We start from the raw sequence: 288358 nt of genomic DNA on the forward strand, positions 1-288358 counted from the left end.
ATTAATGAAACGCGAATAGAACACCTGTAGCGCCACCAGAATAACAAAATGTTATCTGCTGGCCGCCGGGTGCATTACACTTCCACGAAACGAGCTTCGTAGCATCGCTCAGCACGCCTGCTACGGACCTGTATAGCTTCATATTATAGGTGCGTTGGAATAGAAACAGTGTTGTCGTGCTTGAAAATAACGCGTGTAAAGACTTTGTAAAAAGTGTAGAGGCCAAGGGGTTTCGAAATAAACTTCAATTCGGGGTCATGCATAGTGGGGCTTTTTAGCATTCGCGAAAGTCCTTACTTTCAGGAGAGTGAGGAAAAGTCCCTCTGACCTTCATTATGGTATGCGACGCTGGAGATTCATTACGAGCCACACAGCTTGGCCTGGAATTAAATCCTTGGGTTCTGTATCTTTTACAAACTCCGCACATAGGCAGGCGGTAGTACCAGTTCTCAAGAGGAAACTTCCACAAACTTCCTGGTATGAGCAAATGGTCGTTTATTGATGCTAAAACAGTTGTGAAATGAACCGTGCATGGGGGTGGGGTGAAAAGCGAGGAGAATGAAAATGAACGAAAATGAGCTGTTCATTCGTGGCTAATTGCTAGTGATGAGAAAAAAAAATGGTCATGTGAAATGAATCAATGAGAAAGGAGTGTGTGCACTTCGCTGAGAACGAGTAAGTAGAGCGAGCTGTCAGTGATGGGCGGAGATGCGGGGAGCCGGGTCGACTCAAGGGCGCTGGCGCAGGGAGCGGGACGACACCCTGTATCCGTGCGACCGCTTGCGACCGATCCAACGCAAGAAGAACGGCGTCCTCTGTTGCTGGGAGCGGGTACTGCTTTTCCCGAAGCGACTCGACGTGGGACTTGACTCCTGCAACGGTAAATTGGGACACCAAGGCGCACAATGGTAATCTGGGGCATCAGGGCGCACAGTGATCGGGCGAGTGTCCGTTGTCTATGTCGGCTTTGTGCCGTGTTCGGATCAAGCTGTTTTGCGCACTACGAACTCGCCCGAATGCATGAAGATTTCAGTCACATCGCAACCCTGTCGCTTGTAGAAACGCTTTTTATGCCATCCCACGTCGTGAACAGCATTTGTTAATAGTGTAAAATGTGCGTAGGCTTAACGACTGAGGGTCGTGTTTATTCGGCGTTTCAACACTGTTTGCCGAAAACTAATTTCTTGCTGCTTTTAAGGGGAGGAAGGGTGGTATTTGCGCATTCCTGGCAACGAAGAAATTCGAGAGTTTGTGCGCGATATTGCGTTGTGCTTCCATCTGGGATCCATATTTGCCACACGTCTACCGTCGTTTACGTGTTTTAGCCCCTTTAACGGTTACAGCACGCGCTTTCGGAGAAGTCCGATCCAGAAGAGAAGGAGTAGAAAAGAGTAGTCTTGTGCAAAGAGGGGTTTTTCGCTCTAAGCAAATTTAAACTAATGCTTATTAATTTGGAAGAATTTCGAAGATAATATTTTGAATAGCTTTGGCATACAAGGACATTACATAGAAAAAAAATGCATTGAAGCTAAGTCGACCTTATGCAAAGTCGACCTACACCCTGAGCCGCCCAACTCTCCGGGTCTGGGTACACTCGACCGATCCGCGGGCATTACGCGCCCCTCGCCGATGCCGTGTCTTGCCATGATTTGTAGAGTTCCACTCATAATTGTTTCAAAACTACAGGACCGTTGGCAGTTCGATTGATTCGCTGCGGTTTGCCGCTCAGTTAGACGGACCGCACGCGACTGGAAGGCATGGAAGGAGCGCCGTTTTATCGCCGCTGATCGTAACTTGTCTCCGACTCCTTGTCTTATTCGCGATCGTATCGTCACGAGGCTTGCATTGATTTCCAAAACATTGATGCTCGAAGCCCGTCACCGCAATGCAGCAAATAGAAAGCTGCTCTGTTATCATCGCGAGGTGTAAGATCGCTTCAGGAAGACAAACTCGCGCAGTATAGCGATTCAGCGCACACAGCGTTCGCGTACATGACGTCGCATGGGACTGCCAACAAAAGCGAAATCCTCTGTATCATGGCTGAATCGTCATCCGAAGCTCATTCTGAAGTCTCACGGGCATCAGATTTTAAGGGCTGGCATATATTCGTCCACAAATTATCCTGGCTTCGCAAAGTGAGCATATCATTTATCTTAAAATGTGAAGGTACTACGCTCAGAAGGGGCGCGACGCTGGACGAGTCCCTGCGCTTCGATTCCAAATGGGGAAAAAGCTACGCCTGACCGCAGATGCAAATATTTGGTCCCGTGGCTAAGCTGGAGCGAACCAACTCGGTCAGTATCGATGCCACACAGGTGGCAATGGAGCAGTGCCCCGAGTGAGCCTACCTTTGGCCTCGTCGTGTTGAAGCTGAGCCAGGCGGGCCAGATGCCGCGTGTGAAGAAGCGATCGTCTTCTGTGGTCCTGTCGCGCACCAGGCGAGCCAGGAGTGCTGCCACCTTGCTGCCCGAACGACGAACCGGCGCCCTGGTCGGGGCACTGGCGATCGGGCTGAGGTCGCACCTGCGGTGACGGACAGGGAGCAGGCAAGTCAGGCTGTTCTTTTTATTGTTCACCGGGCGAAGACGTGTAATAAAATGAAACGTATCTGCTCAGGAGGAACGTGCGTTGTATGACTGAAGGTTGCCACTTTGATGAGGAAGGATTATGCATGTCGTATATTTACATTGACAGTGATGACTGAAATAAGCGAAGAAAGATACTCAAGCAGAACTATTTGCTGGACCGGTTGGTGCATGGTACGGAACGACTAAGCCACAACACGGAACACAAACGACGTCCGTGTCACTTTCTTGTGTTCGCCTGTGTTGGCGCTTAGTCGATCAGTAAACGAAGAAGCCTGTCGACATATTTTGGTAGTGGATACAATTTCGTATAGAAAAGGATTTCATGACCAAAGTGCTTCCTACTACATAGTTGCACTAGATAGGACATACGTGCTTTAGAAGGCGGCCTCTCTCGTGCGTAAAGCACAAGGACAAGCGACAAGAACGGAACGATGAAAGCTTAAGTGGATCGAGAACGCTGAGCTTTGACATCCTGTCTGGATTCAACAAGGCACCTGGCAGCCAATTATCATTGCTCGCAGTTATGACGCCCCTTCTCGACGCAAAATTGTCGGCATCTGACCCGTCGGGAAATCCGGCTGTCTGGAAGATGAGAAAATCCCCAGAGACGACGCTACTGTTGAAGCAATGCGCCATGCGACTATCCCTTCCGAGGATAGTCGGCAACGAGGTAAGGAGCAAAAAAAGAGAAAAGAACTAGAAACACTGAATGCGCTTGACGCGAAACTGTCGTGACGATTAGTGAAAAAAATAATGTTTTGAAAAGCACATCACATTGGTACCCACTTCGACGGACTACCTTCCGTATATTAGCCGTTATAAGAAGAAAAAGTACTGGAAGAAGGATATACCAAATGATACGAAACTGGCTGCATATATATACACTCTTTGTTGAAAGAATCAGAATTGATGAAAAGAAACAAGAACGAGAGAATTATCGCACTTGGAGAGCCTGAACGTCTTGGGTGTCTTGCACGTGCGCTTGGATGGCTTTGGCTTGGTGACGCTGCCGCTGACGTCGCTGTCTGCCTCGGCCCCGCGTACCGCAGTAGACGCCGTCGAGTCGTGGCCTAGAGAGGCCCGGCAGGAATCGTGCTGGGGCAGGGGATCCCACGACAGCTGTGCCGTGTGGAATAGCGTGTCGCCGGTGACGTCTTCCTGACACGAGTCGAAGAACTGCCTCGAAGTGCGGTCATGGTACTGGGACAACGACAGCCATTCTGGCTGCTCGGCCTGCGGAAAGGTTTTGCGGCGCAACAAGTAACTTTTCAAGTAATAAGTCAGCACCGCTTCATAGAACGGGTGTAAATCGTGCCGTATACTGCGACTTAAGTAGTATTTTTAAGTATATTGAGGTGCCCACCAACTGCCAAAGGTGTGCGGTTGTGCACAAGATGACGGAAATAAAAGATGCAATGAGTAAAAGAAAAAAAATTAGGGAGTAATTAGTGATAGAAACCGTCAACAGGAAGTCCTAATGGGAAAACCTCGCTTGAAGATCGAATGCCATATCACAAAGTTGTAAAGACTAATCATTCCCGCAATGGAACTCTGGTTGCATGGCAAGACGTCGAACACACGGATTGGTAGCAGAGTCCGTCGAGGCACGTGGAATTGACGCTAGGCGCATAAGGTCAGTGTCCGCGAATGCATCTAACCAAAAAAACAAGGTCCCGTACTGGCGTCTTGTTTACAACACAAAGTGAACAAGGGTTGAATGGGGAGGCTCAGTGTGCTCAGCCAACGTTTCGGGCGGGGGGGGGGGGGGGGGGGGGGGGGGGCGCTTGTTTAAATCCTCTGGAAACGTTGGCCAAGCAGACTGAGACTACCTCCCCACACTCGTCCACTTTGTTTAGCGTTGCCCAGAATCCATCCTTCTGGCTTCTTGCTAAAGTCTTGTTTTCAAGTCGTTTAGTTACAAAGTGGTCACGGCAGGGCAACTTTATAATCGGCCTGGGTAGTTGGTAAGCAGTCCGACCACCCATGCAGTTCCTGTAACCGCTTTTGCACGTTTTCGAGGATAAAAAAAAATATGGGGCAGACCGCATTCCGGACAGTGCAGGCATACTCGAGGCTAGGAAGCACTGCGCACGTTTTCAGACTAATTCAAGATGGCCCGCGAAGAGTGACGGCACACTGAGCTACGGAATGACAATTATTAAAACTGCAGCTTATAAAAATTGTAACATAGCTGAAACGTCATTATGACATGTAAGGATGTAAAGGAAATCGATTACGCTGAAAAGACATTTGGGACAATTAGCTGAGAATCGAACCCATGACCCTTCTGTTGAGAGTCAGACACGCTACTTCCAGGCTCTAGAACACTTGGATCTAGTAAAGGATGGTATTAGTGGCCATATCTTGCAGGCCATTGCACAGAATGCAAATCTCAGCCCATGTTCAATAGGAAGCAGTTTCTGGGCTACATGAAAGAGAAGCTTGAGCGCGAAATCATTCAATCTTTCTTTACCCAGGATGTAGGTAAGAGTTGCGAGAGCACGCCTTCACTATCGTTGCTTGAAAATTAATTGGCTTGTTTGGAGAACTTCGATTAGATTCTACGTTCCGAGAACTCAATGTGCTTACACGTCGAATCTTTTCAAATAAATCAGAAGTGCAGCACCGTCTTGTCTCGTTTGTTCCTGCTCTTGTGCGCGTTTCATTTGTGCTGCGAATTTTTTCTACACTACTGAGACACGCTGTTTCGACTTCGTTAAAGGAAATCCTTCGTGTTTTTTGGTATATCACGTGGTCTAGTATGACTACCGATGTTTGCTGTTTAGTGTGCGTAATTAGAAAGAGGTATCAATAAGAAAGAATGCTGCAAATAACCATTAACGCAGTCGCATCTTAACTTCAAAGCGAGGCTAAGCGTCCCCGCAGATGTGTTTCGGCTCGCATACTGTGAAGTGAGCCAGTACGGTATTATAGGAAGTTTTCTAACAAGCTTAGGCAAGTGAAGCTTCCTGTGTTTCAGTTCCGCAGAAAAACCTTTTAATGTTCCATGCTTTTTTCGCGGAATAAAACGACCTACCTCCGGCATGAAATTTTCCAGACGAATGACCGCTACGACGACTGGGCAGTCTATTCTTGTCCATATAATCAAAATATCATAACTAGACATAAGTAGAAGAATTACCGCTCATTCTCGATCTTTTTCCTTACGTCATGCCGAAACTGGAATGATCTACCACAGGAAATTGTGGGTTATAACAACGCCATCCATTTTAAGAACGCTCTCAAGACCGTTAACTGCCATCTCCACCCACACCAGGGGACTATAAGGCATACAAAAAAAAAAAAATAAACCCAGGCACTTTCCCTTAGCATAATCGAATAGCGCAACTGGCGGCTTAATAACCACATTCTTTGGGAGCAAAAAGGTGCTTTAAAACGGAACATGCCAAGCATCAGCTTGCAAAAGAATATCATTGACAGTGGGTACGGTAGAGTAATATTCGTTAGTAGGAAGCCCAAGGCATTTCCGCAAAACGTAGTAAAGTTCGTTGGCTCTAGGCCTGCAGTACTAATACAATTAAAGAAGTAAGAAGCCTTGGCAGACAAGCGGGTATCATTGAAGAGCAGGCTTTGATATTTCCACAAACAGTCTGGAATTTGAAGTACCCAAATATTGCAATGGGGTAACGCTCGGCATTGAACCGTTACGGCCGATATGGTACCGCTTGGTAAGTACAGCTGCAACGGAAAAAGATTAGCACAAGTTACTCATGACCGGAGCGGAAAAATTGCGAGACGCGGCGCTATTGTAGCCGTATGCGCAGATAGCGAGAGTGCCTGGCACATTCCACTTTCCAAAGTGGGGGTGGCCGATAGAAAGCAGCCCATCCGAAAGCAGGCACTGCTACACGATACTTTTGACAGTGCACCCCCAGCACAGTTTTAAAGGAAAACGGTGATAAAGATAACGTTGCTCGCCACGCTAGCGCAAAAAAAAATAAAACGAGATTATGCGCTTAGGTGTCTTAGCGCATGGTTTGGATGATAAGACATCTATAGGCGTTCGTTTAAGATGTTGCATTTCTGATGGGCGAATGTCTAGGTGGGCTGCTTTCTGCCGGCCACCCCCGCTTTAGGAAATGGAATGTTCCTGGTACTCTCGCTATCGGCGTAATCGGCAACAATAGCGCCGCGTGTCGCGATTTTTTCGCTCCGGTCATGATTCACTTGTGCCATTCTTTTTCCGTTGCAGCTGTACGGTGCGGTGTACGTTGTTTAAAGACGCAAAGCTGTACTCGGAATAAGACTTCGCAGTGTAGGGTTCCGGATTAATTTCAACCTGAGATTCTTTACCTTGCACTGGCATCGCACAGCAGATGATATTCAAACTGAACTATTGATTGGCAAGTCTATTTTCAAAGCACCCCTGCCGCGAGACATAATCGTGACTGTCTTTTTTGCCCAAGAACATCTTACAACACCGGCTTTCTATCGACACATTTCAGTATTTATTTCGAGAGTTGCTTACGCTTATACACGACGGACTAGAGTAAAAGTCTGAATGCAGATTAACGGCGTTGTCCGAACTCGAGAGTGCTCAAAGTTAAGGAAGATTTTCTGAAGACCGGAACAAGGGTTAGGCAGGTTCTTCCGTCGCACGCATGCTATACTCCGACGCAGTGCCCGTTTACAAACAGCGAATAAAACTGCAGAGAGTGTTTGCAACATTCTATTCAGTGCGGAAGCACAGACTTGTTTTTAGTAAAAAAAAAACTATTTCCACTAATTTTACATTCATGAATGACTGAACTGAGAGACACAGATGATGACGGATTCAATTTCGTTTTTTTTTTTTTTATCAGGCATGCAAAACACGGTTTTGCTGGGTCAGAACCATCGGATTAGTGCTGCGTAGAGGACGGTGGTGAGCGGGCAGGGGCGCGGAACGGAGCGCGCGCACTAGGCACATACACTCACGAGTCGATTCTGCTAGGCTCTGAACGTCTGAATGAGTGCTTGCGCACTAAAAAGAAAAACTGTTTCGCACCTTCATGCGCTGGACATAACACCAGAGCTCTTCCTTGTGGTCGTCGTCCACATCCACGCCCCTTTCAGCAGCCAGTCTTCCAACGCGCTCGAAGGAGAATTCCAGGAGCTCTTCCATCTGGACGCCTTCGTCTGCACACGATAAGCACGACAAACGGTGGCAGAGACACCGTTCACGCCCGGTAAACGATTCCGAACGACATTGCATAAGCGTGCTCTTCACAGCGGAAGACTGCCGAAGTAAAGTGGCTGTTTGGGCTTGTTGGTCAGTGAACATGGTTAAAGAACGCAGCGCGAAAAGACAAGGACAAACGAAGAAGTGGACAGGACTGGCGCAGTCCTGACCGCGCCGGTCCTGTCCTGACAGCGCCGGTCGTGTCCTGACAGCGCCGGTCGTGTCCTGACAGCGCCGGTCGTGTCCTGACAGCGCCGGTCGTGTCCTGACAGCGCCGGTCGTGTCCTGACAGCGCCGGTCCTGTCCACTACTTCGTTTGGCCTTGTCTTTTCGCGCTGAATTCTTTAACCATGTTGACTACCGAAGCCCCGCCAACTGTGAACTTCGCTTTCACAAGCAAGTCATTAGGTATCCACGCATAAAGCACTGGGAAGGCTGAAATAGGATGCAGTCATTAAAGACTGAGATGGAAGCCAAGAACAGGCGATTAGGTCGAAGCCTCAAACAGAGGTGTTGAACCGCCAAAAGCAAACAATGCGAACAGAAGATGCGACGTGACTGTACACATACCCCAGAGCAGTTGCAGTATCTTCTCGTCCAAACTGAAGCACGGAAGGGAATACGCGCTGGCGTTGGCCATGGTTCCGACGAGGATGTGTGCAGCAAAGCGAGTAGCAGGCCTCCCTTGCGAGACCAGCTGGAAAAGCGGAGTGATGGCTGGCTTGCTGCGAAGTGTCCGAGATTCCGTTCAGCACTGCTGCCCTGGCGCCACTGATAGCTAATCGCAGGAACGGGGCGATTGGGAACGATTGGTGCAGTTATCGCTGCTCACGCTCATATCATTATGACGTAAACAATCCTTGCGCCTCACCCACACAGGCATTTACGGTGATCGGATTTTTCTTGCCGTCTGCCTAGACTAAACCTTATATAAATCTTTGTAACCTCGAGGGTGCTTTTTATGTTATATTAGTAGCAAAGACAAGTGGCGAAATTAGAGTTGTGCCATTTGGACCTTATATAAGCTTAGTTGCTATTCCCTCACGTTGCCGCTTGCTGCTCTAGTTCCATCAGGGTACAATTCTTCCAGCGGTAGCGCTTTTACGTTGCTACTCGAGGAAAGTGCGTTGCGTCTGTTCTTGTGCGCACTAGACACCCGCTGAGTGCAATTCCTCGTGTCGAAGCTTTGATAAGATATCTGAAAGGCTAGGGGGTACTCAAAAGTAAAAAAAAAAAATAGACGCCTAACAAAGCCGCACAACTGGTGCTTGCTGAAATTGGTCTCGTAGAGCGAACTTAGTATCCTCGCTTGGATACAGCCACTTTTCAAAGACGTGAACAAATATGAAAATATATACACTGTTCTAATACCGACCATTTGCTTCAAAATCGTAGCAAAAAAGTTTTCGTCATAATCCGTGCTACGCCTCGACTATACCATACAGTAGGAATGTTTGCGTGATGCACCCTATTGGAGGCATTTACGTGACGTCACGGGCGCCAGTAGTTGTACAGCGCGCAACTCCAGCAGTAGAGGCTGGAGCAGGCTTCGATAAGCCGACTAGACACGCACGGCAGCCTGGCGCCGCGTTCCATGTACGCCAAAATGGCGGCCGCCGTGGCACCAGTGGTTTGTGTACTGTTGGAAAGCATACACATTGAGCATTGTCTCTAAGCGCTCCTTTATGCGCTCGTTTGGTTGTGCTTGTTGACGGCGAGCAAGCGGTCAACGTGAACTTGAAGCGAAGTCTCATCATCATCATCATCATCAGCATGACTACACCCACTGCTGGGCAAAGGCCTCTCCCATGTCTCTCCAATTAACCCTGTCCTTTGTCAGTTGCCGCCACTGTATCCCCGCAAACTTCTTAATCTCATCCGCCCACCTAACTTTCTGCCGTCCCCTGCTACGTTTGCTTTCTCTTGGAATCCACTCCGTTACCCTTAAGGACCAGCGGTTATCTTGCCTTCGTATTACATGCCCTTCCCAAACCCATTTCTTCCTCTTGATTTCAACTAAGAAGTCATTAACCCGCGTTTGTTCCCTCACCCACTCCGCCCTCTTCAGATCTCTTAACGTTACACCTATCATTTTCCTTTCCATAGCTCGCTGCGTTGTTCTTAACTTAAGCTGAACCCTCTTTGTCAGCCTCCATGTTTCTGCCCCATAGGTGAGTACCGGTAGGATACAGCTGTTGTATACTTTTCTCTTCAGGGATATTGGTAAGCTACCATTCATGATCTGAGAGAACCTGCCATATGCGCTCCACCCCATTCTTATTCTTCTAGTTAATTCCCTCTCATTATCCGGATCTGCGGTCACTACGTGCCCTAAGTAGACAAATTCTCTTACTACTTCCAGCACCTCGCTACCAATTGCGAACTGCTGTTCCCTTGCTAGGCTGTTGAACATTACTTTGGTTTTCTGCATGTTAATTCTTAGCCCCACCGTTCTGCTCTGCCTGTCTAACTGATTGATCATGGTTTGCAGTTCTTGTCCTGAGTGGCTTAGCAAGGCAATGTCATCAGCGAATCGCAAATTACTCAGATATTCTCCATTAACTCTTATCCCCAACTGTTCCCATTCCAGTCCCCGGAATACCTCCTGTAATCTGGCAGTGAAGAGCATTGGCGAGATCGTGTCTCCCTGCCTGACACCTTTCCGTATTGGAATTTTATTGCTGACTTTGTGGAGAACTATAGTAGCTGTGCAATCGTTATAAATATCTTCCAATATTTTCACATAACAGTCTTCTACACCCTGATTCCGCAATGCCTGCATGACAGCTGAGGTTTCCACTGAGTCAAATGCTTTCTCGTAATCAATGAAGGCTATATATAGGGGTTGGTTATATTCTGCGCATTTCTCTATCACCTGATTGATAGTGTGAATGTGGTCTATTGTCGAGTATCCTTTACGAAAGCCTGCCTGATCATTTGGTTTACTAAAGTCCAAGGTTGTCCTGACTCTATTAGCGTTTACCTTACTAAATACCTTGTAGGCAACGGACAATAAGCTGATTTGTCTGTAATTCTTCAAGTCCTTGACGTCTCCTTTCTTATGAATTAAGATAATGTTAGCGTTCTTCCAAGCTTCTGGTACTCTCGAAGCTACAAGGCATTGCGTATACAGGGTGGCTAGTTTTTGTCGCACAATCTCTCCTACATCCTTCAACAAATCTGCTGTTACCTGATTTTCACCAGCTGCTTTCCCTTTTTGCATTGCTCCTAAGCCTTTCTTTACTTCCTCCTTCGTTACTGGCAGGATGTCCCCTTGCTGTGCTCGACTGCCTCCCTCAGTAACTTGATGATTACATTCGCTACTGTATAGATTTGTGTAGAACTCTTCGGCTAATTCAACTATCTTATCCATATTGCTGATGACATTGCCCTATTTGTCTTTTAGCGCATGCATCTGGTTCTTACCTATGCCCAGTTTTCTCCTCACTGATTTAGCGAAGTCTCATCCACTGCTAAATCTTCTTCCGCTGCCCAGCGCCCAATGGCGTCGTGAACGCTTGGCTGGACTGCCTGTTAGAGACAGCATTGTACAAACAAGATATTGTTTCTCGGCTTTCGCCCGCTGTTGCGAAGTCGATACTGCACTCGCTTCGCTGCGGCAGAACCTCCGGCCCCTGTTGCTTCGTGCTGGCATTCTCTCGCCTTTTTTAGTCTCTTCAATCAAAGACGCGGCCAACTTACCGTGGTTCATGTAACGTCCATCCCGGGTCGTGCCTCTTGGTTCCGATTTTTTTTATGCCCGCTTCTTTATTGCACTGAATCCGTCTCTTCTCAACGCGGTCCACTAATATTTGCTGGTTAAATGCCTCTATAAAATTACAGCGGGCACTTAAGGCTACTTCCGTGTTTTTTTGGATGCAAAAATCATTGTGTTTATCTTTATGTTTTCATTTTTAATTTTATTCTCTTCCTTTCTAATGACAAACCAACTAATTAGCATACAGTAGTAAGGCAACGCATCGCAAGGCAAGAAGCAACGCGGTTTCGTGGCCCATGGCTTGCGTGTTTGTCGCGCAATCTGGAAGCCTCGAGTGAGTTCAGAAACCCGCAACTCCATCGGATTTTGGGACCACTGCGGCTGGTCAACGCCGACGCGACTCCGCGTTTCGTTGCCGATCAGCCACATAACACTTTCGCAATAAATACATGCACACGCATGTGTGTTGAGGCGATAGCTGAGCTGCATGATGCGTTACGTACGATTTTGGTTGCGCACCCAAGGGGCAGAGGACTGAAATGGGACGAGGCAGTTTCGGCTGTATTTTATTTTGCGAAATTTTGTAGTGGAATGAGGGACAAAATTCACGGTTACGACAAGCATACCTGCATTAAAACAATGCAACTCAAGGGGGGATAAGGTGCCTAGAGAGAAGCGAGTCAGTTTCTGCGCCTTTCCATTCCTCAAAAACACTTTTTTTTTTCTAAAAGCTGTGCGCCGACACTGCTCCTCGCGTATGCGCAGTATGGCCTTTCCTCGGCTCCGCGAAATGGAACAAAAAACAATCAGGGGGGAGGGGGGGGGGGGGGGGCAGGGGGCAGTTTGCTCTTACTAAAGTGCGATGAGGCGTGAGGCGTAGCACGGATTTCGACCTCTGTTGCTGCGCCTCTTACTGTAGTGATGACGTCATAGGTGATCTCACGCGCATGCGCCGGCAGCTGCCAGGGTGGCGTCGGAGCGGCGGTCAGCGCTCCATATACACACCTTGGTTATGACCTGACAAGTGACTTCACGCACATGCGCAGTACATTTCCTGTTACGACGTACTACGCCATTTTTTACATCAAACATAATATTATTTTCATTATTTTTGAAAAATCAGTTCATTATAAATCATGAATTTTTGTTACGACATACTACGCGATGCCAATGACGTCGTCAGTTTTATTATTCTTTAGTATTTATTTGGAATAATTTTTAATCACTTAATTTCAATTGATTAATTTCGTGTTACGACATACTGTGCCATGTTGATGACGCCATCAATTTGACAGCCGGGGTGGGACGACTTCTGCGGACGCACACGGCGGCGAATCATGAGCCTATAAAGGCTCTCGCCTTAAAACGGCGCCTACCAAAATAAAGTTGACATGACGTTTCGGCCTCCTTGCTAACAATGGCGGCGAATCGAGGTATAATTTTAATACGGCGCATGACGGAACCTAGACACCAATCGTATTCTGGCGGCAATTTCCAGCAAGGCGATTTCTGAACAGTTGACGACTTGAGATAGGCCCTTGAAGCCCTTTTCCTTGTTCTTGCAAGTACGCTTGCGTCTGACCAGTCGATATTGTGGCTGGTAGACACCACATGTTCGGAGCCACCCCCTGGTTCTTCACGTCACTGTGCTCTCCAAATCTTCCAAACCGCCTGACTCGGCGATAAGCAAAGCTGCGCTTTCGGCAGGTGTGATCGCTTACACGACGCTTGAGAAATTTTCACTTAGTTCGTCCTTTACGTGCAGAAATTCCCTCCCGAGCTTGCAGGTTTGCACATGCGTAGACTGCATGTTACAAAAGCGTAATGCGAGCAGAAGTGCGGAATAGAAGCTTGCTACTGGGTTCATGGGGTCGGATGTAGCGCAGGACGGAAGATTTGGCGTTTCACGGATTCATAAAAATGTCAAGGATAAGTAACTGTGTGAGGGCCTGAACGCCATACCAACTTTCTATTGGTCAGCACCGTTCATTTTAGGTTATGTACATACCATCCCGACCAGACGGCTGTACTTCAAGCTCTTCTATTCACTACCAAGGTTAGGGAACACTGAACACAAGTACACAAGAAGTTAGAATATTGGACAGCCGTCGCCGTATACTGAGTTGGTTGAGTACCAACTGGATTCAGATCCCGGGTTCGGGGTGGGTTCAGATCCCACCGGCGGCATGTGGTTTCCTTGATAATTGACGTAAAAATGACCGATTTTTAATTTCTCGTTGATAAGCACCAAAAACAAAAAAAAACGTTTACCTATTGGCTTGCTTCGTTTCGAAGACTCTTGGCTTCCTCTTTATGTATACGCCAAAGACATGGTTTACGGTTTATGGGGGTTTAACGCCCCAAAGCGACTTAGGCTATGGGGGATGCCGTCGTGATGGGCCCCGTAAATTTCGACCACCTGGGGTTCTTTACCGTGCACTGACATCGCATAGCACGATCGAACCCACGTCTTTCGGGTCAGCAGCTGATCGCCATACCACTGAGCCACCGCTCGAGGCGGCTATAAAAAACATCCACATAAAAAAAAAAGGCAGGACACCCCTTAGCAAAAACTAATACGTTTGGAATATACGGTGGACTATTTAAAATGTATTTTAAACATATTTTGTATTCATGAATGCACTAAAAATATGTCGGAAATACGTTTCTGAAATTTCTTGCTTGGTATTCGAAATATATTTTTAAAATGTGCCAAAAATACCTCACTTAAAGCATACTTCGAGCACTTTTCAAATACGTGAAAAAATATGTATGCAGTTTTAGCATCTTGTCAGTGTATTAAAAGTGTATTTTCGGAAATATGAAATTAATTCATAGAAAGTATACTTCAATTCTAGAAAACGGGCAGCCCTTGTAAACGTATATGTATGCAGTTTTAGCATCTTGTCAATGTATTAAAAGTGAACTTTCGTAAATATGAAATTAATTCATCCGAAATATACTTCAATTCTAACAAACGGGCAGTAATTTAAACGACTTTGCACACTTCCAGCTGCCGTTGAACAGTCGAGTGCTCGAAATCGCGTTTCGGGAAATGGCATTTGCGTGTCGTCAATGTATTTGAAGTGTACTTCCGTAAATACGCAATTAATTCGTCCAAATAAAACTGAAATTCTAGCAAATTGGCAGTCCGCTTAGCATGTTTGCAGCGCACTAGAAGCTGTCGTTGAACAATTTAATGCTCAAAATCGAGTTTCGGGACATCGCATTTTGGTGCTGGCCATCTATTTAAAGTGTACTTTCGTAAATACGCAATTAATCCGTCTGAAGTATATTTAAATTCTAACAAATGGGTTGTCCGCGTAAACATATTTGCATTACACTTCAAGCTACCGTGGAATAATCTAGGGCTCGAAATGACGTTTCAGCGAAGAGTGAAAACTTTCAACATCCTTTCGTTTATGGTAACTTCTAGCAGGAAGGTGATCAGCACTTACACCCCTGCTACACGGGCGCTTCGAATGCCTTCCAGCCGAATGTCATCTAACGATGCTACACGTGTTCTGTCTAAGGGAGTGCTTGAAGATAATATTACGCCAATGAATATTAACCGCGTCAGCATGAAATTTCCCCGGGAGTGCGCCGATGAGGACGACTGCACTCATACTGTTGTTTACTTCGCTTGTTTACATAACATAAAACGCAATCTGCGCTTTCGTTCTATTAAACAATCTGTTTTCTTTTTTACTGGTTGTACTCGTGCTTGTTTACGCAGTGCGACAATGTGTGGGAAGAGATGATGCGATCGCACGCCTGAGAAAGCCGGGTTGTTGGCATCGCGCAGGACTGGCGCTTCTCGCTTCTTGTCCCGGCTTTATCCGACGTGACCAGTACTTTTTTTTAAACTACTTTATCCAGAAGTATGTCTGGCGACTGTTCGCTTTAACTGAAACGGCCTAACTTGTTATCCACAAGCTAGCGACGGCGACGACTGCTGCTGGCCGTAAAGCACGGCTCGGCAGTCTGGGTCACACCGGCGATTCCCGTTCATCGTACGCGTGCCCTGCGATGTAAGCAATAGTTGATTTCAGGTCACTGTTGCCAAAACTACACCAGGTGACCATTTGCATACCCTAAAGCTTGTGATTCGCTCTACACAACCGCCGAAATCACAGATCCAACCCTGCGAATTCGCTGGGCCTAGCCGTCGCGGAAGGGAACAGAGCCGTCGTCGATTGAAATTGATTTGGCAAGCGCTTATCGCTGGTGAGTGTTCAGGTGTGCACACGTGAAATATAGCCGTTCGTTTCGCTCATTTAGAAGCGCGAGCATATACACACCGCCGCCTCATCACCGTGCTCTCGCTCAGCCGCCGACAAGGCTGACCGTCCGCCGACCGGATTCGTCGGTGTCGTTGGCCTGAAAAACGTGTCCCTCTAGAATCATATTATAGTAAACTAGATATTTCACTATAATTACATGCTGTTGTTCAGCGTGATATATACTGTCGTTGTCGGACGAGTGTGACCGCCGTCGTCGTCGTCGCTGTACACTGAAAACGAGCTGGTGCTTTCGAATGCGTTTCGAAAGTGTCGTGCAGCACCGCGGCAGTCCGTCGAGTCCGAATGTCATTCCTATTCTAGAATGTCATTCCACTCAATGTCATTCGAACATTTCCGTGTGAGAACGTGATAGCATTATACCAGCAAAAGTGCCTTGGGTACTTCTGGGTCCGAATAAGCCAGCGGAAAGGACCCCGTCTGGCAGGGCAGACCGGCTCCCTTACACGCCCATGTATCTGTTGGTTGACAGTTCGACTCCTGACCTGGGCCTGACGCAAGTTTCAACTAGCAATTCCGTTCTCAATTAACCCCAGATTCGAACGCGACCAGTAGGGTACTTCTGCGATATTTTGGCAGCTCACAGTATTTGCGCAAAAAAAGGCCTCACCGTGCAAAATAGTGCGTCGCTTTCGCTGGGTATATATACCGCAAGCCAAGCTTAGCGGTTGTCGTAGGATTTGTTGTTTGCTGTGTCACTGTCGTCTTGGTATGCTGTGTGTAGATATCTGCCGTTCCCATTCAGTCACGTGACCCTTAATATCAGACTCCTGTTGATTAATGATAAATGCCCGTGTACGATTTGTTCTCCAGTTGAAGAATTAACCCGTGTCATTCCATGGAGCCGCCCAGTAGGCTTTTTTTAAGCCCGAGTAAACACATTTTTAATGTATTAAATGTATATTTTTAGTATATTTCTAATGTATATTTTTATTATATTTTTAATGCATTATAAATATGCTAAGCGGGCAAAAATGTACTTTTCACGTATTTTTAAGAACGTTTAAAATATTATTCCTAGTATACTTAGAAAGCATTCGTATTGCAGTTTAAGCATAGGGACAAAAAAATGCGAAATAAATATGAAATTAATACAGTACGTTTGAAATGCATTTTTAGCACATCCTCTTTTTCGCTAAGGGACAGGGTGTAGTGCTAGTCACTTGCATTAGCAAGTTTATTTTGGGCCCTGTACTTTGTTGTTCAGTTGTGTGACTAAAGCCACTGTCGATAGCGAGAGGAAAGGGGCGCCCTAAAAGTTCAACTCCCGTTTAATCCGGAAAAGAAAAGCGCCATTGTAGTACATGAAACATGACATGCTTCCTTCCCAGATGTCACGAATTATCAAGTTTGTCTACTGAGGATAGGTTCGTTGCTTCTGCACGCGGTAAGACTTCCGTCTGAGGGAGCGTCTGATAAAATCTTGAAAGCGGTCCGGAAGTGCCTGACTTTGGGAACCGCTGGCTTGGTGGGTTGGCTGGAAGGAAATAAAACAGATATTTGTATTTTCGTCTGATCTTGAAAAGAGCAGGCAGTAAATGCACTGCAATGAAGGTAAGCCATGTACGGTATGACGCTGAGCGAAATCCTGAACTGACAACTCCTTTCAAGAAGCCACCAGTGGACAGAGTTGACGCGAAGATGCGGTAAAGCAAACGCGATGCGCGATCCGCTGCCGTGTTTCACATCCGCGAGGCACCACTGCGCGTGCACGGAAGCCCCGATGGCGCCACGTGCTCGTCAGCTGCGTGCGCGCCTGTCACGTCGGGACCAATCAGCGCATACGAACTGGCAACGCGCGGTAGCGGACCACGCTAGCGTATTCCGGATTGCGCTATGCTATAACTCTATAATACCAAAATCAGGTCTACCACACAAGCAGGGATTGCTTACTCGAGATGTCCATCAAAAGTTAAGCTGCCTCTGTTAACGGCATCGCAACACCTCCGTTTTCATATCGCTTTTTTGCTCGACTGTTTATTTATCATGAAATCAGAATTTTTCTTGAGTAAGCGAAACGCTGAGCGCAAAGCTCGTACTCTACCTACAGTTGCTAGGCGCTTTGAGCTATGCCCCTGCCTCAGATGTTACAGGTGCGAGTGTCCAGAAGGGAATACACTACCCCGTTAACTCGCAGTGGTGGATTCTTACCGGACATTTTTGCGAACGCGAGACAGCAGAGCTGACGCTGAACATCAAAAGGAATTTTGCGAAATGCTCGCACTTACCGTCCAGAGGTCCCCTGCCACGTACGTAGACGAAAGTTCCAACTCGTTCTGCCCTTGTACGGCAGAGCGCCGGAAGATATTGACCACCTTGTTCCTTAAAGTCGCGGAAACCGTCGAAGGGCCAGTAGGAAGATGGGTGCTAGGCTCTGCCTCTGGCATCGAAGGAGGGAGCGACCTTCGCCTTCGTCGAGGCGGTGTAGGTGCTGTCGCCGCTGCTTTCTCGAACGCCTCGTTGGCGCCCCTCAGCGCAAGTAGCCGCGACGTACTGTTGGCTCGCTGTTTCGTGGCCTTCACGGCGACGTCCCAAGAAGTGCTCCGCTGGGTTATGGGCTTGTGTCCTTCGAAGAGCCGCCTTTTGGCCTTCTCCGTACAAGTCGACGCCATCGGTTAGCTGTGTAGACGGCTGCACTGGTCGGTGTGGCGCTATGGTCCTAGCGTGATTGTCAAGAAATCGGTGCCTGTATGCGGGCCTGGAAGATAGTGTTTGCGCCTGTCGGTGATATGATAACAAAGAAGTTAAGAGTGTTAAACGTGACAAGTTTGTGATTCAGAGTCAACATTTACAGCCTTGTAATTTTTCTATTTTGACACGCTTTGACAGCGCTGTCAGCGCTGAGACAGCGCTTTTTTAACAGCGCTGTCTCAGCCGTTCACATTACAAATCTATGCATTGTACTAAAATCGAAATAAAAAACGTTCGGTTAAAGACCTGTTATAAAAAAAAAAACAAGAGAAAAAGATATTGTTTCTTTTTTTTCTGAGGAATATACCCGTGGCCTCGTACACACAGTGATATGATCAGAGTTTCTTGTCCAGTATTTGCAATACTGTCAGTGCTAACGCTACGAGGCTTGGGGTGTATCTTTACGGGATTCCGAATTTCAGCCTGGCTTTATTGTTTTGCGAAGAAAACCACTCGTTGTTAGCAACCTGTTTCTAGTTGATTCAATATGTCTGAAGTGTTCCGGTAAAATTGCTGGACGCACCCGCAAAAAAATACTTCGATTAGTGAGGTCATTGCAACTGAGCTGAAACTTGGCTTTGACATTTCTCGTTATTAGTCGTTGTGTACTATAGCGTGAACACTACGACTTGAAGGAGACTCTGTAGTAGAACTTTTTGACGGGTTAGTTGGTACATCGTCTTGAAAGAATGTCGTACGCCAAAAAAAGACGAAACAGGAAGGAAACACAGAACAGGAAAGAGGCGCAACTTCCAACTTTAATTTACAGAAAAGGAAACCAGGCAGTCTTTTACAGCCGCTGAGCTGCATGAGGGTGCGTGAACTAAAAAACAACAAATGCGGTGGTGGACGAGTGATAACAGCGCAACAAGTCGTGGGGAGGTCGCTCTTACAAAAAGCAGGGTCGATAACACATGCGAGTGTGAATGACAGCACAGGTTGAAAGACTATAAATAAGGATAAGAACCAACGCTAAGATATTAACAATCATAAAACCGATTGAAGGAAGCAAGCTGACTTTGCAAAGGGCATCTAAACGAAACCGTCAAAAAAAGCTAGTTCGTTTCTGGTGAGGAGAACAGAAGGCGTGCCAACGCAGTTGACGTGTGGCAAAGTGTATGCGGGGCAAACGGGACAGTGTTTGAATGAGCGTGCTCGACTGCACAATGTGACCCTAAAAAGCAAGACGGGAAGCAACCTAGCTTTACATTGTAGCAGATGTAAAGATTGTTGTCCGAAATTTCACGAGACCAGGTTTCTAGCCAGGGCAAAAGAAAAAAATTGAAAGAGAAGTAATTGAGGCTTTTTATATTCATCAAAGAAAAGACAACTGCGTCAGCACGCCTTCTGTTCTCCTCACCAGAAACGAACTAGCTTTTTTGGACGGTTTCGTTTAGATGCCCTTTGCAAAGTCCGCTTGCTTCCTTCAATCGGTTTTATGATTGTTAATATCATAGCGTTGGTTCTTATCCTTATTCATAGTCTTTCAACCTGTGCTGTCATTCACACTCGCATGTGTTATCGACCCTGCTTTTTGTAAGAGCGACCTCCCTATGACTTGTTGTGCTGTTGTCACTCGTCCACCACCGCATTTGTTGTTTTTCAGTTCACGCACGCTCATGCAGCTCAGCGGCTATAAAATACCGCCTGGTTTCCTTTTCTGTTATTAAAGTTGGAAGTTGCGCCTCTTTCCTGTTTCGTCTTTTTTTGGCGTACGACATTCTTTCAAGATGAAGGAGACTATGCGGCCAATCAGTTCACCAGCAGCCTATGCGACTACCTCGCCGAAACTGGTGTCCACCCCTTCTTTTAACTTTCTATAACCTACATTCCACTCCCCCTTTCTCAACTTACGCCTCATGACAGACTTCTCAAAAAAAAAAAAGACGACACGCGCGAAGGCTGATTATCTTCAAGGGTAGAAGAAGCAGAAGAAGAAGCTGCCGCGAGAGCGTGCGCATCGCCGAGCCGGAGTTGAGAACCATTGCTTGGCTGTTAGTGATGTCAACGCGTGAGAAAAATCCCTCTCAGCAGCCCGCTCCCTCACATACCGAAGGCTTCACCCTCTTACCCCAAGGAAGTGTTTTCCGTGGACCTCGAGAGCAAGCTCCACGGATCACGGGACCAGGTGGTATGGAAGCCCTTGCAGCTAGGCCTGACGGAACGTTCAACAACGCTCGTGAGGTGCTCGACTGGCTCGGTGTTCAGAACCATCCTCCAGACTCGAAGCGTTACGAGTGCTACGTCGGGACACCGCCCGCCTTACCTGCGCTTCCATCACATCCGCCAGTGCAAAGGAGCCAGCACAGTGTGAGATGCGCCGGCCCCGCAGAGAAAAGTTACGACCCTCGCACTGCTGCCTCGACAGGCGGAGGCACAAGCGAACGCCATGACGTTACGCATGCCATCCAAGCCGCACCTCTCGCCACAGTGCGAGCCACCAGCGCGCCTCAGGAGCCGTGGAGGGAGACGGGTGCGCCACATGTCGCGACCGATGCCGACGCTATCGCTTACACCCGTGGATTCAATCCCCCGCCAACAGTTGGTCGGCCGGGTCTTCGAGAAGAGACTCTGACGACGCCTAAGGTATCCGGTGGCTTCCTCGACGCTTTCCCGTGGATGCACAAGATATTCGCGGAGCCAAACGCCGTCGCGCAGAGTCAGTCACCCGTGGGTAGATCTCCTCGCATCACAAATCCTGCGTCAGTACCCTCTGGAGTAATTGTACAGCCTGTACCGGGATCCCCCAGCACCATCCTTTACAGCAGCGTTTACAATCGGCGCTCACCGACTTCCCCTTCGGACGACACGGGCGGTGGTGCATGCCAGACTTCAGCCTTATGCTTCGTCACAATGGGGCTAGTTTTCATGCCTATATGCCTATTCGTTATGTCCTATTACTTCACTCCAGACATGGCTGTTCAGCTGCCGTCACCGGCCATACCCACCGGCATCCTTACGACTTCTTTTGCCACTACTAACACACCGTCACGCAAGTCATCCAAGCAAACAACACCAGCCGCAACATCGACTAGTGACCCCTGGGCGAACGTTCCACCAATGTGCTTTGCCAAGCGCGCCTCAATCGTAGACGCCGACAACCTCAATGTCACCGGATACAACCCGGTCCGCATGAACGCCGTGCACAAGATATTCTGCCTTTTCAACAACTCCCGTTTTCGGAGGGCTGGTTTGTTCGACTTTGTACCGGAAAACTTGCCACTGGGATACTGCAGCTATGTGGTGTACTGGTCGGTTTCAGTAGCTAACGCGACCGTTTCAAGTCGCCTCGAGCGGTTTGACGCTGGGTACGGCCTATGGAAACTCCAGGATACCTTGAATAACCTCCTCCTCGCGCAAAACGTGGGTGTGCTGATGGCCCTCGGCGGGTACACCGATGACAGCCCGCATTTCTCCCGACTCGGCAGAGACCCGCCAGCAATGGGGCGCTTCGTCGCCGACGTTATGCAGACAGTATTCGTTCATCACCTAGCTGGGATCACTATTCACTGGGTCGTTCCGCACACGGCTTGCCGTACCGCTGACGACGCTTTTACCATGTCCATCCTCGTCGACAAATTCCGAGAAGCATACCGATTGAACGGCTGGCTCAGTGGCAACATGAGTCCAAAGATGCTGATCACCGCCATATTCCCAGCTGATCTGCAAGTCGTCAATACACATGCCAATCTCCTCATGGATAAGCTAGACTACGCCTTCTTCGAAACCCATCTACTACAACCAACCGATGTGAGATCTGGTTGTAGAGACGTGGCGGCGGAAGTATTTCGCTTCTTCGCTTCGCTGTATTCGTACGCCGGTCACGAGGAAAAAATATGCGCAGGCATCAGCCTCACTGCGTGGGCTATTGATTCGCGAGGTTCTCCCCAGTTCGCCAGCAACGCTTCGGCTTTCGCGGCACTTCCAGGCACTGCAGCTGTTTTCGAAGTCTGTAACGCCCAGGATCTCTGTTTGGACACCACAGGCCGAGAGTGCAATATTCTCAAGATTCCCATAAGCCGCACAAATTCGACAGGCGCCACTATCACTGCAAGCGGCACAATTCCGACAGGCGGCACAGTGACCACAAGCTCTCCGATCGTAAGGAGCACCACCATCGCCAGTAATATGAGCACAAGCGTAAGCTCTCAGCAACCTATACCGACGAGTTTCCAGCCGATCCAGTACATGTTTCACACCAATACAACCCTGTTTCGTGTTCTCGCCCACGGTGCTTCAGCGGCTGCGGCAGGCACAAGAAATTTCTGCGTGCTTTTGTACGACCTGGACATGGACAACTCTCATTCGGTTTGTCCAGGGGCTGGCATAGATCGCATGGCCCTGCAGCACTTCCACGCTGCAGTTCATGTACCCTCGTCGGACTTGCTCCGTACATTAATGCCACCGTGCTGAACTCTATATGGCCGTGTGTGTGCGCTAGTATTGGACATCTTGTGTCAGCACATCCAATATTCCAGCGCACTTTATAGGGGAGGGGCTCGAGGAAATAGCTCATTCCTGAGCTCCATGAGAAATCATGTTGATGCTGACCTCGCAGTCAGTTTTTTTTTCTTAACCTTTTGAAGCTAGCACCACGAGCAAATTGCTGCGAAGTAGGTTGGAACAGTTCCGGTAATATTCTTGCGCCGTCAATATTGTTGATATTATTACTTTGAGGCATTCCAATTTTTTCTTTTACAATTTGAACTTTCATTTGAAGGTGTAATAATGCACGCGTTTCGTTCTTGTTCGTTTTTTTTTGTTTTGAATGTTTTGCCTTTGTGAGAGTCTGTACCACACGCCTACCGTTTACTACGAACGACTTTATAAATTTTGTTAGGAGTTAAAATCATCTCTCTTCGGGTAATTTTTGATGCAAGTAGAAGCATTATTGAGTAAATTGGAGAAAACAGTTTACTCGCCCCACCTTTTAAATCCTAGAATGCGACATATTATCTGGCATCTATCGCCATCCAAAGTACACTGAGAAACTATGTAACCGATTAAAGTTATTGATATACCGAAGACGTGACAATCATTGCATCAATCAAATTCCTGGGTTTTATTTTCCCTGAATACACTGCCTCTTCAGATTGCTTCTGCAGATTACCTCTCCAAACATTATTCGTGTCTCTTGATTCCTTAACTTTGATTCCTTAACTACTTGCTTGTGGTTTGTGGGGATTTCAAGCGACTCAGGCTATGAGGGATGCATACAGAAGGGCTACGGAAATTTCCACCACCTGGGGTTCTTTAACGTGCACTGACATCGCGCAGTACGCGGGCCTCTAGAATTTCGCTTCCATCGAAATTCGGCCGCCGCGGCCGGGATCGAACCTGCGTCTTTGGGGTCAGCAGCCGAGCGCCGCAACCACTGAGCCCCCGTGGTGGCCTTTAACTACTTGTGCGGCATCAGTTTTTGTCTCACATGTATATACTCAGGAGGAAAACGGCGCAAAAAAACGTGGACAAAAGAGACAAACACAACAGGACCAGCGCGTTTGTCTCTTTGTGTTTGTCTCTTTCGTCAATGTTTTTTTGCGCCGTTTTCCTTCTGAATCATGAACCAACTAGCCCAAACTAGAGTTCTACATGTATAGACATTGGGCGAGCGAATTGTTGAAACGCTTTTCCTCTGAACTGTTAGAAGCCGGTTCCGCTGCTGTTTCTACCGGGCTAGCGCAATGTGCTCACTGCTGTTAAGTGAACAAATGGCAGCGCCCATGAAGCCGATATTGCGATGGCGTGTACAAATGGAAAATTGCACTCGACTGGAATTTCAATGATATCACTTCCAAGCAGTTCCGAACATTAAGTTTTAGAAAAAAATTGATGGCAGTTTAGCATTGATAACCACGAAATATTGTGCGAAAGCAGGTTTCGCAGCTGGACACTACCTCCATCTGTTGTTTCTGCGAAGGCCCAGGTGCCCTATCCATTTCGAAGCAGACTTAATCGCGCCGGGCTTGTCGTGCTGGTTTAATATCACAGGGAACTTAGTCGTCTCTTCTAAATCAACTTTGTCTTTATTTTTCATTGTCATTGCCAGTTTATCCGTAGAACGCCGCCGACGGGATATTGCTGAAGTGCTCAGAGCTCCCTCCTCGTAAAACATTCTCGTTTTGCTGTTCACATTTGAGTTATCTAGTTCGCGTTGCATTTGTTGCTACAATACATACATACACCTAAGCGTGTCGACACTGCCCTCTAACGGCCTCGAGCTGCCGGAAAAAAAAAGGCTGCTCTTTGAAGATCACGTGCTACGAAACGAGCACACCATTTCTTCAGACGGGACAGCGAAGGCGACGAAGCAATGTTTTGCGGCTACTTCTACTGGAACGCGCTAAAGGGGCGTTCGAGCACGCATCGATGTCGGCACCTACACCGGCTGGACAAAGGCGCAGGTCGCTCCCTTCCTTCGATAGCGGAGACGAAGGACATCGCCTAACTCTCTACAGGCCACAGCAAAGTATTAGTATACAGGCGAAGCAGAAGCCGCTCCTCCGCCTTTGAGAGACCTTTACACGGGCGGGAATAAAGACCGTGGCCAGATTTATAAAGTAAAACAATGTCTTTGAAGGAGTAAGCGGGAGTGAATTCGAGTTCCTGATTGTCGGGGTTGGAGGGAAATGTCCTGTGGGAGAGCGCGCGGGCGGCGGCGTCAGCTGCCTCATTTCCCTCAAGGCCCAGGTGAGCAGGAGCCCAAACGATACGCCGATGCGTGGGGTCCCAGGTGTAGACGCTGTTTCGGAGAATACGGTAGGCTAGATACGGTACCCAGCCCTGCTCGACGTTCCGACATGCCCCTCGCGAGTCGGAAATAATTGTTTTTGACTTGTAATCAGATGCTGCCAACCCAATGGCGAGCTCCTCCGCGTGTGTTATGTCACGGGCTCGGAAAGTAAGGCCGTACACTGTTTTGGATTGGTGGACGACTGCGGCCGTGCACCATTCCCCTCCTCAAGGTCAAAACAACTAAATCTTTGTAGTAGTTCTTTTGTGTACCTAATTTCGTTTTGATTGTGGTAATTATGTCATGTTATTTCAGTCCTTAGTGATGCTTTTTGTTGCACTGTACGCCAGCAATTTGTAAGGGCGCAGGGGCCCTGTCAAGCTGTCTTCTGACAGGCTTTTTTGTCCCTGTGCCCTGCATTTCTTTGTATGAAGTGCAAAATAAACCTTTGATTTGATTTGATTTGATGGGGGCCAGAGGCATCCACGTAGAATACGCCGTGTTTCGATCCATAGTGGAGGGCAGCGCTTCCGCCTGCGCCAGGCGCCGGCCATTATGGTCCTCACGGTTCATGTTCGCGGGAACAGGGCGCACGAGGAGGGCGCATGTCTACTGGGATGAAATACCTACGCGCTCTTTCATAAGAGTGGTGTGTTGAATGTGTACTCCGGCAAGGAAGCGGCGACACGACGATGTCTTCGAGAGTCGTGCGTATTGATTAGTCAAGTGGGCTTCCCGGAGCTCCCTAAATGTGTTCATCATGCGCAGCCCCACGAGGCGCTTGTTGGAGGTGTTCACGGGGAGGCCCAGAGCCCGCTTAATAATTTTGGAGAGGATGACTTCGAGTGAATCCTCGTCTTGCTTCCGCAGGTGGAGGTATGGAGTCGAATATAGAATTCGACTGGTTACAAATGCGTGCGAGAGCCGCAAGGCGTCCTTACATCGTAACCCGCCGCGCTTGTTAGAAACCCGGCGGACCAAGCGGCCCACCTGGTCCCCCGCCTGACGGAGTTTGGCCAATGTTGTTTCTGTCCATCTGTCTTGATGTATAAAGAGCCCCAGTACCCGGACTTCGTTATTTTCAGGGATTGGACCTGTCTCAATGGACAATGAAATTTTCGCTGTGCACTTTGGTGAGGGGCGTATGTGCACTAATTCAGACTTTTGGGTGGAGGGTTGGAGGCCGCAGGGGCGAGCATAACGGTTCACTATGGTCGCCGCCTCTGGCAGGTTGGCCTCATGTCTCCAAGGGAACCCTGTGTGGCCCACAGGGTGATGTCATCGGCGTACAGCGCATGCTGCACACCAGCGACAGCGCCCAGCTGGGCCGGTAGGCGCATCATAGCCAAATTGAATAACAGGGGAGAGAGCACCGCGCCTTGGGGTGCACCCCTGGTATCTAAATGAAAAGGGCCATGTTCTTTATCATGGATTCTAATGTAAGATTATCTGTCGGTTAAAAATGGCCGAATGTATTGAAAGGCGTTGTTGCCGCAGTTAGTTTGAGAGAGGTGGGTGAGAATGATCTCGTAGGTAACGTTGTCGAATGCACCCTTCAAATCCAAGGCGAGCACGACCTTGTCATTGTGAGGGCATTCGACGGGGTCGAGGACAGCCCGATGGAGTTGTAGCAGGACATCCTGGGCAGACCTGTGTGGGCGAAACCCGAACATGGTGTCTGCGAAAAGGTGTTTGGATTCCATGAACTTGGGCAACCTGTCACGTACCATCGTCTTCATGAGTTTGCCCACACGGGAAGCCAGAGAGATGGGGCGGTTGTCCGTGTTGATGGCCTTGCCAGCTTTAGGAATGAAGGTGACCAGGGCGGTCTTCCAGTCGATGGGGAGTGGCACTTCCCCAGGCCAGATGGAGTTAATGTACTTCAATAAACACAGGTATGCCGGATCGGGGAGGTTGGCTAACAATTTGACTGTAATTTTGTCCCGACCCGGAGCGGTGCCGCGTTTCCTTTTTGCCAGGGCCGCCCTCAGTTCGTGGAGCTGGAACGAATGATCCAGCTCAACGTTCTGAGAACATGCATAAGAGTACGCCGACACGCGGGGGTCCTGGGTGGTGCACAAGTACTGGTCCCGGAGCTTGTGCGCCAATTGAGTTGTGTTGCCCTGAAGGCTGTGTATTGCTCTTTGGAGGTGTTTTCGAGTTTCCGTGCGTGTTTGTGTTGGGTCAATTAGGGCGCGAAAGTGTCACCACGTGTTCCGGTTTGACATTTGCCGCGCGGCCGTATTGCATCGGTCAACCCAGTTGGAGTCGGCGAGTTGGGCCGCATACTCAGCCGCTCCGGTTTCCGGTTGTGCTTTTGCCGGCGCAACCGACGAACGAGGCAATGCCGGGCCTCTCAGAGGTGGAGCAGGTGGTTTTCCCCATCCGAGACCGCCTCTGAGAGCTGAAATTTAGTTGCGGAGGAGCGAAGGCCAGAGACCAATTGTGACCAAGACGTAGTAGCCTTGCTCATGTATGGGTGTGGTAGTGTTATAATTTTGCTTAAACTTGGTCCAATCTGAGAGTCGGGCTTGTGTTGTTGGTCGCGCGAAAAGATAGGTTATAATCGTTGTGTTCAGGAGGCAGTGGTCGCTGCCGAGTGTTTCCTCGGCGTTGACTCAGTCTGTACACTGAATGTTGCGGGTGAAGGTCAAGTCCAGACATGCATCCCTAGTCACGGAGTGCCTGTACGAGTTGGGTGGGCTGGGTCAGTGCGAAGAGTGAGGCCCAGCGTTGACGCAAGCTCCGCAAACTTGCGTCCCCACTTCTCTTCACGGCGGTAATCCCACATCCGAGCGGGAGCGTTGAAATCGCCCACAGTCAGGAGGGTGTCCCGAACCGCAACTCTCAGAGCGCGGCTAAAGAGGTCCGCGAATGTTACATTCGGCAATTTCAGATTACAGTATACATTGAGCATGTGTAGCGGTGGGTCCTGCTTGCGGAGTGGTAGGAGGGTCACCATTACATAGCAGTATTCAAGTTGCATGTCTAAGTCGACCTGGTTTGCTGTATAATTTCTATGAAATAATATACAAGACGAGGGGTCCTGCTGGAATGTCGTATAATTTGTAAGTAGGGCGCCTTTCCTTGGCTCTTGGAGGGCAGCCACAGCTGACAAATGCTCAAAGGTTGAAAGGAAAAGTCGGAGGTCGGCCCGCTTGGAACGGGACCGGAGCCCCCGACAGTTCCATTGAGTAATAGTAATGGGGGAAGCCGATTTGGAAAGGGGGGAGCGCTTACACCGGGATTGTCCCGCCATGCTCAGTTTTAAAAGTGGAAGTGAGGCTGGCCCCGAGCCAGATACCCGGGGCTGAAGCTCAGCACCTTGAAGGGGGCAGCTGTCATCGTCTAGGTCATTCACCCGGCGGGACAATCTGGAGGGCCGACCAGATACGTCCTTAACAGGACCGGCTCTGCGAGAAAGGCAGGTGTTAGTCGCGATGTGATGAGCGATTATAGAGGGGATAATCATGACTCGAGTGATGAGGCGTTCCTTCGCTGTCTCCAACAGGGGGCTTCTTCGGCAAGGGATGGTTCCGGAGCCGGCGTCGCCGCTGTCTCGCTCTCTATAGAGTCCGTGTGGGAGGTACTAGAGGGAGGGGGAGTTGTTTTAGCCTCTAAGGCTTCAATTTCGGCAAGTAGCATCTCGTTTTGAGCCCGGAGAGAAGCTGCAAGGTTGAGGAGCTCAGCGCCAGCCGCCGAGCGAGGGGGAAGGGAGAGGGGTTGGGAGGAGGAGGCATCTCTGCCTGGCCTGAACCGCTCACCTGTTCGCCATTTTTGACGGCGTTGACCCAGGAACCGGCCGCGCCATTGTTGTCTTGGGAGTGGGCTTGCTTCTCCTGGCCGCCCTGTGGAGGCGGTGGTGCCACCTGAGAGCTCTTGACGTCCTTCCCACTAGTAGGCGTCTGTCGTTTTGAAGCATCGTTGCCGACGCTGCTGGGGTGACGGGGCTGCCTGCCAGTCACGCTGGATTTCCCGCCCTTAGGGGCGGCTGACTTGGTATGACGATATTTTGCTGTGCAGTCCCGCGAGTTCGTGGCATGTCCACCACCACAAGCAGCACATTTGGGCATACACTCGTGAGGTGCCCGCACCCCTCTTGTATGGGTGCCTACTGTCCACACAGGCCACACTTGTCTTAGGTTGGTTGGGGCAAGAGTCCGCCCGATGGCCGACAGTTCCACACAAGCTGCAGGCCTGAATAGTGCACAAATATGAATGCACTGTGATAATCTCAGAGTTCTAGTGTACGTATCGAGGCCTCACCGTGCCGGCAAAGGTGAGACGGGACTTGTTTGAGGCGCCGAACTTGCGGATGAATAGTAAAGTGCCGCTCCTCCACTGCGCGCCAGATTGGAGAGACTCAGACATCTCTTGGTTGGCCATTGTAATGGCCCCATAGCAGATGTCCTCTTCATGTTCTTTGAGATGGCCGGCGAGAGGCACATCTTCTTTGGCCGATTTGATGGAAAACTCTCCTAGTAGACGGTCTGCGACGGGGGGTACTGGGTTGTAGCTAGGATCAAATTTTGCTCCTTGCATAGAAGGAGGCTAAACTCGGCCCCCTTAGGCGCCCCGAGGAAAGCCCCGAACGCTGCACCGAGTTCTCCGTATTGAAAGGCTGCCGGGATGGCCAATGATTTCCGGGCGCCGCAGGCTCTGAGTGACTGGTGCTCGTGTGTTCCCTTTAATATTTCTTGGTGTTGTTTTGTGTATCGTGAATTGTAATTTAAACTGGTGGTTCCAGCAGGGAAGAGTAAAGAGCGGCAAACTGACAAACAGTTGCTTCACATCTGCAGGAAGGTATGCTGAACTTTTTGAAATGAACAGGCAGCTGACAACTTACCGCCGTGTTCCACTAAAGGCAACGCGATTGCTTTCGGAATGCGCGTGTTGTCGTGCAGCAGGCATATTAATTCAATGAGAGCACGTTAATCTAGATCTATGTAAAAAATGCAGAAATAAAAATAAACCAGCCGAAGAAATCAAAATGACGTTTCTGTGTCCCCTTCGAGCATTTACTTTTTCATGTTTCTAAAAATTTGATCGGTTCTACTAGACGTAACGACGCCTATTCCCCTGGAAAACCAGCGGCAGCCGACAACCCGTGTGTTCTTACAATGCGTCTATCGCCTTGCTCGGGCCTATACCGTGAAATAAATCCCTCGTGTCAGGAATTGACTTCGCGTGCACCACATCTATAACAGTGATTCTGGCTTCTGGTGCAAATTATGCGTTGTGCTCCATTCCCAAAGCTGCAACACGTGTGGAAATGGCTTTTTCTTTAGTAAACACGGCGATATGGTTAAAACGGTTATTTGCGAGGATACAGTGACCGCAATTCGCAAAGGACAGGGTTCATTGGAGAGACATGAAAGAGGCCTTTTCCTTGCAGTGGGCGTAGTCAGGCTGAGGATGATGGTTGTCAAGCTGACAACGCCTTCGTCGAAGGTCGCGATTAATGAGTGACAGTGCGGTGGCGCCTGAAGACGAGATCTCGATATGAGGCGTAGCGATACGCAAACGATTGAACACGCTTTCTAGGGCCCGCAACGGCGCGCAGATTCCTTTGAGCGTCAGTGGGCCCCGAACGTGCCTTAGATTAACGCATGTTGGCTGCAGTCGTTTGGCAACCGCTTAAAGGGCAAGTGCAGCACTTGTTAAGAATTTCGCGCTATTCAAGGATTCAAATCTATATAGCCTTCAGGCAAAGCATGCCAAGTGTTTTGGGCCAGCATTTAAAATAGAGACGTAATCGACGAAAAAATTTTAGCCTTCTCCTCGTAGCAACAAAGTAGAAGTGCGGTGTGACGCCATGGAAGGTAAGATTTCAAATTGCTGCTGCCGCCAACCGCACCCTTCCGTGCCCCGTTGGATGCTGCCAAACAACGCTCGGAGGGCTTTGCCTTCGGTGGCCTTGGTTCTTTTTTTTTTTAAAGCAAGTGTTTATGCGTTTAAACCAGGGTGTCGAACCGGAACCGAACCCGAACCCGAAACCGGAACTGAACCCGAATTTTCGCCCGGAACCAGAACCGAACCGAACCCATATTTTTTTCGCCATCTTGGAACTGAACCCGAACCGGCACGATTCAAAGGAACCGTTCCGAACCGGTTCGGGACCCGGTTCAGCCCCACTTCTTTTGCATCTCGGCATACTTCTTGTTTCCGGACAAAATGAGATGATCTAGCGCATAGATTTACGCACCCGTAGCTGTCTGAGCTGGGAAATGCGAAAATGGCACCCAATATATGCGACAGCAAACTTACAGGAAGTCTGATGCCTGGGAAGAAGCCTAATTGACTTTTCTGTAATGTACTATCGCCAATTCTTAGTACTTCTGGTTTATGTGAAATCTTGAGCTATTATTCTACCCCTTTTGCATATTTGCGTAAATCTTTAATCAAATTGTTCGGACTGCTCTAACTTCATAAAGTACTAGAGACACCAAATTTTAGCTTGCATCCTTTCTTCTTACAAACGATGTGCTAGGCATTGGTGTACACTTGAAGGAATTGGTGATGTACACTGAGCGTCGCGTGGCATTTCACCAACACATAATAAATAATTTATATTTGAATTTCTTCATTACCCTGTTTCGGTTTCACCAACATAACGATGGCTGTGATGTGTAGAGGAATTTAGGTCGCGTGAGGCGCAATAAAACGGCACTATAAGTGCTGATACGTCGTTCGTTGTAATTATAGGTCTTGAAGCCGGCTGACTCAAGTTCTATAGTGAGTCAAAACAGCGTATCAGCGTTTGTATTAGTTTTCCTGTGCCTCACGTGACCTAATGTTGAACTCACGTCAAAGCCATCACTCGGTTGATGAAACCGGGACAGCATAGGAAAAAAAATTATTTTCTAAATTATTTAGTGGCAGTAGGCGAATACCACATGGTGATCCATGTATTCTAATATCTATGGCGTTATTTGAAAGGAGAAAACACGTACGCAATAAAACTGGGTATCTATAGTCATTTAATGACTATTGAGAATGACTATTGAGAAGACCGATTGAGAATGACTTCCTTTTATTTGCATCATTTGCCACAAATAGACGAAATATTAGTGTGAGGATCCAACAACGTTGTGATGGTGGTTTCTGAGGAAAGGAAATGGCGCAGTAACTGTCTCACTTCTTGATGGACACCTGAACCGAGCCGTAAGAGAAGGAGAAAGGTGGGAGTGAAAACAAAAATGGAAACAGGCGCAGCAGGGGAGGCCTCTGGAATAATTTCTACCCGCTGGGGAAAAGAGCGACTGCATAGGTTATAGAAATCGACGAGCTTAAAACGGTCGAATGTGTGAAACTTGCAGGTAAAGTATGCGAAGTCCTTTTGGCCTAGGATTTGAAACGATGACGTAACAGCCAATTAAAATTGCGGTGGCCTTCAAGCTTTTCTGCAGCGCACAATGCTAAGTGGTGGACGCATGATGACGTCATCGAAGGTATCGGTACATTTCGAACGCATACACGCCTGCTTTGAAGGAAAAAGACCAACGCCACCGAAGGCAAAGCCCGCCGAACATTGTTTGGCAGCGTCCAACGAGGAACGGCAGGGCGTGGCTGACAGCAGCGGTAATTTGAAGTCATACCATCCCTGACGTCACACTGAACTTACCCGCACTCCTCCATTGCTTTGAGGAGAAGTGCAAAATTTAATCATCGATTACGTCACTATTTTAAATGTTAGTGCAAAAAAAAAAACTTAGCATGTTTTACCGGCAGCCTATATAGATTTCAATCCTTGAGTATCGCGAAATTCCCAAAAAGTGGCGCAGTTGCCCTTCAACGTGCACAGACATCGCGCAGCACACGGTGCCTTTTGCGCTTCGCCTTCGCCGAAACGTGGCCCCCGGGGCCGGGTTCGAACCCGGTTACACCGAATAAGTGACCGAGTGCCCTAAGCACTGAGCCACCGCTGTGGGTGTTGCAACATTTACTTTTGAAGGCGCTCATTGTCTCAGACAGTAGGTTCTAAATAAAACCCTTCACGATGTAGAGCAACAAAGAAAAAAAAATGGCTCAATGGCTGTGCAGCTCGGCTGCTGATCCCAAAAATACAAAAACTAGCGTGCTCTGTTGCACGCCGCAAATCCCCAGCTGATCTCCGTTAATCTGGAGCCCTCGACTACACCGTTTATACTATAGCCCCAATGTCTACTCGACACGTTAAACCCGCGATATTACTGCTAGTATTACCAGAAGAAGGATGTATAACTTGGTGGAGCTTGTTTTCTTTTTAGAATCCGCATATTCTTTTTTGTACGCGACGGAAATAAGCAACGAAAGGCGGGCTCTTGGCAACGGTGGAGATGTACTAATAAGAAAAAAAACAATTACCGGATAATCAAAGGGGCAATGAGGAAATATATGCGCTCGCTGGCATACGATAGTGATTACGCCCAGAAAGATGCTACTGCGATTAAATGTAATGGGGATGAAGTGATTTCATTATGCCGATTCGCTGAAATCGTTCGGCTTCTGCGCTCGTGCGCGCAGGCACGCACGCACGCACGCACACACACACGCACGCACGCGCGCACACACACACACGCACGCACGCACGCACAAACAGTGCAGTTATTTTTGGGAAAGCAAGCTATACGGTTAACGCAGTAAAAAGAACAACTAAAAAAGTATGGATACTCTGCTCTGAGTGTGATTCGTACCAATCGCGGCGCAACAGAAAACTCTCTTTACAGATGCTTTAGGATACTCGGCTATCTTCGAGGATTCTTTTTTATGGTTGTTTCAAGGAATATTTGGAACCTCTCTGACCCTCCTCATGCCTTACTTGACCGCGTCGAATTCAGCGATCTCGGCATGAGGTCTCAAGCCACCACAACTCCCTTTCTCCGCCCGCACATGAAAATTCCAAACGGTCCATACGTCAAGAAAGGGGAACGAGTCAAGAGGTCGAACTTGCGCAGCGTATTCGTCCTGCGTTAAAGTGCGGTATTGTCTGAACAGTGACCTCGTTGAACGCGGCGGTTCTGTGTGTTCATCCATCATGCAGGTTTTCCACACGCTAAGCGGTCCTATCAACATGAAGAGTTCGCATGGAATTCCGGAGTTTTTCATCGCAGACATAAATGTTTTAAAGAAATGTATGATGTCAATGGGTTTTTTAAGAGACTGCTTAAGTATGTCCCAAAAGAACACAGCATCACGACAAAAATATCATTTTATTTCTCAAAATGTCTCTCGTTGGTCGCACAGGTAGAAATGCACTGACCACGGCACAAACATCCCTTTGGCGCGAAGTTAGGTATACGTCCTAACATGTAAGGCCCGTGTCTGAAGCGTACGAAAGGTTTTTGTGGCTGATTGAAATTACAGGCGAGCCCACTTATAACGAACCTGACGGTCAAGCGGCTTCCGTTTGTTATATCTGATGTTCGTAGCAAGTGGATTCTTCGTACAACCGCCAAAAATGCTAAGGCCGCTGAAAGTGGCTTTTATTATAAAACTGCGTTATGCATGCCTACTTGTGCAAAGCAGAGCCTGTCGCTGCTATTTCCAGGCTATCTAGGGCGGTAATTTAATAGTCGTCGAGACCTTGCTGCCAGCTATCAAATTTAGGGAGGGGTATAACTAATCATGGATGAAGTGTGCATAGCAACTGGTGGCAGGTCGGCCACATAAATGAGATTCCTGGCAGTAGGGAGAGCTCGCACTTCGTGTTCAATGTCTCCGTCAGAGAAGGCGTTTCTGCGATTTTGTGGCCCGCAGGAACGTAGTTATCCGAGGAAACATCTGGTCGGCTATGGGTCAACGAAGGGTTGCCAGAAATCTGCATGCGTCTGGTTACGTGTGTTCCGAGCTTTTTCTCTCGTTCCTGGGCTGATGCAGCGACGAAGTAGCGCAGCGCTTGTGGCGCAGAATGCATCCGTTGCACTGTCCGCTGTATGACAATGCCTGCACATGGTAGCGGCGCAAAAGATGGAGACGACTGGGCAGGCTATGTATACCACGTGACCGGCGTGGCCAGCAAGGATTTCAAATTTATCCAATCGCTACTGTTAGTTGATCCGCGACCATGGTCAGTAGCTTCGCTTTCGACGATTCCCCCTTCTCACGCGCACCGCGCTTCTTCCATTCGGGATGCTTTGCCGAGCCGGCGAACGCGTAGGCAATGATTGCCCTAGTAGGCCATCGACGTGGGCTTTCTCGCAAGCATGTCCAGAAAAGACAGGCGAGCACTTAGTCGCCTATAAGCATAGCTGCCAGAAAGGGGTTGTTTGTAGTTTTGAGAATAAATGCCTGAAACAAGTTGGTGGACAAATGGTGCACGCCAGATCTTTTCTTTAACTACGAAGTTTCTAAGAAAGCTGTATAGCTTTCATCTGAAGCTGTATGGCTGCGCTTGGGTGGATGCCAATGAGTAATTACTCCCTTAATACAGATTAACCACTCTTTATCCCTCTATCAAGGGCGCAAAAAATTCTGTTGACGCAAAGGTTCCCTTTGATAGCGCCCCAGGAAAAGTCGCAAACATTCAATGTAGTGCAAGTATATCTCATTCCTCGCACAATGCTGCACTTGCAAGAATGTTGCAGCTCAACGTGGCAACAAACAAGTTGCCAATTTGTTTTGTTTATTGGATTTTAACGACCCAAAGCGACTCAGGCTATGAGAGACGCCGTAGTGAAGGGCTGCAGAAATTTCGACCACCTGAGGTTCTTTAACGTGCACTGACATCGCACAGTACACAAGCCCCTAGAATTTCGCCTTCATCGAAATTCGTCCGCCGCGGCCGGGATCGAACCCACGTCTTTAGGGTCAGTAGCCGAGCGCCGTAACCACTCAGCCACCGCGGCGGGGCTGTTGACAATTTGAGTCCGTGCAAAAACGAAGCGTTCTCAACACATCCAAGCGTGTGTTTTTTATGATACTGTTTTTATCAGAAGAGAGGAGGTTGACGTCATCATAATAAGTCAATGTCGTAATTTCTTACTATACTATAGTGCGAAGCCACGATTAGCTGTGTTTTTGAAGATACTAAGCTATAGGGGTTCGGGATATATAACATGAGTCACAAAGGCGATGTCGAATAGGTGATTTAAATAAAATATGTTTGGTAAGTTCTGGATGTTAGGGCGAGGCTGTGCTCCCACGAGGCTCTCGTTGGGCGGCAGATGGGTGGTGGAGGGATTCTCGCACATTTTCTTACAATTTAGTAAAGGAGGGGGGACTGGCAAGTCGGTTTCGGGGCGACGGAAAGGCGTCCGTCTGTATGTAGGTACCGATACATGGCAGTTTCGTTTCTCAGTAGTGCGTGGAAACGTAGAGGGCACGTGCGGCGGCAATCTTGGGGCCCCGTAAGTACACTGTGTACGAGAAAATCCCAACTGACTAAATCTTCAAGGGAGACCTATTACTCGCGCGACGGGACCTCCCAAACTGCTCAAGCAGGAGGGTCTTGCAGATGCAAAATCCACCAGCTTTTCGACTTACACCTCATAAGGTGGGTTATAGCGTATACACAGCCGATTTTCATTAATTTCGAGTTCATTTCATTTTGCGGCTCTTGCCGTAAATTCGTCTTTGCTGCTGACAATAAGAAAAATTGGTAAAGTGCGAACATCTCGCATTAAACAATTTTGTCATGCTCGCATTAAACAATTTTTTCATGCTTAAGTAACGCAGTAAACGCGAAAAAAGGGAGACGGGAGACGACACGAGCGCTGACTAACAGCTGGTTATTTTATTCTAGGAAAAGTATGTAAAGGCGCTGGACTCAGTGAACAATCCCAAAAACCGAAGAACAAAGGTTAAAATTTAAAAACCATACTGCGCATGCACATCACAGTCGAGTTATGACGGCTTTTTCAACAAAATTCGAAGACTATCTTCCATAGTAGACGGCACTCCCCTATCTCCTGGACCTCACACAATTGCCATGAAAGCCTTACTACTTATCTGCCAAATTGATAGATGGTGAAGCAACACACTCATCTGCTTCCTTCCTGATCATATAGGCCTCGACCAACTCCCTACATATGCAAACATTGTCATTAAACACGACACTTGTCTTATCTACAGGGGGAAGCAATCGTTGCACTCGCTGCAATGCAAAGCCAGGTTGTACGACACCGCTACTTTTTTCACCCATCTGTGATGTTCGAACAAATGCTCATTGCTTCCCCGCTTAGAAAGACAAGTCTCCTGTTTATTCACCCAGATCGAATTTGTAGGGAGATGGTCGAGGCCTTTATGATCAGGAAGGAAGCAGATGGGCGTGTTGCTTCTCCATTCATCAGTTTGGTAGAGAAGGAGTCAGGCTTTCTTGGCAACTGTGTGAGGTCCACGAGATAGCAGAGTGCTGTGTACTATGGAATGTAGTCTTCGTAATTCGGTGAAAAAGATGTCATGACTCGACTATGATGTGCTTGCGCAGCATGGTTTTTTAGTTTCAATCTTTGTTCTTCTGTTTTCTGGACTGTTCACTGTGTCCTGCACCTTCATACACTTTTCAGAGAATGTAATAACCAGTTGTTAGTCAGCGTCTGTGTCACCTCCAGTCTTCCTTTCGTCCTGTTTACTGCGCTGCTTAAGCATGAACTCTTACCAACTAGCACAGTTTTATGTTCTCGTAAACAAATCTTTGCATTTTCTCTGCAATCTCTGCGTTCTAATTTTTTTTTTTGTCCTGAACCCGTTTGAACCGGTTCGGGACGGTCCGAACCGGTTCGAACCGGAACGGAATGGCCCTTTGGAGCCGAACCCGGAACTGAACCCGAAAGGCGTGAACCCGAACCCGAACCGAACCCGAAAAAATGCCGGTTCGACACCCTGGTTTAAACATACCGATACCTTTGATGAAGTCATGATGCGCCCCTCTCTTTGTGCTGTGAGCTGGAGAGAAGCTTGATGGCTGTCTCAATTTTACTCGGCGATTACGTCATCATTTCAAACGCTAGCCCGAAATAACTTCGCACGCTTTACTTGCAAGTTTCAAACATTCGATCTCTTTCTTCTCGTGGATTTCTAAAATTTATGCAGTTGGCCTTTTGAGCCTACTCAACGTGGTGTGCATGCTACTCTGAGCCGAGCGCGCGTGTGCGCTATTATTTTCCTTCCCGAAAATTTTTATACCTGGGTTAAAGTGTCGTAGCTAAAGTTTTAAACTTGCGTTAAGCGGAAATGGTCTTTCGATGGAATGTCACTCGAAGCAACAGCAATCTACCGACTCCCGCAGGGTAGCAGTATGTGATGGAAAATTACACCTAGGAGCAACCACGCTGTTCAAAAGAAAATGACGGTTACGCTGAGTATAGTCATTGACATTGTTTCTTTTTCAAGTCGGTAACGATGAAAAGAGACGGTAATCTAGCATATAAATCTAGCAAAAATTTCTGTGCCGCGCTTATATGAAGGCTTTCTCAGCTGCCCGAGTCCTTAAGTTCTTTTCTATTTTTCTGCTTTGAAGTTTGCCGCCAGCTAGAAAGCGACTGAAAGCGTAAGCTAGAGGCTGTTGCGTCTTCGGTACTTAATCACGGAAGTGGTTATATATTTTTATAACATGAATGTGAAAATATTTATTCCTTTCTTCGTAACATGCAACTGTGCACCTGATGATTACGGCGCTTGCTGCGCTTTTCAGGTTGACCAAAATATGTCTACAATACAGCAAGCTCGATCATATATGCATCGATTGCTCTCCGCAATACAAACCCAAAGCATATTTTCCAGCAACCATGTTCAAACAAAGTTTTTCCTTGCACCCTCCCTTCGGGCCTTCACGCCTGGTTTAGAATTACTACTTTAATCCTTATCACATCTCCAGCCGTAGCAGTGAGGAGGTGCTGAATGCCAGTGTGACGGACCTGTCCTTGATCTGCCTTTAGGCAGGGAAGCTGGTACACCAAAGATTAGTCCGGGAATCTCGCATCGAATGCCTGTAATCTGTGCCTTGTCAAAGGGAGATAAAAAGCTAGGTCAAGAGGGGAGGAATTTTTTGCCGGAAATATCTGAGATCTGCACAATACACGTGGGCCACTTTCATTTGCACTGGGGTTGTACATGAGTCATTCCCGCCATTTAAGCAATGACTCTCCTGGTTTAATGTTCTTTGACGTCTAGAACATTATCTGAGACGGGTTCGTTCGCAAGAAATGCAAGGGTTGATAGTCCGGCGGCATAAAAAGGTGGCCAACGGAGCTGTACGCGTCAGACATCAGAAGTCGCTCGCTGAATCGCTACCGGCATGGAGGCCTCTATGGACGCACTACTGCAGCGGCGGGACTACAGCTCCAACACGGATTTCCTGCGCATCTGCTGGAGTGAGTAGCGCTTAGATTTCAGCCCGTTTATGCGAAGCTCCCTGCATGAAGTAGTCAAGGACTCCGGATATTTCGACCACCTGGGGTTCTTTAACGTGCACTGACACCGCAGAGTACACGGGCATCTAGAATATCGCCTCCATCGAAATTCAACCCGCCGCGGCCAGGATCGAACCCACAGTCTTTCTGGTCAGCAGCCGAGCACCATAACGACTGAGCCACCGCAGCGGCCCGTGGAGCGATGGCTTAAAACGTGTTTACATGCACTAATACTAATTCATAATTTGGGGCTGAACAGCACAACCCTCATTGTCATTACGAACCGCGCCATATCCAAAATTAAACGTCGCTAAGTTTACTCTAAACGCTCCGGTTCCTACAGCTATTCGTTCAGGAATGGAATATGATGGAAAAAAGTGAGTCAAGCTTCTTTTCTTCCTTGTCTTCTTTTTGGTTTGGTTTATTAGGGTTTAACGTCCCAAAGCAACTCAGGCTGTGAGGGACGCGGTAGTGAAGGGCTCCGGAAATTTCGACTACCTGGGGTTCTTTAACGTGCACTGACATCGCACAGTACACGGGCCTCTAGAATTTTACCTTCATTGAAATTAGGCCGCCGTGGCCGGGATCGAACCCGCGTCTTTCGGGTCAGCAGCCGAGCGCCGTAACCACTGAGCCACCGCGGTGGTTTCTTCTTTTTCTGTCGAAATTGTGCAGTGCCAGAGCAGATACATAGCTTTTACGTTACACAAGCTGAAGCTGTTTCTACAAGCACGTCCAACTGATTCGCGTCATAGAGGCCCTTGTATGTACTGAATAAATACATAAATATAAGACCACGTCGGCGTTCGGCTGCTGACCCGAAAACGCGGGCTCGATCCCGGCCGCGGCGGCTGAATTTCGATGAAGGCGAAATTCTAGAGGCCCGTGTGCTGTGCGATGTCAGTGCACGTTAAAGAACCCCAGGTGGTCGAAATTTCCGGAGACCTTCACTACGGCGGCCCTCATAGCCTGAGTTGCTTCGGGGCGTTAAATTCCAACAAACCATAAGACCACGTAAGTTGCTCGAAGCGCACTTTGTTCAAATAGTAGGTAGCATGCTACCACTACCGGCAATCTTGCAGTATTGTTGGCGCGAAATGATGCTGCAACTAACACACCCTTTTGTTCGCTTGTATGTGTTCCCATCCAACTCTAATTCATATCCTCTGTCCAGTGGAATCTGAAGACACGGAGGCATTCTACGGCAGCGAGACTACCGAGGTCCAAGAACCTCCCAGTTACATCGACTGGCTGGTAATAGCCGGGGACCACACGGTCCTTGGTGAACCACGCGTCTACACTCCAGACTCAGTAAGCGAAGACCTGGAATCGTCCACATGCCCGTCACCCTCGGTGGAGACGTCTGTACTGGCGTACCGTAATTCCGACGTCACAACGTCCCCACGCCCTGGTTCGACGTCCAACACGTGCACTCTACCTTCAAACAGCCCCGTGCCCTGGAAGTCGGGATGCACGCCGCCGCCAGAATGGCTGCCACGAGAGTGCCGCGAGCCTGGCAGGCTGTGCAGAGCGAACGACAGATGCCAGTGGGAGGCGTGCAACGGTTGGCAGCCGTCGCCGATGCTCTGTTACTACATCTGGGAGCAGCAACAAGACCCAGGACCCATGACGCAGCTACGAGGAGTGGAGCGATGGCTACAAGATCGGAAGCACCACGATGGTGTCGAACGTATCCTGTCTAGTTGAACACCAATTGTCCTTGGTGTTCATGTAAGTTGAAGAAAACCAAAGCTATTTGCGTTATAAAAATATTATGAGTCAGCATGCCGACTCTCAGGTAGAATATATGACGGAGGATAATGTGTATAATCGGAGGTGTTCATGTTTACACAGTCTGTGTTCTCGGCCCCAGGTTCCATTTAGTGTCAACTAACCGACAGGCCAAGGGCAGCGACAAAGCCGAACTTTTCGCTGTAACATGTTTTTTTTTTTTTTTTGCCGAATCGTTTGTCTACGTAAGGCACACGATTTTCTGTTTTTTTTTTTTTTTTTTTTATGGCAGCAGTAGCGTTGCACAAGATTGTTTTTGTTATTTCGGTGCAGGCCTCTTTCTTGGAGCAAGAAGGCTTCCTTTCTTTCTTTCTGGCTAGTGTTTCAAACAACGATGTCCTCCGTATTACAGTCCTCAAGAATCAAACTTACAGCTTAGCGAAGACAGTACATATAAGGTAACCGAGAAATACTTTTGCAACCGTGCACGTCGCGCCAATTATATCTTGTTCTCTTTTTTTTGCGTTCACAGAATTCACCCCGCTTCGTGCTCATTAACCTCCGACGTCCAGCTCCTGCACCGCTACCCGTCTGCAAAGTATCAACAGCCAGCTCCCGAATGTTGCCAGGTCTGAAGTTGTGACTAGGACGGCAAGGGCAATTAACGTTGCACTTTGTGCATAGCGTGTAATAAAGATTATTATATCCCTTTCATCCCTTTCTGTTTGAGAGCTTGTTTCTATTCGCAACTCGCATGGACAGTGTCGCCGCCAATAGACCGCCTCTGGTTCTGTTCGGCGCCACCCGTCAAATTCTGTGCTGTTAGCTAGTTTCGTAGCACAGTACGTTTAGTGTATTTTGCGTTCTCGATTGAATTTTGCTCACAGCCATGGTACCTGGTTAATATGGTATGCATGTGCACGTATCATGCGCAAAGAAGAGACTCAGAAGATAAAAGCAATTGCAGTGCTCGAACTAGGTGGTTAAAAGCGACATAAACGTGCTTAAATTCATTCGAGATCCTAAAAAAAATAAAGGATGAATAATCCAGTTACCTCTTTACTTTTGCTGTAACAGTCGGTTAGCAGTCGAAATTCAAAGCCGGGGTATTAAATGAGGACAGCTAAGAAGCAAACCAACGACACGACTAGTGCTGTCGTGTCGTGCTTTTCTGTCTTTCTTCATGAGCCTCAGATTGCGCCGATTTATATTCTAAGGATACAAGAACACACGGCATCAACCATACGTTAACGCCGGACCACAAGGCAGCGTTTCTTCGGCGTCAGCGTCTGGGCCACTAGCGTCGCCGGAGGCGAAATTCCGGGGCTCGGAGCGAAGCGACGCTTGGAGACGCAGATATCTGGCTAGGTCAGATCTCAGCGTCGGCGCCGGAAATACATCGTAGATGGGGATTAGTGGGGACTAATGACTAGCCGCGCTTTGCGAGCGCCTTCCAGATTAATGCGCGCCGCTGCTATACTCACCATAGGCGCGGCCCGTTTCTGCGAAGGCAGCAGCGCCCCATCTGTACCCTTGGAATTATCTTCCTTGTCTTAGAGTAGTTTCCTGTCGCCACTGAATAGGACGGTTGGCTATGGACAGGGGATAATTAAGGGGCGTTATCTACTATCTCTCCCCACTCCCGCCTAGAGACGCCAGTTCGTATGCCCTCATGTGTTTGGTCGCCCTCTCCTGCGGGCTCTGGGCGACGATGCCGGCAGACGAGATGCTGATGTGATGCCGAAGAAACGTTCTGGTGGAGTGCCAAATACCCACAGTCGGGGTATACCACTTCTGTGCTATACCCCTGGGGCCTGTTATGTTCGGGCTCGAACCCTGAGCCATTGCAGCGCGTCTACTTCATCATACTGTGCGATGTCAGTGCACGTTAAAGAACCCCAGGTGGTCGAAATTTCCGGAGCCCTTCACTACGACGTCTCTCGTAGCCTTAGTCGCTTTGGGACGTTAAACCCTATAAACCGAACCAAACCAAACTACTTCATCAGGCGAGAGAGCAAAGTGTGGCCGAAGGCGGCAGTTCACTGCCGACGAAGTACGCGACCTTCGCAACGCAGCGAAACTTGCAAAAGCAAGCTGTTGCAACGAAACAATGTTCACCCCCAAGCCTCCTACAAAGACTCAGCAACACACTCAGCAACAAGCATTGCTCACGCACTTGCACATCATAGGAAGTGCTTACGTGACTTGAAAAAAATTCAGGGGGGCACTTTGTTGACTTAAAGTGCGGTGAGGCGAAAGCCTTAAGCGCGGTGTTGCTGCTTGTGTCACTGAAGTGTGGTTAAGACGTTAAGCTTCGAGTGGACCGCGGCAGCGTCTTGCAACGCTGCCAAAGAGTCCACAGAGCGCCATCGCCCGTTCAACTCTACGCCTTGCTCGTCGGTAATTTGTTTTTTGAGGAAAAGAATAGTATCTCTCGCATACCTCGGTGGACACCTGAACCTCGCCGTAACGGGAAGGGAGGAAGATGGGAGTGAAGGAAGACACCGTATTCACTAGACGCGCCTTTGTTCATTCCTAACCAGCGAGCTGGCATGGCGAAGTCGGTAGCGTGCTCGTCTCGCACTCCTGAGACCCTGCTTCGATTCCCCAACTCGACCAATTTCCTACTCGGATATATTTATTTATCTGGTCTGACTAGAAATGTTAATTAGGCTAATTGATTAAGTAAGCAATTAACTAAACTCAGTCGCACTTACTTGAAGCATCACTATACCAATCCTTTCATTGCTTGCATGGTTACTAGCCAAAGTACTATTGGCCCCGTTTGAAATTCGCGCTTTATGACGTCACGACCATTTTGACCAATTGAAAAGCGTGAGATTTCTGTCGACAACTACTGCTTACAACGATGAGGCATAAAATGCTTCCGCCTTAAAATTGGTTTTTGGGGAAAAAAAATGGCGCAGTATATCGGTCTCACATGTCTTCGTGGACGCCTGAACCGCGCCGTAAGGGTGGTGGTGGTGGTGAAAACATTTATTAAGAATGAACAGGAGGTAGGTTTGGATCAGCCCGTAAGGGTGCGATCCTTACAAACACTAGGTGGAGGTCCCTAGTATGGGACCCCAGTGGCGGTGGCCGCCGCCCGGGCGCGCCCGACTAGGGCTTGTTCGTGGCAGCCGAGCACGGTCGCCTCCCAGTCCTCCCGGGTTGGGTTTGGGATGGGGAGGGGGGGGGGGGGGGATAGCGGGGTTGGAGGGGCAGGCTCACACCATGTGATAGGTGTCAGAAGACACTGCACTACAGTGTGGGCAGCTGCCGCTAAAGGAGGGGTCAAAATGTTTTAGCGCTGCCGGGCACAGCAATGTATTGGTGACAAGGCGGAGAAGGAGCCGCTCATCCGCCTTCTTCAGGCCTTTACATGAGCTAGGGTAAAGGCGATGACAATTTTGATAATATGTTGCAATATCTTTGAATGTATAGACCGGATTAAAATCGGGTTCCTGATCGGGTGAGGAGGAGAAAACAGCCCGGTGAGAGAGCGCGCGGGCGGCTGCGTCTGCTGCCTCGTTCCTGCCAACCCCTGATGAGCAGGGGCCCATATAAGGTTGCGGTTGCGGGGTCCGTATCCCGTAGGCAATTTCGGTAGATTCGATAGGCTAGGAAGGGAGTGCAGCCTTGTTCGACGTTCCGACAGGCCCCTCGCTAGTCGGTGATTATGTATTTTGAATCGGAATTTGAGGCCGCGAGAGCAATCGCGACCTCTTCTGCTTGTGTTACACTGCTGGCTCGGAAGGTGAGGCCGTTAACTGTGTTGCTGTTGCGAACCACCGCGACCGTGTACCATCCTCCGTGTTCAGGACCGGAGGCGTCCACGTAGTATACACCTGTTTTGTTGCCATAATGTCGGGCTAGCGCTTCCGCTCGTGCCAGGCGCCGACCATTATGGTCTTCGTGTGACATGTTTGCTGGAAGAGGCCGCACGTGGAGGGCACGTCTCCACAGTTTTTGGATGCGAAACCTAGTACCCGTATCTCGTCACTTTCGCGTATGGGACCACTCTCAAGAGAAGGAGAGATTTTAGTTGTGCACTTCTGTGAGGGGCGGAGGTGCACTAAATCCGATTTTTGATGGGAACATTGATGACCGCAGCGGCGGGCGTAGCGGTCTACTATGGTCGCCGCTGTTTGCAGGCTGGTTTCAATGTCCCCTGTGCTACCCTGCGTGGCCCACAGGGTGATGTCATCGGCGTACAGGGCGTGCTGCACGCCGGCAACACCATCCAGTTGTGCCGGCAGGTGCATCATAGCTAGATTGAAGAGCAGCGAGGAAAGTACCGCCCCTTGGGGATTTCCCCGCGTGCCGAGTAGGTAAGGACCATGCTCTGTATCTTGTATTCGGATGTAGGATTGACGATCCATTAAAAATTGGCTTATGTATCGGAATGTGTTGAGGCCACAGTCAGTCTGGCTTAAGTTAGTGAGTATGATTTCGTGTGTTACATTGTCAAATTCCCCTTTAAGATCCAAGGCGAGTACTACCCGGTCATTATGGGGGCATTCGAGGGGGTCAAGGACTTCCCGATTAAGTTGCAGAAGAACATCCTGTGCGGATCTATGTGGGCGGAATCCGAACATGGTGCCCGCAAAAACCTGTTTATGTTTAAGATATGCAGATAACCTATCCCGCACCATCGTCTCCATTAGTTTTCCCACACAAGAGGTGAGAGAGATGGGGCGAAGATTATTTGTGTCAATTGGTTTGCCGGCTTTAGGAATAGATGTGACCAGAGCCTTTTTCCAGTCAATTGGAAGGGGGGTGTCCCCGCGCCAAATTGCATTGATGTAGTCGAGGAGGGACTGGTATGCCAAGTCGGGCAGGTTCGTCAAAAGTATGACGGTGACCTTATCCCTTCCTGGCGCAGTGCCTCGTTTCATTTTGGCAAGAGCCGCCCGCAGATCATGGAGCTGGAAAGGTTGATCCAGCTCCGTGTTGTCCATGCCTGCATAAGAGTACGCAGATCCACGGGGATCTTGGGCTGTACACAGATACTGGTCCCGAAGTTTCTGTGCCAGTTGAGTTGTGTTGCCAGGGAAAGCGTGCATCGCTCGCTGCAAATGTTTTTGTGTTTCGGTTCGTGTTTCGGTTGGCTCTAGTAGGCCTCGAAAGAGACGCCACGTGTTGCGGCTGGACATTTGTCGCGCAGCCGAGTTACATCTATCCACCCAGCTGGAGTCGACGAGTTGGGCCGCGTACTCTGTCGCTTTTTGGGTAAGCTCGGCAATTCGAGCTTTAAGCTTTCTGTTATGTTTCTGGCGTCGTCAACGGCGGACGAGGCTGCGACGGGCTTCCCAGAGGTGTAGAAGGTGGTTATCCACGTCCGTGACCGCCTCTGAGAGCTGGATCTGAGTTTCATGCGAGGAAAGGTGTGTCAGCAGCTGTCGGGACCATGCTGGGTAGCCTTGGTCGGAAATGGGTGTGTTATCAAGTGGGTGAAAATTCTGCCTGAATTTCGTCCAATCTGGGATACGGGCTTGTGTTCTGGGACGCTTGAGGGGGCGTGTGCTTAGTGTAGTGTTAAGGATGCAGTGGTCGCTACCGAGCGTCTCCTCGGTGTTGAGCCAGTCTGCGTGTCGTATGTTGCGAGTGAAGGTTAAGTCCGGACACGTATCCTGTGTCACGGAATTTCCTAGCCGGGTTGGGTGGACAGGGTCCGTGTGGAGGGTGAGGCCCAACGTGGACGCAAGCTCCGCCAGCTTACGCCCGCGCGGCTCATCCTTGTGATACCCCCACAACTGACTGGGAGCGTTAAAGTCGCCCACAATCAATAGGGGATCGCGGCCCGCTACTCTTAGACTGCACGGGAAAATTCCGGCAGCTCAAGGTGCATGGCCCCAAGGCTAAACGTCCAGAGCTGCCAAAAAACCAGCGACCTGGCAAGCAGCCAAGTCATTCCAAATCAGGTGCCGGTGGCGGAACGCCGCGTGGTGCTCACGGCACCGACCAGAAAACATCATCACCTTCTTCACCGTCGGTGAAGCCACCGCCCGGGAAGAAGACGGCGCCTCCACCGCCCAGCGGCAGAGACACTGGCCACTTCCCGGCCCTCAACACAATTGGCGCTGCCGGCGCCCGGGTATCAGCGCCTCAACACGACAAACAAGTGAGCAGCTGGGCTGAGATTGCCTCCTCTTCCTCCCATCCCTCACCCTCCCTCGTAACAGTCTCTTCACTCGACGCGGAATACAAAAAAGAGATAGACGTGCTCCGGGCACAGAATGAGCTTTTGCTCAACAAAATTCAAAATTTAGAGTCATAATTGGCGTCCGCCGCACCGAGCCCGCAGAACTCGGACGCAATGAAGAGCGACGCGGAGATCTCACCTGCCCTCGTGACAGCCATCTCTGCGATGGAGGAGCGATTTAACCTCTAAATTGCGATCTATGATCGAGACCGCCATGGACCAGATCTTGATAAAGGTCAAATCTGCCGTCCCCGCGGTGGTCTCAAAACACATCTCGGACAACATCCGCCTCCTCCGTCGGACGGGACCCATTAGGGACGTATCCCGTCCTTCAAAATTCAACCGTCTGATTATTGATTGGACAATGAGGACAGCTGCCCCGCTCCTTCCGTCATCGCCCCCTTGATGGCGCAAGTAGCTGACTCTGGGACAGCCAATCTCTCCTCTTCCCCCCCCCCCCCCCCCAAGAATTTTAAATCATGGCGAAACACCTTAATCAAAGGAGTTCTTCCATCTCCAATTCGGCCATGTAAACTTCAATAACACAGTGGAACTGTAGAGGCTTTAAGGACCGCACTAAGCGGGCCAATTTCCGCCTCTACCTTGAAACTTACGAGTCCTTACCAGCCGTGGTTGCCCTCCAGGAGCCAGGCCTGGGTGCCACAATTTCAAATTACACGACGTTCCAACAGGATCCCGCGTCTTGTCTTCTCGTTCACAAAGACTACACAGCCAACTTAGTGGATCTCGACCTCCAACTCGAGTATTCTTATGTAATGGTGACCCTCCTACCAGTCCGCCCCAGGGACCCACCGTTGCATATACTCAACGTGTACTGCTCTCCCAAACTTAAGCGAATGACTTTTGCGGACCTCTTTAGCCGCGCCGTAAGGGAAGGGATAAAGGAGGGACTGAGAGAAGAAAGAGGCGCCGTAGTGGAGGGCTCCGGAATAATTTCGACCACCTGGGGATCTTTAACGTGCACTGACATTGCACGGGGGCCTTTTTTGATTCGCCTCCATCGAAACTCTACCGACGCGGTCAGGTTCGAACTCGGGTACTCCGGCTCAGTAGCCGAGCGCCCTTATCGCTTAGTCACCGCGTCAGGAAAGGGCCCCATAATTTTTTAGAGCGCAGCTCTTTGACGCCCGTTTCTGCGTTTCGCGGAGTCGCCGTCGCCGTTGTAACCAGCAGGGGGCACCTTAGTCGCGCTTTAAGCTGCGAAACCAAAAATTCAGGGGGGCACTTTCGTGACCTAGAGTGCGGTGAGGTGAAAGCCTTTAGCTCGGTGTTTCTGCTTGTGTCACTGATGTGTGGTTAAGATGTTCAGTACACCTAAATTAATTAAGGGCACTTAATAAATTACAATTAAGTTAATTGTTTGTGAAGCTTAAATGCTGGAGACATTGGAGGGCGTTTGGGAAGCTGCTGTTGTTGTTACGACTGAGAGAAGAATGAAAAGGAAAGTGCACGGGCCTACCAAATGGCTCCAGCCGAGCCACCACCGCTGCCACGTGCAGATAGAGCAGAGTTAAAATATCAGCGTTAAAGAGAGTTAAAAGATTGCCGACGATTATGTCGCATTAGGAAGTAACATAATCGTCGGTAATTTTTTTTGTGCCTCATGCAATTAGCAGCTCATTAACGCCTCATTTTCATTCTCGCTATTCACGACATCGCCAGCATTAACTATGCATCTTTAGGGCATCTTCAAATGTCCCCCTTGATTTTGGAACCCCTTTGCTTTTTATTGCGTACTGTTGCCGGACTATGTATAGGTGGAAGCACTATGGAAAGGAACACTCTGGAGGGCGGAAATATAGGCCTATCACGCGTTTCTGGCCGTTCAAACACTTGTGGCAGGCCCGTCGTGCTTTCGCGCCATCTGCTGTAGAATGTGTGTGGCAGCTGTGTATGGCAGAATGCTTCTTCAGTACATGTTCCGCTTTTGAAAATTACAGCACTGTTCTTAATGCTACTAAACTGGAAGACGCCCCGTGGTGCTTTCAGGAGGCGTCCTTCCACTGTTTTTCGTTGATCTGCAGGCTGGTGTGTCTTCTTTCATTATGCGCTTGGCTGTACGCGTGTTACTTGTTAACGGCGCAACATTGTGTTTGTATTCCAATTCAACTACGAACTGAAGGTCCATGTACACTCGGCTGGATGTCTATACTACGCAGAAAAAGTGTTCACTTTTTCATGAAGGAACACATCATTTTTCTGGGCTACAGTGCCCGCCAGTAGGGATGTGGGATCTTCCGCAACCGTTGCTCCAGTCTCTGCATGTAGACTCAGAAACAACAAGTGCAGCTGTTGACTGTACGAGCGGCACTGGCCTACAAGTTTATGGATACGGTCCAATTATGTCAATGTCTAGAATAACTTGGTGTTTGATGTGAATGGGGTCATAAACCGGTGCAATACGACACTGACTCTGTGGTGTCTCCCGAGACGAGGAGCACAACAGTTCGCCGACCAGTATACATGTGACGGAATTTCGTCTTTCAGGAAGGGGTCATCGTTCACAAATATGTAATCGCTAAGATAGTTTATTCACGTCTTTCTGAATAGTCAGTCTATGTATAGCGCCCGAGATCTGATATTTTGCTATCATTTTGAGTTAAAAGCACCAAACGTGTTTTCATTGTGTAATGGCTAGTTGCTGACCAATCAAAATACAGTACAAGATAGAGGAACCCAGCCTAGCTAATGTATTTCGTTAAGCTTTTGTGAAAATATTATCTATGTCAGAGCACCTTAGTTGCTGTAGAGGAAGTATAATTGAGGACCGTGAAATTGCGTCAAGTTGCACATTGGGATCTCCATTGAGCCTTGCTTGACAATCCATATCTTCCTTTCCTCAGCAAATGAGTTCCTTGCAAAAGTATCCAAATGAAAGATGAAGTTGCGGCATAGGTGCTTCCAGCCGACAGCAAGAAGGAAAAGAAGAAGAATTCGGAAGGCAGCCTGATCTGGTCTTGTCACTGGCATCTTTTTCTTGGCCGTTTTGGTCTTAGAGTAACTTGGAGACATGACGGGCCCCTATCACCGACAGCAAGAGCATGTCGACGCGCCACCTACGACGCCATCCAGGATCAAGTCGTTCGCGGCGCACAGCCCAGTGAGTGCTCGATAGACTCTTGCATATAAACTCCGTAGTCGGCGCGTTAATGTTAGCTTTGCGGACTACACGTACTGCATGTTCACAAACATCCTACACGTGAAAGCGGATGCTGTGGTGAGGTTTATTGCTTGGAGTTTTTGAGATTGCCGTACGATAATTTCTCGCTACCATTGCATGAAGTAAAGAAAGTGTAACCTTGCCTTGTTTAATGCAGTTCTGCAACATTTAATGAAGAAGTTCTGCTAAAGTTCTGACTTCAGTGCTACGAAGTGAGAGACAGAAGTGCTAATTGAAAAGAACGATGTAGTAACTGTTTCACCAAGACGCCTGAACGCTCCGGGAGGAATGGGATGATTTAGGGGAGAAGAGAGATGTTATGTTTATTTATTTAATTATTTATTTATTTTCAACATGCTGCCAACTCCTAGAAGGGTCATTGCCGTGGTGGGTGAATATGTATTGGCACGTTTACAATTCCATTTCTTACTACTGTTTGGAGCCAAATGAAACAACAGAGTAGCTTGGAACATATAGAGAAACTCACGCAAATCAACACATGTGTACGTAATATTACATTCCGAAAAGAGGTGGGGTGTCAGTGTTTTCCACCTGGGATTTTTTTAACCTGCGCTGACATTAAAGAGAAATGTGTGTCCTGCTTTCAGCCGTACAACCATCGCACCGTAGTCATGCAGAACTGTAGCGACGAAGTTTGGACATCTATAGGAAGCCTTGCCTCCGTGAGCAAGCCTAGAACCGATTCTACGGCTCCAGAGTGAGAGACCTGTGAGGCTTCCATGGAGAGAAAGGGCTGATTACGGGGCAGACGGCAGCTCGAGACGACGCTGTTTGGAGAGCAGTTCTTTCAGAGGAGTTAAACCGGGAGTGTAGTACACGACAATCCAACATCTAATGAAATCGATACCGCTCGCAGGTACGAAAAGCTCGCCGCTGTCTTGGCGGTTGGTGTCTCTCTGCAGTTAGGAAACATACTAAGGGGAGTTCAAAGATGACGTGAAAAACTCCGGGGCCTCTTAACCGTAATCTTAAAGAAGAAAATGTGATAGCATTTAAGTTGCTTGCTACGGTTCCTACGTAAGTGTTTAATGTTCTTGTGATTTTCTTGCAAAAACTCCGGTTCGAACCCATCCATTTCCCTTATATGGTAGGCATAAGTCATCACCTTTTAAGATATTTGATTTCCTTCCATTGGATTATCATAAGGGATTGTACAAATCCGACAAACTAATCCACTTCATCAATCCACTTTGGGGGTTTGGCCAACTCCAAATGTTAGGCGCCCTCAGATTGGTCCACTGCTGGTCGTGTGGTGATGACGTAAAAACGCTCTCAATCGCTTTCCAAGATGCAGGGGAGTCCTCATACCATTACCGGCGCAATGGGGCAGTGTTTTAGCTGTGCGCCACTGCCCAGGCACCCGTCTGTTTCAGAGGGTGCTCTTCCCAACCTTCCGTAAGGCTCATTCGCAGCGCGACGGTGGGCAGGTGGAATTGCATTGAATTTATTTGAATTAATTTCATTGCCACGTACGGCAGACAGGCAGCTCACAACCCGGTGGGCAGGTTATCACGTGCCATGGTGGCCAGTCTATACGATGTTACAAGGTCACACGAGCTCTCTCGACCAGTCGTGAAGTTTTGGGACGGAGGAGCCCGAAACTTTTCGTCACACAACATAAATGCTATCGGATTAAAATATCTTTTGGTAATGCCCCTGGTCTTCAACTGCGAGTTCGAGGAGAAATCGTAGTTGCGGTTCGGTGTAGCTCTTGGCTGGTGTATGGATAACGGAGTACCGCCCGTGCCAGTTAGGGCCCGGATGTTCGTCGCAGAGCTTTGCATTGCGGGGGCCTGGTCGAAAGCTGTAGCCACCGAGGTGGTGAATGTGTGGGCAGCGTTTGCTTGCTTTAGTGGGTCTCCTCGCTTCCAGGAATACTACAGTGAGATGATAGCCAAAAAAAATCATGTGAGGTTGTTCACCAACAAGAGCGGCGTCGTTATCGTGCGGATGCCAATACTGCTAGCTGCTCCAAGAAAGGCTTAGCGGCATCGGAGCCGGACGCAGCAAGTAATGCTCTGAAGTTCTTGGCGGAAATACGATACCAGACACCAGCGGCGGCGGTTTGCAGGGTGCTGGGAAGGATGGAATTTCAGAACATTGCCGAGACCACGGCTACGCTGGATTAAAAGCGCCGTGCGTCAATACGCACATGGCTCGATCACATTTTTCGCGCGAAGAACTGCCTTATAAGCGCGTCCTTGACGTTTTCAGGCCTATGAAAGCCTGCTGCGGAAGCATCTGACATTAAAACAGCCACACATTGCACGAATAATAGCAGTGTGCAGTATAATTCTTGACTGGACTATAGTTGCAGATTGCATATACATATATAACTAAGCCGCCGCGATGGCTTAGTGTTTATGGTGGTCGGTGGCTGACCGAAAGGACGCGGGTTCGATCCCGGCCGCGGCGGTCGCATTTCGATGGAGGCAGAATGCTAGACGCCCGTATACTACGCGATGACAGTGCACGTTAAAGAACCGCAGGTGGTCGAAATTTCCGAAGCGGCGTGCCTCATAGCCTGAGTCGCATTAGGAAGTTAAACCCCATAAACCTAAACCTTATACAACCCACTCATTTGAAATAATTGCTCGATTGTAGCCTTCGCCTAGCGGATAGCGCGCCCGGCTCCCAACCGGCGCGACATCAGTTCGGTTCCCACCTGGCACTAAGGTTACTTTCTTCTTTCGGCTGTTGCTCTTGTTGTATGAACAGATTTCACCCCTGCGTTGATCGGTTATGACGAATAGTTGCGCCTTACGGGATGATTCGTAGCAGATTAACGCTTAGCCGTCCTACACACAGTCTCGTGAAGAAACAATGGGTGTGCAAGAAGAGTTCGTCTCCGATAAGGCCAACGTTTCGTTGGAAAGGACGAGAAACCTTAGTGTGCGCTATACGACCTCTCCAGAAGCGTTCTACTTTTCTTTAGAGAACAGGAAAGTTTTGCGTTCCAATGCGGCTATTTTAAGCTTAATAGTTTTTTCGCAGTTGATTCAGTTGTGGATTCTGAGGTCGTTAGATTCTAGCTCTGTTTCTTAAAAGCAGCAAATATCACCAGTATCGCGCAGTGGTTACCTCGTCTTCGGCCTGGTGATGGATGGTCCGGGTTCGCCTCGGTGAAGTGAAAGTCGTGGCCCTGAGATTACGTTAACACTAGAGCTTTGTAGAACATACCTGTCTCCATCTGTCAGGGAAGCTACAAAACGACTACGACAGCTGTATGAAAAAATTGCCCATTTCACCCTGCTGTCCACATAATCACACAGATGATTTTAGGTTTTCACGGACGTTTTCATTCTACTACATTCGCGACTGTCTAAGCTGCGATCTGAAGAACCCAGAACCCGCTCCGTTCAAAGGTGTAATTTACCGCAGGCTAAAAGTCTGCTTAGGGCATGACGTTCAAGTATATGAGCTCGTATTGGTCGCGCAGTGACACGTCAGTTCTTCAAGTTGTTGAAGTCAGGAAACATTGAAAGGCCACGGCATTATCAGACATTCGCTTTTAAGCGGAAGACACTGCGGCATGACGGAGAAGAATACAAGGCAGGGGTTTAAGCCCATAATGGAGGAAAGATTGCAAAAAATATACCTTCAAAAATAGAAAAGTAAGTAAATTGGGAAGGGTTCGTTCAAATTACTGCACTCGCACTGCCAGCTTCTGTTTATGTTTTTGTGCACTGTCACGTTGTCATCCATTTCTACTGTTTCAGCGTAGTGATGACAAAACCAAAAGGCTGAGTGGCAATGAAGCTGGCTGGCTGCTAACTGTTTATTAGTGCAAACTTGCACTTGCGAGGGAAATGGAATAGTTCATCTCGGGCGATAGTAGCCACTGCACTGCACTCTGTGGCCGTCCAGCAGAGAGTACCCTCCGCTCTCAGTCCTGGTCTGCTTATAGATGACATGGGGAGTCCGCACATAAGGCGAATAAAAGACCGAGGTCAAACCCGAACATCGTAGAGGCACTCGCACGTGATCACGGTATGTCGGTAGCGACCTCGTTGCGTCTTGTGTAGCAAAGAGGAAGTAAAAATTGCTGAGGCTCAGCTTGGCTAAGCCTTGGGAATGCGAAGCATATTAGGGCTTAGCTTGGTTTACCTTGGTTATGTTGTAGCTAGATTAATCCACGACAACACCAGAATGTCATTCATCATCGTTTAGTTTTTGCAAACCAATGAATACACTCTTGTGATCTGTAAAGCTGTGATTTTGATTCCACCGCTCGACTGCATCCTTCTTCGGAGGCATCGTGTATCTACTGAGGGGGAGCGCAACCGCCTCCTCTTATATACTCCAATATGACGCCATAATGTCACGTGGTGTGACGTCACGTGGCGTGACGGCTAGGGGTCCCACGGCGACGGCGCGAGGTGGAGGCCGGCTCTCTCATCCGATGTCACGTGGTGTGACGTCACGGTGTCACGTGGCGTGACGGCTAGGGGTCCCACGGCGACGGCGCGAGGTGGAGGCCGGCTCTCTCATCCGATGTCACGTGGTGTGACGTCACGGTGTCACTTGGTGTGACGTCAGGGTGTCACGTGGTGTGACGTCACGGTGTCACGTGGTTTCACGGCTAGGGGTCCCACGGCGACGGCGTGAGTGGTAGCTCTAGCAATATGATTCGCATAAAAATTGGAGGGGGCACTTAAGCTCCGCCTTAAGCGCATGCCATGCTAGCGTATTGGGTTATATCCCATACATGCAGAAGGTCATTCTCTACTTTACATTCATAGACCCCACGGAGTTCGCATACCCCTCCTAACGGGTATGACAGTCCTGCGTCCTGACTGTCCTGCGATGACAGGTGCTCCCAGCAGTGGGCTTTGTGGGGCCCAGGTTCCTGGGCGACCAATCATTTATTTGACTGCCACCTTCCATGGTGGGCAGTTCGCTCACTAGGTCACGTGACCTAGATGGCCCACCTGCCTCAGAACGCAGACGCTGTATTCACTGTGTAACGGGGCCTTGAACGCTGTCGCGTTAATAAGGCTACGTGATGGCGTCGATTAAAAAAGATCGTGGAAAGAAAATCAGCAAGACAATTGCCACTATACAGTGCCATGTGCAGTGACAGTGGTCTTTGATGGTGAATGTAATAGTGTTAATTCATCATCGTTAGATTTCTTCAATGGTAGAGTGCGCATGACGTAACTGTGCGTTCACTCACGACGTCATTGTGTTTGGACCACTGAGCATGGCGCGTGGCAGTGGCGGCTTGCATGACGGGACTGCACGCTGAGCAATAGGCGTTGCATGGTTACTCCAAAGCGACCAGCGCCAAAATCTGGATGCGTGCTCTGAACAGCTGCGCTGTAAAATAAACATAACTCAAAATGGCGGCAGTATACAGACGCTTGACTACAAGCCCTGCTTCTCGCCTTCACGCTGCAGAAAACGGCCATTCGCGAAGTCGACATGGCCTCGTGGAGCACCAGGGAACGGAGGAGACTGGTCGTGGCGTCCTCGCTCGCGCTAATCGTGGTGGCCATCTTCACGGTGCTCTCCTTCATCTTTCCTGGGCCTACACTACTACACCACATGAGCGACTGGTGCAACACGGCTGACTGCCGCCAGTACGCCCGAATGCTGGCGCACAGTCTCAACCGAAGCGTCGACCCGTGCCACGACTTCGAGGCGTACGTGTGCTCCACTTGGGAACCTGACCCCCGCTTCCCGTTCATCTCGACCAGCGCGCTCGACGACCTCAGCATAGCCTGGGTGGACGGTTTGGAAAAGCTGCTCTCCAAGGGCGTCTCAGTGTTGCCGGTGGCGAGGAAACCCCTAACTATGTTCCGGACTTGCGTCATAGGCGGCCCAGCGAGCGAGGAAGACAAGTGGAAGTTCTTGGAGTACATCGAGGAACTGGGGCTGTCTTGGCCGCAGAAACCGAGAAAAGGAGCGAATGCATCTCCATCAAGCGTGCTCGTTGCCTTGGCCATCCTCGGGGAGATGCCCCTCTGGATGCGCATCCACGTGATGCATAATCCGCTCAGTCCTGGCGGTCACCGTATCGTGGTCTTGCCCGGCTGGGCGAGCTACATACGGCTTTTTGCAGCAAACCACGAGCGCGTCATGGATGCGGGCGACTACTCAAGGTAGGAGGTTCAGCACCTGACCTTCAACTTGCAAACTTAAACTCTCGAGTGTAATTTTAGCTATTTGTAAGCGTGAGTACAATCACTGTATGTGATGCTGAGCGCGTATTTAGCGAGCGATGCGGTACGCACACTTCTCAGATATGATGCTTAGTGTTGGAAATTACAGTTTATTTCCACGGTGCTGCGCGTGACCATTTAATTTGAATACACACGAAAAGCACTAACAGTGTAATTTCTACGTTAGCCAGTCACTACACAAACTCAGCAATGTTTGTGAGCATGAGATCCCGGGATCTGAAAAAATTACGTAGACGATGACGCGTAGATAGATAAGCAGCACCAGCAAAAAAAAAAATTGCTCGGAGCTTGCACCAACGCCATCCAATGATAGCACCACTTACACTTATGTTCTCTGACCAAATCACATCCTTTGCTTGTTACATGCCTAGTAAAGTTTCCGTGGCCACTGGCGAATTATGCGCGGTATCTTATTATCAGCAATACGTTAAGTGCAACATAACTGCATACATGGGGAGGCATAAGAATACGCCTGCCGGCAGCGAAATTGATGGGCCCGCTTGTTTAATTTGGCTAAAAGCCGGCATTTAAGGAAGACGTCGTGCTATACTTACAGATACTATGGCATTTTTGTGATCCACAAGTAAAGCCGCATGTATGAATCCCGAAAGATAAAATTCTGAACATAGAACTTAATTAACGTTTAGGTATTCCGACTGTGAATTTTGAGAGTTTCTTTTCATCAGCCGTGATTCCTCGGTGTCATCCATTGCTTCATTGCGTACCATGTTACAAGGTTAATGAAGCTCCTAAAATGATGAGCCGTAGTATTGAGCTGATGGGGTAAGACATGCAAAATGAGGCTACACATCGGGACAGGAACTGTTGGCGGTTCTGTGCCAACGGAGACGCGATCAAGTCCCTATGTGATGACAAGGCTGGAGGCAGCTAACACTACACGGAATGTATTTTTTTCCTGTAATTCAAAAAGAAACCTAACCACACCGGGAATAAGAGAAACTATAGATTTCTACTTATTGGCACCGTTAGTGTCTAACGCGGCAACGCGCGACATGTGCGCAGGTACTGGAAGCTGATACACACATTCCTGATGGGCCGCCCTCCCGGTCCAAACGTCGGTGACGACATCAAACGCAGCGCTCAAGTGCAGGGCACTGTCGTAGCGACGCTGCTGCAGATCGCGACTTCTGCGCCTTACTCTGCACCGGTGCTCTACAACCTGTCGCGCACACAGCAACACGCATCGGACGCTACGTTTGGCCGTTGGCTTAGAGCACTCAGCGAGTGGCTGAAGCATAAAGTCCCTCTGTCTCCCAACGACGATGTGCTCTTTGCCAACAGCCAGTTTATACTTGCCGTCAACAGCTTCCTGAGAACGTTGGGAGATGAGGACGCCCTGGTGCACATCTCCTGGCAGTTCGTGCAGATGTACGCTGTCATGCTGGACCGGGCGCTCCTGGAAGACATCATGGGAGACAAGCGCACCGCAGCTTCCTATCTAACCATGCTGTGCGCGAGAGAGGTAGAAGCTGTCTACAGCCCCTTAATAGCCACGGTCTACATGCGCCTAGTACTGTCTTCAGCGGGAACGAGACAGGCCAACTTCGTGGTTAGCACCCTGGTCCAGAAAGCCAAGGACAGCGTGAACAGCGCCACGTGGCTGGAACCTGACGACAGGCACTTTCTGGCGAACAAGCTGGAATCGGCACACGTGCGTCTGTGGCCAAGTGACCAGTACGACGACCTCGATTTGGAAAAGCTTTACGCGCACTGTCCTGAAAGCGAGGTAACGTTCTCCTTGCTCTGGGTCAAAACCCATCGGTGCCATCAAGAACTGATGCTGGGGCCACAAAGAGACAAGGCTTATGCGCTTCTTTCAAACTTCGCCCCTTTTGCCACCTACGATTCCGTGCTCAACACCGTAGACGTCGCCATTGCAGCGTTGGCGAGTCCCTTGTACTATGCACATGGCACGCTTGGCATGCTTTACGGCGGTTTCGGGTTTGTCTTCGCTTTGGCACTCATGGGCGTTCTCGCGGAGCCACGCCAGTATTCGCACCCAAACGGAAGCGTGGACGTGTCGGGATCCTGGATGTCTAAGAATTCTACAGAAGCGCTCGGGGTGAAGCTGCTGTGCCCTAATTTGGGCATCGAAGTGGGCGAGATTCGCGGGGACGTGATTGCGGCTGTAGAGGTCACGCGGTCAGTTTTTCTCGATCGTCTTCTCAGGAGCATTCAGCTAAACCTAACGCAGGAACTGACAGATGAGAAGGTATTTTTCCTGACTCTTTGTCGTGCAAGATGTGTTAGGAAGGGCGTTAAGGCGATTCCTTGGTTGGTGGGCTGTAATCAATTGCTGAGGAACTTCGATGAGTTCTGGGACGCATTCAATTGTAGTAAGCCCTCTACTCCTAAATGCAAGTTCTTCAGAAATGACTAATGGTATCACATGAGGTTTTAGTCAGTAGTTTAGGAAAGTAACGCGTTCAATATTTTTTTGTGTGGTCTATGCTTCTGCTTACAACTTCTCTGTTTCGTTCTTATCTTTGTGCCCTATTTTGCAATATGGTGGGCCATCGTGACTGAAGATAAAGGACTCTGTCGAAGGCTATGGATCCAATACCTTCAAAATTCGTGAACGCTGCCACACTCGGTAACATTGACGTTTTTCTGCATGCTATTATGTGCAAAAGCTATTGGAATAGTTATTTATTATGTTTAACATTGTTTTCCAATGAGGGTGATGCATACCATGAAATATAGTAAATGATTCAGAAGTGTCGTTATATGACTGCTCTTTATTTTCTAATCTCCCGACAAAGTTGGGTGGAGAGCCTTCACAGGGGGTTGAATGTTGCGAAGAAAAAACACTCGCTCACGTCTTTACAGACTGACTGCACACTGTGTGTAAAGTGCAGAACTTCGTCCCGCCGGTTTTAAAGCTCTGTGCGAAAAATTAAAGATACGGTTTAAAAAACGTACTGTCACTGCACTTTACGTTGCCAGAATTTGCACCGCTGTGTTGTGCGTTTTACGTTACCAAATATAGCGGCGTAGATAGGGAGAATAGTAATCGTCCTCTGAATTCTTTTTTTCATAGAAGCTGGGTCATAGGTGACAATGAAGATGACTAACAGGTTTCTTCGCGAGGGCCATTCAGCCCGAGGACATCATCATCATCATCATCTTCGCGAGGGTGTACTCGCCTTTTTGTTTCCTCAATTTTCATACCTGTCTGCTCAACACCTTTCAAAATTCTTTATTCACATTCCCAGATCTTTTAGTCCTTATTCAAATAATGAACCGTTAGAGATAAGTATGGACGGATTTTTTTCCTGCTTGGATCTGTCCCAAACTCTGGTCAATCCCCCTTCGTGGATATATGTCACCGTTTCAGAGGCCGCAACGACAACAAGATACGAATTTCTCCGGCGTGCCTGAACCGGCGTTGTTGAAGCTGGAATGTTCTATACCAACCAACGCGGCAGGGATGCCATGTGCGCTTTTATCAAGCGGAAGGCGGTCGCAAATATCACACCGCAGTGGCTCTGCTTCGCTAGGTATTTTAATGGCGAAAGTAGTCCCCTAGGATGTTTAAGCACATGCATGTGTGTTAGCCAAGGAGTGTCAGCAACTTTGCACCAGCCCTTTTTTAGTTCTTGGGGCTGAAGCATGGCGCGTTGCTTTGTTTTTTACAGCGACCGTAAGTAGATCAAGGAACATTTGCTCAAGTACATAGGTATTCACGCTCTTGTCTTGGAACAAAGGCGGCAATGAAAGTTTGCGTGCAGATGGGGAAGCTTGTAAAGAGGCGGCTGTGCTGGCCAGATGTTGCTTGCTTAGTAAAGCGGAAACGAATCGGAGTGTTATAGCCGTGTTTTTGTAGTCTCCGCGGAGTGCAATTAAGAATAAAGCCGCCAGGCGCTGAGGCATCTTGAGAAACGTTGCATTTATGCGCCAGAACTTTGCAATTTCTTCAAAGGTCAGTATAGCCGTCGTGTGCGCGTAACGTAGTAAGGGACCATCAGACTCAAATCCGCTGATTTCTCCCCTTGTACCCATGGTAGATACTGTGCTGGGGCTATGCGATGATTGATGACGCGAAGTATGAGGACCAGTTATCTAGCTTTAAAAGTAAAATGAATTGATGTGGGGCTCTTCATTCGTTTTTAATATTATCGATCCAGCGTCGACAGAACTAGTCTCCGATAAAAAAAAAATACTGACGACCACATTCATTTTTTTCGCGTCGTCGGGAAGAGAGGCTACGTGGCTGTCGCAGCCCAATGTTGCTAGAATATTGAGTATTCACTTTTGCTGCGAACCTGTAGTGAGTGGGACACTTCCAATGCTTCGGGGCTGTCATGTAGGACCTGATGAACAAAGTATTTTCACGGGCTGCTGAAAGGGTCATTTTAGGTTATAAAATAACGAAGTTCTGAAGGCAGATACTGATAGCACTACAAACGCGATATTTGCGGTGGCAACGTTAAGCAGCGCTAGCAATTATCTTTCCGGAGCCTCTGATATGAAGAGGAGGAATGCCGTATTCAGAAGAAAGTTATAGTGTCTGCTGATCAACGTTGCGTTCAGCGCGCCATGGCGGAGCCCATCGGCCAAACAGGCTAGAGTATGCGAGTGGGCGCAGAACGCATGTCTGTTGCAAGGTCTTCAGCTGCGCTGGTGTTGGAATGACGCTGTGCCTTTGTATCCTGGAAGGATCTCTCTAATTTTTGAAAATGTAGCAGGTGACACGGCTTGAAAAAAATGGGCAGTGGTTTAGCTCTGGTTAAAGCTGGAGGATTGCGAAAGCAACGAGGAGCGAGAGAGAGGCGATGGAGAGCGCGCGGCAGCGGCCCCGGCACGCTAGCTATGCGCCGCTACTGCGCATGCGCAACTGGCGAGCGCGGCGGCGGCACCTCCGAGTCACCCGCGCAGCCACGGGGGCGGCGCGCCAGCCACTGCTCCTCGCGCATGCGCTGTATGGCCTTTCTTCGGCTCCGCGAAATGGCTCGGCGACTCGCGTAGTGTTGCTTTCGCAACGATAATTTCGACAGCGCACACGACTAGTGCTAGCAATGTGGCTGAACAATTTATGTAGATCTGGTTAAGGATGAGGCAATGCATGATGCATGAGCTCTCGAGTAAACGTTGGCGTTGTCCATGCTATTCATCGAGTAACCGACAATGTGGGTCACTTTAATCGCATTTTTACCAGCGTTAATCCCTCAGGATAGGTAACGTGTTAGCATTGCGCCGACGAATGCTCCTCGCAGTGATATGTGTAAAGCAATTTTCGCGCCTCTGTGAATAAGCAGTACGAGCAGACAGAACGGATAAAATTAATATAGAAAACGTGGCATTGTATACCAGACAAGATGGGTTCGGAAACTTCGCATGACAACCACAATGAGAGAGGAGCTATTTAATATGAGATTACAAGCAAAGTGAGGCAGTTTTCGTTGAAACAATGTGTTTCATTTGTAATTTTGTCTTGCGCAATTCACTGTTATTATTATCTTTTCTTCTGTTTCAGGCAGCGGTGTATTTGGGGGAAAGAAGCGTGGCGCGAATTGGGGGGAGGGGGGGAATTGGTTATCAATCTTTTCAAGTAAAAAAAAATTGTATGAGAAGACGACATAGGCCCACAGTTTATTTGAAAACAGATCTGAGGACGCGTTAAGACGATTAGGTGGACTAGCTGTTTATCAACTTGATTTTGTAGTAAGCGTTGTGTTCTTACCTATTCTTCGTTCCACGGTGTGTGCCCAAGATTGCACTGTTCACTTCATTATGGCCATAGAATGCATCATGCAAAAACAACTTCCCCCACTCCCTACCAAAGCCATCTGCTTTGTGAGTGACTAGTTAATTCGCCCCTGATTGTGTAACCTCCTTTGAAGTTACAAGCACATATCTCTCATCGAAATCTACGGGGCTTTCATATATCGATACGATATTATTTCGCGCAGATTTCGTGAGGAAGGACTACGCGGACGAGCTTTCCCCGGATTTCTTGCTCCTGTACACTGATCAGCGGACGCTCGTTTCTACTGACGGCGGGAATCCACATCCAGCAATTAATCTCTAATCCAACTGACTAGCAACTAACCCACATCCAGCAACCATGCTGTGGCAACTGATGCTGCCTGCGTGGAGCCTACTACTGCTCGCGAGTTCAGCACTCTTCTTCGAGACGACACATCTCGAGACGACGCCCTTCGAGACGACACGTACTACAGAATACTTGGCCGCCTGCGGCCATTGGTGTGGCGGATTCGCGAAGATTCGGTGTGCGCCTCCATGCTTCTGTCTGGACACATCTGTATTCAAGCTCGCCACTTGCGTGAACAACGCCACGCGTCGGATTTAGTTTCTACCGAGGCCGTTAGTTCCCATTTACGTTCACCGGTCTAGCCATGCTTTCTTAACTGCCACCTTTTTTTTTTCGGAGGCAAGTGCCGGTAGTTTTGCTGAAATCGTAGGTTTTTTTCATAATTTTTCTTGCTTCTAAGCAAAAATGGTGTCCGCACCACATTTAGAGAGCATTTTCTCAGGTCTGCACTGACACGTGTAGAGTCTACCGCTTAAGAAAGCGAAATGTTGTGAGCCCTATGACGAAATTGCGCACATACCATGTCTTGTTGCGTTGCATAGAAGTCAGTATTCCCGTAAATAAACAGTTTGAGCAGTTCTTGCTGAAAGAGCGGACGAAAATCGGCCGTTTACGTACCGGAAGACGATCTCATATCTAGGAATTGTAAGCTGAAGGATGTTTTTATCTCCTTTACTAATAATAATAGATATGGTGAGCCTATAAATTCGCCTGGAAGCGAATGAATCTAGAGGGCAGCACTCAATTGAAATGAGCAGCTTGAAATGCGGTATCTATGTTTTTATATAAAATCTTCGAGTATATTAGGATGAAATAAAGGAAATAAAGCGATGATATTTTAAGGAGTTTGGTGTCGTCAATGACGAAATTAACATTTCAAGTGAAGAAATGCCGGTATGTTTCATATTTTTTCTCCCTCGTGGGGGAAAAAATATGGCAGCAACATTAGTGCTCACTATGGAGGGTCTTCACAGACGCGTGATGATTCTACCGGTTAAGGAACCGAAAATATGAGATAACGGGGCAACCTGGCGCGGATAGATAGGCAATGCGCATTTTATCACTGAGCGCGCACTTCCGGAATAGTTTGGGCCCTAGGAGAGCGCAGCAGAATTAAAGCCTGCTTGAGCTGGGAGATACCGAGACAGCCCGTCGCTTCACGCGGTCTGTGTGAGTACCCATTTATTGTTTTGCATGTGACCACACCGGAGTAGAGGCAGCAAGAGACTTAAAGAGCATGAAATATGATTTATTCCATATATCGTCCACTTGGTTCCAGAAGCGGAATCCCAGTCTAAAAAACTTGTTCACTGGGCATGTGTATAGAAGCTATATTTACGTTAAAGATGCTTAGAGCAATGCCAGTCAGAATTTCATTGCTTTTAACTCAGAGGTGACGTCATCCGGGTTTAACAGCGGAGCTCTCACATGTGAGTGTTTAGGGCGTTAAGTGTTATACAAGTCACTTTTTGAGTTCAGATCGTTCGGTTTAGTTCACATAAGAGCACTGATTGACGAGAACATCAGAAAGTGCAGAACATCACTGACGAGAACAGCAGATCAGCGTTACTTATAACGATGCGTCGGTGCTAACCGCCTGTTTTATATATTTCTTTTAAAGCGCTAGCTCTTAGATGCAAGCTGTGATGGTCTTGTGATGCAATCATCCGCGTCTGTGGTCACGTGACCGCCAACTCGTATGCGAAGCAGGAAGAGGAATAGAAGAGGAGCAGACATATTAAAGCCAGGTGCTGGCTAGTGAGGCGGATTAGCAGGAGAAGACGTCACGGGGCATCGTACGCAAGCTGCAGGTGCCGACGGCCAATCACAGACTTGCGACAACGGCGCAGAGAGCAGCCTAGCGGCACACAGAGACGCGCCAGTGTAGCTTTAGATCATGGAGGAAGAAAAGAACTCAGGAGAGGTGGTTACGTCACACTTTTTGCAGCCGGCTGCCCCCTGCGCTTCCTCCGCTTGGTCGCCGCCTCAGTGCGCTCGCGCATGCGCAGCAGACAATGCAGCAGACGACGCCGCTGCGCCCAGCGTTACTATTGGCGGCGCCGGCGTCCAAGGACTCCCAGCAGTCCTTGCGAAAGTGCGTGACTTCCGGCACACTTTTTGGCGAGCAGCTCGGACAGCGAGGGCCTCTCCCAAGTTCTCCTTCCTCCATGCTTTATATGCTCTCTGCGGCGAGAGCATATTCAGCGACACTAAGACGCGTTGCTGCTTTGCGCGCCAACGTGGCTTGTCAGACGTTCCCTGTGTAGAGATTCAGTGTTTCGGTCCCGGGCGATTGTTGGTGGAAGTGCTGCCTTTGTTGAGGCATGATATTGTAAGCAAGTACATTTAAATTGAAGTAACCGTCGGGGGTAGTTTTCGCGTTCATGGCAAGTCGAAGGCCACTTGCCTTGTCTTGCACCAGGGCACTTGGATTTTAATGAAAAGGGAATTCCTATTTTCATAAGGAGTGTTGGCCACTTTGCACCAGCCATTTTTTAGTTTTTGGGGCTGAAGCAGGGTGTATTCCTTGTTTCTTGCAGCGACCGTAAATAGACAAGGAACATTTGCGCAACTGCGTAGATATTCACGGTCTTCTCTTGTAAGAAAGGCGGAAATAAAAGTTGGCCTGCAGATGGGGCAGTATTAAAGAGGCTGCTCTGCTGGCAATATGTTGCTTTGTTAGCGCAGCGAAAATAAATCGAAGTTCTATAGCCGTGTTTTTGGAGCATCTGCTGAGCAAAATTACACAGAGACGACAGGCGCTGGGCCTACTCGGGGAACATGACGCTTAGGTGCCAGAACTTTGCAATTTACTCAAAGATCAGTATAGCTGTCGTGTGCATGTAGTAAGAGAGTATCAGACTCAGAAGTGGCTGAATGCCCCCCCCCCCCCCCCCCCCCCCCCCCCCGCCCTCTTCCCACCACAGATAGTGTTCTGGGCATAGCTGTCTTGCGGTCAAAGTATTATGAAAGGATGTGGGGCTCTTTAACTTTTTTTTATCATATCGCTCCAGCGTTTTTATGTGCAGTCGCTCCAGGGTGTTTATGTACAGTGTAAGTGAACCTTGAGAGCGTTCATCAGCACCAGTCTCGTCCATAGCGGCGGACGTAGCATGTCCTGAATTATCGCAAGTGCCACGTAGGAACGTGGTCGAAGGGTGACAGCGCAAGCTGGCGAGAACCATCTTATGTTACCTACGACGTCCAGACTGCCCGAATCGAGGCCTTCGTTAGGTTTTGTATATTGTTGTATTGTACGTTTTCAAGATAACGACATTCTGAGGGAAGACACTGAGAGCACGACAAATGCGATGTTTTTGGTGTCAGCAATATTTCTTCTGAATCCACTAATAGGGTGAGAAGGAATGCCGTATCCTGGAAAAAATAACAGCGACCTTTGACCTAGATGGTGCTCAGCGCCACATGGCGGGTCTAATCGGCGGAGCGGGCAAGAGTAACCTCGCAAGTGTGGAGCGCATGTCGGTTTTAGCGTCGTCGGCTCGGCTGCTACGGAATGGAGTGACGTCACCTGAACGCTGCCCAATCAGGGCTCGACACGAGGTGCTATATGTTATAAAGACCGACGCTTGCTGCCAATTGGCTGCAGTCCGGCGGCGTGCGCGAGCTGTGCTTCAACTGTTTATATTTCTTGGATAGGTAAGGCATGCATTCTTTGTTTATCAGTTACTGTCTTATGAGATGCTCCGCCGGACTGCATAAGTTTCGTTTATTGCGTGTTAGTTTATTCGGTGAACATACCGAATCCTCACGACTGCATTGCGTGAATGAAAGTGATAGAGTCTGAGACATAAGGCCTTAAGTGTACAAACTGTAGCAACCACTATCTACCAAAAAAAGCTCGCGAGTTGCCGCAAAAAAACCCGAAAATAATGTCGGTTCAAAACCTATACCCATGAACGTGTGACACATATGCACCTACCTCCCGTATGACACGCTCTCACGGGCCAGAAAGCCATGTCACTCGGGATGCCGTATTTTCACTTGAAGACTGCGACGAACCGTTCGGTCAGATGTGATGGAAAAATTGGTCGTCAAGCTGCAGTGCTTAGACGTGATTGAAAGTAAGCGTGAAAAACAGTTGGATAAAGTTTAAGCAGCGGATAACAAGATAGAGAAGCGGACAGGGACAATGAAATAATCGGCACTACGTTGCAACACCTATCCGATAAATGTGATAAGATATTTAGCTCTATACAGGGACCAGAATAAGTGCTCATTGAGCTAAGAAAAGAAACAGGCGACCTTGAGGCCGAACAACTGGCACTGAACAGTCGTTCCCCTCAGCCGGCGGGTGAAGTAGACAAGCTTCAGCACTACTTTCGAATGAATAATCTCGAAACTCATGCAATCCAAAACAGCGAAAACGAGGACCTTCGTGCTGTCATTGAGTCGGTAGCCACCGAGCTCGATCTTCCTCCGCTTAGTACTGAGGAAGTGGAGACTGCGCACAGACTTTTCTTTCTGATTCTGCCCAGACTTCATTTTCAGAGTCTTCAAGGCCTAGGAAGATCAAATGTTTCATCGCATTCGATTGCTGGCATCAATACTCGCGGCCTTTAAGACTGCTATTTCATGTTTAAGTTGCCTTGTTTCGTTCGATTTGGTTTGTGTGCTCAAGTTCTGTTGGGATAATTCCAGCGCGACCACGCGGTTTATTGGTTGGTTATTTAAGTCAACAAGTGTGAGAAATTTCACTGAAGGTTTCACGATGCTACAAAACATTGATGGATTAATTGAAAGAAGTGACGGTACCGTTTGCTGGAAACAGCCTTTGAAGTTATCGCTCCAAATAGTGTACCTATTTCTATTTAGTGTTCGGGTGATTATAATAGTGTACAGTAATGGTAGTAGCGGTGATAAGTGATAATAGTGTATATCCCCGCTTACGTGCATGTAAGAGAAGGCGTTCTTATTGTTGGGAATTAAATTGTTAGTCGGAAAAATGGCTCTCTCACGATTCCTAATATGTTGGTTGGTTGGTTTATGGGGTTTAACGTCCCAAAGCAACTAAGGGTATGAGAGGCGCCGTAGTGGAGGGCTCCGGAAATTTCGACCACCTGGGGTTCTTTAACGCGCACTGACATCGCACAGTACACGGGCCTCTAGAATTTCTCCTCCAAAGAAATTCAACCGCCGCGGCCGGGATCGAACCCGTGTCTTTCGGGTCAGCAGCCAAGCACCATAACCACTGAGCCACCGCGGCGATTCCTAATATGTGATGAGGAGAGCAACATTCAGTAAAATTGAGGAGCTTTGAATGGTGCGTTTTTTTTTGCGAAACGATTCTGTTTTATTGGAATGAAGTTTCTTCATAAAAGGTATTTTGCGCAGATCTTGTGAAGTCGGACTACGCGGACTAGCTTTCCCCGGATTCCTCCCTCCTGGCAACTGATCAGCGGACGCTCATTTCTACTGACGGCGGGAGCTGTGCTCATCCACATCCAGCAACCATGCCGTTGGAACTGGTGCTGCCTGCGTATAGCCTACTACTGCTCGCGACTTCAGCGCTCCCCTTCGAAACGACACAACGGGAAAAAATTGTGGTCGACTGCGGCATCCTGTGTGGAGGGTTCGCGAAGATTCAGTGTGCGCCTCCTTGCTTCTGTGAAGTCGAATCTCCAGGCGCTTTCGGAACTTGCATGAAAAACAACACGAATCGAAGATAGTCTTTGCCCAATCAATTAGGTACCACTTACATTCACTGCATGGGGTGTTAATTCTTTATTGCCCGTTTTTTTTTTAGCAGGCAGGGTTTGGCAGTTTGGCTAAAATTGTGGGTATGTTTGAAATTTTTCCTTTCTTCTGGAAAAAAATGGTAGCAAAATTTAGTGCTCATTATCGTGGATGTTCTCTGACAACTGTAGAGTTTACCGCTTAAGAAAGCGAAATGTTGTGAGTAAGTTGAGCACATACAAGAGGGGGGGGGGGGGGGGGGGAGTAGACAAAAGTTACCCGGTACTGTTCATGCATGCGAAGACGTTCTCATTGATGGCAGTTAAATTTTGTCTGAAAAACGTGTCTATCGCGTTTCCCAGTAATAATAGATATGACGAGCCTAGAAATTCGCCTGGAAGCAAATGAATCTTGAAAGCAACACTCAATAAAAATGAACAGTTTGGAATGGAGCGTGTTTTTGCATAACGCCACCGGGCCTCTGCTGATGAAATAAAAGAAATCAGGCAACTTTATGGTAAGTAGCTTGGTGGCGCTAATGGCGAAATTAAAATTTTAACTAAAGGAATGAGAGCATGTTTCATATTTTTTGGTACTTCTGGGCAAAAAGGCAGCAACATTCAGCGCGCTGATTACCACTGATCTGCACAGACTCGTGGAGAATCTGCCGCTAAAAAAAGTTTAAATGCAACTCGGCGCAGAATACATCGCGAATGCGTATTTTTTTTAGTGAGTGCGGGATTCCAGAGTATTTTGTGCTCTGGGAGGAGATATCATCATCAGCAGCAGCAGCGGAAGTAGCAGGAGCAGCCTGACTGCGCCCACTGCAGGGCAAAGGCCTCTACCCTTACAAAAATGACTTTTGAGCTTCAGTTGACGCCTTGTTGAGCTCCTGTTGAATCAACTGGAAACCAACATGAACTCAATGTATGTTGAGCCTACACAACACCTGCTACACGGAATTTTTGTTGAGCGTAGTCAAGAGATTTACTATTGAGCAATTTCTGTTGAACTTAAGTTGAATCATCTCAAGACAGCCGTTTCTAAGCCTAACTAAATGAAATCATTTCGACATGCATCGTGTAAACAGAACCTGATCACATTACAAATATTAAGAACGCACGCAACACCCGTCAAAACTCTCATAAACCGCTCAAAGTCATTTTCTTGCATAGAAAAAAGTGCAATATGCTCATTCAGGCATACCTACTTTGGATGATTCGTATGTGCTCTCATAAAAAAGGGCGCTTATTTATGCTTTATTTAAGTTGTTTATGAATGAATCAAGGTCGTCAAATAATAGACCGTTGCATATGAACTTCATTACTTGTACTACACATAAAATAAATAAATATTAATAGTAGTAACTGACATAACTTTGCTGATCGGCAGTCTACAACCTGCGCAGGTCCGGACACCCTTGAGTAGGACTATATAAGGGCGAAGCCGAGGTTGCACTTAAGATCGTAAGATGAACTCTGTCAGTTCTTTCTACAGCCTCGTGTGCAGTACTGTACCATGCTGATGGATGTGTAGGGCTAAGGTGTATATATGTATGTATATATATTGATGTACATATGTGTTTGTGCGTATGTGAGGAGCACTACGTCACAGGGGATGACGGCTTCACGTTAACGAGAAATTGCAGCAATAAATATGAATATACCGCCGAAAATTGCATTGGTAGTCGGTCCATCTGGCGCAATACGAATGTATTGCCAGGATTTTTTTGCTTTTTTACCCCAGCCAAGATTCAGAATGGCGTGTTGATTCACTCCCGTAATTCCAACATGAATTCAACATGAACGCAAAGCAGAAATTTCATTGAGAATGCTCAACTCTAGCACAGTGGCCACTTTTCCAATGAGTTTCAACTCGGCCTCAACAATTCACCAACACTAGCCCATCCTGGTCACAACAAAAATTCAACATGGCGTGTTGAGTCTGCTCATGAGAACTTCAACACTGTCTCAAGAAGCATTTTTGTAAGGGTACAATATCTCTCCAACTAACCCTGTCCTGTTACAACTGCGGCCATAGTATTCCCGCAAACTTCTTAATCTCATACTCCCTCCTGACTTTCTCACTCGCTCTGCTGCGCTTGCCTTCTCTTGGAATCCACTCCGTTACCCATAACGACCATCTGTTATCTTGCCTTCGCATTACATGTCCAGCTGAAGTCTATTTTTTCCTCTTTATTCCGGCTGGGGCGCTTGAATTAAAACTTTCTTGAGCTTTGAGATGCCACAACACCTAATCGCTTCACACGAACTATGGGAGCACTCATCTATTGCTTTGTAATTGGCCACACCGGAGTAAAGACAAGAGACTGAAAGAGCCCGAAATGTGACAGCTTTCATGCATTGTACACTTGGTTCCAGAAAGGGAATCGAAGTCTAAAAAATTGAAAGATGATCACGGTAATTGGTAACGCGAAGTTTGAGCGTAGCTCTTTAAACGCCACCTACCACGCCACCTGCCACCCCTGGCAGGTGGCGTGTCACACTGCCAGCCACCTTCCGGGATCTTTCCATTGCATCCACGTGGCGTTTCGCTCTGCTACTTGGACAAACGGTTACACTGACAACGCCGACGACGCCAACGACGGGTAATGCAGGAACGGGAACCTAAGAGATGCACGTTCACTTAGTTAAATCATATTCATACGAGGTATTTTACGGTAAAGATGCCCAGAGCAATGCCAGTCAGAATTTTCTTGCTTTCAACTCAACTGCTGATGCCATCCACGGCGTAATGGACGGGCTCTATCAGGTGAGCGTTTGGGGGCGGTGTTATACAAGCAAAATCACTTGTTCAGTTCCGAGTGCTCTGTTTGACTCAGCTAATAGCACTGAATGCTGGAGCATCCGTCTGCATACCGCAGTAGAAATTACGAGAACACCAATTCAGCGAAACCAATGCCGCCACGGCGCAGCTAACCGCCTCTTTTATATCTTTGTTTTATATAGCTAGCTCTTAAATGCAAGCTGCCAAGGTCTCTCGACGTCCACATCCGCATGTATAAATGCGCGTCTGCGTTCACGTGACCACCATCAGAGATATACAAAGCAGGTAGGGGTGCTGAAGAGGAGCAGAAAGATTAAAGCCAAGTGCTGGCTGGTGAGGCTAAGCAACAGGGCAAGACGTCAAGGGGCATCGTACGGGAGCTTTTGGGGCCGACGGTCAATCACAGACGTGTGACGATGACGCAGAGAGCAATGAAGCGGCAAATTGAAACGCGTCAGAATTGCTGCATACCTTTCCCAGCAGCGCGAGCATATGCAGCAACATCAATACGTTTTGCTGCGGCTTAGTGTGGTGCGACGTGGTTCGTCACTCGAACTCTGCCATAATTGTCCGTGCCCGACACGATGGTGACCTGCAAATTTGGCCCCGGCCATTGCCAAAATGCTGTCGCTTTGCTTGGGAAAATTGCTGCAGGGACCCTAGTAGCATCTTAGCCTTTGTCTGAGCAGCCCTTCTTCTCATTTAACGCCACCATACAGGGTTCAGTCGCAGATCTGTATGTTCCGCTGTTCAGAATTTCTTGCCGGAATCTCATCGACTGCCATGCTAAACCTTACAGTACTTTCTTTCCTTTCTATTATTAATATATTTTGAATTGTTGAATTTATCCTTTTTTCGATTCAAACTTTTTTTTTTCATTTCAGTTATTGCCCTACTTGCATTAGAATCCTGCTGTGTTGCACACCCGCGTGCTTTTATCCTGCCTTTGTATATTTGTTCCTCTATAACCATTTTATTTAGGCCACGTAAATGTACGAGTGAATTGCAATCTATGCCTCGCTATTATTGGCCGATACACCAAAACAAAAGCAACAACAACAATGTGCAACTGTCCTACACAGCCCAACTGAAGCAGTGAACGGCTGTGGTGTGTGGCTTCTTTCGCGCTATTTCCTCAGTAGAGATCGTGTTTGAAACTCCTGCAAGCTTGGTTTGTTGATGCATGCATTTGCAACCAGGCTACATAGTATTTTGCGTTATCAAGCGCTGTTTAGTCATGCACATTTTGCGAAGCCCTCGTTCTATTGCACATTCAGCTGGTTGCTGAAAATTATATAATTTCTCCTGAACTCATTGGCCAGAACCTGCTCACAATCCCCAAGCAAGCAAGCTTGAAGGTCATGCAGAATCTAATATTTCTAGATTTGGTTGGCAGTGCAGCATGGCAAATGTGCGCCCAGTACAAAAAAAAAACAAAAAAACTGCAGTTTATTTCGTCATCGAGATAGGTTCAAGCATAAAATACCCTGCAGGAACGGCGTAGTATATTATAGGGGGTAGTTCCACTTTTGTATCGGGGGTCCCTCGGTTACTACGCCTTCGCCCTCTTCAATTTTTCTCTCTTCGTGGGGCGCGTGGTCCCTTTGGTTGAGTTCACTGCTATTTGTATTTCGCCCAAAACTGATATTTATGGTTTTTCATCTCGTGCTGGACTATTTTTTCATCGACCTAGGTAGTTATTACTTATTTATGTTTACATACTCCATCCTCGCGTCAGGCTATCGGAGGCGGGAGTAAAATACATGTATGTACACACAGACGTTAGCAAACAGCAGCATCTAAAATACTATGAAAGAAGAAGGAAAATCTCAATAAATACCTGTCAGTTACAAATCGAATAATTTCTATTAAATGTATCATTCTATCAAATGTAGAGCATGAAGATGCCCACGAAGGGAGTTCGGAATTTATGTATTGCGCGGCAAAAAAAAGCTCAGTTTGAACAAGTCACTGTAGTGATTGAAAGGTGAAATGTTCAGTTCCTAATAACTTCTTAATGATGACGATTGACAAAGTTTTAAGCCGTTGACAGGTGACTAATAGCTTGGAGGTGATGAATATGTGGAATACCTTTAAAAGTTCAGTGGGAGGATGTGAGGTGAGTTGAGTTGACCCCCGATGACACCGATGAGGAGAAGATGAAAAATCTAGGCCATATAAGGAACTATAAAAGGCAGGCCGTTACTGGGAGGAAATTCAAAGCAAGTAAATTGGAATTTAAGGATTGGGCAGGACAATTTTTGCGTTTACGGCAAGTTCAAGGCCACTTGCACCAGGGCAATTGGCTTTCAATGAAAAGGGAATCCGCATTTAGATAAGGACGTGTTAGTCACATTGCGCCATCCAATTTTTTCTTTTTCTTTCTTTGGGCTCCAGCGCGGCCCATGGTTGGTTTCTCGCAACGCCAGTCCTGTTGGTTGTGTCTCTCTTGTGTCCCCGTTTTTTGCGCTGCTATTACTTTCCTTTAAAAAAAATTTTGATCTTGCAACGACTCTAAATGCACAAGGAACATTTGCGCAAGCACGTAGGCATTCATGGCCTTCTCTTGGAACAAAGGCGGCAATGAAAGTTTTGTCTGTAAATAAGCTATAGCTTGTAAAGAGGCAGCCCTGCAGCCAGATGTTGTTTGCCTAGCACAGCGGAAAGGAATCGAAGAGCAAGAGCTATAGCCGTGTTTTCGGAGTCTCTGCAGAGCACAATTACTAAAGACGCCAGGCGCTGAGTCATCGTGGAAACGTGACGCTCGTGTGCCAGAACTTTAGAATTTCGGCAAAGGTCTGTATAAATGTCGTGTGACTGTAACCTAGAAAGAGTGCATCAAAAAGTCCCAGACTCTCTCCCTCCCTCTCTCCCTACAATGGACACCGTGCTCGGCATTCGACGATCGTTGACGCGAAGGCTGAGGACCTGCTATCTTGAGGTAAAAGTAGAATGAAGTGATGTGCAACTCTTTGCCCTCTTTTTAAGATCACTCCAGCGCCGACCAAACTAGAGTCCCGGAAAAAAAAAAGTTGACTACCGCATTCGTTTTCTTCGCGTTGCAGGGAAGTGAGGGAGAAAGCTGCCGCAGTCCAGTGTTGCCAGAAAACTGAGCGCCAAGTTTAGCTCGGTATCTGCGATGAGCGATACCTTTATAATGTTTCGGGGCTGTCCTCTATTATCAACAGAGATGCACATGATATTGTTTAAATGAGCTGCTGACTCTATCGTTGGAAGTTAATAAAATAACAACGTTCTGAAGGTAGATACTGAGATAGCGAAGAACGAGATGTTAGTGGTCGCAACATTGAGAAGCACCAGCAGTATTTTTTTCTGAAACCACTAATATGGAGAAGAAGAATGCCGTAACCTGAAAAAAAAAATACAGTGGCCGTTAACCGAAATGGCGTCAGCTCCGCATGGCAGAGCCGACCGGCGAAACGGGCAGGATTAACCGCGCGAGCGCACAGCGCATGTCGGTTTCAACATCGTCAGATGGGCTGCTATCGGAATGACACTGTGCCGTGTATTCTGGAACTGCGTGTTCAATTTTTGGGAACGTATCGGGGTGCACGGCCTGATATAATTTCGACAGCGCACTCGAATAGTCTTAGCAATGTGACTGAAGAATTCATGCAAATCTGGCTGAGGACGAAACAGCGCTTGATACACGAACTCTCGAGTAAATGTTCGCCTTGTGTCCTGGTTACTTGTCGAGTAGCCGACAATGCGGGGTGCTGTATTTGTACTACCTTGAGTCACACAGGGAAGGTAACGTATTAGCTTTGCGCCGACGAATGCTCCTCGCAGTGATGTGCGTAAAGCGATTTTCGCGCCTCTGTGAATACGCACTACGAGTAGAGAAAACTTATAAAAAATAACAAAGGCAAGATGTGTTTTGAAAACTCGCCCGACAGCCACTTTGACGGAGGAGTTATGGAAGAAGAGATTACAAGAAAAGTGAAACAGTTTGCAATGAAACAATAGGTTCCATTTGTAATTTTATCTCTTCTGTAATTGACTCAGTGCTTTTTCTGCTTTAGCCAGCGACTCATTAAAGGAAAAAAGCGCGGCGGAAAGTATGGAAAAAGCCACAAATTTTCTGCACAAAGACGACATAGGCCTTCAGTTTTTTGATGAAAAACGCTGAAAGTCTGCACGATGCAAAATATACTGCCTCCCGCCCCTCACCCAAACCACGAGCTTTGAGAGTAACTCAAAATCTATGCATGATTGTGGGACCTTTTCTGTAGTTGCAAACGCTGATCTTTAACTTACTCGTCGGGGCTTTCATTTACCTATCTGATGTTTTTTCACGCAGATTGCGTGAAGAAGGATAACTCGGGCGAAATTTCCTCGGATTCCTCGGTCCTGTCAAGTGATCAGTAAACACGCATTTCAACTGGCGAGGAAGCTCTGCTTATACCACATCCAGAAACCATGCTGTTGTAACTGGCGGTATCGGCATGCAGCCTACTGATCGCGACTTGAGCGCTCCCTCTCGAAACTACACTGCCATGGGAAAAATTCGTGGCCGACTGCGGCCAGTTGTGTGGCGGATTCGCGGCGATTCGGTGTGTGCCTTGTTGGGTCTTCGTATCCCACCGCTGTTCACCAGTTGTTGTGGCGCACAGGAAAGCTCGAACCCGGGCTCCATTTGGTAGCGTGTTGAGTCGTCGGGCTGAGGAAAGTCTGAAGCTCCGAAGTTGGAGATTACAAAAACAAGCAGATTTAATGGCAAGAAACTAAGACACTTATTTACAAAAAGAAGAACTAGGAATCAAAATTTAAGAGTTCATGACGTCGAATGACTGGATGAGCCTTTTACCCAGGGCCCAGAGCCAATGGATGAACCTATTACCCAAGGTTCAGAGCACCACTGAATAAACCTATTACCCGAGGTCCAGAGCCTTCGTGCTCACTTTGGTCGCAGGTTATATAGCCCAAGGCTCCGCCCTTTCACCAGGCGACAATTCATCGCGACACAAAAGATCGGCACTAGCACAGCCAACGAAGACCTGTTGAGCCCTTTCACTAGGCGGCAATTCATCGTGGCACAAAAGATCGCCACCACACGTCACTGCCAACTAAGACACCTGTTGAGAGCCCGCACGTGGGAACTGGCGAGGAAGATGCTAAGTACGCATCACTGTAGCATTGTGTTGGCCGCTCGCGTCCATCGAACACAGGTGTGGCCTGTTGACGTCGCAGACGCAGCTGGGCCGGCTTCCTCTGATTCGTTCCGGGCTTCTTTCAGTCGAGGGGCAACCTATCTTCCCCGGTCGTCGGCCCTTCTAGAACCTTCTAGAAGGTCGTTGGCACCGAGCCGTGGGGTCATCTTGGGGGTCAAACGTCCCGTCGAAATGGCCGCTACTGTTGAATCCACCTCCGTTTCATCTCGGGTCTCAAGATGGGTCGTAACAGCCTCCATGCTTCTGTCGTGTCGAATCTGCGAGCGATTTCGGCACTTGCGGGAGCAACGACACGGTTCTGAGCTAGACTTTACCTGAGCAGTTAGTTGCCATTTACGTTCAGTGCTGTGATCATTATTTGTTTATTGCTGTTTTTTTGGAGGCAAGGGTTAGCGGGTTTTTGCTGCAAACATGGGTATAGTTTAGATTTGTTTCTTGCCCCTGGAAAAAAATGACAGCAACATTTAGTGCTCATTATCGCAGATCAGAACTGACATGTGTAGAGTGTACGCTTAAGAAAGCGAAATTTTTTTAGCGCTGTGAGCGAATTGCGCACATAGCATGTCGCATTGGACTTCGTGAAAGTGAGTATTCATACAGCCTCAACAGTTCTCGTTCTGTGTAGCGGAAGACGTTCTCATTGTTGGGAGCTAAATTGTAAGTTTGAATAATAATTTTTTTTTTCATTTTCTAATACCAATATATGATGAGCGTCGAAATTTTTCAGGAAGCGAATGCATCTGGAGAACAGGTTTCAATGAAACCACACAGCTCGGAAAGCGGTGTATTTTTGTGTAACGCCTTAATGGATCTGATGATGAATTAAATGAAATCAGGCAACCCGATTATAAGGAGTTTGGTGCCTTTGATAACGAAATAAATTTTCAAGTAAAGGAATGCGAGTCTGTTTCAAGTTTTTTCTTCTGGGCAACAGCAGCATTTAGTGCTGATTGTTGGATATGTGCAGAGACACGTGCAAAGTCTACTACTAAAGAAACTGAAATGCAACTCGGCGCAAAATACATCGCTAATACACATCTTATGAGTGGGTGTGTAAACAGGCGTTTTAACATCATCATCATCATCATCATCAGCCTGACTACACCCACTGCAGGGCAAGGGCCTCTCCCATGTCTCTCCAATTAACCCTGTCCTTTGTTAATGACTCTAAGATGAGAAAGAAGAAAATGAAAACTGTTGCAACCAAACAAATCGAGCAAACTGCGGAGAGGCGAGAACAATGCCAGAGCAACAACAAAAGAGATTATCTGTGAGGTTCTCACAAAAATATTTTTTGTTGTCCCCCATTTGACATTCATTGCTTTTAGTCATAGGCGGCGCTCTTTTTTTAACCTGGCGTTCCTTGATGCGCCAATCTCCCGGCGCGTTTCTGAGGCTAATTTGAGCCCAGAAGAAGAAAAGGACAACTTCGGTGTGCATCATCGAAGTCCCTGGCCGTGGGTATGTGCCATTAAGCCTGAGGACATCATCATCATCATCCCAGACGCCTTTGCACGGCTTATGGAGTAGTAGAAACACTGGTGCATTCCCCACTCTCCTGCAGGACGTTTGTACATCAGAGAAGGACTCCACCTGGAAATTCCTATTACAAAGTTGGCACTCATTTTGTCGGTCCCGCTTGCTCTCTCCTTCGGTGCGGGTGCCAGAGGTTTTGCATTGCATCAATTTTTCGAATACCTCCACGATCACATAATAGCTACCGGTAGATTCCTTTGCTAACTGTATGCAAAATTTCCACACTTTAAAACATTTCTCAGTAATTTTGATGTATATTCAATTCTATGATCTTGTCACCTTTTTTGTCTTTCCTCATTACTTAATCTTTGACTCATTACCCGACGTACAACCATTAGCTTGGCACCAGTTTACCCTCTTCTCTTGGTCCTCCTCACTGAACCCTGGCCTATCCCCCGTCGTGGGTATGTGTCATGTCGCTGAGGTAACAACGACAACAACAAAAACAAAGACGACAAGGTGCCGATGTCTTTCGACTCCACCTGAGGCCAACAACAACTGTCTTTCGACGCGGCCTTACTGAAGCAGTGAACTGCCGCGGTGAGTGGCTGCTTTCGTGCCATTTCCTTTATAGATCTTTTCGTGATTCCTGCAAGCTTGGCTTACTGATACTTACCCAAGCAAGCAGACTTCGTAGTATTTCGCATTAACAAGCTCTGTTTGTTCGTGCTCATTTCGGTTGAAGCCCCAAAGAAGGTGGCTTCCTCCAAGTTATGTCATTTCAGCCATTACCCATTGGCCCGAGCCTGCTCACAGTCCCCTAGCAAGCACGCCAGAAGGTAGTGCAGTAGCTACCATTTGTTGTCTGGTTGACAGTGCAGCATGGCAAACATGCGCCAAATACCACAAAAAAATTACAGTCTATTTCGTCATCCGGCCCGGTGTAAGCGCAAAATACACTGCAGGAAAGGCGTATTAGATCATAGGATGGATCATAGAAGGCGGTAGTTGCACTTGTATATCGGGCGGGTCTCTCGGTTTCTTCGCCGTCGTCCTCTTCAATATTTCGCACTGCACATGGTCCCTATGCCTGTGTTCGCGGCTTGTAGAGGCACCGCGTTGAGGCGCCCAAATTTTTTCGCGCTCTGGAAAACGTCGCTCAGTTCAGCAACCCTCGCTCTAATTAGCGCTTGACGCGCCATAGCATTAGCTCGCTCTTCATCGGAGCTTGCTACTCGTTTGTCTGCCAAGGCCGCATTACAAACTTTTTGTGCGGCTATATAAAGCTGGCGTTTAGCGACATATGGGAGCTATCCTGTCTCTTGACTCATCCAGAACTCTTGCATACACTTTCACGGCTGGAGCACTACAGCCGTCAAGCAGTTGGAAACCGATACCACATCGATGAAGAATGACGACTATGACAATGATATAGTCTCTAGCAAGTGCAGTATGCTAAGTGGAACGCATGGCATGGAGTTGCGGTAATGAGTGAGTGGTTTGACGCACCGGCGTCCGCAGCGGATGTGCCGGCGTCAGTTGAAATCTTACCCTGGGCACTCGTGTGGGGAAGTGTTTTCTTTGCTCGATGATACTGAGATGCATTAGTTTCAATATCAGCTTCAGCGCTATTTCGCGAAGATGTTCGCTTGATTTATCAAAAACGGTGGTTAAAATCATTTGACAGGGAACGCTTTGGGGCGCCACCTACCCTTTCTTTCTAAATCTGCCGCCGTGGTGGCTCAGTGGATATGGTGCTCGGCTGCTGACCCGAAAGTCGCGGGTTCGATCCCGGCCGCAGCGGTTGAATTTCTTTGTGGGAGAAATTCTAGAGGCCCGTGTACTGTGCGATGTCAGTGCACGTTAAAGAACCGCAGGTGGTCGAAATTTCCGGAGCCCTCCACTACGGCGTCTCTCATAGCCTTAGTCGCTTTGGGACGTTAAACCCCATAAACCAAACCAAACCTTTCTAAATCTATTTTTTTATCATTTAAATAGTAAAAAAAAACAACTTGATGGGGCACTTATGCTCCGCTTTAAGGGTATGAAGCCGAAGCGTCATACCCTTTAGCGGCCTGGGGTCCTCTTTGCGTATTCCTTCGCAGTCGCAGTCGTTTCCTACTTTACATTAATTGCTCGTGGGGAGTGCTCATGCCAGTTCTGGCTTAGTGGTGCAGCGGTTAAGCTACGTGGCACTGCCCTAGCGAGGGCTGTTTCAAACACAGCCACCTGTGCGGCTTGTGATACCCCGGTTGCTCTCCCCGAGCAACCTCTCGTGCGTAATCATTTACTGCCACCTCACACGGTAGGCAGTTTTGCTTATAAACCGTTTGGCAGTTTGCTCCTGTCAAAGTGGGCAGGCTGTGGCCCCTGCATCCACCGCCAACGACGCCGACGCCGGATTTTCTTCAGGTCGGGAGACTTAACGCTCTCGCGTTAAAGGCCTTCATAAAGTCAGTTAGGGTTGCAGCGCACAAACCCGCGGTCTTTGTTTTTAGTGCGTTAGCAATAGAGCTTCCACTAAGCCGCTTAGCCATTGTCTGTGAGGTGCCTCTGTGTACCCACCGGGTCGCGGGCAATCTGCCAAGGGTGGCCTCCCTAGGTGACAGGTGGGCCAGCTAGATCACGTGACCTAGTGACGTCATCAGAAAACTGCCGATCCGATTGTGAGGAAGCTGCCCACTGCTGCAGGTGCCCTTTCAATTAGTGACTGGTCGCGACAGGTTGCTCGGGAAAAGCAATCTGAGCCTCACAAGCCCCACCTGTGGCAGCATCTGCTCCCGCAGGGCACGGGCGCATGGCTTAACCGCCGCACTACACCGACAGGAACGGTAAGGGTACTCTCAGGAATCTATGACTGTGAAGTAAAGAACGACCAATTTCGCATGTATGGGCTTTGACCCAGTGTCACTATCGCGTCATACTTTCAAGGCGGAGCTTATGTGTTCTATCTAGGGAAACCTAAACACTGAAATGGCAGTGAACACCGAAGTGCTAGCGCAGCTAATTCGAATTTCATCCCACCACGCTAAATCATCAGGATTTGTCGGGTCAGCACAGGACAGAATGGGGGTAATATTTTTCGAAAATGTGGTGGTGGTGGTGAAAAACATTTATAATACAATAAATATTTACAGAGAGGTGATTGGGGTAGGCCCTATTGGCCCTTTCCCCTAACAATACTAGGTGGAGCCCCTATTCCGGGGCCCCATTGGCAAGCAACGCCGCCCGCGTCCGGTGAACCAAGGCCTTTTGGGTCTTTAGGTCCTGACAGCCGAGCAGGGCCGCCTCCCAGTCCTCTCTGGTGGGGTTGGGGTTGGGGGGGATAGATGGGTTTGACTGACACGCCCAAACCATGTGGAAGGTGTCAGCCACCTCCCCACAGAACTGGCACGCGCCATCAAAGGATGTATTGAAATGTTTAAGCACCGCCGGGCACAGTACAGTGTTAGTAAGAATTTTGATGAGGAGGCGCTCGTCAGCGCGATCCAGACCCTTACAAGGGGCCGGGTAGCGCCGGTGCTCCTCCTTGTAGTAATCGGTGATTTGTTTGAATGTAATGGCCAGATTGTCTGATTGGGAGTACCCTTCCAAGGACAGGGAGATAGCCCGGGGAGAGAGTGCGCGGGCGGCCTGATCGGCCTGTTCGTTTCCCTGGAGTCCCTGGTGACCGGGGGCCCAAATCAGGTTGCGTGGAGTTGGATCTTCAGATCGACAGCTATATTCCAGTATGCGCCAGGCAAGCGGGGGAGCCCAGCCCAACTCGTAGTTCCGACAGGCCCCTCGCGAGTCGGTGATGATGTGTTTCGACTTGGGAGTAGTGAGAGCAAGAGCAATGGCAATCTCCTCCGCGTGTGTTGCGCTGTAGGCTTTGAAAGTGAGCCCGTTGACTGTGTTTGTGTTGTGTACGACTGCGGCCGTGTACCACACCCCGTGGTGTGGGCCGGCAACGTCCACGTAATACACATGTTGTTGGTTACCATAATATCGCGCCAACGCTTCCGCGCGCGCCTGGCGACGACCGCTATGGTCTTCTCTGGACATGTTGCGGGGAAGGGGTCGGACCCGGAGGGCGCGTCTCCAGGGTGCTGGCACTCTCTCCCTTTCCTCAATATGGTAGTCATGTTTGATGTGTAGCCGGTCCAAGAGGCGGCGACCGGACGTGGTCTGTGCAAGACGCGTGTATTGGTTGACTAAGTGGGCCTCTCGAAGCTCCCGAAATGTGTTCACCACGCCCAAGGCCAGAAGTCGCTGGTTGGACGTGGTGACCGGGAGGTCGAGAGCCCGCTTGATGACTTTCATGACGATCAGAGCGCAGAGAAAATACTATTAGTAATATACTACGAGTAAGTGTCTGTCTACATGAGTACATCAAACATCATACCAAAAAAACTCGAATGATTTCTTACTGCATTGAATGATATGAAAAAATGTAGTGTCAATATGAGGCAAGCTCAAAAAAAATTCAGGGCGAGCGCACTTTGAGTGTCTAAAGCGCGCAGAAGCGAAAACGTTTTCCGCACCACTCTGACTGCCTCTGTGGCACTAATTACCTCACCACTGGATGGCATCACACATAATGACTAATTACTTAATAATGACAAACTGCTAACTAATGGCTAATTACTGACTAATGCCTAAGTACTAATTAACTGCTAATGAATGACGATTAAGCTTCTCCTTTAGGAGTGAGAACCCGACAGCGTGTTGCAGCGCTGCCACAGAACGCCACCACCCGGAACGCCACCACCGGTTAAGCGCGATTCCTTCCCGGTTGGAAACACCTTTGAACGCAACGCTTTTTGAGGAAAGGAAATGCGCAGTAATTCTCTGTCATCTCGGTGTACGCCCAAACCGCACCGTAGGGGAAGGGCGGAAGTGGTAGTGAAAGAAGAAAGAGGGGCCGTAATGAAGAAAATGGAAATTGTATTTCAGGAAAGGAAATTACGCAGTAACTGTCTCGCAAATCTAGGTGAACACCCGTCATCCGTCTTTAGAGGAAGGGAGGAAGTGAGAGTGAAAGAAGAAACAGAAAGAGGGGCCATAATGAAGAAAATGAAAATTGTATTTGAGGAAAAAAAAATTACGGGCTAACTGTCTCAAAACCATTTCAACCAACCCTAAAAGAGTCCGAGGCGGCTGAGTTTCTGTGGAGGCGAAACGCAACAGGCGTCCGTGTGGTGTGCGACCTCAGTGCATGTTAATGATCCCCAGGTGGTCGAAATTATTCCGGAGACCTCCACTACGGCACATCTTTCTCTCTTTCTTCTTTCACTCCCACCTTTCTGCCATACCTTACGGCGCGGTTCAGGTGTCCGCCGAGATATGTGTGACAGATACTGCGCCATTTCCTTTCCTCAAAAACCAATTTAATTTAATTTAACCGAAAAAATGACACCTCTGCTGACAACCTCCTGCTGACAACCTTTTGTCGACAACCTTCTATCGACACCGGAGTACCCGGGTTCGAACCCGACCGTGGCGGCCGCGTTTCGATGGAGGCGAAACGCAAGAGGCGCCCGTGTGCTGTGCGATGTCAGTGCACATTAAAGATCCCCAGGTGGTCGAAATTTCCGGAGCCCTCCACTACGACACCTCTTTCTCTCTTTCTTCTTTCACTCCCACCTTCCTCCCTTCGCTTACGGCACGGTTCAGGTGTCCGCCGAGATATGTGAGACAACTACTCCTTCGTTTCCTTACTTCAAAGACCAATTTACCAATTTATTTATCTATCGACAACGACGAGGCATTAAAGGCTTTCGCCTTCATTCCTCTGAAGCAACGAAATCAATTCTAGCTGCACCACGCTCATTAAAGTGCTCGCGGATTAGCAATTTGTCTGGCTGCGACTGAAAGCCTTAGAAATAGAGAATATTTTCATGGGAATTATTATAAATACAAGGGCCTTGTTGCGTGCTTTAGAGTGGGGGAAATATCGTTAGGAAACCTTGGTTAAGGTGTTTAAATTTTTTTGTGACATAGCCACGCGGATACTTGTGACCGACCGCTCAGAGCACAAAAGAGATCAAACATTATGCAAAGTTTTACTCCAACGCACATTTAATAGCTTTATTCCCATCGTCCTGGGTGCGATTTCTTAGAATATTAAATGCCAATCCCGTTTAAAAATTAAAACTTCCTGTCTTGTCACATGTTTTTTTGTACCGTCTTTTAAAAATGGTCGGTGTTGCTTCTCTCTGAACTAGAAGTACGGCTGTTGAGTCGATGAGGACAAAGGAGTAGTTCAAGCCTAACAAAGAACACATTTAAGAATGATACTGTATTGTGGAGTTGCGCAGATCTGGAGCCACTGACGACGCAAACCAACTGATATTTCCTCCCTAGTCGCAGCTGCTGCCAGTCCTTTTTTTACCGAAGCGGAACACTCTGGAGGACGGGAGACTGACAGCACTGGGAACCATGCTACCGACTTACTCCTCCTCAGCTGCGCGCGTCCTGCTGCTCGCATCCATTCTGTTCCACTTGTGTGGCTCCGTGCAGCCCGTTGCGAGAGCGAGATGCGGCGCCGAATGCGGCGGCTTCATGCACGTCGAGTGCGAGTCCCCGTGCGTGTGCGAGTTCCTCTTCGGCGGCGACTACGGTCGATGCATCGCAAGAATGCCGGATAGTTTTTTTCGCAACCCCTGAACATCGCCTCAATAGCACGCGCTGACTTGTGATACTTCCCTGTTCAGCATTTCTTTTTTCATCTAAGGATACAGCGCACAGATCTCCGCAGAACTGGAGATTCTTCGTGTTAATTTCACTTTCCCGAAAAAAAGAAGTGGCGGTCAGCGTTTTGCACTCATTCTCTTCGATGTGCTGCGCCGTTTTACCTCAACAAGAGAGCAGTGTTTTGACGTCACAAGCAAACCGCGCACATGCCACTCTTTCGATGGGCGCTCTGAGATAAAGAAATAAACGCGGCTTCTGCTACCGCTCAGGGAACAGGTCCAGGAAATGGAGTGCCTCGTTGTTCTCTTTATTTTATTTGCGAGACACTGCCCGCCTTAATATTAGACTTTGGGCAGGAGTGGCCAGTGCGATAGACATTAACAAAAAAAGAGAAGGAAAAAGCATTACACAAAATAAATTTACCTGAACAGGGTTACAGATAAACTTTGGCAGGGTAGCAGGAAATGAACCGTGTATTGATTCGCAGAAGTAGTAAACATGCGATAATGATGCTAGTAAAAAAGAAAATGTGACATCGACAACACGGCGCGGAAAAAGGCGCCATATGTGGCGCTTTTTCATTCATACTGATATGCAAAAAGACGCCAGGTGTAGTTGATCTCTTGCTTAGCGGAAAAAATCGCAAAAAAGTGGTAGGGTTTCAACGTAGCCAAACCGAGAAGATGTGCGAAAGCATGTGTTTACCCTTCTTGGCGCATGGTATTGCTCTGCTGGGTCGTTGGCACGTCTGGGGACGATATTTGACTCGGGTTAAGCTCTGATAAAGGTTACCTTGATCTGATGTTCGCGCTGCAGACGGAACTTTATGAAGAAGGCGATGTGGAGTGAACAGCGGCAGAGTGCGTTTCAGCCAATCACGTCTCGTGCTAAACTGTTGTTGCTGTAGAAGGTGAACAACAACAACTACAACAGTTTAGCACGAGGCGTGATCGGCTGCGGCGAAAGCGTACTGCCCTCGTGTACTGGCCAGCGAAGTAATCTGTTTGCGCCGGACCGGTTTCAAAACCCAGTAGCGATAATATTTATTTTCTTTCTCTATGGGCTGTTGCTATTTTAGGTTTTTCCAAGGTCACTCTCAAGGTCAATCTTCACACTAACTCCGGTGAGCCGGTTAGACCTCGTGAAGTAGTGCTTTCGCAATAAAATAACTACCTGCAGCGAAAAGAAGCACACAGGACCTCGCGTATGGGCTTCGTGCGCTGGTATGAGGGCGCCACCAGCGGCAAAATCTAGGATTTTCCGTCTCTTCAGTATCCGACGCGTGGTTCGAGAGTAGCAGTGTGGAAGGTGAACTGTGCACTGGTTTGCGCCATCAGACGAATTGAAAACGTAAAGAAGTTCTTTAAAGGCAGCCGTGCTGAACTTGGGCAAGATCTGTACAGTTATGCGTGCCTATGGTGTCTAAGTTGATAGCGCAGCGGGACTTTCGGAAATGAGAGAATGTGTTTCGGAAACGAAGAGGCAGCCGTCGCTAGTGTCTTCGCGCTACCAACTGCAAACGCTCTGTCCCAACTTTCGTTCCGCCCAAGCGGACAACGAACACATGCGCGACGAAACGCAACGCTTGCAAAGACAGCAAGCGTTTGACGATGGTAGACGCTTGGGCGGTGCGCTGCTCTCCCATAGCATTTGAGAGGTAGCGCGAAAAAAAATGACGCACGAACAAGAAAACTTGGGTGGCCACTTGGCTTCATTTAAAGGTATGACGGGATAACGTTAATGGGTCCCTTCAACTGCCTGGCCCCCTTTTTACATATCACTTCTAAGACGCCGACATTTTATTTACTACACTGCATTTTTTGGTTTTCTTTTCAACTGATTTATTTTTCGGCTTGTATTAACTTACCATAAGACACACAACGCCTCCCTTTAACCACGTCGAGCGAACGTTCCTCAGTTAAAAAAACGTTAGAGGGCACTGCGGAAAGCGCATTGGGGTAATGCGAAAGCATGGGCGCCTCCTCGCCGCCTCTAACTGGTCCTCTTTGCCTCTAATTGCTCCTCTTTGACTCTGTGGCGATTGTGACGTCGCGTCTGACAATCGAATCGCACAATTCACCTTCAAGCACAGTTAATGCACCTTACTCATTAATTTGCATTTCATTCACACTTAATTCTCTTAATTCAGAATTTGACACAATTATCCCGCAATTAATCCACTTATTTCACACTTATTTAGTTTGTTTCAGAACTGATTCATTTAATTAACAATTGATTCACAACTGATTTGATATAATTCAGCTTTAATTCAATCCAATGTATCATGAGGTAACATTATGCCAGGCATAAGAGCCTGGCATAATGTTACCTCATGATATTATGCCAGGGGACAGGCTCTTGGCCACTTCAAGAAAAACAACGCAACTGGCCCTCATCACGCGAGCTCAAGAGGTCGCACCCGACTGGAGGCCACCCTGGACTCGCCCCAGCCCCAACTAATTCCTTTAATTTTGGGGCAATGAAGTTGTAACCACCACCACCCCGGTATTCATTTCGGACATTCAAATTTCGCTCCGCGTGTTGGCTCCAACCACTTTTCCGGTCACGTGAGCAAATCACGTGGTACATCACATGGTGTGTCGCGTGGCTACGCATTTTCGGCGATTCGAATTTCTCGGCACTCCCTGCCCGACCACACCCAATTTTGGTCACTTTGGTGGCTCTGATTAATTAACCAATGATCCGATACGCACCAAAATTTTTGCACCGCATTCTCACATCATTCTTCACTTTTGAGACGATATCTATTTATATTTTCCCACTGTCTGTGCTGTACAATGCACAGTGCCTAGTGCTGTACAGGAAACCTATCAAACGTACGCAATGACGTGTTGAACAGAGGTTGAGCTTTTTTTAGCAAATTATATTCTGATGCGTCAATGCCTGTGGCTATTTAAAGTGCATTGTCGTGGACAACACAGTGGCATTTTTGAAATATGCCTCCATCTACATGCGGCTGCCGGAGCTTGAGTGCGATCCTCACCTTGTACTCATGAGCCGAACGCCATAACTACAGGGGCCACCGCAGCTCAGCGGTTACGGCATTTGTGATATTGAACTATTAGGTCCTCTTGCCACAATGCGTCTTTGACAGTTTACACTTGCCCATGCACATGAGTCCGCTTGTAGAAACACCGACGCCTATGGCAGACTTTGTGCACTTTTAGTTTTAGCTCTTTAACCCCTCCATGCGCTGTCCTCAAAGCTGCAACACAACCCGCCTGTTATGCCTGGCAGGCATCTGTTCTACTGCACATGAAACATCTCAGTACGTCAGCTTTTTCTTGTTCGAAGAGAGGCAATAAAAGTTTTATGTGTACAGTTTTGGTGCCGGTTGAAAAGAATCGGCTATGCTGAGCTGGCTTTGAAAGAGTAATTAAAGTGGAGCGTTGCATTCACCGAATTTTGTAGCTCTGTACAAACGCATGAATTTCTATATCACGCTGGACCAAGTTGGGAACAATCACTCTCTGTGCAGCAACTTATAATTTGTTTGAAATGCCAGTGTCGGGGCCCTGTGCGTGTTACCCGACAAGAAATGATTGACACGGGAGTTCTCCGCCCCCCCACTGTCAGCGTATACGAAGTGGTAGGTCTCACAAATTGTTTTTTTGAAATCGGGTGCGTACTTGATCTTAGCTTCTGAGAGCTTCATATGGGCTATCAGGGACGCGGGCTTGATATTTTTATTTGACGGCCCGGTTTTCTCTTCCGTGCAACGGCGTACACTACAAGCGCCTATTTCTTTCTTTTTATGCGAAGCATACTACTTTAGCTACCACTTCAGCCCTTCACCGTGGTTAAGCGCCTCCAAATCACGTGATACATGACGTCACATGACGATACATGACGGGGAGGCAGAAAGTTAGGTACGCGGATGAGAGTAAGAAGTTTGCGGGGATACGGTGGCCGCAACTGGGAAAGGACAAGGTTAATTTTAGAGACATGGGAGAGGCCTTTGCTCTGCACTGGGCTTAGCCAGGCTGATGATGATGACGAACAGCATGAGCTGCTCTGTCATTACTTGTGTCGGTGCGCATTTTTTCGTAGTCACCCAATAGCTAGATAGTAATGGAACGATGCTAACACATTCAGTCCAGTGTAAATGCTCAACCACCCAAAGAAATTGTTTTCTGAATATGGCGGACATTCACAACAATCTCTCTGGTTACATGCTGGTCTGTCCGCTGGGAACTGCGACTGCTCTAGCGGTCTGGAGCGACAGTTACTTTGAGCCAAACGGCGGGCACACACACCTACTAATGACTCCACATGCTACTACTCTATGCAGTTTTCGTGACGGCGACTTCGAGGAACAGCTGGTAGTTCCTCCTAAATCCTTGCTGTTGCCACCACTTCTGTCAGAGAAGAGTGCGCTTGAAGGAGGAATCCCTCAGCCCACAACACTGGGCAGGCATGCCGCCACTATGTGCACTGGCTGTGTGCGTCCTCCAGCTAACGTTTGTTGTGGTCTACTTTTGTGGGTCCGTGTATCCCGCCATGACGGCGAGATGCGGCGCCGAATGCGGCGGCTTCATGCAGGTTGATTGCGAAGATCCCTGTCATTGCGAGTTTCTCTTCGGCGGCGACTACGGTCAATGCGTGGCGAGGATGCCGGACAATCTTTTTGTGCGGCCTGAACGCCGGTGACACAGCACCCGCTGGCATTCACTACATTTGGTTTAAGTTTGTTCGTTTAAAAAGTTCCTCTTCAAGAATGCGTGTGTTTTAGTTTTACCTCTATTCTTACCGGGTAAATCAATAAAGGACTACCGGAGTTAAGCGCCTATTTTTGTCGATATTTTTTCCCGCGTGTGCGAGAGTGTGCCTCACAAATATTTAAATGATTCACTATAGAGCTGAATATGCCAACGCACCAAAAACGCACCAAAACGCACCATCTGCTCCCTTCGAAACGGGGAAAAAATTCACTTGCCTACGTGGCTGTCTGGAGCATAGGAAAACTCTTCCGCGTTCGAAAGAAGAGGCCGCAGTCATTTCCTCACACGTTTCCCAAAGTAAAGTTAGATTGGGCTGAACCTGCACCTGGTAACGCTCTTCTGTGGTGTAGTTGTTTCTCCCGACAGAACTTCACACTGCGGACAATACTGCCCGTCGTATGTACAAATTAGGATACTTGAAAAGAGGAATGCTAGTGCTCTTAGATAATTATAAAGTTTTCTGTTGTAGAAATGGCCTTTCGGTTCATTTTAATCCTGAGACGTATTTTGCGTGTTTTCCTTAACGGGCAACTCGCCAAAGTTTCGGTCCGCTTTGGTAATAGCCAATTTAATTTAACTCTAAGAGGGTTCTGGTGTGGGCTAGTTGGTTCATGCTTAATAAACAGATTCACACAGCGCTACGGAACGAGGACGAAAAGGAACACGAAACACAGGACGGGCGCTGACCAGGGCTATAGCAGAATTGTGCTCAGGTCGTTGACAGAAAAAAGAGCCCTATGTAGGAGAAACATGCTCTAAAAGGATCAACGACCTGTCTGTCAACGACCTAAGCACAATTCTGCTATAGCCCTGGTCAGCGCCCGTCCTGTGTTTCGTGTTCCTTTTCGTCCTCGTTCCGTAGGGCTGTGTGAATCTGTTTATTAAGCATGAGCCAACTAGCCCACACCAGAACCCTCTTAGAACGAAATTTCACTATTCCTTCAAAATTTTCGCTTCTTTCAGGGTTAAAGTGTGAGGGGAAGGGGAAAGGAACAGTTACAAACTTAACTATGAACAATAAATACGAAGAGACAAAAAAACAGAAGGCTAATACAAAGCCAAAACCAAATAAACTAAAGATATAGTGCGCCTTTATGCTAAAGCGTAAGTGAAGCAATGATTGCCAGTCAAGCGCGCAGTGAAAGTAGAAACAGCTAGGTTGTGTCTACTTCCCTGAATAAAGGTCACTCGTGAGCGCAGCGCTGTGTGGGCTTGTCGATTTCTTCTTCCCTTCTCGTGTGCTTGTTTTTCTTCAATATGTTATGCAATAACTTACGAACGGGAAGATGGGAGCGCTAAGAGCAGCAGCAGGGCCCCTAAAAAGTCCAAGATAATATTCTTTGAATCCTACCGTTTGAACTCACAATAATGAGGCTGATGGGGAAAATGATCAAAATTTGAACCTTTTGTTCGACTCGAATGACAATTTCAGGGTGTGTATAGTATACACTTGTGCACTTGGAGAATGTTTATCCTTTGTGGGGCTAGTCATTGGGTTCCCTGCATGATTAGCCGGCCAATCCCATTTACAATACTCGCTAGGAGTTTTCAGCTCTGATGTCGCAGGTGTTTGGGACTTCCCAGCATAAACATAACACTACAGACTGCCGCAAATGAACCTCTGCCTTCTTGCGTACAGCATGCATGGAGTCAGAGGCCAGGCGCAGCTCACTTGACGCGCCGAAAAAAACTGCTGGCTTGGTAGGTGAAAGCCTTTGTTTCAATGGGGCTATGCTCCAAAACGGGCCCTCACATAGCTGTATGATTACACGCCATTATACAGTTATTGCCTGAAATTGCGGGATGAAGATAATCAGAGATGCTGCAAGTCTGCGGCACTCAGTAACCGGATGGATAGAAGAGCGATAATTGTAAAAACGAAGTTCTATTCAATTTTCTGTTCTTTCTTTTAAATGGCCCGTTCTTCACCTGGGCACAACCAAGTCGAGGATTGGCTGGCCAGCGGCCACTTCGGGCAAAACTCAAAGATATTCGGAAGGGAAACAATCAGCCTATTGTTTAGCACAAGCAAGTCGCAGTGAACGCCGTCTCAGAGAAAGACGTCTGTTGGCTTTACATTTCCCCGGAGGCAAGCTAAGCCCTCCCATTCCCCCTCCCCTTGATTCGGTTATGGCTAATCGCTTCAGAAGCGCCTACGGAAAAATATCACAAAACCTTGCTTTCACCGTCATGCCAGCGGTCGTAGATATAATAGATAATTTTTCAGAGCAGTGCTGACTTAGTCGGCAATGGTATGCAATAGCGGACTGACCTTTGATGAAAATACAAGGTCGCGGCAGAAAGCCCGGCTGTGTCCAATATGGCGATTTTTTAAAGCATATCGCTTCGCACAAAATTAGAAAACGGTAACGCGAGCGGTCACATGGCTTTCATTTGTGAACAAAAAAAGGACACCATAATTTAACAAGAAGTGCATGGAATCAAATGAGTGGCCAGTCTCACAAGGTATATAGATTCATATACAGTCGTATACCAGCGTTCTGTTTTTTTCTCTACAGTATTGTGATCAATGCAGAGTTTTCAGAAATCTTTGGACTATTGAATCACAGGCGGGAGGTCATGTTTGTACACATTTCATGACCTTCGTTTGCTCAAAAACATTTGGGAGACCAAAACATTTAAAAAGCTAGTCGTAATTACGGGTACCAGAAATTTTCAGCCTTAATACCAGATCTTCTGAAATGACACCCGGAAATCCCAAACCTAGAAAACTCAACTAAAGAAGTTTAAAATTGCGTGCACCTAATTTTCTTATGTATTTAGCTGCACGAAAAAATTAGATGTGAGCTATCAAATTCCCTCTTATGACTAATTGAAAAGCACCATTCAATAGTTTTCTGAACAATCTTGCCACCATTGGATGTCCCTGCCAAATTTAACAGAAGATTTTCGCTTATATTTCTATTCTTTCTTGCTGTTACTCTTTGTTGTGTCGGGCTATTACCTCACTATCTAGTGACAAACATTTCAGGTCTCACTTGGTCAATGGCATATTTGGTTTACAACCGGCCTATGTTTATAGTTTCTTCTTTGTACAACGCTCTAAAACAAATTCCTTGCTGCGTTGCTGCGAGGGCGTGTGGTGTTGTGCAACAAATAAACGAGAATGAACCTTTTCGAACCTCCTTCAGGAAGGGCCGCCGAAATGTATTCATTTCTTCGATAGGTCACTCCGAGGCAACCAGTGAATACATAGCGTGTCAGTGCTGTTTGCCTGTGGGGTGAGCAGTTGCTCGCTAGCAGAGGAGCTCCGCCGTGTAAGCGACGCACCCCATCTAGCTGTTAGAAAACAGTGAATGGGAGGTTAAGACGCATTCAGCTTTGAAGGAAATTATCCGCGTCCAGCTGTATTTCGTGCTCTTGAGAAGAAAAAAAAACGCTTGAAGGTCCGGGCAGTTTAAGTCAGGGAGTTTGGCTAAGTTCAAGTTCATCCTTGCCATAATTGGTTGCCAGAAAGCGAGGTAGACATATACCCCCGGTGCTCTCCTCGAAGTTATAATCGCACACACAGGGGTCTTCGCAGTCGACCTGGAAGAAACCGGCGCACATTTCGCCGCATTTGGCCTCCCTCTTGTACCACCAGCAATCTCCGAAAGGGAGCACAAGGGACGCGAACAGGAAGGCGCGCACAGCCAACAAAAATGGCGGGAACATGGCTGTCAGGGGCGGTCTTCCGGAGGCCTCCGTCTTCAAGATAGCTCCCCTTCAGTGGAAGGGCTGGCAGCAGGCAGGACTCCGGAGAGGGTTACCAGCTGAACCGAATCGCCTTCTCCGGGAAACCTGCATGGTCGAACACCACCCTAATGTGAAATTTGCGGTTTCACTCCTTGTGAAATCAGTGGTCAGAGCACCGAATGCAAACACGATGAAGCGCAAGTAAGACCTACATGCTAACTCCAATCGGTCCCCATTACGCAAGGCCTATTTTTCCGTGATATGAAATTTTGTCGAAAATGCCAGGCCCCATGGTCTCCTTTTTAGCTTCTAGAGACTATCCTACGATACGTTTCGTTTAATAATGGGATGAACGTAGCCTCATATCGGCTATCGTATCTTTTACCGTTATTTCTTTATTCTTAGAGTGTGCACAGTGTCCGAAAGTAACGCTCGAAACGAGAGATGACACAAACCGCGCGCCGCCCTGCCTTGCATAACATTGCGGTTTTGTATGAGCGTATGAGCAGACAAGCACCAGGGTCTCGGCCATGCGACCCAATAAACCTACAGCAGACGATGCTGAGACGGGCCTACTATATATGCACGGACGCTTTTCTTGGTTTCGTGGGCTCGCTCCGCCTGGGCGCTCTGAATAACCGTTTCGTAGACGACCCCATGGTATTACGAAAATGTTGGAGGGCAGTACCTGAATTAGCCCTCGTTTTACCAGGAGCTAGGTGAACCTCTGATTTCGCATTATCGATAGCTGGGTGGCCAACACGGCATTTTAGGCATGGATGTCGTGAAACCATCCATCTGTAAAACAATGTACCCTATAAGCTGCTGTTAGTGGAAGAAGATGTTTCACTTTTCAGCGAATATCTTGTGGTTACAAGGCGGTCGAAATCTCCACTGACCTGGGACGAAATTCTGTAGTTCGGACTGAACAATGCTCTTTTCCGAAGAAGGCTTAGCGCTTTACGCCTCTTGGGCCATTGTATATTCAGCAAATAGACCCACAACACTTACAACACCCACCCTAATTTTCTTTTTACCCTGTTCTAAACAAACACCACCTGCTATTCACAGCCACCTGTATTCAAGCGGCCTCATCTGAGGACATAAACTTTCATCGCATTTTTCTTCCAAGTGAAGAGCCTGAACACTTGCCTGAGGATAAGTGCTTCACAAGATAATGCCGACTGCCGAAATAAGCAGCGAACAGGTTGCGCTAACCGCCGAAAACCCAAGGGGAGTGCAATGGTGCCGACATCACTTATGAAAATGCGAATGTCTTTTGAACTCGAAGCAATTTCTTCTATCGTCGATAGTCAACTTCTTCCAGCGTCGATAGCGTCGGTAGTCAACCTTCCTTCCTTCAAGTCAACCTTCCTTCTAGCGTCGATAGTCAACCTTCCCTGAGCGTAAAATGGGCTACTGACCCTTAAATGGAATCTGAATCTACTTGCTTCTATTTTCTCCCATTACTTTCTTACAAATGCGAAACATGGAAACACAAACTCACAATCAGGGAAATGAGGATGAATTACAGTAACAAAAGAGTTAAAAATGACAAAAGTAAAAGGAGGAAAAGAGCCAAAACCGAGATTGGAACCAGTAATCTGGTCGAATTTACCGACTGCTTAGATGCGTAAACAGTTGCCACTAACCTGTAACTCTCGGCACCAAACCAAAACACCGTGTGTAAATGTCCTACTTTGGCATGACAAGTGCGGCTGAAGTTCTCCGCTCCAGCACTGTCGATATCTCTCACGTTCGGAATTTCCAGTGGCACCCATATGTTGAAGCGTCTTTCAGGTTTACTGGACATGCCAGTGACATTCCGCATCTTGATGCGCATTCTTCTTCTTCTTCTTCTCCACATGAAAATTGTAATAACCGCTTCAACCTCGTTTTTTGGTGAAACTTTGAAAGCGCCGGCTGTTTATCCTGCTTTTCTAGCTCACGTACCATTTACTGGCCACTTAGTTTTACCGCCGAAATTTCAGGCACCATGCGTCACGTACCTTCATTATCATAATCAGCCCGTGATGCGTAAACTCTCTACATTAGAGATAAAACACACACTTGGTATGACCGGAGGACTGCCTAGTTGGTACTTGATGCCGTGAACGTTGAAGGACAGAACGAATACGCTAAAATCATTGACGATCAGTGCGATTCATGCGGCAGTGTATGTGTTAGCATTAATGCTATCACCGAAAGAAGCAACCGCTGCCGCCCACGAGTTTAGACCATGCGAGTGCGTAGCGTGATCCAGTCCATCAATCACCGCGTGACATGCCGTCCACCAGCTCCACTCTCGCGATCCAATCCATCATTCACAATGTGACACTCTGTAACCTCCTACCACTCTCTCCACTCTTCGACTTGGGTGATAGGAGTGTTCCTCTCCTCATGTATGACCTCCCACAACATCTTTCGTCTCTCACTTCCCCCTCCCCCTCCCTGGAGGGAGGGGAGCATTTCTATCTCTAAACTCTGCCGCCTGCCAAGTGAGGCCTCAGAGGCCAACGTCAACGCCAACGTCGGGCACTTTTTGTAATAATCAGTGTTCTTATGCTAATGCTAACCAATGGGACTTAGAGAACTCGAAAAACTTTAATCTTCGCTCATCATGAACTTAAAACTGTGGTAACCTCCAAATTTCTGAGCAAAAATAAAGTTTATTACATCCTCTGGTAAAGGATGTAACTGGTAAAAGAACGACTTACCCTCAACGCTGCTCAAGACGGATTTTCTGGGTGCTCCTCGGCTAAATGGCCAACACTGACGACAGCCGAAAGCACTCGAAAAGAAAAGGCCACCTCAGTTTGCTGATGTCGCCTCTACCATCGACTGCTGAAGCCACTCTCATTGCGTGATACGCCACTGAAGCCGCCAGCGTCGCATGGTTCCCCGGTCTTCAGTTGCCTAACCGAAATAGCTGACTCCGCAGTGTGCGACGATGGCAGGTTAGTGATGTAAAAAGTGAATCTCGTTCGGTGGTAGTTGTCGGGCTCTTGGTGCGCTTTCTCCAATGTAGAGGAGGTCGGATACTCTTTGCAATGAAGAGTGAATGCTTTTATACAGGTTGGTAGACAGGCAAGTAGACAAGCAGAAAAGGAGGCAGGCACCCCCTTAAAATGGATGGTGACGAGTGCCACCCTACTGAGCAAGTAAAATAACCGTGTTATTTTTTTTTACGGCTTTTTTTTTCTATTTTACTCCAATTCTGAAAGCAATGAGATACTGAGAAAATATTTCAAAGGGTGATTACGATTCTCCAAAATATTCATATCCCGGATGCCTTGGCACATTTAGAAAGAAATGCGAAATGTTATCTGATTAGACATGGAGAAAACTGTAAGGTTGCTGTACCACGCTTGAATTCTGGTATGAAGCGATTGTGTTATTCTCTGCCATCTTTTTTAAACTACTATCAGTCACTGAATTTTAATTTATTTAGTTGTTCCACTGTTAAACTTAGAGACATGTTTGCCGATTGACTAAAGTGATTTCGTTTATTCTGATGTTTGTTTTACCAAGCTCAGGACTTTTTTCCTTTATTCTGCACTGATGAAGTGTCTTGATTTCTTTATCGTTTGTTTATTATCTGGTGCTGTCTAGACGCTGCCTTATATATGGGGCTGCGGACTCGTCAAGCTGCCAAGTGGCAGCTTTTTTTCCGAAGCCCTCCATCTGTAGCACCTGATGGAAATAAAGATTTGATTTGATTTGATTTGATTTGATTTGATTTGATTTGATTTGATTTGATAATGCGAAATATGAGCGCAGCTCTGCCGGTGTCTCAGGCTCTGCAGGCTCATTATTTTGCTTTGCAGGAACGTCAGGATGTCTGGCGTCGATATTAGTTTGATAGTGGTATTAGTTGAAGAAGACGGCGGTGTGCAATGCACAGCGTGCAAGAATCTGCATATTAGTGCGAAAGCACTATTCCGATGGGTAAACCTCGGGCGAGATCTATCTATGTGTGTTTGCGAGCAAGACCTTGCGATGTACGTTGGTTTGTGCCAAATAAATAAGAAATAAAATAAAAAATGCCGCGACTGGTTTCGAACTCGCGGCGGCGCGAACGGATCAGCTTCGCTGGCCTGTTTACGAGAGCACTATGGTACCGCCGCATTTCTTTTTCTTTCATGGTGAGGTCTGGGCCTAGAGCACCTGTATGGTACCGCCGCAGCCGTTCGCGCCTTACTTTAACCTGCAACATACTCTCGCGCCTTGTATTGCACGTCGCCGTCTTCATCTACAAATACTACTGTAGAACTAATTTCGTCGCCAGACGTACCGAACATCCAGCAAAGCAAAACCATGAGCCAAGCAGGCTTAACACATGCTTTCGCAAGTCTACTTGGTTTAACCACGCTAAAACGTTGCCACTTTTTAGTTCGATGGCTGTATTAGTTGAAGATAGCGACGACGTGCAATGCTGCGGCAATAGCCTTGTACTCTCGTGCAGTGGCCAGCGAAGCTGATCTATTTACAGCGCCATAGGTTCGATTTTCGTTTGCGGTAATGTTTAGTTTTATTCATTTATTTATTTATGGTTTGGCTCGCTTACATCGACATTGCCAAAGCAGCTCCAACCTCGAACGTACGCTAAAGAGCTGCGCTTTGAAAATTAGAAATTCAATCAGAAGAAAATTTTGCCTGATGCGATTGGAGATAGACGAGAACGTTTGCACGAAATGTTTCATTTTCGATAGGAAAGAAGGTCTTCAGCAGCGGCTCTTCAGCAGACCGCGCTTGATTATCTGTGTAATTTTCGTAATGAAAGCACTTCTACACAATCCGCCAGTCAGCTGCCCCATTTGCTGTACAGGGTCTATTGATCCCAGCAAAGATTGTCTTCATCAAGGAAAAAAAAAACAACTTGCAAGACTTCTTCGACGAATGTGTAATACGCTGTTTTTTGAGCTTTTTTTAATTTAATTTGCCTGAAGAGTCCTCTGCAATGGCCATTTATTTTTTAACTCCAACACAGCACCCGGATTATGACTTTGAAGCATCATTTCGCCTCAGATACCCTTTTTTCAAAAGTAAATCCTAGAACTTCAACGCACTCAGATGCTCAAAGGACACGATATATTTTTCAAATGGTTCGAAAGGTGAGGGATTAGGGCCACCCGGAAGGCTGGACAGCGGGATTACTTAGATACAAAGATATAAGACAACACTACAGCCTACGTGGAGCGGTATACACGCCTTCCGGCAGATCGCTAACAAAAAGATCAATAGAGCATTTTGAGACTCTACAACAATGAACATTCCCCAACCCTCGGCTCATGAACAGGTTTGTCGCTTTTTAGCCGTTGCGGTGCTTGATATAGGTTCGCGTAAAAGATGTAGCGAATGAACAAGACAAAGCCGCCATTTTATCGCTGTCTTCGTATGCCTCACGCAACTTCAACCTTGCCTAAACTGGTCTTGCCTTAACTTCATAGCCTGAGTTCGGTTGCTGAAAGCGAAACATTTTTGAGAAAAATAAAGTATAAATTATCTTTTGTGTGCAGACCAGTTCAACGTGTAATATATGTGTACTAATGTCCACACGCTATTTACAAAAACACACTTTCATGAACAGATATCTCTCGACACGGGCAGTAACGGTATACAATCCGCGGTTCTTGATTTAATTTCTAAACATCGAGCGAGGGGATGTTTTGGGCCTTAAAACAAATATTCTCGGTGCCTTCCCGCTGCTTTGTTTAGACAGCTTGAAAATTTTACGACAGGTTAGAATCGCTCTCTTCTCTCCGACGAAATGCAGCAGTTAAAGTTTATGTCCCAAGATGACGTTGTTGAAAAAAAGGCGGTTGCGATAAGCACGTGCTCTCGGGTTACATCTGACTGAAAAGTCAAAGCAGACTGTTCATACGAGTTTTCGCTTTGTAGCTTGTTCACAAAAGTTTACTGATAACACTTTGAAGCCAAATTGGAAACAGTCCCGCCTTGCGCCTCAGCACTAGATCGTAGTCAAGGTGAGTGGGTCTGCGGTTTATGTACTCCCATGTAAATTACTGTTGGATTAAAAAGTGTGATCTCCCTAATTGCTCTCATTGTTTTACTACAGGTAAGAAACAATCTCGCGGAGAAGTCTGTGTAGCCCGAGCGATGCACCAGAACGCGAGGAGGAGGGCTCAGAAACTCCTCAGATAAAAACTAGGTGTCCATCTGTTCATGACGTGTAAAAGCTTTCCCCTGGCTTCTGTACTCGGCTTCTGCGTAACGGTATGCTTAGCAAACACGCTAGCCTTGGTGCTCGATGGCTTCTCTGCCCTTGCGGTAATAAAACGAAATCATCACCATGATTGCTCACACCAAGCGGGAACGTACTGATGTCACAGAAATGAAATTTACACTGGAATTTTTGCTCGGGAAAATACAATTCGTTTGCCTTATGGCAAACGAATTTATGGCATTTTGCTATCCACCTTTGTGAGCAGGCTCCAACGTTGCCGGAGAAACTGGCGAACGGGCGCCAAATTCTAATGAAACTTTTCATTAATTTGACTGCAGGTATCGTTCTTTATCGGCATAGTCGTACCCAACGATTCTCGACAAGAGCTCTTTTTTGAACAGGACGGTGTATATTGTTGCAGGAAAGAATATATTTACAAATATTTACAAATAGAGAAGAACAGTTGCGAGCGGCACAGAGAACACAGTCCGAACTTCGTTGTCGTCTTCTACTCCTCCCACTCGTGCCATCGCTCTTTGTCGTCGTCGTCTACCCGCTCGTCTACCCGCTTCAATATGAACGCAGTTTCACTCTAACAATCAATATATCTCCAGAACTGCCGTTGCACTTTTTTGCTAATAACGTTTTTGTTATCGTAAAAAACGTTTCCCATTTGTTTCTTATGGCAGTGTTAACTTCTCGATGCAAGCGATGGAAAAAATTTCTAACAACGATTTTGCTACACCTTGGAAGAATGGACAATTACCTGCAGTATTTCCATAATAATACATTAAAATTTTGCAATATTCAAGAGATTTGTCCAAGAACATTGGACATGTTACTTTTTCTCATACTCACGGAAGCCTTTCTAGGAGCCTGTTCTGTTTGTAAAATAGTTTACCCTGAATGAAGAGGTGTTATTTATTTGCTAAAACTGAACATGACATCGCCTGCGGTGTCCGAGCGTCGAGCGGCATTTGCGGGCAGCATTTTTTTTTTTTGAAGGCAGCTCGTGCCTTACGTTGACACCACCAGGGATTCCAACTACGCTAAAATTTCTTCTAAAACCTAGAATTCGTAGTCTCGAAAAATCGGTTAATGCGTTTGGTGTTCTTAGAAAACGTTTTAAGAGAGAACATAAAGCGCACCTGGTCTTGCAAGCTGTCGTGGCACTTCACTGAATACTTGCTGCATGCAACGCACTAACTCAAAATTTCGACTAAACGCGGGTTTGGTGGCAGGAATACAGCACTTTCATGAGACGTCACACACTAGCTGAGTTGATGGGCCTCTACAGACGGATCCATCCACGGTGTCATTGTGGAAGCAACAGCAATTGATTGATGCCTGGTCCGATCACTGTCTTTTGGCCAGTGACTATAGCGTGGCGTGACAACTTGTTCCTTCCCTTAGAGGGTGGTGGAGTGGGCCTTGTTCACCTGTTCGTGCATCGACTTGTTTCCCATTTTTTCTTTTTCAAATCGGCAAACCACCCGTTTCTGGTAGCTGTGCTCATTAGGCGGCTTAGTTTTCATGTGCCTTACTTATTCGCACCGAGTATGCAGGCTCGTGAGGGGACTTTATGGGGATTCCTTAAGGAGGTTGCTGACACTTTCAATTTCCTCACTGTACGCTTCTCCTTAGATTACCTCTATAGCCTCTCGAGAAAACAGATGACCCAGGCTCTCACTGAGTCTTTGTTCCCTACACCATTGTATCGGCAGACTTATCTGGGGTCTTTGGACATCAGTGTTCTAAAGCGTGTTAGGCGGATGTGCATTCAGGCAGCTGCTAAAACGTTCTTTTTCAAACTACACACAGCGACGCTGCCTGTCAAGACATTTCTTAATGACAAGGGGATGTTTGTACCCTGGAATGTGAATTGCCGTCTCTGTAACGCGTCTGAGACAATTGATCATTGCTTCATCGTGTGCCGTGATGCCATGTTCTTTTGGGACATACTACAACGAACTCTTAAGAAGGACATTGAAATTACACCATACACTATTAGATTTCTGCCTGTTGGCAAAAACTCTGTTGTGCCTTATGACCTGTTTGTGTTGATGGGACTATTCAGGCTTTGGAAAAGCCGTATGATGGACAGACATGCCGAGCCACCAAGATCGTCCAAATCTGTGTTTCGTGAACAGTGTGCTTTGGTGAGGAGTGTATATGCTGCACGCGAAGAAACTCCAAGCTGGCTGCCGTGCCTAGATGTATGTGTGTGCCTCCCTGAATTTTGATGTTTTCATGGGGATGCAGTGTGGAGTTAGGGCTATGGCGGGCTCCTATTAAGCAGCCCGGTAACTTGAGACGCGAACCAGTTTGATTGAAGTTTTTCCCCTTTTTACGGAAGTTCTTCCATGCAATAAAGAAAAAAAAAAGACTATAGCGTGGCATTGTGGTAGGGCATCCGCCTCGCATTCGGGAGGTGCTGGGTTCGATCCCCAGTGCCGCCGGGTACCCACCGATTTCTTTAATGGGTACAAGCTTTCCCCTGGCCTGGTGCTCGGCTCTTCTAGGGTGAGATGCTTGGGAAAAGGGTCTTAGACCAAAGTTGCCTTGACGGATCATAGATAAGTTCCACCGTCAAGCAACCCTAAATCCGCCCCGTGCGGTAGAAGCCCAACTTGTGGCCCAATATGTTTAGTGAAAATTGTTCTATATGCAGTTCATGCTACCACTCTGCCTTGCGTCAGCCTGAATAATTCCGATTTTTTGCACCGTCTTTGGCTGGAATCGTCCCAAGATGTGTCATTGTATGCCGTATGCGTGACCTCAGGTCACCCCGAAATACTGAGAGGAGGCTGGAGGTTGAGAGCTGCATGATATAGACCCCTCATCTGAAACTTCCTGAGCCTTAAGAGCGACGCCGACGCATGTGACACAAACAGTTATTCCAGTAAGATCGTCAGTAAGCGGTGAACGGAAGCCGTTCAGGAACGCCTCGAGCTGAACGATCTGACGATGCGGCGGAAGAGAAGAACGCTGAGAATCTAAAAACTTACAGTGCAGCTGACGCAGAGTTTATCTAGAAGTTTGTCTAGGGTGCGTGTTACCTTTACGAATGAGTGGGGTTCGAGGGGAGTATGATCTTGCCAACTGGCCCTTCTTGATTATGTGCGTCACTGTTTGAGGTCGAGTGTACGATGATCACGCCGTTAATGCACGCGGTGACTGCGCAATGAACTCACAGAGGTCCCTCCCGATTGCCTCGCGCGATGTTCTGAGACACCAACATATTGTTTTTGTTTCTAACGAAGCGGAAAGTATCAAGGGAGCCTGCATGGATGCTCAGCTTGTGGCTAAGAAAGCTTAATTGAGCTGGGATATACAAGGATTATGATACCAGATTTTTCTAGTTTTTATTTGCGGTACGCATATGTGTTTTTGCTTATTTTTTACCGTTAAGTGTTGCTTTAGGGGATCAAAGAGATGCGGTAAATAAACAGAGCCATGTCTGCGGCATGATTGTAGCAGAGTCGTTTGACCGGGTCCCTGTTCTAACGCAGCTTAATATGCTGCACTGTCCGACGACAGAGCCACTGCAGCCATGTGCCAGAGGCTGGTTTGGAATCAGGGCTTCGGAGAGCAACAAAATGCAGTTAATGTCGTGGCCAAGATTAACAGAACATGAAGGATGGATAAATGAACTCCAAAAGTGGAGCCAACTGCAAGTGACTGTCAGAGTCGCCATATTGGGAACTAACTCCATGGTTATTGATCTGTTCTCATGTCCCGAGGCTTCTGGAATTTTTCCTGCATATTCCTGAGTGCTTGGCAGTACAAGGCACTGTGACAAACGCGCATAAATTTGTGTCAGGTACTGTTGCGCGTCGGAGGGAAATGAGCACGTGTGACTGTTTTAGGTAGGCTTTGTGCATGATATGTGCAGGCTTGAAAATGCCTGCTTTGGAAGGTAGTCGTAAGGCAGCCAAGCAATGGTAACGAATATGCTTCAGCCATCCAGGACGCGTTTCACTTAGCGCAGAGAAGAAACAATAGAGCTATTGTGGTCGCCTCCCGGTCGCTTTTCCAATTATTATGTATTTGGAGGGGGGTGGGGGTGGTGGCTACTTTACATGACGGAACTGTAAAGTTTAAAACCACATTGAAGAGAGAAAAAGGGAGATAAAATTTTACACGTTTTTGAAATGTTTAATGCGTCTGGTAGGCGCACTCCTTACATGACCCGCAGCCATGAATCAGTGGCTACGGCACTCTGATGCTCAACATGAGTTATGAGTTAAATACCGGGCTTGGGGACTACTTTCATTGAGTCGAGATGTTGAAACGACCGTTCAGTGACATTTCTCGTCCCCCTCTTTTCCTTGTACTTCTCTCCGCGAAAGTCCTTAACTGAGATGACTACGAGCTCATTTTATGAACGAAGCCTCATGGCTGTAACGTTTGTCACAAGGTAAAGTTTTGTGTTACTCGAATTTCAACGAGTGCCATTGGACTTTAGGGTCTTCACGCAGTCACTCGATTAACTTTAGTTGGAGAGCGCATTCCGCCTGGGCACCCTTAAAGCTATCTGCGTGTACATACAGCTTCTTCTGCGCAGTGAAGAGTTTTGTGCGCAGTGGTGGTCGTGGATCGAAAGGCTACTGCAACCCCCAACATGATCAACATGATCAAGGACTGCCAATCTCCTCGGACTTGACCTGCTGCGCCGATTCAGTTTAACAAACTTCATGAGAAAAGCAAGATAAGCGGAGCCATTCGCAGTCGATCCCTGGCTGGGTTGAACGGCAGACGCATAGAAGCGAGTGTAGCTGGCAGAGGTGCGGATGCCAGGTACCCCAGAGCTGACGGCACGCGTCCGATGTCTTCTCTCTGCATGACCAATAATTCAGGACAGCGCTCAGCCAGTGCTGCTAACCCTAGCGGCCTGTCATGTTGTTTTGATAATGATGATGATGATGATGCCCTCAGGCTTAATGGCATATACCCGCCGCGGGGGATTGGTTGGTTGGTTGGCCTCAAGTAGAATGGCACATACCCACTACGGGGGAGTGGCCAAGACACAGGCGGTGAACTGTTTGAATGATTAAGAGTTTTAGAGGTAAAGGAGTATTAATAGGGTATAGGCTGACAGATTGGACGACGCAACGAAAGGGGACCTGTTAGCAGGGAGATCGAAGATGGGAGGACGGCATTATGTGCAAATTTGAATGCAACATATGGAATGGTTCAATTTTGTATTGACTGAAAGAGAGCAGGGAGCATCTGTAGGCATTCGATCGCTCTCCTTCTTTCTTGCATCATGAATGCTGCCAACGCGCCATTTTTGAATTTTCAATCCCATGCACTACATGGTGATAGCCAAGAGAACTAGAAGCGCTTGTCCCGAATTCCTGAATCATAACCGCTGGTACGCATCGCGCGTTACAAGGGGCGGAGTCAAAAGCGCATTTTTAATCGGCGATTAGATTACACCGATAAGAACTGAATCGCCAAACAAATCACATTTGCGGCTGGCCTGGCTAATGCGGTTTAACGTCTCAAAGCTATTCAGGCTATGAGAGACACCCTAGGGAAGGGCTCTGGAAATTTCTACCACCTGTGGTTCATTAACGTGCACTGACATCACACAGTGCACGGGCCTCTATAAAATTTTGCCTCCATCGAAATTCGACTGCCATGGCAGGGATTGAACCCGCGTCTTTATGGGGCAGTAACCGAGCACCATAACCACTGAGGCACCGCGGCGGCCTCACACTTTCGTAGATTATAACGTGCCCACGCTCGGACGGCCAAGACTCTTTGAATTCGGCAGACGCTCCAGCTTGCTTGTAAAGAAGTAGCTGGCTGAGACAGTAAAACTGCGGTTGGTGCTTGAAAATAATGCTAACGGGAGGCAGGTAGACATCGTGCTTGGAAATGCGTCGACGAAGAAAGAATGCAGCATGACAGGTCATTGACCAAATATTGGATTCGCCTGCAACAGAAGGCCGGTTTCTTGGAGTGCTACTTTGTGTCATGTTATGAACGCCTCTTCTCTTAATGCATAATTCTTTGCTGCTAACTCTTTCTCTGGTGAAGCAGGTGCCAAAAAGAACTGATATGAAAAACATGGCCTTTCGAGGGGCATTAAAGAAATCAGTGTCAAGGTAGAATGAAGAAAAAAATATTTTCTGCAAATTTAAATTTTACTGTGTTAATTGTCTGCGGCGAAGACGAGGAAAGCGTAATACTTTGCAAAGAAATAAAGCCTAGGCTCTGTAATGTTGTTCCTTTTATTTACTTTTGCAATTTATTACTTATTCTTGTCTTGTGAGGAGCGTTTTAAGCTGATCGACAGCGAATTTTTTCAAAATTTTTATTATCCAGCGGTCATCTCACTTGGTGTCTCTTAGCCAACTGCGTACTTGCAAAAGAAGAAGAGAAAGTCATCACCAGTCGGGTTTTTGCTGCTCGCCGTTCATGAAAACTGGTCCGCTGACACCTAAGTAACTTGGTGAGTAGTTCCTTTCATGCAATGTTCAGTTTTGAGGTGCGCATCTCTCTCGTTTTGGTACAGGCTTCACCGCAGCTGGCCTTTGTTAGTATTCACTGTTGCGCCGTAACACCGCATTGAAGCTATTATGGGGCGAACATCCCTGATGTCCTCTCTCCTTCTCCCTTCTCATTGTTGACCTTAATAACGCGATGTATTTGCAAAAGGGAAATGTATACAGTGAGAGAGACTGGTAGCAGTGCCGCCAAGCAGTATGGCAAGCACCGTCCAGCCCGAGCAGCCACATTGTTCTCCTCTTTCTCCAAGCATTACGGCCATGACACAATGCTCGCAATCTGCCTGCGCGCTCAGTTAAACTCGCTAAGGCAGTTTTTGATAGGGCTCACTAAGCAAAATAAGGTGGCTACAAAAGAATCAGCGCTGATTGTTGATCCAGATATGATTCATCTGTCGCCGGCCATGAAGTTAATTAATATGCGCCCTGACCAGTAAGCACCTCAGCGGGTTACAAAATTCGAAAAAGAACGGGTATGCCCCTAAGACCGTTGGATTCGCCGAAGCCGGCTCATCATATTCTTCTTTGTATCCGGCACACACTGGAATCGACTTTCCTCGCGCAATGGCGTGACGATTGTGGATATTCCTCGCAGCAACTCAACATAAATGCTAGCTGCAATTGCAACTAAAAACTTATCGAGACTTTCAGGCCGACACTGAATACATGAAGAGATATTAGATAAAAAAACGATGCACTAATTTCTCTCAAAACAATTCGTTGTAACAAACTTGAGAAATGTAACGAATGGAATGCAAAAAGTTTTAAGTCTAGCATAAAAAAAAGTACTGATGGAGCAAAGCGCTCTATGGGTGTCGTCATTTTCTTGCCGCATTTCTGCTCTCTGCTTTCGGTCATATAACATTTACCAACCGCAAATCTCGTCTCATCGAATACATTTTTATTTTTCAACCCGGCTTTTGTTCTTTCGCTCCTCCTCGAGCATTACCGCTCTCGGCTTAGCAGTTTCCTAATTCTGTGATTTCTGGAGACGCCTTTGTCGCAGCCCTCAGGGTACTGTGATATCGATACTCTTGTGTCACGTGTATTAGCTCAGTTATGGCTGGAAAATTTTCAGACTCACACATGATGTGCAATGGAAAATTGCTTAGCGAAACTTTAGTACAAAAGATACACAAGCAGTCTGTATCAATATTTAGTTCAGCCGAAACTTACGCCACGCTATTGTATAACAAAATATTACAAATTCCCGCAGAATTCGTGACACGGACAGCGCGGACGAGCCTCTCTTTCTTCCGAATCCTCGCTGCTGCCAGCTGATTGGTGGACACCGATTCTCCCGACGACCGTGGGCTTGTGCTCACCACACGGAGCAGCCATGCTACTACCATTTGTTTTGGCTGTGTGCAGCCTTCTCCTGGCGTCGGAAGGGCTCCCTTACGACACGACGACTGAGTATGAGTACGCATACTACGAGGCTCCGTGTGGCCGGATATGCGGCGGGGTTGGTGGCATCGACTGTGCCCCTCCGTGTTTCTGCAAGTTCAGTCGCATGGGTGGCGACAGGGGCTTCTGCCAGAGCAGCAAGTACAACATCACGTATCCGGATGACACGGAGTTCCCCTGAGCAGCTGTCGTCCACATTCGTTACTTTTAGGGTTTCAGATTTATTTATGTTTTCTCTTTTTTATTTCTTTCGGGAAGGATCGTGGGAAAGGCAGTTTGTCCTATATTAATGGACGTATTTCAGGAACTTTCATTTCCTTCTAATTAAAAGTGGCAACAACATTCAGTGGTTACTGTATCCGATGTCAAGTGCCGCTTAAGGCGTGCAAGCACGCAAGCAAGCTGGCGTGCAACCATGCCATATTTTCAGTGGTTTCTTTGGATTGAGCAACAGAGGAAATAAACGCTGCCTTACAGGCTGGCACCCTGGTATTACCTTTGTTTCTTAGGTGGTTACGTAGTCATAGATTAGCTCGCTTCTTTCACAGCCACTTTCTCCAGGTTTTCAGAACGCCGATTTAGAATTTGCCTCAGGACGCAGACGTCTTGAGAGCGTGCTCCTCACAATCAAGAATTGCCGGTTTCGGGGAAAGCGTGTTCTCTAATACGGTGTGCTGAATTGTGCTCCAGTGAGCGCCATTTTCCTGTGTTAGCTCTGTTGGGTGGATTGCGCGCACAGTATAAGCAGCCAGTTTGGTTGGTGTGGTTTGTGTGAAGACAACGTCATGTCTGGAGAAGCGGCCTCCCAGAGGTTTTCCTTCCGTGTTATTCATTCCTAAACTGGCTGTCCTGGAAAAGAAAGCAGGCAATAAAAACAGCCAGGTTCCTTGTAATCTCAGCAAAGTGCGGTTGATTGAACGTGCGTAGTCAGAAAACGCACTTGAGCTTTTGGTGTGAAACGTGTTGTGGTCCCTTTCATTCAAATATGGGGCTCTAGCAAGATTGGTGACGTCATGCCGCAAGCAGCACGACTGGCTACTTCGATGATGCTTCATGCATTTGAGTCTTGCGGCGACACCAGTGCGACAGAAGAATGAAAAGGGTAAGCTTGTTTTCTGATCGGTATTTGTTTTAAATTCATTCAGAACGCCTGTGTTGCTCACTACAATCTTACGATGCCTCTTTTTTGCTGCTTGTGGCTAGTAGTTCGATGACGTTCATGTTCGCAGCGGCGGGAGCCATTTTAGCAGTTTTCTCATACCTCGTACGGTTAAATGGTGGAGTATGATGTGAAGAAGTTGTGGATCACAACGACATGATTCGGTAATGCGCGCAAATGGAATGAGGAAACCACAATGAAACAAATGATTCACTTCATAGTTTCATAAAAAAATTAAACGCATAATTTGCCTAACTTGAACCGCAAGGTCATGCACATCTCATGCAATAGAGAGGAGCAAGAGTTTAAAAAAGCAGCAAAAAAAAACTCGCGTAAATATTTTAAGAAATTCCAGAAATTTGTTGATTACTTAACTTTACTGCTTCGTGTGACACGTACAAGTAAAAAAAATGGAAAATTAAACCCTGAAACAATGCTCAGTCGAAGTGTTTACATATCAGGGTTTCATAAATATGCCATAGTTAATCAGATGGGATGGCAGAAAAACCTGAGGGGCAATTTGGCACGTTATTAAAGAATAGTAGAAAATTCCACACTTTTATTCAGATAGCGTAAAAATTTATGTATCTTGGGACAAAGGCAGTTACACAGTGCCATGCTTTCTTTTTCCTTTTTTGACCTCCGTCACCTGGTCTGCCTGATAATATTGTTAGTTTACTGAGAGTTCTGTATCTGATGTCCTTAAGAGCGTTATGATCAATGCCTTTGAATTTACCAGTTGCATTAACTTTAGGTGTTCCGTATGTGTTCCTCTGTGGCCCTCCCGTTTTATCAAACTTATGTTATCAATCTACGATGAAACACAACATCAGAAACGGAATGCATTTTAGTGTAGGCACATTATGGCGTGATTTACCAAGTTAATGCCAAGCTATGGAAGTAAGTTCGTGCTTTGTGACATCTAAAGCACACGAAGGTGACGTTATAAGTGGCGGCTAATTTTAAATACATGCTGGAGTGAACCTTTTGCAGCGGCCAAGATCGGGCTTCTATTTTTGAATGCCCACCACTACTAAACGGCACCTAAGCAAGCGGAACAATCAGTGGAATTAACCTGCATCATGAACGCGTTAAGCGCTTCCTTTAGAGAGTGGGGGCGGACATCGGGGAGCTGTGTGGGGGGCCCAGCGTGCATGCCTTATCGTGCGTTATCGGCAGTAGCTCTTGGCAGTCTCGTTGGCCAGACGAAGTTTCTGACAACGTCAGTAGGCTGAGGTGGCTGCTTCTTATCGAGGGCGTCCGGCTGGCGCCAACTCAGTGGTTCGCCACTAACAACCTAACCGGGCCATTTGCAACAGCGACAGGGTGAGTGTGTTCAGTCACCAGTGCTGACGAAACCCCCCATTATTACAAAAACAAGGGGTACCCTCGAGCTTATAATCTAGCGTTACGACGTATTAATAACAGCCATGTTCTGTGCGCAAAGATCGTCACTCACAATTGCAGGGCACAACGCTGTCGTTTAAAATAAAGTTGAATGGTATCGCCATATGCAGTGGTTTTCAGCCGCCGCTCGGACTTGTTCAATCCGACACGGGTATGCCCTGCTCTTCTAAGGTAGTGATAAAAGTGAGCGTGAATGTCTTGTTTATAACCAGTATACTGCCATGCGGAGCAGAGTGGTTTAAACAAACAATGTGATTGTAATGGGTGCTGCTCATTCCCCTATTATTTCTCAGCTGCATCCTTGCGCAATTAGCAGTATTTTCTTTGGATACGTACCACTGGTTACAAAGTATTTTATTCTGGCTTTCATAACTTCCGGGCAGGGAACTGCTGGAGCGATAACGGGGTCAAGGAGGCTTTCCGGAGTTTCCACTCGTGCGTGCCTCCTTGCGCTGTTTTGCACCTAAAGAAGATACGCTCCAGCTAGACAAAAACAAGCTTTATTGCTGAAAGTGCACACTGCTGATACAAAAAGCAACAAACTAAACTATTGTGGATAGAGAATGGAAACTCAAAAGTGTAAAACGAAGCAAAATGCAAGGTAAAAAAAAAACTCAAACCACTCAGAATACAAAGCCATTAACAATGAGTTGTGTGAATAGAATCTGGGCTTGGTGGCAAGTTTTTGCAACGCTGACGAGGCATACTCCGCAGCAGCAGGTTCGATGTTGCGTTTAAAGTTGTGTTATGGCTCAACCGCAAACTATTGTGGAACAACTAGAAGCGAACTTTTTGTGTTTGTTTTTTTTTGACGCAGCCACCGATGACCGTTTCAGTGTTCACTGGACTAATTGTTGAGCATTTCCTTTACGGGCACTAACACAGGGTTACGAAGTGTGGAACGCGACTTCACGACTGAACTCCTGCAATAGAATTATGGCCATTTTTTTTCTGCTTTCCATATCTTCTGGCCAAAAAAAAAAATGAAAAACGTATGAGTTTTTTTTATAAATTCTAGTTATTTTTTTCTCCGGTACCTCCCATCAATAGCATAGTAGCTGAAATTCCCGACAGAACGGCGGTCAGGGTGAACACTTTTTTTGCGCAAAACATGCCGGGCAATTTCCGAACCAAAAAAGATAACTATTTGCGCAGATTCGTGTGTAGGACGACGTTGACGAGCTTGATCTCCGGCAGGGTCCTCGCTGCTGTCATCTGATCAGCACAACTCAAGTTCTACCCAAGAAAGAAAAGCTCTTTACCTATCGCACCCAACAGGCATGCTATTACCGTCTACGTTGATCGTGTGCACCTTACTGCTGGCGTCACAGGCGGTCCCGTTCACAGCGCCACCGCGGTACGGAGAATGCCATGGCAGTTGCGGTGGAGTCGCCGGGTTCCGGTGCGAGCCTTCATGCGAATGCCAGTACCCGTATGCAAGCACATTGGGCGTCTGCGCGCCTAATGGCTCACAGCCGTGGATTCCGCCGGATTTGCTCTACCACACCTGAACGGTTGGCACTTCCGTTTTCTATGCCGTGCTGCTGATGTTGCGACATGACATTTTTAAATCTTTTCAGGTTTTTGGAATGAGTGCGTCGAATTTCGTTAAATTTGAGTGTGTAACTTATTTTTCGTTTCTTCTGGACAGGTGTGACAGCAACTCTAAGTGGTGACATGTGACGAGTTGCACTGGCACGTACTCCTGAAGTGAACTCCCTGAAGTGAACTGACTACCGAAGAAATAAACAACTGCTCTTGCTGACCTTCCTGGAAAAGGTGCAGTCAACCTGTCGTCTGGGTGACTGATTGATTGAAGACTTTAATATTAGTTGGTAAAGTAGTGAGTATGGTGAATAAGATGGCCAGGGGTCCTTGAGCCCTGGTGGCTTCCGCCGTCCAAGTGGGCCTGGCGGCGCGCGCTCCTGAAGCCGGCTTGGATTTTGCGTGTTTAGGAACCCAGAATTTCTTGCTCTGCAGTGGATACAAAAACTTTGCTTTCAAACATTCTAAAACTATGATGGGCGGGGTGTAAACCTGATTTAAAGTGAAGCGTCAAACTTTCCAATTATAACAGTTTTAGAGTTGGGATTAGATTTCGTTTTAGCAGCTTACTAATTATAACGCCTTAGCTGTTTTATAATGCTCGTTAAAGGAGACAGTATTATATTGAGGCAATAAATTGTTCAGGAGGAAAAATATTTTTGAAACATTACTAAAAGCCTTCTATGGGAACGGCTAGCATGAAGGCTCACGATTCGTCGTGAGTAGAGACATGTCAACCACGGTGAATCCTCAGCGGCTCTAGTGTTAATTTCTAGGTGCCATTCATAATGTTTTGCGGTTTTGACTACACAACGTATACGCTCCACCTTCCCGTTGGCCATTTTAGACAGCGTGAAAATTTTACGCGCGTTCAGAATCACGTTCTTCTTTTCAGCGAAATGCGGCAGTGAAATTCATGTCCACAGATTGCGCCGTTCCAAAAGAAGAGGTGTTGCGAAGCAAGTGCTCTTTGGTTACATCTGAAATAAAATCTAAAGCAAAGCATTCATGCGAGCTTTTTTGTCACTTTGTGCACGTAGTTCCACTTCTAACGCTTGAAGATAACTCTGACGCAGTCATGCTTTCCGCCGCCACAATGTATTCTTGTTAAAGGTGAGTCTTGCTGTGGTGCAAGTATTGCTAGGTGATTTATTATTGGATGAAAAAAGTTCCACATTCTTAAGTGCCGTCATCGTTTCGTTGACAGGTGTGAAAACATACTTGCGGAGAAGTCTGCTTTGCCCAAACGAATAACCATTACGTGATATAGCGCGCTCAGCTACTCATGGTGATGGGCACTAGTTTTAAGAAGAGCGTCCCTTCGAATGGAGACGTATCTTGGTCGCAAAGACCCCACGAGGGCCAGCGGCGTCGCACACCTGGGTCATTTATATAGCCCAATTCCCAAAACGTAGACAGACACGGCGTATAAATCTAGCTACCGTCAGATTCTGGAAATTAGGATCAGTGATCACGAAAAATCGTTTACAGTGTTTCATGTCTTTAGACAGTGTCTTAAGAGAGAAGGAATTGGTGCTAATTTTCTAAGATGCGGCGGCACTTCACAGAAATACTTGCTACATGCAAAGCAGAGATGACACAAAATAGAAAATGACCGCGAGTTTGTTTTATGGGGTTTAACGCACCAAAACGGCTCAGGCTGTGAGGACGGCGCAATGGAGGGCTTGGGATGATTTTGGCCAACTGTGGTTCTTCAACGTGCACTGACATCGTACTACAGTACATGGCCCTGGAGCATTTCGCCTACGCCGAAATGCAATCGCCGCGGCTGGGGACGGTGGATTTGATTACATGAAGAGAACATGTTCTTTCGGCGTCACACCTGCCCAGGGGGTAAACGCGGCGCGCTAGCTACCGATTGATGCACTCACGCTGGACACATGGATGCAATGGCACCTGCTGCCTGGTCGAATCGCCGTCTTTAGGACAGTGACTATACTTGGCCAGCACTGTCCATTTCGTTACGCTGGATAATGCCTATATTAACGTTAACAGATTATCTGGACCACTGCTGCTTCTATTATGAGTGTGTGGACTGAAAACGTGGAAATATCGTGGGCATCCTCCCATTACTTTCAAAAAGTCTGGTTGCTGACTCGGGGGCGCTGACCAGCCAATAAGCGTGCGCGTCGTGATGTTGCAGCAGCCGCCATGACTGCTGGACCAATAACTGTACCAACAGTAGCCGAGCACCATAACCACTGAGCCACCACGGCCGCCACATAAATTTGTGCAAAATACTGTTGCGCGTAGGAGGGAAGTCAGCCCGTGTGAGTGCTTTAGGTAGCTTTTGTGCAAGATTAAGGACTTGAAAAACGCCGGCTTTGGAAGGCAGTCATATGGCAGCCAAGCAATAAGGACGAAAATGCTGAGGGCATGCAAGACGCGTCAAATCCAGCACAGAGACGCAAAGGGCTAGTGTGGCGCCTCCCGGTCGGGTTTCCAATTATTCTCAGTACGCTTTTGGGGGTGGGGAAAGGGGGGGGGGGGGGGCTTTATATGACGGAACTGTAAAGCTTAAAGCCACCTTGAAGAGATAAATAGGAAGATAAAATTTTACACGTTTTTTAAATGTTTGACGAGTCAGGTAGGCGGACTTAGTAAGGCTGAGATCTGGGCGAGTTGGTATGCATTCATACTGGTGAACAGCGCAAAAAAGGCGGGACAACAAAACAAGCGCCTTGTTGCGCTGTTCACCAGTATGAAGGTAGGCGGACTCCTTACAAGACCTGCAGCCGTGGATCAGCGGCTACAGCACTCTGATGCTCGGTATTAGTTGTCAGCTCGATACCGTCAACGGCGACTACTTTTCATTAAGTCGAGATGTTGAGACGCTCATTAACTGACTCTTCGTGCCCTCTTCATTTCCGTACACTCCTCTTTCTCGAAAGCGTTCAACTAAGGTGGTTACGAGCTCCTTTTATCAGCAAATCCTGATAGCTATAACTTTTATCACACGGGAAAATTGCGTGTCACTTGAATTTCAACGAGTGGCGCTCACCTTCAGGGTCTTTTTTTTATTCGAGATGTTTGCCATTAGGCATAATGTAAAAAGGAAGAAAGTTATAAGAAGGAGTGTAAATAAGCCTGGCTTAAAAAGCGGCATAAGTTCACGATAAAGCGATTACCATGAGTCCACTTGCGATAGTCGCCTGCAACGTCCCATCGCAGTTGAATTAACCTCCATTAGCGAACGATGTAGGCACTTCCTTCAGGCAGCGGGAACGGACATCGGGGAATAGGGTTGGGGGACCCAGCGCGTGTGCCTTATCGTGCGCTATCGGCGGTAGTTCTTGGCAGTCTCGCTTGCCAGGCGAAGATTCTGACGACGTCAGTAGGCTGAGGTGGCTGCTTCTTATCGAGGGCGTCCGGCTGGCGCCAACTCAGTGGCTCGTGGCTTACAGCCTAACCGGGCCGTTTGGAACAGCGCTCAGGGTGAGTGTAGTCATCAGTGCTGTCGAAGTCCCTCATTATTATAAAAACAAAGGATACCTCGGAGCTTATAATCTGGCACTGTGGCGCACTAAAAACAGCCATCTCCGCTGCGCAAGTTTGCCACTCACAATTTTAGGGCACAACGCTGCCGCTCTAAAATGAAGTTGACTGGTATTGCCAAAGGCAGTGGTTCTCAGCCGCCGCTAGGATTTGTTCATTCGGACGCGGGTATGCCCTGCTCTTTTCAGGTAGTGACAAAAGTAAGCGTGAATGTCTTGTTTATAGAGTGGTTTATCGAAACAATGTGATTTCCGCTTCTCATTGGTGACGTAAATACTGCAGTGTATTTACAAAAGGGAAATATATACAGTGAAAGAGACGGACAGAAGTGTAGCCAAACAGCTATGGCAAGCACCGCCCAGCCCGAGCAGCCACTTCGTCCTCTTTCTCTAAGCCGTACAGTCATGACGGTATGTTCGCGATCTACCCGCGTGCTCGGTTAAACTCGCTAAGGCAGATTTTTTTTATAGAACGTAAAATTATTAGGTTGCGAAGCATGAATCAGAGATGATTGTTGATCCAGATATGATTCCCTCTTTCGCCGGATATGAAGTTAATGGGCGCCTTGATGATAAAGTGCCTCAGCGGTTTACAAATTTAGAAAAGGAACGCTAAGGAACCTCAAGATCGCTGGATTGGCCGAAATCGGCTCATAATATTCTTCTTTGTGTCCGGCATACATTGACATCAACTTTCCTAGCGCAATATCGTGACGACTAGGGGCATTCCTCGCATCAACTCTACATAAATGCTACTTGAAATTACGATTAAAAACTGATTGAGATTTCCAAGCCGACACTTAATACATGGCGGTAAGGTAGATGTTAAGAAAAAAAAAACGATGCATTAATGTTTTTCAAAACAATTCATTACAACTTACAACAAACTTGAGGAATTTAACCAAGGGAATCCAAGAAGTTTTAGGTCTACCGTAACGAAAAGAACTGATAGAACAAAGCGTTCTTTCTGTGTCTCTCTTTCTTGACGCACTTCTACTCTCTGCTTTCGGCCATATAAGATTCACCAACCTCCAAACTCCAGTCTCATCGTATACATTTTCTTTTTGAGCTCAGCGTTTGTCCTTTTGCTCCTCCTTGAGCATTACCGCTCTCGGTGTAGCAGTTTCCTGATTCTTTGATTCCTGGAGGGGCTTGCGTCACAGCCCTCAAAGTGCTGTTCAACGGCTTCTTTGAGCCCACAATTTCGAAAAAAGAAGCATCGCTGAAGGCGTGTCTTCGAACGTAAAGAAAGAGTGAAGACCTGATGAGTATGATCCGAGGAATCAGTTGTGTTGTTAGCGAAGTGGAATTTGATATTTTGGTACTTCTGTAACTTGTGGCCTGCGAGGAGAAGTTCTACCAGAATGCGGAGATGATGTGGTGTGGCGTATTCATGATTCATGGCGGTCGACAGACCGACCTCGAATCTGCGAGGGCCTGCTATAATGCCTTTAACTTTCATGCCTTTGCAAAAGCCGCCGCAAATTTTTCGTGATGTAGCATGCAAAGCTTGCCAGTGGCGTTCGTGACTTTGTTGCTGAAATGCTAAGTAATGCTTTAGTTGAAGCACACCAATTGAAAGATATGTTGCGCACAGCCACTTGGTGCACTATGCAGAAAACAGTGTGCAGCCTGTTTAGAAATTAGCCTGTTGTCCGTCAATCTCTCAGATTTTTTTGTCGACTTTGGCTGCTGTTAAGGATAGTTTTCATGTGGTGAAAATCTATTTCAGGCCACTTACGACAGCCTGTCTAAAAAGCCAGTCCCAGGTGGGCGACACTCAGTAAATTTAAGTAAACCAACTTCAACTCAACCAACTGGAAGGCTGAGGCACTTTAGCTCAAAACAAAACAGGGGAAAAGGACACTTGGCGGAATAGGCGACAACTTTCGACGTTTTAGAGTGAGTGCAATGGAACTGAGTGCCTCTTTCGTAGTCTTCTTCTTCATGTCCTCTTTTGCAGCGAGATGCCTCATAGATGTCAGCACAAATTAGTCCAGCTGAGAGTTTTCTTCACTATGAGAGTTTTCTTCACTGTGAGAGTTTTCTTCACAGACACGTACTGGAAGCAGCGGAGAAATGCGGACGAGTTCAGTTTATATGCTTGCACACAGCGCGGCGCATTGATACGCGAGCGCATAAGTCCTTTATATTGCTTTAGTGCTTTCTATACCACACTTTATTGCTTTAACTGCACCTCGGCGCGTATTTCTATTACAACGGTAGCGAACTGTGATGTCGATACGCGGTAAATGCTATATTAAAAAAGTGTATTAAAAGCGGTAAAAGTGTATTAGGTCCGTTGCCACTGGAAAATTTTCAGAATCACGCACGCTATGCAATAGACAATTTCGTAGCAAACCTGTAGTACAAATAATACCTGAGAAGTCTGTATGAATATTTAGTTTGGCCAAAACTGGCAGAACGCTTTTGTTTAACAAAATATCACGAATTCGCGCAGATTGCGTGACACGGACAACGCGGACGAGCCTCTCTTTCTCTCGAATCCTCGCTGCTGCCAGCTGATCGGCGGACACCCGTTCTCCTGACGACCGTGGGCTTGTGCACACCACACCGAGCAGCCATGCTACTACCATTGGTTTTGGCTGTGTGCAGCCTTCTCCTGGCGTCGGAAGGGCTCCCTTACGGCACGTCGCCGCATTACGGAGACTACCGGGCTCGGTGTGGCCAGTTATGCGGCGGGTTTGCTGGCACCCAGTGTGCCCCCCCGTGTTTCTGCCACTACAGTCGCATGGGTGGCGACATGGGCTCCTGCCAGAGCAGCGTACACAACGACACGTATATGGATGTAATACAGTTCTTCTGAGCAGCTGCTGTCGACGTTCACTACTTGGTGTTTTGATTTTTTTTTCATATTTTTTCTCTTTTTTTTGCTTTCAGGAAGAGGGCGCGGGGAAGGCAGTTTGTTCTATTTTAATGGCTGTATTTCACGAATTTTTATTTTCTTCTGAGCAGAAGAGGCAACAACATCCAGCGGTTATTGTAGCCGTTGTCGAGTGCCGCTTAAGGGTGCTTTGCATGAGCAAGCAGGCAGGCGTGAATCCATGGCATGTTTTCAGTGGTTGCTTTGGATTGAGCATCGGATGAAATAAAAGCAGTTTTGCAGGATAGGAGACTGAAATGTCAGGCATTGCTTTTGTTTTTTTAGGGGAGCACAAAGTCATATATTAGTTTGCTTATTTCAAAGCCACTTTTCTCTTTTGTTAACGCCGATTTAGAATGGGCCTCAGAACGCACACGCTAACGGATGCGTCCTGAGAGCGTGTTCCTCACAATCAAGGACTACAGTGTGTTCTCCAATGCGGTGTGTTGACCTCAGCTCCAATGCGGCCCAGTTTTCTTTGTTAGCTTTATTGGGTGAATTGCGCACACAGTATAAGCAGCTAGTGTGGCTGGTTTGGTTCGTGTGTAGACAACGTCATGTCTCGGCAAACTGCCTCTGTTATCCGTTCCTAAACTAGCTGTCCTCGAAAAAATTGCTGACGATTACGTTACTTTCTAATGCGAAATTTGAGCGCATCTCATCAGCTGCTTCACCTTTTCGATACATTGAGGCAAAGAATTCGTGCAAGACATGCATGTAATATTACAGACAACTTGAAATTTTTGCCACATATTCCTTCTTCAAGAAACACTCCACTATCAGTTCTTGATTCTCATGCAGGAAGCTTTGTGGTCGGAGAAATAAATGGATACATATGCCCGACTTGCCGCACAAATGCCTGGTTCTCAAATACGAGGTCTATGCGTGGTTGCCACAGCCGTGGGAGGCGTTACGAGCGAGATGAACGGGATGTTTTCACGCATAAGTGGTAAGAAATTCTTGTTTGTCTTTATATGTACATTAAAGTCCCCACCCACCCTGCCAGCCTGGCAGGTGGCACTTATTGGTTGATTGCGAGAGTTCGCTCATCGGTGTCAGCGCTAACGCATGCAGCCCACATCTTTCTCATCACGCTCTGTTCCGACTCGGGCGCACAGATCCGGGCTGTGACAAGATCCCTAGATGTCGCCGAACGCCTCAGGCTCATAGCCCATTGATGGGGCTATAACCCCACACCGTCTGCTACATTTGTCGGCGGAAATAAAGTTTATCCTCCTCCTCCTCCTCCTCCTCTCATCTCCCCACGTACCTATAAGCGCGATTCTGGCGTCCGGTGACCCAGGAAGCCATTTATGCGCACTTCCTTTCCTTAAAATGATCGGAGTGTAAAACGTTGTAAACGGTTGGTGCGACAAAGAGAAGAATGAAAAAGAAAGTGCACGGGTCTGCCGACTGGCTCAAGCCGAGCCACCACCGCTGCCACGTGCAGGTAGAAGAGAGTTGAAAGATAAAAGGAAAGAGAAAAAGAGCGAAAAGACGGGCGTCGCAACAACCGCGTCCGCCGAAGCGGACGCTGGCTGAAAAAACTGGTAAGCAGCCGTAGCCGCGCTCGCTAACGTTGTCAACGGCAACGCCAATGAACACAATGAACGCCGAAGGCCTGTGGCTTCAGCGCTGTGTTTCTTGCATAACGTTGTCAATGTCTGATGTCGACATCTCTCTCTCATCACCTCGCGTACCTATAAGCGCGATTCAGGCGTCCATTGACCAAAGGAGCCAGTTACCGCACTTCCTTTCCTTTAAATGATACAACGTTGCCAATGCGAACGCATGCAGCGCACATCTGTCACTACCGCCACGTAGCTGATTGAGGTGTCCATGTTTCCAAGGTGGCAGTTATGCGCAATTTCCTTTTCTTTCCAAGCTCCCGCTCCTTTACTTTAGCAGCTTAAAGCGGGTGTACACTCCTGGTTACAACGGACAACGGCGACGCCTTCACCAAAATAAAGCCAGAAAAGCAACTAGATGTATCGTGCGAATGAGCCGTGAGCAGTGGATTATAATATATTCTAGATGTGCGTTCGTTCCTGTGTTCCTGCACGCGTTCTCGCTGGCATGTAGCGTGCTTGTAGGTTAAGCCGCACAACCCAGCCCGAAGCGAAGCGGACCCCTGGACGCCGCCAGCCCGCCCCCAACAGGAGGCGTCGCCCCCCTGGAGGACCGCCGCACGGGCGCCCGGCTAACGGCCGGCTGCCCGGGCCGCCCCCCTGCCGTCCCAGGAACCCGGTGGAGGTGCTGCCCGCGGCCCCCCACCAGCCACCTGCCTGCTGAACCCGGACCCCGGCCCGGCTCCAGCATGTCGTCAACCGGTCCCCCCGGAGGACCTTCCTTCCGAGCGCCTCCTCCAAAGGCGCATTGTTTCAACGTAGCGTTGAAATCCGAAGCCTCGGCCGACGATATAATCGACGGTAACGAGGAAGTCGCTGGCCCCAAGATGCTGGAGTCCCTCCAGCACCAGGGGGGCTTCAAGTTTTGTACCGCCGTGGCGTCGGCCGCGGCGGCGCAAAAGCTACTTGCAGCGGGCGCTTTCGCAGTGCAAGGCGTCCCGGTCCCGGTCACCTGCGTGGGAGCTGCCGCCGTCACCATCACCGTGTTCCGGCTGCCCCTCTACGTCGGTGACGCTTCGTTGGCCTCGGCGCTTAGCCCCTACGGCAAGGTGCCCGAGATAACCCACCCGCTCCTGAAAGGCCGGCGTCACGTCTACAACGGTCAGCGGCTGGTGCGGATGGAGATGCGCAAGGCGGTACCAAACTTCATTTCAGTAATGGGGTACCGCGCAATGTGCGACTGCCGCGGGGTTCGCAAAATCTGTTCCCGCTGCGCATAGGAGGGCCACGTCGGCGCAACGTGCCGCACGCCGCGCTTCTCGCGCTGCGAGGCATTCGGCCACGATACGGCTGGGTGCCAAGCGGCATGCAGGCGTTGCGGCGGACCTCACGCGGCGGCGGATTGCCTGCGGCCGCGCTCCTACGCGGACGCCGCTGCCTCCAGGAAGCCCGCACCCCCACCACCTGAGCCGCCCAAGGGAGCGGGAGGCAACCACACGAAGGAGCCGTCCGAGCCCCGCCCAGCCGACAACCTGCAGGCGAACCAGGGCGATAGCACCCCGGTCGTCCAGGCCGAGCACCACCCGGCCGAGACCATCGAGGAGGACCCCGCCGAATCGTCCGCTGCAGGCAGCCAGACCACCACGGCTGTCGACGCGGCAGCCGAGGGCAAGGAGCTCTATGGCTTCGATCCCGCGGCGTCGCCGGCCGTCTCCGGCACATCGTAGGCCTTCTCCCCCGACCCCCTATCACCATTCGGGTGCGGGGACGACGCGAGCCGCGACACCGACTCCTCCACATCCTCCGCGGAGGACGCCGCCTCACCCGAGGGCGGCTCCGTGCTGCGCCTGACGGGGGACCTGACCCCCGAGCAGCGCCAGGCCCTCACTACTCCGACCGACCGCGGAACGCAGAAACAGGCGACAAAGAGGTGCGCTCGAAATTACCGAAGACACTTTAGAAATTTTAAAGTGGTCTTGGCTTAAAGCCTTGTAGTCAACCCACTGCCGTTTCCCCGTACCGGTTGGCGCAGGATCACTGGGCCGCTTCGGAGCCATGCGTCTCAGTCACTTGACTGCAACGAGACGTCTGGCGATTGGATTGGAAAACGTTTATTGTCAGCACTGAGCCCTAGTGGGCATTATACTAGGTGGCTTCGAGCCCATGGCTCTTGGCGACCGTGTGAGCCCACTCAACGGGTCTGAGCTGGCCAGTATAGCCTCCCACCGCTCTAGAGAAGGGACTGGTAGTAGGTCCGCCGGTGGCGGCGCCTTTTTGCAGCTCCATAAAATGTGGTCATATCCGGCTATCTCGCCGCATTGTTTGCAAGTAGCGTTGTATTGTGTTGGATACATGTGTGCTAGTCTCGACGGGCTAAAGAAGGCTCGCGTCTGGAGCCGACGCCACGTTACCTCCTGGCTTTTGTCGAGCTTTTTGTCTGGTGGCGGATAGATCCTCCTTTCCAGTTTAAACTGATTGGTGTATTCGTGAAATGATATGAATGCATCTCTCGTGAAATTTGGGGACTCGATCCGGCTCACTGCTCGGCTGACACAACCTCGAGCTATACTGTGAGCCAACTCGTTTCCCCTGTTCCCCGAGTGTGCCGGCACCCATATTATTCCACCTCTCTTTGGTCCCAGTCTTTATGTCTTAATATTCGTTCTGCCTCCTGGGAGATCATACCCCGCGCAAAATTGTTGATAGCCACCTTGGAGTCGCTAATTATGGTGACTGCTTTGGTGCTGGCCATTGCCATGGCGATAGCCGCCTCCTCCGCTGTCCCTGAGTTTTTTGTTTTGACCGAACCGGCCGTTAATGTTTCACCCGAGTCGTTCACGGCCACGACCACAAAGGAGTCGCCTCCTTCGTATTCCGCCGCGTCTACATAGGTTGTGTGTTCCGAGCCTTCGAGCTTGGCTTCCAGGGCCTTTGCTCTGGCTCTCCTCCTGCCTTCGTAAAAAGCAGGGTGCTTGTTTTTTGGAAGTGGTTTAATAGTGAGTAATTTTCTAACTTTGGTCTGTAATTTTGCCTGCGCGTTTCTTTCCGGAATTTTATGATGTAATCCTAGGTTGCTCAGGATCTTTCTCCCCGGGGGTGAGGTCGCAAGCCTCCTTAATTGCGCAAATATATGTGCCTCGCAAAGTTCCGTGGTGGTGTTGTAGATCCCCAGTTTAAGAAGTCTTTAAGTCTGGCGAAGAAGCGGCGGTGTAGCTGCCACCGCCGACGCGCACGCGCTCGTTCTACCGCTACTGTGTGACGTCATGGTTGCTATGCACACCTGCGCCCCCCACTGGCGCGCCGGTTGCTAAGAAGGGGAGGTGGGGGTGGTGAAAAACTTTAATACTCAGAGAGAGTTTGGGGATCAGAAGACCCCACTACATGGTCGGTATTCTTAGTCCGGGACACCCCACGACGAGGCCCCGTCTCGTGCCCGCTTTACTAGAGCCATTTGGGACTCCAGTGTGGAGCAGTTGAGGAGGGCAGTCTTCCATGCCTCTCGGGTGGGGGTGGGGGAAGGTAAGGATTTTGATTACACGCCCGCATCATGTGAAAGATATCGCAGATCTCTCCACAGTGCGGGCAGCTCCCATTTGTGTTCGGATCAAAGTGTTTGGCGATGATAGGACAGAGAAGAGTTCCTGTCTGCAGACGCCGCAGAGTTCGCTCCTCCGCCTTACTCAGCCCCTTGGCAGGTGCCGGGGAGAGGCGGTGGCTATCGCAGTAATGCATTAAGATTTTGTGGAACCGCAGAAGGGGTTTATTGCTCCATTGACTTCGCAGCTTAAAGGGTGTCCACTGTTGGTTACAACGGACAACGGCGACGACGCGAAACGCAGAAACAGGCGTCTAAGAGCTGCGCTCTAAGAAGAAGCGAGCAAGAGCAGCCAGGTTCCTCGTAAATTCCTCAAAGTGCGGGTGATTGAACGTGCGTAGTCAGAAAGCGCGCTTGGGATTTCGGTGGCGAACATGTTGCGGTAATTTTTCATCCAAATACTGGGTTCTAGCGAGGTTGCTGACGTCACAGGAATGCCGCCAGCACCCCGACTGCTCATTTCAATGATGTTTCATGCATTTAAATATTGCGGCCGCGGCAATGCGAAAGAAGAATGAAAATGGTAAGCTTGTTTTTTAATAGGTATTTATTTTCATTCCCCACAGCACGCCTATGTTGCTCACAACAATCGTACGATGCCTCTATTTTGCTGCTTCAGGCTAGTAGTCGGATAATGTTCAGGTTCGCAGCGGAGGGAGCCATTTTAGGAAGTTTTCTCATACCTCATACGGTTAAATGTTGCTGTGTCATGTGAAGAGGTTGTAGATTACAACAAAAGATTCGGTAATGCGTTACAAATAGTAAAGGTGAATGTCGAAACCACAATAAAATAAATGATTCGTCTCACAATTTCAGTAAAAAATTAAACGCTATCCAGTGCCTAATTTAAACTGCAGGGTCATGCAAATCACATGCAATAGGGAGAGACTAGAGTTTAAGTATAAATATATTGATAAAGTGTAAATAAATATGTTGATTAGCTCACTAAACGTCTTCTTGTCCCCCATACAATTAAAAAATGAAAATATCAACCCTGAAACAATGTTCAAAGTGTTTACATATCAGGGTTCCATAAATATTCCCTAAGTAATTATTTGGGATGGTGAAATAACCTTAGGAGGAATTTGGGCACGTTCTTAAAAAATAGTAGATGCTTTTGAAATTTTTTTTCGGATAGCATAAAAATTGATGATTTTTTTTGATAAAGCCAGTTGCACAGTGCCGTGTTTAATTTTTCTTTTTGACCTCCGTCACTTCGTCTGCCTGATAATATTATTAGCTTACTGCACAGTTCCGTATCTGATGGCCATAAAAGTGGTATGATCAGTACCTGTAAATTTGGTAGTTGCATTAACTTTAGGTGGTCCGTATGTGTTCCTCAGTGGCGTTGCCGCATTATCAAACTTATGTTATCGATTTAGGACTTAACACAGCATCAGAAACTGAATGCATTTTTTGTGTAGGCAGATTTCTGTGTGATTTACCAATTTAATGTCAAGCTTATGCCATTAAGTTCGTAGGAGACCTTGCATTGTGACCTCTAAAGCACACCAAGGTGAGGTTATAAGTGGCGGTAAAGTTTAAACGGATACCGGAGTGCACGTTTTGCAGCTGCCAAGAGGGAGCGTCTCCTTTTGAAAGCTCATCACTGCTAAACGGCACCTAAGCAAGCGTAACAATCAGTGGAATTAACCTTCATCGGGAGTGGGGACGAACATCATGTTTAAAGGAGGGGGGGGGGGGGGGGGGGCATGTCTTATTGTAAACTATCGGCCGTAGTTCTTGGCAGTCTCGTTTTCCAGGTGAAGATTCTGTCGACGTCAGTAGGCTGAGGTGGCTGTTTTTTTATCGAGGGCGTCCGGATGGCGGCGACTCAATGGCTCGTGGGTTACTTGCAGCCTAACCGGGCCATTTGGAACAGCGCTCAGGGTGAATGTGCTGAGACACCAGTGCTGTCGAAGTACCTCATTCTTATAAAAACAAACGATACCCATAGGGTTTATAATCTGGTGCTATGGCGCACTATAAACAGTCACGGCCGGTGCGCATGTTCGTCGCTCACAATTGCAGGGCACAACGCTGTCGTTTCTAATCAAATTGAATGATATTGCTAAATCCAGTGGTTGTCAGCCGCCGCTAGGATTTGTTCATTCGGACGCGGGTATGCCCAGCTCTTCTCATGTAGTGATAAAAGTGAGCGTGAATGTCTTGTTTGTAACCAGTATACTGCCAAGCGGAGAAGAGTGCCCTATCGAAACAATGTGATTGGAATGAGTGCTACTCATTTCCAAGATATTTCTCAGCTTCATCATTGCGCAATTAGTAATAATTTCTTGGATACGTACCACTGGTTACAAAGTATTTTCACAACATCCAGGCAGTGAACTGCTGCAGCTATAGCCGGGTCAAGGAGGCTTTCCGGAGTTTCCACTTCTACGTGTATCCTTGCGCTCTTTTGCACCTAATGAAGATAGGCACCGGCTAGCCCCAAAACAAGTTTTATTACTGAAAGTGTACACTGCTGATACAAAAAGTAAAAGAACTATTATGGATGCAAAATTCAAGCAAAAAATGCAAAGTTAAGAAAAATGCAAATCACAAAAGTACTGAAACACCACTCTGAGAATACAAACCGCCAAAAATCAGTTGTATGAATAGAATTTGGGCTTGTGGCAAGATTTTGCAGCGCTGACGAGGCATACTCATCAGCGAGGTCGATGTTGTGAGTAAAGTTGAGAAGCGTGGTGCAGTGGCTCAACCGCAAACTATTTTGGAACAGCTAGATGCGAACTTTTTGTGTTTATATTTTTTTTACGCAGCCACCAATCACAGCTTCAGTGTTCAGTGGTCTAAGTGTTGAGCACTTCCTTTACGGGCACTTACAGAGGGTTACGAAGTTTCAAACGCGACTTCACGACAACTGCAGCAATAGATTTATGCCCGTTTTTTCCCTGATTTCCAACTCTTCGGAAAAAAAAGAACAGAAATAGTATGACACATTTTTTCCTAAATTCCAGTTGTTTTTTTTTTTGCTGCCCAGTGCTCCGATCAGTAGCCTAGTACTTGAAAATTCCTAACGAACTGCAGTCGGGTGAACACTTTGCTCGCGTAAAACATGCAGTGCAATTTCCGAAAACAAAAAAGATACATATTTGCGCAGATTCGTGAGTAGGACGACGCTGACGAGCATGATTTCCTACGGGGTTCTCGCTTCTGTCATCTGATCAGCACAATCCGAGTTCTACACAGGAGAAAAGCTCTGTACCTCGCGCACCCAACAGGCGTGCTATTGCCGTCTTTATTGCTCGTGTGCAGCTAACTATTGGCGTCACAGGCGGTCCCGTTCAAAGCGCCATCGCGTTGCGAAGAGTGCCGTGGCAGTTGCGGCGGATTCGCGGGCCTCCAGTGCGAGCCTTCATACGAAAGCCAGAACCCGTATGTACAATCATCAGCACGCTTAACACGAACGCTCGAGCGCGTGTCTTCCACTGACGTTAGCGCCACTGGGCGCCGGCCGCTGCGTCTGAGACAATATTAGAGTGGAAGCAAAACACGAGCTGTTTCCAACCGCCGCAAACACACCGATCAGCATGGTCTTGGACTCAGCGCCCAGAGCTCAGGGGCTGCAACATCAGTGCAGGATGTGCAATTGAGCGTTCGTGTTAAGTGTGCTGACGACGGTACAGCACATCTGGCGTCTGCGCGTCTAATGGCTCACAGCCGTCGATTCCGCCGGAGCTGCTCTACTACGCCTAAACAGTTGGCACTTCCGTTCTCTATCTATGCCGTGCTGCTGTTGTGATGTGACATTTTTAATTCTTTCTAGTTTTTTTTTTGGAATCAGTGCGACGAAATTTGAGTGTGTTGCTTATTTTTCGTTTCTTCTAGACAGGTGTGACAGCAACTCTAAGTGGTCACATGTGACGAGTTACACTGACACGTACACAGTCATGCATCTAGAGAAGCCAGCACTCCTGAAGTGAACTCCCTAAAGTGAGCTCCCTGAAGTGAGCTCCGTGAAGTGAACTGACTATCGAAGAAGTAAACAACTGCTCGTTCTGATCTTCCTGGAAAAAGTCCAGCCAACCTGTCGTCTGGGTGGCTGAATGATTGAAGACTTTTTTATTAGCTGGTAAAGTAGTGAGGATGGTGAATCAGACAGCCGGGGGCCCTTGAGCCCCGGTGGCTTCCGCTGACCAAGTGGACGTGGCGGCGTGTCGCTCTTCAAGCCGGCTTCGGTTCTGCGTGTTTAGGAAGTCAGAATTTCTTGCTCTGCCGTGGAGACAGAAACTTTGCCTTCAAACATTCTAGAACAATGATGGCCGGGGCGCATGGCTGCCTTAAAGTGAAGCGCCAAGCCCTCAAGCTATAACAGTTTTAGAGTTGTGATTAAATTTCGTATTAGCAGCTTACTAATTATAGCGCCTTAGCTGTTTTATAATGCTCGCTAAAGGAGGCAGCATTATCTAAAAGCCATGACTTGTTCAGGACGAAAAATATTTTCAAAACATTGCTAAGAGTCTTCCATGGGTATGGCTAGCAAGAAGGTTTATGATTCCGCATGAGTCGTGACATGTCTACCACGGAGAATCCCCAGCGGCTCTAGTGTTAATTTCTAGATGCCAATCATGGAGTTTTACAGTTTTGACTACACAGCTTAAAGCTCCGCCTTCCCGCTGTCTATTTTAGACAGCGTGAAAATTTTACGTGCGTTCATAATTACGCTCTTCTTTTCAACGTAATCCGGCAGTGAAAGTTTGTGTCCGCAGATGACTCCGTTGCAAAAGAAGCGGTGTTGAGAAGCAGGTGCTCTTGTGTTACACCCGAAAAAAAAAATCTAAAGGAGAGAATTCGCGCGAGCTTTTGCTTTGTGACTTTGTGCGTGTAGTTCCACTTCTAACGGTTCAAGATAACTCTGACACATTCATGCTTTCCGCCACCACAACGTATTCTTGTTAAATGTGAGTCTTGCTTCAGTGCATGTCTTGCTAGGTGATTTATTATTGAATGAAAAACGTACCACATTCCTAAGTGCAGTCATCGTTTCGTCGACATGTAAGAAAACATACTTGCGGAGAAGACTGCTCAGCCCAAGTGAATCACCATGACGTAACGTAGCGCGCTCAGCTACTCAGGGCCATGGGCACCGGTTTTCAGAAGAGCCCCCTTTCGGATGAAGACGTATCTCGCTCGCAAAGACACCCCGGGCGCCAGCGTCACCACACGCCTTTGTCGATTAAGAAGCCCATTTCCCATAACGTAGACAGCAACGGCGGATAAATGTTGCCCACAATCATTCAGGTGGTCGAAATTTTCGGAGCCCTTCACTACGGCCTCCCTCGTAGTCTGAGTTGCTTCGGGACATTAAGCCCCAAAAAAACAAACCACTCTGGAAACTAGGATACGTAATCAGAAAAAATCATTTACTGGGTTTCATGTCCTTAGACAGTATCATAAGAGAGAAGGAATGCGCGCTTGGTTTTCCGAGATGCTTCTGCACTTCACAGAAATACTTACAAGATGCAAAGCGGAGAGGACATAAAATAACGAATGACCACGGCATTGGTTTATGGGGTTTAACGTCCCTTTAACGACCCAAAGCGGCTCAGGCTATGAGGGAGTCCGAAGTTGGGATAATTTCGACCATTTGGGGTCCTTCAGCCTGCCCTGTCATTGTATGTACAGTACACGCGCCTGTAGCACTTCGCCTCCATCGAAATGTGACCGCCGCGGCTGGGGACGGTGGATTTGATGAAATGAATATAACATGTTCGTTCAGCGTCACACCAACCCAGGAGGTAGAAGCGACGCGCCAGCTACCGATTGATCCATTCATGCTGGCAATGTAGATGCAACGTCACCTGCTGCCTGGTCGAACCGCCGCCTTTTGAACAGTGAGAATACTTGGCCAGCACTGTCCTCTTCGGTACGCTGGGTAATGCCTATATTAACTTCAACGGATTATTAGGACCACTATTACTTCTATTATTAACGTGTGGATTGCAAACGTGGAAATATCCTTGGTGTCGTCCCATTACTTAAAAAAAAAAAAATTCAGGGACACTTTGACTGTCTAAAGTGCGTAAAGGCGAAAGCGTTTTCCGCACCACTTTGCTTATGTGACACTGGTGACGTCACCACTGGATGACATCACACATAATTGGTTGGCTTATTGGTTTATTGGGGTTTGACGTCGCAAAGCAACTCAGGCTATGAGGGACGCCGTAGTGAAGGGCTCCGGAAATTTCGACCACCTAGGGTTCTTTAACGTGCACTGACATCGCACAGCACTCGGGCTTCTAGAATTTCGCCTTCATCGAAATTCAGCCGCCGCGGCCCTGATCGAACCCGCGTCTTTCGGGTCAGCAGCCGAGCGCCGTAACCACTGAGCCACCACGGCGGGGCTGATGAAGTAATGACAAATAACTAATCAGTGGCTAATTACTAATTAATAACTAAATACTAATTAACTGCTAATTAATGACGCGTAACCTTCGCATTTAGGAGTGGAACGCGACAGCGTGTTGTAGCGCTCCCAGGCAGTCCACGGAACGCCACCACCCGTCCGGCGCGATGCCTTGCTTTTTGAACGCGACGCTTTTTGAGGAAACAAAATTTAATTCTCTGTCATCTCGGTGGACAACCGAACCGTACCGCACAGGAAGGGAGGAACGCCACCACCCGCTCGGTGCGATGCCTTGCCCTTTGAACGCAACACTTTATGAGGAAAGGAAATGGCGCAGTAATTCTCTGTCATCTCGGTGGACACCCGAACCGCACCGTACAGGAAGGGACGAACTCCACCACCCGCTCGGCGCGATGCCTTGCCCTTTGAACGCAACACTTTTTGAGGAAAGGAAATTCTCCGTCATCTCGTTGGACACCCGAACCGCACCGTACAGGAAGGGTGGAGGTGCGAGTGAAAGAAGAAATTGAAAGAGGGGCCGTAATGAAGAAACTGAAAATTGTATTTGAGGAGAGGAACTTACGCAGTCACTGTCTCGCAAGTCTCGGTGGACACCCGTCAAAACGCGGACACATCTGTCGACACGGACGCAGACACGGCTGCTGACACGGACGGAGACACGGCTGCCGACATGGACGGAGACACGGCTGCCGACACGGATTGCTAACGACAGCATGAGGCATTAAAGGCTTTCGCCTTAAAAGTCTGGTTGCTGACGCGGGGGCGCTATCCGGCCAATAAGCGTGCGCGTCGTGAGGTTACAGCAGCCGCCACGATTGCTGGACTAATGACTGGGCCAATAGGAGCCGAGCATCATAAACATGGAGCCACCGCGGCAGCCGCATAAATTTGAGTCAAATACTGTTGCGCGTCGGAGGGAAGTTGGCCCGTGTGACTGCTTTAGGTAGCTTTTGTGCAAGATTACGGACTTGAAAAATGTCGGCTTTGGAAAGTAATCATATGGCAGCGTAGCAAAAATGACAACGCTTGGGTGGGGTGGTGGTGGTTGCGACTGAGAGAAGAATGAAAAGGAAAGTGCACGGGCCTGGTGACTGGCTCAAGTCGAGCCACCACCGCTGCCACATGCAGATAGAAGAGTGTTGAAAGATAACAGGAAAGATAACGAGAGAGAAAAGACGCGCGTCGCAAAAACCGCGTCCGCCGAAGCGGACGCTGGCTGAAAAAAATGGCTGAGGCTTAACTTGGTTAACCCTGGTCAGATGCGAAGCATATTGATGGCTAGGCTTGTTAATACATGGCTTTCCTTGGTTGAATACTTGATCATTTTAATACAACCACTAGAAGCCTTCGTCGTGGGGGAAGACAACGGCATGGCTACAGCGGAACGCCGACTAACCCCGAGACGCGCGTTGGGTGGGCGCCTGGATTGCCACGGAAGCCGCGTCCGCCTGCCCTGTGGAGCGAGCGTTTCACCTACACCGAGTGTGAACGCGCGTTCGAAATGCGCGGGAATGCCGCTCGAGGACATTCCGTTGTCTGGGCGATGACATCGTTCTCCCTCTCCCAGCGCGTGACGGCGATCTGTCGTGACGTCATGTGTCACGTGGTATGTCACGTGGTGTGTCGTCACTGTACCACGTGGTCTGCACGGCGTGCAACCACAGCGACGGCGCGAGGTGGACCCTCATCTTCCTCTGTCGTGACGTCATGTGTCACGTGGTGTGCACGGCGCGTAACCACGGCGAAGGGCTGTAGTGTACCTCTAGTAATATGCTTCGCATAAAAACAAATAAGCGGCCGTAGCCTACGCTGCAGATTAGGAAATGCAGGACGCGTTTCACGTAGCGCAGAGACGCAAGAAAAGAGCTAGCGTGGTCTCCTCACAGCCGTATTTCGAATTATTATTATTATGTTTTTTGGGGGTGGTGGCCGGGGGGAGGTCTCTATATGACGGAACTGTAAAGTTTAAAGCCACCTCGAACAGAGAAAGAGGAAGATAAAATTTAACACCTTTTTGGAAATGTTTAACGCGCCAGGTAGCGGACTCTTACATGACCCGCAGCCATGGATCAGTGGCTACAGAACTCTGATGCTCAGCATGAGTTAGGAGTTAAATACCGGCCGCGGCGACTACTTTTCACTTGAGTCGAGATTTTGAAACGCCACTTCTCGTCTCCCTCTTTTCCGTGTACTTCTCTTCGCGAAAGCGCTTCATTGAGGTGATTACGAGCTCATTTTATGAGCGAAGCCTCAAGGCTGTAACGTTAGTCACACGCCAAAGTTTTGTGTCATTTGAATTTCAACGAGTGCCATTGGCCTTTAGGGTAAGACATGATGTTGGGCTAGTCGGTTCATGGTTAGAGCGAAACAAAACTGCGCGAAGAAGACGGGACAAAAGAAAGGCATGAATACACACACACACGCTTTGTGTGTGTGTGAATACATACACACACGCTTTGTGTGTGAGTATTCGTGCCTTTCTTTTGTCCCGTCTTCTTCGCGCAGTTTTGTTTCGCTCTAGCCTTTAGGGTGTTTCATGCAGGGTCACTCAAGTGACTTACTTCAGTTGGAGAACGCATTCCGCCTGAGCACCCTTAAAGCCGTCCGCGTGCGCATACACCTTCTTTTGTGCACTGAAAATTTTCGTGCAGGCTGGTGGTCGAGGAGCCAAAGGCTACGGCGATCACCAGCATGATGAACATGATGAAGGACCACCATTCCGCTTTAACTTGCACTGCTCTGCCAAAATAAGTTCAATAAACGTAATGAGAAAAACAAGATAAGAGGAGCCCTTTGAAGTGGATCACAGGCTTGTTTGGACGGCAGACGCATAGAAGCGAGTGTGGCTGACAGAGGTGCGGATGCGAGGGACCCCAGAGCTGAGGGCACGCGTCCGATTTCTTCTCTCTTCACGACCAATAATTCCAGACAGCTCTCAGCGGGTGCCGCTAAGCCTGGTGGCCTGTCATGTTCTTTTATGTAACCATTCTATCGTCCTCTTTCTTTCTTACATCACGAATAAAGCCAATGCGCCATTTTGAATATTCAAACCCATGCGCCACGAGCTGACAGCCAAGGGAACTAGAAGCGCTTGTCCCGAATTCCTGGTGATTTCACCGCTGGTACGCTTCACACGCGGCAGGGGGAGAGCCAGAAGGGCGTTCTTAACCGGCGATTATTTACATCCATAGGAACCGAATCGGCAAACAAACCCCATTTTCGTAGATTATAATGTGCCCAAACTTAGGTGGCGACGCTTCTTTGAAGTGGGCCGAAGCTTCAACTTCCTTTTAAAGAAGTGGCTGGCTAGGCCAGTAAAACTGCGGTTGACTGACAGAGAATGATGCTGCCAGAAAGACCAGAAAGAAACGATACAGCAGAAAGGATACGAAGAAAGGATACAGCGTGGCAGGTCATTGAACAAATATTGGATTCGCCTGACGCAGAAGGCCGGTTTCTTGGCGTGCTACTTTGTCATGTGATGAGCGCCTCGTCTCTTAATGCAGAACTCTTTGCTGCTAACCGTTTCGCTGGTGAAGCAGGCGTCAGAAAGAACTGGTACGAAAAACATGGCTTTTCGAGGGGCACTAAAGAAAGCAGTGTCAAGGTAGAATAAAGACCAGAGATATTTTCTGAAAACATAAATTTGGTGCGTTAATTGCCTGCGGCGAAGACGAGGAAAGCGCAATACTTTGCAAAGGAACAGGTTTTGTAATGTTATCTATTTAATTGATGTTCACAATTTATTACACCTTCCTATTTTGTGAAGCGCCTTTTAAGCAGATCTACGGCGAATTTTTTTTCGAAATTTTTATTATGCAGCGGTTAACTCCCTTGGTGTCTCTGAGCCAACTGTGTACTTGCAAAGACGAAGAGAAAATCATCCCCACTTGGGTTTTTGCTTTACACCATTTATGAAAACTGGTGCGCTGACACTCAAGTAACTTCGTGAGTAGTTCTTTTGGTGTAATGCTGAATTTTGTGGGGCGCATCTCTCCCGTAGTGGTTCAGGCTTCGCCGTAGCTGGCCTTAGTAAGCGTTCACTGTTGCGCCATACCATCGCGTAGAAGCTAATATGGGGCGGATATCCCTGATACCCTCTCTTCTTCCCGCTTCTCATTGGTGAGGTAAGTAACGCAATGTACTTAAAAAAGGAAATATATACAGTGAAAGTGACTGGAAAAAGTGCAGCCAAACAGCTATGGCAAGCACCGTCTAGACCAAGCAGCCACTTCGTCCTCCTCTTTCTCCGAGCCTACGGTCATGACTGTGTTTACAATCTACCTGCGTGTTCGGTTAAATTCGCTAAGACAGCTTTTTATAGGGCTCACTAAGCAAAATTAGGTGCGAAAAAAGAATCAGTGCTGATTGTTGATCAAGGTATGACTCTCTTTGTCTCCGGCTATAAAGTTAATATGCACCCTGAAGATAAAATGCCTCTGCGGGTAACAAAATTAGGAAAGGAACGGGCACGCCCTTAATACCGCTGGTTTCGCCGAAGTCGGCTCATCAGATTCTCCTTTGTACCCGGCATACACTGATATAACTTTCCTAGAGCAATGGCGTGACGAATATGAGTATTCTTCGCAGCAACTGAGCATAAATGCTACCTGAAATTAAGACTAAAAGCTTATTGAGACTTTCAAGCCGACAATGAATACATGACGGTAAAAGCGATGTTAGGAAAAAAATAGCAATGAACTAATCTCTTTCAAAACAAATCGTTATAACAAACTTGAGAAATTGAACGGATGGAATCCAAGAAGATTTAGGTCTAGCATAACAAAAAGAACTGATAGAACAAAGCACGGTTAGTGTGTCATCTTTTTCTTGTCGCACTCCTACTCTATGCTTTCGGCCATATAAGATTCACCAACCGCCAAACTCCATTCTTGCCGAATACACTTTCATTTGTAAACCCAGGTTTTGTCCTTCCGCTCCTCTTCGAGCATTACCGCACTCGGCTTCGGAGTTTCCTAATTCTGTGATTCCTGGAAAGGCCTTTGTCGCAGCCTTCAAAATGCTGTTCAAGTTCTTCTTTGAGACCACAATTTGGAAGGAATAAGCATCGCTGAAGGTGTGTATTCGAACGTAAAGAAAGAGCAAAGCCCTACTCTGCATGATCCCAGGATCAGTTGTGTCGTTAGCGAAGTCGAATTCAATATTTTGGTACTTGTGTAGCTCGCGCGCTGCGAGGATGGGGGCTGTCAGACTGGGGAGATGGTGTTGCATATTCTTGTTTCATGTTTCATGATACCGTTTAATCTGGGAGGGCCTGGTATATGATTGTAATGTTCATGCCTTTGTAAAAGTCGCCGTAAAGTTTTCGTGATGTAGCTTGCAAAGCTGGCCAGAGGCGTTCGTCACTTAGTTGCTAAAATGCTTTGCTTTACCTGTAGTAAGACTTGAGTTGAAGCACACCAAGTGAAATATATCTTGAGCTTAGCTACTTGGTTCACTGTGTTGAAAACAGTGTGCAGCCTGTTTAAAACGTATACTGTTATCCGTCATTCTCTCTAAAAGTTTTGTCGACTTTCGCTGCTGCTAAGCATGTTTTACAAATGTGGTTAAAATCTGTTCCGGAGCATGTACGACAGCCCATCTAAAAACGCGTCCCAGGTGTGTGACGCGCAGTAAATTTCAGTAAACCAACTTCAAGTGAAAAAACATGAGAGCTGAAACACTTTAGCGCAAAACAAAACTGTGGAAAAGGACACATGGCGGCATAGGCGAAAGTTTTCAACGTTTCATCAGAATGTGTGCAGTGGAACTGACTGCGTTTCGTAGTCGTCTTCTTCATGTCTTCTTTTGCAGTAAGATGCCTAATAGATGTCAGCCAAACTAGTCCAGCAGAAAGTGTTTTCTTCAGCATGAGGGTCATTTTATGCAGACAGGTACTGGAAGCAGCGGGGAAATGCGAACGAGTTCCGTTTATACGCTTGCACACAGCGCAGCACATTGATATGAACAAGTTTCAGTCCTTTATATTGCTTTAGTGCTAGTTATACCAAACTTTATAGCTTGAACTGCACCTCTGCGCGCATTTCTATTAACACGACAGCGAACTGTGATGTCGGTACTTTAGGTCAGTTAGGTCAGTTACCGCTAGAAAATTGCCAGAATCACACATGCTGTGCAATGGACAATTGCGTAGCGAACCATTAGTTCAAAAGATACACAAGCAATCTGTATCAATATTTAGTTCGACGAAAACTGGCATAACGCTGTTGTATAACAAAATGATACGAATTCGCGCAGATTTCGTGACACGACAACGCGGACGGGCTCCTCTTTCTCTCGAATCCTCGCTGCTGCCAGCTGATCGGCGGATACCCATTCTCCTGACGACCGTGGGGTTGTGTACGCCACACTGAGCAGCCATGCTACTACCGATTGCTTTGGCTGTGTACGACCTTCTCGTGGCGTCGCAAGCGCTCCCTTACGGCAGGTCGCCGCATTACGAAGACTACCGGGCCCCGTGTGGACAGGAATGCGGCGGGTTCACTGACATCGAGTGTGCCCCTCCGTGTTCCTGCCGCTACAGTCGGATGAATAGCGACAGAGGCTTCTGCCAGAGCAGCGAGCACAATGACACCTATCTGGATGGAATGGAGTTCTTCTGAGCAGCTCCCGTATATGTTCACTACTTCATGATTTGAGTTTTATTTATGTTTTTTTCCTTTTATCGCTTTCGGGAATCGGTCGCGGGGAAGGCAGTTTGTCCTATATTAATGGATGCATTTCAGGAACTTTCATTTCCTTCTAAGCAGAAGTGGCAACAACATTCAGTGGTTGCTGTAGCCGATGTCGAGTGCTGATTAAGGGGTGCGGTGCATGACCAAGCAAGCAGGCGTGCATCCATGCCATACAAGCATGGCGTGCACGCATGGCATCCAAAGCATCCAGTGATTGCTTTGGATTGGGCATCAGAGGAAATAAATGCAGTTTATTTATAATAATACGCCGAGTTATAATACGCCGATTTATAATTTGCCTCAGAACGCAGACGCTAACGAAAGCGTCCTGAATGCGTGCTCCTCACAATCAAGAACTGCCGGTTTCGGGGACAGTATGTGTTCTCGAATACGATGTGTTGACCTGAGCTCCAGTGAGCTTCATTTGTGTGTTTTCCTGTGGTCTGTTGAGTGGATTGCGTGCACAGTATAAGCAGCCAGCGTGGTTGGTGGGGTTTGTGTGAAAATAACGTCACGTCTGGGCGAAACTGCGCTGAGAAGTTTACACCCATGGACAAAGTTCACGGGAAGTGGGTTCGCGAAAAAAAATGTGTATGCGCAGTCAGGGAAGGCAGCTGTATGAAATGAGTAGAAGCATTAAAGGACATGCGTGTTCCAACCATTGGAAAGATTGCCAGCTTACTGGGTACATTGTAAAAATGAACTTTCTTCCGCCGATCTGCAACCGCAAACTCTTTGCCTTTGTCTGTACCCCTATACGTGCCGTGGGCTTAGAAAGTGATGGTGTCGACCAATAAGGAAGTAATGTTAGGCTAAGGCGCTCCGGCAGTGCCTAATTGATAGTTCTTAATGATGTATGTTTAATGCCACAAGTGGGAATGCCTCCTAATTTCGTAATGAACCAGGAAGCTAATCTTAGCGCTACTTTACGGAGATTGCTTAAACTATGGAGATTTCGTAAACTCCCAGCTGATGAATGAGTCCTGAAAGAAATGACTGTATAGGCATGAAGATGTGCTTGCGGATTTGTTGTTGTTGTAGTTGGTGACTCTTTACTAATAGAATAAAATAACAATGGAACAAGAGCTGTTGCTAGGTTCGGCATCTGCCATCGAAAACTGAAGCACCTGAGTTGCGGCTAGCGGGAATAAAAGGACGGGGCGAGAACAGAAAGAATGAAATAGAGGGGGTAGAGATAGTAAAAAAGGGTAGTGGTAGGGCAGCAATATACACTGTGTTTAAATACAGGATATGAAAATGCATGTGGGGTGCTGCACCGCGCATGGAAGGACTACTCGGTGCACGGGCATGCGAATTGCTAGATGGGGCCATCGCACGGGGCCATTGTCTGCGTGCGGGGCTCGCAAACTCTTTTGACTTGGCCGTTGCGCGCCATCATTTTCATGTTTTTGTACCGAACATCGTCCCCTGAGCTCTCTTGAAATAGTTGACGTCTACTCTCCATTTTGCCTTCTCGCGGCCTTCTTGACAATGCGCAGAACTTGTTTGCATGTGCTCAATCGCTTCCTTCTCTTGGATGGATTACGAAAACGAAACATAATGCCCGCAGATGGTAACGCCTGAGAAGAAGCAGATGCCGTCCGCAGCTGCGTTTGGCATTGAAGAATAAAGATTTAAACGGAGTGGTCGTACTTACTGCTGTTTTGAAAAACTGAGTCGAGCAACTTGCTTTACCCGCAACACACAAGGAGAATTTTGACAGTCACATTTTGCTCATAGCTGCGGATTTTCTGAAAGGTGAGATTAGCTGTCGTACAGCTTCAAGCCAATTAGAGAATGCTGTAGTCAAAAGGCGACGCTCCGCCGTCGAGTTCCTGACTAACCACTGAAATCGTTACTGTGGTTTTATTCCCACAACATGCCTGCTTAAAACTGCGTTGTCTGCTTGATGAATGAAGGGACGAACTGCGTTGAATCATCGTTAAAATAAATCATAAGCGGGTAACGTAATAGCGAAGAGACGTCAGTCGTTGAGTTGGCAGTGGCTGTGATGGCCTTGCAGGTTCTATTGCTTTAGACGAATCCAGTTTTTTCAGTCTAATCCGTGACTCTGATGCGCATTTCTCCACGGTACGGGGTTGTTGTTGTCTAAGGTTGCGACTAAATGAAAGGATGACAGGTAGAATTTACGTCGAGTAGCTTGTTTTCACAGCTCTCAAATACTCCTTTGTGGGCAAAATTCACGGCGGTTGCAGTTGGCCATGCGAACTTTATGTAAAGCCTCTGCCTCTGAGAAAAATGCTTGGCTTGGGAGGGCTCAAGCGAAAATATGTAAAATAGCATAATCTTGAAAGCATTGACACTTTTTTGTTTTTGCAATCCGTATAGGTTACACCACACAAATTTCGCCAGGATGTTTTACTGATGTGTAGACGGCTTTCCCATTTTGAGGGCGGCATGCTTCGCTAGAGCCTGTTGTGCCATCGAAGTGGTCCCGTCGCCACCCGTTTCGTGGCTGTGCGCTGCCAGCTCTCTTGGCGGTAGCGAAGACTCCGACTCCGGCGTCGGTGAGATTAAGAAAACACTTTATACACTATATACAGGACGTAGTATAGTACAGAACAACATCGGCACCGGGGCCGAGAGCGAACATAACGCGACTGTTCTCGTACAGCGACGACCAGCGAGACACCAACGCGTCGCACCATCTGACTCCACTCGCGAGCACGGTGGGTCGGTCTGTTGCCTCCAAACTGCAGCGGTGGGGATTATAAAGCCTGAGGAACGCCAAATGCCAAAGACTTTCAGCCATCCCAGCGGGTGCATGGCTAAGCATTACTGGAAGTGTTTCAGGATGGACACAAAAAACGAGCCGTTTCCGCAAATGCACGTGACAAGGACGGCTGGGGAATATTGCAACTGCACAAGAATTTCTGTGACAAATCGAAGCCCTTAGTAAATGAAAAACTCAAAAAGAAGAGGAAGGCGAAGGGGTTCAGTCATGAATAAAGGTTTAATTTTTCTTTGTTGCATCATTTATCATTAATTATTTCGAAAGATGCAGCACTCTTTTCTGAAGTTAAAAGCGGAGATTGATGATTTAGTTCGCAAGCTTTGCCCCCGAGAGAGCGATATTCAGCGTTAATGTTGCATGTGTTACTGAGCCAAGGGAGAACCAAAGTGAAAGATGAGGAAAACTACGGTTCGAGGTTTGTGGCGTGGTCGTACTGCAGCAACAGCAGCAGCTGTCCGTTCATGAAGCACATCTGAAAGTTTCAGCTGCTGTGGTGAGTGGCTGCTTTTGCGCATGTTCTACTAAGCACAGCTGTTTGTTAGTTTTTGTGCTTTTTTGCGTGTTGCTATCCGTGAAGGCTTTCATCAATGCCCTTCGTTGGGCGTCACAATAATCAACAATTTTTGCTCTCAAGCATAGCGATTGAAGTCACATGGCAGCGAACGTGATTCCATAGAATATGCGTTGTGGGGCTAGTTGGTTCATTCTCAGATTTCTTTTATGCGCACAGAAAGACGACACAATAAAAACAAGGTAGACAGGGTCTACCTTGTTTTTATTGTGTCGTCTTTCTGTGCGCATAAAAGAAATCTGTGATTCCATTGTCCATCGTTTTCACCCGTAACGCGTGTCATAAGGGTGTTCACAACGCGCCCGCTAGCGCGCTTGAGAGTTCGAAGTCCGGCGCTTCTAGCTTAGATGCCGATTGCCTCAATGTAGCGACGAAATGTGATGGTAATATAATGGAAATTACGGTACAAGGGGAGCCGACTCGCATTGTCTGGCATGGTTGAGTTATTGCTGTTGAAGCCGTAGAATTCACTTTCTTCAGTGTAAGCGATGTTGTCTTTGGCCATGGCGTCGCATTATGGCACCACCAGGAACTTCAGTGTTGATCTCCGGCGCAAGGCTGATGTTGATAAGTTGTGTTTGAGTCACCATTAATATTCGGGCTGAGAACGGGTGGTGTCAGAAATGTGCTAGCTGATTTCTGCAAACCTGCGATTTTACCAGCAGCGAAACTCCCCATAGATCCCATCTATCAAAATATGGTGCTCTGTTAATTCCAGACAGCGGAGGTTTTGCAGACTGCCACGCCATCTGCGATATTACAGCTAATTGCTCAGAGCTTCTGAAGAAAGGAAAATAGTGGAGAAACAAAACTGGCAGGTCGCCTTCAGTAGCTAACTGTCCCGTTCATAGAAGGCGCCACCATTAGTTTACCTCCGCGAAATGGCCACGTGGAATTGCCCGGTTTCCAAGCTGTGTTTCACAACCGGTGCGATCAAAAATCTGGGGTACTCATGCAGTACAGGCCGCCTTGGTATGTGGTGTACGCGCGGGGATGGCGAGCGGTCGGCAGTGCCCGTACGTGTACGACTTCGGCGTGAGAGAGTGCAAATTTTCTGTATCATTTTTAGAAGGCTATCATGCTATAAAATATGCGACCCGCCGCGGTGCCTTGGTGGCTTGGGGAGCACATGCACGGAGAATCAAATCTCCGCCACTGGGGCCGCGTTTCGATGGAGATGAAAGGCAATAACGCCCATATATGACGCCCCTAGACACGGCGGTCACGGCAGCTTTATGGCTAAACAGTCCATGCACGCCGCTGATAGCAGCGCGCGCTCACCATCGGGCATGCTGGAGGTCGCATGTACCAGCTGTTAGCTTCAAACGCCGCAAACCGCTGTTCAAGTGCATCCCAGCTAGTGCCAGAGAGCTCCCTGCTGCTGCATTTGAAACCAGGTCAAATGCATCGTGCACTTGTTCAAGCCGTCAAAAGTGATCGGACGACGCACAAGTTAAGGGCTTCCCGATGACGCGCACAGCAAGTGGTCGTAAACTTTGTATTAATCACTGTCAAGCCAAACTAGAGACACTGGATAAGTTTTCAGAGTACCGCATTCCTTTTTCCTGCACCGCCGGGCTTGGAAGGAACATTGATGCCGCTGCCCATTGTTGCCATCACAGGAAACATTGTGATTTCCAAGGGCTTCCCATAAAGCGGCGGGCTTTCGAAACTTCTGGGATTTTTTCTAGAACCGGCGTAAATGCGCAAGATGTTGCTTCTAAGAGTCACAAAAATTATTTCCCATCTATTCTGAGCGTTCATTGACGTTATCTTCAAATATAGTTGGGCCAACTACGCAGAAGTTTAATTTGTAACGACGTTGCAAAGGCAAACACACAAGGAACAGGGATACGTTTGCAGTGCTGGGAACGTCCGTAAGGATCAGCCATGAAGCTTCCATATCCTGTGGGGGGGAGCGGAGAATTATGGTGCTCTTAAAACTTACCCGCTGACTTTAAGCCAATACAGACGTAAACGCCAATTCCTTTTATAGCTGCCGGACGAAAGCCAACTTGAGCGTCGTATCATTTCCATGGCATCGGCATCCAAAAGAAAAAAACCTTTCTTGTCGAGCAGGATCCGAACCACCGCTGACGGCAACAAGGCAACCGCGTTTCCAGGCTCCTTTGACAACTCGGCCAGCGCCGCATCCTTTCATTTTTTTTTAATTTATTGTTACTGCAGCATCACAAGGTGTGTCCATGTGCAGGAATTATTCAGTTTTAAAGAACAGTTTTGCAGTTACCAGGTGTTTTGAGGTAGATGAAACCGAACCTAACTGGAGTTTACTACCCCTGACGTAGCTTCTTGGTCACCGAACTAATCAATTATCAAAGGCGGCGCGAGCGTTGCGACACGGATATCAACGCTTCAATGCTTCCACATACTTGTCATCATTACTTCTTTATTTATTTCAGTATACTGCAAGCCAGAGTTGGCCCAAGCAGGAGGGGCATAAAACTAAAAAAAAACTATAAAAGCATCAGCTACAACACCGCAAGTCAATAAACAGGACACAAATCCAGAGTCGTCGAACAACGATACTAGGAGCCATACAATAAGTTCTCCAGCTTCTTCTCAAAATACTTAGATTTAGATATACCCGAAGGAAGACTATTCCACTCCGCGACAGGATTCGGAAAAAAAAAACTGTGCTTAAACCCACTAGTCCGTGTGAAATTTGGTGCTAATGACTGCTCATGTACATGTCGTGTTCTCCTAGTGCTCGCCATGTATCGGTATAGTACTGTTTAGAGGGGAGTTTGTATGTGTGCTGTCCTTTCATGTATGGTAACTCATTGCGCAGGCTTTGTGACGACGTCGACGACGCGGACAAAGTTGTGTATTCATCCGAGTCCTGAGTGCTACCAGCCCCGTTCTCGAAGACTGAAGGCTTGTGCCGACAGCGCTAGACACTCATGCCATCTTCTTCCTCGTTGGCCCTGCGCGGCCTCCTTCTCATGTGCCTTGTGCTCCCTTTGGGACGGTGCTGGCCGTTCGCGACCGTGGCCGCATGCGGCGACGATTGTGGCGGATTCATGCAGGTCGACTGCGAGTACCCCTGTTACTGCAAATTCCAGATCGCCGGAGACATGGGCACCTGCAGGTTGCCCCCCTTCAATGACACTCTCCCGGCCAAGAAACGTGCCTCAGCCCTTGCAAAGGCATCGAAAAGTTGACCTTTCGGTGACAGTTCTCGGTTAAACCATTTGTGTGCTACCTTTCGCTTTGTTTTTCCCCAGACAAGATGGCGGAAAACATTCAGTGCTAATTTTCGTGTATGTAGTGAGCTGCTTATTTGATGTCCAACACAATCGCTAAATCAGCCACGTGCTTTCAAAGCAAGTGGTATATGAACATGTTTTAGGTTTCTGTTCCCATTACAATGAAGAAATAAAGACAGAGTGGCCTGCATGAAAAAGTCGAAGGTTTTGTCAGAGTAGAAGTTTTCGCTTTACACGAAACATTTTCAGCAATGAACGAATATGAAACGGTGTAACTCATCATTATTCACTGCCGTCCAAATGCCAACATAATACACTGCTGCGAATACATTTGCTAAGAGGTGCATCACACAGAGTCACTCTTTGTACAGGTGAGCTGTCTTCATATCCTCACGTAGTGGTGACCGCAGTCTGACTCTCTGAAAGGCACCGAAAAGTGAAAAAAAAGCCTTTCTTTTGCCCTAAAAAAACTGATGGTGGCAACAGCAACAAGCGTGCTCGGTGGCCATCAAGGAACGGAATTTCCACCGCGATTCACAAGTTAAAAGCGTAGGAACGAGAATTTAGTGCAGGTTTAGTTCGTTGTTGGGGTCTCTGGAGGTTGGAAGACTTTTTCAGTAGTAAGGAAATATGCTACGTTGATTTCGCTGCTTTGTTTTTTTTTTTAATTTTACATCTGTAGGATTGTCAGCTTAATAAAAAATTTGCTCTGTCTCTTTATGGTGTAGTATATTCGGGCATTGTACTGCAGCGTAGCAATAACAACGCTGTGTGTATGCAACAACGGAACTGTATAAAATGTATCGTCTTTTCGGAACATTTTTTACCATCAATATAGCTTGAGAAGAAGTTTAGTACGAAGGACAAACGGCCTCAAAACGGCGCAAAGTAAAAATAAACAAATAAAAGTGTGTGAAAGAAAATACACCTAGTGGCATCTTCCAGCACTGGTATTTAATAAATTTTTCCTTGATGTTTTACTGTGGACAATGACTGAAGTGCAGGTGAAATTCAACGCTATGCGCGTATTTTTTCGTCTATTGCGGTGAGGTTTTTTTCCGCTAGTATGGCCATTATGTCCCCTTTTTAAGTGTTATACTGAACAGCCCTAGCGCACGTTTTCTGGGTTGTTAAACACGGGAAAAACACTCACTGCCACTGACCGCTATTTTTAGCATGTGTAGAGAACAGTGAGTAAAGCACATAGATGCAAAAAATGCCGTCCGATTGGATGACGTTGCCTTTCGCGCAAACCAATGCGGAAACGCGCAAATGCTAGCCGCTGTAGTGCCTATAAAGGAAGTCATCGCAAGTTTTGAAAAGCGGGTAGTGCTCTCCGTATTGTTTCATTCACTCCTCGCTTGGTGTGTATTACACGCGTGGTGCAGTTCAGTGCTACACGCACGAGAGACAGGAAAGGAGGAAACCGATATAAACAACAGAATAAAAAACTGGGCGAGTCAGAGGTTGTTCATGATGTTTTTGTGGGCGCAAAGATCCCTTTACTTGCGGACTTGAGTGCATAAGGAGAGCATAACAACACCCCTTCCGGAGTAGATGACCAGGGCCGCGAGTGGAGAAATTGCCGGGTTGTCTTCGAAAAAAAAAGGTCTTGTTTCGGCATTCGCAACATCAAACGAGAGAGTTGATGGAAACATTCCACATCACCCCGTGTGGAAAGTGTGTCAGCAAGCCATCGCTCTCGCTGTCTAAGGTTGAAATGGGCTAACTTAGGAGATAATAGTTTTGTGATGTTTTTCAGCTATAGTTAAGAAAAAATAGCGTTTTATTGTTGACGTTGTTGTATCGTATTTAAGTGTGCGTTTCTTGTCGGTAAACCAATTGTGAGACTACGCGTGTCCTGTGTCTTCTTTCTTCGTGTTCGTAAAGTTTGTGCCCACAAAATCATCATGAACCGAAAAAACACTGAACATAACTGGGCGCATCTGCAAGTATTTCTGCAATTTCTTGATCAGCTGCATGTTTTCGAAGAGGAGGATATGTGACGGATCCTTTTTGCAACGGTCAACATGTTGGCTATATAATTAGGGTGAGCGATTTTTTTTTACAGAAAAATGTACAGCTAGGAATGTGCACCGTGCCTTCCATAGACCTCAAGGCAGTGCATTAGATTTTCTAGTTTAGGAATGAGGCTGGCGTCGAAAGGCGCTTTTTACTTTTTATTACTGCAATAGGATTTAATTTATTAATTGTGTGCCGTTTCAGTTGTGGAAATGTGCTCCGTGCTCTGCAATGTGCTGCCAGGGCAGAATGCGATTTAGTCACCGTGCACTCTAAACCAGAAGAAGCCTATATGGGAGTAAAAATAGAGCAAGCTGTTCTTTAGCTCCTACCCTTTTAGGGCCAAGGTATTCTGCCCAGATTATTGCCGGAATAGGTTTCGACTACTAAAAATACGGAATGCTTACCCTTGGAAAGAGGCTTATCACCGGTGCAGAGTATAGTGACTGGAAGCAGTGGGTGGAGGCTTTTCAATGTGGCAGCGAAGGTATTGAAGTTAGCGAACAGAGGAGACCGAAAGGTCTGTTAAAATCGTAAATGCTACACGAATGAGGGAATTTGTTTCTTTTGCCAAACGTGAGTATTCCGTACGTTTAGTGACGGAAATATACCCCAGAACTTCGGCAGCGTACACTGCACCGAAAAGGAAAGGCGCTGGAGAAAGTTTACTCCCCCTTTAACCCTATATGGGTTAATTTGTATTTAAGAGTGTCGCCAATGACTTCACTGAGATATTCACACTACAGGAAGTTTTCTTTCGACCGCCAGCTAGACACGTTATTCTTTAGAAATGTGGACTCCCATTGCCGAACCTAAAAATATCTGACCGCGTCTTATGCATCGCAAGCGATTCTTGAGACGGCTGTGCACAGAGGGACTTCAGAGTACGTTGTAGTGTTCATCTGTCTTCCAATTCCCACTGTAAAGCTTTCGGCGCGGTAGGCCGTAAATGAAGAACTGGGGACATGAAAAAATTAGACGAAAAATTAGGACGCTTAAGCTTCGCCTTAAGAATAAACGTAAGAGTACATTGTCCTCCTTTTATGCGCTCCATGGTGGCACTCACGCGCAATAGAAACTTTCCACTCATGTCGCCAGCGCCTGCCCCCCTGGTGGCCGGCGTGAGAAGTCGACACTTTTTGAAATCACAATTATCGATTGCGAATCACCAATTACAAACTTTCCGCAATCACAATTATCAATTACCAGTCATCATTACCAATTACCAGCTCGCAATCACTTTATTCATCGTGGTCATCAATTACAATCACAATTACCGATCACATTGCCGAATACCAATAACCAATTGCAATCACCGATTGCGAATTACCATTACCAATCACTATCTAGGTTACACCTCACAGCATACTACGCCACTACATACGCATACACACATCTCAAACATACGTAAGTAGCCATACGCACCACAACGCGGTCACTAGGTGCCCTCTTAAAGGCTGTATCCAAGGGCCCTTCGCGGTCAATGCGTTGCGTGCACGCCCTGGCACAGAGAGGGCCTGAATTCGACCCTCAGTGCCGGCTAATTTCTTTTAATCAGTAACTTCTATATTCTGAAATGCCCTTATTAAAGGAACCTCTTTGCCAATTTTAGCTACATTTGAACTCTCCCTGAAATGATTAGCTTTATTTTCAACTTCTGGGGTTTATCCCGACTGATGCAGAACCACGGACGGCGCCGATTTTTCAGCAGAACAAACTCATGCTATCGCGCAAAAAATGTGCTTCCACGCAGCTCACTAACTTTTCTCACCAGAGTCACCAGTGCTCACCAGCATCGTGCCTATGCCTGTCGGTGCAATTTGCTGCTTCACACCGTGGCCTAGACAGCTTCTCGCGGTCTTGAAATATGCGTGAGCTACCAGAGAATTTTTCGATTTAAAAGAACCGGTGGAATGCGATGCCAACAGAGAGCGGGGAGCAAGCGGCGTTCCAGATAGGAAGAAAAGGACGAAGACAGAGTGACCCCCACACGGACCACCTGCCGAGGGACGCTGCGAATGCAGGTTTCTACCCATTACCATAAATTCGGGACAAGCTGTGTTATTTGCCTAGGCTACCAGCATGCGGCATTGTGGCTTCGAACTTTCAAAAATAGCGCTTTGATGTCACCCGTAACGCAAGAGAGAAAAAAAATGCCCGAGTGGCTGCCACTGTGCCTCTATAGATAACTAGGCTTAGCGGGTGTTGTCCCACATTACTGGTAGTGGTCACCATGTTTAGCGGTTGGCGGCTGTTGAATCATTCTAGAAGTTAAAAACAAATTCTGTTGTGCTTCCATGGCATAAAAGCAATCGTAGGTTTTTTTTCATAGAGGAGAATTTCTTTTATAGAAAAATTAGTGGTAATGAGCGAATTGATTGCTTTGGGCATGCAGCGCAGACGAATTGAAAACGGTCCTTAAAAAATTCCATCATGTCTTGCAACGTTCTCCCGCTGAGAACGGAACTACGCAATAGTAATGTTGCGTGAGCCTCCCTTACATTGAACGGGAAGCAAAAGGCGCGGTAAAGAACGCATCAGGGCACTAACAGTAAAAAACCAGCGGGATTTTTTCGGCCATTTTTGTGGACTAGCAAACGAAGTAAACACGATTTCATAATTAAAGCTCGAGTAGATGTTGAACCGAAATAAATTAATTATAACTGAAATGCATTTCTGGGTCTCTTTTTTTCGACCGAACCGTACATCGTTGTTCGGAGATCACAGCATTCACGCCCTAATATTCCTATTTGGGGTCACTAGAGTGTGGTCGACTTCTTTCTCGACTTCGATTATCCAAGAAAAAAGGAAAGAGAAGCTTTGTTTTGTAATGTTTTGCATTTTTACCGGCGCTCATCACACACTCACAAACACCTGTGCGAACGAAATGCTTGCGTCGTACAGCTGCACCTATGTACGTGCGCACATCCGCGCCGTATTACCTAGAGGGCAAGCTTACTCTGGCTGCGCATAAGGGGCTTGAATTGTATTTTTTAGTCTCTCATTTTGTTTTTTATTTTGTCAGGCTTTCAAACCCTCTAAAATGGCTTGGCTGCGGCTAGTGCTGCTAAGCTGGAAACGTGCGGGTGTTTGTTCCGGTCGTGGAAATACGTAGTGCGCTGGAAAGGTTCTTTTTCGGTCCCGCAGTACATCATCGCCCAGATAAGCAGCATTGTGTGAGGATTCGACTTCGCTTGTCATTGCGCTTGTTCCCGCACCGTGAAGGTAAAGCATCCATAATGAGTTTACTTTACCTATTTTGCTCACATCCTCTCTCTGTCGCTTTAGAACCCCCTAGAGATAGGCCTAATATCAGTGCGACGCGATTGCATTGGGTTACTTTAGGAACCAACGCTCCTACGAGTGGCAGCGCCGCTGAGGCCCAAAATACATTCACAATATGTTTTTGGGATGTATTCTGAGGCTTGGCGACGCACCAATATGAAGAGGGCGCCAACAGCGGAAGAATGTAGGTTGGTTATGGCTTTTTGAGTTCGTGAAAATGCTAAAAAATCAAAGTTCAATGCCATAACTTCTTCTCCTTTCCCCGAAAAAAAAAAAGAAGCAACGTTACTGAAACTCCTTTTGTACTTTCATCACCAGCAAGCGTTCTTGGCCGCCCTGGACAAAACATTCTATTCGCACATAGAGAATTGAAAGTTCGATGATAACAACTTCATTCGGTGAACCGCATGTTTAGCTTTCTCGGTCAAAAATCCTGAAAATTGGAAAATTGTAAGACACTGTTATGGAAATATTGAAGGTAATAGTCCATTATTCTGATATGTCGAAAAATGTTTCTTTTGTAGTGTTTAAATTTTACATCGATTGAACCGAACAGTTAAGACTGTCATAGTTAACCAATGGGGAACGCTTCTGACGATAGCAAAAACCTGAAAAAAAAAAATACTAGACGGCCGTCAGATGATCTGCGGATATGTTGATGGTTATAGTGAAAGCTTATATTAAAAGTTGTAGTGAATAGTGAAAGCTTTTCTAAACGGTCTCTCGCTCAAAAATGCTTTTGTCCATAATTGCAGGGCATGATCGCGTTACTTTTGGCGAAATGTCGAGAAATCTGAACGCCTATTGCATACGAAGCTTCTTTTTCAGATATAGATTAGTTTGCCGTAACTTTTCTGTTTTAATGTCTTGTATCTCCGCCATTGTTGAGCCTCGCCTCGGATGATGAACAGAACAATTGACGCTGTCTGTTAATCTTCCGGCCTGCTGCAACCGGAGGTAACTACCAGTGGGAGAAGGAAAAACAGTGCACCAGGAAAGAATTGTTAGAAAATAACGCCCCATTTTAAACGTCGAAATCTCAAACAGGCGGCTGTGCGCTTCTAAGGCGCACTGCGATAAATGCTTTGGTTTGCATCTGGTGTGGGTAGGTACGAAATAACCTCCTCTTTGGGCCCTCCCGAGTAAGTATAAAAAACCACGCCCACTCTGAAAGCGCTAAGTGCCCACAACAGTTCAGCAACCAATGCAGAAAGGGCCGTAAAGCGGTTGTTGGAGAGGTCTGTAACCGATTTCACAATTCGCTCTGGCCACAGTGGAAGCTACAGCATGCCCAATCAAGGTAAGTGCTTCAGACATTGGTATTTATTTTCGCGACTGATTGGTACTGATATTTTGCGTTGACACCTGCTGGCTATGAAACAAGAGACAGTTAAACGTTCCATGAGCAAATCAAACTATGAAAACCTTGAAAGACACATTTAATTTAGCGCTGCTGCACCCGTGTTCCGCATAGCGCTGATTATTAAACATTAGCGCAGGAATTACGAATGTTTGGTGCATCCTGTTGATGTTGAGTGGCCATATGAACTAGAGAGTGTGAGCGCCGGAGACATTTTAAAAGCCAAATTTTGCAGCGAGAATAGAGAGAATCGGCCACTGCAAGCAACGTGCTCGGAGAGCCTACCACTGAACTGTAAAATTTTCTTTCAGTTGCAAATGAAAATATTCCTATTGAATTATACGGTCTTCGCAATTATCGATCGTGAGACGGCGCTAGTTGGTGATGTCCAGGAAACGTGAGCTTTTGTGGGGTAGTTTACTTAACATTGTTTTCGTAAATCATAATATTTTTTCCTTTCGATTGGTAACTTACATGTGGGCCGTCAGAGTTGACAGTTAGGAAGCGATGTCATATGATAGTTTTATTATTAAGAGGGCGTTTAAAAATTCTTCTGAAGCAGTATAATTACGTGCAAAAGAGTGAAGACAAACGGCTTGATGTGCCGAATAAGGATAAGCTTGCTTTAGAAAGGACTTATTCGCGGCTGACCCATCTATGGTAGTATCGTATATTTGAGCAGCAGAAAGTGAAAAAGGACATTGAAGAAACATACAGACGAGGACGATGCTGGAACGTCCTTGTTCGCTTTCTGCTGCTCAAATATACGATCATGAACCAACTAGCTCACCAATCCACCTTATTAACCATCTATGGTAAAATTGCCGCGGTGAAGGAAGCGACCGCTTCAAGGACCATTCTAAACTTTTCGATTCTACAAGAATCCGGCCCCTGAATTTTCGAGGCTAGCTGCAACTTCTTGTTAAGGACGACCAGCTTGTAGGGCAGAGCACATCAAGCCTTTCCAGACGGGTTATTACCTTACGTGGGGTTTGTGCCGTTCTTGCACGCGATACAGAGGACAAAAGTAACCGATTACAGTTAAAATTATTCTATATAAAATGCAATTTCTTTCAGTGGTTCATAGCAGTTCATGAAAAGTCCCTGAATAATTGCAGGGATTGATATACTTCTATTACGTAATTTCTAATCAATCTCCTATTACCATTGCATAAATATTAACGGGGAGAATAAGCTGGTGTGGCTTCCGTCATCTGTATTCTGTTCCAAAAGACACGTTGGTAATTTCGCTTGCAGTTGTATTTCGAAGTTTTATTCTTTATTTTTGCCATGTTTCCTTGTGAACACATCAGGAGCGACGCGTGTGTTGATTTAACGTACCGAGACCTTGCCCACCACCCCGAAGTTATGCAAAGCAGCAGGCTTCGCTGTTCGCGGTATGAGGGGACAGAGCCTACGCTCACTAAACAAAATACTGGGTAGTAGCGTCGTGGTGAAGTGCGAAATGTGAAGCACAGAACACGGGGCTGGGCAAATGTAAGCCGCTTGGGCTTCCATGCGTGGCTTCTCCGCAGCTCGACGTTTGTCGCTATCACGTGTGGTAATTTCGTGGTACTCCAATGTTTGCCAAGGGTTCAAGTTCTCGAAGTTGCATCATGAGCTACGACTGGTTCTTGGAAGAAAATGTAACAGATTACTAGTAATCGACTACTGAAAAAAATGATTTAATTATCGAGAAAGCTACACCATACAAAAAGCAATAGATGGGTTACGATTTATAAAGAAATATATAAGTAACCAATTACCTGTAACGAGTTTCGTTCAAATTTGGTTTCTACCAAGCGTCTTCTTCGTGCATCATTGATGTTGAAGAACTTTTACCGTAGCCTCAAATAGTAGAGTCACTTTATATTCTCACTTGATGGACTTGTGTGGGGTCCTTCTGAACCAGTAAGGAATATAGTCGACAGCTTATCGGCGGGCTTTTCTACCGTTCTGGTAACATGGTCAGTTTAAGAAATATGAAATACTTTCGGCTGGAATCCGAGCTTTTGAACTTTTATAGATGCCATAAATCCAGTATTGGCTTCGCATGCACTATTTCGTTTTGAAAACAAAATTCGGTTGCACAACATCCTGAAATCCGACAGAGTATGGCTCGAAATCTTGTATGACTAGTTTGTATACGCGAGACAGACCCCAATTTCGTTCAGTGGTGAAATGTGCTTCCTTGTGATTTCCCACTAATAAGAAATTTAAAAAATGTACGCAAGTTGAACGTATACTCGAAAGCCACGGTATTTTCCGGCTCTATGGTACCTTCCTGGGTATTTCGCGACATACAGACCACTACCCATCTATGAAATTAGCAAGATGCGGTGTGTGGATGTCGCCGGGTGGGGTGGCGAAATTGAACACTCCGGGAATTATTTCCTTGGTTACGATTATCGCTAAGCAGATACAAAGGGGATGCTACTAATCGAGAGAGAGAGAGAGAGAGAGAGAGGGAAAGGCAGGGATGTTAACCAGAAAGGATTCCGGTTGGCTACCCTGCAAAGGGGAAGGGAATGAGGGGAATTAAAGAGGAAAGAGAGAAGGAACGGGAAATAATCACAGTCTGTCAATCAAGGCAGTCGTTCTCAAAAAGCGAAAGAGTGCCTTGTAAGCCTTGATGGTAGTCGACTGTTGTGGCCACGGACCGAGGATCTTGGCCTCTGTGAAAGGGCGAGATAAGGGTATTATGCTACTAATAAAGTATTTCTATTCAAAGGGGGTAAGAGCTTAGGGTACTCACAATAGAATGCATGCAAACAAAAGTTTTAATGTAGTTTTCTAATTTCGGAGTGGATATGTGATGTGCTCCCCTCTTTAACTAAAGCAGAATACATTTTTCGAATCAAATGCGCAAGTACGAGGCATTTGAAAGGCGGTGTATGTTTAAAGCACCCCAATATCGACTCACTCCAGTTACACCGGGTTGAAGTACCGGGCTGTAGCGCGATCTAATAAAGTGGATAAAACCAAGTTTTTTAAAATTATTTTCTCATTTTTCAATGTAGCTATCAAAGCGCACGTTCGTTAAATGTTGGTGGCTAATTTCGATAGGAGCATAAAATTGTTTGCAACACCATTTTAAAGCTCATGTCTAAAAGGATATAAGCATGTGTTGGACGACGCACGTACACCGAAAACGTCTAGGCGTTCAGTCTGCTGGGTATTTTTACTAACCGAAGAAGCTTCTCACGTAGTCCGACACGCTGCCCCACATGAACGGCAGCTTTCAAACGGTGTGATAGGCGAATAGCGGCCCCGTAGAAGACGACGGTCCAGGGGAAACATCCGGCCGCCTCCGCCGTTCGTGAGCGCCCTCTATTTCTGTAAACACAGTTTTGGTGAATAAAACGAGATCGACTCCGCCAGGCAGGAAAAAAATACTTGTTCGGCAAGTGTTCCTGATAGCATAAATACTTGTCACGACTATGTTACAGGTATGGCGACATTCTGGGAAACAGCACTGGCACTGAAGGTAACCGCTGTTGCTTGCACGTTACTTGCCGGAGTGGAACTGCTCGACTCAAAAGCTTCATGCTCAAGAAAGCCAGTATTGTTCACTCTTGTGGATCTTGCTTACCTGGTAAGGTTCTTGTTGACGCTCGCAATAACGTTTGATTTATGTTCCGAACAAGGACAAACGTGTGGCCAACGTACCTGACATATTGCTACAATTTTCTATGCGGTTGTTGACGTGTGTTTTGGAAAATTGTTTTGTGCTTGATCAGTTTACAGGTAGAATTAGTATGCGTGAAGAGGAGCTTAATACTTTCTTACTTCAGGGGTGATGCAGTAGCACAGATTTTGCGTGTATGGCTGTACGGTGCGCGAGTTGCAATAGCGGTAAATTATGCAGAGCGGCTAAAATGATACTTCACAAGCTTGGGCAAAGCAAATGTAGCAGTCTGTTTAGAAATTTTCTTCTTAGAAGTGTTTAGAAGTTTCTTCTAAGATTGTACTCAATTTTTAAGATGGGCTTTTGGGTTAGAAGAGCGCTTTTTTAGGCATAGCGTTGTCGGGGGTGTAGTGCATCAGAACACGACTAAGACGTGATAACTAGCAGGCTGGTTAACTAACATTGAATACTTAAATTTTTAACTATTACTGTCAGGCTCTTTAATTATTGAGTGCTAATGCTTTAAGTTGGGCTATTTGGTAGTCGGTACCACACATATTGACTAGCGAAATTCACACACAGAACAGAGAAGGCGATAGAACACACGCTAGCGTGTGTTCTGTCGCCTTTTTTGTTTAGTGTGTGAATTTCGCAAGTCGATATGTGTTAATTATTGAGAAGCGTGTAGCTCACAGTCAGTAATGTCCATACGAATTTTTAGAATTGCGAAAGCGTGGTTACCCTCGGCGCTTAGGCCCACAAGTTTTGGCTATTTCGACGAGTTAGGTGCACTGGAGAGGTTGCTTTGCCTGCAAGGTTCTCGAAAGTGCATGTATTTTGGTGTGGTGTAGCCAAAATTTCTATCGAGGCCGAAATAACAACAGTGCTATCATGAGCGTACAATACAAATTTTACTGCATTATCTACGTCTACCAAATCATTAACACATGTATTAAATAAGAGAGGAAATTTGTCATCAGGATAGATTTTTGCTTGAGCACTTTTGTGAAGCTTGCCTGCCGACTGTCTTTCTTGAGGTCTACAACGGTACTTCTAGTCGTGCTATACATGTAGATATGAATAAATATGGTTTAAATGAAATAATTCTCTGCCTTTCAGTGCCATTTATGAGGCCTGACTCTCCTGCTCAAAATCTCATTGATGTGATTGGTCCTATTCTTTGGAAAACACAAACGCGGACACAGAAAGCAGAGAATTACACGTACAGTCACGCAAAGAAAATATTAGGTTTCCGCGTTCAAATTCTGCGGTCCCATCGTGTAAAAAAAGAAGAAAGAAGTTTGCTGTAATGTAGTGGAAGGGCAAAAAGAAACATTACTCACGTATTAGCGTTTGTCCTGTGTTTTTCCCGCCGCTTTCATGCGTGGCTTTTTTTGCGCTAGTATTTATTCAAATGGCTGCAAACATCCATTACTGTTCGCTAGGGAACGCGTCAGAAGACTGAAGATCAAAGCGTGGACAATATTGTTCTGTCTGCGACTGTACATCTATCTCCGCTTGCTGCCGTGAGACTTGAAAAGGGCGTTGCAGCGAACACTCTTCCAAAGCCTCTCTCTCTTCCCACTCCATGTCCTCCCTTTTGCACATGACCAAATACAAAGCCTCTAGCGATGTTCACTCATTGATGTTTAATTTAAGACTCACCTTCATTACCGGGAATGATGGGCCACTCCATTTAGAAAATACAATCCGGCTCTATACTACTTTGCACGTCATCGACGTATTAATAGACCTGTGATAGCCAGCGCGAGATTAAAGACCGTGTCTCACTGCATTGCATTGTGTTTAAAGCAGATCGCTGAACACAACTTCCCTTTTGAATGCTTCGATTGACTTTTATTAACAGTTTTCGTGATCTGCGAAAAGAAAGTGTACCGATGAAATGCGGAACGGAAGAGGTTTAAAGAAAACCATCACATTTGCAATTGCTACACCGACCGCTGAGAATAATTAACGAACAAAGCGATGCGCATTAAGACCCTGAAGCGATTTGTGCATGTTTACTTCGGTGACATTAAATTGTTGTTCCTAGGCGTTTACCTAACGGAAAGCAAAAGTGCGTGTTCTGAAAATAATTCATTTCTCCTCACCTTCTGCAGGTTACGAGCGCTGGATCTTGTGCTGCGTTTGTAGCAGAAGGATATAATTTCTACAGCCTCAGAACCCTTTGGTTTGCTTGGACTCCGAAAGAATCACTCGACTTCTTTTTCATCGCAGCAGTGTGCATCGCCATAGTAAGAAGTTTCGATTCTTAATGGCCAGTCGTTCAGAATGGGAGACGGGGACAGAAATCGTACGTTCTCTACAATTTGCATAGGCTACAGAAACGTAAATGTGCACAATCTAACCCTTAGTAGGTGACGCTGTTAAAGCCGATTCAAGAAATATTCATGTACTCCGTCCAATAGCTGGTAAGCGATGGGGTACCCAAAAGAAACCGGACTAAATTTTTTGGTCGGCAAAGCTTCTGTGGTACCGCGTTTTGCCACTAGGAGCGCATAGAACGAACATTCCAGAGTCAGTAAGCCGAGTGCCGTCGTTGAAGGAGGTCAGACTAGTTTAGGCAGAGTTTTAGAGTGACGACTGTTTTGTGTGAATATCGTTTTTGCAATGGCTGATTTTCGTGAACAGCGTGCGCCGGTGAAATTCTGATTTTTTCTCGGAAAAAGTTGAATGGAAACTCTTGAAATATTAAGAAAGACATACAAGGACGATGCTATGGGGACAACTCAAGTGTTCCTGAATCGAATCCTGAATCAAAGCAACAATCATGCCAATGGAAAACTTCAAATTCACCTCGCCTCAAGAAAGCTCGTCAGGTGAAATCAAAACTCAAAACAATGCTCATTTGTTTTTGTTTTTTCGACGTGAGAGGATTCGTCCATTGAGAATTTGTTCCGCAGGGTCAGACAGTTAGCCAGGCTTCCTACTTGGATGTTTTAAAAAGATTGGGCAAGAGTGTGCAGTGGAAGCGGCCAGATTTGTGGCGGTCGGGTGACTGGTTTTTCCATCATGGCAATGCCCCTGCTCACACAGCCCTGTCTCTACGACAATTTTGGACCAAAAATGGCATGACCCCTATTCCTCAACCCTCATACTCTCCCGACCTTGCCCCGTGCTACTTTTTTGTTTCCTAGAATGAAAAAATAGGTGAATGGAAAGCGTTTCTCTGATGTTGCTGAGGTGAAGAAAAAAACGACGGAGGCACTGTCAAACATCACAAAAGATGAATTTAAACAATGTTTTGAAAAATGGAATGAAAGATTCGACAAGCGTATCATTGCAAGTGGGGAATACCTTGAAGGAGATTGAAGGTCTGTGCTTAAAATGTGAACAAATAAGTTCAGAGAAAAATAAGTCCGGTTTCTTTTGGGTAGCCCCACGTATAGTTCCGCGAATAGTTCAGTGGTCAATATACAAGGTGTCCCAGCTAACTTGGACAAATATTTTGAAAACACCGAAGCGTTCTTCAGAAATGAAATCGCGTGGCTGTTGTTAAGGCTTATCTAAGGCTAAAGTACCATTTTTTTGCTCGCCCAACTTCAATAATACCTCGAGATAATTAAATTAAGTTTTTAAATGTAGCTTGAAACCTTCAGGCGTTTATAAGAAAGTTGTGGAGCTCAAAAAATATTGTCCAACCCAGGCACTTCCAACGAGATAGATGTAGCGTGGCTGTTTTTATTCGGGAAAAACGAAAGCCCAGGGAGTTTGAAAAATACCCCGTGACAGCCCGCTCCGTGCGCCCACATGCGCCGCGATTACAGCGCTCTCATCCGTGCTTTGTAAAAAAACATCACTCGCTTCGCGCCTTTCGTGCTGCCCAAGACAGAGCTTCTTGTTGCGCTTGGTTCCAAGATAAGCGCCAGTGGGTTCGGGCGGCAGTTGAAAAGAAGCAAGGCGCCCATTTTTCAGCGTAATTCACACGACATTATCAAACTTGTTATATCTGTCTTTGCTTGTTTGGATCTTGCTCCCAAATTCGAACTCATGAGATTGTCATCGTTCCTCCGCATGCATTCTGCTAACGTGAGGGCGCAATTATCGCCGCAGAAACGGGAGCCGCGCTTTCTTTCAATCATAGAGAAAGATATTGATATCTTTATGTATGTTTCAATCGCCGCCGGTACCCACTGGCGCTTATCTTGGAACACAACCCTAAGCTCCGTCTTGAGCAGCACGCAAGGCGCGACGCGAGTGATGTTTTTTACAAAGCACGGACAAGAGCGCTGTAATCACGGCGCATTCTGGCGCACGGAGAGCGCTGTCACGTGGTATTGTTTAAACCCCACAGGCTTTCGTTTTTCCCAAATAAAAACGGGATGCTAAGTCAATCTAGTTGGAAGTTCTTGGGTTGGACAGTATTTGCGGAGCTGCACATCTTTCCTATAGACGCCTGAACGTTTCAAGCTATGTTTAAAAAGTTAATTTATTTATCTCGACTAATTATTGAAATACGAGGAGCGAAAAAATGGTATTGTAACTTTAGATAAGCCCTTACAACTTCCGCTCGATTTCAGTTGTGAAGAAAGCTTAGGTTTTTTTGAAATGTTGGTGTAAGTTAGCGGGGACACCATGTATATCCCACCGTCATGCACTTGTGAGCCGCTGGGCCTCGGAAGCAGGTGTGAGAAAAGTCCCAGATGTTCAGTGGGATTCACGCTTCGGACCATGCGTTAGCATTACAATCCCTTTGCCGTTCGCGCCTCCAGTACTGAGCTTCAGCTGCTAGACGACTGATTTGCGTCCTTGAATTTGCTTGCAGCATTGGCTTGTGTTTATGTGGGGCCATTGATTGCCTGGAATTGGGGAGTGGGTAGAGCGTTGTGGAGATCGGATGAAGGTGAGCGGGAGGTTTTGGAGAGTGGAATGGTAAGTAGGTGGATATCCGTAGATTGGAGATACGAAACTAAGCACCACAAAGAGGTGTCGCTGAATCTCGCGTTACGCAGGCGTAGGAAACGTCGATGAGTTAGCAGTTACATATATGCGCCTAAATAATACTTTTACGCCCTGAATTGCTTACTGTTTCCTTTATTTGACTGAGCGTCTAGTCGCATTGGTTTGTACGGATGGCAGACGTGTTTTGTACTGCGAACTGGTCATTGCATCTACGGTGGTCCAGACAGGACGGATAATATGCTATCTCGGCCATCAGGTACGGCAACATTCAGGCACTGGCCGATGCTTGATTGCCGTGGAAAAGAGCGACTGGACATAGCGTTGTTTGGCACGGTGCTTCTTCAGAATAAGCACATCAAGGGTAAACTCAAATGAGAATTCCAAATTTTTCTTAGCAGTGGCGCTTGTAGGGCGCCTTACCGCATCCGGATTGTTACTCGTGATAACGAAGAGGAATTTTGGGGCCTACCTAAAATGTGATGTGATGTAGTTTTTTGGCGGGTCTATAATCTCATTACGTCATTACGTTGTCGCGCAGCTCCAGAAACTATACTCTAAAGTATTCGACTGAATCCTTAGCTGCACGACGATCATCACTATTTTATGTTGCAAATCCATTATGCCATTTTTCAGATTCTACGTGGTGTACAAGCGATCCATTATTAATTACCCTGTATTATTTGCAGAGTTTTTTTTTTTCGCTGACAAGGCAGAGAGTGATTTCCTTAACACTTTACCTGTTTCTTCCTCAAGGTGTTTATAAGTGCTGTTTTCGTCATCGGAAGGCTGCGCGGCCAAAGTGCGCCAGGAATTGTGTCCACTACTCACGGCATCATCCTGACCTTCGTGACAGCGAACTTATTAGACCAATCGGAATTACAATCTCTCAATCAAGTAAGTTTGCTGAGTATACTCGATGCTGTGCTTAGCACTGGCGTCGCGAATGCAGTGGGCAGGATGTTTTTCTATTCCAGTACGAGCCTTCCTGCCTGGTCGCCATCACAACGGCGCATTTCGATAGGACTACAGTAAAATGCGATATCTAAGTATACTGTAACCTGCGATCACGTAAATGTTGAAAGGCGTACGTATATAAGAAAAAATTCGCCACTCTGGCAGAACGCAATGGGAAGAACTTGTGCTCATATTCTGGATGCATAGCCATTTTTTCAGAGGTTGTTGGCGGAGTCACGAGTACGTTGAAGTTGTTAACTTTAGTGTGTCCTGAGCTCAGATGACTTATATACAGGTTGCATTAGAAATTACAAACACAATGTGAGGTGCTTAAAGTTACTGAGGTAAACTTTGGAGTGTTATCAAGGAAATGAAAACGTAACGCAAACGTAACGAACATCAAGCTCATTTATTTATGCTGTGTTAGCGACTATACAGGAGCACTTCGAAGGGACATTTCTGGAATCTCATAATTTGAAGTCCGCAGATAGGCCTGAAATTAGAGGGGGAAGCTGTGCTCCATGCCTCATTTTAGGATGCTGAATTATGTATACTTCGAGCCTATATTTTAAAAAAACTACATTCCGAGCTCCGAGGTTTCATATATTTCTGCTCTGAGTTTGTATAGTACACTTTTTATGCTAATACGTGTTTATGAAGACAAATTGTCAGTGAACCATGATTATATTTTTCTCAGCTGCCGATGGAAGACATCACCTTCTGCAGCTGTTGGGAGAAAGAAACGATAATAATTACCTGCGAAGCGTTGTTTACCTTCGGAAATTTTATCACATCCGGGTTTGCTGACATGCCGGCGTCTTCAAAGAAGAATGCCAAGGTATGTCCTGGATTGTTTGCAGCACAATGGCGTGAGATAACAATCAATGTTTCCGGGGTTTCAGATGATAATGTGGTGGGGTTTACATGTCTTATATTCGTCAATTCGAGACTTTTACGTCTTTCGCCGTTCGTAGCAGACAGTCTGCTTCAATAATCTGCACAGTGTGAATATGTGATAGACAAAATGTTTTTCTTAGCCGCTGCCCAATCTAGAACATATAAATGATTTTACTGCACAGAAGTCGCCGGTCAGAGAATAATAATTCAGTCCGGTCTCTCTGTGGGCTTCCTGTAAATAAACGTCTGACCCGATTGTGTCAGTCGTGAACAAAATTGTAATGGGAGCTGTGGTCACTGTTAGTACAGAGTACATTAAAAAATTTGAAAGCTTTGAAATTATTCTTTACAGCTCAGCAGTTTTCAGCAACAATCTTTAACCGTTACAGACAACAGATAAAATCTCTCGAGAGACAATGTGCGAATTCCTGTCAGTGCGCAGCAGGTGTGACAGGACAATTAAAGACAGAACTTTGAACTGCTACGTGTGCTAGTCGGATACTCCTTTTTTAATGTTGCTGTTTTTCTCTAGTTTCAGTAAAATGAATCACCGATTATGTGAAGCCGTTTCACTAGTGACTGCAGTAACTGGCTTAGAGTTGCAGTTCCTGTGGTAAAATAAAACATACACTTCCTACGTCATGGGTAGTTTCAGACATGTAGAACAGCGCGTGGACAGCACAGGAAAGAAATGGTGTCCGATAGTATGTATTCTTCATTCTTGAGAAGAATATCCACTTGAATGACTTGAAGCAACGGAACAGTTAGATGGTAATATACTTGGCAGCAATAGTGATAAGTGGAGTAGAGGCTAGATTTCGCTGATGGGAGGTGAATATGTGCTGAATTTAGGTTACACGTGTGTGATATTTTCTGTCCTGAGCTGCCAACAAACTTTTTCCTGTCATGTTACAGCGTATAAAATCTTCCATTACGTCTAAATTCTTATTTTAATCATTGCTGTTACAACAGGGGGATATTTTTTAAACGACATTTATTGCCTCAGGGCATCAGTGAGCGAAAGTGCGTTGAGGGATGGAGTAATGATTAAAGTAATGTGAATAGGTTATGCAGGAAGACATTGGTAAACGGCTTTTTATACTGTTGAAAGAAATAAAACTATTTTCTTGCCGTTTTTTTTTACGATATGCATGTTCTCTTTTAGTGGCCTAAATTTTTTTGCGTCGATAACAATCTAAACAGTTAATCAAGCAGTCCACAGGTATGATTATTTGGCTTTTACAGCAAATAAACATTGAATGTATAGTGATTCGACAGTGCTCTGGTATCATAATTATAACTTTATTAGTGGAAGTGAGAGCGGATCCGCGAACGAATACCGAAGTAGTCCGCTTAGTCGCAGGCATTAAAGTGACTTCTTGTGCAGAATAAACGTGAGGGGGATTGAAACAAAGCACGGGAAGTTAAGAAATAATGGTCGCAAAACAAATGAAAACATAATTCATGACATGAGCTTATTGATAATAAATTTCAATATGTAGGACTATTCGCAACAAAATGCACTACAAATAAGGAGAAAAAGAAGCAGCATACTGAGAAAAGTTCTAAGAACTTAATGAACAAAACTACGTTATTACTAGGCACCGTAAACTTCAGATCATGATTTAGCTTTAAATTTTTAAATAATGTACTGTTGGTAAAATTTTAATGTCCAGAGGTGTCGCGTACTGTAAAGAAAAAGGCGCAAACTGAGCGACCTAGCTTCCACAGTCAGATCATACTTGCCGCAAGAGTAAAGGCTTAGAAGCGAATGTGGTAATGTTGCAATTGTTATAATTGGATGATATCAGTGTGACACGTTGTAATTTAACGTGGTGAAAAGCGGGACTCATTGGTGATTGATACTGAAAACAACAAAAAAAGCTCGTTCCTTCACTCTCCTTTGTCTCGTGTAAGCGCTCTTTTTTTCAGAAGAACATAAGAACATAAGATTTGTGCAGTCCGAAAAGGAGAATGGGAAATTATATTTAATGAATTCTGCAAATATTAAAATCCCAAGCACTCTAAGTAGAGGCATGACACTAACATTGCGATGGTAGGAAGTGATAACTGAAAAAATTTTGTTGCGGATTATCTGAGCTGAAGTTAGACGAGGGCAGTAAGTCTTTCCTCATCATGTAAAGCTGACGTTGCATGGCTATGAAGGAATGAATTATGCAGTAAGATTAATGTATCGAGCTAAAGTATGGGCATGCATTTAAAAGGGTTGCAACTTTAGGCGAGATTTTCTTATACGTGTATAAGGTATATTCCTGGTCCATGAGATGAGCATGGAGTAGAACGCCCTGAGACACTGCACACATAGATGTTAATATATTTGGCTGCAAAGCGATAAGTAAAACAGAGGTTAGATTTCTTTGATGAAAGGTGAGCGCCTCGAATATTTTTTTAGAGGCGTTATTATAAGGCAGGTTGTTGTTACACCAAAGAGGGACATTTTCTTTGTGAGGATGCAGTTTAGAAACGGGAGGAGGAATTTAGTATCGAAGCTAAAAATAGCAGTTCCGTCTGTGTATAAATATTACCTCTGAGGAAGCAAACAATAAAGCAAATCTTTTCTGCATGCAGGAAATGAAAGTGTCCGGAAGATTAATAATTGACGCACACTTTATTGAAGCAAGCTTAAGGCTTAAGAAAGACATCGCACATGCAAAAAATTAGAGTTGTCTTCCACAGCAACTTTTTCAGTGACCTTTCTTTTCACCTTTCTTTTCTCAAACATATGTGCACCCAATGAACTTACTATTCAGGTACAAAACTCCGTTTTTCTAGATTGGTGGCAAAATAGTTTGCTTCCCCCTGCTTTGTCTGTTTTCAGCCTGAAAGGCGCCGTGACCTGGACAGCTGCTCTCCCTTTTCAAGAGTTTTTTTGACAATTTTGCTCAGGTAAGCGCCAAAGTGTCAAATGGGCTGTCGGACTCATTTGCATTCCTAAGGAGAATATACTATATCGCGCTCTGCTCTTCCAGCCTTAAATTGAAGTTTTATGCTGTCGTCTTAAAAGCATACGGCGCATCATGCTGCACATAAATGACACCAGATGGGTATAGAACAGGCATTTTAATACTGAATGATGTTTCAATAAATTGAAAATGAACACTTCGTTTTGTTTGCTGAATGTGTTTTGCTTGAAGCTCATTGCATTTACTCATGTAGTTGATTACAGCGTATATTTTTCTATTGTGCCTGGACAGATTTTTAAAGAACACGATTATCCGATCCAAGCTACTCGTACGGGACATACCAATGCTGACACGGCGTCTGCGGTGCAACTTGAACATCGAGAACAAATCCCAGGATTTAATAAGAGAAGCGTACGTTTTGCTTTTGCCGTCACGCTAATAGCATACATGAAAAAGTAGATGAATGTATTTAAAAACTGGTACATCTATCTGCAAACTTCGCCAAAGCACTTAAGCAAAGTTGCAAGCGCCGGAATACTTGGCTACGCTGACAACGTAACGCGGACACCTTGAATAAAGCTTGGTGGCATATAGATTGCAGGTTTATGCGCCACAACAGAGGCATGTAGCTATTTTTATTCATGGTTGGCAATTTAAAAATAGCTTAAAAACGCTCTCCTTCGCGAAACAATGGAAACATGTTCGTCGTGAATAATTTGGCTGCCAGTTATTTCCTGCCGAAAGAGAGAGCCGGCTTTTCCAACGACACCAAGCGCAGTAAACGTGGAAAAGGAATGATAATATATTGGGAACTATTACTTCTAAACCAATGAATTTTGCTATCTTTTTATTCTCATGCACTCTGGCACAAATGCAGTGCCTAGAAAGCTTTCCGCAGTCGGGTCGAAAGTCATGGCCGAATGGTCGATGGCGACAGGAGCATCAGCTGCTCGCTCATCCCTTACGTTCATTCGGATACCGCTCAAAGCAGCAGGGCACTTCTTGTGCTCCTATAAAAAAGATTTTCTGCATAAATTTTTGCGTGTTACTCGACCGTATCTATGCATCGACTTCGGCGTTTGTATCGGCGTCCGGTTCGGCGCGATTTCGGAGCAATGCTCGACTCTGATTGCCGCGAATATCAGCTTAAATAATATATGTTTAACACGTGGAGATTGCTCGTGCTCCCTCTTGTTTTGTTCTTGCAGTATGTGAACAAGGTAGCCGAGCGAGAATAATGCCGAGTGACAGGAAGCTTTTCTGGGAAAGGTCTGTAACCTTGTTACGCAACAACAGCAGGTGCATTGGCAAAGCGTGAACGTAGTGTCATTGTAAGTTGTTCATTACAATCTTAGAAGAAGACTCACTCGAAATTACAAAACTTCACTAATTTAAGCGCTCAAGACTCTCTAGAAAAGCTTGAAATTAAAACTTTTTTAGTGAGAAAGAAAGGTCTAGACCCCTCTTTTGATGGTAGTGGGCCAGTCGCCTAGCACTGCAACACCAGATCAGTTGGACTTGTATAAGGAGGTAACAGTACGTCGTCTCGAGCAAAATAAATTTACAGTCTATTGCACAGTTAAATAGGGATAAATACTCACCTCTCTTTTTGGATTACGTTGGGTACCGATTCAAACATGGCTGTTCAAGTACCTGTTCAAGACCACAGTTACGGAATGTGAAGGCGCAGGTATGTATGTACCTTAACCAACCAACGCACCCTGAGAAGCCCGAGTACCAAGCCGGAACATGACTAGTACCCTTTTTTGAAAACCGATTGGTAACCGGCCTGCAGTGGGAGTCGAACTCACTACTTCCGGAGCCGAGACCAGTGCTCTACTAGGTGGCAAGCAAATGATTAATATACATTCGTGTGGGGTTCCCTGTTACAGACAACGGCGATGGAGCCCTTATCGCTTCTTCTGGCTAGTGATTCGTCAATGCTGGAAGGAGCACCTGTGGGGAGACGCTGTGACGTTGCTGTATTACTTATCAATGATGCTGCGTATACCACTTTTCCAGTAAGTGTGTGGCCTTAAGGCGTTTTCACATCCCTCTGATGAATAGATGATTTTTATTTTAGTTTCACGATGCTGCTGAGGGACATGGGTCAAGTAGGTATCCTCGTCACATACAAAAATAGAAGCGAAGAGAAATGACTGTGAAAAGTGCAAGGGTGGAGTATGTGTAAAAAGGAAGAAAAATGAAAATACAGAAAAGTTAGGTTGAAATTCTGGGGCAAAACAGATAGCTTAAAAAGAGACAAAACCAAAGAATTTACATTTTTGATTGTTCTAGGAGAAAAAGAAAGCTGTGTTCTTTATGCTAAAATTCCTGTTCATAATAGTTGGGGTTAGCAGTGAGATCTATCGGTCAGAAGAGCCTTCACGCGCACGGAATGTTTACTTACCTTTGGCGAAATACGTCATTCGGAAGAAATGGGGAACGATTGATATTGGAAGCAATTACTATTTCAGACGTTACTCGACCATAGCGAATGAGTTGGTCCTATTCTATGAGTTGGTTTTATTCTGACCCTCTAATAACTGAGTCTCGCGTGATGACAGCGCAGTCCAAGATATGTCTGGTCTATAAATGTACGATAAAAATTTGTGCTTAACGTTGCACTCTTAAGTTTTGTGTTTATATGACACAATTTACTGCGGTTGTTTCTCTTACCAACTCTTACCAACTGAACTGATTCGACAGAGCAATGTCAGGGCAATTGTAACTTTGTGCATGTTGAATTGTTGCAATAAACATGAACAGATCATGGGAAATAATTCATATTATGCACACCAGCACACTTTTCTATTCCTATTTCTGTTCATCTCTAAAAAATTCTCGAGCTCTTATAGTACAAAAATGTAGAAATTTTAGCGAGTTGTTAGGGATCCTTAAGTTGCAGCCCCACAAGGCGAACACATAGAAGAAGAAAGGACAGAACGATGTGCTCTCGAAGCGATTGAGCAGTGACATCCCAATTTCTTCCTGGTGCAGTGGTTTACTCGGCGACGACAAGGGTCTCTCTTTTAACGAGAGTGTTCTCCTCCTGTTCACTTCGTGTGCGGCTGAGTGTCTCCTGTCAAGCACCTACTCCTATTACATGCTTTGGGCTCAGCTGAGGGCGCAACTTCTACTTCAGACAGCCGTGTTCAAAAAGGTGCCCGCATTTTTTTCTCAACCTCAGCAGCGGCATAGCCAACGTGTCTTTCGCTGCGCTCTATCTGTTCCCAACAATGGGAGTGCAATTCAGGCCTCTGCGCATAAAAAGGTCACCTGCGATTCTGCAAACCTCTACATGGGGCAGCTGCGACAACAGTTGTCTGGCAAGGCCGCACACGTTTTCATATATATATATATATATATATATATATATATATGCAACATATGTGTGTGTGTGTGGGGGGGGGGGGGTTGCCAGAGCATGAAGTACTTGACTGCTTAAAGCAGTATACCTATGCGAAATATACGCTTCGTTAAAGGACTCGACGTTTCGATCGGAAGACCGATCTTATGTATGTATATGTGCAATGAAAAAATAAGAGCGAGCAGGCTTACTGCGCACTGTTTGTGCCAGCGGACATAATGCCTGTAGCTTCTCTGCACCTTCTGGCTGAAAGAATATTTAAAAAAACTGCTGAATGAAGCTGCACGTTTGTTTATAAGGGAAAGCAACGTCTGTTGGCATTGTTTTTAACGCACTTTTTGCCCCAAGTTTCGAAGCATTGGTCGCTGAGAAATGAGTAATACCCCTGTCAAGCGCATAAACTGAGTGCACTTACGAGGAATGCGCTTCGACATCAGAAGTGATACTTTAGGCTACGCAGTGCTAAGCGGGAAAGCCAAATGCACTCTTAGTAAAAAAATGAGACAGGAAATGGACAACATTTTTGAAGAGTCTGATGAAAATGAGAACAAAAAAATTTTGAAAATTTTTTGTTCGACGTGATAGCGCAAATAAAATGACCTTAAACACTTATAACAATGAAAAAAAAATTGAAATAGAAGAAAGGGCCAGGACAAGCCACGACTATCCAGGATTTTGACAACATACAAGATGGCAGCGCGCTGCGGAGTTGCATCTGATCGCGTTCTTTTGTTGTCTTGCTTCGCGTGTAGCTCTAACGAAGAAATATTTTTAAGAACAATGTTACAGCAAGTAAAATAACAATTTCAACACTTTTTTATGCACTATAGATTTAGTCGCTGCTGGCGAGGCTACGCACTCGGCCCTCAAAGTGTGTTCTGTGAACGCACTCCGACCAGAGTGCGCACTTCAGCGAGTGCACTTTCGTTACGCCGTTTAGCAGCGCTAGAGTGCACTTTTAGCAAGCGCTACATTTCGTAAAGGATATTAATTAAGGTGTATTAATTATAGTTGTAATTAAAGTAAGGGGTACAAATTAAGGTGTGAGCGCATCGCATTTTGTGAGCGAATAAACCAGACAAGCACTCACACACTATTTCTTAAGTTGAAAATTAAATTTGATTAACAAAGGATATTATAGTTACAAATATGCGATTACTAGTCGTTAAAATAGGTGGCGGTTTGAAGCACGTGTTTGTATCCACAGTTGTCATTTGGTGCCTATTAGGAACTAGAGCTTCGGGCATTCTTTGCGGCGCCAACCACGTGTTGAAACTCTTGGTGGCACTGTTGTGTTACACTAGATGCTGAAGAGGAGTGGATGAGCACGTGCACAATCCAATGGGAGAGAGCACCATGCATTCTCAGAATTTTTCTGATCCATTAATTCTATACCATGACTTGCGACAATCGGCAGATGCGAATTGACCGTAGAGCGGATTTGGGAAGAAAGACCCTATCTTCTCACTTTACCGAAATTAAAACTGAGCATGAAATAGCGAGGAGAGCTGTTCGTGGTTATTTGATTATTCATTAAATGTACCTGCCAAAGACCCACAGACAAGTTTATTACATAGGAAGGAGCATCGACACACAACAATGCAGAAGAAAATAGGCAAGCAAAGAAAGGTGCAATACATAAATATATAAGTACAAGTTAGTAAGAGCATAATGAAACAAGAAAATATCAACCAGTAATACGCCTGTTAAATTTGCACTAAACAGGAATCTGAATCGTCTTTTTACCACGGGAACTCGATCTGCACGTTCCCGGCATTCTTAGAAACTTCTTAGAGGAAGACTTAGAGAGAGATTCTTAGAGGCAGACGCGTGGCAGCTTCGCTTTCGCTTTCATTTTGTGATTTAGGTTTCCGTGAATAAATAGATCCAGTCAGAGGCTACATACCCATAAATTAGGCTCACGGAAATAAAAATACGCGTGATCTCTTTGTTTCCTCCGATCGCTGCGTACCCTCCACCGATGGCAGAGCGGCGAGCCGCCACTGGACTGGCTGAAAGGTTTTTTGCCTTCTTCAACCGTCTGCGGTGAGCTCAAAAAGGGCGGGAGCCGGGACGTTTAATCTGAATTAAGTTATGGAAATCGGCTGCACAGGACAACAATGGGAAGTTTCTAAACACGCTCGGAATGCGTATGTCTAGTTACCGCGGTAAAAAGACGAGTTCAGATACCTTTTTAGTGCACATTTAATGAAAAACAAAATAAAAACAGCATTTGAGGAATAGAAAAATGCGCTTACAAAACAAAATAACCATACAGGTGAACGAAACATGCACAACCAATGACCCATGCTTCAGAGACATTTGTGTTAGGAGGTCCTGAAACTTGATAAGGTGCATTTTTGTAGCGATGGTAGGTTATTCCCATCGACTGTAGTACCAGGTATGAATTGGTATACAAAAGCAATAGTGGGGTATTATAATGCCTTTAACTCTGAACTGAAGATTGTGGCGCGGGTAGAATGTTTCGGATGGTTGAAACCAATCGTCGCTTAGGAAAACGTGGAGTTGCGCGATTTGGTAGGGGTTCATGACGCTTAAACCACATACAAAAAAAAAAGACGGACAATACGAAAGGTCAGCGCTTGTCTTTTCCTTACCTCTCTTCTTGTCCGCCGTGTTTTGCGGTGTTTTAACATCATGAACCCATATCAACCAGGTTGCTGTTTTGTGGATGCACAGAATCGGTTCTGTGGCCCATGAGAATATCGGAAAAACTGCGCTTATGGATGGGCCGGTCAGCTGACAACGTCGCCAGTCGCCTGACAATGAACAAGGCCGAATCCATATTAGGTGGTGGGTCGGGAGATGAATGGCTCTTTGAAAGGCTGCGGCGGTTCCTGAGTATCGCTACAATGCTTCTAGAGCACTATGGTATCGCTCGAGTGCTGAATTCGGCGCCGGTGTAACCGCCTTCCACGTGCAAGTTATGAAGGTTCGAAAGTCGTGTTCGACTTTGCGAAGCTCAAGAATGGATTTCGTTATTGGGCGCGCATCATCAGCATGGGCTCCTCGGGGGAAGACTTTATCGTTCCCCGTATTTTCAGGAACTACAGAAAAAGGGCCCATGACCTTTAAATTCCCTACTGTTTTAATAAATGAATAATAAGAGTGATGAAACAGTATTAAGCGAGTGAAAAGCTTATGTGCCCATTGGTGAGAGCAACGGATATGTAAAGAAATAGTAAATAGTATGTTCGCTCATTTGTTGTGATATTTACAGGCTTTTGAAGCCCATTTCATTTGCTGGGTTTCAGATTTACGTGCCTTGTAGATAACTGTACGTTTTCGAATGTTATGTTATAATGAGTGCATTTTGAACTGCATAAGGGCTTTCACTGGTTATTTTGATGAGATAGCTTATTCGTTAGTTTCTGTTTTTTTTTTCTAACTTCGTAGTGCTTTGTATGATATGTAAGCAGTGCTTTTCGCTTGATTCCCAGTTCCGCTGACAAGCTTACCTTGCTTGGCTAAGTGGGCTGGGAAGTCATTTTGCACATTAAGGTGAATAAACAGTTACTATTAATACTAGTATTATTATAAACGTAATTATTATCTCCGCCACTTGACGCACGCTTATCTTGCATTCAGGTCACTAGCTTGTCGGCCGCGTGCGTGGCCTCCAACACGGCGGGTCACGTCTGCTCGCTGCTCGTTTCCGACGCCTGGGCCATACCCGTGGCCTGTTGCTACTTGTCGAGCACTGCCGTGGGTTTCCTGTGCGCAGTCATCGCCTTGGGAGCTCTGGGCTCTCAGATCGGCTACGCACCCGCTGGCGCCTGCCTCCTCTGGCTCCTGGCGGCAGTGATCGCTTGTTTTTGCATGGAACCGCTGGTTGACAAGTGCAACGTACGTCGATTTACGATAGATTGCATCAACGATGACTATTTGGATGTAGTGAGACGGGGTCAGAACTTCTTAATAATATACAAAGATATTTAAGAAGGCAGAAATGTCTTGAGTATATGAGACACGGCAGCCACTCAAGGTAGTAAGTGATGTACAGGTCATAGGTCATTCATTACAAGGACAGTAACATGAACTATATCGCCACCACGCTTGGATTATGGAAAACGGGCTGTAACTTATTCGCAGTTTCAGTTTATTTTCTATTTTTGTAGAAAAAGGGAGCCGGTGCTAAAGCTTCCAGATAGAGCTTGACAAAGGCCCTGGAATCGAGTAATACCGTAGAAATGTTGAGCTTATCTGCATGCGAGCTGAAAATTGCAAACCTGTTTTATTTTAAGTAGTAACGAGCTCCAAATTTGTGATCGAATAGTTAAAAATTTTCCATCTATATTGTGAGTGCTGCACGAAACCCGTATACTAAGCATGCAGACAAGCAGGGAGTATTTAATATTAATGACGTTGCCAAGGCGATACATCCTGCAGTATTGCAAATTCGTGAGCAATATTATTACTTTCTGTGCATCAAAAACTTGACTGCTGGAGCTAGTCGGAAGAGGAAAAAATATTTTTGTGGTCTTAATAAATAATGACATCGTTTTCTAGGTCATTCCCCATGTCTGAAAGGAGTAATTAAGTTGTTTAAGTGTAAATATAATAAAATGCACAGGGGGTGAAGAATAGTGCGTTAAATGTATTGCCGTGTCTTGAGGAAAGTGAACGGCTCTAAGTTATCTTTTTAGAAAACTAAGCGAGTGTTTTCCTTCCAGACTAAACGTTGCTTAAAAGGAACACTTAAAAGAAACAAGGAACATCTAAGAATTTCAAGAAAAACATGCTCCAGATAACATTTCTTATAAAGAAGGTACCTAACAGTATAAATATCTTTATGAGTTCCCCACTAACACATTTAGGGTTTTCAGAGCTTAAAACTATGAAACTTCGCGAAACTGTAAAACTGTGATCGAAGCCAAGAAAATGCATTATATTCATTAATAATTGTATTTCCTATTATTGGAAGACACTTCCCTGAAACTCCCAAAGCATATGGTCTATGTACATCTAAGTTCAAAAACATTCTATTGTGCATAAAAAATTTTAGGGACGCTTAAGCTGCGCCTTAAAGATATACAAGTTAGCGTTAATGAGTTAATGGCCATGTATGCCGAATTGGTAATACTCGACTTCATAGATCGCTAGGAATATATTCATAGATTCACAGGAATTCATATGATTCATAGATCCCTGGGAATCCTCATACCACTACTGGCGCAGTGGTGCAGCGGTCAAGCTATGCGCCAGTGCCCTGCGATGGGAGGTGCTGCCACCGGTGGGGCTTGTGAGACAAAGCAACCTCTCGCGATCAGTCATTAGTTATCAGTCATTAGACATCAGTCATCGTGGCAACTTGCCACGATGGTAAGTTTGTTCACTACCCGGTGGGCAGGTTGTGATGACGCCAAGAGGTCAAGAGGCCTAGGTGTCACACCAAGGTTTCTTCTGCGATAATTTACGAAAGGGCAAGGCGGATACTCTCTCCCCCTCTTCCTCAGGGCGCCAAAATTCCGTATGCGTGCTCCGGCCGCTCCGGTTTCGAGGCTTCAAACGGTCGCCGACGCCGACACCGGGCAATTTTTGTCGACTGGGGGTACTAGCGCTCTCGCGTTAAAAGGGCGTTATTTATTTTATAACACTATAGCCGTTCACCAGAAAATCCGGTTTCGGAGCTGTCGGCGCCTGCTTTGGGAGCGAAAAACCATGGGCATGCTTCTTGCAGGTGGTCTTCAGAGACCAACCTAGGAGGCAAGGTGAGCCACATATCACGTGACCTAGCGGCGTCATCACAACCTGCCCTCTGGATAGTAAGCAAGCTGGCCACCGTGACAGGTGGCAGTGAAATTAATAATTGCTCGCTCGTGAAGAGCAACCTGGGCTCACCGCTAGGAGCACCTGCCATCGCAGAGCAGAGGCGCATCGCTTAACGAGGGGCATGAGGACTCCCAGGGACCTATGAATGTAATGCAGAGAATGACCTTCTGGATATATGGGGATTGAACTATTACGCTATAGGGCCATACCCTTAAGGCAGAGCTTAAGTGATGATGGGCGAGAGGTAAACTGCGTAATGGCAGAAGTGCCATAATTATTTGTTCGATTTGTAATCGCAGGCAAATTATCCCGAAAACGAGAAAATAATTTCTGAAAATTCGAAACAACCTGCACTGCCGACAAGTGGACTGAAAGAGTTTCTTCACACGGTTTGTCCACAGTGGAGCAGTTCCTGGTGTTCTTTTATTTTTGCACATTGTTGCACTATTATTGGCTCATTTACGTAAACTACGCGAATTAAATAATGTCTGAAAATTTCATGCCGCTTAAGACTACGCTCCGATTTTCCCACTGAGGCGATGTGGTCATCGACCTGGACTTTGAGAGTCAAAGTGGCAGTGGGGGCTCGACATCTGAGCTTCACTGATTAGCAGCCTGTGATAAGGCGACAAACTTGCAAATTTGGTAAGAGGTTAGAGCGTGGCTATCAGGCCTGCAGGCGTCCGCTCTTGCATGTTGCTTATTGAGGCGCTGTTGAACTACTAGGCCTGGCATAATGACCTTAACGATGTTTTTGGAGATTACGGACAAGGACACAGTCAGCTTCATGAAACTTGACTTCTATTTTTCATACAATATTTCGGGCCCAGCCACATATCAGACATTCGGTTAAGGTAAGTTAGGCTTCGGAAACTCGTGCACAGGTGGCTTGTTTTAATGTACGGGAGAAATTATCATATATAATTGCTAAGCTGGAATCACAATGAACAATCCAGTGCCCAAATATCTGTACTTAACTCTTTGTAATACCTGTTTTTAATGTGGTGGTGCTCTTGGCATTGTTTTAATCTGTTTGCAGAAGGTACTCTATAAATGCCGCGACGAACGGCTGAGGAAATTCACAGACTTCCTATCGTCGATTCGTACGATCAAAATGGCGGCTATGGAAGGCGTATTCAAAAAGAGCCTTCTTCAACTCCGAATAAAAGAAATTAATCAGGCCTACCACGTCAACAACTTGGACGTTCTTGTCGAGACGATCCTCAGCGCTTCCAGCTCGGTGGTAAGAAAAATGACGCATGTTACTGACAGCAGACTTTTTGTTCGTTAGCCAACAGTGATAGGCAATACTTATTGTGGTGTGTTGTATAAGAAGCGTTATTACTAAGAACCTCTTTGAGGCCGCGCAATATTTGCTGGTGCTATTTGCTGGCGCAATATTTGCTGGTGCTTCACCATACATGCAGAAGTACCTATCAATAAACTCTGCTCCCCGTAGTCCGAGCATAGCTGCGACCGGCTATTGCAATTCCCGAGCTCGTGCGCAGAGGCTTGAAGTCGCGTATATTTCGCGCATTAGCAGTTTTGGCTAACCAGGCCTTGAATGTTTTGCCTGAACGGGAGCGTAAATTGATAAAACCCGTACTTAAAGCCAAAGATGCCCAATATTTGCAATAAATTTGGGGATTTGTGAGGAATATAACGCCGTACAACGAAATTGAGGTGGTTTTTTGCCATTGAAATGTCTCTGCGAATTCTGAAGTTGGAAAGAAAGGCATGGCTCATTCGCACATTATATTTGTCAATCGTTTTCGGTCATAAATTGTCAAGAAGTCAGTTTATATCAGCAAAAGTTTAATTAAAACTGTCAACTGCCCCTCTATTCAAACTTGAGACGTCCACACCGAGAAGGACTGGATGCCGCCGTTTTAAAATGAATATCGGTGTTTGCCGCCGTTTTAAAATCAATGTCCGTGTGGCAATACCTCTGGGATCGGCGAAAAAAATTAGGCGCCCACGCGTGCAGTTTACTTCCGAAGTCGGCTGGTGGGGACGGCAGCTTTATTTCGTTTATTGGTTGTTTATAGCTTATAAAAGCTCTGTTTTCGGTGAGAATAGTGACCGTGTCGCTAAGATTGTCATAGGCTATGTATAGAGGCCAACTTCGTTTTGTCCTTAGTTTCACTTTATAAGTAAGAAAGAAACCAAAAGGAATACTCTTTCACAGCCAGGTCTTTTCTGTGTATAAGCCGCGACGAAAGAACGATGAGCGTTAAAAGAATGTTTTGCATTTACTATGTATGGCCGGTGTTTGTTGGTTCATTTCATAATGCGAGTAGTTTGGTTTAATTGCTAGCAATTGACGAAGAAGGCTTGTGGCGAAGCTGTCTTATTTCTGCAATTACTCTTATTTTTCGAATCCATAGGATTACTTTGCAGTCCGCGCTTTAGTTTCCTTGTACATATAACTAACAACGTGTGTTCACTTGTTTGGCGGGCTGACATAAATCTAACTTCACTAAAGAAATGCCTAGACTGCGAGGCATCCAGATTGTTTCTTAAACTGTGCAACTATATATTTCTAAGTTTTCCACCTTATTGAGTTTAATGTCGATTGCGGCTTATTACTACCGAATAATAAATTGCCATAGGTGGCGTTACTTGAGAATATATGTGTTATACTATTATATGAGAAATTATCAATATATTAGCAGTTTATTACTCGGATACAAGAACTGTTTGAATATAGTAATTGCACTACATGCTTTTGAAACTTTGTTACTGAGACCTTTCATGCAGGTAGGATGAACTAAAGTGAACGTTTCTTCGAAGGTTCTAATTTTATGGATGCATGGTAATAAAAAGATACAATTTTCACTGCCTCTGTTTGCCTGCAATACGAATTTGCACTTGCGTATTTTTGTGATTTTCAGATGATGATACTTGCCTTCGGCGTAGCAAGTTTTACGAGTCCTGAAGCGACATTCAGTCCCGCTATTCTGTTTTCTTCCGTATACACCTTGTCCCTAATGGATGCTCTGACAAACACCATGCCCTACGTCATCAAGTTCAAGAGCCCGGTGAGAACTGGGTCTGGTGCTTTGTGATTTCTCATTGAAAAAAAAAAAGTACAACATTGCGAGTTTTCGGGGGGATGGTTGCGTGCTGTACCGTATACAAGCATACAAGCAATATTCAGCAAAGATAAAGGTACACCAATCAGAAACAGAGACAAAGTCCTGCAGAAGAATTAAGTCCTTCTTATACTTTTATTCACCTAGTCATAATTTGGCTTAGCATTGCATCAAGTTCTCAAAAGTGATGTGACAGGTACAAAAAGGAGATTACGTATGAATAGAATTTTTAACACGAGCAAGCGGCCGCAACTAAATTCCATTTTTTAATAAGCGGGCGTGAAACTGATGCAAATATGCACATGGCATTTTACGCCTTTATTTTTATACCGTTTAGTGGTGTAAACAAGTATTGTTTCCCTTTTTTTTCAAGGCTATTAGAAGCTCCAAGAGACTGATTTCTTTCTTCAGCGACGAAGAGTACATCACGGGAGGAAATGAAAGCCATGAACATTCCCCACTCACCGGTGGGCGCCCTAATTTATTCCTCATGTACGTTAAAGTACCGCAATGCTGGTGCTGCATAACCTTGAGAATATATTGCATGCAGTAGGAATTGGTAGAATTATCAACAGACTTCGCATCTGGAAGGATCAACACAAACAGCTCAATTACAAAGAAAGAAGCATCATCTCATTTAAGCTCCACAAAGCTTCATCATATCCGTCCGCTGCAAGTTCCCTTCCTGTTGCCGCTTCCACAGCGCTACCCCCCCTCCCCCCCTCATGCCCGGCCGCTGCAAGTTTTCCACATGCAGTTTTAAGCGTCCAGTCACACGTGCCACGCTGTTAAACACGACCCTTCGCTAGCTAGTCCTCACACCTCGTGCGGTGTTGTGTAACGGGGCGAATTACATAATCCACGAGCCCACACGTACGCCAGTGCCGTGAAACGAATAGAAGTGGTCACTTGATCGTGGGATAGGCCACGCACCGTGTCTTTCCGCAGTACGGTGCAGATATAGGTGCCGCTGTAATGCTGTAAAGTGGGCATAGCCCCAGCTGGACGTATTTTAGCTGATTCATTTGCTTCACTAATTGAGCGCTAATTTTGAATGAGGGCACATATTCAGATTACGAGTACATGGCGCGCCCGGTTACGACAACTTTGGAGGGAGCGCTTCGCGTTTCGCAAAAATACAGAAGACAGACACGAAAGTTCAAAGGAGAGCGTGGGCTGTAGAGGCAAAAGAAGTTCATACTTAATGCACTCAGAGCATGATGGATGATTACCGCATTGGTCCGAAACCCAACGCCACACTTTCGCCACATCAACGAACCTTTTCCTCCTATGAGCCAGCATCCCTCAAAAGGGGAGAGGAAGAACGTGAAATAAAAGATGGTTAGGTTTGGTATTTGGGTTTAACTTCCTAAGGCAGCTCCGGCTATGCAGGTGCTGTAGTGAAGGGCTCCGGAAATTTCGGCCACCTGGGTTTCTTTAGCGTGCACTGACATCGCACAGTACACGGGCCTCTAGAGTTTTGTCTCCATCGAAGTGTGACCGCCGTGGCCGGGATCGAACCCGTGTCTTTCGGATCAGAAACCGAACGCTATAACCACTGAGACACCATGGCGTCTTATGAAAAGAAAGAGAAGGGAGGGATGGAAAGGAAGCGTGGAGCGCACCCCCGATATCGCCTTCCATGCAGCGAAGGTCAAGCGGTGACTGAAAGCTGGTGATAAGAAAAACAAGCACTCTGCTCGCAGATAAAGAACATCGGTCCCTGACCGCTAATGGGACCGTAAATAAAAGGCTGGTGTCAAACTGTTAATAGCAATAAGTTCCAGTTCGGGTGGAGATGCTACTGGCGTGCCGCTACCTGGACAAAGGTTGAAACATTTCGGGCCAGCGGGCCGCCTGTTTGAGACCCCCGCTGTGGAGAACAATCGGGTACTTTGTATCGCTTTATTTAGGGAGGACGGCACCAGGCAAATATTTACTGCTTAATAACTTGTGTAGCAGGTTCTCGCTGTCTTTTGTCCTGTCTTTTCTGTGCCTTCCATGTCCTTGTTTGTTGCGCCATTACCAGTTTTTTTTCTTTGAACATGAACCAACGCGTCCAAACTAGAGTTTTACTTGAAGAAAACAAGACGTTAATGGCGCAGCAGCCAGCACTGAGATTTCCGTACAGACGCGGTTTATGTTCACAGGAAACTTCTTATCCACGGCGCAGCTGGCGGCATTGCCTTGGAAGCCTGTTCATTTGCCTGGGCCAAAAGAGACAGCCAGAAGCCTGTCCCCGTTCTGACCAATGTGAACTTGCGAATTGAAAGTGGCACCTTAGTCGGCATCGTCGGTCGAGTAGGGAGTGGGAAGTCGTCGCTTTTGTCAGCCATTGCCGGCGACATGAGGCACTTGAGCGGCTCTCTAGAAATCAGTGTGAGTTTTCAGTTTTTTTTTGTGGTTTCCTTGCACGTTGTCAAAATAAGACAAGTATTTAAAGTAGACAGATGCACACGCTTCATTTTAAGCGTACAGGCAGACCAAGATGTTGTTAAGGCGGTATCCCGAAAATGATATTGGAGCAGAGGCTCTGATAACTGCCTATTCGTTCAAGGCACCGACACGATTGGCTGAATGATCATAAGAGAATGATGCTCATTAAAACTTGAATGAGGAAAATATGTCCTCTTAAGACGTGCATATTGTATTAGAGCCCTTTCTACATTTACTGCTCGTACAAAGTTTCAATCCCGATTTTAACAAGAACAGGGCGGTATACAGAAATTCTGAAGTAGAAAACTGCCACTGACGCCTATGCGAGCGGCTGAAGCTGGTGGCGGCCATATTTAGGGGGCAAATACTTGCAGCGCTGGCAGAGGCAAGCTCAACTCGTAGGAGGGAAAGGTTTACGCTTAGGCAACTTTAAGGAAGTCATCAAGTTGTCAAAAAACTTTTGTAGAAGCCATTTGTGTATGTCTCGTGCGTCTAATGTTGTGTTGAGAGTGGGTGCAACTGGTGGTCTGCCACCGTGTTCTTCTGATTTTGTCAGTGCTTTTCAAACTTCAAGTAGTTCTGACGTCTAAAAAGCAGCTGCCGTAGCGTACATAACGTAGCCATAAACGGCACTGAATATAATGAGCCCATCTGATGAAGTGCACTTTCTCGCGTTGCCTCATAATTAAAAGAGCTCGTACACCTCAAGGGCGCAGCATGCTCTAATGAAACCACACAAGTTTCCGCTGCTGACGAGCAAAGTTTGTGGCATATTTCTGCTATTTAATCATAACTGACGCAACAGTAGCCTAGAAAGAATGCATAGCGCCTAACTGCAATTTCGGCTGTGCTCTGAGACTTCCGCGAAGCTATTGCTCTGTTTAGTTGCCATTACAATTGGTCACGACTTTTGTAACGTAATCTTAACGAATGCTTTCGCTGAACAGATACGAAAGAATTGTAATAGTCATAAGAATCTGAACGACACAGCACATGTAGAGCTCAATAGCTTCATCTAATTATGCGACTTCTGAAAGTGCGTATATTCACGTCATTAAAAAAAAAGATTTAAAACAGACTCATCCCCAAACTATTTTATTTGGCCAACCCATAATTTGCGTAACACACAGATATGCTTGATAAAGTTACAGCGAAAAAATTGCATAATGCTATACCACGACAAAGAAATTCTGCAATAAAGTAGTGTATAGGAGGTAGACCGGACGTTTCCTTTTTTTTTTAGAATAAATGAGCTGACTTCAGAAATACAGGAGATCGAACTTTGTGAATTAGCAAAACAATTTAGGTAGCAAAACTGCCCATTTAGTTCAGCTGTTCGCTCGCAATATCGGGGGATGCTGGGATTGCAAAAAATGGTCAATTAACATTTTTCCAGTCAACGAGGAGCAGATTGCGGCTACTCTATAAGGATTAAAAACACCTCATCAGTTAGTTCAGATATCTTTTCAACTAAAATCCTCAAGTAAATTTTACATCACCTGCTGTCACCGCTATATCAACACCTGTCTCCCTTCTGAAGTATCTTTTGGCGTTGAAAAATCTAAGATAGTTCGAATATTTAAGAAAGGCGATTAAGGTCGATGATTACTACCCGTTGTCTCTGTAACCGCCTATATCTAAAGTCATATAAAATGCACTTCCGCTGCATCTAAACAAGTATTTCAAACGGAATAACCTTTTACAGAATTCGCAGTACGAATGCTGTCAGGAAACTCGATAAAATCAGCTATGCTATAAGTCAGAAAATTTACATGAAGATATAGAAAAAAACCTTCTCACTATTAGTGCATGTGTTCACCTAAGTAAGGCTTTCGTTGCGGTAGACCACTCATTAATATTAAATAAATAACACAGTTATGGTGTCCTACTAGATTTCACAGAAAGGATTTGTTTAAAATAGGCAGCTGTTAAAAAGTAATGATTGAGAAAAGTCATAACAGATTAAAAGTAATATATCGCAATCTGTCAAGGATCAATTTTTCGATTTTTAACGTTTGTTAACCAACTACACCTATACATTCTAAAGGACGCACAAGTCTATGTCACCAACATATTCATAAATGTTGAAAATGAGGACATTGTTCTCATCGCCGCCCAATGGACTTTAGTTAAACCCTCTTTATGGTTACTTCTGCTAAATGTAACCATAAAATAAAGTACGGTGTTAAAAGCGCCAAAAATATTCAAAAGAAAATACATATTTTCAAGAGCAGAAGCCATACGGCTGTCTAAATTGTACTGCCTTTTTAGACCGCTTGCAAAAAAATTAAACAAATTAAGTGCTTGGAGGTGGGACTCAGAATAAATTAAATTGACGCTCACATCTGAAACATATCTGTTCAAAGGTACATAAAACAAACACGTATTTTGTAAATTCCCACACATATTTGCCGTTAACATAATTTATGACATTTATAACTGCCTTGTAGATTCACATAATATTTATGCACTTCTTGTGCAGGGCTTAAAGTATCGAACAATGTTGAATCTGAATAAGTTGCGTTGAATACAGCTTTGCGCATTATACTTTTTGCGCAAAGGAAATTTTTTTTTCGTCTTTCTGCTACTTATTACTATAAATGTTAACAAAACTCTGCAGTGTCACGATCCTCAATTTAATCTTGAATATAGTAAAGATTACCACAATTTGTCCTACACTAACGCTTCTACAGCAATACACTATTTACATTACTCGCTCATCTGCACCTGCTCTGCAGGACACGCACATTGGAATAATTATGGCGTTTATTGATTTACATTACCGAAACACATTACTACCGAAACATATTACAAACATAAGTGCAGTTTTGCAGGGTGCCAAAGCAGCAGATTTTGTCAGTGTGTTGAATGTATAACTCCTACTGATTCTAGCAAATTTTGTTACAAGAACGTAGTTTTTTGCTGTTGATGGATTTATTTTATTACATTATGGATAGAAGGAACCTTATTACAACTACTGCACGAGTACTGGCATTTTGCTTGTGTAGCCAATGCAATGTGTCCAGTCAGTCGCAATAAATTTCAAGAAATGCAAAATGCAAAATGTACTGAGAGTAAAATAGGTTTTGGAAGGATAACTTGATTCACTATGTCTCTTCTGCTATGCCATCTCATTGCCGCATGTCTGCTGCAGGGTTCAATGGCTGTCGTTCCTCAAGTACCTCGTGTGCTGAACATGAGTATAAGAGACAATATAATCTTCGGTCGGAAGTTTGACCAGGTGTTCTACGACAAAGTCTTGACAGCTTGCCAACTCTCCGAAGACATTAGTCGACTGCCGTCTGGCGACCTCACGGAAGCCGGAGACAAGGTCAGTTGTGTTAGCGCGTCTTAAGCGGAGAGAGAGGTTTCTTTACCAAGTAGTGCACAAAAGTCGTCCGGAGCTGTGACTGTCTGGGTGGCCGGGAAGAATGATATTCATGATTACTATTTATTCAAAAACCAGCTCAAAACAGCCGGCTTCAAAACCATTTAGTTGAAAGAACAACTTGTATGCTGCTTTATGCTAAAAGCCGTAGGGCGCATCAAAACAACTTTATTAAATTGGATCAACGGTTGCTTATTTGAAACTGGCATGCCTAAAAGTAAAGCGGTGATATGCTTGCTTATTGTTTCTGTTTACCGGCAACCATATGCATATGACACACGAGGGAAATATTTAAAAAGTTGACGTGCTGAAGAGAACTTATGTTGCTTAAGTTTTGGTCATCAATGCCGCGAGATGATTTCCACCGCAAACACAAGCTGCCCATAAGCACTGGCAATGTTAGCACCAGCGCAAAAAAATCTTATCGGTCACTTACATTGCACTTAATCCAAAATCATAAACTTCGTGGAGTGCTAAAAAGCGTTTCAAGGAAGGAAGGTTAAGCTAGCTGCTCGAAACGTAATTTTGCTGCGAAAGTGACAAAAAACAATGGACAGTGAACTGGCAATGCAGCACAGCGCTATCTATCAAGAGAATGATTTATGAAGAAAGTAAGCATACATGAGAGTGGGCAAAAGTAAATGAAACATTAAATAGCCAAAATTTGAAAGCGCTGCGATATCAACCAAGGAGGTGACACAGACATTGATGCGCTACCTCTTTGGGGGTTAGCGCCAGTCTTCGCCGTTTTTGATGTGATTTGTCGTGCTGGGCTTGTTCGGCGATAGGTTTGACGTGCCGCGTACAGTTGTATAGGCACCCTGCTTTCGTAAATAGGTGTTGTAAATTGTTTATTTTCTCTTCCTTGTGGTAAAGGTCATCAGCGTCCAGCGTATTATGGCAAACAGCGCCTCAAGTCACCTGTAAATTACGTCCCATCTCTCTTTACTCCAGGAACGGTTAGAACAACCCAAAGACGAATGCAACAATTTTAGTTATCATGAGTATGTTTAGGAAGGAACCTTGCTGCTCGAAAAGAGGTGGGATCTAATTAAGAGAGAGCTTGTCGGAGCTTTCAACGCTGTCGGAGATGGTTTTTCCTCGCCTTAGCTCCAACAAGCTCCTGATGAGCTTTGCGGGTACTGTGCGTAAGCAAAAGGCTGAGATATTCCTCCAGTGAATGATATAAAAGTCGAATGAAGCTGTCAACACGCTTTTGAAGAAATAACGTGCCTTCCCCGGCGTGTCGACGAGAAAAGAAAGAAGATCGGCTTCCTAATGCGAAGCGTAAATGTCTCTCCTGGCAGATATGGTTCGTAACCTGCCAGAAAGGGTCAATGAATTTACGACACAAGCGTCAACTATTGCAAAGACTGTTGGCGCACGAGCCAGGCAATACGAATGACCATTCTATGTGTCCTCAACCAATCACTGGTGTTACATGGAAATCGCATATAACAGCCTGCGTGTGGTGGTACTCGAGATTCCATGAAGAACTCCGTCGACTCCTGCCATCGTCACAACGGTCCTAAATAGTGACACTCATGGACGTCGTGCGCGAAGAGCTGCACCAAGCGTTTGGAAAGGTGACAACGTCGAATGCTGAGCAAGGATCTGAGACTATGAGAAATTCTACCGTATTACGCGAACTCCCGAGGACGTTAACCATGGAGCAGAACATGGGCCTGGGTGTCCTCAGTTAAAAAGTAAAGGTCCCACCCCGGACACACGTCATGATCATGCAATGCCAAGCGTTATAGAATACAAAAACATGAAAGGCAGCATCGAGAGGAAGAAATACTATTTCCTAGACCAAGGAGCTGGTATCGCAGAGGCATCGACCTTTTTCGGAGTGAACAAACTGAGGTGCTGGTGACAAATAACAGCGAACAATACCGAGACCTCTACAGAGGCATGACAATTTATTTCTGGTAGAAATAGTTGACGTCCACGGCACCTTCGCCCTCTCAGACCCAGCAGCAAAAACCTAGTTACATTGTACTAGACGCCTGAATACAATGTAACGTAGCGCGGCTCCAGCACATACAAAACCCTGTCAGAAACCGACTGAAACGCTACAGCGATTGACTTTCACTCTCATCAAAGTTCGATTTTTGGGAGTTCTAGCGTCCCAAAGCAACTCAGGCTATGAGGGACGCCCTAGTGGAGGGCTCCGGTAATTTCGACCACCTGGGGTTCTTTAAACGTGCACTGACATTGCACAGTACACGGGCCTCTAGAATTTCGCCTCCATCGAAAATTGACCGCCGCGGCCGATATTGAACCCGCGTCTTTCAGGTCAGCAACCGAGCGCCATAACCACCGAGCCACCGCGGCGGCTTTTCTCATCTAATTTCCCGTAAACAACTACTTTCAAGCACTGGATAACCACCGACAAGTCCATACATATTCATCAGATCCTTACCATGTGTCGACACAAGAATGCGAAGCCATTAGAGGACATGTCGAGGAAGCGTTATGCGAGGACATAGTCGTGCCGGTGGAAGGTCCCTGAGTGTCATCTGTTGTGTTTGTGGAGAAGAAAGATGATAGGCACAAGTGGGTAACTGCCGCATACGAAATCAGTGCTGATAGTGAGCAAGCAATATGTTTCCGTGGCTGATCAAACGTATATAGGCACTTGAGACAAGGCCCTGGTATTGTAATTCGTGATGAAAGATACAGAATCTGTTTTCAGTTGAACTGTAATCGCAAGTGTATGCAACATTTTTTTATGTCGCGGTGTACGGTCTATGACTCTCTAGAGCAGCTTCTGCAAATGTTTTGCAGGGTGAAATGCTGAGTGGAGGTCAGAAGCAGCGTGTGGCCCTGGCTCGAGCCGTTTACACTCGAAGGGACTTATACCTACTGGATGATCCCACTAGCTCTCAAGACCCTCGCGTTGCACGAAACATAATGCAACAAGTTATCGGTGAAACTGGTCTCCTATCTGGCAAGGTGAGATCATCATCATCATAATCATCATCATCATCATCATCATCCTGACTACGCCCACTGCAGGGAAAAGGTCTCTCCCATGCCACTCCAATTAACCCTGTCCTTCGCCAGTGGCGGCCACCGTATTCCCTCAAATTTCTTAATCTCATCCGCCCACCTAACTTTCTGCCGCCCCCTGCTACGCTGGCCTTCCCTTGGAGTCCACTTCATTGCCACGAAACAAAAAAAAAATAGTACTGCGTCATTTTCTTTAGACCATGTCTGCAATGAAAGTGCAATACTATACCCAAATATTTAATAAACTTCTTTTCTTTTCTGCCCTGGACATTCGTGAACACCTTTAATGCTTTTATATTAGCCCTCATCTTTAGGGGTATTTCGCTCTGCATGGTGCATTTAGGATGTTTTCATGTTCATAAAATTGCCAAACTGAGGTAGCGAAAGTGCTCGTTTCAGATGCATCTTTTTCATCATCTCATACGCTGCGCCACAGGCCAGAACCAACTTGACGAGGTATTTTCTCTATTCTCCCATAATCCACGCTGTTCGTTTTTCACCGTAGTGCTATACTTCCAGAGGTTGGTGATTTAAAAGGCTTTTGAAATATTATGTATTATACCAATGCTGCGCACAAAAAACAAGAGAAGGTAGTAGTCCAATAATGGCACCGCACTATTTAGCATAATATGGCCAAAGTGAAAGAAAAAAGTGACATCTTTCGCACATGTCGAAAACCTGCCCGCCAGTTGAAAAGCACTTTTTTCCTGAAAGTTTTGCACAGCTTTGAATTCACCATTTTGTAGAACTGGATTTTTCTGTATCGTTTATCACCCCACGAGCAGGGTAAACGTAGCAACTTTTACATTAGATGTGGCGTCAGTGATTCTTACTTTGCGACTGACGCGGACATGCTATCCTTTGCAAAGCGTTCCATACGATGATTTCCATAGTTCTTTGTTTCTCATATGGCCGCCGCGGTGGCTCAGTTATTATAATGCTCGGCTCCTGACTCGAAGACGCGGGTTCGATCCCGGCCGCGGCGGTCACGATGGCGGCGAAATGCTTGAGGCCCGTGTACGATGTCAGGGCACGTTCAAGAACCCCAGGTAGTCGGAATTACCGAAGCCCTCCCCTACGCCATCCCTGATAGCATGAGTCGCTTTGGGACATTAAACCCATCAGACATTTGTTTTCCATATGGCTGATAATGACACCATATAGAACATTCGGAGTATTATACTGAATATAACATGGCCAGCGCAAGTGAAAAAGTTAAAAATTACATGGACTTCATATGACTTCTTCTGCATCAGAACACTGTGCAGCGTATTTATTTCTATATATTTGTTCGTGTCATAAGGACTTCGTATTCTTTGATTTAAACATGTGCTACTCACCTGGAGCGTTTAAGCAGGGATCCCAGAGGTCTTCGTTAGCTCGTCCTCCATCTGACTCAGCTACCCTCAATTACAGCTCCGCAGATCAATGAACATCAAATTGCTTTACCCAAGAATTTACCAACTGATCACAAAGTTGTTGGAACTCATAGCTAGACAAGAAGAAAAGCGCAAGAGTTCTTTTCATAGCATCAAGGTGTTCAGCATATTCGCTGTCGAAAATAGGCTTTGATTTAAACATGCGCTACTCACCTGGACCGTTTAAGCAGGGATCACAGAGGTCTTCGTTTGCTCGTCCCCTCATCTGACTCAGCTACCCTCAATTACAGCTCCGCAGTTCAATGAACATCAAATTGCTTTACCCAAGAATTTACCACCTGATCACAAAGTTGTTGGAACTTATAGCTGGACAAGAAGAAAAGCGCAAGAGTTGTTTTCATAGCATCAAGGTGTTCAGCATATTCGCTGTCGGAAATAGGCGGCTCAAAAAGGAAACGGTGCGCCTTTTATAAAAAACGGTTTCTGCTTAAAAGTGCGTCTTCCCATAATTTATTTTATCATCAAATGAAACGAGTATGACTACACTAAATAGTTGACAACTTTTTCTTCATGCAAGAGCTCCAGTGTTTCCAATAAATAAGCTCTAGTCTTCTTTGCTGATGTTTAACTTCTGAAACAGTTGCACGCTAAGAGGCAGTTCTTGCTTGCTGTTTCAGTGAAATACGCAGCTAGAATTCCCAAAATGCGGGCTTCAGTTGTGCGCCCGAACAGTTCTAACTTCTAAAACGATTTTTTCATGTGCCGCTTATCCCGTTACGATTGAAGGTAAATAGTGAGGCTAGTGTGAAAACCGCTCCGAAATTTGCTTTATTTGTAAGAGAAGGATGACGGCAATGTTACTTGACACAAGATGGAATCCTTAGATGTAAAAAAAAAAAAGTTTTTTTGCCCAAAGCCTACCTCGACGCTTTTGTACAGAGTTTTATCACATGCGTCGACCACATACAACCATTTCTAAACTAGTCACGCTCTCCCAACCTTTGATCGATGTCGTGGGAAGAAAAACTTTGCTTTCTGGCGAGAAAAAATGGTATTACTGTTCACCTGACCACAACCGCGTAACTACAAAAGAAAATCATGCGGGGCTCTGAGAAGCTTGGAGTTGCACGATTAACTCTGGTCCCATACACACGTCTCAATTTATGCATTGCCACCTAGAACAAAGTATTTTTCTTTTTTTTCAGACGCGATTATTCGTGACCAATCGCACAAGGCTTCCGTTATCTGTCAACCAGTGGGTGCTTATGGACAAGAGCACTGCGATGTGTTTTCGAGGCCTAAAACAGCTCAGAAACTACCCAGGATCACCAACAGAGCTGTTCGACGAGCATGATTCTCCACGTGAGACTCAAGCAGCGAACAATTTGCGGTGAGGGGATTGGTATTATGCGAATTCTATGCTGCGCATTTTCAGTAAACTAGCAGTGCGTAAAGGATGGTGGTACTGAGGCAATAAAGACTTATTATGGTCATCCTTCGGAAGTACTGAGATTGCTAAAAAGGGCAAGGAGAAAAGGGAGTGCATGAGGCGTTAGCGTGTTTGTAAAATTCAAGTCTTCATCGCTATGTAAATGAAACTATTCCATGTCGAGATACACTTTTTAAACGCTATGTAAATGCAACTATTCCATGTCGAGATACACTTTTTAAACCCAAAAAACCAGGCAGGTTTCTGAAGGTAGGAGTAAATATAGAAGGCGCAAATTTCTAAGCGAAGCAATGAACGGAGTAAACTAAACCTGCCTGCTTTCTTTACTGCCTCTACGCGAGGCTGTCTATGAAGACTAAATATATGTCTGTCCACTCACGTCTCTTCTTGAGGTATTAAACAGGGGCAAGTTATATTTCGCTAACCATTGCTTTCGACTTGAGTGAAATAAAACCAGTAACATATTTAAGGTACAACCGCAGTTAAGAGCGTAATTAACTCGCTGGGTCCAGCCTTTTGGAAAGAACATGATGGGAAATAGCCCACGCAGAAATTCCTTCATAGTTTTAAAGGCTACTTCAGGTTCTCGCGACAGTAATCCGTAAACTGTTTGCTGCAAAGTTGTAAGTTTGCTAGCAGTTCATTGTTTCTTATTCATAGGAAAACTGAGCAACACTTAACCCAAGTGGATGAAGCACTGAAAGTGGTCAAAGAAGAAGGACTGTCTTCAGAAAGGGTGACTCTTTGCAATCTAAAATTTGATCGCTTCTTTCCTGGTAAAAACAACCGCAGTGTGACTTATTGCCTACACTTCACAGCCAACTCACGCCGTAGCTTTTTAAGCAGTATACGCTGCTCATATTCAAACCGACTAAAGGGATGAGCGGCTTAAGTTGTATGTCAAACAATGGCTTGTTAGTTGACTGAAAGAGGATACCGTTCTTAAAGTACTCCGGTAGTTAACCTCACAAATACTTAGTCACTTCGGGACTTAATTTCTAGATGGTACAAGTAGTGTACGCAGACCCATCAGTTTCTTGCGTCGAAGGGCAAGTTATGGCGGGAAATGAGCGCATCTTACTGGGGGATACTGGAAGGATACTGGAAAGTTTTTAAAACATAACACAAGACTTTTAAAAACACAAATATAAGACTTTTTTAAAATATAAATTATCTTTGATGACGCCCTTTGATCAATTTGCAGGCGGTAATGCTAAGCTAACAAGTTTTCAAAAGTTTTTTTTTATGTTTTCACATTAAAGATTTTGAAACATAATGCCGATTTCGACATTTTAGAAACATAGGTAGCCTTCGATGTTGACAGCCTTCAATTTCGTAATAAAAAGGAACGTAGCGCCAATGTTGAAAATTAAAAAAAGTAGATCAGTTAACTTTAGTGCATTCAAATTGCATCTGATAAGGTAAATAATGTCCGCCTATTAGCGCAATGAACCTGCACAGACCGCACCGAGCGATCGTTAATAGCTTTGAAGTGGAATATCTGTATCCAGTAATTTAAAGCACTCTGTACAATAATAGTTCTGCGGCGTACGTTATACCCGAAGCAGCCGCGCAGGTAAATACGAACTTTTGAAAAGCGAGGTTTTGAATCGGTTGGTCAGTTTCTGACATTCTTTTAATGGCTTAAGGATTCGAAAAAAAAAATGAATTTCTTTGATGTTGCTACAGATGTAATCGAAAGAGATGTTGTTTCAACTATTTTAACGTGGTTGCTGAATCGGAAGCTTGAAGTTTTCAGTTAATCTGAGAATGATATGAAACAAGGTGATCTAAAATCGACATCAAAATCTGCAAACAAAAATTAGCTGTTAAACTACCAGAATGTTTTTTTTCAGCTTTGTAAGACAAGTGGGAGAACGCACGTTTTAAATTTGAAAACTGCGCTGCACCGGATAATTTTTTTAATCATTAGTAGACAAGATGAGACGAAGAACAACCTCATGAAGAACACCGCCGGGCCATCTTGTGAGAAACCATTACAAACTAGCGAGGCTCCCCTGAGTTGAAGTGATAGCAGCAGAAGGGACATCATTATTACGCCTTTTATTCCATTTTTTTTTCGCGTTTTACCCCAAGAAACACAACCATCTGCATTTGCGCATGCCTTATTTGTTGCAGGGAAATTTACAAGTTGCCGTAGCCTACTTCAGATATTCGGGACTATGCTCACCATTCGCCTTCCTTTGCTTCGCGCTGAGCGCTGTTCTTGTGGTGGGCCAGTTGATGGTGTTTAAAGCATGGGCGTCGATGATGACACCTGAGAACGCCGACGTGCAGCTTTCGAGCCGACACATACTTCTATGGCTGGCCATTTTTTGTATTGGAGACGGTGAGCACCACACCTTGGCTGACCAATTAATGATTTTGTACGTAGCGCTTAACTACGGAGTGCGTGTCTTTAGAACCCAGGAGTACAGAACGCACTAAGTTCTGCATAATCGAACGCGAGGGAACCTAGGTGCCTGACAGGAGAGGGTATGGCTAACACTCAGGAATTTTATTTTATGGAAGTGTAACCAAACAAACGGTTCCTCGGCTTTCATTTATTTTCAGGGTGTCGTCAGATTTGCTCTAGAGAGGACAAGTATAAGATGTAGCATTCTGCACTTCTTTCTGATTTTAAAGGAAGCTTCGTTTCAAGGTAATAAACAGGATGATTTAGCCTCACCTATAGCTGCATCATTTTACTTGCACTTTGTGACGAGAAAAAATAGCACGTGGTTATAATTTCCACAAGCTCGATGTTCTGGCCGAGAGTTAAAATAGTACTATCAGAAAGAGATCAATAGCATAAATAGACAACCTTGTGCTTCAAGCAAGACTAGCATTTTCAGATATTCGGGGCAAAAAGGCGCTGGTTGCCTTGCTCTGAACGTGGAATAGTACGTGTTTCGCTAAGCATTTTTTCACAAGAAAAGATGCCAACAGCGAAAAAAAAAAATCTATATTTACCACTAATGTAGAGGCATAAATATTGCTTAGAAATCTTTTTTATTTGTGCAAAGCACTAGAAGTAAGTAGAAAAAAGTCTTTTTTGAAGGAGTCCAGCCAGAGACCACATTTTTGGCAGCATGTTTTCTTTAAAATGATGCGTACATTTTTACACGGTCAACGCAGTGTGTGCGCCTATATTTCAGTTTAGGTTTCAATTGCACAACAATACCTTAGTAGAGGAAGGTCTGTCTAGGCCACGTGAGGCGTGAAAATTGTAATAGACTTGCTACTTTGTTGTTTTATTCAATAATTCATTAATGTCTGAACAGCAAGAGCTACAATATATGAAAAAGCAAGAATATTATTACACGTTTTTCATGGCTCACATACAAATACTGATCTGTGACGCCACAGCCATGAGTGTAAATAAATTATTTGCCGGTCGGAGGCGAATACCACGCGTTATCATTGCATAGCAATGTCTTTCGCATCGTTAGAAGGAAGGAAATATGCACACAATTCGGTGTCCCTACTTGTTTAACTTCGCTCTGTGACCATCAGTGCTGGCTGGAAAAGGGCACCGTTTTTGAGAACCGCAAATTTCTGCACTCTCTCATGTCAGGAAGCCTGGAAGTGTCTTCATGTGAGAGAAACCGAATGTAGAAAGCAGTCTGAAGGAATAACGTCATGCAGGTCTCAGATACAAATGTCATACAACCATCCATCAAATCTCATACAAATGTCTCATACTTCATCATTTGAAGTATGAATTTGTGTATTTCAGGATTTGTGTAAAGTGGCCCAGTGGTGTGAGAACTGGGGAATGCATATTAACTTACAAAAATCTGTACATATGTGTTTCACTAACAAGAAGGTTCCCCATATTTTCACTTATAACATAAATAATAGCAGACTGCTTTCAGTGTTGGAATTTAAATATCTTGGTGTATATTTAACAAGTTCAATGTCTTGGCATCGTCACGTGGATTTCGTTACTGCCAAAGCCTGTCGTGTGTTAGGCTTCCTGCGACGTAACGCTTAACTTTTCCCCTTAAAGACTAAAGAACTGCTGTATAATACAAACGTTAGAAGCATACTTGAGTATGGTTGCACAGTCTGGGATCTGAAATCCTTTCTTGACGTTCAAAAGCTAGAAAGAGTTCAGAATTTGCCCGTTCGTTTCGTTTTCAATAACTATGGGCGATATTTTAGTGTAACGAGCGCGAAAAAATCTTTGGGTTGGGACTGCCTTCAAAAACGTAGGAAAGTTCTGCGTTTAAAATTATTTCATAACATATTTCATCGTGGGAGGGAACAGCGCGAAACAAAACGACGGACAAAGTAAGAGGACACAAAGACGAGCGCTGACTCGAAACTGAATTTTTTATTGAAAAACGAAAACATATATATATCACAATCACGTGAACAAACAGAGCAACGAGCATTGGTCTACCGGACACCAGATACTCTCATCTGAAAGATCATTGCCGCGAGTGTGGGAAGGAAAATGATAAAAAACAGAAAAAGTGCCGCCCTTTGGTCACAAAAACTAAAATTTTGTTCAGACACCGGGATAAATTGACAAGGGAGATTATGGAAGCTTATTTCATACGAAAAAAGGAATCACAGTGTATCAGCCAGCCTTCTTTGGCATTAGTTAACAAAGAAGTATCGTTTTTAGATAATTCGTGACTTGCTTCACTTCGGTTTTCAGGGGTGCTTTTGTTCGGAATTCACCACGTGGCATTTTGTACGTTTGATGGTCTTGATTCTGGTAGACCAATGCTCGTTGCTCTGTTTGTTCACGTGATTGTGATGTATATATGTTTTCGTTTTTCAATAAAAATTTCAGTTTCGAGTCAGCGCTCGTCTTTGTGTCCTCTTACTTTGTCCGTCGTTTTGTTTCGCGCTGTTCCCTCCCACGATGTATCAGTACAAACTCGCCCAGTTATCCATCCTTCTTCAACATATTTCATTCTAGAACTGGAATAGACAAAACCAAATATATAGCCAACCCTGATTACGTGTCTTTACGAAGAGATCATCCACTTAAAGTTAAAGAATACAGATGCCGGACTGACCTTTTTAAAATGTCTTTTTTCCCTAAAACGGTTTCGGAATGGAACAAGCTGCCTGAGGAAGTAGTATCCATATTATCAAATGATTCATTTTCTTCCATGCTGTGACATTTTTTATGTATAATAATTCCGTGTTCTTTCTATCTCATTGTTATCTTTTTTTGTAACCACCTGCATGAGGTAGCATTTGTGTACTTTGTGTTCAACCCCCCCCCACTGTAATGCCAGACAATGGCGCTGTGGGTATGATGATAAATAAATAAATAACTGAACCGTACTTAGCCATCCAGATGTCATACAATATCAGACAAATTGGACGGCATTTGTATGACAAAGGCTGCATGAGGTTATTGCATCATACAGCTTTAATAGGGAAGATTATGATCATCATCCTAAACCGGAAACCAACCATGCAAGTGAAAAATGACGACGGCGTGAGCACCAGGGCCAGAAACGGTGCACACAAGACAGGACCAGTGTCTGTTCTGTACCCGTTCGTAGTGCGTCTTCATATGACTTTGACCATAAACCGCCTAGCCAAAACAAGAGTTTTACTCACAGAAAAAAACACACAGTGTTCCCTAGGTCACTTTCTTAAGGCAGCATTTGCGTCACTGTGCAGTTATCTTCAGGCTATGCGGCGGAGTTCTACTGGCCCGGGCCACTCGGCACCGTTCTCTAGCCCTCCACGCGGTCATGCTGGAGCGGCTAGCCGCAAGTCCTCTCTCATTCTTCGACTCATCACCTCGAGCAAGAATCTTTAACCGCTTCTCTGTTGACCTGGAAGTGAATGACAGTCGCGTGTTTTTGTCCTACAAGCTGCTCTTCCAGAATATCTTCTACGTCCTGGGACGTCTGGCTTTGATTGGGGTCCAGGCGCCGGTCGTGTTTGGCCTCACCTGCGGTGCAGAGGCTGTTCTTTTATTCATAATGGTAGGTGTCACCAGGACCTAATAACTTTTGCGCTGTTTTAATTTAAATGTGGACGGAAAAAGTTGCGGTAACTCGGCTAGCTTTAGACGAAGACCTCATCTCGAGAATCAAAAAGAACCGGAAGGGAAAAAGTTGCAGTAAATTAGCTAGCTTTGGGAGAAGACGTCCACTTGAAGTTGCAAAAGAACTTGACTTCTAAAACCATACACCGGGCTGCCACTGCTTTTATTCTTCGCGGAAATAACTTAAAAAAAAGTTTCTTTAAGTATCCCCATTTCACTCCAGAATATGCCAGTGCTTTCGATCGTGACATGTCTGTCTAGGCAGTGTATGCTTCCATTTGAAATGGAATGTACCTACTACTGCCTCAAGTAAAATGCTCCTCGCGTCAGGCATGTCGCCTACATCTTGCTACGCAGTTTGGTAATACTAAGGTGAGAGCATTTAATGGCGCGAGCAAGATCGTCACCCAATTAGAAAATCATCTTGCACGTAAGAATGGTTGTAAAGTACTTGTGGTGATCTCTTCGGCAGTTGTGAATTTGTGATACCCCCGCGTACAAGGTAGGCTGCTTAATGGCAACTCGATCTAATGCACGAACAACTCTGAGGATTCCGCTTTAGATTTACATTTCCTATTCCGCTTCAGTGCTAGTGCATTGCAAAACAGAGACTAGCACCGTTAGCTGCAACGTTAGATACGTTAGCAACGAAGTTCTGGTCCTCGGATTGCAGCGCGAAATTCCCACGAAATTTTAATTATGGTATATTAGAAAAGTTTAGCATAGCGGAGACGTATACCGGGTTACATATGCCTCCTGGGCACGCGCCTACAGCGAGTCAGCAGTAAACCAATGGCTGTTTTCGCGTCATGGCAAATCCATGCGTCTTCATGCAGAGGGCAGAATGCGAAGAAATATACCGGCTATACTCTACACTTTTCAGTAGCTAGTGAGTGCTACTAAATACTTTACCTTCCAACGCTGCATGTTATGTTCGCACTGTTTTGTGAACTGCGCTTCTTCTACATCCTGTGCATCGCAGCCCATACAGAGCCCGCTAGTAGCTGCATAAGCATTTGGAAACATACGCATAGAAGTTTTGTATACGCTCAGATACAAACCAAGTCTGCAATGAAGCTTTGCCCACATGCACGTTTCATGCATAGTGATTCTACGCAAGAGGAAAACAGGTCGTTCCTAACGCTTTCATCGTCACCTAAACAAAAACCTGATCACAAAATGGAATTTTAAGCGCGAGAGTTATGCACCCCTTAGTTGTCAAATCAAGCGAAAAATTCAGATGTTGATTTAATTAATCGCTAAAAATTATTATCTGGCCCACTGGCCATTGTTGCGGGTAGTTGCTAATTTCGTAAAGTTTAACCCCACTTTGGTCTAGAGGCTTTAAACTGCAGCAAAAAATTAATAAAAGAATTGTTCCCTCTAGGTAAAATAATAAACGAGTTAGCCAATACTGAGAGATTGTGTTTAAATGGACAAGGGTAGGAAATGAGAGAATTTTTACGACACACTTGTGAAAAGAGCCAGCACTCACAGCAACCAATTGAAGCATAGGGAAGTGTTTCCATGTTTTATTGCGTTCATCAATCAGAGAATTATGGTGTAATTCTATGGTTGAAAGAAAGCTGATTAGAAAGTAGAAGAAAAAAGAGCCACACGCATTCGGACCGATTCCAGTCCAGAACCTCCGAATTGCGAACTTTTTGTGTGCGGAAAGTATCAAATCCCTCCAATGATCCCAGAAACGAACACGCCAACAACGACCTCTGCAAAAAGCATCTCAAACGAAAGGTTTCAATTAGGTTAGCATCCGCTGTTTCAAGGTAAGTGCCGCATAGTAGAAAGGACGAGCCACATCAGAATGTGCAGGCTAACAAAGAGGGTTCCGCTTAAGTTAAGGACAACGTAGCAAGCTATGGAAAGAAAAATGATAGGTTCACCGTTAAGAGATCGGAAGCGGGCGGAGTGGATGAAGGTACAGACGCGGATTAATTACATCCTGGTCGAAGTCAAGAGGAAGAAATGGGCTTGGGCAGGGCATGTAATGCGAAGGCAAGATAACCGCTGGTCCTTAAGGATAACGGAGTGGACTCCAAGAGAAGGCAAATGTAGCAGGGGGCGGCAGAAAGTTAGGTGGGCGGATGAGATTAAGAAGTTTGCAGGGATACGGTGGCCGCAACTTGCAAAACACAGAGTTAATTCGAGAGACAAGGGAGAGGCCTTTGCCCTTCAGTGGCAGTGGTCAACCTGATGACGATGATGACATCAGAACAGCGCAATGCGTAATTACATGTCCCGATTTCATATACACTTACTTGAGTCCAACGTTGCAGGCTGACTAGACCACACCACAAATGTTTTGCAGCGCCATGTCCTTCGGGCAACAATGATGGGACGCGGGTTCGAGAGTACGAGGGCTTCCCTTGTGCTGCAACACCTCACGGAAACCCTGGAATGTGTGGGGCTCATGCGGTGCTACAACGTCACGCAACGCTTTTGTGCTCGCTTTCGAAGACACATGACATCCTACCTAGAGGCCTACAACCTGCTTGCCCTGTTTGTCGGCTTGAGCTCCCTCTTCATAACCTTCTGTGGCCAGCTCATCATTGTGCTCACAACGGCCATAGCCATCGTACCTGTCCACGGAGATCCTACTACGTCAGCCGACATTGGCTTGTCGCTGGTATCGGCGATCACGGTATGTATGCAAAAATGTATGGTTGAACAGATTTCTCGAAGTCATAGAAAGTATGTGTGATTTGTTTTTGTAAAATTATTTTGTCGTTTGTTCAGATTATTCTAGCGAAAAGGGTGGTATCTTTTTCTTTTATTAGTAAGAGTCAATTTTTGGATGCAATCCAAAATAAAAATTTGAATGTTCAGGTTTTACGCGGTTGAACACAGAGAAGTCAATAAAAAACTCGGTAGGGTCCTTCTGAACACATCATCATAAAAGTTTTTGTGTTGGGCAGCTTTTTAGTGTGATGACACTCGTCACTGTGAATAAAACCCGCCGAAACGCGTGTTATCAAAACTCTATACCCCTAACGCTGCAAGAACCTCTCATTGCAGCGAATATACGAGGTGTTTTTTTAAATCTTAGCACATTTTTATATTGAAAACTGTAAGATAGTTGGTGCCGTTTGTGCAGGTGAATTGTGTTAGGCGGAGATTATGCACGTGATAAAGCTTATTTGAAATACGGTTAGTTATCTAAGTTTAGGTAATGAACATTGCAATTCTTGTTTTGGGGCGCAAGATTATATTTTTAGATTGAAGGCTGACCACATTGAAGGCGAACAGAATTTTTAAATACTGTAGGCTGGCATTGTGGTTCGAATTATAAAGTCAGAAATAGGCTATTGAAATCTCGTTCAGTTAGTTTTCTCGAATCTCAGATTCATTAAGCGGTGACGTCGCACGTCCTATTATCGCCGATATCACATTAGCGTCACCTACATCACAAAATACACTAACTGCGTCTCCACTTGCAGCATTGGTCGACGCCATTTTATCAAAGCATAAAGCGGAGAAGCCAACTTAGTCAGTCTTTAAAAGCCCCATTTTTACCTTTGTTATTTAGATCCACAATGCTCAAACAGCATATATAAAAACAGGCATCGCCTTGGATGTTGACGGCTTCAATTTAGTGATGTAATCATGCGTATTAAAGCAAAAGAAAAAGTTGATTAGAGTTTCTAGTTAACTAATCATAATTCAATCGAATCCTATTATGTACAAACTTCCGCTTTGCGGTGAAATCCGCATTCACAAACTGCACCCATGTAGCTCTCAATGTTTGTAAAGCAAGCATCTGAAAAGATTTACAAAAATGGCCGCGTGTACAACGACTTGTGCAGTTGGCGTGCGAATAAAAAGCAGCATTGTGGTATATGCGCTCCTTGCAAAGCAATTAACTGTACCGGCCGACTAAAGAGAGCTCTCACAGTGTTTGAAAAGATTGAGGCTGCACTTGTCCCTCGAAGTGAGATCGCGGCCAATGCTGATGGGTATTGCAGTGACTACTAACAGACTAGCCTAGATTGAACAACTCCAGCGTACACTGAGTAAACGGAGACGTTGGCTTTTTGAAAAGAAACATAATGACAAGTGCTTCGCAAAGAGTTCGTTTATTACCCTTTCCTTGACCTCACAAGGACGTGCAGGTGCTGTCTGTGCCCAAAATAAGGAGGTAAAAGGTCTTTGAAGGTGAGGACAAAGGTTCTCCTTGCACTAGAAGGATCTGCACCTTAAGGGGTGGGATACGTGCTCCACTACGCAACTGCAAAGAGAACCATGCCTCCTGGTTGCTTGCGGATAAACAGCACATCTGCTGTGAAAATATAGAGTAAAAGTCTTTCTTTCTAAGCCTAGGAGCAGGGCTCTCTATTAGCCCTGGAAGCTAAAACTTCCTATTGATGAGTGCGTTGGCTCTTCTCAATAGAACTTGTCGGTCTAGTCGGTTTATAATGGATTGAAAGAAAGAACTGTGCCAACAAGACACAGATGGTGAAGAGGCAAATACGCACTCAAGCGCGTTTGTTCGCGGATTTGCCCTTTGACGGTCCGTGTCTCGTTTGCGCAGTTCTTCGCATCTCTTCCCAAGTTTAGGAGGCCAGAATCGATGACGATGCCAAACGAGTCACACAGCATGGCGCATAACTTTACCCGATAAACATGCAAGAAAACAGCGCACAGAGACGGCTGCTGTGTATGCAATGCACTTATTTCTGCATTCATGTCTGCTAATCACCAATTGTCCCGCCAAACAGTTGTGTGTGCTGTCGTGCTTGCAGGTATCATTCGCAATGCAAGCTGTATTCCAGGCCGTCTTTTGGACTATACAGGGAGATGTGGCTTTCAAGAGAGCATTGGAGTACACTGACATACCGGCAGAAGAGGCATGTTACCTCATTACGACTGCTTTCCTTAAATTTGATTCAAGATCTCATGGTGCAAGAGAAAACATTGAAAGTGACATAATTCTCTACGTTACCTTTGTAACTACTTTGGTGCTTATAAGCAGAAGTGATGTGTTGGCTTTATACGAAACCGCTAGCGCCTGGAATGAAAGCTGGAACAACCATCGTAATAAGCTGGTATGGCTGATGAGACGAAAGTCAAAAGTAGTGCTTCTTTAAACGATGTCACGGATCTCTGAGGCCGTCATGCTATTATATACGCCGTCATTCATTCAAAGGGTTGATCGCAAAATCATTTTTAGTCTTGACTTAACCAGTTTGAGTGTATTAGCGGGAAAACTTAAGGTCTAAAATTGTTAGCAGTAAATATGGCTACTGCTAGTGGAAAAACAACAACCCCGCGAGGATGAGGTGTAAATTTGAGTCTTACTACTAAAAGAATTTGGATGGAGTGCTTTTTACTGAATCTGGGTTCACTAGCATTTCAGACTTCCAGCTGCCCTGGCAGCACGGAGAATTTGATCTCGGCATAAATCTTATGCAACAGAGAACATGGAGCTCAAAAATTGCTTCAGCAGGATAAATAACTCCGAACCTTTCGAGCAAGCTTGGACCTGCTCTGCTCACGAACTACAGACTAACAAAATACGCGCGCAGAGTTAATCCCCTCTCTTTTAGTTGGCTTTTAGGGCATTGAGATGCGAATGGGTGAGATTGTATCCAGTGTAATGGCTGAGCGCATTGACCGATTCAGGTGTCTTTTTCTTTGTTTCAGTTGAAAACAAAGTATTTTTCCGCCTACGCCGTAAATTCACGTCTCCAAAAGATTATATGTTTGTAAAGTAGCGCAGAATGGAAGTAGTTAGTTTTTCACATGAATGAACACAGTTTCATATAGGTTGCCAAAATGAATTTAATTACTCGAACTAGGACATTTAGGCACGTACCTGAATGGCTGAGAGGCGAATTATAGCGATAAAACTGTGGTACTCATTAGCATCTCCGCAGCATTGAAATGCCACGGTTTACCAAACACACACTCTATGAATTGTGGTTTGACTTTTTGTTACAAAGGTGCGCATGACGCGTAATAGTTATGTTATTTCTGGCGGCACTGTCTTTCTGTAAAAAAAACTGCGTCGTGAGGGCTAGGAAGCTGACCATTTCGACAAATATTATCTACTACGTTCGCTAGAGGACCCAGAAAAGTCCCGTGCCTGAGATAGGAAGGATGGCATATTCAACCGAAGGAAAGACACTGCGGGGTATAGCACACTTCGAGAAAAACCTTCCGATTTCCTTTGTGCACAGCGGTATACACAGCATGTGAAAAGGTTCATCAGACCATTTGCCGTGGTGGCGCCAGCGGTGATCTCTAATCTTACTTAGGTTGGTTTATTGGGGTTTAACGTTCCAAAGCAACTCAGGCTATGAGAGACGCCGGAGTGAAGGGCTCCGGAAATTTCGACTACCTGGGGTTCTTTAACGTGCACTGACGTCGCACAGTACACGGGGCTCTAGAATTTCGCCTTCACCGAAATTCAACCGCCGCGGCCGGCATCGAACCTGCGTCTTTCGGGTCAGCAGCCGAGAGCCGTAACCACTGAGCAACCGCGGCGGGGCTAATCTTACTTACCAAAATTTTAACAGTATTCTACCCATCTAAACTGTGTACGTAACATCCACGAGTAAAGAGTTCTTAAAGTGAACGCGCAGGCGACAAACGACAGATGTAGGGTTCGGTGCAGGACTAAAATGATAGAGTCAGTTCAAGACTTTGTTTACCAGGCGGTATTATCACACAGCACCTCCTATGCTTAACAAACGGAGCACTGTGTCAACGAATGACTGCAGGAACACAAAAATGTCTAAAAAGAATACAACGTATATATGATACGGCAGCGCAGAGATCAGTATGTAAGGAACCACCCTAATTCAAAACAGCAGGAATATTCGGCAGGTTCCAAGGCAGAAGAGAGAGCTACTGTAGAGGCAGAGAACATGATGTCAGGCAAGGACGACACGTGAGAGCGCAGTCTGTCACCCTCCTCGATAACGAAACAGAACTGCTAAAGTAATTCCGAAGTTTCGCACCTCCTTCAAGCTCAAGAACGCATAACACACAGATGGAAAACTCAAAAACACAATAGGAAACTAAAACTCAAACTGGCACAGCTTCAGACCCAAATAGAACACCACAGTACCACTCTTTGCAAAGCTAACTGGAATCAGATTTGTGACAATCTCCGCGGCAATCTCTCCACAACCCGTGCCTGGCACCTCTTACGCCACATGCTAGACCCCACGAAATCTAAAACCCAGACACGCCTTAGCATTCGCCGCCTTACTCATAACCACAGGCAGGACACGAACGCCTTCCTCGCGCAGGTGAAATCAACATATACCACCCCAGGTGACCCTTGCAAGCACCCCGAGTACACGGGTCCACCTCAACCCCAGCTTGACGCCCCTATTACAGAGGCGGAATTTCGGACAGCCCTTTTGAAATTACGCAATACTGCACCCGGGGAAGATCAAATTACCAATGCTGCCATCCGAAACCTTGACGATGCGTCCATATCTCATCTAGTCACCCACTTTAACGAGTGCTGGAAGTCAGGTACACTCCTCATATCTCATCTAGTCACCCACTTTAACGAGTGCTGGAAGTCAGGTACACTCCCTGCCACCTGGAAGCATGGAAAAATCATATTTATTCCTAAACCCCACAAACCCATCAACATAGAGAATATCCGACCAATTTCTCTGACATCTTGTCTCGGCAAGGCATTCGAACACATAATTCTTGCCCGACTAACCACGTATATGGAAGACAACCACCTTTTTCCGCACAGCATGGTGGGCTTTCGTGCGTATCTATCAGCACAGGATGCCCTACTACAAATTACACATGACGTGCTTGATGACACGATCCCCCACCTCACTAAAGCTATTCTGGCGGTTGACCTCACAAAGGCATTTGACAGGATTCGACACGATGCCATTTTGCGAGAACTACAGGCACTACAGGTAGGCTCAAATACCTACAACTACGTTCGCGCCTTTCTCTCGGGCCGCACTGCCTCCCTGCACATAGCTGAGCTGAGCACACCACCTTATTCACTCGGCGAGCTTGGAACACCCCAAGGCGCGGTCCTCTCCCCCCTTCTATTTAATATTGCTCTCATCCCCCTAGCTCATAAACTCGCTCTCATCCCACACCTAAGGCATACCTTGTACGCTGATGACATTACGGCATGGACCACTCACGGATCTGATGGAGAAATTGAGGAAACTCTTCAATTAGCAGCTGACACCATCTCCGCTCATGCGTCATCTATTGGGCTCGAATGCTCCCCCTCTAAATCCGCGCTTCTCCTCATAAGACCGAAATCTGAAGCTAATTCGCCCATTCAAATCACTTTACAAGGAACCCCTATCCCCGTCACCCCCACCCTCCGTATCCTTGGCCTTTACTTGCAGGATTCCGGACGCAACGATCATACCCTTAAAACACTCAAGGCCTCCACGCAATCCGTGTTGCAACTTCTACGCCGCGTATCCTCCCTGCACAAAGGTTTAGACGAAGCGGATAGCATGAAAGTAGTGCATGCTTTTACACTTAGCCGCATTTTATACGCCACCCCATATCTTAAGCTGAACCGCATAGAAACAGAGCGAGTGAACGCCATGATTCGTCTAGCAACCAAGGCAGCCTTAAACCTACCCCGCAGCACTAGCAAAGCCAAGCTCCTTGAATTAGGCATGCATAACACCATTCAGGAACTTGTAGACGCGCACCTCCAGACACAGTATCTAAGACTTGCCGCGAGCGCAACTGGCAGGCATATCCTCGCTTCCCTTCGCATCAACATTCCCGCTAATCAGACATCCCTTATAGCCATTCCTCGACACATTCATACCCCCCTCGTTGTGAAACCTTTTCCCCGGAACATTCATCCCCAGTACCACATCCCTCGCCGCATGGCTCGCGCTAAGGCCCTACACAAGTATTACGGACAAGCCCAGGACGCCATTTGGGTGGACGCCGCGTGCACAACTCATGAAGCTGCAGCTGTTGGTTACAATCCAGCCCTAGCACAGCCCCTCACACACCGCCTTCCCTCGGGCTGTACGTCTGAGGAGGCAGAGGAAACCGCCATCGCCCTAGCCCTTGTACATTCCAATGCAAACTACATCTTTAGCGACTCCAAAACGGCTCTGTTCAACTTCGCGAGAGGCAGGATTCGCGCCCCTGCTTGGAAGTTGTTGAACACCCCCTCCAAAAACTTACCACGCAGGGTAGAGCTCCAGTGGGTGCCGGCTCACTCTGGGAATCCAGGAAACGAGGCTGCCGATAAATTGGCCCGAGGTTTGATTTGCCGGGCTCAGGACGGCCTCGGTCCAGGTTTCTCGAGAGAGCGGGCGCACACCTTTGCAGAGCTCACGCAAATGCCCCGCTTGGACCGTCGGACTTACCCTCCTCCACACCCCTCCCTTACCCATTCCCAACAGATCCTCTGGAGACGCCTCCAGACCCGCTCTCTCTCATCCCCTTAGCTGCTATCTCTCTACTGTGGCACCTCCCCTGCATGCACCCTGTGCGGCGACCCTCACGCCACACTCTCCCACATCCTTTTCGGCTGCCCTGCTGATCCTCCCCCGCAGGGACAGCCCGCGTTATCAAGTTGGGAGGACTGGGAGGTCATGCTCTCGTCTCCGGACCCGCCATCGCAGCTTGCTGCGGTGCTTCGGGGTGCCGACGTCATGGACAAACACCGCATGAACGTTACGACGTAGAGTGGGACCGTGCGGTGGTCCAGGGACCCAAGGGGGGTCTAAACACACTTGCCATGATAAAGTTTTTCTCTCTCTCTCTCCGAAGTTTCGTTCTCATGCTTTCCAGCTCACATGTGTCCTCACGCTAAAAAGAAATTCAGTTCAATATGAGCGTTTTTCATTTACAACTTTCATAGGAAGCCATTGTACAACTTTCATAATAATAGAAAAGTGGATGTGTCCTCACGCTAAAAAGAAATTCAGTTGAATATGAGCGTTTTTCATTTACAACTTTCATAGGAAGCCATTGTACAACTTTCATAATAATAGAAAAGTGGAAATAGCGCGATCATGTTGATGGTCTCTTTCGACCTTGACCATTTCTAAATATCAACGCCCGTCAGTATTCAGGCTGAGGCATACCTTGATTCGAGATTTTGTGATGAGGTTGGGGAGGTGATTACTGGGCATGGGACATAAATGACCCACGCCACCTGATTTAGCAACCTTTCTAAAGGTCTTACGAATGAGCAGATGAAAACAGTAATGACGGGCTGTGCTTTGAAAGGCCTGAAGGACATACCGATGCGAGGAGAATTGGTAGCTGTCGTGTTCCATACGGACAGGCTTAGGAAACAGTGTGGTTGGGAAAATTAAAGATCGTTTCCGTGCATCACGAGCTCAACTCAGAAGCGAACGCTGGTAGTGGAAATATAATTTGGGTGCTACATCTTCAAAAAAGAAGGCTTTTAATCGAAGTAATGTACACATCAGCGGTAACCTTTCCAGGAAGCCACGTCATCGAGAAAGGCTACCATGCAGCCTTCCGTCTTTGGCAGTCCCGGCACTTTTTCAAAGTCAGGTGAAAACAACTGGCCAAGCCGAGGGGAAGTGATATTTGATCACTACAGTGCATCCTATCGACCTGGCATCATGGAGGACACACTGAAGGACATATGTTTCGTGGCGCGACCGGGAGAGAAGGTATACGGCTTTCTGAGATTTAGCATTTTTCACTTTACTTCAGTTTCCGAGAGAGAGCTTATGAATACTTGCTAGCCTAAAAAGCGCTCGCATTTAAAGTTCTTTGCCACAGGATCGGCGAGCACTACTGACATGAGAACCACGACGGCTAAAGAAATTGAAGAGAACTGGTTAACTAACTTCGAGAACAAAGCTTTCACTCGTTATAAGAGGACAAAGTAAACGCTGCACAATCATCAGTTCTGAAAGGTTACTGCAACTGCATGCGTGCTGATTTCATTACGACATTGAGAGCTGATTAGGAGAAAGCATTTAATTAAGTCGAAACCTGAGCAGTCATGCAGGCATTGCTTAACCAGGCTGTAGAAGAGCCATATATAAAAATACTGAAAAATATCTGTAGCGGATGCACAGACACCATAGTCCTGCATAAAGAAAGTAGCGCAACAACAATTAGCAACGGCATTAGGCAGAGAGGAACGGCCTCTCTGGTGCTATTCACCCATTGTTTACAGAAGGTATTCAGTGAATACGACTGGTAACTGTTGGGGATAAGAGTTAATAGAGACTAACTTCATAATATGTGATTTTCTTATTACACCGCCAGCTAAGTAACTTAAAGAACGAAACGAAATGAATAATATATGATGTAGAGCAGGAAAGCAGGCCGCTGCGTCTAAAAATTGTTACGCACAAAACTGATGTTCAACGTTCGCGGAAGAGAACATCACTTTACGGTAGGAGGCGAAGCGTTTGAAATATAAAAGGAATGCATCTAATTAGAGCAAGTATAGTGACAGCAGATCCGGATGTCAAAATAGAAATCATTAGATGAATAAGAATAGGGTGGAGCGCATTTGGAGTTACTCTGAGGTAATGAATGGCCGCTTCCCAACATCCCTCAAGAAGAATGTATCTAACAACTATAACTTACCTGTACTCACCTATGGGCAGAATCCTAAAAGCTATCGAAAAGGGTTCAACTTAAATTGAAGACAACGCAGTGAGGTATGGAAAGAAAAATGATAGGTGTAGCGTTAAGAAACGATCCGGATCAGCCTCGCTAGGTCCGCTGCAGGGTACAGGCCTCTCTCATGTCTCTCCTTTGCCAGCTGCAGCCACCGTATCCCCGCAAACATTTTGATCTCAATCGCCCGCCTAACTTTATGCCGCCTCCTGCTGCGCTTCCTTTTTTGTTGGAATCCGCTCCGTTACCCTTAAGGACCAGCGGTTATCCTGCCTTCGCAATACATGCCCTGCCCGAGCCCATATCTTCCTCTTCTTTTCGACTAGGATATCATTAACCCGCGTTTGTTCCCTCACCTACTCTGCCCGCCCTCGGTCACTTAACGTTACACTTATCATTTCTCTTTCCATAGCTCATTGCGTTGTCCTCAGCTTAGGCTCAGCCCTTTTTATTAGCCTTTATGCTTCTGCTCTGTAGGCGAGCACCGGTAAGCTACAGCTGCTGTATACTCTTCTCTTCAGGGATATTGGTAAATTGCCATTCATTATCTAACAGAACCTGCCATATGCGCTCCACCACATTACTATCCTTCTAGTTATTTCGCTCTCATGATTCGGATCAGAGGCTACTACCTGCCCTAAGTAGACAAATTATTTTACCTCTTCCAGCACCTCGCTACCAACTGTGAACTGCTTGCTGTTCCCTTACGCGACTGTTGAACATTATTTTAGTTTTCAGCATGTTAATATTAAGACCTACCATACTGCTCTGCCTAACTCATTGATCACGCTTTGCAGCTTATCTCCTGAGCGACATAGCAAGTCAATGTCATTAGCCAATAGCAAATTACTCAGGTATTCTCCATTAACTGTTATCCCTAGCTGTTCCCCATCTAGGCCTCGGAACCCCTCCTGTAAACATGCGGTGGATGGCAATGGCGAGATCATGTCTCCCTGCCTGACACCCTTCATTATTGGGATACTGCCTTCGTAAAGTTAGAAATATTCAAACATAACTGCTTCCTTAGCGCTGATGTGGCAGCGCTACTTGATGTTATTCCTTGTTTTCCTTTCGTCTGTATGATAAGTAAGCTGCTCATACCTACTGGCCACAGGTGTGGCGGTTGGGATACAAATGGATAAGTACTTCTAAAGAATGCACGCATTGTGTGGATTATTAAAGCTGTTGAAGCTCAAGTAAAAAGTTGATGACATATTGATCAGTTGTGGGCTGGGAATGTTGAGGGTAATCAAAACATTGAGGTGTCGTTTAATTTATTTCTATCACTAGGTGGCCATAGTAGGTCGAACTGGTGCAGGAAAGTCATCCCTGGTCCTTGCATTACTACGCATGATACAATGTACTTCTGGAACTATCACTATTGATGATGCTGACATATCAACGGTACCGCTGAAGCGACTTCGAGCAGCCGTCAGCGTCATACCTCAGGTAATGAGCCAGGCGCGACAACTGATGTTATTGTTACGTCCACTAAACATGCAAGTTTTGCTTCACTTAAAGATAATCAGCGACCGATGAGTCGGTAGCGGTGATAATATTTTGAGAGCAAATTTATTGAAGGTAATGTTTCTTTTTTCACAAGGTAGTTTAGAGGTAGAGTCAGTTGGCGCACATGTTGTTCACTAAAACCGTAGCTTGAGTGCAAAACAGAAAAACAAGCGGAAAAAAATGTGTGGCCTTGTTTAACCTGTTCTGAAGAAAAATATAGCTAAAAGATTACACGCGCCCTTGAGTTTTCGCCTAGATATTCGAATGAAATCTGAAGGGGGCGGGGGCATTAAGAAAATATTAGTATAATCGCGGAGGCAGCGCAGGGCATTTTCAAAATATAAATGGAAAGTGTGTTGTTGACGAAGGCAAAGAAAGCTTATGAATGAGAGAAAAACTACATATCCTGGCATAAGTTATTAAAAGCATTCGAACTTGCTCAACATGTGTAATGCGCATAACCAATAAATTGACATTCGGTGCAGCTGAGGAAAGAGTAGGCTAAAATGGGAAAAAAATTGAGCGTGGGTTTTCTACAAGTATCGAATCTCAAACCTAGCAGCAAATTATTCAGTTGCTCCCCGTGCGGTCCTGGCCAGTTCCTGCATGTGTTCAAGAATTAAATTGCTCACTGAATGCAAGCAGTCTCCTGCAACATAAGCCAAAAAGTAACCGACAAAAGCGCTGAAAATGCAAAAACAGTTCAAGCATTGTTTGGTAGACACAAACAGACGATAGCAAAATGCGGGTGCGGCCCCTGGATTTTTCGAAAAGTGATCTTGTCAGTGAATGGCCCCGATGTTCTGAGAGCCAAATGAAAACGATAGCATATATATATATATATATATATATATATATATATATATATATATATATATATGCATAAACTTAGCGCTATCGCCAGATTATTAATCAGCAATTTTTACGGCTCGCCATGTCCTAAAATACAACGTTCTCCGAGCCGTTGAAATGACATTTCTTCCTTTTCTATTGCGCACTTTCGCGGAATGAATACATGGCCGCAACGGTCACGTTTCTCTGGGTATTGCGTAGTATGTGTTTAGAGACGAAGTGTCCTAAAAAAGTATATTCTTCTCCAGTGCATTTCGCGTAGCGTAAAGGCCTATTTTGGGGAGTCGAAAATAGACCAGCAAAGACAATCTCGAAAGAGACAGTTGCTCGTCGAGCAGTGGAATGAAGGTCCATCTTCAACGGATGCCATCAGTGTTGAAAGGAACCGGCGTCGCGTCTAACAGATGGTGTTACGTCAGCCTCCCCGTTGCTGTGGCAACGCGTAACGTCATCTTGGTCTCTCCACCGCAGCCAGGAGGAGCCGGTCGTGCCGCGCTAATCGAAGAGTCTCGCCATGGGAGTCACCGACGAGGAATATATATCTGAATCTAGTGTTCTACTGCTTCTGCATTGTACTGCTTTCGCAACCAACCAGGTTTAACCAGAGCTAAACCACACCAATTTTTCAACATCTGTAGCATTGTTGAACGCGGACGAACGTTTGCGTCCGAAGTGACGCTAATTAATGTCGGTCTATAAATGCTCTTTCTCTCATTCCTGGTGAACAGGAAAGCAGTAGTAGCGATTTATCCGTAAACAGCTGGAAAGGTTTATCGCCTGAATTCCTTCATTTACGAAAGCCTCCAAGCAAGAGTGTATGGCCTGTAATTATTTTGCTTGTAGAAAATGCGACAGTAGCAAACACCAAAAATACGTAAATAAAGGTTGAGTGAAATTTTCTCAGCCAACACGATGGCCCTGTTTCATTCATGATACTCGTAGAACACCCCAAGTGTACTCCATCCTCCAATAATTAATGAGAAGCAGCACACAGACCCAGTAGGTAGAGGACCGAGGACAGCTCGGGCCCGCATATTCATGCCCGGGCTCGACCGAGGCCCGGCGAAACACCGCATTTTCCGGCTCTGCCTGGCCCGCGGACCGGACCGGGCTGTTAATTTACGGCACCTCTGCCGAACAGTTTTGACTGGATAAATAGGCTCAGCATGCATCTAGAAAATTCATTTAGTGCGCTGAATCTGCTACTAATCTCATATTTCCTTTTAGGACTCTTCTTTGTTTCGTGGAACCCTTCGCGACAACTTGGATCCGGAAGGCTCCCATACGGAAATGGAGCTCAGGAGAGTCATTGGTAGCGTACATATGAGCGATTTTGTGGAAGGCTGCGCGGAAGGAATGCGCTTCGCAGTTTCAGAAAAAGGAGGCAACCTGAGGTACGTAAAATGATTCGGTTATAGAGAATGAAAGCGCTCTTGCCGCAAAGTGATTGTAGTGAGTACGTCTGCCGGATGCATTCATTGCATGTGTTCACTGGCTCTACAGTAGGGTTTTCACGAATCACTCGAGTCTGCAGTCTATAGCACTTAGCGAGCGTTTCTATGTTCTAGGGACGCTGCTCTCTCGTCGTAAAAAAATATTGTCTTTTCTATTGCACGATGAAGTGTATTCCACATATTGAAGCTCAAAGCTGTGCCTGTTGAAAACTGCGAACCAGGCTTTCGGCGGGCACGTTGAAATCCATTTCTGGTGCTTTAAATTTTCGTCTTTTATGTCCCTTTCTTCTCCGCCCACGTACACTTGCGCAATGCTTGGAAGGCTAAAGAACGATGCACGCCGCATAAATTGGCTGCACCCATCCTGTCGACTCCTTTCGGCCTTCGCCATAATACCAGCCTTTTGTTACTCAGTTACTCTAATACGAGTTCTCCGTAACCTACCTGCAGGATTTCAACTCCTACAAGCTTTTACTTTGAATAATGCAGACTTGCTTAATGGGAATTTTGAACTGAAACGAAGAAATCAACAGACGCTCGGATATGTTAAGAAAAAAAATGCACTATTGTGCACCGCGTCAAAATTTAAAAAGATGGCATTATCGTCATTACCATAGGGCAGCAGACGGCTGCGAAACAAATGCGCCTGCGTGCGCACGTGCCCACGAAAGCGAGGTATTGGAGAATTCTGGTGCCGATGGGATGAGAGACTTCTAGAAAAAGAGATTGGGAAAAGGTGCGAAAGTGCATAGTACAATTCGAGATGGCGTCACGGCCTCAGTTCCGCTGAAAACAAGAATTGGTGCATGCATATATATGGCGCGGTGGCTACAAGCGGGCCCAGAGGGAAACTGGCAGAGCGTGACCGCCGGGCATCGCGAAATGCTGCTGCCGATAGCCGGCGTAAACAGGCGGTAAATGCGCGTGCGTAATAAGCCAGGCCGGTTACTTTATCCGTGCATGCGCCTTGTGCCGCCCATAATCTCCGGAAGTGGACAGCTAAGTTTCGCAAAGCGAGCTCGTCACGCGCTTCCAGTTGCCCTCTAAGTGCTAAAGGGGTCGTACAGCCCGGGTCAAAACATCTGACCCCCTCCCAGTTCTGAACCGTGCCACGCTGTGTACGGGCGGCGACTTACGATGCACTTCGGATGTCTAGACCGGCGCACGGCACTGCACTCGACACCAGGAGTGCGTCGTCAGATGATGCCCGCATAAAGCATGGCACGGTTCCGAACTGGGAGCTGATGCTCACAGACTTCAGGCTCCTACTGTACGTACTATAGGGGCAGAAGAGTCCAGTAAAAATGAGTGAATTGAAAGCGATGGGATTACGAGAAGCATAATGATCCGCCCAGAGATTAAGGAACAGAACCTTCAGTGTACGTGTCCATGGGAAGCCTTTTGGTCACTTTACCTCCAACCGCTGTGTACCGCAGGGCTCCGTCCTCGCCCCCACATTATTTAATGTAACTTTTATACCTCTTGTCCGAGCCCTAGAGAAAATTCCTTCTGTGCGCGTCCTTGCGTACGCCGACGACATAACCTTGTGGTCCTGTAATCCAGATGCGTCTGTGCAACAGTCGGCGCTTCAGCAAGCGCTGGATGCCTTAACATCACGACTACCCCCTTTGGGTCTGACCCTCTCGTGTAATAAATCTTGTTTCATTCGCATTGGCAACAGAAGTGGCTTACGGAAAGCAGCACCTTTTACCTTCACGGTAGATAATTCTCCAATTCCTCAAGTTGAAAGTGTGCGTGTTCTAGGTCTTCTACTTCATACATCTGGGACTGGGACTCCGTGGCTAAACGCGACCCGTAAATCGGCTCACGCTACTCTCGGTCTGATTCGACGCATAGCTATGCGCTCTGGCGAAGCGCGTTTTGATACTGCCCGTCAACTCGTGCGCTCCATCCTTCAGCCGCGGATAGTGTACCAAGCGCAATTTCATCGCCTCACCCGCCGACAGTGGGACTCCCTTGAATCATTCAATCGGGAGGCTATGCGCGCCATAACTTATCTTCCGCGTATCACACCCATACCCATTCTGCAAGAGCACGCTCAACTTAATACATTGAGTGAACTTATCGACCAGCGTGAGGCAAACAGAGCACGCAAGATGTCGCTTCAGCTTCATCGTTTACAGACTCTTCCTTCATGGTCATACTGTCAGCTCACAGACAATCGCCCCTCTGCTTCGACGCCGATATCAGCCGCCCATCTTCCTTCAGGGTGCATAATATACACCGATGCATCACACACAGCAGTGCAGGGAGTTACTGCAGTTTACAGTCCCTCACATCCTCATCTCAACTCCCGCGCTACATATAGCACGGATACTTGCTTCCCCCTGGCCTTGGAGCTTCAGGCGATACACAATGCCATTGCTTCCCTTCCCCTCGTACCTACTTTCGATATTGTACACATTTACACCGACTCCCTTGCCGCCCTTAAGCAGCTTAAGGCTGTCCGGCGAACATTCCAAGTTACACAATCCATTCACCAACTTTGCACAAAATACCCCTGTCCTGTGCGTATACACTGGATTCGCGGGCATGCCCAGGATCCGCATAATATCCATGTGGATGCAATGACACACCTTGACACATCCGATATCCCGCCACCTTCCCCTCTTCCCTCAGATCCGTTCCTGTCCCATGTTTCCGAGAAACAGTCTTTGCGTCAGCGAGCACGCGCTCTAATTCCTCCGTGTTCGTACCCTCTACCCCGGAGTCTCACTCGGGAGGAGGAGGTATCTGTAAGCCGGATTCGGGCAGGAGCGGCTCTGACTCCTTCTGTGCGTCATCGGTGGCGTGACAAACGTTACGAAGTGACAGACAAGTGTCCCCATTGTGGTGCTGCGCCCGACCAGTGTGATGAAAAACACTTGCTGTGGACTTTCCCGGCTACAGCTTCCGTGCGACGACGTTTACTAAGAAAGGTTGGCCTGCGATGGGACGTTGCAGACGACTATACCAAGTGGACTCTAGATAATAGCTATATCACGAACTTTTGCCGCTTTTTAAGCGAGGCTTGTTTGCACTCCTTTTTATAACTTTATTTCCTTTTTCATTATGCCTGATGGCAAACAGCTCGAATAAAAGAAAAAAAAGAGTCCATTACGCGCAGCCACTGGCTCAAATGCATCGCTGCGTCACCAGCATCACTTTGTGGTCCGAGAATGGCAAGTGCATTCGCCCGCCAAAAGGTGCTGTTCTGGAAGCGTCTGTTCTGCCTCCCTTGAGCCCTGTCGGAGAGGCAGCTTGTACGATGAGTCGCCAATCTGGCATGCTTCTCGGTGCATACCGCCACTGTGCCTTTCTTTCAACAGCTCGCTGCTGCGGGCTGCTGTTGAACTTCCTCACGCGTCAATCCGAAGAGCCATTATCAGACGACCACCCCATCCAGCAGGAATGACCGAGGAAATATATCGTCACCAGCGATGTTTTTTTCTGGTGTTCGCGTGTCCAAGGCCCGTATTCTACAAGCTATACATTTTTCGTTTCGCGTCCATTCAGTCCTCTGTGAGCGGTCACTCAGATATACCCACGGCTTTCAAGCGTGTCTGGAAAGCAGCTTTGCCATTGGGTGGTTGGCGACCGTACCTCACCATTGGCTGAAATCGGATGCAATATGCAGCCAATGGGGAGGTGCATCGCAGCGCGCTGTCAACGGCAGGCGACGAGCCCGGAGCACTGGCTGCCATTGGCTGCAATATGCACAGGTGAGGTCCGGTCACCAACCGTAGATCAGTTGTTCAGCTCCATGTAGGTCTTATGATAGTAAGACATGCTGAGCTTGTTTTCTGTATTCAACAGACGTTCTCGTCACAGCGCCATACATTTGAGTAGCAACAAGGAAATTTAGTGTCCTGAGGCACATCCTCAATGGTGACGAGCATGTTACTGACAGGAAAACATTACTGAAGAGGAAGAGCAATAAGAAAGATATAAGTAGAAGAGCCACACTGTAACGGCGCGCAAGACGGAGACCAAGAACGAGGCAAGACAAACACAGCGTTGGCTAAAGAGTGAATAGTTTATTCAGAAAGGGCTTTCCATATAGGCCTACAAGCGCTGCCCCAATCAGTTCATATTGTCTTTACAGCAGTCACAGAGTGGAAACTAAATTTACCCTCGCCGGACCTAACCAGTGTTGACGGAGTAAACAAAAGGGCATTGAATTATTTCTCTCACTATGCCCTACAATGAGCCCTGTTTAAATGAGGCTTTGTTTCCACAAAATACTATTTTGCTATTTCGGGTGATACTCAGCCAGTTTACTGGATTGCTTGAATAGTATTCGAGGTTATTGTAGACCAAAACGTGCACTTATGTCCGAAAGCAGATACTCCCGGAGATGGCATGTTGGAGTATAAAACACAGAACTCTCTTTTTTGTGCTACTTTCAAGACGTGTCATCAAGAAATGTGACTTTCAAATTACGCCACTGCCGTGTCATTATTGTGAGGGCATGTCATGAAATTGTACTTAACAGTAGTGTCGAAGATTTCTCAGTACCACACAATGTATGAGTATGCACGTAGAGCAACTGTGAAATTGTACGTTTTTGTCTAGTGGCCGGTTCAACGAAGGAGGTACTGCGGGCATTTCTAACAAAAGTGACTTTCAAAATGGAGGCACAGTAGTGGGCCTCCTTTTTTGAGTAAGGATCCCCCCCCCCCCCCTAACTCCCTCATCCCCTCGTTTTCCGAACCTTGCCGCTCTGCATGGTGGCGCCACCTGACTAGGCCTGTTTCGACAGCGGGAGTGTTTCGTCGGATGTGGGGCGCCCATGCAAAGCGGCAAGCTTCGGAACACGACAGGGTGGGGCCTCTTACATTTGTCTACGACTGTACATGGCGGCTGTCTTGAGTAAAAGTTCGCGACATTGTATGAGAGCAATTAAGTTGCGCTAAAATTCTTCAATTTTAACCTTCTTGCCTCAACACTCGTAGTGCCGGCCAGCGCCAACTGGTGGCACTCGCTCGCGCACTTCTTCGGCAGACGAGGGTCCTCGTGCTGGATGAAGCCACTTCCCAGATGGACCCGGACACAGAGCGAAGGGTGCAGGCGACCCTACGGCAGAGTTTCGCCCACTGTACCCTTATCACAATAGCGCACCGAATCGAAACCGTAATGGATTACGACAGGTGAGCCATATGATTACTGCGGCTTTTTTGTGTGGGATACATGAAAGGATACAGGAAAACAAATAAAAAGAGCAGCATACAGGGGTACAATAAAGGATGAAAGTAAGTAAAGGATCATAGATTGCTTTTTCCAAGCTAATTCTGCAAAGCCGCATTCAGTAGTGATGTCAAATGCTTTGTCTAAAAGTGATTACTTACTAGCCAAATAAGTGAAGGCTTTTAGCTTCTAGCAAGAGAAGGCTTCTAGCCAAAGTAGCTAGCGGACGGCTGTGCGCAAAATACGGACTGCGTATGTTTTTGGATGTAGCGCTTGTTTGCGGCTATGAGCTTCACTCCGGTGAGGATGATGATGAGCATGCGTGCGGGTTCGTTCGAAAAAAAAAGGCTGCTTTAGTTGCCTGTGACTTTGAAATGCGCACTAAGACGGCTTCTATGGGCTGAATTCTCCCGGAAATATTACATAATGCTTTAAACGTTGGAAGGTGACGTGTATTTCAGGGCACTGCACCGTGTGGCGTCGTCATAACATGGTCTTTAGTCTTCCTTGTTCCAATCCGCCGTGACATAGGTGTCGTGTAAGCAAAGGAATAACCGTGCTTTGACTTTTGTGACTTGCTATGGCGGCTTTGAATCAGCAGGATGACTGATATTAACAGGCGTTTGTTGGTTTGTCATTCGAAAAAAAATTCCGACTTCCATGGTGCTCAAGAAAAAGGACAGGCGCTACAATTGAACCGTCTTGTGATCCGTACTTCTGCACTGTAACCTTTTATGCAGTAGTTTACTGCAGGCAGTGACATCTTCTCGATCTCTGGTGTCGTGTGAGCTACTGTTGTGCAGGTCACTGAGATACTGGTGATAAAATAGGTACAAGCTTTCCCTTGGCTTGGTGCTCGGCTTCTTTAGGGTGAATCGCATGGGAAATGGGTCTTCGACCCCACCTTGAGCAGACGAAACAACCATGTGCCATGGCGCTCTTTGGCCAGAGACGCCTTTGTGCCATAAACATTTTTCATCATCATTATAAGGCAGACCAAAATATTTAAAACAACCTAATCTTGCTTTACTCAATACGCAAAAGCAAATACCTCGGTCAGTGAAATGTAGGTTGAAAATACATAGAATATAATATTCCTAAGCATGAATTCAGCCCGTTATGCAAAATCTCCTGATCTTCTTAGTGCTTGCTCACATGATGCACATTGTAAGCCACCTACGTAAGGAGATGGACGCTCTGAAAATTATCGCTACTTTTTCCAACCAGTAATTCGATCCCAAGTATTCGTACAATCAAGTGCCGCAGATAGTGTCTATTGACGACTGCAAAGTGAACTTGCAGTCTTGAGCCCTTTTGGCACATTAACTTAGCCACTGACAAGAGAAAGTATGCTGCCGTAGATTCTTGCGCTGCTTAGCAACGCCACGTCTACCAAGTCATTTGTAGATACAATGCGAGCTTCCAGAAGGTGCCACAATTCTCTCTGCGTCTGTTTTTGCAGGGTGGTCGTCATGAGTGAAGGTCGAATCCTGGAGTCCGGTCGGCCGATCGACCTGCTCGCTAATGAGAGTTCAGCTTTTCGAAGCATGGCGCTAAACGCAGGCATCGACCCGGATTTGAAAGGCTCAGAAACGTCCAGCCAACTCTAATTCACTGTGTGCCCCGCAAAGAGCTATAAAGACAGCATAATGCTGAACAACGCCCAATCAGCGCTGTAGTACTGCAATGAAAAATGACCCATGAAGAATTGTAAATAGTGGGGAGAAAATGAAGAAAAACCAAAAATAAAGTTCCGTTCCTGCACTTTTCGCCGAAGTTTTCTGATGTAAATTTAATATATTGTACTTAAGAGCTCGGTCAGCTGTCTGTGTAATGTTTGTAAGACTTGTTATGTGTGCCTGCGGTACACTGATCTGCAATCTAAAAGTTAGAGTGCTCTTGGGTTTCAGTCACCTTTTTTTTACTAATGTCACAAACGATTGCTTTTATGGCATCCTGATAGGATCTGTAAACAAAACACCACTGCCTCTGACTGCAGCTGCGAACAATGATCGCTTCCTGTGTCACATGTAGCACTTTTTTCCAAGGTTTCAAGCATATGTCTTACTACAAGTACCTAGTTTAGACTCAATGAAAGAATAAATTCGGCATTAAACTGTCCTGACTAAAACATTTATTGTTTAAACTAGCCATAACGTTTCAAACAGAATGCGATGTAAGCTAGTTTCTCTCTTTTGCATTCAGCTTGTCGCAGAAAATCTGCAGGAATGATTCATGGACAGGCTTGTAAAGCACCCTGAAGTTGCACTCATACGAGCCCTTGCTGGGAACGGTGTCACGCTTGGAAATATTCGTTGCATTCGTGTGAACTCTATTTCAGGCTTATCGCTCAGATTTAAACTAAGGCAAGATCGGCGCCATGAAGACGGTCGCCAAATGCGGTTGGTTGGTTGGTTGGTTTATGGGGTTTAACGTCCCAAAGCGACTAAGGCTATGAGAGACGCCGTAGTGGAGGGCTCCGGAAATTTCGACCACCTGGGGTTCTTTAACCAAATACGTTATCAATGTTTGAAACAAAGGCGCAAATGGGACGAAGACAAAAAAGGAACGTGAAGCAACAGGACAAGCTCTTGTCCTGTTGCTTCACGTTCCTTTTTTGTCCTCGTCCCATTTGCGCCTTTCTGTTTCAGACATGACTGCGAACCAACTAACCCTAACCGAAGAACTTCTAGACCTTATCAATGTCGCAACGAAAACTTTTGAGAACGGATAAGAAAACAGTACACTCCAGAGATGAATGCTTATCAAACCTCATCAGAATGTGTAATCAGGTGAGTTGGTTTTCTGTCATCAATAGGGGAATGAATCGCAATCGAAAAAGTACGAGTAAAAATGGAGGGCAGAAAACAGCGTTTTTCAAGATGAATTTTTGGTTTTGTCGTGGCGGGAGACAACGGCTTTTTTTTTCTTATTATTGCCACTGAAAGAAACACGTGGGGCCGTGTCGCGTCAGTTTAGTAGCAAAAGAATCGAACTTTTTTAGAGACTGAAGACCTTGACCTGATCCTCAATTCGAAGGCCATTGTGGACTACCTCAAAAACAGCAATCCCCGCAAGGTTATACCAATCATCTATGAATGATTTTTTGAGGGCAAGCAAGTGGAAGCTTTCTACAATGCCATCGAGGTGGGCGCAAAGTAGGAGAGCCTCAGCCCTCCGATGTCCCAAAACGGGCCTACCTGAAGTGTCAGATAAGTAATATTTGTACTTTCCCTCTATGCCGTCTGCCTAACATGCACATTCATAAGGGAGAACTGAGCACTCATTCTCTGTGATTGCCGATGACGTAGCTGTCAATTCTATTAGGACAGTGACCCTCGGGAAATTACCTTGAGCTGTAGGTCACCCCATCTAAAACTTTTAAGATGGTAATAATGGCTTTCCTGCATGGCAACATTGTTTATGGAACGAAAATTGCTCCAGAAAATGTGTATACTGACAGCAATAGAATTCGCCTGCTGAATTTCTACCCGAGTATCTTTACGTACACATGCCCACCAAAGTTTCGGATGATTGATACCACCGAAAACTTGTGTATTTTGAACTGTAAACATGCAGCCGCGAAATGACCGGTGCGCTCTGCACTTCTGCGTGCGACTTTAATGATGTAACGCTAGGTTTCACGCTGCGACTCAAGGTAGCAAGGAAAAGAATATTCTTTGAGGTTTCTAAGTTCTGAAGACTATGTGCTTTACACACTATTTTGTATGTGTACGTTTGTGACTGTGCACTCTTAGCGCTTTCATGCTTAATGACAGAAGGTGAGCTCGGAAACGAAACCATGTCAGCGCTTTTATAAGGCGTAATGCTTGTGGTCTGCCTGTATCACTTATATATGACTTCTCTTCTATAGAAAGTGTTTGTGTATATGTATGTTTGCTGTGCGCGCGCGTCACTTTTGCCTATTGTCTTTTCTACATTACTTTTCCCAATATCACTACGTCACAGTACGACCAGCCCAAGGCCAATTTAGAGCATTTGGATAACCTTCCGTTACACGAAGCAACAAAAAGCAGCTTCTCACTGAGTGCTTCGTAGACGTCGCTACGCAGGTGTAAAGTAGTGCTGCGCCCTAACATTGACGCCGGTTATAAAAAGAGACCTGAACTTGGGCCACAGGTGTGCCGGAGATGTGAATTTTGCTATCAGCAATCTTGTTTTCTTCCGGTAAGCCACATACGCACAGCAACTACAGAGCGATGCCAGCACATTGTCAAGTTCCGTCACTGCTAAACCAGGTAATTTCTAAGACATAAGCAATTGTTTAGACAAGATTGGACAATAAAACCAAATTAAAAGAAGTACATTGTCTTAAATTCGAAACAGTACAGAATTTGGTTCTCGCCTCATGGCTGTGTGAACACACGCCCTCCTGCAAGCGGAGTCTGAAAGAAACCGGTTCGGCCCGGTCAAGCAACGATGCTTGCGGAGCAAAGCAGCCGATGCATTGAGACATTCCACGCGGCCGTCGACAGGAGAAATGTCCGCGAAGTAGGGAAACCTCATCAGGTCGAGGCTGCAGACGGTCCCTGTCTTTGGTCGACTGCAGGTACTGTAGCGCCCACCGCCTCTTTGCCGTCTGTTTAACAGTTGGGGTCGCACAGAGCAGCGGCGCAGGCATTCGCTGCGGGTGGGGAAGACTTGGCTGCTCGCTATATCTGGGCAGAGACCCTCGGGGAAGTTCCAGGGCTGGCAGTGCTTGCCGTCGAAAAACCACCAGCTGGAACTCACGTCTTCCCTGCATGGAGACATCGGCCGCGGATCTAAACAAAGAGGCACCTCTCGACAACAGACATGTCTCCCACTTATCTCCCTTCAGCTGCGACTAAAGGAAGCTAAAGGTTTGTTTTGAGTCAATGAAAAAGTGGCCCCTAATTCTGTCTTTTGATGATCACAGTTTTCCACTGCAGTGAGAAACGGCGGTCCTTGACTACGAAAGGGAGCAAAAAGACAACTAGAGAGCAGAGTTACTTCCAAAAGTTACAACCTGAAGAAATTCTTGTACATTCCGCAGCTGCGTTAGTCATAATGGCGTTGTCATGAAAAGCGCTCTACAGCTTCAGGAAGAGAAAGTACACTTGAGGTAATCCTGCGGGGGTGGGGAGGGGGGGACGTAGAGAGAGGGAGACACACGAGAGAGTTGCTCATATACTCACATGAAGATCATGACAGAGTTCCGCAAACGCAAGTACATTAAGTGAACATGAGAGGCCATAAGGGAAGGCCAAAAATTAAAATGAACTTAAAATTTGCGTCTTTCGAAGAATTCATATGGAGGTGCTCGCTCAGGTGATTAGTACCTCTCATAGGAGGTAAGAGATGAGGGTAAGAATGAGTTTCTTTTCAGAAAAAGAAGTGAGAAAAGTAGTCAGGAATACGCTATTCACATATTAGGGCAGCACTGAACGGATAGAAGACGTCATCAATGATTTTACAGCTTACCTGAAAATCTCTTGCTTAAAACCAAAATGTCTATTTCGCCAAATGTTCTTGAGAAGTTTTGCGAATTCGTGTGTTATTTTAAAGCATTTTTTTAGTCCTTGCTTTTTCCTCAGGTTTAAAAAAACGCATCAGGCATTTCATGCGGCATTTAGTTAAGTATTGTCGGTGTCGCGTGTTTATGATTTCTCTTATCGCACTCCACTAAGTAATTCAAGCAGCGACGACACATGAGGAGAGTTCGCCACTATCACTACCTAAAGTTACGTGTTAGAAGAAAAAGTTAAGTCGAAATGCACTTCTTAATAGAAAGAAAGGAAACGAGCACGTAGCATGTAAGTTTTTATGAAGAATTAAATCTTGTACGTTACATTTAAAACTCAGACAAACTCAACATGACTACTGCATTTAGTCCCAAGTTAGTCGATCTGTCGCATAGGCTGACATCTAGATTTCTGGAAGAGGTAGATTTACAGTTGAGATTGCAACATTGTTTAGGTCGCAATACGAAAGCTCTAGCCGCGAAAATGGGTTCAAGTTCACCACTCAACTGATCGATATCGATAATGCAGCGGCACCATGAGAAACAAGACGCGATGTTGCACTGTATTGACGCCAGGCGAAAAAAAAGAGCGGAAGTCACGAGATATAAAACAGTGCGAATGAAGTAGCTAGATAAAAGCACCTTGTTCTATTTTCCCCGCACATAACAATAACATCAGCACCGCCATCGTTGCTGCACTCTTAACTTAACGGCAATAATTTAGCGAATAAGTTATGACAGTGCGAATTCTCTATCGCCGAATCGACTTCATGATAGGCCTCAGTGCTTATTGCCGTAATGGCGTTGTCTCCGAGTCCTTTTCATGGTCCTCTTTAAAAAAACGGGCTAGGGGGCGATACCTTCGCGCACTAGCAGGGGTGGCAGCTGTCTCACTTTCAGAAGGTTCGAAGGCGGGCGCAAGTGAAGTCTTTACGCACCTGCATCTATTGCCCCGTTCTCTGCCGTTTTCTCCTCTACAGCTTGTATACAGCTGTACAGTACACCTTGCGTGTTGTTCTGGCCATGATCTTAAGCTTAAGCCAAAAGCACCTTTAGACGAACCGAAGATTACGGTTTTTTCTCTGCTAATGCTGAAAATTTTCTGAAATCTAGTGAAGGTTCCCCATTCCTTGCAGGCCCAATTTTTTGAGTGAAATCCCTCGTAAAAGGAATAATTCATTGAATGGGACCTCATTAAAGGTAATATGGGAAGGCGAGGATCAAGACAGCAGATGCCATAAGTTATATTGGAATAGAGAGGCAGCGGTTTTCATATGACATGGCTAATTCAATATCATTTGAAGAGGACTGTGTCCTGTATGACGGCAAGGCGGCTGTTAGTGATAATGGTGAAGTCGTGGTGATGGTGATGGTGATGACAATGATTGCCATATCTACCGGCTTCAGATATAGGACCTAGTCATGTTGCCACACAGGTATCTAGAATTTTCTACAGCCCTACGTCTTGGCCTATTTTACAATTCCTTCGGCATTCCCTAGCCACGTCTGTATATATGCCTTGCATTTTGTGTGGTATATAAATATGTCTAATAATAGGCACACCTAGAACATATGCCTATTTCTAGGCAAACCGCTAGGCATATCTGTAAGATGTGCCAAGAGAAGTGGCAGGACGAAGACGTGTGCCCATAAACTTGGATTGAAAGTGCTTGAAACTCGATGAAAGACAGCTGTATGCAAAGACCGAAGGAACTGCGTGGTTTGCGTCTACTCAGCTATCTCTGATCTACAATTTTCGTAACTTACCATTACGCACTTTGTAAGGCACGCTACAGATTGCCATGTGGCACAGGTACCTATAGCCCGATGAAAATTTGTTTGATTGGGCAGGAAGTTTTTATATTCGGTGCTACTCGCTATGCATGAGGCAACAGCGAACATCGCAGAAATCAATTAGAAACTCCCCCGAACTTGTTTTCACATGCTATCTCAAAAGGCCTCGGGCGGCTTGTAAATATGATTTTGGCATCGGCGCTCAAGCAGTGTTCTCTGATTAAGTAAATGAAAAAAATCCGGCAGAGACACTTGAGGCTGCCTACTTTTTGGATTGCGAAAGCATGTCGTGGACGCAAGACGCAGGCATTTCGTTGCGATTTGCGGACTGGGCTAATCTAGGCGGTGATTGTATTTTTTTTTACAGCTAAGACATCACCCACGCACATACACACGTTCGTGTGACACCGCCAGGAACGCTGCATGACGAGAGGTTGCATCACAATTTTGATACGAAATTCTGTGAATGCATACAATTGAAAGTTCATATGACGTCGGTCCGAAAACCTGTCGCAAACTAGTCTCAAACTTGGCTAGCACAGACATAAGCTACATGCAACGAGAAATGTTATTACACCGGCAGGAAGAGTCTACGCACGCGGCTGCCTCACAATACTGTTAGGAATGTCGGGAAAGCTGGTGCCACACGTATGTTGGCCAGTGACAGGTATATATAGACGAAAGACACGTGTAGGTTTATGTGTAGGTTTAGTGGTGGTGCTTGGCTTGTTGTGTGCGTCATACGGCCGCTTGATGACGTCACTCTAATTTTTCTTCCCAAAACTGGGATTTTCTTGAGCATGTGCGAGTACACACATACGCACGCGTACGCGCACGCACACGCACACGCTCACACACACACACACACACACACACACACACGCGCACACACACACACACACACACACACACACGCACACACACACACGCACACACACACGCACACACACACACACACACACGCACGCACGCACGCACGCACGCACACACACACACACACACCGGAATTTCTCCTAATGGTAGTAGTAATGCAATCTTAGAAATCCTCCTTACTTGCTGCACGAAGAAAACAGCGTCGTCTCGAAGCACGACTCCGCAGGCAGCTCTCCATGGACGCAGCGTTGTTTGCAGGCCCGAAGAGTAGCGAACCGGTTGGGTGACCGGTTGCACACTTGTGTGTGATCCGTAACGGTCCGCACGCATGAGCGAGTCGTGTGCCGGTAGTAAGTCTCATCACGTAGCGCCGAGCAGTAGGTATAGAAGGCCGTGCCGCACCTAAGCATAGTCTGGATTCGGAGAGAAGTTATGAGTACCGCCATTCGCTACTTTTTCTCCAAAGCCATACAGTGTGCCAACTGGCGAATGCGGCTCAACAAACGTAAAAATATAAGCAACGTTGCGGCTAACTGCAAAATGGGTAGTATCACCAAGAGGACGGACTTTAAGAATAAGGCTGAATTTCATTCATATTTCCTCGCCCTGATGATCCTTCCGTTAACTCCTTGTTAATCCATAAATAGCACAAACCCCTTCAAAAGCTCGAAGTCTTCTTAGCTCGCATTTCACGCCAGCATGCTGTTGCCATCTCCTAACAGCCTCGAACTATTTGAAAAAGAGCTCAGATTCTTGAAAAGATTACCGAAGACACTTTGAAAATTCTAAAGTGTGCATGGCAAAAGCCTTGTGGTCTACCCACTGCCGCTTCTCCGAACCGCTTGGCGCGGAATCACTGGGCGACTTCGAAGCCACGCGTCTCACTCACTCGACTGCAACGAGATGTCTGACGAAGGAGCGGCGTGCAGCTGCCAGCGCCGACGCGCGCGCGCTCGATCTACCGCTACTGTGTGACGTCACGGTTGCTATGCTCAGTTGCGCCCCACACCGGCGAGCCGGTTGCTAAGGAGGGGAGGAGGTTGCGCCGCTGCGCGGAGGGGAGGCCACAGTTGGCATGATTTCAGCGCAAAGACGGACACCGCGAGCATGAGGCATTAAAGGCTTTCGCCTTAAAAAATATCGCTGCTCACTATGTCATCGAAGGACTAAAAACGCGGGAACAGTTGGGGATAAGAGTTAATGGAGAATACTTAAGTAATTTGCGATTCGCTGATGACATTGCCTTGCTAAGTCACTCAGGACATGAGCTGCAAAGCATGATCAATGAATTAGACAGGCAGAGCAGAACGGTGGGGCTAAAAATTAACTTGCAGAAAACCAAAGTAATGTTCAACAGCCTAGCAAGGAAACAGCAGTTCGCAGTAAGAAGCCAGGTGCTGGAAGTAGTAAGAGAATATGTCTATTTGAGGCAGGTAGTGACAGCTGATCCAGATCATGAGAGGGAAATAACTAGAAGAATAAGAATGGGGTGGAGCGCATATGGCAGGTTATCTCAGATCATAAATGGCAGTTTACCAATATCCCTCAAGAGAAAAGTTTACAACTGGTGTATCTTACCGGTACTCACCTATGGGGCAGAAACGCGGAGGCTACCAAAGAGGGTTCAGCTTAAGTTAAGGACAACGCAGTGAGCTATGGAAAGAAAAATGATAGGTGTAGCGTTAAGAGATCGGAAGCGGGCGGAGTGGGTGAGAGAACAAACGCGCGTTAATGCTATCCTAGTTGAAAGCAAGATGAAGAAGTGGGCTTGGGCAGGGCATGTAATGCGAAGGCAAGATAACCGCTGGTCCTTAAGGGGAACGGAGTGGATTCCAAAAGAAGGCAAATGTAGCAGGGGGCGGCAGAAAATTAGGTGGGCGGATGAGATTAAGAAATTTGCGGGAATATGGTGGCCGCGGCTGGCAAGGGAAAGGGTTAATTGGAGAGACATGGGAGAGGCCTTTGCCCTTCAGTAGGCGTAGTCAGGCTGATGATGATGATGTGAGAGAAGTCTTCCAGGGTTTAGATACTTACAGGCTTGCGTATAGGTGCTGAGAAGATGTTTGGCCGACGTTTAAACAAAGGTGTGGCTCGGGATGTTCCCTCCGCTGGACGCCGGTGGTTCGGTCGCGAAGAGACGAATTTCCGCCTTCGGGATGACCTTTTGTGGTGGTGTTTTTTCTTGAGCTTAGGGGCCATAATCGGCACGGTAACGTCAAGAGATGTAAACTGCTCCTCCGCCTGTTTTCTCACATGTGCGACGGCATCACCTGGTGCAAAATATTTCTTCTTCTTTTCCTTCCGCGATGTATGCCTCCCAGTGGTCGTCGTGGTCGTCACTGTACTATCTTGCTTTTCAACGCTAGGTTCGGTAATCACTGCTGTGGTCGCAGGTGGGCTACCACGGCTGACTGGCTGATTCCGGGAGGTTGTGACTTGGGGCTCCCACTTTGTGTCGATCAGCACAGCAACGACGCTCGCTAGTGCCAAAAGGACAAGAAAAGCCGTCAGGGTGTACCTGGAGCGCGGCTCGTCGTGATGACGCCGGTCTGGAGATGCCGAACTCGCAGGTTGCGGGTGTGAAGCGGGGTCGAACTCTCCGGCGTACGAGGAACGGCAGAGCTCTCGGCTTACAGGTCGCCGGCTCCAGAGGGGCTCGCGGGAGCTAGTGGACAGGTTCTGTTCTTCCCCGCGGACTTCTCTAGTGTAGCGCCGATCATCCGCCCGTAACACTGGGTGAAACTGGCGTGCGCCCTCCTGGTCATATCTGGGGACCTGTGTCATGTCCTGTAACGACAGCCGTCTACTGGCATCCAGAGATACCGGGCTTCGCGAAGGTGGCTGAGGATCACGTCGAGAGCTTTGCTTCGACCTGCACACTTGATCCCTGCTAGGCACGAAGCGCGAAAGATCCCCTTCCTGCTGGACTTCCTCGGAGGAGATGTCGCTACTGATGTTCAGGCCATAGTAAGACAACGGTCTGGATCTAAAGTCTTGGCAAGGTTCGGCTTCCATAGTAGCTTCTACAGAGAAACGGCGATGAAGGAGACGCCCTGTGCCCACCCTTCAGCGTGATCAAACTAGATCTTCGTCTTCGTTTGTGCTGGTCAAAATATTAGGAATGAGTAAAAAGCCAAATTCCTGATGTGTGGAATAGAAACTGACCAAAGTATAGGAGAACGGAAAGTAATTTTAAATTTTCAGTGATCATGAAGTAAACAGTAAGAAAACAATCAGCCTTAATTCTTTAGGAATACAAGTAACAAATATAGAAGAAAGCAGAAAATGATCACCGTCGTTAGGTAACGCGACATTCATTCTTATGAGTGATATTGAGGACAATAGAAACAATATAGTCAACTTTAACAGGTGTATACAGATGAGTTACAGGTACGCTGTCCTATGAAATGCTAGCAGGAGGAAACGCAAGCTAAATGCGCTTTATACTAACAGCCAATCTATTAGAAAAAGAAATGAACCACATTCAAAGCCCAGGAAGCAGTTTCCATCAAAGCCAGTTCGACACGAGAAAATAGGTAAAAAAGAATGAAGGTATGAAGGTACACATATAAAGGGCGTCCCAGCTGACTTGAGTCAATCTTTAGAAATACGACGCGACCAAACGCATATCGTTGGCTATTGTATGGAGCTAGTCGCGCTGTTTTTGTATTGTGCTTAATGACATAATCAGCCGAGATTAATTAAGCAACGTAGCAAGTAAAGAAGACAGGCGAAAAATGCCAGCCAGGAAGATGCAGTACGGTCTGAAAAGCGTCCGATAGAACAGTTTCGAACGTTTCATGTACTAGCTATTAGCTTTTTTCGCCCACTTAAGATGCCCCTAAAAATATAAAAAAGTACCACGCGGCCTGTCGGCTTGCGCGCCACGATTTTAATGCTCCCAACCGTTACGCCTACAAATGAACAGATCATTTAGACTTGTGTGTTGCCGGTTAAAACGTGACAGGGCTGCCACGCAGGCTCCGCCTGAGACTGCTGAGACTGAGCGCTGAGGCTGCTAATCGCTCTCATGAACCGCCGCGAGTGAAGCATACTCCTATCGTAAATGGTACTGCCAGCTGCCGCGCGCTGCTCTGCCCTGCCGCCTTTTAATTGGCAGCATACTGGACTGCATGAGCTGTTCGTTCCTACGCAGAACATTTGAGAGCACTGCAATCGCGGAGCGCAAGCGGGCATGGCAGGTGGAACTTTTTTTGTATATCACGGGCATCTGAAGTGAGCGCAAAAAAAAGCTTATACGTAACAGATAGAACGCTAGAAACTGTTCACTCGGACGTTTTGCGGGCCGTTCTATCTTTCTCACTGGAATTTTTCACGTATCTTTGTTGCTTTCGAACTTGGCTAAATAAGCTCCAAGAATTATGCAGTTAAGCAAACTGCAAAAAACAAAGTGTTACTTGCTACATACAATAGCAAGTAATTTGCATTTGGTCGCGTCGTCTTAGTGCGCCGCGGGATATTTTCAAACAAGATGAAAAGTTGGGCTGGTTGCTCCATGTTCTTGTGGCAGAAAACCGCGCTTACACGGTGCAGAGGAGAGAGGGCACACGACGGGAGGACAGAAGGGACACGTCATGTGTCCTCTCTCCTCTGTACCGTGTAAGCGCTGTTTTCCGCCACAAGATGTTCTTAAACCCTGCCGAAAGTTAGCTGAGACGCCGCGTATACAGGACTAGCACCAAAGGATGCAGAGGAGGACAAAATAATCGACAACACGAGTGCAGTTAGCGCTTGCGTTTTCCGCGGCTTTATCCTCATCTCTAGCGTCTCTGGTGCAAGTCGTGCATATACAGGGTGTTTCACCTAAGACTTTCTGCAATTTTTAAAAATAAGATATTTGAATTAGATGCGCGCTTTTTCTGGCATAGCATTGTCAGTGGTGTAGTACATCATAATGCAGCTAAGACGTGCTAACTAGCAGGCTTGTTAACCAATATTTAATAGTTAACTTTTAAACTATTACTGTTGGGCTCCTTAATTATTGAGAGGCATGCAGCCCACCGTAAGTAATGTCCATATCCGTTTTTAGAATTTCGAGAACGCAATTATCCTCGGCGCTGTGGCCCAACAAATTTTGGCTATTTCGACGAGTTACGTGCACTGGAGAGGTTGCTTTGCCTGCAAGCTTCTCAAACCGCATGTATTTTGGCGCGATGTAGGAAAATTTGTTGGGCCACAGCGCCGAGGATAATCGCGTTATCGAAATTTTAAAAACGGATATGGACATTACTTACGGTGGGCTGCATGCCTCTCAATAATTAAGGAGCCCAACGGTAATAGTTTAAAAGTTAACTATTAAATATTGGTTAACAAGCCTGCTAGTTAGCACGTCTTAGCTGCATTATGATGTACTATACCACTGACAATGCTATGCCAGAAAAAGCGTGCATCTAATCCAAAAAGCTTATTTTTAAAAATTGCAGAAAGTCTTAGGTGAAACACCCTGTATATGTGCACTTTCATCCTTTGCACTGAGAGCTTGTGTCGTCCGTGAACAAATTATCTGTGAATTGGCCCAGAGCAGCTGGACAAATTAACCCGTATTGCTAGTCTCAACAGCCGTAGCCCTGATCACTACCTTCCCAGTGGTATTGTGTCTTTTGACGTATTCGGTTTAATTGTCAGATAGCGAAGCTCTTCCCTACTATCACCCCACTAAACCAGGCCGAGGTTTTATGTCAAAAAAAGTTTTATGCGGTGGAGTCGAGCCCGAGACATACCATCGGTAAAGGTACAAGCCTTGCACCATTATTGCCCTGTAATTTCGCTCTATTTCTTCTCTTGTACACCACTAAGGCGTTCTAGATAAGAGAGAGAAATAAGTTTAATGATAGGAAGTGCAGATAGGTCACCCGCAAAAATGGATATATGACCTGCTGCTTCTCAATAGTGAAGGGGAAGAGGAAAAAGAGAGAGGGTCGTGTTGGGTGACAATGTGATGCAAAGGGGGATGAGAATATGCGCACGCACATCACAACCGCGAGTCGACTGCCATGTTTCCACAAAAACCTGAAAATGCCCGCACTGCTTGGACTGCTTTCCAACTCTGCGGCCAAGCGCGTAGAAGTAAGCCTGAGGAAAGGGGCCTGCTCTCTAAACGCTTCAAGAAACTGGGGAACTTTAGTCTTTCGCGTGCGTATATTGGGCAAACCATGAGTATATGTTCGTCTCGGTTATGCCGCAACTTCAACAGTCCGGTGTGTAGGTCAGTCCGATTTAATGTAAGTACTTTCGCGGCATTCTGGACATGCCGTATCACGACTGTACGTCATACTTGTGAGACTATGGCACTAAGAGCGTTAGTGCCACAAAAGCGGGTTCATTAATAAATCGCTCTATGAAAATAAAATTAAGTAACTATAGGTTTGCACAGGATTGACAAGAGATTGGAGAAAACAAGGAATGAACAAGAGGGCTTAATACATGACAGAAGCATTTAAAAGCGTGCAAAAAGGATTAGTTTATCGTGATGCGTCGTCCTCAACTTTATATTGCTACGAATTTTTGTACTGCTTGTTTCTTCACGCTCAAAGCCGCCGGCATGCGGTGTTATTGTTTTTTTCGTGACGCAAGATCCAACCAGACTTATTTCGATTGATGGCGACCACTCGCAAGAATATTTCACCTTTTTTCTAATTGTTGCAGTTGATTTTAGCTCCTTATCTCGAAGGAATTCCTTGTCTGCTTTAAATTTACCGTGGTGGAGAGTGGCAGGCATTGAGTTCGGCGACCACCGAGCACGCTTGTTGTGCCGCCGCCGAGTCAATCAGTTCTTTGCGGGCGCAGGTCTGCCCAATAGACAGTTTCTTTTAGAAGCCTTTTACGCGGTCTTTGTGACTGCGGTCACTACTCTTTGAAAATATACACTTTTGCTTTAAATAGTGCAGATCTTGTCTGATACTAAAGTTTTCAGATTCGGTGCATGAAAAATGGAGTTTTTTATTTTTATAAAAAGTTCCCATCAGATATTTGTTCGCTGATGAACTTGAAACCAGAAACGGTAAAAAACGCAACCTCGGTTGCGTCAGAGCCTGTCTTTACGTGCTTGTTCTTCGGCTGATGCTCACGGAGGAATCGAAATTGCATGGTGGTCTTCTCACATTACGGCAGAAATGGAGAGTAAGGTTTTTATAGACTTGTGTGCAGCGCTTCAGACAGATAAGCTGGGGAGAGAAGACTAGTTTTCAGCGACATTGTTAAACATTAGCGTGATGCTTGTCTGTGGAAACGGAATGGTACAGGAAGGTAACGCTTGTTTGTAATGAACTCGTATAAATGTGGCAATGATGCTCACGCGCTACTCCACTATCTCTTTTCTGCCTGCAGAGGGAAGACGACGACAAAGTAGAGCGCGCAACGTACTGGCTGCCATCGATTGAGCTCTCCATTTCTGTCCATCAGCGAACAACCAAGGGCTGCGCTTGCCAGGGACGTAAAACGTCGTCATGTCGGGGGTGTACTTTTTCCGTCCGCATGACGGCAGGTCAATCAGGAGTGCCGGCCCGCCAGCTGACCAAGGAAACCTGCAAGCGATGTTTGCCGCTCGCGGGCATCGCACCCTTGCTGGAGGCGCCACCCAAGGAGCCAACGGTAACAAAACGTTTTTCATATTTCTATTTGGTTTTGAAATCCTACTGATCCTCATTCTAGCATGCCCTTTGACTGATGCTTTGGTTCACTTTCCTCTACGTCTTTGGAAAATAGCGGTACGCGCCTTTGTGCCTACGTGGTGCGGTGCACTTGGTTTGGGAGTAATAGCTTGAAGTAGCCGTCTTAATCCTATGGATCATCATCATCATCAACCAGGCCACGACCACTGCAGGACAAATTCCTCTCCCGTAACTATAACTCTCCAATTAAAAGTGTCTTTGCCAGCTGCAGCAATTTATTCCCTCAAACTTCTTAATCTCATCGTCCAGCCTAACGTTTTCACGTCCCTGCTACGGTTTCCTCCTCTTGGTACTGAGTTCCAGTTCATTACCTGTAAAAACCATCTTGCCTTCGCATTATATGCCCTGCCCAAGCCCATTTCTTCCTCTTGCTTTCGACTAGGATGTCATTAACCTGCGTTTGCTCCCCGGCCCACTCTGCCCTCTTCCTGTCCCTTGACATCACACCACTCATTTTCTTTTCGCTGTGTTGTCCTCAGTTTAAACAACCCTGCTCGTTAGCCACCACGTTTCTGCTCGACAGGTGTGCTCGACAGATGAAGTGTGACGAGTGCGTGCAGCGCACTTGCCACACTTCATCTTTATTACAGTGACTACCGGGGATATACAGGTGTTATATACTTCTCTCTTGAGATATATTGCTAAACTTCCAATAATGATCTGAGAAGACCGGCCAATTGCGCTCCACTCCGTTCGTCTAGCTAGTTCCCTCTCGTTATCCGGATCTATGTTGACTAACTCCTCTAAGCAGACGTATTCGCTTACCACTTCCACCACCTCGATACCAATTCTAAACTACAAATATTTACAAAATAATGATTAATTTATTTCATTAATAAATACATGATAAGAGTGCATTGTAAAGCCGACCTTTGTAATTATTGCGCTTGAGAAATTCTGCTCTAATGCCGTTAAGGTTTAACACGGTTGAACTCAGCGATGTATGTGTGTCTTTTTGGACTAACTAGTTATTTGGAACGAGTAAGGAGAACGAGCGAAAAGCCTGCGAATCTTATTCTTCTCTCAGGAAGGACACCAAATTGGACGCTACCGAGCACGGCGTTCGCAAATCAACCCGTACCCGTAGCTGCCGGTGTCGAACCGAACAAGCCGTCCTCCTCGGCAAGTGCGGCCCCGCAGCAGCATACTGCTGCCGCGGACAGTGGCCCCACGTCGTCGAGCTTGGGCGAGGACGGCACGTTCGACTGCAGCAGTTCGGCGCCATACTGGATCCCGGATGACATCAAGCACTACTTCGTGCATCGCCACTCCTTGGCGGGGACGCACACGAAGGACGACAGTAGCCAGCAGACGGACAGAGCACTGCGCGCCATAGGTCGAGAGCGGGAGCTCCCGACGGACGACCACAATGAATGGTCCAGGTAGGCTTGACGGGATGGACAACGTCTTGGAGGCGGCACGGGAGCAACTTTAGAACTCTTGAGAGTATGCGAGGCGTGGGGTTGGATGTGAGGGAGGAGGGGGGGGGGGAAGGGGGAAGGGGGAGATATACAAGGTAGTCAACAGTCGGAACGGATTCTAGTTTGGCCTGCTTATCAAGGCCGGTCAGTGAAGAAAGAGATTAGAGGCGAATCAACCGTCGATAACGATCACTTGTGTCCATAATTTTTCATAACCAGGCTTTAACTGGACCGCAAAGGCAGCTACAAGGGCAATCATTTTTTTTTTTAAGTTTTCAAAATATCAGTAGATTCCCCACTTTACAGATCATCATTCTAAGCCGGTACTTTCACTGTAGGCAAAGGCTCCCTTTCTCCTGCTCCATTAAACTTTTTTTTTGCGCCAGGTGGCTACTATTATTCCCGCAAACTTCTTAATCTCATCTGTCTGCCACCCACTCCTCTGTTTATCTTCTCTTTGCGTTTACTCTATTCCCTCAGGCAACTAACTACTGGTTATCTGCTCTCCGCAGTAAATGTCCTGCGAATGTCGACTTACCTTTTTCTATTATTCTGTTAGTATAGAGCCCGCGGTACTTCGCTTACTTGAATTTCTTCCTGTCTTGAATTGTTACCCTTGTAACATTACAGTTAGCAAATACATACTCAAATAACCAGCGCAAAAAACAAGGAACACTCTCTAAGTCCGTGTTTTTCGCGTAGATTGTTTCAGTACGATTCCTTTCAAACTAGCCCAGTTCGATGTCTCAATGAACAAATATAGCAGGTATATGCAAGAATAACAGCGCGTGCGCGATAAACATGCGTCATATGGAACAAGTACGTAGCATGTCACCCCTCACAAGTGTTTTCCCACTTATTTAATTTCCGCACATTTATTGTTTAATTTTATGTACTACTGCTTTGCCATATATTTTCTGTATCATTTGGATCACCTGACGTTAATTTCACGTTAAACTTGTTGTTCTTGTTATTTTTGTTATGCTTTTTTATGTTCACATGCCTTTGAATGACCGCTTCACACCATTGGATTCCCCCCCCCCCCCCCCCCTTATGTAATGTCCCAGACGGGATCTTTAAGGGTTCAATGAATGATGGTGATGATAAAATATTATGTGTAAATAAAAAGTGTAATACATGCCAGTATTAGTAACGGTATCAGAACCAAGAGAGCGAGAATCAGTGGCCCATTGCCCATGCAGGTGGCGCGACACGTTCTGTCGAGTGCCACGAAGCGCCGTGGTCACGGCTGTTGCGACCGCCACGATGATCGCGATCGTGATTTTTGTGGCACTTGCTGGCGACCTTCGAGGCGTCGATTTGGGCTCCGGAGGTGGCGCACACGAGTCGGCCGTCTCTGGCAAGCACGACACCGGCGGAGGGGCTCACAATGACTTCCTGATGCCGGGGCCGAGCGACGATAGCGACTTCGACCAGCAGCACGCAGAGAAACCAGTGGCTGGACAGGAGCAAGCGAAGAACAGGGGTGGAAACGAAGAAGGCCCGGACGAAATAATGGGCGACGCTGGAGCCGATGAAGCAGCAGACGCCGAAGCTGGCAGCGACGAAACGATATCGGTCAGGGAAAATGCTGAGCCGGCTGCAAACAGTGCGGTCGAAGAACAGGAGGTTGTTGCACTATCGAGCTTGAACACACCGGCGAGTATTGACACTGTCCACATTGCATTTATTTGCTGGTATGATTAGTAGGCTAAGAAAGTAGGACCCTGCTGGTGTGAGGCACAGTGCGTAACTGCGGCTTTGCTATTACTGGAAATATCGCCGACCATAACTCTCTTTTCAGCGAGTATTAACTATCAGGCACTTTAGTATACTTGTGGTCATTTCTTTGGAATTTGCTAAGTGTGCTCGTCACGTCCCCCGTGCAGCAAGGTATGGGTGGGTTTCGCTATTTACAGAAAGTCCAAGGCCGGCATATTGTTGTCAAAACTTCTCGTAGGACATAGCGAAAACTCCACATATTTAAGGTAGTCAATTTTTGTTTAATCCCGGTGTTTTTGGTGGGCAAGAAATGATGCAGGCTTGAACACTGCGTGCGTACTGTTTTCCTACATTTTGCACTCGTGTGCTCTCCGAACCCCTGGTAATATCTTGCGGCTGTGAATGTCCCCCCCCCCCCCCCCCGCCTCTCTCTCTCTCTCTCCTTTACGTTTTCTTTTGCTTTGCCATTACCCTTCAGTTAACGTATAAGGAGACTTTCATCAACATGATTAGTCTTCTATTCCCTTTGCAGGACAAAACCCTCTCCTATATCTCTCCAATTAACCCTGTCCTCTGCTAGTCGCAGGCACTTCATCCCAGCAAAATTCTTAATCTTAACCACCCACCTAACTTCTCACCGCCCCTTGCTACGCTTTCTTGCTTTGTTATCTAGTCCGTTATCATTCACGACCGTCAATTATCTCTCCCTCACACTGCATGCGCCAGCCGAGGACATTTCTTCTTCATTTCAATGAAGTCATTAACCCGCGTTTGCTCCCTGACCAACTCCTCTTCCTGTCCTTAAAAGTTACACCGATAATTTTTCTTTCCACGGCTCGCTGCGTTCATAATTTAGGTTCAACCCTATTCGTTATTCTCCATGTTTCTGCTTCATAAATGAGCGCCGGTAAGACACAGCTGTTGCATGCTTTTTTTGTGAGGAATATTAATTGGTAAAGTGCGTTTCGTCGTATGAGGGTACCTGCCGCTTGCGCTTTACCTCCTTTTTATTTTTCTTGCTATTTCACCGTCATCATCCGGATCTCCGTTCACTACCTGCCCTAAGTTGACGTGATCTTTTACCACTTCCAACTCGTCGCTACTAATCACAAACTGCTGCTCTCTTCAATGGCGACTTTAGCGCTGATTATTAACTTCAAGCACGATTTCTCGTTGCCTCCTGTGTTTAACTGATTTTCCATGACGGCAAATAAGCCGCTACCACCAATACTTCACGCAAATACTCAGTGGGCTCGAAATCTCATTTTTTAAATCTTTTTTGACAACCTTGTTCTAGCATATGAAGTGAAATTTTATAACTGATGTTCCATCTCATATCTAATGATACAGCTGTACTTACTACTTATTTCCTCAACTGCGTATAACATCGGCACCGTCATGCTTTGATTACACTATAGCTCCGTCTGTGACGGGGCTGTGATTTAGAAATGGCCATGGTTATTCGTTTTTAATGGGACACAATTTGGTGTATGGCTTTCTAGTATACAATGAAACTATTCAGAGCGTTTACTGTCTGCCATTGCTAAGGCTTCCCTGAAGTTGTCCTCGTGCAATGACATGAGCAAAGAGAACCACAGGTTATTTTTGGCGGCTACGGCACAGGACCCACGGCCAAGCCCTTCAGCCATGCACAAAGGCACCCAATTGTTGCGGCAGTTAATGAAGTATATAGGTGTGCGGAACCGGTTACCAAAATAATATACACACACACTCAGAAGTTTCAGGAAAGTTAATCCAGTTGGAAGTAAAAATACTGGTGGAGATTTAACGGTACGCACCACTATACATAGACTAAGATTTATCAGCATGTATTTGTTCCGGGTTGCATGAAAATGAGGCGCTGAACTTTTTACCATAATATTGTGTTCCAATAACTTTTGACTCCAAGTGTGCGTCTTACAGTGAACACGCTAAATCTCCGACACTTCCGACTTCTCAGATTTTGCTGCTGATTTTATACCCCAATCTCTCATGCAGGAAAGCTTAACGGACAGAAATTTAGTTTGTTTAATCTTTATGCTGTTTCTTCCTCCGGTTTCTCGCCTAAATCAGAAGGGGCCAACACGAATATAAACTGATTAGCACAACAGTATTTGCAAAATAGATTCTCTGCTGCTTCAGGCGAACCTCGCATGTGGGACGCCGACATTCACACCGTGTCCGATGGGACGCAAGGAATTCTACTACAGCCTCTCCAGAAACGCCTGCGTGCCGCTGGCCCTGGACGAAATCGGTGTTTGCGCTCAAGGTCCGAACCGGTTTGCTTCGATGGACAGCTGCGTAAAACATTGTGTCGCTGGCATGAAATCCTCACCGGAATGCAACCAAAGCGCCATCTTCGCGGAATGCCAGAGGTGCGTACACAGTAGGCTACATTGCTGTTGAAGACGAATCACGTGGATAGCATACACATTAACTTCACGTGTTGAGGAACCATGTTTAAGTTCGAAAAGAACACCGACCGCAATTATACTGTGCACACTGAAAATCTGTGCAAGTCAGCTTGTGACGGCCTGCAAATAAGTCAAATAAGCAGCGACCGCAGTCTGACTGCTGGGTTGCTCCTGAGACCATGTAACTGTACGGGTTTTAAAAAAATTAACAAGCGTATTCTTGAAGAATCTTTACTAACCGGCATGAATAGGTACCTATACCAACACGGTAACATGCATCACCAACCAGAATTCTTGGTATGTGAATACCTGATGTCTGACCGCACGAAGAGGTGTTACTCATCGACGTCGCGCGGCCGGAATTTATCCTCCACCATGTGTCCTCCGAGCACCAGAAGGCGACTTTCACAACATAGTAGGCATTGCGGCTTTGGAGCCGTGCACACATGTGAACCTTACAGTGATAACAGTACAGTTATAACAGTGACATGGGGCACGAGGCATGGTACATCGCCACAGCAAAGCATCCACACGCTCAAGTTGCTTCAAAACTAGGTGTGGAAAGCCAAACAAGGCTACATGCTGCGAAGAGCAAAGCGGTTGCTTCCCCATTTTGTCTGCAACATGCGGCATATTCAGAACAGAGGATGGCTGCGTCGGACGCAGGTTGACTTGGAGAGATAAAATTTTTTTTCTGTATTTTTTTTCCATGTCGGCGGGGTAACTGAGCGGTGGCCTGAAAGGAAGAAAAAATCTTTTCTTTTCTTTTCATGACGGCGAGGTCACCGGGCAGTTTATAAATTACTGTGTACGGAGCGTCACAGTTTGTAAGTTACATATTTTCAAAAACCGAAATTCTATATGAGTTGTACGGAAGCTTCTGCGGAAATAACGTCTAAAACACCTGCCTTCAAGCGTTGAAATATTTATATCTGCCAATAATAAAGACAACATCAAAATTACCGCCGCTGTAATGCCAACTTTCGAGGCAACTACTGTTTGTAATTTTCATAGTGGTAGCTTTATATGTTACTGTGATTAGAAGATAGCTGTCGGCCCTCTTATCTTAAGATGTGGCACTGTTTACTGATGGTAGTCATATGCAGCAAAAAGGAATGCAACTTTGTTTACCCGTACAACATTATATGGTCAAAAATAATATAATCACTACCTCCTTAGTACGGACCTGTCGCACTTTCATTTGAAACAAATTGTAAAGAAGAGTTTTGCGTGTTCTTAAAGACTCCCCATAATTTTCCAAGTTAAAGCACACTATCGCGTCACCACCTCAGGAACTTCGCTGTTTCGCATGATTAACCGTTGTCTGTGAAGGCACGTTAATTGTGCTAATATCTGTAAAAATATTTTATTCATACACGACTCGCTTTCCAGCTGCACTACTTTTATTCGATTCGCCAGCAAAGCGACACTTTCACATGGCAATCGGTTATGAAAAAGTTAAAGTCGCGCACCCCTAAAATTCTTTAATTTTTTCACGACAAAAAAGACGAACTCTCTTAGCATTGGCTAGTAATGTAGAACTTCTTGTTGGGCGAGTTGGTGCATAGCGCTCTTTCTGTCTTCTGCTCTTTCCTGTGTTTGTTTGTTCGTGTGCTCAATGCCATCCCAAGATAGCATAGGCTCCAGATAGCCCGTTGGTACGAAAAATAGAATGTATAGTAAACATTCAGCTTCGGTTAAAAGATGCAGTCCGCGAGGTTTATTAGTTGGCCGGCCAGGCACTGTACGTATGTAATGTTCGCATGGAAACCATTTCATATCTCGCAGTGGTGATTGGCAATGTCGACATAATTCCTAAGAAGCTTGGGACTTGCAGAGACGCCACCAACTCTACTATACAGCTTAGAGGAGAGCTCATTGGGCTGAAATAAGTTTTCGAAAACAAACGATACGAGCAGTTATGAAGGTCTTTATTAGGCAAGTGAGGCATGAAGTTGGGCTAGTTGGCTCTTGGAATTAGTCATAATAAAGCTACGAGAAGAAGACAGGACACCAAGAAGAGGCACGAACAGGATTGTGTGTTCCAGCTCGTGCCTCTTCTTGCTGTCCTGTCTTCGCGCAGGTTAATTATGACTGACTACAAGAACCAACTAGCCCAACTTCAGGCTTTACTCTGCACTTTGTGTGTTCCTGTGCGTGCCTCTTCTTGCTGTCCCGTCTTCTTCACGCTGCTTTATTAGGCACTCCCTTGCCGATGCAGGCGAGATGTCGTCAGAAAATGGTGGTACCACGACGGACGGAGATGTCGGCGCTGGAGCTTTCCGCGCGGTCACTGCCCTTCCAACGACACGGGCATCTTCCCAACGTCCGCTGAGTGCTCCCGCCGATGCTCCGGCGGCAGAAGGCAACATAGCCATTGCCGCGTCCCGGCAACCGTCCTCTGCGCCGCAGAAGACCTGCGCTTCGCCTACTTTGCGGATGTAAACCGGACTGGCTCAAAATCAAAGCAGTGCCGGCAGATAACAGCACCTGGTGGACACCGATGCCTTACCGGTTCTAACCGGTTCATCTCGATGCACGCCTGCAGAAAAAGCTGCGAGCGCGGTCGTCCTTAAGTGTGCTTTCGGCTCGGAGCAGCACTGAAAATATTAACAGAACGGAAGCGATTTTTTTAGCTCTTTGTTTGTACAAAGCCTCTTAACAAATGCGTAGTTTGACTGTCTGAATATGTGCGAGAAGCATTCCAGCAGGCTCTGTTGATCCTGCTGCGCCATTGCCGCTCTAGATTTCCTCTGCTTTCCAGCTGTGATGCTGTAATGTTAAACTAGGCAAGTAGTTTCTCGCATTGTTAGTAGATGCTCATTCCATGGAACGAACAGAATCATCGCCCAATGCAGTGCCGGTGTATCATGACTGCAGATAGCATTTGCTAGGAGATACGTGCAAGAACATCCTCTGTTCTCGGATGAGACAAAAAGAACGTTGAAAGGAAGGTTCTTAATTTTTACTGAGCCAGTTCGGCTCAGAAGACAAAAATTCGAAAAGGAAAACTCTAAAAATCTCAAAATGTCTTAGTGTTTTGCGCAAATCATGAATAGGTTAAAACATCCAATAGCCTTCTTGATTCATAATCATCTTGAATATTTGCGGTATTAAAACATTCGGGCCAACGAATGTTGTTAGAACAGCGATGTCACTCTGGAAAAAACTCAATTTACTCGCTACCTAGAAGCGTGCACCAACCATTAGCGGACCATTCATTGTGCAGGTCGAGGTAGGGAGTGCAGAGCTCACTCTTCAGTTTGTAGCTGCAAGCTAAGATTGGCAAGTAATTACCGTTTTTTGAAATCTGTCATGCTAAAAAAAGGAGTCTGCTACGGTGCCGGCACATTAGTTCAGCTGCTATCTGCTCTGAAATACTACTTAGGCGCAAAACTGCCAGTCGTGATGGTAATGTTTAAAATAGCAGCAAAAAGCAAAGAAAACGCTCGTGTGCACTTCGCCAGACCTTCAAAAATGACAAACGGTCGGAACGAATACGCAGCCAGAGAAAGGAGTGCACCTCGTGACCTCGGCGTAATTGATTACTGGAAATATTGAAACTATACTTTTGGCATTCATCTGAAGAAACAAAGTGTGTGTACTATTCTTTGCTAAGCTGCGCTGCAGGCAAGAAACACTAGAAAACGGACATAGGAAGGTCCAGACACCAGCAATACAGCCAGTGTACAACTGTCTTGAATGTTTCCCTTCGCTCTAGTGTGATTTCGTTCTTTTGCACAGCAGTACGTTTATGGCGCGCACATCTGCGCATAGTTTACCGAATAAGACAGCTTTATTGCGTGTAGCTCACTCCTTCCGCGCAAGGGTCAGCATAGAAAGGTCTTAATTCAAACATTAGCAAAGGTTTGGAACATGACTGAAAAGGTTCGGCTGTGCAATCGGATGGCCCCCCGCCTTTTTCTTACAGGTTTCAAATGAGTTTCCGGCGAGTGGGATGATGAATGTTTATATCACAGCGTTCACAATGGGCTGGCTACAATCAGTAGTTATAGCATTGTACAGCTGAATCATGTTATAATGAAGTCAATGGGTGTCGCTATTCCTTCGCTATATCCGTTGCTTCGTTATACCCGTCAGTGAAGTTGTTCGCATGTTTCGCACGCCAACTGGCTTACCACCTAGCAGCATGTAAACCGCGGACAAGTAACCAGCGTTTATTCCCCCCCCCCCCCCCCCTTTCTCCTCAACGTGCCCTTTATGGAGCGCTCGTGGTCAAAGTCCTCGTGCATCATGGAGGAATTGATTTAAAAACTAATACTCTCAGTGGAATCGCCGTTTTGCATCAGACCATGCTCAGTGTCTGCTTAGCGCTTATCAAACGAGACTGAAAATTCGATAGACGTATCCTCGTGTTACATTATTCGCCCAAATGAGGTTCGCAAATTCGCAAGAAGCGTCCCTGAGGTGGCCGAAGAGGATTGCACCAGCATATGTCAAGCTCGCGAACACGCACCCGTTTATTCCGCGGCGCGAATGTTCCTCAGTGCTTTAATACGGCTTCCTTAAGGAATGTCGCATATGACAGCGAAGACAAACTCACTATTTAGCACCGTTTTCTACCAGTAGCAACCCACGCAGTGCGCGGACCAAGCGGGCGCGCGGCCACGATTCCATCATGAGTAGGCGCTTTTGGGTGGTTGCCCCGCGTGAGAAGCACTAGGAAGTGGACTTCTGCCTTTGCCGCATGAAAGCTACGCTTTGGGGTTGAAAATCAATACACTGGACTGGTTATAGCGAAACGTAAGTAAACTGCGCACGGTTCCTGAGAAAAACAGCGAGCTCTTAGCGGGCCGTGTGCAACGACGGAACTTGGCAACGCAGTCAGTCTGCCGATGCGCAGCGGTAGCAACGGGCAGTGCTCCATGACTGCCGGAGCATAAGAAAACTAGAGCGAGACAGAGTGGAAACTTTGTAGCTCAAAATTAGACTGATCCTATGCTCAAAGTTACGGGTGCCACCACGTTATAAGGGCTGCTTTTTATTTGCAGCAAAATATGGGTAGCGCATGGGCGAATGAGTGCGCGTGTTGTAAATCGACATACTGAACGAGAATTGGCCCTTGAGGTTCATTTCAGGTGCGTTACTTCCCTTTACAGGAAAATTTCACTTCGTAAAAACGAGATGTGAGCTAGATAAACTTTTATGGGAGATTTTACGACTAATAGTATGACATGTTATGGTCATTATTTCGCGATAAACCACTTTGTTATAGCGAGGTTTTACTGTGATCTGTGATTGTTTTACGTGATAATAAGCATACACTTGAAATCCGCTTCATAAAATTTGTCACAACAGTCGAAGCTCAAAAATCCGGTGACCCGAGGGCACAGCTGTTAGCCCAAGGTTGGCTGCAGATGCTTGACAGAAAGGCCTCGCAGTGCAGCTCACCTAGTATATAGCTTTCCACTTGCAACTGACGACGCCCTGGGAAAGTTTCACAGCCTCCATATTATCTCCAGGCGTCAAACGAGGGCTCGACAGTTCTGCGTGCTGCCGTATTTCTCCAGATCAGGAAACATGGCTGAGCAGCCATAGCGTTTGGCTGCTGACTGCAAGTTAGTGGGTTTGGTACTGGAAGGGAAGACCACGTATCCATAAATTAAAATTCGCATTTCGTTCACATTTCAGTTCTGCTTTAAGACAATCGTGAAGAACCAGATTATTCTGGCATTCTTATCAACGGTTTCTTCCTTAACTCACATTGTGGCTTCGGTAAGTAGACGAGGGTTAATCAGCAACATTCCTGCGAATTTTAACGCGATATTGTTGAAAGCTTCGTTCTCCAGAAAATCCAGTGTCGGCGTTGCGAGCGAAACCTCATGAGCATGACCCTGGCAGGTGCTGCCATAGAGCAACCTAGGAGGCAAGTGGGCCATCTGGGTCACATGGCCTTGCGGTGTCCTCACAACCTGCCAAGCGGATAGTGAGAAAACTGCACGTCGTGGCAGGTGGAAGTTAATTGTTAATTGGTCGCTCGGGAAGTGTAACCTGGGCCGGATACCGCTGGGCGCACCTGGCATCGCAGGGCACTGGCGCATTGCTTAAACGCTGCACCACTGCGCCAGGAGTGGTATTAGGACTCCCAGGGATTTATGAAAGAAGAGATTGATCTTCTGCGCATATAGGAGATAACCTATTACGTTATCTTGAAGGCGGAGCTTAAGTGTCCGTCCAATTTTTGGTTTTCTTTATTAGAGGTACAATCTTTGTCAAAAGTAACCAGGCTGCATGGTTTCCTTCTCAGTCGTATATTAAAGCTAATATGCAATTTTGAAGCTCTTAGTCTCTGTATGGTAAGAAGAACCCTTGTTCTCACCTTCAAAGAACTTTCTGAACTTTAGGGAAGCCATGAGGGCTCTGTTATACGAATGAGATGCAAACCATGGAGCCTGGTTACTTTTGACAAAGACTGTACATCTAACGTCGAGCCTTCCGAGATTTGTCATCCGCTGAAAAGACAATTGCTGCGTCAAGTTTACTGTATCAGAGTTCAAATACGATTTTTGAAACAATGTGCAGGTTTTTCCTGGTAAAATTCCAATTCCTCATCACTTTATGAACAATGACAATCACATCAATTAGATACTGATGACATCAAGGCTCCTTTGTGTCCGTCTGAGGCAACGTTGTCCAAATGGTGTGTGATGCTTTCACCAGTTGCTGCAACTGTATTCCTATGAGTTCTGGCTCTTCCGACGCGTGTACAGTCCCGCTGTAACAATGGACCGCGTTGCTGCACTGTAGTTTTTCTCTGTCATTTCATGTTTTACACTCACGTTGCTTCCCCGATAGCAAAATATGTTTATGCATTGAATGTGCATACAGTGCACAGTTTTCGCAGTGCAATCGCTTCGGCTTTCTTAATAATGGGCACCAACATGCCTCTCTTTCTCAAAAGCTATCTTTCACTTAAAAAAAAATAAAAGCCGCCAAAAGCTATAAGTAAAGTAGAGGATCTACACAGTAAATTTTATGACGAAGAAGTAGAAGAAGTTGAATTTCCTGCTGGAAGACGGCACAATCTCCGCCGAAGGGTGAGCATTTCTTTCTGGTCACTTTTGAAGTGTTCGACCCTTGAGGAATCATTTGCAGCACATACCTTCTGCAACCACGCTCTATAATCAAGTGTAGTGATTATAGAGCGTAATCCTAAGATCCGTGATAATGTTAAACAAAAAAAAACAATAGATCAAGCGCACACTGTTCTCGCTCGTTTCCTTCTGATTATTGCGTGAGTGCTTGAACTGAACTCTGAACTTGTTTATTGTCGCTTCACTATGTCACCAGAACTTGGAAGAAATGACTCCAGAAGGTTCACCGGCTGCAAGGTAACTCCAGGGCCTATAAAACAAAATCTAGGGGCTTTACATGTCCGAAAACTGCACTTCAAGAACCAGGATAGAAAAAGGGTGCAAATATGGTTAGATATAATAAAGCTGGAGAAATAAGAAGGCGGACTCATGATAAAAAACAATTAATATATAAGTTTTGCGGAGTCCTCGGACAAAGTGATGGTATCTAAGAAGGCAATAAAATGCAGCAGTTGTTGCCTTGTCGTTAAAGTATAAAGGCCTTTACGACACAAACTTGTGATGTTATTATTGTGTTTTCGTCTTATTTGTTTTTCAGATGTCGGAAACCTCGGAAGTTATGCTTGCTGCCGTGTCAGGTGCGTGAATAGTGAGAATCATGTGCATGGGTATGTTGTCTTTTTATGTTAACGTACCGGAAAGGTGCATGGTGGCATAAGCAATATTTAGCCATTGCCCATATTAGGTTAGCATATTCTTAAAGTGTTTCATATTTGGTCTTGTTTCTGGAGATTGTTCTTTGCGCTTCAGTATTTGAACGGTTATTGCCACAACTAAAGGGCGGACCTCGAGACACAATCCTCAAATTGCCAACCTTAAGGTGCACTGAAGAGGATTCTGAGCTCATCTTTTTACCGTGGAAACTGGATCTGCATGCTACAAGCATGCTTATAAACTCCGGATTATTTTCCAGTGTGGCCGATTTTTATAATAAATCTAATTAAACGTTTCGGCTCCCCGCTTTTCTTTTGAATTCACCACCTAAAGTAGGAGGAGTCAACCAACGCGAGGAGTGCCTGTCAGCCAGTCGCGTAGCGTCTTGCCGCTCTGCCATCGGCGGAGTGATACGTAAAGCAAAGAGTACACGCGTATTTTTTTTATTTCCGTAGGCCTAATTTGCAGCTGTATTGTGTGCGACTGAAACTATATATTCATGGGAAACAGAATACAAAATAGAAGTGAGCAGCGAAGCGGCAACGCGACTGGCTGAAAGGCCCTCCACGCGTTTATTGACTCCTATTTTCGGATGTGAATTCAAAAGAAAAAGGTGAGAGCTGCGACGTTTAATTTCATTTATTAAGAAAATCGGCCACTCTGGACAATAAATAGGAGTTTCTAAAAATGCTTGGAGCATGTAGGTCTAATTCCCGCGGCAAAAAGACGAGCTCAGAATCCTCATTAGTACACTTTTAAGAGCGCTCCGAGGCTGAGATGGACGAACTCTTGGCACTCGTCACATCCAACGAAACAATAGCATAGTCGCGATAACACATGTGAAACATGCTGTCGAGTAACCATGGGCCTTTCGTATGTAGGACGTTTTTAATGTGCAGCATGCAGTGTTGTCAGGCAAAGTATTTGTCCGCTCTTGTTTGTGCTCTTATCGTTAGCTATACACACATAAACGTGGTGCTTGTTTTGCATAGATTCGGATCGGCTTGCTTTGCATAGATTAGGACCACATGAAAGACTAATCCTACTTCAATGCTTATGTTAATGAACTGCGCTCCAATTCTCTGAGCTCTCCAAACGTCGGGAAGTCGCTTGAGCCTTTGTGGTTACTGAAATCTCACCTTTCTCAATTATGCTAGTACTGTGCCGTAGAAGCGTGGATATTTGGCCACTGAGCAACTAAACTCGTTAACACTTCACTCAGATGCTGGAACAGTTAACACCGAGAAGGAGCCTTCAGGTAATGTAATCATGAAATACCCAGAAAGCGCTTACGTTATAACAGCAACTTCTTGTATGTCATGCTTAGTTTTTTGTTAATATCTACCTTTCTGTTATTTTGCTAGGAAAATTTCGAAGGTAAGGACTGTTTTTTTTTTACCCCTATAGTAGGCATATGTAAAAAGCGCAAATGTGTGGCGATGCTTATGAAGATGCCTGTGTCATGAATATATGTCTATAGCTGGCATCCTTTGCAAAGAAACCGTGTTTAATGACATGAAAAAGAAAAGTTTATGACTCAAGCATTGTACTGATTTAAGGCTCGTGCATTGCAAAAATGTGCAGTTTGATCCACGCCAATTACACACACACACACACACACACACACACACACACACACACACACACACACACACACACACACACACACACACACACACACACACACACACACACACACACACACACACACACACACACACACGCGCGCGCGCACGCACGCACGCACGCACACACACACACACACACACACGCGCACACACACGCGCACGCACACACACACACCTACGAAAAGAAAAATTCTCGAAGCAACTAATGAGTACGAATCTGCGAACGTCACGGCATTTTCCTGCAAGAAAATTTCAAGTTGTCTTTAGTGGTGTCGCATTTCTAGAAATATTAACTTACTCTCTGTATTGTACGACACAATGGCATCACCACAATTAAATTATAGTGAAGTGCACTAGATCAACAGGGATACATATCTGTGCACCCAGCTTTATTTAGTGGTATCTTGAGGCTCCAATGAGCATAAGGACTGTTATACCACGCGAAACGAGCACCGCAGTGAAAAATCAAAGCGCCATTGTATCAGAGTCATGCTTTAGTTAGATTCCCGCCGAAAAATATGAATATAAGCAATTTGGATATCCTCTGAATGCAAAACATTCAACTCTTACTGAATAATTTGGTGACTTAATACGGGAGTTCTAGAGCCCAGCCCTGATCAATTGGTTGAATAAACTGTAAATTGACCAGCTGCGTGATCACTAAGCGAGAATAAGTGTTCTCGGTAGAAGCGGCGTGCCCGATTAGCATTAAGAATATAACGCTTGTTTTACCTTGTTCCAGGCATATATACGAGATTTTAATTGGCCTGGGCTTCCTTGTGGTCTTCTTCTTGTCGACCCTCGTATATTTCTTGATGGGCGAAGGCAAGTTCCTTTTCCCACACTTTTTCATCGACGCGTGGTTGTTGAAGGTATTTAATGGAGGGCTGATGTTCCTAGAGTTTCGAGCAGGTCTGTTGTTTCTGCAGCGGCTTGCTTCACAGTGGTATCTTTTCAATGGCAGCGAGGCAGGCTACGAAGAACAGTGGTTTGCTTTGCGAACTGGGGAACGGCTGTTCTGCGCAAGAACTAACTTGATCCATTGAGTGAAGATCTATGCTGTGGAAAGCCGCGCTGTAAGCAAGAGAGATGCAAAACTCAGTGCCCAGATCATGTGCTGACACTCAAATAATAGGCCTAATGAAATAAGAAAGAAGGTTTAAGGCACGAAGAGGATGCAGAAAAGTCAGAATAAAAAACGACGTCAGTTTGTCCACGATCTTCATGCGCAGTGCGAGGCTATCTGGAACATACGCCGAAAGCTCCATAATTCGCAAGAATATGACGCCGCTGAGGGCGCGAAAATGCCGGGAAAGAAATGAGTAGAGTACGCATGCATTATAGAAAAAATAAAAGGCGATATTTGGTTTGCGCGGAATTGCGTTTATTGATCTTGGGTGACGGCGGGAAAAAACAATTTTCTCTCAACTACAATATGAAATTGCAGTGTTGCTTGAGCAACTCGCGTTTTGTTTTTATCATTCTGGAAGCGTTTGGACAACACGGCGCACAATTTAGGAAAATCATCGTGCTCGTATTCTAGCAGTCCGGTTTATGAAAACTGCAGTGGGTGAGTCGCTTGCGATAAAGCCACATTTATAAGCGATAGCTGTGTCTAACACACCTAAAACTGGAGCAGCGTAGCTGCATACCATGGCGGAGCGTATCACGTGACTTCAAAATGAATATGAAAATAGTTCCGCACGGCGAGAACGCATTGTGGTGTCACACAACGCTCATGCAGTTGTTTCTCGTGTTGCAATAGTGGCGAGTCGTGTTGTTCACTGGAAAGAAATCCAACAAGAACAGCAGCTCTCGTAGATATCTGCCGCGTACACAGTAAGTGTAGCTGGTGGTAATATTTTTCCTTCTAAATATTCCATGGCAGCTTCCAGTGACACAGTGGTGGCAGAAACCGCACTGGCTCGAGATATCGAGTCTAAGGCCACCCGTCGCAGTGCCCAGCAGAGAAGTCTGGCCGTTAGCGTGCTGGCACCGAAGGTCACAAAACTTCGCCGCGCAGCTCCAGCTAGTGAGTCGATGCCTTTGCTCTGAAAAGATTGACAATTGTATCATGCTTTCTGGACTGCGTGAAGACATCTGCGAACTTCTAAAACTCTGCATGAAAATATCGACCTTCAGCGCAGACTGTCATTGTGAGTTCAGAAATTACCAATGCTCATAGTTATGAAAAATGAAGAGACAATTTTGTTTCATTTGTATTTTTTCCCGAGGACAGCTAATGCAAGAATGCATGGCTATTGAGAAGCATATGAATTAGCGCCTAGCGGTGTCGCATTCACCAATGCTGTGTAAATTTTCTGCACCGCTTGGACTCGCGTCCTTTAACACAGTCCAACGTTCTGGGGCCGTGGATACAACCTTCCTCACAAAGGAAAGCGGTGAAAGCGCTCCTGAATTTCTTAAGGGACTCGGGGTTGCATTCCCGCCTATAATCTTTAAGTTTTCAGTACGCGCCCTCTGTCCCCGTGACATAGTGGTCGCTGGACACTTAGAAAACTCATTTCATTGCTGCTCTTTTTCCTTTTTATCGCCTTTGTTCCCCTCCCCAAGTGTAGGGTAGCCAACTGGGCATAGCCTGGTTAACCTCCCTGCCTTTCCGTCCTTTTCTCTTTCTCTCTCTCTTACGGAGGGCAAAGACGGCTCTGCTAGTAACGTTATGATGAACAAGTCGGCAAATTTAACGCTTTGAGACAACCACAATGCTATGAACACCTCCAAAACAAGAAAGACAGGAGCGGAAACGTCGACCCGAGTGCACTTGTTTCTTGCCTATCGGTTCACTGTGTTATTTTGCGGTCGTACTGTCACCTGACAGTTTTTTTTTCGTCTCCTGTGTTTTAGAACCAGCACTGCTTTGTGCCCTGGTTGCTCCCGGCCGGCTGCCGAGTGGAGCCACCGACCAGAGCTGGGTGCCGTGGACGCAGCTGCCAGACCCCAGCCTATGTGACTACATCATCCTTGACGTGGAGCCCAACCAGGACGGATCGTACAACGGTAATTAACAGCCTGCCATATGTGCTGTTTCCGGAGAGCAGGGGTCGATAGTGGTTTATCTAGAGAACGTGAGGCTATTGCTCATTGCCTGAAATTGCGGTGCGAGAACACAGAGCTCGGAAGCACGCACAAACAACACGGGAGGAGGAGCGCAAACTTCGTCATCGTCACCAGCTGCCAAGGGTAGCACCTGGCGGTATATAACAATATGCATACAGAGGTACCAGAAAACTGGTGCACCATCAATTCTTATGCTCAACCCTTTTTGTTTTGCACATTTGTACTCTCCAGCCAACGCCTTTATGATGTTAATCTCAGCCATATGAACAGTGTACAGCAAAATCAAGTGCCCTCCTACTAAGCTATCTTCCGGTCCAGAATTCGCGAGGCTTCGGATCTGTACACCGTACTTGTTCGGTGCAAGAGAGTCTTCTGTAGCAATCGCCTTATACGGAAAATGGACAACAAAATGATGCTGCCGTTTTATTCGCGAGAGGCGGAGCAGTGTCGACGAGCCTTCAGATATCCTAGCAGCGTGCGCAAAGATAGAACACACCGCTTATTAACAGCGTGATGCAAGTGGGGCCGCATTGCGAGGAGTAAACCAAATTAGGTGTCGAAACGCGTCCAGCTGGGAAGCCCTCGCTTTGGCTTTCAATGAAACACACAAGATGGCGATTCGGCAGGCGCATAGCAGAACATGTTTTGGGCATAGGCTTCTCTATGGTTTCTTTGGCTTTTGGAATTAAGCACTGCTGAGGGAAGAACCTTCTGTATTCCATGGTAGATCTCAATTCAGTTGATATTGAAGCGGTCATTGAGTCCTCGCCGTCAATTCCTCTTAAGAGATTTTTGGTGCCTGTGGTCCTGTTCAGGAAGCTCCCAAAATCCGACATGTGCTGATCTTACAAATGCATGTACAGTCTTTGTCGAAAATGTACAGCCCAACGGCTTCGCTTCCAAGTCGTGTAGCGGAGCTCTTAAGCACATTTGTCAGTCCTAAGCTTGGGAGGGTCGAGGGCTTAAGTTTCTCCCGCCTTCGTGAGATTTCGTCCCTAAGTATGCAAGAGGAGTCGCGCTCCACGGCTCAGAAGCTGACCTCTTCGGTTGTATACTTTTGACAAAGACTGCACATTCCCACGTATGACGCGGTCTTCACTCAGTTGCATTCATAAAAAGATAGCAAGGCTACGCTTCACATTTCTGTGTTCTTTTTTGCTTTTCGTTTCAGCAGCAACGGCCGGGGTAACATTCCGTGGTAAAGCAGCACAAATGTCGAGCTTGATTCCGCTGCTTCTAAACTAGCCTGGCTTGTCTCACTGTCGATTGAAAAGTGCGCCCTTTTAGAAGCGGTCACTTCGCTTGTGTTGAGTTTTCTGCGGTGCTAGAGAAATTAGTCAAGTGTTAAACGGAATGTTGCCCATCATGACGAGCTGGATTAGTGTAGTGAAATGCCAGTGCCACTGAAGCGAAACTAAGCTTAATTCTAATTTCCACCTTACTTGAGTCGGAGCAATCGACCAAAACTTCAGGCATTCAAATGACTCTTGAAGGTGTATATTTCGCAACTGAGAATTCCTGAAAATTCCACACACGTAATGCGGACATAAGAATTTTAATAAAATGAATTAAATTCATTTCCAATGACTTCAAATATTGCGCGAGTTTAACACTGCCATTATGCACCTTGTTTGCTGAGAATGCCGCCTGAACGAAAAATGCTTTAAAATAATATGCAAGTAAGATTGGCTCTCTCGCAAAAAATCTCATCTGATTTTCTCAGAGTAGAGGTAATCCTTGTCACCGCCTTCAGACTGAGCACCGCGTCAGTGGGATGGCTATTGTATTCATGTACTGGTCAAGCTATAAGCCAGCTACGGAGTCATAATAAGCAATAGGAGAAATTAGAGCCCGCAATGTCGAAAATGGAATTCTGGCACACCGAAGTTTTTTAATCTGGGCTGCTTTGTAACTGCAGCACGGTTGCCGTACTGGTTCATCCTAACCTGAGAGCAGTACGTTGGTGCTTGTGAGAATTTTCGCTTAAGTAGAAGTTTCATGCACTGAAATGGATTTCACGTTGACACATCGCCTTGATTACAGCTGTGTTAGGCTGGGGATTTCACAAATGTTTGCTTCGCTGAAGGGTTGCTCAAATAACTTTTTCTGTATATTGTGTGTACTTTGCTCGTGATGTGATTTGGTGTATAGATTGAAGCAAGTCTTGAGGTGAGCCGTACTGAACGGTAATGTAATGTGGAAGCCTTTATCAATAAAGCTATTAGCGAGGATAAGGCACCGCTCACACAAGCAGAAAACTCCTAGCAGCAGCACTGCAAGAGCGTCGTCGTCGTCGAACAGCGCCGCTGAGTGAAATCCACGGTACCTCAGAGCTTGCGCAACGTTGGTCCCGTTACACTGCACGCGATCTTATGCTCGGTAAAAATCCGCGAACGCGAGCGAACTGAGCCGGCGCATCAGGCGTCCCTACGTCACAAAGCTGTCGCATTCAATCCGCTGCTTTCACCTGCGAGACGTCAAATGCCTCTCGGCTCCATCTTTAGGCGAGGCGGGAAACTTCTCGTTGAAGGGGTGAAAAACCAGACTGTCCCGGAAGCGGAAGGGGAGCTCGCTCTCCATGGCGGATTTTTACGTTAACGTAGACGCGGCTAATAAAGAGGATCGTATGTAAAAAGTGCCTCATATTAACTCTCCGTTTTTACAATGAGAGGTTTTGATTAATGGGCAAGCATGCGGCTCTAAGATATAGGCAGTGGGAACCTTCAAACCACGTATTGTACTTTAGATAGATCACCAGAAAAATAAACGAGTCGTTCTCTGCTGTCTGATGCATAATTTTTAATACATATCATTAAAACCTCATATCGGCAAGAAGAGTCTATCGGCAGTGTTTTCTTAAGCCCGACACGGCCTGCAACGGTATGCACGGCAGCAGAGTGCAGAGAGGAAAATTTCCCTCTGCACTTGTAGGAGAGATGAGGGAGAGGCCGGTCGGAGGCTACCACGGGAAGAACGTTGAGGGTGGCTACCATGGACGGAGAAGGTTCTGATTCAGGCTGAGGATTGCGCAACCCGAGTATGGTTACCACCGGAACTGTACAGCGGTTGGCTACCGTGGAAGGTGGAAGGTGAGGAGGATGGTGAGGCGAGAAGAGGAGCGAAGAGATCAGAGAGGCGCGCGTGCACGCTGGTTGATGAAGATGAATTTTTATCGCGGAAGGGCACCATTCGGACAAAGAGCGCTATATTCATGTATTTTTGGCAGGCTGTTTGAGATTCCGTGAGTATTGTTAGCGGCCGCCCGGTTCTATAGCCCTCCGCCACCGCTAGAGCAACGGCTACTTCCTCGGACTCTGCAGCTCTGCAGCCTCGGAGAGACGCGCTGGTCATTTCGCGTAAGGACGAATCGACCACCGCCGCCAGAGCGATTTTGGTGCCTCCTCCTCTACAAGACGCGTCTGCATACACGGTCGTGGCTTGAGGAGCGTATGTTTTCTCGATGAATTCGGCCCTCGCTTCTCTTCTGCTTCGATGGAGGTTGGGATTCATGTTTTTTGGTATTGGCGCTACCTTGACGGTCTTGCGAAGCTCGTCGGGGAGCGTTGCCGTCCTCGACATTTCTCGAATCTGCTCGCGGTATCCGAGCCTCTGCAGGAGCGCACTTCCAGTCGTTGTTTGCAACAGCCTGAGTTTTTGCGACTCAAGCTGCGCCTCTCGTAGCTCCTCAAAGGTGTTATGTAATCCCAGGGCCATGAGTTTTTCTGTAGAAGTGTTGCGCGGTAGTCGGAGCGCTGTCTTATACGCTTTGCTTAGCAGGACAGCCACTTTTTGTATTTCGTTTTTCTTGAGGCACTGGTAGGGTAGGCTGTACGCGATTCGACTAACTACTAGGCTTCTGACTAGTTTTAGTGTGTCCTCTTCACGCATGCCATGTCGCCTGTTGGAGGAATGGAGCGCCATGCTGAGAGAAACGCGACAACGGTGCACAAAAAGTCTGAGGAGAAAGACAGCAACGCCCGAAGTAGGCGCCCACCTCCTCAGACTATGGGAAGCGCGACGCAGTCTCACCAAAAGATGGCGGAAGCAAAAACACAACAGGAAACTAAAATTAAAGATAGCAAAATTACGGCAAAGGCGGAAGAATACGAGATGCAACTCGCGAAACAAAATTGGGAACAACTCAGTGACTCGCTTAGGGAAACTCTAGGCACGGCCAGAACCTGGAATCTCTTAAGAGCACTAATCGATCCGACCAAAATAAAATCAGAGAACAATAAAGCCATCCACAGGTTAAATCCACTCCTATCGCCCTACTGGAGAAGGCACGAGAAAAATGTTTCGGCGATCACAACCCCCCGCGATACCAAGGAACTAATCGAGGAGCCGAAAACGAGAAACTCGACCGCCCCATAACTGTGGAAGAGGTTTACGTGGCCATAAACACCACCAGAAACACGGCAGCCGGAGCGGACAGAATCGACAACACCCTAATCCGCAACCTGAGCGACGACCTCATACAAGAGCTCGTCAGCTTTCTTAACAAACATTGGGAGGCGGAGACGGTTCCCGAAGATTGGAAACATGCAGAAGTAGTAATGATACCTAAACCTGGCAAAAAGCTACAAATTGAAAACCTCAGGCCCATATCACTCACGTCGTGCCTTGACAAGCTTTACGAACGGGTTTTTACTTTAAGACTTCAAAATTACATGGAAGATAACGACTGTGTACCACATACCATGTTCGGCTTCAGAGCGAAGCTCTCGACGCAGGATGTTCTCTTCCAAATACAAGAAGATGTCCTGCGAAACGTACCTCGGACGGGAGAAAATGTCATAATGGCCCTGGACATCAAGGGGGCATTCGATAACGTTAGCCACGAAGCGATCCTTACGGGCCTAGAGAACCTGGATGGCGGACGCAGAATCCACGGCTTCGTCAAAGCCTTCCTGTCCGATAGAACTGCCACGATCGGCATAGGAGACCTTCGAGCGGACAAAATTCGCACTCCAAACAAGGGAACACCCTAAGGGTCAGTTATATCACCCCTACTCTTCAACATAGCTATGATAGGTCTAGCTCGAAAACTAGAGAGCATCGAAGGCATCAGGCATGCAATGTCTGCGGACGATATAACAGTCTGGACAAACATAGGCTGTCTCGGAGAGAAGGAAGAAAGGCTACAGCAAGCGGCCTCTTGTGTACAGCAATACCTCGCAGAAAGAGGCCTCGCATGCTCGACCGAGAAATCGGAACTGCTGAGAGTCTGAAGAGGCAAGCAAAACCGGACCGTCCCAACCAACGAGGACCTAAAACTCAACGTCTACCTAGAAGGGACGCCCATACCCGAAAAGACAACAATAAGAAGTTTGACCATGTCGGTTCAATCCAACCAGCGCAGTACTCACACTTTTATCCTGCTCAAAGCAACAACGCTACAAGTAGCACGCATGATCATGTTTCCCACTGTGATCATCCACAATATTCCATCTACAATTTTCCACCTACACAATATAGGGTCGGAGAGACATCTTTCGGGAAATAATTTCAAAGCATCGGAATTACGAAGCAGCTGAAAGGTAGAGTGCACATGCAGGGGCTCCTTTGGAACAGCAGCGTAAAGACACAGACCCAGGAGCAAGCAAAGCTGAAAATGAAGTGATGCGGCGTAAACAACGCTAATACGCCGCCTTGCAGTGGATGTAAACAAATGAGTGGGACGTGTATTAGCATGAAAAGGGTATTTAATGTCAAATAGTGTGCACTTCTGTCGGATCGGCGAATCGATCACCTGTCAACTTTTTATACTGTTCTTAATGCAGGCTGCTGTTCGAATTCAAAGCCTAGCTTCTTAACTAACCATGGCAGGTATAATTTAAAAATACAACTTCAGAGAAAGCAAGAAAAAAACGCGTGACTTAATTGGAACGCTCAAATACCTATTTTGTTTGAGGAGGCAACTACTTGCTTTTCTCGCGCAGAGTCGCAATACCATTTCCTCGTGGAGTACAATACAACAGCCAAGTTCCTCTTCACGCTTTCTTCGGAGCCATTCTTCGAAGCGGAGGCAAAGTTTCACAACAAAGGCTTCAGGAATGCTGCTGCACATCTCTACGAGACTCCAGGAGTGCGAGGGTTTGGTCTCTTAGACGGCAGAGGCACCCCTGGCTGGGCAGTCACAGAGACGGCGGTAATTCACGCTGTCCGGTTTTTTTCGGTGAGTGGTAGTGATGATGGGAATCTTGAAGCGGTCAACTGTTTTCGCCTAATGCACAGTCTCCAGAAGAGGTCTTTTTTTAACAAGGCCTGGAGCATACAGGAGAAACTGAAAAGGTATGCAGACCGAACAGGAAAATGAAGTCCTTAATAAGTCCCTATGAAAGGTATGAAAGAAAACTGATCACAACTTAATTTCGAAACTTGAGCGTAATTCGTATCGTAAACATTGCTGTAATTATGTATTGGCTCAGCTGTCCCTTTCATTCAAAATGGACCACAAAACAGCGTTTATCTCAACTCTAACAAAATATTTGGTATGCCAGTCCTTAAACAGATCTACACATTTCTTGTACGACCATACTGTATTAATTTTCTTATTTCATGGCACTTCTCCTGCTCGATAAACGTAGGCCTTATGATAATCTAGTAAATACTTTTAAATATTATTATATTGCATTTCTGGCAAAGAACGGTTCAGCTTGCCGCGAGCAGAGGTAGTAGTGACCTCACAATACAAAACGGCTGTCACGGGTGCGCATAGTTTTCTGCCACTCCGAACATTGTCGACCACCGAATCGCTTTCTTAATCCATAAATGCGTTGCTACGGCTCTCCCCAGACGCGACGTCATCTGCTCCTCCTGTATCGCTCTTGGCCTTGACTAGAGCCAATGTGTGCAGCTTGAAGTTCCGAACGTGTACCGGTATTCTTGCACAAAAAATCACGCGGATGAACCATCTGGGAGAAAGAACTTTAATGAAATAAAGTCGGCCGGGCAAAAACTAGGGCTTTCGCATTCCCACACGTGAGCAGACTGAAGTGTCTCTACCGAATTTTTAAATGACAGATGTGCCTTGAAGAGGTTAATAATGCCAAACTTAACTGCTCTTTTCTGCAAGTATATTCCTCAATAGTCTACATACAATAAAACCCAAAGGTGTTGGCCTCGGCTTGCAAACGTGGTTGGCTGCAAAATATGTCATTACCAGCGGTCCTCAATTACTCTATGCAACATAATGTTCTTTTTTTACTTAATGGTTTTTTTTGTCATTAGGCTGGAAAATTAGATAAATTCCCTTTGTGAGATATAATAGAACGCCTTAGCTTCCTGATCTGAAACCGGCGGTGTTATGCCCAGCGTAATGAGCTCTTATATTGACTCTTGGGGAAATAACTGGGAAACATGCTCTTCCTTAGTACACCATACCGAGAATTTTAACTCTTAGTCGGTTAGAACTGTTTGTCTTTTTACCGCTGTCTGGGATTTTAACTACGTGGGTGGGGCAGGCTAGTGGACAAATAGCACGTTAAACTAAGACAAAGCATTTTCGCGATGATAACGACGGCTGCTTTTGGCTTCCTGTTATGACAATGCAGTTTGTTTTCTAGATTAGTAAATTGCAGTGGTGTTGCAACTCGTGAACTGCCTAAGGCATTTCATATACAAGAATATATATGCAAAATGTGAGCCGTAGTAGTCGTGCCATTTCTGTTAAAGAACGCTGTGTACTCAGTAACAAAACTTGGCCACCACCAAACTTATTTTTTTTTAACAAAGTGTATTCGAGGAATTTATGCCTGCTTCGTTTTCCATGCTTGTTGTGCTGCCAGCTATCAACGTACTGCTTGTCTAAAAACATTCAGCTGTACGACGGTGCCCGGTACACGTTTGTTTTGTGTGGCTCCGTTTCCTCGGCGTTACACTGCATCAAAATTACTCAGATCTCCTGCAGCGTATCTTTTACTTTTTATTCGTACTTGTCTTCTGCTTTGCTCTAATATGACCTAGCCCACCTGAAAATTTTTATGACCTTTCGCGCCTAAACTTTACTGCACGTCTTTTTAACTATCCAAGGGAGCAAGATTGTTTCTGCAAAGACGAATTTAGACACAGTTTAGACACAATTCAGGTGGCCGGCTTAAGAAATCTTACTATGCTGTAGAAAGACAATACTTACTGAGATATGAAGTTTGACGTGTATGTACATTACTAGTTGCATTTTTGAGGGATGAAGAAATAGTCGACCAACGGACCAGCATTTTTTTTTAGAGCGGTAGCATTACCAAGCGCGTTTACCTATTTCAGGCGCACTTACGTGCGTCCCTGAAGCCTGCTTTGTAACAGGTGGCCCACCTGCCCACCAGGTTGTGGGCAACTTGTGAGGTGTGTACACCAGGCAGGCATTCATTCGGGTGAAGGCCTTTAGGTCTTTACCCCGAAGTGCCTTTAAAGTATGGGCCTCACGGTAAAGGCATTTAGTGTGAAGACCTTCACGGCAAATGCCTTACGGGGAAAGGACTTTCGGTAGATGGCCGTGGCGCTTCAGGTAAAATGCTTTTAACACGTAAGAACTTTAAGTGCCCACCGTAACAAGTGTTACCGCACGGTATTCCGCGCTTAGCCATGCTAAACCGTAGGCTATAAGAGTATTTCTGCGGTGAGCTGGAAGCGTTTTTCAAAGGAGCGCCTTAGTAAAAGACAACGCTCTCGCTGGTTTGATAAGACTGCTGGAAGTGGCGCCATGTCTAAGGTGATAACATGAGTTTTTTTGTTCTTTTCATTGTCTTCTTTCATTTTATAGAGGCTGCATAGGAGCCTCATTGCAGTAGGATACGAAGAAAGCGCAATATCCAACTTCTTGGCCCTACGACCCGTCGGCTTGCGCCAGCACTTCGAGAGCTTTTCCAAGCTTCTATCAGCGCTTGATGGGTAAGGAGTAAAAACAAGGTTTCTTCGCTTGTACACGCTTCCACAGTTTAACTATAGTAGCTTGAACACGTGTTGTTAGTAAAACATATAAGAAAGGGGTCCACTGAGCGCCTAACGAGTAACAAACAGTGCGCCAGACTTAGCGTTTAGTGTAACATTAGTTTCACACAACCAAGTTACGCGCAAATTCTCCACGATTAACCGTCGTTTTGTTTCAAGCAATATTTCTGTAAAGTTGACGGTAAAATCCTTGCGTTCACGGCAATAGTTGATGAGCTTGTTCGAAGAAAGAGCATTGTAATTACAGGCTACTTCACAAAATCCAAGTGAACGTTAAGAAAAAATGCCACACTGGCTGATTCGATTCGTTTGGAATTAAATAACAAAGTGCTATTTTAGTGCAAAGATGATTATGCAGCGTGTTCTAGCGCTAAAATAACCAGCGGCGTTTTAGACCCCGGGCTAGGGGAAACAAGGGACCTACACGAAGCGTGAAATGAAGAAAGCCAATGCTTTCGCGCGCAGAGCGATCGGAGGCCAGTCTAAAGTAAATATGACGCGGTCGACTAGTAGAACACCCCAACACTAAAAATAGTCTGCTGTCCTTTCTTAAGATATCAAGTGTTCTGATGTCACGCCGGCTGTTTCAGAGGGGTTTGAGGTGCTAATCACGTGAGCTTCTTCTTAAAACTTATTCGCTTTTGGCAGTAAATTGAGGAAATTACTCAGCTATTAACAGTGTTTATTGTCGCAAAAACGCATTCAAGATATTTTATATTTTATTCAGTATGCACAAAGAGAAGGACGAGTTCTACCTTTGTAGGGGTGACTGGCAGAAATTCATTCAGTAACAAATTTGGGGGGATTAGCGGTAGGCACTGAAACCATGGTGCTTAATGTATTCTGTGTGTGTGTATTGGGGTGAAGAAGTTACATTAACGGCGGAATGTAGTTATAATTTTTCATACAGTGAGTGCGTCTTCAAGGACAATTATAGTTTGCGTAAAGAAAGAGCGAAGATGCCCAGGCTGCAATGTTTAGAGCTCTTTCGATTAGAATACTATCGATTCGAGTGATTTCGCTGCGGCATGATTGTGGTACAATTGTGGACAGCACAGATTTTTATCTTCTGCCAGATGCGGTTGCAGGGTAGCAATTTAGTCGAAGTTAACTACATAATTCTAACTTCTCACAAAGCTTATTGTAAATTAGAGCAATAAAGGGGCCCTCGCTCTGGAATTGGAATGAATTATGCATTTGACGAGAAAGCAGAAATAAAAATTGTTGGAATGCTCTGAGAAACTAAAATAACGTCCGGAAGCCGTGTTTTCGAACGACTCATTTCATTTTCATTGAATTTAATCGTATCGTGGCGCTTGCAAGAGGAGCTGAGGAGAAAACGACCAATCACAGGCTCATGTAGTCTGGTCCCTGCACCGTCACTATAGTCGGATACAACTTAAGTCGGCAGTGAAGCTCCGCCCACATGCAGCCTCCGCGCACAGAATTCATACGCGACAAAAAAGTAGTCCGCTGCTTAAACGTTTCTTGTTACGGAAACAAGAACCTTATCACAAGAAAAAAATTATAAGCTCTAGGATTTTGACACGTGGATTGTTTGATATAGTCAATCATTAAAAAGCTGATTTCGTTTACAGTTGCTGTTGGCCAGCGCGGTAATACAAGACGCCGCGGACCGCGGCCCAGTGTTAGCAACTGCTGTTTTTTTTTAAGTTGTATCCTACTATAGCCATGTGGCACCAGACACAGTCCGGCCGGGTCACAAGATTATTTTCCGCTAATCCGTCGCAGAAATACCGCCCAGTTTTTTGCACTCGGTTTCTGTCGATAAAAAGCTCGTTAGGGATGTGAAACGTGTCTTCGTGCTCAGTAATTCATCGGTGTTACTGCCTGCCTGCCTGCCTGCCATTGCGACATGGACATGGGGCGCCTTAAACGTGCACTGAAGAGGAATCTGAACTTGTCTTTTTGCCGCGGGAACTCGATGTACACGTTCCTAGCATTCATAGAAACTGCGACTTATTGCCCTGTGTGGCCGATTTCTCTAATTAAATCGAATTAACGTCCGCCTCCCGTCTTTAATTTTTGAATTCTCCCCCGTAAGGTGGGCGGAGTCGACCAACGCGTGAAGTGCCTTTCAGCCAGCTCCGTGGAGGCTTTGCTTTGGCTTTTTTTTTTTAGGTTTCCATGAATAAATAGTTTCGTTCGCAGATAATATAGCCGCAAAATAAGCCCGCAGAAACAAAAATACGCGCGTACTATTTGCTACCACGGACTACTACGTATTACTCCGCCGATTGCCGAGGGGCAAGCCGCCACGAGAGTGGGTGAAAGGCACTCCACGCGTTGGTCGACTCCGCCCATCGTACGGGGAAGAATTAAAAAAAAAGGCGGGAGCCGGACGTTAACTATATTTAATTAGGGAAATCGGCCACACAGGGCAATAAATCGGCGCTTCTAAGAAAGTTCGGAACGTGTAGATCGAGTTCCCGCGGCAAAAAGACAAGTTCAGATTCCTCTTCAGGGCACCTTTAAGCAAGTGAAAGCAAGTGAAAGGCGCCATGGGTGTGTTTCTTCAATGGCCAGTGTAACGACATTGTCAGTGATATATATAACCACGACCCAGCGATCATTTACAGAGGTTCAAATTTACTGAATTCTTTACAAAATACGGCCTCAGCAATGCAAAGCGTCCAACGGAGACTACAAGGTGAAAACCAGTACTTTAGAAGCTACTGTAAATGTACAGATTTCTGCGAAAATCATTAGAGGCGGGGTCGCACGGAGGTCCTCAGAGCTGCTAAGATGTAGCCCGCAGTAGCAGTAGAATCAAGAGGCATGAAATCGACAAATATAGATTGTTGAAGAAAAGCCGAGTAACCTTAATTCAGTGGTGGTGGCTAGCCAGCTCTCACATTAACGAAATGAAGGCGGGCTTCAGATATCCACTTATCTTCCATTTGCAAGGTCTGTCCTAGCAGTCAATAAAATATTTGATTTGATTTATTAGGGTTTAACGTCCCAAAGCGACTGAGGCTATGAGGGACGCCGTGGTGAAGGGCTCCGGAAATTTCGACCACCTGGGGTTCTTTAACGTGCACTGACATCGCACAGTACACAGGCTTCTAGAATTTCGCCTCCATCGAAATTCAGCCGCTGAAGCCGGGATCGAACCCGCGTCTTTCGGACCAGCAGCCGAGCGCCGTAACCACTGAGCCACCGCGGCGGGCAGTCAATAAAATATATGCGAGAGAAAAACTGATTATAAAAATATTCTGTCCATCCGGATGTCATGATGACGACAGGCGCGTAATGGCAACAGTGATCCTTTCAACTATTTCATTGACGAAAACAGGGTTGTGGACTTCCTCATCCTGCTGTCCATATCCGCTCCCCGGCCAACGTGCGTCGTTGAGGCGGTTTCCGCCTGGGTCCAAGGGAAGTGCGTCATGAACGACGACGTACAACCTACCGTGGTAAGCCCATGAGCCCATGCTAAGCCCATGACGTCTTGGCTAACCGTGGTAAGCCCATGACGCTTCGCGTCTGGCCAACAGTTCGAGATTCAGTCGCGTTAAGAGGTGCTTTTTGTTTCTAGTGAAAAAAGCCTTCTTTACTATTGTCCCCAAGCAGGTTTAATGTCTTACCAATGGGCCTATTACTTTACCCTGCAGGCACACAGATGCTTGCATGGCTATGCTTTTTACGTTGAATATCGTGAAGTTTCTATTTGAGCGTGCCAGAGTTTTAACCCTTATTACAATATCTTTTGAAATGTTACGAACATCTCGTAAAAATCGTTAACATGAGCGAAATGACGCAGAAAGCTTAAAAACTTTACTACATGCTTCCCAACTTCCTAAGTGGTGCCACAGCTGTTCGTTAGAGCAAAAAGGCTATATTTTATTTCACTAGAAAGGGAATGGTGGCTAGTGTCTCGTGAATGTTTCAGGTAGTCTACAGTATGAAGATTCAGAAGAATGGCCTGAGGGGCGAGTTGGTGCATGACGAAATGAACGGCGGCGCAACAAGAAGAACACAACAAGTGTGCGCATGTGGTGTCCCCTCTCTTGTTGTGTTCTTCTTGTTGCGCCGCCGTTCATTTCAGTATGAAGATTCTTAGTGTCATAACGCTCATTTTATGGACGCTCTATTGTCGCCACTCCACTGCAGCGGTTCTTGCTGTATCAACATCTTGCCACTTCCCGTCCGACTACTCTCACACATGTGGCGCTTGTAATGAACTATTGTCTAGGTTCCTCAGCCTCTCTCTCGTAGCAGTGCCATGCCCTGAACTTTTTGTCTTGGCATTAGCAGGGAATTGTACTCCTAGACAAATATTCAATGTGTATTTGCTTTCCTCTTCGATGTGTATTCACCTCAATTCTATGACCGGATATTCTAATTATACTTTTACTTATTTGATCTATTTTCTGCGCATTTTGCTTAACACTTTTCCATCGCAAAGCCCTCCTAGCACTCAGCACTCCCTCCTCTCTCAGAGTTTTTTAATAGCCGAACAAAAGCTCTATTCTTTCTTCAAAAGCTTCTCTCTCGCTACTGATGCACATATGCCCTCTATACAGACGGATTTCCGTACCTACCCTTACCACTTGCCTTTGTAGGCTGGTTGACTGTTACTACTCAAACCTACGAATCTTGCCAGCCCTTTCCGTTCGGTTTCTCTTTTTGTATGATATATCATGCTCTCCAGAACATGGCCGCCTCTTAGGATCTAGTTGATATTCTTACATCCGAATTGCTAATAGCCTCTAGGAAATAGCTTTAAGATGTCAATAGATGAGTATGGGGGATTCAATGTTCCTGATCAACACTATTGGTTATGCATGGTTCCTAATTAATGTAGGCTTTCTATAACTCTCAAAACGCACTAAAATATTTGCACAGTGCCGTTGCCGCCTTTTAGTGCGATTGCATTACTGTTGTCACATCCAAAGAGCGCTAATGTCCGATATAAAAATCACTTATTGGTCAAAAGAGGTCACGTCGCCTTTCGAGGTCACCACAACCTTCCCACTGCGGTGGTTTGCAAAGTGGCCGCAGGATACTGAGCAACCTGCCCGCCATGTCAGGTGCAAATTAAATTAACGATTGCCTGACCGAGGTCACGTGACTTTGAGCACAGTCTGCCCACCGGGCTTTTTGCAACTTATTTTCTTGACAGCAATCCAGAAGCAAAATCGAAAAAAAAATGAAAGCAAATGAGATATATGAAAAGGTGAGTGTGGTCACACCATATCGGATGTCTACTGCAGCTGCGAGAAGTTCAAATATGACGGTTGATGGCCTGCAAATTGCACAGAAAGTGACGCACACAGAATTTGCTGTAGAAGCTGCAAGACAAGTGAAGTATAATGCTATGGCATTCCATTCTCATACTGACTTGAGCGTCCCCCATAGATTTTTGCTTCCATCTAAATGCGCTCCATGGCTGGAATCAAATCGCCTTGTGCTAAGGTTCAGCTGCCGAATGCCACTTCTGGCCTGCTGCTTTGACGTTTTTTTATGTGATGGATTCCGGCCCTCTTTCACACTACTTTATGGGATTAGGTAATCATGAAGCAGAAGGCAGGGAAATAAGCTCCGGTGTAATTTCCGCATTACTTCGCTACGCACTATCAAAAGCTGAAAAAAAAATCAAGGATGCTATAGTGCTAAGGCACTATAAATGGGTCGCCCTGTGTACTATCAGAAGTTAACAGTGACTGCACTTCGCATAGCTCCAAATAAAATAAATGCTCATTGCAATCTTTAACAAACTTAAAAGAGAGCACCAGTTTGAATACCCGTATTATCCCCAACAAGAACGTGCTATACCGGAAATTTTACAAAAAGAAACCATGCCGCTCCCTTATAGTGGTGTCGCTCGTATTGTAATTCCATAGTTTTAACCCCTGAATGCAGCCTCGTTAAGGCCAAGCATTCCTGTTAGACAGCCATGAATTAGGTGGTAGATATTTTTGTAGCGGCTATCACAAATGTCATAGCCCTAGATTGAGTAAGCGCTTTTCTCTGTTTAGGCTTTAGCTTAGCCAATACAAAAAAAGCATTGATCTAGTATCTTCAGAATATCGAGCGAAGCACCAGAGCGGACAAAAGCTTCTTCCCTCGTCTTCGCAAATTCTTGCTGTTTTGCACCTATTTACTCTATAATAATTACTTTTTCGCAAAGCCTTCTTTAGTTTGGGCAGGGAGGATCCAGCTTGAAAGATGTAGCATTTTTGCACCGAAAACATTTTCTCGTGGAACCTTATTTTCGGGAAAGCAACTGCATTAGAGCCCTGGTATGGCAATTGCCTTTTGAATGTCGCAAAAGCGGGCAGCATAAAATATGAATCTTCTTAACCAGGAAATTAAGCTCGCACTTGGCTAACCCGAAGACGCGATTGAGTCACTCATTGCTCCCGAGATATTCTACGTGAGGAAAGCCGATGTGTGGCTCCACCATCCGGTACTGCATATTGCGGTTGTATATTTTTGGGCCTTTCGACCGCGGGGCTTCTGTTGCAGTCCCATAGTAACTGCGAAAGGACTTCTGGCGGAAGCCATATCAATGACGCAAAATGGGAGTTCCTGAGTAAAATAGGTTGTTTCACATAATAGAAACCACTACGACTCCTCGAGTTGTGGACTTATATCTGCCTCAGAGCGTTGAAAGGAGTATAAGGTTACGATCATGAAAAAAGCGTTGTAACTGCTGCTTGAAGGTTTTACTGTCGCAAGGACGACGTTGAAAGGTATAGAAAAACCGATGCATTCCTGCGGGAGCATCGTTCGAGGGCACTGTCTGTTACATCCGAAATACGAACAGTAGATGTCCTCTGAGAAAGACGATTTGAAAACGTGCTAGCCTAGATGCTGGCAGAATGCTTGTTTCTCTATTGAATTTAATTGTGAAATTGTTTTTCACAACCTCGAGCAGAATTTATTTTCCGAGGAGGCAAATTTCAGAATTAATCGGTTCTCTCTAACTCTGCTTATGTTGCCCAACATGCAGCACGGTACAATATTCAAGGTGTGAAGATTTTTAAAAGGAGCCTTGTTAGTTATAAACGTGCTTTTTTTTGCCGTAGATTCTCCAACGATGTTCGGCGTCCTAGCACAGCTAAGGCGTTGCAACTAGCAGACTGGTTAACTAATATAAATTGTTAACTTATGAGTTATTACAATTGGATCCTTATTTATCTGGAGGATTTTAGCCCACCGTAATTAATATATTATTTTTTAGACTGCTGAAAACACCATTCCCGTCTCCAATCACCATTCAGCACAAAGCCTCTGACACAGCTATGTGGCATGCCTTCACGCGAAACGATGTAGTCAACAGATCACTAACTGCTTCGTACCTCGCGAACTGTTCCCTGACTTTGCGGTAAAGCGTGCAAGCGATGGCGTAAAGAGACGAAAAATGATCGGCGAGTGTGCTCTCGCTAAGTAATGGCAGTGGGCGTGCTGAACTTGCCTTCGACCATTTGTGCGCGCAGGATGGATGTCTCCGCTTGATCGCCAGTGTGGGTCAGCCGACGTCACGGTTTGCCCTCACTCTTAGCCTCAGGATCGACGCGTTCGTGGACGTGGACCACAGTCCTTCAGCTAAAGCGGATGATGTCAGCAGAAAATCGGTCGGCAAAAGCTGTTACATACGAACGCACCGGTTTATTCGGCGGGAGGTAAGGGCCATGAACGTGTTGTTAGCAGCATTATTTTCCATGACTTAAGAACCTAGGAAAAAGCGTGCATATTCTGGCGCAGTCCAGGTTGTTGCGTTCCGCCGTAATCGTTTGTCAGCGAAGTGAACACAGCACCGTGCCTTCCCGTGAATAGCAGAAGCATTGCTGTCGCGGCCACATCGGCATTTCCAGGATAGCGCCGTGCTTTCGCTTATTTGCTCGCTTATCTTCTGACAATTCAGAAAGTCTCCCTGTAGTGGCACGGCATCCATGGCTTAGGACACCACGCCTGTCATTTTCCTTCGTACTTCAAGCGTTTCTCTTCTTGCTATGACATTATTAGCCGTTTCGGCCACCAGTTTAATCAGCGAGAAAATTTTCAGCGCCGCAGGATTCGTAATGAAGGAGCGCCGCTCTTGTTTCGATCAAGCCATCATCACTGGACGACTTGTACGTGCATATTAACTTAGAGTGATAAATCTATACCTTTATGCGATGTGTCTGGTGTATATTCGCAAACTATCATCTGGAATGCAAAGTCAGAACTTAAATGTCATTCAAATAAACTCATTTTCCTGTAATTATCTCTTTTCGCGTCGTCGTCGCTTTGCAGGTCAGGCCGGGCCCGGGTCGGGCTTTCACTTAGAAACCAGGTCCTTGCCCGAGCGGGCTCAAGGTCCTTCAGTGTCGCGCCCGGCACGATTCAAGATTGCGGCCCGTGCACAGCTCTATTCAGAAACCAAACCACATTACCTTTTCTGAAAAAAAGAGCTAGGTGCAGAGTTTAAATGGTGCAAGTATGAAGCGACAATGAAGCCAATTACAGACTTCTGTACAACACCTAGAGGAATTTCAAGAGCATGCTATACCTGATGCTAGTTGCCTAAGTCACAATTGATGCAGTCAACTATGATTTCATAATTTTTACTCGACAGACATGAAATGTCTGAAGATGGATATGTACCAAACACATCGAAGCATCAATTGTAATGCCTGGGAAAAGTTGTACTCCAACATATAAATCCTCAAGTCTCGATAAGCAGGAATACGGAAGAATTAAGGAAAAAACAGCTTCCTTTTGTTCGGGCTCACACACCTGCTACAAATATATTATTTATACAAAGGGTTATTCGTTTTCGCGTTTTATATTTTTTGAAATTCAGGGGGTAAAAATCGGGCGTTATTTTTCGGCTTGATAATAGGGGAGAAATCGGGTTTTTCGTGGAAAAACTCCGAAATTCGGGTTTTATCGGGTTAATTTTGCAAACTAATAATTTATTCGATTTGCTCTAACCGATGCATAAACATTAGGGCTATATTTTGGGCTGTTTTCAAGAATGTGTGGCAAAATTTGGTGTTTCTTTGGTAATTAATTATTACTCGCAGTGAGAGGTAACGGTCAGTTTTGAGAAAAGAAATATTTTATTCACGAGTGCCAGTCATCGACGTTCTACACGTCCTTATTAACATACATAATCATCTGCATGCGCAACATCTAGGTTTCCATCCGAGACCTGTCTGATCTCTTCAGGTACCTTAGCTCAGAGAACGTTCGCTCAACGTCACAGCTGCCATTAGCTAGGCACAACAATGACAACGCTGCATTTGCTAGCCTTGGGTAACGAACAGTTGCGTCGTTCCAAGAGTCCATCACTTCAACACCTTCATTTGTGGGGCTTGCTTCCAGCAAGTAGTGGTTATAAACTCCTCGCGAAGCGAGCCTACATCGCCCATCACGGAAATAAAGAGAGACGGTAGTCATCAAACGACTGACTCAGCAGCCGCTTCTGGAACGGATCGAGTACGGCTCCCAGTTTCCACAATGTCAACTGGTTTTCTTCTTTGTCTGAGGCGTTCCGTTTCAAAGTGCAGTCCCATTTTGTGGAGATTTTGTCGCTGTCTAGTCTGTCTATCGGCCGCCCTGGCCGCCTCTCGCCTGCGCGCGAACTGGAGGCACAGCAATTCCGTAGGCACAATTGTTTCAGAAATCGGGAAAAATCGGGTTTTACCCGATATTTTAGGAAGACGTTCGGGGTGCAAAAATCGGGTAAAATCGGGTTTTACCCGAAAACGAACAACCCTATTTATACATAGCAATAGAACTTGAAATAACTGTATAAGAAGCCTTTTGGTTAAAAAGTACAGCTAAGTATGGCAGAAAGGAGTCTGTAGGAAATGCACAGAAGCACAGAAGCAGGCATGCAGTGCGACAGCGCAGCGCGTCAGGTGCGGTTTTTAATCTCGCGCGCGCTCTGAAAAGCAAGGGTTTATGGTTTATGGGGTTTTAGCGTCCCAAAGCGGCTCAGGCTATGAGGGATGCCGTAGTTAAGGGCTCCAGAAATTTCGGCCACCTGGGAATCATTAACGTGCGCTGACATCGCACAGTACACGGGCCTCTAGAATTTCGCCTCCATCGAAATTCGGCAACCGCGGGTGGGATCAACCCGCGTTTTTTGGGTCAGCAGCCGAGCACCATAACAACTGAGCCACCGTGGCGGGTCGAAAGACATGACGGGGAAACGCCGAGGAGGCAACGCTGCACGCTGCCTTTTCGCCTCTCGGCTCCGCGCGCGCAGCTAGGGACCCTAGCGCAGCCCCTCCGCTGACAAGCTTTGACAGAGAAAAATCTAGGGAAATCATGCCTGTCCCCAACCGGAGATGACGTCATTAATTATCACTAGACCTCTTACGTCAATCGTATAACGTCATGTTTTTTTTGACCAATCAGCGTTTCCAGCCTACCTACCCGCAAACGCTTGTGTTCAAACATGAGACCAGCACCTCCCAGGAGCTGCCGGTTTACCTAATGAGCTTACCAGGAAAGCTAGTAGATGGCAGCGCGAGGCCAAATTGATCACTTTGTTGAAGCGAGAATGGTGTAAGAACATTGATGAGTGTTACTTTTGAACTGCTTAGTAATCGGTTTAAATAAAGCCCCCAAATTATACCATTCACTTCTTTTATAACTTATGCAAAGCCAGCAGGCAGCAAATATTGACTAAGAGAACGCACAGACACCTTTTGTTTACCGCGTTTACGAATCCTGGCTTGTGGTAGAAGCGAAAATTTTGCGCAAAATAGGCATGACAACGACAAATAAAAAAACAGACTGGCGCGAACTTACCACTCTGCGGAACAGGAATGAAATCATACGATGTCTTCCGGTCACTTTCTGTCCTCTGTGATGGTGACCTAGACCTTGCTTCTGTTTGCGCCTGCTGTGTACTGGATAACTCTAAATCTGCAATTTTTATTTTTCCTTGCCTCTATGCTCTTTCTGTTCAGTAATGTCGTAAATTAGTTCTCGTGCGTATGTTTGTAGAGCGCAGCTCTTAGGCGCCTGTTTGTGCGTTTCGCGGTGTCGCCGTCCCCGTTGCCGTTGTACGTTGTAACCAGCAGTGGACACCCTTTAAGCTGCGAAAGCAATCGAGCGGGAGCTGGAAAGGAGAATGTAAAAGCGCAACCTCCTGCCCTCCTTAGAAACCGGCGCGGCGGTGGGGCGCGTAGCTGTGCATGGCAACTGTGATGTCACACAGTAGCGGCAGAACGGGCACGCCCGCATCGGCGGTGGCAGCTAAACCGCCGCTCCTTCGCCAGACATCTTGTTGCAGTCGAGTGAGTGGGACGCATGGCTCTAAAGCGGCCCAGTGATTCCGCGCCAAGCGGTTCGGGGAAGCGGCAGTGGGTTGACCATAAGGCTTTCGCCAAGCATACTTTTATGGTTTCCAAAGTGTCTTCGGTATTTTTTTGAGGAAAGGAAATGCGCAGTATCTGTCTCCCACAGCTGCGCAGCCAATAGAGCGGGGGTTGGAAAGCAGAGGGTAAAATCTGTAAATTGGTTTTTAAAGAAAGGATATGAGTGTATCTGTCTCACACATCTCGGCTGACACCTGAACCAGAGGGAAGGCGCATAACTGCCCTCTTGGAATAGTGGATACCTCAGTCGTGCTTTAAGTACGTGGCGTTAGTTACAGACGTGCGCTGCATGTTTTGGCATTGACAACGTTGTCCCAGAAACGCTGCCACCTGTCAGGGTGGCAGGGTGGGTGGGGACTATAATGCTGACCGAGCCGGAGTACCCGGGTTCGAACCCGACCGCGGCGGCCGCGTTTCGATGGAGGCGAAACGCAAGAGGCGCCGGTGTGCTGTGCGATGTCAGGAGCAGGAGGAGGAAAACTTTTATTCCTATTTACAGTGAGAGGTCGATGGGGCGAGCCGGAAGGGCCCGCCCCTTACAAACACTAGGAGGGATCCCTAGTCCGGGATCCCTGTAGCTTCCGCAGCGGCCCGGGCTCTAGCTACCAATGCCTGTTGGGCATGGAGTTCGGAGCAGCCGAGCAGGGCAGCTTCCCAGTCCTCTCGAGTGGGGTGGAGGTGGGGTGGGTAGGCAGGATTGGAAGGGCATGCCCACACCATGTGGTAGGTGTCCGAAAACTCCTCCGCACAGTGTGGGCACGCGCCCGAGAAAGAAGAATTGAAGTGCTTAAGTACTGCCGGGCACAGTACAGTATTGGTATAGAGGCGGAGAAGCCAGAGCTCCTCCACCCTGGTGAGGCCTTTACAGGGAGGGGGATAGAGACCATGAAAATTTTGATAAAGAGAGGTGATCTCTTTAAAGGTGATGGCCGGATTGAAATTGAATTCCGGATCAGGCTGCGGATGAGGCGACGCCCGGTGAGTAAGCGCGCGGGCGGCAGCGTCGGCTGCCTCGTTCCCCTCAAGACCCGCATGAGCCGGAGCCCACACGATGGTACGATGGGTCGGAAACCCTGTGTATTCGCATGCGTGGAGAATTTTGAAAGCACGGTCTGGAATATACCCTTGCTCAATATTGCGGCAGGCGCCCCTGGAGTCCGTAATAATGACTCGGGAATCTGGATCTGCGGCGGCCAGTACAATGGCGATCTCTTCCGCAAATGTAATGTTTGGGGCACGGAAAGTAAGGCCCTGAACTGTAGTGTTTTGGTGGATGACGGCCGCCGTGTACCAGCCCCCATGGTGTGGGCCGGCCGCATCCACATAGAAGACACCTGGCTTATGGCCATATTGTTGAGAAATAGCCTCCGCCCGCGCGAGACGGCGACCATCATGGGTGTCTGCAGTCATGTTCTTCGGAAGGGGTCGCACCTGGAGTGCAAAGCGCCAGGCTTCAGGGATGCGGACCCGTTCTTCTGTATGTGTTGCGTAGGATATGTGTAAGCGGGTCAGAAGGCGGCTCCCCGCAGGTGTTTTGCTTCGGCGCAAGTATTGATTGTTAAGATGAGCTTCTCGTAACTTCCCAAAGGTGTTGGTCATCCCCAGACCGAGGAGACGCTTGTTGGACGTCGTTATGGGGAGGTCGAGCGCTCTCTTATAAATCTTGCGGAGAACTACTTCTAAGGCATTCTCATCGCATTTGCGTAGGTGGAGGTAGGGAGCCGAATATAAAATCCGGCTGGTCACGAATGCATTGGCCAGCCGCAGGGCATCTTTGCATCGTAGTCCCCCCCTTTTATTGGACACCCGGCGGAGCATCCGACCCACCTGGTCCCCCACCTTACGTAGCTTGTTTAGGGTAGTGTCTATCTTGCGCCTATGATGAATGAAAAGCCCCAGTACCCGGATCTCCTCGTGTTCAGGTATCGGTCCGCTAAGTAGGGAAAGGGCAATTTTGGTTGTGCACTTTGAGTTAGGGCGTATGTGCACAAATTCAGATTTGTTCGGGGAGCATTCAAGACCACAGCGACGAGCGTATTCGTCCGCAATAGCTGCCGCTTGTTGCAGGTTGGTCTCGACGTCTCCAACCGATTGTTGTGTCGCCCAGAGGGTGATGTCGTCCGCATACAGAGCGTGCTGCACACCGGCGACCTCTGCCAGCTGGGTAGGGAGCTTCATCATGGCCAGATTAAATAGTAATGGCGAGAGGACAGCTCCCTGTGGGGTCCCTCGTGTGCCAAGTTGATATGGGCCATATTCTGTGTCTTGCAGCCGGATATAGGATTGGCGATCTGTAAAGAATTCTTTGATATAATTGAAAGTATTGCGCCCACAGTCTGTTTGCGACAAGTGGGATAGGATGATCTCGTGGGTCACATTGTCGAAAGCCCCCCGCAGGTCAAGTGCGACGACTACTTTATCATTGCTGGGGTGCTCGACGGGGTCGAGAATCTCCTTGTGAAGTTGCAACAGGACATCTTGTGCGGATCGGTGTGGGCGGAAACCGTACATGGTGTCTGCGAAAATGTTTTGCTGTTCCAGGAAAGCCGACAATCTGTCGCGGACCATAGTCTCCATCAGCTTCCCCACACACGAAGTGAGGGAGATGGGCCGGAGATTGTCGGTGTTAATGGCTTTACCTGGCTTGGGAATGAAAGTTACTAGTGCCGTTTTCCAATCTATGGGGAGTGGTGTGCCTCCAATCCAGATAGTGTTGAAGTAATCGAGGAGATGTAGGCGGGATCTGGGAGGTTGGCAATAAGCTTTACCGTCACCTTGTCCCGGCCTGGTGCTGTACCTCGCTTCATTTTAGCCAGGGCCGCTTTTAGGTCATGGAGCTGGAACGGTTGATCCAAATCCGCGTTCTCGGAACCTGCATACGAGTACGCCTGACCACGGGGATCCTGGTGTATACTCAAATATTTGTCGCGCAGCGCATCGGCGAGTTTGGCCGTGTCTCCAGTGAAGTTATGTATAGCCCTTTGAGGCTGTTTTTGTGTCTCAGTACGGGTTTGTGCCGGATCAATAAGGGCGCGGAAGAGGCGCCACGTACTCCGACTCGACATTTGCCGAGCTGCAGTGTTGCATCGGTGCACCCAATTGGAGTCGGCGAGTTGGGCCGCGTATTGTGCCGCCTGTTGGGTGATATCCGCGGTGCGATGTCAGTGCACGTTAAAGATCCCCCGGTGGTCGAAATTATTCCGGAGTCCTCCACTACGGCACCTCTTTCTCTCTTTCTTCCTTCACTCCCATCTTCCTCCCTTCCCTTACGGTGCGGTTCAGGTGTCCGCCGAGATATGTGAGACAGATGCTGCGCCATTTCCTTTCCTCAAAAACCAATTTACCAATTTTACAAGCCGGAATTTCTTACCACTTAATTCGGGAGAACCTCCCGTTCCTCTCCCTCGTAACGGGTCCAACAGCTGTGACATCCTCGCGAAATACTTGCGCAGACCTCGTCTTTGAGAACCAGGCGTTGGTGCAGCAAGTCGAACATACAGGAGGTTTTCACTGAGGCCGCGCTACCAGACGGCGCGAGCGTCGTCGCGGCAAACGCGCCATGTTTGCGGTCGTTTCACGCCATCTCGCGCAGTGTCACGGTGCGCCGTGAGGTACCCGGCCTGACCTGTTAGTGATCCGTAACATATTTGCACGTTGTTGAATGCGGCAGCGACCACTTATCTTTGTGGAACGCTTATTTTGCAAGAAGTTTGCAGCAGATTTCTTCTGTGTCGTGATATAACCGAGCTGCCTGCAGGAACCCGGCAGCAAAACTGGCTGGCTGCACTGCACGCAAGAATGTACGTGACTTGCAGCTTTTAATATCAGTTGATAACTGTCAGCAAGTCATGCAGGGCACATCGTGGATAAACAGCACGATTAATTACCGAAATCCCAAAAATGCCGCCGCAGAAACTGATAATTCAAGCGCCTTTAGTCCGCGAACTGCTGACGCTTCTCAGATAGTCTTTCAGCAGAAAGGCAAAGCGTAGCTGCCTTATTTACACGACAGAACGGTCAAACAAATACTGTCATGCGCTCGCAGCACGAACGGCAGACACAGCGAGAATGTTTTGCAGTTTTGACTGTAGCTACGTAGCGCTGCTTCGTAGGCACAAGACGTCTCGCGCTTTCGCAGCAACGCAGTGTGCAGCCATTCCGCTAGATTCAGTAGTAACACGTCACTTTCAGCAGATAGAAATGACAAGTTAAGCTACAGCTAAGTGAACAGACCCTTCGAACTACTCACCTCTCCAAAAACGGCACCTCGGACGCCGACACCCTCAGTACGGCTCTTGGACTCACCCGCTTGTCAAGTAATGGCATCCTCTCATAGGTTTGTATGCTTTAATTCCTTGGCCTGACAGCAAACCTAAACAGTGCACAAGGTGGGCCTCGACACCAGTGAATTCAGCGCGCGGAAGCAGTCCTGTACGTCTCACACCGCGCCGGCGCCTCTGCTTTCCTACGGGTCGACCTTTTCACTAAGTGGAACTTTTTGAGCGTGGCTGCTCTTTTCTGCTTCGCGCAGTTCACGGAGCATCCACTCAGTAACGCGGTGTTACGGGCCGGACAGTAATTATCTGTGGCGAGACGCGAAATACACTCACATTGCACACATCACCAGCTATTTTAACGCTGCAGCTGGCTGCCGGCCGCGCGACCGCCAACATGGCGAATGCCGCGCCGGCCGCTAGCGCCCCTTGCGGATGACGTCATGTGAATACCTCCTATAACCACCAAGCTTCCTTCATTGTTAGTGGAGTGTTTCTTGAAAAATGAATATGCGTGAAAAATAACAAGTCTGTAATTGTACATACATTTTTTGGTCGAATTCTTTCCCTCAATGATCTATCGAAAAGCTGAAACAGCTGATGAGCTGCGCTGAAACTTCGCATTAGGAAGTAACGTAATCTTCGACAATTTTTTTTTTCTGCTTGGTCTATTTTGCTTTGCGCAAAGTTTTAAATGCAATGATGGTTCACCAACTGGCAGAAAGTCCGTGAGATTCTCAATATGCCTGCTGTACACATATCTCTAATATAGTATTTTGTAGACGCTACAATTTACAGCGAGAAATAAACTATAGCTTTCAATTTTCTCGAACATGCCCTGCACGGGCGCGCACACTTTTCTTACCACGAATCAGTTATGGGAGCAAGGTGACACTGGAACGCGTGGTAAGCATGTAGAACGAAATTACGAGTGTTTTTGTTTGCCAGCCCACATTATTTGGGCCTTACGACAGATACATGCGGACCCAGTTTTATGACAGACCGCATGGGAGCATCATTGTTTGTGCTCTAGCCGTAAGAAAAATTACAGGGCTGATTCTCCACATTATTGAAACGAGAAGCTTCACTAGGCTCGTGAACACCCCGCTCCGCGTGAGCCGGAGGCCAGATTTGCCACTTCTGCGCATGCGCGAAACCGAGCGACGTCACGGGTAGCGCAGGTGACCGCCAACTCCGTTATAAAAAAAAGAATAAAAATAAGCACAGACACGGAAATAAAAAAAAAATGAAAGAAATAAGATATCAGAAATAAAAAAATGAAAGACAAACAGTACTCCAGGAAACACTCATATCTCGGTGGACACCCGAACCGCGCCGTAAGAGAAGGAAAATGAAAAGAAAATTGGTTTTAAGGAAAGCAAACGAAGTCTGCCCTTCTCATATCTCGGTGGATACCCGAACCACCCCTTAAGATACTTAAGGAAAATTAAAGGAAATGAAAATTGGTTTTAAGGAAAGGAAATGCCTGTCTGCCATATGTTGGTGTACGCCCGAAAGGAATGGACACCACAGTACACGTCTTTAAAGCAACCTGCTAAGACAGCACCGTATTCACTACACTCGCGTCTCCTCCTCCGCCTACGTACTGACAGTGTGTTTACGGCCGAACGCCTCCATCGTTATCGTGGTGCTCCCAGTGCATTGTGCGCGAACTGCGACAGCCATGACGTCAAACCAGGCGTGACTGAACCTTTTCGCTTGTATAGCCAGGCTTAACCACAGCTAAGCAACTGCTAATTTTTGCCGTGCAGATTTGCCCTCCAGCTGAGCAACAAAACAGTACTTTTTCTCCAATTGGCTATTCCGGATCCTGCAACTTCGCCGCCAGTCTCTCCCAGAACGAGTGGTTAGTCAATACTTTTGAGACTGCAGTCAGCATTGAAAACAAGGTGAGGATTTTGTGAAATACCGGAGGCTGGTACATTCGGAGTGCTTTGACGATCGCTAAAGTGTCGCTATGGACGAAGGTTTTGCGCTTGTTTTAAACCACAGCATTTTGTTTCTGGATAGGATTTGCATACCGCATTCCCAGTGTAGTTGCACGCTCAGCGTGCTGAATAGTGGAAGATGGTTTTGTTCTTACTATTCTGTTTTTTTTTTGGGCATCCAAATAACACAGGGAAAAAGTACGTGATTGAGAATGCCTTGTGGAAGTTGAGGTATTGGGGTCTCTTCTTGTAAAGGCAGCTTTCCCACCCGTGCCTCGTGAAAAGGTAATGGAGAAGCACAAATACAAAATAAAAGAGCGTTACAGAAGAGCCTAAACATAAGGTCGGAGGTTTGCTTGCCGCATTTTCTTTTTTTCCCACACATGATTTCACCAGTGTCGTGTTTCTGGATAGTAGTGAACCGCGAACGGCTTTTACGGCTTTTGGCACCTAAAAAGATTGTAAGCCATCCAAAATCTGAATATTTAAATTGCTTTCCTACCGTAAATCAACGAACCGTAGCTGAGAGTTTAATATACAGGTGATGAATTGAAATTGTTGTTGTTCAATTTCACAGATCATATCCCAGTCGGTTTAACATGAGATGAACATAGCGGTCATTTTATACCTGTTATTTGTGTGTTTGATGTAATTGAAAGTTTTCTGAAATGCGCAACCCAGAAAATCTTCCAGCCTAGTCAAGGTGTGAGCGTTCTAAAACTCCCTCTGTGTTGCAACTTTTGTTTTTTTTTTATGGTAAAAATGTGAAAATTATTCGCTTAATGTTAAACAAAAAATACTGCCTTAGCAAATGCAGCTAGTAAGTTCGTCAGGCCGATAGCTCGCAGTGACTGCTAACTTTTGCCTTCATAAGGCAAGAAGAAAAAACGCACGGTGAAATGGAGGTCTTGCTTCACTTCTTAAGAAGAGTAAAAGAACAATAGAAAATGACTAACAATAAACCATGCACAGAAATAGCCCGCAGAAAACAGCTAGCGAGAGAGGGAGTTCAAGACTTCAGGTGCAGAAAAAGTCGACCAGCTGTTGTCTGGAGCCTAAGGAACACGCGACAAAACAAAACCAAAACAAAACACAAAAGAGGAGGGAGGCATATGAGTTTGACCATGAGTCGTTTGATATATACCGAAAAGTTTCTTCACCCTTGCTTGCGAGCGGGAAAAAATAAAAAGAAAACATGGTATTTCTTTATCATATCTAGGACAGGGGAAAGCTCATAAATACGAATATCTTAGGGTTTCTTCGTCGCCACCTGTAATGCTTATCTGAAAATGGGTTGTTTTTTCTCGTGCAGATGACGCTGTCCTACAGACATTTAAGGTGGAAGAACCTCACTTCCCTCAGCTGGCTCCTTTACAACGTCACATTACATGTAGTCGACGGTGCATGTCCTTCAGGGCGAACCCGCATCCACAAAGCCTGGGAAGTCGTACAGCGGTTTCGTCACTGATACCGATATTGAACAATTTGTACCTGGTTTTCGGCCGTGCGAGTAGCGGTGCGCCGTATTTAAAGTTTTAGTTACTATCGGTCTCTTGAAGATATCGATGTCATTTTTTTCTGCTGCTGAGTATGTTCCTTCTCTGCGTGCAGCTACTACCCGCTGTTCTAGTGAAATGTTTAGGGGCATCCCCCAAGGTGGAGTATATTTGTAATATAGGAAGTAATTAGTCATTGACATTCACCCAAGCGCAGCCATACGGCTACAAAGGAAAGCTTTTCGTTATAGCCGTATTGCTGCGCTTGGGTGGATGTCAATGAGTAATTGCTCCCTATATTACAAATCTACTCCACCTTGGGGGATTCCCCTAAACATTTCACCAGTACTGTTCCCACTTCGAGTTATTGATTAATTCGTCTCGTCCTACGATAAGCTTGCCGTGCCGGTTAGCTCAGTTGGTAGAGCGACTGCTTCGGTGAAGCGGTGGTGATGAGTTCGAGCCCTGAACCAGGACGAATTTTTCTTTAACTTCGAAGTTTCTGAGAAGCTGTATAGCTTTCCTTTGTAGCTGTATAGCTGCGCTTGGGTGGCTGTCAATGAGCAATTGCTCCCTATATTGGGCGCTGTATACTGTTCACAACCAGCAAACTTGAAGGAAGACAGCTGAGATCCCAACTGACACATGAGTGCAATAAAAAACCTCCGGGGACACTGAAGCTCTGCCTTAAGAGGATGACGTAATGACATTTTTGGGTTAATGCCCATTTATACAGAATTTGTTACTCTGCACTGTACTTTTATAGATCCTGAGAAGCTCTCATACCTCTGTTGAAGCTGTAGCGCAGCGCTTAAGCGATGCTCCACTACCCCTCTCTGCCAGGAGCTCCTTTCAGTGGGACTTGTGAGAGCCAGGCTGCTCTTCCCGAACCACCGCTCGCTGCCAATCAATATTATTTCGAGTGGCACCTGCCATGGCGGACAGTTTGCTCAAACCCGGTCGCAATGACGTCACAAGGTCAAATGACCTAGATTGCTTCTCGGTTGATTTTTCTTGGTTTTGTTTGCTCCCGGCTAACGACGCCGACGAGGACGCCAGTTTTACGAATTGGAACAACAGCGCAATCAAAGACGAGACACAAGAGAAGGACAAAACACCAGCGCTGACTAACAACCAAATGGTTTATTGCTACAGGTGAGGCAGCATATAAACGAAATGGCACGAGTAAAAACACAAAATGCGTTTTTACTTGTGCCATTACTTATTTTGTGTTTTTACTCGTGCCATTTCTTTTATATGCTGCCTCACCTGTAGCAATAAACCATTTGGTTGTTAGTCAGCGCTGGTGTTTTGTCGTTCTCTTGTGTCTCGTCTTTGATTGCGCTGTTTTTCCAATTCGTAAAACATGCACCAACCAGCCCGTATGTGCCCTCTTCTGGACGCCAGTTTTCCGTGAGACGGGGATCTTAAAACGTATGCCGCATGAAGTGTTAGGCCTGTGACGCGTAACACGTTTGCTTTTAGTGTTTTGTGGTATAATGCTTCCATCAACGCTGAGTTTGAAGTTTATTCAATGTTCTCGCAAAGATATTCATACGCGTCTCCACTGACAGTATATCATGGAATTACGGGAAATCATGGATCTTGGCAACTCGAGAAATCTGCTTTAGTTTGACAAATATTGGGATGCCACGTAATGACCAATTTTGAATGCACTTCCACTAGCCCTTGCGATGCGAATACATTTTGCTTGCGTGCACATGCGTATTAAGAGAGCGTACACTATATTGCAGTGCGGCGAAAAGTTTCGAAAAAAAAGGTAGAACATCCTAAGAACGGCCATTGATTAGGCAAATGAACGAAACTGCTGAAGCGACTGAAACAGAACATTCTGACGCTGACATCATTTAATATTAAATGTACCAAGGAAGCAGTCCTTCTCTTCGCCAACAAACGAATCTGAGCCCGCGTATGTTGAAATTTAACAAACAAATTTAAAGAATGGATGAGAGAGAGAGAGACTTTAATGAATAAAGGAGAGGTCTGCTTGGTTATGGGCCTGACATGCTTCTCCAGAAAAGAATTGTTTGGTTCAATGGAGTTTAACGTCCCAAAGCGACTCAGGCTATGAGGGACGCCGTAGTGAAGGGCTCCGGAAATTTCGACCACCTGGGGTTCTTTAACGTGCACTGACATCGCACAGTACACGGGCCTCTAGAATTTCGCCTCCATAGAAATTCGGTCCATGGAGGCAAAATTTAAATTTATTATCAAGCTATCGACGGTTTTGCTCATTTAACGCATGCACTATGAAAAATGTGCCACTTCATAAAATTTAAACTGTAAATTAACAGCCGGGGTGAATTGCTGAAAATCTATTTTGTTTGTGGGGATTGAGCTTCTTGGGTTACCCGAGTGAGCGCCCGCTTCTGCCGTTTCGTTCGTTAGAGTAACCCCCGTGGGGTCTCCGCGACCGGAATGCGGGCAGCCGCGCTGTTTGTCCTCCCGTCAAGGGAAGCTCTTTCGAGAACCGCAGTCAATCACTCTCCCTTCCGTTCTTCCCGCTTCGACTTCGCGTCCCCATTGGGTCAGTCCGAGTGACAGTTGGGGGCGTTGTTTCGGCGAGAGGTCCCGAGCGGGAAATGAACGGGGAGATCGCCACCGACTCGGCCAGCAGAAAGGTGCGCAGAGTTCGGCTCCCGGGTGCCTCGGCCTTTGTCGGGGGCCCAAGAGCGTGGGTGCTTTAACGTGCGCACCTAGTATGTATGCTTGAGTCCAGGCCCGAACCTCCAGAGTCGTGTAGCCCGACTGCGCGGCCCTGCGCGGTGCCGACGCGCTCCGGATTCGGGGGGCCTGATTTAGCTGGTTCTCTGTCATCGTCGGGCCATTGCCGGTTACGACGCGCGATGAGCCATCGATGTGCGACCTGCGTCGTCAAGATGTGCTCCGCGTATACCCCATCCTCCCTCGTGTTGCGTTGCGTGAGATTTAACCCTTTTGGTTGGCCGCGCGGCATGCGATCGCCCTTAGCTGTGCCGTCACGCGCGTCTTTGCTTTGCGCGCGCGGCTCCGCGGGCCCACTTTCGGTGCTGCTGCGGGGCAATAGGTTGCACCGAGGCCTGGGGATTAGTGCAGTGTTATGCAATGCAGCTTTCTGTGTAGTAAACACTTGTGCTCTCAAATAACTGCGCCTTCCTTCCTTCGGCGAGAGCGCAGGCGTGTACCAAACGCTGGCAGTGCCCTCTGCTTGCACTGGCCCGAACCCGCGATATGTGGGCGAAGTGCTACCTAATTGGCACACCGTCACACAGGTGTTGATGATCCCACATGTTTTAACGTGTCTTCTGTGGTCCGGCATTCTGGGCATTTTGAAGTGTGCAGCGCAAAGAAAAAATACAACAAACATAACCGAAAAAATATATAGTTCTCATGTCCTTTACGTGTGCACTTCATAATCCAAAACATTTCTTGGGTGTCTATTCTAGAAACGTTATCTTCATCCTTCAGCAAACATGCATGATGAATTGTAAATGGATTTGAGAAATAATTGTAACAAAGATTTCTATTTATAGAGAATTCTCGATCGGGATTCGATATCTACTTGCAAGTATGATCTCTGTGCGGTATTCATTCAACAGTAGGGGAAAACGCTTTGCAGAATAATACTATATGTGAGCATGGATCCACAGGGGCTGGGTAACACGGCACTGCTAAGACGTGCATATTAAAACCTTCCAACAAGAACGCCGAGTGGAGGAAATTTTAGCATTTATTTTTAAATGCGCTTGAAACAAGCAGCTTTTGAAATCTGGTACAGCCATTCTTAAGCGGGCACAAGTAATTTAAAACTGGGATGTTTCTGCGGCTTTGACATGAGGTAATAAGAAGGCACAGCATCACTGCCTTCAAGGCGCGCTGTTGGACACAGGCTTGGCTGCAGTCGAGAGCAATATTGCGGACAAATGAAACTTTTACAAAACCAGATGTTTGGTTTATGATTATGTAGGGTAAAAGTCCCAAAGCGATTCTGGTTAAGAGGGATGCCGTAGTGAAGTACGCAGATGTGTGTGATCTAGCACGGTCTCACGCTCATCACAGGAAATATCCCAAATTCACATTATGAGGGATGCCGTAATTAAATACGCAGATTTGAGTTTGAGCCATCATGGTCTCACACTCATGACGGGATATGTCCCGAATTCTCATAATTATTCCTTCAAGGAGAGCCCGATCAGAACTGGAAGAGGATTGTTGAGCTCATGCAGAGAACCTTAACAAGTGCTGCTGCGAAGGTTACAGAAGGGAACAAAGCAAAGAAGCTGATATTAAAATGATTTCAATGAAACTGTGCACCCTTCCAAGAACACACATTCAGTACGAGCGCAAATTGAATTTCATTGGCTTGCGCCAATGAGCGCGCCTTAAAACATTTTGGCGACTCAGTAATATAGCAGTCAGATGAAAAACACATACTGTGTTTCTCGTAAAGACGCTGCTGGAGAAAGCTCGCAAAAGGTTGAGCAGGGTTGATAAAGGAGCCTCGCGAAATAAAATACAAACCATCTCTTCGCCTAGGCAACATTTGGTCAATTTTCAAAACGAAGAGCCTGCAGGTCAAAGTGCAGCGGCTAGTAATTCGGTTACCAAGGTTGAACAAACGAAGAGGAAAAATAGGCTTGCAACTAAAGACGGGAGGGGGGGGGGGGGGGGGGGGGGGGGAGTTGCAGGTATTGGTTTTCCGCGGTTTTCACAATACAAGCGCTGCCAGTCAGCGCCGGTACTGGCCTTTGTTGAGCCATCACAACATTAGCTTCCCCGCAATACTGCATGACTGCAGCTCCACAAACGTCCCGCGGTTTATTCAGCCTGCACAACACACCTTTGGTTTAAAGCCGCGGTCCACGATGCCCGCAAAGCGTCAACAAATAAGGAGTGACGAACAGCTCACATTATTTCCAAGGGCTCATTATCCAGAAGGGCGATAACGCGAAGACTGAAAAATAAACGTACCCTCACCTCAGAAGGCGAGTGTGGCTTTGCAGAGGTGCAGGTAAACCGAGCTGCCCCATACAGTTAAATTTAGAGCGACGTTCCCAGGCTCGGCGATTTTTCCGGCGGCACTTCTACCTCGCAGCAAGAAAAAGCCGGGTAACAACTCGTGAGGGTGCGCGTTACCATCACGGGGTACTCCCCAATTAGCTGCGCCGTGCGTTAAGAACAACACAAATAGAGTGGCGTAAGAAGCATACATACCTAACGTTTCTGGGCGGTAGCATTTTTGAACTGGAGCCAGTCTATGAAGGCAATTATTTCACACATTGTAAGATTTCACTATCAAAATCAATACATCTGAAGATATCCCGTCACAGGCTTGTATTTTTTTCCTATTAACGATTTTTCTCTCGACAAGAGTGTTCTCCATTGATTTTCTATGGCCCTTTTAAATGCTCAATGCGAATGATGGAGACACTGAAAAGAAAAATTTTGCTACACATCAGAAGAATGAACCATTAACTTCAATATTCCTATGACGAGGCCTCAGCGCAAAATTATTTCTCCAAGAATTTTGGACATGATTTGTAGAGACGCCAGTGACTTCCGCTGTTAATAACGCAACACTGGAGAGATGTTTAAGAGACTAGTTTACACACACGTACTCCTGTAGGCCACTGAAGGTAGAATATTTGATTTTGTTGCAAGCGTGATCATCGTGAATACACCCAGACATCCGCACACATGCTCGCCATGTTTGAGGATGCACGTAGCTGCTTGCCGCACGAAACATTTTCCACCGTATCGCTGCAAAATGCCAAACAAATACCCTTTCTACGGGTATATCTTTTGCCATTCGCGCACTTGTCGCATGCAATGTGTACTGACATTCAAGAATGAAATGAGCAATTTGTTGACATGCATATATAGACCAGTAATGCCTTTAAAAAATATTATAAAAAACAACTGAAACTTTACTGCTTTACCCACAGGAGCTACCCATTTATTACTGAATAGTATGGCATAACATAACTAATTTTCGCATGTCTCCATTGAAAAAAAAAAATTCAAGTGCCATCTCGAACGAAGCTTGTGTCAAGGCTGGTTCACATGCAAGCGACTGAGCGATTGAGCGGCGCGTCGCAGCGAAAATTTCCAACTTCTTGGAACCTCGCCGCTCGTCGCAGCGACGACTCAAAACAGGATTTTCCGTCGCGGCGGCAGGATTAACTAGCATATTCGCTTGGATGTGAAACAGGCTTTAGGATGGTCGTGTAGCCGTGAGTGTACAAAAATGTCATCGTTAAAGAGCCACAGAGTGCGCCTGAAATATGCGAGGAATGACGGCTCTTTTTTTGCTATGCTACTGCGTAGTTTATCCAATAATTTTTTATTTGTTGCCACAATCACTTGCACGAACGACGGACAGCTCTGTCACAATTTCTGCATAGAATTTGTAGCACTTTTCTCAAGCCAGCTGGGACCTTTGCAGCAAATCATAAAGGCTGACGAACGTTGCTTCAGGCGAGGTGATGGAAAGAACACTCCAAGGAATATTAAACATGCTTCGTTCGTCGAAACAAAGGAGACAATCTCACCACCAGCCAAAAGAGATTCAAATATGTCGGAAGCACTCTAGTCGCCAGTAGCGAGCATATGTGTGGTGAATACTTTGAGAGGGATGTCAGAACTAAAATATCACGATCCAGTGCCGGCGGGAACTAAATTAAGAGCAATAAATTGTTGCGGTACCATCTTGTACAACTGGCTGGCTTCAATACAGTTTTTTAAAAGACCTTTATTTGCTTCCTGACGGAATCTGATACCGCATTTCTTAGCACACACATAAAATTAAATATATAGCATCTAATCCTTGAAGACTTTCAAGTGGCAGGTCACCATACAGCCTTTCAAGAGCTCCACTTCTTCTGGACTTTTCTGCATAGATAAAAAAATCAAACACAAAACTTGAGAATAAGTAAGAACAGAAGTTTCCATGGAAAACCTTTTACTGAAACTCCTCAGCTGGGATACATGCGCCGGCAAAACGTTTGCTACTCTCTGATCTTTCTATGAGTATTTAGAATCCCACTGGAGCAGTCAATTTCTCGCGTCTTACGGGACCAGAAGCCCTGCTTAAAAACATGAGATCTTATTTGACAAGTTTATTCATTGCTAGAATCAGTTTTTAATCAGTAGAGTGCTGATAGATCATCCCCAAAACTGAGACCAGCCTAAAGGACTTAGATAGGCTTAGAAGGCCACTACGCCGAAATAAAAGTTTACGAGTGTACGGTATCAGGGTTTGAGCCCATTAATAGAAAATCATATACAAGCGACACGACCAGAAAAGCGACCATCGCTGCAAAATGAACGTTATTTTAGAACATTTGTGCACAAACGCACATTACTTAAGTATTGGCAAAAAAGCTATATCAAAAAGATAATAAACAAAAGAAATAATTTTTGTACCACAGTATAAGGACGACTAAAGAAGAACACATCATAAATAATAGGCAAACACTTCCAGTTATTGATCAATTCGCTCTCGTCCTACCATAAGCTTGCCGTCCTGGTTAGCACAATTGGTAGAGCGACTGCTCCGGTGTAGCGGTGGTCCTGGGTTCGAACCCTGGACCAGGACGAATTTTTCTTTAACTACGAAGTTTCTGCGAGAGCTGTACAGCTTTCTTTTGTAGCCGTATGGCTGCGCTCGGGTGGATGCCAATGAGTAATTACTCCCTTATTACTAATCTACTCCACGTTGGGGGATTCCCCTAAACATTTGACCATCATAAATAACAGAACGAACATGAGATGCCGTCGATATAAACCTAGTAGGTAGTATCATTAGAAGGCTACTGCAAATATGTGGTTTCCGGCGTGTATGCCGAGTAAGCAAAAAGCAGAATGGTTTAATAAGGCAAATTAATGGATGTTTTGAACTGGACACCTTTTCAATAACTGAAATGCACCTTTGTCTTTATAATTGCCTTTAATGCCAAGTGTGAGATAAGTGTGATTTTTTTTGTCTTCTCAGACACTCTTTGTATATGTCGTACACCAATGAAAGGTGCAACTCTTTAGGCAAACATATTACACTAGGATATCTGGAGTCGGTTTTGGAAGGAAGTTTAATTTCCCAAAGCGCCTCGCGCTTTGAAGGACACATAAGAACAGTCTGAGTGCGATGCCTCGAGGACACTGTTGATTGGTGAAAATAGTGAATTTTGATTCGTTAACGGCTTAAAGTGCGAATATTTTAGGCAGGATTTAACGCGAAAATATTTATATACGCACCTCAAGGCAAAGAGCATTTCTTTCATGGCGTTCGTATGACCCAAGACAACTCTGGCTTTTGGGAAGCCGTGAAACTTCTATACCTCCCAACTCTTGTCCAACCACATAAATTATTGCCACTTTATTTTCCGCCCTGGACACTCTTGGCAGTTCAAATCGTGCGATGTTTACCTCATAAGTATGCGAACAACCGTGTTCTCCAGGCTTATCTAATAAACCGATTTGAGCTGCATCGTTGAAAAATACTCACGAGAGCCCGAATTCTTCGGCGATGTTCCGTGCTTTAAGGGGAGTTCCTCGTGTGGCTTTTATGTTCTCATGACAGAGAAAATGCCCTCCAACCACCTTGCACCGCGACGGGACCATGGAGGATATTTAAAGATTCCTGAGTATTTCTACAAAACCTCTGAAGCCTCTTTAGAAAATCAACCTTCAGCTAGTCTGCCTCAGAATTTGATATCCCCACGACTTAGGCTGAGGCGCAGGCAACTCTTTGTAGTTCCGGTGGATTCCAGCTAAGTGCGGAATTTGAGGGCACGAAAAGGCAGACGAAACTGCTTGCAAAGATATCTAGGACGGAAACTTCAAGAGGATTTGGCTCAAAAAATGGGACACGTCCCAAATGCCAAATTAGCTTATGAGGAAAAAAGCTGAATAGGTTGCAATTGTATTGCTGTGAATTTATTAGTTCTTATGGGGCATACTTTAAGTACAGACTCTCGTATTATCTTCCACGCTATACCAGATCTGTCTACCATCGTCTCTCAGGTAGCGGCGATTTACGAAGCAGTTTTGATGCCACTTACCTCAAGCGATCAGTCCAATTTGCGACAATTGTGTCTCACTCGAAGCTCATCACAAGTCGCTTGGAATGATGCACTTGTGATGCGAGCGAGCATATTGCGAACGTCAAACAGAGTCTCTCTGTTGCTGAGCACGCACCTCTATTCGCCTGTATTGCCCAGTTCTTTTATAAACGTGGCCAACTTCAATGAGGGCGCTCCTAGATCGCCCATTCAGAACGGTCTACAGGTCACGCAAACTGGAAACGACGTGTGCGCTTGGACAGCATCATTGCCGCGGTGACCTCAAGGGTCACGGTCAGCTGACCGGCGCTGGCCCTATGAATGGCAAGGGCCAACTCACAGGCTTCAACAAGAATGACGATGATCACGCCTACGCGAAAGGCGCCAAGAATGAAAGGAACAGCTGCAGTGCAAAATTTGTTGTGAGGGGCGGTGGTATTACGCCTGGGGTCTCAAATGAGGTGAGTGCTTTCTTCGGCAAGTGCTAAGCTTTACCCTGCAGCACTAGGAACTGCGCAGACTGTTGATGCTGATAGAACGATTGGTTTTGTGAGATGTAAATAATTACAAGCGCCAATTCCGCACGAGTCTCTTATAAGGGCAATATTTGGCTTTTGCTGTCACTAAAAAGAATTTGTTCCACATTTCTGTCAGATCGACATTATCGCTATGTGCGTTGTGCACTCAGATGCGCATTTAGGAGCCAGCTTTCCTCGTGTATAATGCTTAGTGCAGCTCTCCTCGCGTATAATGCTTTGTCCATGCTGCGATGCGACTGCGGAACTAAGGGCCCCAATTCTAATAGGAGCTCTAATATGTTAACATACATCAGAGGCTAAAACACTAGGAAAACATTCTTTTAACAGGTGTAACTCAAGACAGTTAAATAAAATCGTCAAAGGAAGAACAAAATAAACGCCTACAATTATTTATACGATAAATTGTCCATAAAGCTACTTCTATGAAACTATTGAAAGAGCACCTCCTCTCTATCGCCACGTGAAAATTCCGTGAAAGATTCCGCGAACTAATTACACCAAGTGGCCGAAAGTACTTGTTCAAAAGTAAGGAGGACAACCTCAGAAAAACTAGCGGTATCCAAATTTTCGAATATTTCGGCAGCGTTTTGCCCGCATGTAACATTTATTTATATAAGAAAGTTCGCATTATAAGCAGTTATTTCTCTGCAGGAAAATATTAAAAGGAAACTTTGCATTTTTTCATTGACGTATTTAGCCGCACACTGAACATGATACCAGAAATTAATTTCATGGTATTCATGATCTGATTGATTGTGCCTCTTGTTGCCACTTGCTAGGGCCAGAAGATTTTAATTATGTTGCCTTCCACTACTAGAACATAAATGACAAGGAATTTGTGGCTCTCAGTGACGTTTTTGGGCATTCCTGAACGTCGTGTTCAGCACACGGGATTTCAATGTTTTTGAAGGCCTCGCTTTTTAAGGAGCAGAATACTCTAAAATGTAGATTTGTTATTCATACACCCACAGCTTGTAAGCTCCAGTATACCTTCCGGAAGGCCTCCTGCGTTCTTGCACTCGGAATTAAGTAGCGATTTCATTGCTAAAAATATCGGATGGTCTGATTCAAGTATTTTTGAAAGTCCTGGTTCAAAGTTGAGAAAAAGTTGTTCACAAGGTTTCGCCATATGGCTTGAATTAGAGGACGAATAAGAATGCAAAGGCTTACCGCATTCACTTCCACAAAATCTTGAAACTGCAAGCGAAGAAAAAAAGAGGACACAGTAGGACCGGCACAGCATCTCATCGAATGTCACCGCCTAATCATCAAATCTTGAACAATCCCCTGTATTCAGCTATTGGGTCCTCTCCTAACAATTACCCTTTCCGCCTAAGGTATCATAATAGTAAACACGGTGTGCTTATTTTGAAGGCTATTGTTAGATGTTTGATTGTTAGAAGGCTATTGTTCTCTGCTCTGGCCTGATAATCAATGGTGAATAGTATAAATCGAGAATAGTACTGAATATCAATGAATATCTTTATCAATGGAGAATAGTAGTGAATATGTTATCGCTTAAAGATAATTGATAATTGTATAACGAGCCCCTCATTGCCCCTGATCTAGGATACGTCAATTGTAAACACAATCTTTCACACCAGCCCTAAGCCATTGTCCTCGTGCTATACACATCATTTACGAGGTCTGTTAGAAAAGTATCCGACCTTTGGCCGAAGAAAAAAAAACTGGCATAACTGGAGCGTTGGAAACCTATAATCACCTTCAAAGTAGTCCTCTGGGGACTCCACACACTTCTCCCAGCGGTGCTGCCATTGTTGGAAGTATTCCGAAAAGGCCTCTTTCGGAATGGAGTTTAGCTCAGCTGTCGTTGCAGCCATAATATCCTCTCTTGTCTGAAATCGCGCTCCTTTCAGAGTCCTCTTGATTTTGGGAAACGGCCAGAAGTCGCTGGGGGGTATATCAGGAGAGCAAGGAGTCTGTTGAACTACAGGAGTCTCGTTTTTCGCCAAAAAAGTCTGAATCAAGCGCGAGGAATGTGCAGGAGCATTGTCGTGATGGATTCGCCAATTTCCTGTTGATCTCAACCCCGGTATCTTGCCCCGCACAGCATCACGTAAGCGACGGAGGACATCCCTGTAGTACTCTTTGGTCATTGTTTGACCCTGTGGGGTGCGTACTCGTGGTGTGCCACACAGAGGGAGTCACAGAAAGCTGTCAGCATCACTTTGACATTGCTGCGCACTTGGCGAGCCTTCTTTGGTCATGGTGACATGGAATGCTTCCACTGTGACGACTGGAATTTGGTTTCCCAGTCGTAGCCGTGCACCCAAGACTCGTAATCAGTGATTATGGTGTTGATGCAGTCGGGGTCACTGATTGTGGAATCTAGCATGTCATGTGAGACTTAACGCGAAGCTGCTTTTGCTTCACCGTGAGCAGCTTCGGCATGAATTTTGCCGCAACTCTCTCTATGGCCAAATCTTCGGTGATAATAGAATGTGCAGAAAAATTGCTGATGTCCACCTCTTCCGCAATTTCTCGGATAGTCACACTACGGTCCCGCACCGCCACAGCGTTCACTTCGGCAATGACCTGGTCATTTCGGCATGTTGATGGCCGACCGGAGCGTGGCTTGCTCTCCACCGATGTGCGGCCATCTTTAAACCAATTGTACCACTGTTTAATTTGTGTGCTGCTCATAGCATCTTCAACGAAAGCCGTACTTAATATTCCGAGTGGTTTGCACTTGGCTGTCGTCCAGTTTCTGGCAAAATTTGATGCAGTAGCGCTGCTCCTGTCGCTCCGCCATTTCCCTTGGAATAAAAAATCGACGAGAGCACTGCGCATTGCCTCACTCAAACGCTGCGTTCCAGCGACTGACGCTATCAGCAGGCTGGAAAAAATTCGTGCATGCGCACGATGGTTCAAGCTAGGCTGATGCAAGCGCGCTCGTTTCATATCCATCAGGTGTTCGCAAAAAAAAAAATAAAGTCGGATACTTTTCTAACAGACCTCGTAAAAGCTCATGCATCATCAGCAGCAGCGGCAGCCTTACTGCGCCCACTGCAGGGCAAAGGCGTCTCCCATGACTCTTCGTTAACCCTGTCTTGCCAGCTGGGGCCACCGTATCCCCGCAAACGTCTTAATCTCATCCACCCACCTAACTTTCTGCCACCCGCAGCTACGTTTGCCTTCCGTATCTCCGCAAACTTCTTAATCTCATCCGCCCACCTAACTTTCTGCCACCCGCAGCTACGTTTGCCTTCTCTTGGAATCCATTCCTTTGCAATTAAGGACCAGCGGCTATCTTGTCTTCGCACTGCATGTCCTGCCCAAGCCCATTTCTTGCTATTGATTTTGACTAGAATTTCATTAAGCCGCGTTTGCTCTTTCACCCACTCTGCCCGCTTCCGGTCTCTTAACGTCCCACCTGAACCCTTTTCGTTAACCTCCATTTTTCTGCCTCGTAGGTCAGTACCGGTAAGATACAGCTGTTGTATACTTTTCTCTCTATGGATATTGGTAAACTACCATTCATGATCGGAGAGAACCTGCCGTATGCGCTCCACCCCATTCTTATTCTTCTAGTTATTTCCCTCTGATGATCCGGATCAGCGGCCATTACCTGCCCTAAGTAGACGTATTCCCCTCCCACTTTTAGCACCTCGCTACCAATTGTGAACTGCCGCTCCCTTGCAAG

The 288358-nt window shown here is 46.4% G+C and overlaps 6 protein-coding genes and 1 long non-coding RNA gene across 9 annotated transcripts; 6 read left to right on the plus strand and 1 right to left on the minus strand.

Annotated features, from left to right (window-relative positions):
- Positions 1–728: 728 nt before the first annotated feature.
- LOC149359525 (uncharacterized) lies at positions 729–8463 on the minus strand. The gene is made up of 5 exons (XM_089569068.1): positions 8341–8463; positions 7597–7727; positions 3532–3821; positions 2349–2523; positions 729–872 (listed from the first exon to the last, which is right to left on the minus strand). The coding sequence occupies exons 1-5, from the start codon at positions 8408–8410 to the stop codon at positions 729–731; spliced, it is 810 nt and encodes a 269-aa protein (XP_089425194.1). The 5' UTR covers positions 8411–8463.
- Positions 8464–20613: 12150 nt separating this feature from the next.
- LOC149359526 (uncharacterized) lies at positions 20614–22893 on the plus strand. Its single transcript, XM_089567693.1, has one exon. The coding sequence runs from the start codon at positions 20614–20616 to the stop codon at positions 22891–22893; it is 2280 nt and encodes a 759-aa protein (XP_089423819.1).
- Positions 22894–50510: 27617 nt separating this feature from the next.
- Positions 50511–107497, plus strand: LOC149359527 (endothelin-converting enzyme 1-like). Its single transcript, XM_089567694.1, has 4 exons — positions 50511–50600; positions 56082–56785; positions 57890–59029; positions 107281–107497. The coding sequence occupies exons 1-4, from the start codon at positions 50511–50513 to the stop codon at positions 107495–107497; spliced, it is 2151 nt and encodes a 716-aa protein (XP_089423820.1).
- Positions 107498–109690: 2193 nt separating this feature from the next.
- On the plus strand, positions 109691–111622 carry LOC149359528 (uncharacterized). Its single transcript, XR_016288277.1, has 3 exons — positions 109691–109801; positions 111080–111396; positions 111534–111622. It is a non-coding gene; the product is annotated as an uncharacterized LOC149359528 (long non-coding RNA).
- Positions 111623–119654: 8032 nt separating this feature from the next.
- On the plus strand, positions 119655–143186 carry LOC149359529 (uncharacterized). 3 transcript variants are annotated; one of them, XM_089569070.1, is made up of 2 exons: positions 119655–121324; positions 142208–143186. In XM_089569070.1, exon 1 carries the CDS (start codon positions 120144–120146, stop codon positions 120672–120674), a length of 531 nt encoding a protein of 176 aa, XP_089425196.1. In that variant the 5' UTR covers positions 119655–120143; the 3' UTR covers positions 120675–121324; positions 142208–143186. The 3 variants fall into 3 exon arrangements, with proteins under 3 accessions (XP_089425196.1, XP_089425198.1, XP_089425197.1); XM_089569072.1 differs by lacking the exon at positions 142208–143186 and adding an exon at positions 135636–136266; XM_089569071.1 differs by lacking the exon at positions 142208–143186 and adding an exon at positions 126839–127215.
- A 9557-nt stretch (positions 143187–152743) lies between these two features.
- On the plus strand, positions 152744–163833 carry LOC149359530 (uncharacterized). The gene is made up of 6 exons (XM_089567695.1): positions 152744–152887; positions 155041–155175; positions 158597–158737; positions 159495–159635; positions 162534–162601; positions 163827–163833. The coding sequence occupies exons 1-6, from the start codon at positions 152744–152746 to the stop codon at positions 163831–163833; spliced, it is 636 nt and encodes a 211-aa protein (XP_089423821.1).
- Positions 163834–163855: 22 nt separating this feature from the next.
- Positions 163856–214887, plus strand: LOC149359531 (multidrug resistance protein mrp-7-like). The gene is made up of 20 exons (XM_089567696.1): positions 163856–163887; positions 165619–165781; positions 169598–169855; positions 172821–173024; positions 174676–174822; positions 175250–175343; positions 177050–177255; positions 180467–180643; positions 183491–183658; positions 186300–186484; positions 187205–187280; positions 188684–188894; positions 192200–192510; positions 194899–195231; positions 197330–197434; positions 203024–203218; positions 205476–205634; positions 207774–207940; positions 212956–213150; positions 214650–214887. The coding sequence occupies exons 1-20, from the start codon at positions 163856–163858 to the stop codon at positions 214795–214797; spliced, it is 3534 nt and encodes a 1177-aa protein (XP_089423822.1). The 3' UTR covers positions 214798–214887.
- Positions 214888–288358: the final 73471 nt, after the last annotated feature.

The sequence above is a fragment of the Amblyomma mixtum genome, chromosome 2, assembly GCF_055824585.1.
Source record: "Amblyomma mixtum isolate Tamu chromosome 2, ASM5582458v1, whole genome shotgun sequence".
Lineage (NCBI taxonomy): Eukaryota > Metazoa > Arthropoda > Arachnida > Ixodida > Ixodidae > Amblyomma > Amblyomma mixtum.

Bases quoted from the DNA above. Each gene is read 5' to 3' on its own strand.
- LOC149359525 (XM_089569068.1), bottom strand. From the start codon at position 8,410: ATGGCCAACGCCAGCGCGTATTCCCTTCCGTGCTTCAGTTTGGACGAG. The intron at 7,728-8,340 runs GTATGTGTACAG...TATCGTGTGCAG, and splicing joins GATACTGCAACTGCTCTGGG to ACGAAGGCGTCCAGATGGAA. The intron at 873-2,348 runs GTAGGCTCACTC...TTACCGTTGCAG, and splicing joins TCAACACGACGAGGCCAAAG to GAGTCAAGTCCCACGTCGAG.
- LOC149359526 (XM_089567693.1), top strand. From the start codon at position 20,614: ATGGAAGCCCTTGCAGCTAGGCCTGACGGAACGTTCAACAACGCTCGT.
- LOC149359527 (XM_089567694.1), top strand. From the start codon at position 50,511: ATGACGGGCCCCTATCACCGACAGCAAGAGCATGTCGACGCGCCACCT. The intron at 50,601-56,081 runs GTGAGTGCTCGA...TTCACGCTGCAG, and splicing joins CGTTCGCGGCGCACAGCCCA to AAAACGGCCATTCGCGAAGT. The intron at 56,786-57,889 runs GTAGGAGGTTCA...ACATGTGCGCAG, and splicing joins GATGCGGGCGACTACTCAAG to GTACTGGAAGCTGATACACA.
- LOC149359529 (XM_089569070.1), top strand. From the start codon at position 120,144: ATGTCGTCAACCGGTCCCCCCGGAGGACCTTCCTTCCGAGCGCCTCCT.
- LOC149359530 (XM_089567695.1), top strand. From the start codon at position 152,744: ATGGCGACATTCTGGGAAACAGCACTGGCACTGAAGGTAACCGCTGTT. The intron at 152,888-155,040 runs GTAAGGTTCTTG...CACCTTCTGCAG, and splicing joins TTGTGGATCTTGCTTACCTG to GTTACGAGCGCTGGATCTTG. The intron at 158,738-159,494 runs GTAAGTTTGCTG...TATTTTTCTCAG, and splicing joins AATTACAATCTCTCAATCAA to CTGCCGATGGAAGACATCAC.
- LOC149359531 (XM_089567696.1), top strand. From the start codon at position 163,856: ATGCCGAGTGACAGGAAGCTTTTCTGGGAAAG. The intron at 169,856-172,820 runs GTACGTCGATTT...ATCTGTTTGCAG, and splicing joins CGCTGGTTGACAAGTGCAAC to AAGGTACTCTATAAATGCCG. The intron at 183,659-186,299 runs GTGAGATCATCA...CTTTTTTTTCAG, and splicing joins CTGGTCTCCTATCTGGCAAG to ACGCGATTATTCGTGACCAA.